Source organism: Apostichopus japonicus, chromosome 14 (assembly GCF_037975245.1).
Source record: "Apostichopus japonicus isolate 1M-3 chromosome 14, ASM3797524v1, whole genome shotgun sequence".
In the NCBI taxonomy this organism is placed as follows: Eukaryota; Metazoa; Echinodermata; class Holothuroidea; order Aspidochirotida; family Stichopodidae; genus Apostichopus; species Apostichopus japonicus.
Window position 1 is genome coordinate 25,297,649 of NC_092574.1, and position 286,064 is coordinate 25,583,712.

The window sequence follows — 286,064 nt, forward strand, 5'->3', positions numbered from 1 at the left end:
GGTATGGTCAGAGGACTGACATCTCTGTATGTTGTATGGTATGGTCAGAGGACTGACATCTCAGTATGTCATATGGTATCGTCAGAGGACTGACATCTCTGTATGTTGTATAGTATGGTCAGAGGACTGACATCTCAGTATGTTATATAGTATGGTCAGAGGACTGACTTCTCTGTATGTTGTATGGTATGGTCAGAGGACTGACACCTCTGTATGGAATATGGTATGGTCAGAAGAATGACATCTCTGTATGTTGTATGGTGTGGTAAGTGGACTGACATCTAAGTATGTTATTTGGTATGGTTAGAGGACTGACATCTCTGTATGTAATATGGTATGGTGAGAGGACTGACATCTCTGTATGTTATATGGTATGGTCAGAGGACTGACATCTCAGTATGTTATAGGGTATGGTCAGAGGACTGACATCTCTGTATGTTGTATGGTATGGTCAGAGAGGACTGACAACTCTGTATGTTGTATGGTATGTTCAGAGGACTGACATCTCTGTATGTTGTATGGTATGGTCAGAGGACTGACATCTCTGTATGTTGTATGGTATGGTCAGAGGACTGACATCTCTGTATGTAATATGGTATGGCCTCAGGACTGACATCTCTGTATGTTATATGGTATGGTCAAAGGACTGACATCTCAGTATGTTATATGGTATGGTCAGAGGACTGACATCTCTGTATGTTATATGGTATCGTCAGAGGACTGACATCTCTGTATGTTGTAGGGTATGGTCAGAGGACTGACATCTCTGTATGTTGTATGGTATGGTGAGAGGACTGACATCTCAGTATGTTATATGGTATCGTCAGAGGACTGACATCTCTGTATGTTGTAGGGTATGGTGAGAGGACTGACATATCTCTATGTTGTATGGTATGGTCAGAGGACTGACATCTCTGTATGTTGTATGGTATGGTGAGAGGACTGACATCTCTGTATGATATATGGTATGGTAAGAGAACTGACATCTCAGTATGTAATATGGTATCGTCAGTGGACTGACATCTCTGTATGTTGTATAGTATGGTCAGTAGACTGACATCTCTGTATGTTGAACAGTATGGTCAGAGGACTGACATCTCAGTATGTTGTATGGTATGGTCAGAGGACTGACACCTCTGTATGGAATATGGTATGGTCAGAAGAATGACATCACTGTATGTTGTATGGTGTGGTAAGAGGACTGACATCTCTGTATGTTATATGTTATGGTCAGAGGACTGACATCTCTGTATGTTATATGGTATGGTCAAAGGACTGACATCTCTGTATGTTATATGGTATGGTCAGAGGACTGACATCTCTGTATGTTGTATGGTATGGTCAGAGGACTGCTATCTCTGTATGTTATATGGTATGATCAGAGGACTGACATCTCTGTATGTTATATAGTATGGTCAGAGGACTGACATCTCTGTATGTTGTATGGTATGGTGAGAGGACTGACATCTCAGTATGTTATAGGGTATTGTGAGAGGACTGACATCTCAGTATGTTATATGGTATGGTCAGAGGACTGACATCTCTGTATGTTGTAGGGTATGGTGAGAGGACTGACATCTCAGTATGTTGTATGGTATGGTCAGAGGACTGACATCTCTGTATGTTGTATGGTATGGTCAGAGGACTGACATCTCAGTATTTTATATAGTATGGTCAGAGGACTGACTTCTCTGTATTTTGTATGGTATGGTCAGAGGACTGACACCTCTGTATGGAATATGGTATGATCAGAAGAATGACATCTCAGTTTGTTATATGGTATGGTCAGAGGACTGACATCTCTGTATGTTGTATGGTATGGTCAGAGGACTGATATCTCTGTATGTTATATGTTATGGTCAGAGGACTGACATCTCTGTATGTTATATGGTATGGTCAAAGGACTGACATCTCTGTATGTTATATGGTATGGTCAGAGAACTGACATCTCTGTATGTTGTATGGTATGGTCAGAGGACTGAGAACTCTGTATGTTGTATGGTATGGTCAGAGGACGGACATATCTGTATGTTATATGGTATGGTCAGAGGACTGACATCTCTGTATTTTATATGGTATGGTCAGAGGACTGACATATCTGTATGTTGTAGGGTATGGTGAGAGGACTGACATCTCTGTATGTTGTATGGTATGGTCAGAGGACTGACATCTCTGTATGTTATATGTAATGGTCAGAGGACTGACATCTCTGTATTTTATATGGTATGGTCAGAGGACTGACATATCTGTATGTTGTAGGGTATGGTGAGAGGACTGACATCTCTGTATGTTGTATGGTATGGTCAGAGGACTGACATCTCTGTATGTTATATGTAATGGTCAGAGGACTGACACCTCTGTATGGAAAATGGTATGGTCAGAAGAATGACATCTCTGTATGATATATGGTATGGTCAGAGGACTGACATCTCAGTATGTAATATGGTATCGTTAGAGGTCTGACATCTCTGTATGTTGTATAGTATGGTCAGAGGACTGACATCTCTGTATGTTATATGTAATGGTCAGAGGACTGACACCTCTGTATGGAATATGGTATGGTCAGAAGAATGACATCTCAGTTTGTTATATGGTATGGTCAGAGGACTGACATCTCTGTATGTTGTATGGTATGGTCAGAGGACTGACATCTCTGTATGTTGTATGGTATGGTCAGAGGACTGACACCTCTGTATGTTATATGGTATGGTCAGAGGACTGACATCTCTGTATGTTATATGGTATGGTCAGAGGACTGACATCTCTGTATGTTATATGGTATGGTCAGAGGACTGACATATCTGTATGTTGTATGGTATGGTCAAAGGACTGACATCTCTGTATGTTATATGTTATGGTCAGAGGACTGACATCTCTGTATGTTATATGGTATGGTCAGAGGACTGACATCTCTGTATGTTGTATGGTATGGTCAGAGGACTGACATCTCTGTATGTTATATGGTATGATCAGAGGACTGATATCTCTGTATGTTATATGGTATGGTCAGAGGACTGACATCTCTGTATGTTGTATGGTATGGTGAGAGGACTGACATCTCAGTATGTTATAGGGTATGATGAGAGGACTGACATCTCTGTATGTTATATGGTATGGTCAGAGGACTGACATCTCTGTATGTTGTATGGTATGGTCAGAGGACTGACATCTCAGTATGTTGTATAGTATGGTCAGAGGACTGACTTCTCTGTATGTTGTATGGTATGGTCAGAGGACTGACACCTCTGTATGGAATATGGTATGGTCAGAAGAATGACATCTCAGTTTGTTATATGGTATGGTCAGAGGACTGACATCTCTGTATGTTGTATGGTATGGTCAGAGGACTGATATCTCTGTATGTTATATGTTATGGTCAGAGGACTGACATCTCTGTATGTTGTATGGTATGGTCAGAGGACTGACATCTCTGTATGTTGTATGGTATGGTCAGAGGACTGACATATCTGTATGTTATATGGTATGGTCAGAGGACTGACATCTCTGTATGTTATATGGTATGGTCAGAGGACTGACATCTCTGTATGTTATATGGTATGGTCAGAGGACTGACATCTCTGTATGTTATATGGTATGGTCAGAGGACTGACATCTCTGTATGTTATATGGTATCGTCAGAGGACTGACATCTCTGTATGTTGTAGGGTATGGTGAGAGGACTGACATCTCTGTATGTTGTATGGTATGGTCAGAGGACTGACTTCTCTGTATGTTGTATAGTATGGTCAGAGGACTGACATCTCTGTATGTTATATGTAATGGTCAGAGGACTGACACCTCTGTATGGAATATGGTATGGTCAGAAGAATGACATCTCAGTTTGTTATATGGTATGGTCAGAGGACTGACATCTCTGTATGTTGTATGGTATGGTCAGAGGACTGACATCTCAGTATGTCATATGGTATCGTCAGAGGACTGACATCTCTGTATGTTGTATAGTATGGTCAGAGGACTGACATCTCAGTATGTTATATAGTATGGTCAGAGGACTGACTTCTCTGTATGTTGTATGGTATGGTCAGAGGACTGACACCTCTGTATGGAATATGGTATGGTCAGAAGAATGACATCTCTGTATGTTGTATGGTGTGGTAAGTGGACTGACATCTAAGTATGTTATTTGGTATGGTTAGAGGACTGACATCTCTGTATGTAATATGGTATGGTGAGAGGACTGACATCTCTGTATGTTATATGGTATGGTCAGAGGACTGACATCTCAGTATGTTATAGGGTATGGTCAGAGGACTGACATCTCTGTATGTTGTATGGTATGGTCAGAGAGGACTGACAACTCTGTATGTTGTATGGTATGTTCAGAGGACTGACATCTCTGTATGTTGTATGGTATGGTCAGAGGACTGACATCTCTGTATGTTGTATGGTATGGTCAGAGGACTGACATCTCTGTATGTAATATGGTATGGCCTCAGGACTGACATCTCTGTATGTTATATGGTATGGTCAAAGGACTGACATCTCAGTATGTTATATGGTATGGTCAGAGGACTGACATCTCTGTATGTTATATGGTATGGTCAAAGGACTGACATCTCAGTACGTTATATGGTATGGTGAATCTTATACATCTGATGCTTTATGTATTTAAAAGATAAATAAACAGGCTGATTCTGATATGAGGAACATTTACATTTTTAACTAGCCTTTCTTCAATGGAATATATGTGATCCAGCATGATATGGTAGTTTCTGTTACTTAGGTTATTTGAGTCACCACTTGCTTCAATCTAAAATGATACAAAGTACTCTTCCAGGTATTGTTATCCTTCTCTAAAAAGTCAAAATTAAATTCATCTATAATAACGATATATCATGGTAAGGACTGTACGGCCTGTTAAGCATATTAAGTAGGGTGCTTATTCATCTGGCTAAACAGGCTTAACTTCCATCCACATAACCTCAATATTTTCATCTTCTAACTTCATACAAAGTAACAAGGCGGTGTTATTATCAATATACTGTGAAGTGCAAGATCACCTCCTTCCTTTCCAAACCCTGTCTCTTTGAATTATTTGACATCCTGGAAAGCTTATATCTCCTAATCAAAGTAATTTTCATTTAAGGACTTAGTATTATTGCTAAACTGTTGACACAACTGTGTTACTTTGTGCTAAGAGGGTTCCAAGCTACCAATCTAAGGATGTAAATGATTTATTTTAATAACCAGAATGCACAAATGCATTGTGGTTGCGATGATATTACGAGCAGTTTTATTCTTGAATCTGATTTCATGTTTAGTGTAGGTGTACAACATACTTGATCTTAGTAATACATTGAAAAGCAGTGCGATGTGATAAAACAATAAATTCATTTAAAATTGTGATAGGTTCATCAACATACTAAATATGATATCTGTTCTTATTGAAATATTGTGTATAACATGTTTTTTTTTTTCACAATTAAACCCCTGGTGAACTTAAACCAACCATTGACCTCTATCAACAACATTAGGCTATTTTCATGTACTCAATGTTGTACAATTAAATACGAAATATGCGATCTGTCCAAGCTTTCCTTGCAAAATTTATGTTGAGGAAGGCGTGTTAGTGTTGTGAGACTAGGGAAAAGGGCAGTGAAGTAGATGTTTGGCGTTTGTTGACTTCAAATGACCTTTGCATGTAGACTTGATAAACTTTTTGTCCCGTCTGTTACTGTTACTTGTCATTTAGCCTTTGGAGAAGATCCTGCTAGGATCGAAACGTCAGGTCAACTTACTTTTACACATTCTCCCACACAGGTTCTCTAGTGGATAAGCAGTTTGCTAACAGTTTTATTTTTAATTTTTATTTTGATAAACTTCTGCAATACAATGCGACACTACATTTCTGATGTGATGACTGTGCATAGCATGCATAGTTAGGGGTTAATCAATGGTCCACCGTGCATTTATTGCAGGATCATAATAAATCATGACTAAGTTCAAGCTTTAAGGAACCATCAAACACTAAACGCGTTTTATTTTCATGATTTATTGAGTGCTTAGTTATATCTCAACTAAGAAACTTTGCATAATAATGTATTGATGTTTTTCTTATAACTTAAATTTTGAAGTGAAGTTGAAGATTTACCTATTTCTCAGTTACTGTGCATTGCAACAATTCTTGTTTCTAATCATTGAAATCCATATATTGACATGTTGTAGATAATTGGTGAATAGATCAAGTTTAATAAGTGTAAAACGTGGTGTAAATGATATGTTACATGTAGCATACTATGGTGTTTGAATATTTTCTTGCGGATTGGCATTGTGAGTAGGTTTGAATTGCTCATTTCTTGTCACATAATTCAAGAAATATGATCAACAAAATCAATCAGGAAGTAATTGCTTAACAATACAGCACTTCAAAATCATGAAATAGTCAACAATATGAAAAACAAATGCAATTATAGCAAAGAAAAACAGCACACACTCTACACCATTCTCTAACAACAGCTTGTTTTCCAAATCCAATTCTTGATCATTATTATATCTGACTTCCTCCTTAGATGCTTTTAACATTTGAACAAAATCTTTCTTAATCACTTTTTTTGTGCATTAAGTTTGTTCTATCAGCTGCAGTGGCCTTGTTGTATTACCTATCAGCAAAAAGTTAATGTCAATCAATGTTAAAGCAGTACTTTTTATATGGAACATAAATTTCATTAGTTTGGTCATGATCCAATAAGTTGATAATCAATGGATTGATTTTAGGAACATTTTATCAAAAGAAAAGAAATTGTGAGAAACATAGAAGTGAGCTGAGTAATAGTCATCATCACTGACAGTTGTTGTTGCCATGGAGCATGTCTTCTTTGAATTCTTGCATTTTCAAGAACTGCTCCCTGATTCTCTTTCTCTTTCTGTTCCTCAATGGCCATAGCTCAATAGTTGTTGCTGCGTCTATGATGTATTTAAAGCTGAAATGTTTCAGAAAATAATAGTGAACATGACTACACCCAACTGTCTACTGTATTAAGCTCCAGTTTGCATTGAGTTCATAGTGAATTGGCAGTAACATACGTGTACGTTAAAGAAAAGATAAACAACCTGAAATATAAACTGTTATCTTTAATATTAATTGTTATCTTAAATGACCACAAATTCACCAGGAACAATGACATTTTTCAACAACACTAAATACAAAAAACATAACCAGTAATTTATGTAATGAATAATAAGGCTCTAAACTGTGGTAATTATATAGATCTCTTACTAGATTGACAGCTCTATCAAATTGTGTGTAAGTATAACATGTTTGTTGTAAATGATGCAGTCTAAGTTTAATTCTGTAATATGACTTACTTTTCAAGGAATTTTCACAGAACATTATACACATCAGTTACAGAACTCACCATTTCTTAAGTCTTGTAGCTTAATGTTGTAGGAATTAATGAAGAATATTAAACCAATAGTGAAAGTAATTATTTCTGAAGTCTCAATTTGCTAGGATTTGTGTACAAATAGGAGCATCCCAATTACATGTTATCTGGATGAGAGTACAAGGAAAATATTCATGACTAGCAGATATGAACACACAACCAGTACATGCAACCCTGTTATAAACCAAATTAATTATGCACTGCATGCAATGTAAGTCCTCTCTCTTGAATGGTTATTCATTTATACTTGCAGTACAAACCTGAATATGTAAGTGTACAAATCAACATTTTCTTGCAGTTTGTAAACTGGGCCAGGTTCATGGAAGTATTAGTTACATAATTCATTTCAGAAGCTAATGTAGCTAAATAATTATCAGTGTATATATTGATCGTTTATCATTCAGGAAACCCAGTTATCACAGCTATTCTAAATTGTAAGGATATATCCTATACCATGATCATTTCCATGAACAAAAGAATACACTGACTATGCATCTATCCTTCACAATAGAGAAGAGTTCATATCAATATTTGCTACGAAGACTCTAATAAACTCCATGCACTGCATATGCAAACAGTTTGTGAAGATTTTTGGTGAAAAGTTTGGTAATTTATCAAATATAAATTTATTAAAGTACCTTAAGGACATGTTGTTTATAGATCAACAGGGTTACGTCCATAACAACTGATAAAGAAGCAGGGAGTCACGTTCCACACAAATGACCAATAAAACCATACCAGCCACACTACAGTAGTATGTACCTGTTATTTCCATCTGTGTCAGCATATGGCAGAACCGTCTGGCCAATCACCAAGTAGGACTCCTGGTTCTTTATTCTGACTGAAGAACATGATGATGATACCCAAAATTGTCGTACTTCCTCTCCAAATACTTCGTCATTAGCTGTTCAGTAACAAAGGGAACACACAAGTTATTCGATGTAAAGGTAGTCCTGTTCTTAAACTAGTAGCAAGTACAATGTTCTTTAAACCAATGCACCCCCATAAAATTTGTTTAGGTTAAACCAGTAGATAAGGAATTACAATTGTGGGATTAACAAATTTGGTCAATTCTTCCTCCATGTGAAGTACTACACTAGCAGTCACTACTTACTTCAAACATTAGAGCTAACAAGAGTCCAAATGGACACTATGGTTCCCGACTAACAGAAAATAAATGTGTTGTGAGCTAACATCTGTGACAATTTTATCAAGTTTGGTAAACATCGAGCTAAACACCTGTGAGCAATTGCCATTTTCAAACACTGTTGACAGACAGATAAACAGATGCACTTGCCAAGATAACAGCTACACTATTTGAGAAAAAGCATTCACATTTTAGCAAAAACAAGGAAGGAAGATTTCAATTAAGACCCTCAATTAAGGTAGCAGCAACTTCAACACTACAACACATGTCATGTTTGGTCATCTAGATTTGTGTAATAGGAATCATATTGATTCATTCCTACCAGAAATATCTTGTGCAATCCTTATTTCCATCTTTACCAAGAGACATTAGGAGATGAATTTAATGGATTGCAATAATTTGTATACATCTATATATTTAAGGAAAAAACATTTTTAGATTACACTGATGTACTTCTAACTAGTTTAAAAGGGTCTGTCTTACCAATTTTAAGAACCTGGGTTATAGTAGCAGTGTAAACCTTGAAACTGTTGTCATTCTGTGAGTCCATAATGGAGATCTGATAGGCTGATGAAAGGCATGAGAATGAAGGTATTTGATAATATCAAGTATCATTGAAATTTCCAAGATATAATCTTCTGTATTATAACTTATTATAATATTTGTACTTAGAGCGAACACAGTTGAAACAGGCCTGGAGGCTGGAGGTATTATCATAAATGATATTCTCAATAGGAGCTTGTTACGATGAAATAGATCCCATTTGTCATGACATGAAGAAAAACTAGCTAGGGATTGGTAAATAGATACCTGGCAGGGTCACACTATGATTTCTACTGCTTGTCCATTCCTGATTGTGCAGTCAATATGAGCAAAGTTACCAAAGTAACACTTAGTGTTAAACTAAAAATTAGAGCAGCAATGATGTAGGAAGTAACACTTAGATAGTGTGGAACTGAAAACTAGAGCATCGATGCTGTAAGGAGTAACACTGAGATAGTGTTAAACTGAAACTAGAGCAGCAATGTTGTAGAAAGTAACACTAAGGTAGTGTTAAACTGGAGATTAGAGCAGCAATGATGTAGGAAGTAGCACTAAGATAGTGTGAAATTGAAAACTAAAGCATCAATGCTGTAGGAAGTAACACTAAGATAGTGTGAAACTGAAAACTAGAGGAGCAATGCTATAGGAAGTAACACTTAGATAGTGTTAAACTGAAAACTAGATGAGCAATGCTATAGAAGTACAATTATATAGTTTTAAACTGAAAACTAGAGCAGCAATGCTATAGGAAGTAACAATTAGATAATGTTGAGCTGAAAAATAGAGCAAATGCTATAGGAAGTCACACTTAGATAGTTTTATACTAAAAACTAGACCAACAATGATATAAGAAATAACACTTAGATAGTGTTAAACTGAAAACTAGATCAGCAATGCTGTAGGATGTAACACTTAAATAGTGTTGAACTGAAACTAGAGCAGCAATTCTATAGGAAGTAACACTTAGATAGTGTTAAACTGAAAACTAGATGAGCAATGCTGTACAAGTACAATTAGATATCGTTAAACTGAAAACTAGAGCAGCAATGCTATAGGAAGTAACACTTAGATAGTGTTAAACTGAAAACTAACATGCCATGTTGTAGGAAGTAACATTTAAATAGTTTTGAACTGAAAACTAGAGCAGCAATGCTATAGGAAGTATCACTTAGATAGTGTTGAACTGCAAACTAGAGCAAATGCTAAAGGAAGTCACACTTAGATAGTGTTATACTAAAAACTAGTCCAGCAATGATATAAGAAGTAACACTTAGATAGTGTTAAACTGAAAACTAGATCCGCAATGCTGTAGGATGTAACACTTAGATAGTTTTATACTGAAAACTAGAGTAGCAATGTATAGGAAGTAACACTTAGATAGTTTTAAACTGTAAACTAGACATGCCATGTTGTAGGAAGTAACGCTTAAATAGTTTTAAACTGAAAACTAGAGCAGCAATGCTATAGGAAGTAACACTCAGACAGTGTTAAACTAAAAACTAGACCAGCAATGCTACAGGAAGTCACACTTAGATAGTGTTAAATTAAAATTAGACCAGCAATGCTATAGGAAGTAACACTTAATGTTAAACTGAACGTAACACTTAGATATTGTTATGCTAAAAACTAGACCACCAATGCTAGATGAAGTAACATTTAGCGTTAAACCGAGAACTAGAGTAGCAATGCTGTAGAATTGTAATACTACCATTTTCTTGTTCTCTGTTTCTGAGAGGGATACTATGTACATAGGTGTAAGTTATGTGTGTAGGTTTAGGTGTTTTGGTGTGTGGCTGACATACCTTTCTTGCACAGAGCAAATACAATACCAAATAATGCATAATCAATGTAGAACTCATTTTTGCAAAGTAAAGCCTTACTTAAAGTCATAGTACAATAAAAAATACTATGAGGAGTTGGACTGCTAACTGGCACGAGACTGTTGAAACTATAATTTAACAATGTTATCGTAATGTCTGGGATGTGCATTTCTTAAACATTTATATACAGTTCCAAGCAACTCAAGACTAAATTTACTAGCAGGTAAATAGGAATCTGCCAGTCCATTCAAGTATCACTGTAACATCAGTACTGTCTATTACATGATTATTCAGTCAAATGTATTAGTAGCTCCACCTTACACTTGGTACCACCTGATGATACTGCTTGGATAAACATCACTCTTTCCTTAAGGAGGCCTCCTTCACTAGCTACGCTTGAGGGCACTTTAGAAAGCAGCAACATAACCACAAAATGAACATATATATATATATATATATATATATATATACATATATATATATATATATATATACATATATATATATATATATATATATATATATATATATATATATATATATATATATATATATATATATATATATATATATATATATATATATATATATATATATATATTCATAGTTTGGCAAGCCATACATGTTGAATCAGCAGCCCCTAGCCAGTTTTCCCTATATTCAGTACATTTGCTGTGTGTGATAATATTATTCAAAAACTGTTGAAAGTTTTCCAAAATCACTTTCGTTTCCAAGATAAATACATTTGAAGTTTCGATAAATATGTGCAAACTATGAAGTGGAGTGTTGCACTCATCAAAATTTTAATTTAAAGCCTTAATAACTTAACCCCAATAACTAGCCCACATATATCATTTGAAAAATGTGATGTTCCTCTTTTCAAAGAAGACAAGATATTTCAAAATGTCGCCTTAGGCCACAAACCAGTGTTCAGAATCCTTGAAACAAAGGTTGTTAAAACAACCTTTTAACGTAAAAGGAAATCAGGCAGTCATCTGCTTTACATCGTCAATGTGCATAATTACTTAATGTTTATTCCTAAATGAAACTAGAATTATGAAGAGATTTGTAAAATGTTCAATCTTTGATGGATTTTAATGGGAGTTGCAGCTATTGTCATAATTGTTAATGCCTATTACAGTGATGAGGACATTTTGTTCCTAGGTGTCCATAGACACATGTATATATATTTTTATTGTGCACACCAAAATGAAGATGATTACTATAATATACAGAAAGGTCCAGGAATCAGTTATCGTGCTGACAATGACTATTTAGTGTCATAGTATAATCAGAAAGCCAGTTGGCTTTGTGATTTTTTGCCATGGATTTAACAGTATAGAAGTTTTATTTCAGAATGTTTCAATACACAGAAAGAACAGTCTTCCTATGTGAAATATAGACACATAAATGTATGAATAAAAGGACATGTTCTTTAACCAACTGTGAGCTAGCAATTCAGCAGTTACCAATCATCTCTTGAACAATTGCAGTTATTAATGAATGAGAGTTACATGAAATATTCTATACACTGTGAAGTATTTCCAAAACCTACTACCAAAGCAGAACTCATCTAAGGTAAATCACAGAGAAAATTGCCAAATTTGAGACCATTTGAGAGAATATCTTGACACTTTGAGCCATTTTATATTTGCACCATTTGAGATTATTTTTTGACCCCTTGAAGTTCAGCGGTTGAAAGTGATAACAATAATTTGAGTACAGGTTTAAATCAAGACTACCAATTCTCTAAAGCACTGGATGACTGTATGCTTTGTTGAAGTCCTATAGAGCACTTTCACAAACTAAATTGAACTGACCAAACTATGTTCACCAAAAGAAAATCATAGCATTGGAGAATTCACAGATTAATTGTAGTTTTAAATTGGACGTTATCATGTTTAAAAGGTTTCAGACTGGGACACCTGTCAACCTCATGTGACCTTTGACCAATTTCAACAGGGTTCTTGCACATACCAAGCTGCATCTCCCTACCAAGTATGACATTGATTCAACTTGTGGTTGTTGAGATATTGTGTTTACAAGCTGTTCTTGATGATTTCTCATTGAATCTCATCCACTCAAGAATATTAATAGGATAAACATTGTTGTTGCAAAGAACATGTGCTTACTATATAGTTACATCATCATACCAAGTATAAACCTAATTACATATACGGTTGATCAATGAGATATTGACAATTTTGGAATTTCATGTTAGCCCCACCCACTCATTAATCTTAATGAGATGAGAACTACAAACAAAAGGACACATGGTAGGGCATCAACCTACCAAGTATGACATTGACTCAATCTGAGGTTGTTGGGATATTGTGTTTACAAGCTGTTCTTGATGATTTCCCATTAAACCTCATTCACTCAAGAATATTAATAGGATAAACATTGTTGTTGCAAAGAACATGTGCTTACTACATAGTTACATTTACATACCAAGTATAAACTTAATTGCACATATTTTTGATCAATGAGACATTGGCAATTTAAGAATTTCATGTTAGCCCCACCACTCATTAATCTTCACGAGATGAGAACCAAAAACAATAGGACACATGGTAGGCATCTATCATTGATTTAATCTGTGGTTGCTGAGATATTGTGATTACAAGCTGTTCTTGATGATTTCCCATTGAACCTCATCCACTCAAGAATATTAATGAGGTAAACATTGTTGTTGCAAAGAACATGTACTTACTATGTAGTTACATCATACCAAGTATGAACTTAATTGCATATATGGTTGATGAGATATTGACAATTCAAGAATTTCATGTTAAGCCCCACCCACTCATTAACATTCATGAGATGAGAACCAAAAGCAATAAGACATCTCTACACATTGTAGGGCATATACCAACGAAGTATGACATAGATTTAATCTGTTGCTATTGTGTTTACAAGCTGTTTTTGACAATTTTCCTATTAAATCTCATCCACTCAAGAATCTAAATGAGGTTAACATTTTTGTTGCAAATAGCATATACTTACTATGTAGTTACATCGCTATACCAAGTATGAACTCAATAAGACATTTTAAGAATTTCATGTTAAGCCCCACCCACTCATTAATATTTTATTGAAATAAGAACTACAAACAAAAGAGCAAATCTACAGATCATGGGGCTTCTATCTACCACATATGATATTGATTCAACTTGTGGTTGTTGACATACAGTGTTAAGAAACTAGCCGTCACATCCTCACACACACACACATCCACATAAACGCCAGCACAATTGCAATGTTACTGAGCCTTCGGCATTGTAACCAAAAATCATTAACTAGAATGCAAAAGTTTTTCATGATTCTGACGTTATGTACAGTGAGGGTGTACATGTTAACAAGGGTTTCAGAATTTGACCTCTGATGACCCAAATGACCTTTGACTTCCATCAAAAAACACTAGGCTTCTATGGCTCAATGTGGTTCTTCTACACACTAAATTGGAGGTTGGCACAAGTTTCCAGTATTGAGATAACAAGGTCAAACAATTTAACCCCTGCTGACCCCAAATGGCATTTTACCTCCACGAAAAACAATAGGTTTTTTTTCAAAATGTGTGTCTTTTACACAAACAAAATGAAATTGGTCTAAAAAATCTCTTCTTGAGATATCGTGTTTACAAGGTTGGCGTCACAAACGCATTCACACACACACACAAACGCCATCATGAATGCAAAGGTTACGATTATCATCGGAACAAAAACTCCATAAATATGTCATTACTTTCAGATCTGCATAACAACCATGTCAGATGGGTACCCAGTGTAACAATAAAAGTTTTGTTAGCCTTTGAAGAAGATTCTGCTAGGAACAAAAGGCCAGGCCTTCTTACATTCTTAATCTAGTATCTCAGAGTCTCTACTGCAGGATGAATACACTATTGCCAAACTTGCAACAAATAAAAGATGTTAGATACAGTCCTGCAATTTGAGGTCCTGAAAATGATACTGTATTTATTAGTTCACTAACAACTTGATAAAGATTTCTCTGTATACCCTCATCTTCAAAAGAGTGTAGTAACCTCACTGCCATTTCTGAGAATTATTGAGTAAGTATTTTGGTAAGCAGCTCTGATATAAAATGAATTGTCCATAGCAAGTACAACACTTAATAGAGAGAATTCATTTGGCAATCAGTAAAATGCAACATATACCAACACCATGGTACTTTTTACAAGTAGATACTGGGATATGTCATAGTTTATTTGCATTCATGGCCCTACAAAACTCCCTGACATTGAGGGTAAAAACCCAGAAAGAGTTTGACGACAGGACCATTCACAAAGTGGCTCGCACTTACAGCAGCCTAGGATATTAAGATATCTGTATTGTTTCCATATACTTCCCCTGCTGAAAATTGTCATCAAAAGCTTTATGAAGTATTGTATCTTTTATTTGTAACTTTTCTAAGATTTTAACTAATTTGATGCATGTTTAGCTCAGCTGAGCTTTAGCTATTTTGTCACATTTGCCACCTTCTCTGATTGACTGTCATTTCATCATTGGATGAAATTTCTTTGAGTGGTTTGGGTGATTGGATACGTGCGATTATATTTATAAATTTGAAGATCAGTTGAGGTGACGAGCGGTCATTTTCTGAAAATGTGAAGAATTTTACTCGTTCTAGATGGTTTGTACTAATTTGCTGAAATGTTGTGGATGTAACTTTTGAATCGTGGTGCATCAAACTTGTTCAGGAAAATATTTTTGTTGTCATGTGAGTGCCTAAAACAGGGCTTTCTTTAAAAACGGCCATGACACGAAAATTTCAACGTCTAATCTCTTGGGGAATCGATCTAAGCATGTTCTCTAGAACATATGTCAACCATTCTTCCAGTTAAAAACTTGATTTTTCCAGTCGAAATGGAGAATTAATTGACTCTCTTCGGGGCTTGAAAAATGTGTTCGCCCAAAAATGTTCCTAGTCTCATGACGTCATGTGACGTCATGTTGGGAGAACGATTTTCTATCGCTATTTCCTCCGAACATAGATACGTACGTTCACTACAACAAGTGTACAAACTACACAAAAAATCGGTTACAAGTAAGTGCGAAATCAAATCTAGATTTTCCGTGGAATGGCAGATTTAAAACCAAATGCGGCAACCGAAGTTCAAAGTGATAGTGGTTCTTCACCAGGCAATTAAGGCGATGATCATGCCCATATTAAACCGCACATTGCATTGAGGGTGGACCTGAGGTGTTATTGTTGGGCATAAAAAAGGAATCAGTTCGAGTTTGTTAAACGAGCCGAATTTATAGCTCCACAACATATCCAAGAAGAAAATCGTCCGGAACTATTGCATAGAACATTAAACAAGGTCAGAACTATGTAAAGAAGTAAAATATTTTAAAAAGCCACTCCATTATTAGATGTGTCGTTGGAATTCGCAGAACTACCTTAACCGTATTGTGCGTTGTGTTACGGTGATTTAAAACCATAGAATCCTTACAACCCATATGTACAATGTGTTGGCTATGTATTGTACTACCCCGGTACTGCTGATGAGAGTACATCATACATGTACATTATGCTGCGTAGTACTACTACTAGTAGGGTTGGTTGAATACTGAAGTTTGTCTCGGGGATGTAAACTGCATTATGCAGCTATGTGCGGTAGCCATATGAGTATTTTTGTAATCTTTATTAGGATAGTACTTAGGCCTGGGTTTGTCATATCAATTGTCTGAAACTAAAGAATATTTTATAAATATGGAAGGTGTAAATTCACAACAAATGTAACCATAACTGTACATTGTATCACTGCTTGTTATTGTGGACATCATGGGCCCAACTTAATTCATTTGAACTTTTATAAAAAAAAATCAGGCAGTACAGATACACAGCCTACCGTCACCAGGTTCAATGGTGCTGGGGTTCCTAGCAAGACACGTCAGGGTTGTGCTACCATCATTTGCAGTCCACAGGATCAAAAGTGAGTTTCCAGCCAATGGTCAGAACACTGAATTCAAGTTGCCAGAAGAAAACTCATCTGTATAATAAGCCTTGGTTGAGAAATCCCTCCAGAAGTTCCTTTTCTATTCTATGGTTGTGTTGGATTATCAATGCGTCAGGGTTCCCTCAGTGTTTATATATTGAAATTCAAGACTTTTAATTAAGAATGAAATGGGCATTTTCCAAACTCAACATCAACAGTGAAAAGAAAGGCATGTCTTGAGGCATTTGGACATGTATTGGCGTGACCATGATGTCATGTAATTTGTGCGTAAGTGAACCGTGATTTACCTTTTTAGGAGCATTTACCTCCCAGACATGTTTGTTTCGTACCTTAATCTGGAAGCCAAAATATCCATATCTCCAATGATATTTGACAAAAAGCTGTAATGAAGACCAATGGAGGCATCAGAACTCTTGAATGTTTATTTCTTCAGCAGCATGTGGTTTGTTTTACAACCTTTCTTCAGAAACTCAGCAGTTCACCCTGTTAATGGTCTCCAATTATTTTAATGAGTGCGATGCTGTGTTTCACGTAGCACGTCAGTGTTGTACGTGGGGTCGTGTGTGTAACATTGCTGCATGTGACTTGCGTCGTGCAGTGTTTCTTGTTTTAAATTACCCTTAATTCTAGTTGCTTCTGGTTTATTTTAATTAATTTGTCACAACAACGATTGATGGCGGTGGACATGCATCCGTTTTGTATGCTTAAAGCCAAAAATTTCATGTAAGTTGTTTTTCCTTAAACCTCCTTTGATATCACAAATTACATCAGAAGGATATTGTCTTTGGAAAGTACAGTTTATTTGTATGTCATATAACACAATGATTGTTAATGTTGGTTTAGTCACATGCTTGTTTAGATTTTCCAAAATGACTGTCTAGAACTGATATTGAATACTTTTTTCAAAGATTAAAAACTTGAACTATATACGTTGGTAAAATTTTGTCTCTGTGACTGTTTAAAATAAATCTCTGTGATATTTAAAGACCCTTTGGAATAAAGTCTGTTTAACTACTTCTTTGACCCATCCGTATCACCCCACTATTTCCCAAACCAAAACCTAGTTTTCCTGGAATACGAAAAAGACTTATTTTTACCATAACAAACTGACCCAGCATGTTCCGGAAATAAACTGGGACACTGAGAATTTTTACAAGACCATGCAACCCATCCCTTTTGAAGCTAACCTCATAGCTTATTACTACACAATAGGGCAATGAAGGGGATGTTAAGTTTGATGATACAGCAAAACCCTTCGTCTATTGCGACTTCAGTGTAGTAACGAAAATAATATTACTAGTGGTCGACAGCGCTTCCTCCAAAGGATCGCCATTTGTCCTACTAGAGGTTTCCCGTTCCCCGATCTGGTCTTCCGAGTTTATAATGTGCGTTACTTGACAGAAGAACGACTCGCGTTTGTCGACCCGTTAAAGCCCATTTGTTTAATTTCATAAGTAAGAAGGGATCGTAGTTTGCTTCCGTGAAGTATTCGCTCCATACGGAGCTGTACACTGGCTGAAGTGAAATTGAAGTGAAATCGGCGCTGGTGTACTGCACTAACTTGGTCATAATCGCCATGTTTTTTCGTCCTTCGGTCATCGATGAAGGCTAATTGCGTGGGTCATAACATAACTGCAGCCGCCAAAAACAACAAACCGGCATGATTTTCAGATATTTTACAACATGTTGTAGAAACAACTTAAAATTCTAACGATATAGCGTAATAAAGTAGTTGTTCTCTAAGTGTAAATGTTCGTATATGAGTAACCGTATGATCGTCGCGCATCCGGTACATGCCTGTGCTTGGTACCTGTGCTCCTAACATGACGTCATCGTTGTCTTGTTTTAAAATCACATTTTTCAGAGTTCTGTTTTCGGATGCGGATATTAAAACGTTAATTTCTAATTAGTCCTTGAGGCTTTGAAGGTGATGAGAATAGTTTTGCACATACATTCCCATAGATTCAGGGGAAGTTACTCTCGATTAGTTTGATTTTGCATGTCATCGGCTCAAGTAAAATGGTCAAGCAAAATGCAGTGCGATATTGCTTTTGTTATCTAAACATCATTTTTATTGCGCTTGCTTACTGATTTGATGGAGGTCAAGGGTCATCACATGATAAAACAGTGAAAATGTACTATAAGCAATATGCTATTCTAACGGGGCGGGAACATTTTTTTAAGAATGGCTAGAAAATCGCTCCCTATAAAAAGGGTACTTATCGGGCTGTACACGCTTGGTAAATACTTCAGTATCTTGCTTATGGAAAAGACCAAGAACCTAGGTTCCATTTCCGTACGAGATCACTGAAGGAAATATGGACAACAAAACGCCTGATTTCAGTACTTGGATGGTAGAATGAGAAGAAAGGGCATACACTGGAGGAGCCAGTCATAGAGGGCGCACAGTGTTAGAGGTTACCAGTTCAATCTAGGCACGGTAGAACGAGGTACTAAGGCTGTTGGGAGACAGGTAAGTGAGGAACGGATGGAAATATGTAAGTTACCATTCTGAGTTAGAAAACCCCTTCATATTTAGTTAAGGCAAAGTCATTTGTTGTCAACTGGCTCAAATGTGAAAACATTGTGACCATCATAGCTATGGAGATGTTAACATTGACTGTTCTCCTACTTCCATGAAAAGGTGTCATTTTGAGTATAAATGTATGTTTGCCAGCTCAAAATTCTTCATTGGCTCAAGCCCATTACGATGAAGTAATTTTTCAAACCTCAAGACAGTTTTGCATTCTGCTTTAAAGATACTGCAATTGACGGCAGCTCTGCATTAAAAGTACTTAAGAAAGACAGCCTTTTTAATTTTTAAACTTATTTAAAACTGTTTTCATGTTTATTTCAAAAATATAAAATAAATACATTTATCTTTATGTCTTTTTCAAAACAAATGTTTTTAACTTTCTAATAATGTAACAAACTATGTCTCCTAAAAGGGAGCATAAGGCAAGGGGCAAAGGAGATGCTAGACAAGGATATTACACTGTTTTCCTGCGTATGTCTTATATCCTTTTGCACAAGCAAATGGATAATGGCTCAGAAATATTGCCAATTAAAACAAATTTCTAAAATAGATGCTCAGCTGAACTTCTGCAGCGTTATGCTCTCGTTTGTAGCTTTACATTAAGTGAGACTTGAAGAGTAATGGTCACTTACAGCTTATGTTTCGACCTACATAAACCAATTACACTATATACGGTTTCTGAGGTATTTTTCAATAACTCCCTCATTTAGTTCATTACTCAAGTCTTTATTATGTAAGATGGCCACTCCCATGTCTTTCGTTAAATGTAACTGTTGTGTGCATATTGTTATTGGCGTTGGTACATAATAGTAGTTCATTGCTTTAGGATAAGTTCTTCATATGTACAAGGGATTTAAAATATATAGGCTGTATACATTCTCTGTAGCTTCCATCTATTGAAGATACCATTTATTGCAAAAAGAAATCTTTTTAATGCTTGTTTTGCTTTTTGACAAATATTTGATCATGTATGAGAGCTGCAATTGGTGGGAAACACTTTTTATACATTGCCATTACTTTAAGAATAGAAAGTTCACTTTTGACATAAGAAACATTGTGGGTGCATATTTCTAAGTTGAAGGCGGATGCAATCCATCACTTAATAATCATCATATTAAAGGAGCCATCCACTTTTACATATCTGCTAAACATTAAAGGAGCTGTCACCTTTAAATATAAGATGTCCACACTTCAATATTTTGTAAGCATCAAAGGAGTGTTCCAATGTTTCATAGCTAGTTTGTGATTTTATCAGACATATTTATCAAGCATTTTGTTTTTGTATCTCTTCCCTTTGTAGAGCTCGCTAGTTGAACATAATTATTAACAGACACCTAAGAGAAATACTTAGAGATTAATAACTGGACTGGGCTCTATTGAATGCATACTCTACTTCTGTAAGTCTAACTGCATGGATGTAGAAAATCTTGTGGTAAACATTTTTCAGAATCACTGTTTCTTTCAACTGTGTGCAACTCACAATTCCATTTGTTTTCTTATCCAATATCTTGGGAAAAGGTCAAACAATTTTTATCAATATTTAGATGGACAACTTTCATCCATCAACTGTGTGTATAAAAAGCAAAGTAATGATTTCCTAGTATGCCAATGATGCATCTGACAATTGGAACCTCTATTTTGAATGCCGTTGAATGCCTATGTAAGTGCATGCTGATTGATGTTTGAAACAGTATTTACAAGAAATTGATAATACCAAACAGTGAATTCGTGGCTTGGAACAATCAGCATCATTTTTTTTCTCATGCAGTTGCTAATAGTAACAGAATGAATGTCAAAACCAACCATAAGTGGCAGCATTCTCGCAGCTCAATCGTAAGAGTTCATCTTTAGGTTTGGAATCAGTAGCAGCACAATCTCCTGGAAAGAAACACAAACAAAATGATGAGCATCGATCCAAATCATCACTATCCACAACATTTAACTATGTAAGATTCCTTATACCAGCTCAACTGTTCTCCATTTTTTATTTGATATTTTTTACTTTAGCTAAAATAATAAATTTCTTTAATGTAATTGTATTTTAATTACTTAAGTGAAGTTGGGTGATATTTCCATTAAGTAGAATAGGATCTACAAAATAGCATTCTACTTATGATTAGTGAAATATTACTTGGATTAAGTGAAATTGGCTTCTACTGAAATTGAATAAACTTCCACTTAAGAGGATATTCTAGTGGCTGAAGTTGATTGCTTAGCAAAATTGCTGAAATATGTCTGAATATTTAGGCTAAAGCCACATCCTCCTAACATGTTGCATGGCGAAGATATGAATTTATGCATCTGGCCACAGCAGAATGGATGATGTAATCAGGTCAATTCAGCTGAAAATGCCTTTTTTTCTTCTTTATAATGTGTCAATCATTGATCCACAGAAGAAAAGACCATTTCTACAAAAAAGTACAGATGACTTTGACAGCTGAGTAAACATTCAAATGGTTTAGTTTTTAGGAATAAATCAAGGTGAAGATGAAAATAATATAAGTAAAGCTTTTGAAGATAAGTTGCCAACAAGACATCACAGGCTTGCTACTGAGATCCAACTTCCTGGTGTAGATGCCTGGTTTAGTAAAGTCAAAATAGGTTACATTGAATTAACCATATCTCAAGTAAAGGACAAGATGTTGTGATTCGGTTTGCAACTAGCTGCAGTGTGGAATATTATTCTTTTCAATAAAAGTTTCATTTTGTGTTTGTCACCAGAAAGTCCTTGAACCTTTAAAAGAATTGAACATTCAGCTAAAACAGAATATAATACAATTAAGCTCAAGTAAAACAAAAATTGCAATAGTATGAAGGTGAAATTAAAGTCACCTAAGTTAAATTGAATTTACTAAAGTTGTATTGAATCAACCTAAGACCAATAGAGAGGTACATGTTGAAGCAGCTTGTAGGACAAATAGAGAGGTACACGTTGAAGCAGCTTGTTAGAGAAATTGAGAGGCACAAATTGACGCAGCTTTTAAGAGAAAATGAGAGGAACATGTTGAAGCAGCTTGTGAGACAAATGGAGAGGAACATGTTGAAGCAGCTTGTAGGACATATAGAGAGGTACATGTTGAAGCAGCTTGTGAGACAAATAGAGAGGTACTGTACATGTTGAAGCAGCTTGTGAGACAAATAGAGAGGAACATGTTGAAGCAGCTTGTAAGACAAACAGAGAGGTACATGTTGAAGCAGCTTGTGAGACAAATAGAGAGATACATGTTGAAGCAGCTTGTGAGACAAATAGAGAGGAACATGTTGAAGCAGCTTGTAAGACAAACAGAGAGGTACATGTTGAAGCAGCTTGTGAGACAAATAGAGAGATACCTGTTGAAGCAGCTTGTAAGACAAATAGAGAGGTACATGTTGAAGCAGCTTGTGGGACAAATAGAGAGGTACATGTTGAAGCAGCTTGTGAGACAAATAGAGAGGTACATGTTGAAACAGCTTGTTAGACAAATATAGAGGTACTTGTTGAAACAGCTTGTGAGACAAATAGAGAGGTACATGTTGAAGCAGCTTGTAAGAGAAATGGAGAGGTACATGTTGAAGCAGCTTGTAAGAGAAATGGAGAGGAACATGTTGAAGCAGCTTGCCATACACTCTCATCCTTTACATGTTCCAAATGTGTTTTTTCAGAATTTGGTTGTGGATAGTAGCTACCATAAGGAAAAACGGATAATATCACTCAAATTGATAATTGTGGTACCCTGTTTACAAATATTAATTCAGTACCCGGTACCAAAGAACCCTAATAAGAGAAAAAGTATGGTAACTACATAGTCCCAGAACTGTGCCAGAACTGCTTTCAACACTCTGTGAAGAGCAATGAAAGTAGAATCGAGTGCAAACTTACAATGCTGTTTAAATGGTAAAATGCGTCCCTACATGAGGAAGAATTAAAGCAAGAATTCAATTGGTTCTGATTACCTTCAGCACAGAGACAGAAACTTCCTTCGCAGATATAATCCAAAAGGGAATCTCTAGCATCAACAGATGCAGGATGGTAAAACTTAACACATTCTTCAGCTGCAAGAAATCAAATATTCAAGAAATGTTTTACAGATTTATTATGGATCAGTCATGCTTCTCAGAGGCAATTGCTTCAAGACAAGTTTGGGATGTCTTACATTTGAAGGATCACACAGGAAGCTGGTTATGAGGCTATCATTGCACTATAATCCAAACCACCTGGCTTAGTAACTCAATTAAGTTATGGTAAAGTACATTTATGAACAGCTGTTGGTGACAGAAGTAAACACCCACTCTCAGTGCAAAGTATACAGAATTTAGGTGTCTGTATTCGCAAACCTTCATGTAAGGTTCTGGAAGTTGATGTCATCATTTTCATTATGTTATGATAATATTGTAAATACCATTGTTTGGACTCTGATACCACACAGAAGGGTATGCTGAGAATAACTTGAAACTGAATCAATCAATGACTTTCACCATTCATATGATCCTTTACAATTTGAAAACATCTTTCACAGGTTCTTCTAGAATACTTGCAAATATGCAAGCTTGAGACTCACTAGGGTTGTAATAGTCATAAACTTTCACAGCAACTGGCTTAATATTTCCCACTGTGTGCTTTCTCTTGACATTAAACTGGATTTCCAGTTCAGGTTCTTGGCTTTGTGTAGGGATGAAATCTGCATAGAAAATCACTGATCTCTGGGAAATTTCAAATCTGCTGATGTAATCATTGTCTTCAACAATCTATGCATGACAAAAAAATATGAGATCAGAATCAAATAGAGTATATCTGGAAATTCTGGAATGCTGTAGTCACATGGCAGGCCATGGTGAAGGATAAAGGAGAAGTACTAATAGCAGTGAAACTATCACATGATCAGACACGCAGTGGCATAGCCAGGGTTTCAGGGGCTCTTGTTCAAGAGTAACAGCATCGGCCCTTTACCAATGGGACCCTGGTTCAATGAACTGCATATTGCTTTGCCTCTTCAAATAAGCTTGAGAACGGTAGTGAATGTGATAATTCATCACAAAATAATAACAATCATCCAATGTTTTTAAAATGTATATATGGGTCTTACAAAATACAAGTAATACACAGTAGAAAAGTAAATTTGAACAGATTTTCTTGCCACATATCAGGTTTAAACACAGTTCCACATGGTAATTGTAACCAACTAAAAAGTTTGGACTTACAGTGTTAACCAGCCAAGGCATCACACACACAGGCACACCCAATCCTATAGATCCTCTTGCCTTTTGGCAAGGAATAAAATTCACATGAAGTGAAAAGTACACCTTTAATGTAAATCCAAATTTTAATATGTGAAGAGCATATGTGAAAATGTACCTGGTTTTTATATGAGGTAATATTCAACAATTAGTCAATCAAAGTTCAAACCTCTACAAGCAGAAAAATAAACAGTGCGAAAGCAGGGTAAAATGGGTCCCAGCAGGAAGGAACAAAACTGTTTGTGATTAAGCAAAGATGTTAGGTCACCCTGTCAGTAAGTATGCCTCCTGTTTCTCCTATGTACAGTTCGTGGCACCTCTTACAAGACATAATGTATGTCTCCTCTGGAGCAAACCAGGGCTATAAGAGAGTGAACTGTATAGTGTGGAAGTTATAAACTATCACATGATGGTGAACTATCCACTGGAGGTGACCTATCACACGAGGCTGAATCACTGTGTAAACATAGACTATCATGTAAGGGTGAATTATCCAATGAAGTTGAGCTATCAAATGAGGGTGAATTACTGTGTGAACATTGGCTATCATCTGAGGGTGATTATCCAATGGAGGTGCGCTATCAAATGAGGGTGAATTACTGTGTGAGCATGGACTATCTTCTGAGGGTGAATTAGCCAATGGAGGTGAGCTATCACATGAGGGTGAATTACTTTGTGAGTCTGAACTACAGACTGAACTATCGTAAGAGGGGAAGCTATCAAATAAGGATGAATTACTGTGTGAACATGGACTATCGTCTGAGGGTGAATTATCCAATGGGAGTGAGTTATCAAATAAGGGTGAGTTACTGTGTGAACATGGACTATCATATGAGGATGAATTATCCAATGGAGGTGAGCTATTAAATTAGGGTGAACTGTACTAAAAGCGAATACAAATTGATTACCATCTTGAACTGTGCCGAAATTCGAGCAAACTTTACACTGGTTGTACCTTAAGATAATCGGTGATAATGAGTGGGTGCCAAAGGAAGGGGTAAGAGATTGGATATGGGTAAATTCACCTGTTCTAAATCTTCCTTGATGGGTTCGAAGCCAGAATAAATACCAACATCAATAATTGCCATGTTTGTTGGTTCATTCTTCATATACCTATAAAATTGAAGGAAAAAAAATAAGATAATATTATGTTTGTATATGTTTCTGATCCTTCACAAAAAAAACTGACCTGTATAACATTGAACGTTAACATAACATACAGTACATATACCTTTCATGTATACTTTGAGCAGCTGGTTATGTTTGAAGTTTAGTTTCCCTCAACAATAATTTGATTCAAAGAAATTGTATCACAGTTTTTTGTGTGAATGTCACAAATATGCTGTAAAGCCTTTCAAAACATCGATTGCTGTTTGGATAGCAATAAACTAAACACTTAGCATAGACCTACTTCTCTTGGAAAATAAAAGGGGCTCTCCAGAGACTGTTACATAGGTCCTACTGCTCTGTCATAGCACATGTATCTAACCTAGGCTTCTTTGTAAGTGAATGGTGCTTTCCAGTCTTTCAACAGCGACAGTCACATAGGTCCTACTGCTCTGTCATAGCACATGCATCTAACCCAGGCTTCTTTGTAAATGAATGGGGCTTTCCAGTCTTTCAATCTGTCACATAGGTCCTACTGCTCTGTGATATCACATGTATCTAACCTAGGCTTCTTTGTAAATGAATAGGCTTTCCAGTCTTTCAACAGAGGTGACTGACTGTCACATATGTTCTACTGCACTGTCATAGCAAAGGTATCTAATTTACTGTTCGTAAATAAAAGCTTTGCAAATATCAACTTGAAAAGGCTTTCAGACTCTGGACCTCTACCCATCTAAAATGAACCTGAAAACTTAACAGAAAACAACAAAATTTATGCACATACACAGTGTGAAGTTCACCCAAGCTGTCACTTTTGCAGTCGTCAGTGTTAACAAGTTTTGTAAGCTTTCTCTTAGTTCACTTTCACTTCAACAAAAATGAAGTATTTATAGGCTAATTTCTAAGATGTGGCTACATTCAAACTTTATTGCCCAACTCATCATGCTTACAATATTTACATATTTCTGTTTACCTCAATTGATCATCATGAGTCCTTTTAGACATACATATGCCATCACCGCCGCATAGATTCCTTATGCATTGGCAATGAAAATAAACCAGCCGGTAGTCCTTCCCAGCAGTTACTTGTTTTTAAGTACATTACATATGCAGCACAAGAGAAGTCTGAAAGCTAACCCTGTTAATTAGTTCATACTGCAATACCTAATGCCGACCTTTGTTTTTCATGTAACCAGAATGCAAAAATGCATTGTAGTTTCGATGATGTAACCAGCACTTTTCTTCATGAATTTGGCGTCATGTATAGTGAAGGTGTATATGTTTACAAGGGTTTCATTTGACCTCTGATGACTTCAAATGACTTCTGACCTCCACCAAAAACAATAGGCTTCTTTAACTCAATGTGGTACACACTAGATAAGAGGTCGGCCCAAGCTTCTAGTATTGAGATATTGTGTTTACAAGGTTTTCACAATTTGACCCCTGGTGACCCAAAATGACCTTTGACCCAACCAAAAACAATAGGGTTTTTGTACTTAATATGGTACTTCTACGAACTAAATATGAGGTCCTCCCAAGCTTTACTCCTTGAGATATCGTGTTAACAAGGTACAAATAAAGTGTACTACTGTCCAATATTCCCTTCTTGGGAACCTTTATATAAAAGTTTTTTACAATTTTAACCTCGGCTGACAACCTACTCGACTTAAAACAATAGGTTTCCAGAACTCAATATGAGGCATTCATATACAATGCCTTAAATCATTCAAGAGTTATATAGACAAACATGCACACGTACATGGTCATAATTGCAAAAGGTGATGATTTCATCTAAACCATAAATCAACAATAACTTCTGTTATTGTCTGATTGCAGACATTAAAGTAGAAACCCAATTCATGTGCATGCACATATTAATGCTAGCACCAGTTCTGCTTTCTTAGGTTACAGCATAAATCTATCAAAATAACTCACGCAACCACCACTCTCACATTCAGCATCAAGGCATCTCTGCCCTTATCACGCTGGGCTTGTCTCCTTAAACGCCCCACCGTGGACCATATGTTTTGCAGGTCACAGCAGGTACAGTGTTGTGCATTAGGAGGCTCCTCTGGGGGATCTTCTTCGTCTTTAGCTAACGCTTCCCTGGCATTTATGTCGATGGTGAAGGCACATGGCCTCTCACTGACATCTTCAGATATAGTATTATAGGTCACTTTCACCTGTTAGATCAAGGTAGACTTTTGAACTTATCGACAAACAACAAACCATGGAAATTTAACTCTAATACCATATGAACCTGAACCTCACAATTGCAATTGGTTCCACATCAACCTTTCATATATAAATTCTGAATCAGTGCCTCAAGATGCTGGTGAAACTGACTAGGGTTAAGATTGCTGTGATATTTACTTGGGTATTCTTTTTTAAATTTAATATAGAGCTACATACTCTCTTCATTATCTGACATACTTCATACTTTTCAGGTTTCAATCAGCCTATCAAGGGCATGGAAACATCCATATAAGGGTCCAAGTGAGCCACTAGTACTTCATGAACGCATACCTATCAGGGTTAAAGTAATCCACTAAGTCTCCATGAAAGCCTACCTATCAGAGTTAAGTAATTCACTAGTACTTCTTGGAAGCATACCTGTTAGGGTTAAAATAATCCACTAGGACTTCGTGCAAGCATACCTATAAGGGTTACGCAATCCACTAGAAATTCATGAAGCATAATTATCATCATCATCGGTTCGACCTCAGTCGACCGTTATCATCATGAGGGGTTAGAGAAGTTGGTCGGACAATAACATGGCATGGAAATTTCCAATAATTTCTGACTTCCATAAGGGTTGCTAGCTCACACGTACTTTCAGCCCCACTGTCCTCTAGTAGGAATTGCAGGAAGGCTTTATGTTTGCAACAGGGGTACCATGGTTTGGTTCATGAACTTGTTGGCTGCTTCTTCTGGGTGTCAGTGGTAGTGACCAGCTGCTCTAAGTCTTCGTTCTCTGAGTTTCATGGACACCTTTGGAAGATCGCTATAAAGCAGTTTGTTGGGTATCTTCTGTTTCCAACTAATGTAAAGGGAAACCCTCAGTGATCTTGTGTAACAACCGTTTATATTTCTTTCCAGTTGTTTGGTAATAATCCATGTTTCAGAACCATACAGGAGTACTGGCTCAACTAGAGTCAGAAAAACATTGACTTTTGTTTCTCTAGGGAGTCCTGACTTCCAGATCTTACTTAGCTTGTTGACAGCTTGCCATGTTTGGCACTTGCGTACATGAATGTCCTCCTTGGCGGTTGCTATGCAAGCTCCCAGGTATTTGAAGTCGTTTACTGGCTGAAGTGTGATGTTGTTTATGGTTTTGAGTGAAACATGGGTTGGTTGGTTAAAGCTCATGTAATTTGTTTTCTTGGAATTGATTTTAAGTCCAAACTTCTCAGCTTCTATTTCTAGTGCAAGAAGAAGTTCTTGGGCCTGTTCAGTAGTATCTCATAGTAGTTCCAGGTAATCAGCAAAGCCTAGATCTGTGATGGTCTGTTTTTCAAATCTCCTGGATTGCCGTGGTTTGATTGTGAATCCGAGTTCCTTGGTTTTATCAGGAGGGATGGCTTGACGGAAGCAATAATTTAGAAATATATATGATGAAGATGAATGGAGCGAGTGTATCTCCTTGAAGTAAAAAAAGGTAGGTATTGCAGGAAGATTGCGGGCCCGGAATCCTTCTAACATTCGGCGAATGTCCAGAATTTGTCCTACAATTCCTCTCTCTTTGCGAAATCCATTTTGGTTGACTCTCAAAAGTGTGTCGATGTGATCTCGAATGCGATTCAGTATCATTCTGTTGTATGTTTAGCTGATTATGCAGGTTAGACTGATGCCTCTGTAGTACTCAGGATAACTTAGGTTACCTGACTTAGGAATGGGGATTATGTTGGACATATTCTACTGTTCTGGGCGACAGTTACAACTGAAACTTTCATTACAGAAATGGAGAATGATGTCTTGGATATTGCAGTACTTGATTACTTCAGCAGGTATTCCCTCTTCACCACAGGCCTTGCCATTTTAAGTTGGTTGGCCACTTGAAGTTCATCCACATCGAATGGGTCTGTATCTATTGGTAGTTCGGCGTACACTTGTTGTATATCTTCATCTTCCATTGATACTGTGGGAAGGTTACCAAGTAGGTTTTTGAAAGTGGTATACCAGTTGTCAAGTTTTTCTTGTTGTGTTCTGCCTTTCACTTGTCCTTCATTCACCTTTCTTCTTCCATATACTTTGTTTATAGCTTTCCAGGACTATATCATATTTCCACCTTTACTCTCTACTTCAATTTCATGAATTTGTCTATCACAGGAAATCTTGATTAGCTGCTAGATATGCCTTGTCCAATTCTTCCTCAGCTTGTTTAGTGATTGTCTCGTTTCAGGAATGCTCAGGGAGGTGTTTCGTTCTGAAGCATCTTTAAGTTTTGTTCTTGCAACATCCACTCTTTTGTTTTCACTTGCGAACAGTTTCTTGTCTCGCTTCTTTATTGGTAGCAGCTTTGAGGCAGTTTCGTTGTTTGCTTCCACAAGACAGTTGTACTTATATGTTATGCTCTGATCTGAAGCAGCTTCCATTTGCAAGTGCTCAAATCTATTTCTAACTTCCAAGGTATAATGCCCTTGAACATCACTATCCTGTGCAAGTGCTTTCCAGTCATATCTAACTTTTCTGCTCTGTTTTGTATTTGCACGGAGTCGGAGCTTCACCGTTGCTACTACGACCCGGTGGTCAGACCCAATAGGTGATAGGCTGCTAAAGGCCTCGAGGCCCCCAGGGAACCTCTCCACTTACGACATATAAGAATGATCTCAATATGTGACTTAGTTCCAGTCCCAGGGTTGAGATGCTTCATCAGTTTTCCATGCATCTTTCTAAATAAAGCATTTCATATGATGAGATCCATTGCCTGTTTCAGGTCATTGAGCATCTGTCCATTGTAGTTTGTTTGCTGGTGATAACTACACTTTAGGCGACTACTAAGTCGGTTCCTAATCTTGCATTCATGTCTCCCAGAACTAGGACAAAATTGTGTGCAGGTATACTTTGGATTGTGTCTTCTAGATCTTGGTAGAATTTATTGACTTCTTCCTCTTGAGACTTCTTATCTTCTGAACTTCTACAAGGAAGGGTTGGACTGTACGCTACAATGATGGTAGTTGCTAAATTTTCATTCAAGTCTGCTTTTAGGATTCTTGGTTATACTTTCTCTATTTAAGCTAGAACATTTTTGGCATGCTTGCCTAATATAATTCCAACTACTTTGAATGAGGCTTGAACAGTATTTCTCTCAGCGGAAGCTGTTACCAAGTATATCCATGCGGTTGCCTTTCATATTGAATTTCTGCTGATTGGTTTTGTGTACTATGCGATGCTCTTGTATAGCGACTATGGCATAGTTGCAATGATTTTCCATCTCTGTAAGTTCCTCTCTTTGATATGAAGTGCGCAAGGTTCTAACATTGCAGGTAGCCACTTAGTGTGACTTTTGATTCTCAGCATAACTAGAAGTGTTAAGTAATCCGCCAGGACTTCATGAAAGCATAACTTTATGGGTTAAGTAATCCTCCAGGACTTTATGAAAGCATACCTTATGCAGTAATGTTTGTTAAAGTAATGCTAGGTACTGTCATATATGGTAAAGTATTGTATGATACAGTCATGTTTGATAGTCATATTTAATACAGTCATGTATGGTACATTAATGTACATGGTCCAGTCATGTATGGTACAGTCATGTTTAATACAGTCATGTATGGTACAGTCATGTACCATGTTATAGTCATGTTTGTTACATTCATGTTTATTAACGTCATGTATGGTACAGTCATGTTTGTTACAGTCTTGTTTATTACAGTCATATATATAAGCTGCAGTAATGTGGTATAGTCATGTATGGTAAATTCTTGTATAATACAGTCAGTTACAGGTGTGTATGGTACAGTCATGTTTTGTACATTCAGGTCTGGTACAGTCATGTATGGTAGTCATGTTTGTTACAGCCATATAAGCTGCAGTAATGTGGTAAAGTAATGTGGGTACAGTCAGGTTTTGTACAGTCGTTTGGTAACGTCATGCATGGTAAAGTCATGTTCTGTACAGTCATGTATGGTACAGTCAAGTATGACACAGTCATGTATGGTACAGTCATGTATGGTAAAGTCATGTATGGTACAGTCATGTGTCGTGCAGTCAGGTGTGGTAGTCAGGTTTGGTACAGTTATGTACAGTCAGGTTTGTTGCAGTCATGTTTGTTACAGTCATATGAGGTTTAGTTATGAGGTACAGTCATGTATATATGTTACAGTCATGCTTTATGTTTTATGCTTTATTTATACAATTATGTATGGTACAGTCATGTCTTATACAGTCACAAGCACAAGCAAAGGCATATCACACACATACACAGGCTGCCACCCTGGTATATGATCCTTAAGGGGTCTACAAGTAGAATATAGTAGAAATCAACTATATTATTTGGAGATACTTACATTGAGTTTACCTGTTCCTCTTCCTTCTGATCGTACCATCAGTGTGCCTTTCACTGGAGGCTAGAAGAAAAACATTTGGTAATGAAATTATAAAGTCAGAGTATTTCCTTGATGTTTCCATTTTCTGTTATTTAAAGTTATTCACTATGTTATTCCATATATGAAATTCTGGCCTATCAAGGGTCACTCCCAAGTCAGAATATCTTCCAGTAATTGATAATGCTGATACACAGCCATGTCAACACCCACCATTTGTCATTGATGAGACATGCACAAGGAATTATTGTGTAGTAAAACCCATTGATTATGTTAATGCTTAGTTATTGATAACTAAGCAACAGTTCTATGTTTGAACGCATTTTTAAGGTTATTATCGAAAGTTTGGAGACTGTATGGCTACATAAAGCCCCAAATAGAATGATACAGAATCAAGTTTGGTAAGTTTGCTTATTGAATACATTTCACATAACTTACTGTGGCATGCCTCTGGACCAAAGCATTTTCCCTTGTGAAGTGGAAGTCTTCTCTATAATCATCCCCTTGTTCAATGAAAACATGCATGTCTATTTCACCTGCATCAATCAGAACAGCATACTCAGAGAGGGCTTGCAGTGCTATAATTGTATCCTGCAACAAAGGAGCACAACATAGTTTTGTATTAAACCTTTGGAAGGTAAACATGAATTTACATATCAAAAGCCACATCTGAATTCCTCTCAGGCAGCACATTACTAAAGTGATATTACCTTTGTAAATTCACTGTAATTTCAAGCAAGAACACAGGAAAGCTGGAAGCGGCTGATAAGAAGGAACTTACTTGAAAGAAAATTATTGGCCTAGCTTAAATACCTTTTCATCTTTTTATTCAAATCATCTTTGCATATCTTTTGTACATCTAAGTAAAGTATTTACATCATTTACATAACTTAGATGACAAGCAAGAACCCAGGAATGAACGCATTAGTGAATAAAGGCAAGCAAGAACCTAATGCTGATATTAATTGCTTTTAATTTATATAAGAATATTGACTTTAAATAAGACTATACTGTGTACATTAGATGAAATTGTATTTTCCACTTGTAAAAAAAAAAAAAAATTGTGCAAACTTGTTGCAATTCTCTCTTCTTTAAAGTTTTTTTACCAAAAAAATTTTGGAAATCAGGAAAAGGAACACCAATTGGGAATATTTAATAACACATTTAACCTAGAAAGCTTGGAGAGTAGTTGGGCTTGAACAAATATCTCTTTGATGAGTAACACCCTACAGATCACATGACCAACAGTCCAAATTCAACCATGTAAAACGTGGTAAGGATAGTTAATTCTGAGATTAGACGACATTTCAAAAGGGCAAAACCATGAAGAGATTCTTGTAAGACTTGTAAGAAGTGCTATCCAAGAAAATGATAGTATCATCAGCATACTTTTATAACTCTATCTCGTTATCTAAGCTTAAATATATATATTTTGTTTGACCCGGTAACAATGCAGCTTTAATTGAACAAACAGAGTACAATGAAACTTATTTAAGAAAATGTTATGTTTTGTGCTAATGTCCTTTCCAATGTTTAAATGAAAGCATGATATCCTTTAACAAATGCAATCTTCTGTGAATCTTGCTGATCTTACACAAACATGTTCCCTTTGTATCCTTAAATGAACAAAAAGCAAGACATATTATAATCTACTATTATAGTCTACCTGGGTAGAGGCAAATCCACCTCCATAATTCTGTTGCTTGGACAACCACTTCACTATTGAATGGCTATATGCGACATCCCCAAGGGCTAACTGGGCCAAGAGAGCATAGCCAGTTGTCTCAACAGAGATAGCAGATGGACGCACTCTATACCAGTAAGGCTTTGAACTGTCAGATAAGCTGGATGCATCTGCTGTCCAATAGCGGAGACCATTTTCTGTAAAGAGCAATGAAAACACATGAAAGCAAGTACACAACGTAAAGAAAGAAACTTGACAGCGAACAAACTCCAATACTGTTACATTGTACAGACATAAGAAAAATTGAACTATCCAACACAAATTTGACAATGTACAAAATAAAGAAAGTTGACCATGAAACCCCCCAAAAATGTTGGCAAAGCACAGACAGAAAGAAAGTTATCACTGAACAAATGCAAATCAATTTGACAAAGCAAATTGCAAAGAAATTTTAATTGAATATAATATAATGGAATTTATTTGCTACATTCCATTATTCTACATTTTGAACAGAATAGGATAAATAAGTATGGTATCAAATACAGTAAACAGTATATATAGAGTATTGAAATAAAATATATGTGAGATGGAAGTAGAAGAACCAGAAATAAATGGATACTTTTCTGGTCTGGTCCCTTTGTAACAAAGAAAGTGCAAAGAACATCACCCATCCCACACCACCCGTCCCCTTACAAAGACCAACAAATTCAAATCTTATGAAAAGAGAAAGAAAGAAACATAAGAGAAAAAACATAAAAGAAAAAAAAAACAAATTGAAAAGTAAAGCCAAGAAATAGTTGACAATGTACATACATTATGAAAATGACAATATACAGACACAAAGGAATTTGAAATGGTACAAACAAAAATAAACTTGATGATGAAATACAAATAAAGTTGAAATGTATAGATAGACAGTTGTACAGTTGTACAGATTTGAAGATTGCTGGCATTGAAACACAAGAAAAGGTCACAATTACCAAAACTACAAAGATACAAAGAATGTTGACACAAACACTGAGAAAATTTGCAATTGAAAAGCCCAATGGTTTTATCCATAATTGAAGTCCCTGACAAGATGAACATAGTATTTTTTTCTGTAATGATTTATATAAAAACTGTGTTTGCAATAGCCTTACTACGGAATTTGCATATATCTTAGGTGCATTGTCGTGATATAAGTTAGGAAAGCCAATTAAGCTAACACTATCAATATTAGAACAGAAATGTCTTTTGTAATCCCGTGAGAACATATTCAGATTCTTGTCCTCTTTTCCTCTTTCATGCCAAGCTTTGCTTATTCAAGGGTCACAACCTCTACTACTCCCAACAAACACTAGTGTCACAGCTTCTATAACTCTCAACAAACACTAGAATCACAGCCACTACAACTCCAAACAAACACTAGTGCCACAGTCTCTAATACTCCAAACTAACACAAGTATCACAGCCTCTACTACTCTTAACAAACACTTATATCACAGCCTTTAATACTTTCAACAAAGGAAAGTGTTACAGCCTCTAATATTCCCAACGAACACTAGTGTCATAACCTTGTCCACTCCAAAAAATTATAGTGTCACAACCTCTACTGCTCTCAACAAACACTAAGATCACAGCAACTACAACCCCAAACAAACACCAGTGTAACAGCCTCTACTACTTCCAACAAACACTAGTGTCACAGTCTCTATCATCCCAACAAACACCAGTGTTACAGCATTTAATATTCCCAGCAAACAATTGTTTCATAACCTTTTTTACTCCCCCCCAAAAAATAGTGTCACAACCTCTTATACTACCAACTAACAAAAGTATCATAGCCTCTACTACTCCCGGCAAACACTTGTATTAAATCCTCTACTACTCACAAAAAACTAGTGTCACAGCCTCTACTACTCCTATCAAAGGAACTAGTGTCACAGCGTCTACTGCTCCCAACAAACACTTGTGTCACAGCCTCTCCTACTCTTAACAAACACTACTATCACAGCCTCTATAACTCTCAACAAACACTAGAATGACAGCCACTACAACTCCAAACAAACACTAGGGTCACAGTCTCTAATACTCCCAACTAACACAAGTATCACAGCCTCTACTACTCTTAACAAACACTAATATCACAGCCTCTAATACTTCCAACAAACAAAAGTGTTACAGCCTCTAATATTCCCAACGAACACTGATGTCGTAACCTTTTCCACTCCCAAAATGATAGTGTCACAACCTCTACTACTCTCAACAAACACTAGAATCACAGCAACTACAACCCCAAGCATACACTAGTGTCACAGCCTCTACTACTTCCAACAAACACTAGTGTCACAGTCTCTACTACTCCCAACAAACACTAGTGTCACAGCCTCTACCACCCCCAACAAACACCAGTGTTACAGCTTTTAATATTCCCAGCAAACACTTGTTTCATAAGCTTTTTTAATCCCAAAAAACAAAAGGGTCACAACCTCTTATACCCCCAACTAACAAAAGTAGCCTCTACTACCACAAACACTAGTTTTAAATCCTCTACTACTCACAAAAAAACTAGTGCCACAGTCTTAACTACTCCTGACAAAGGGAACTAGTGTCACAGCGTCTACTACTCCCAACAAACACTTGTGTCACAGCCTCTCATAATCCCAACAAACACTAGTGTCGCAGCCTCTAATACTCCCAACAAACACTAGTTTCACAGCCTCTACTTCTCCAAACAAACACTTGTTTCACAGCCTCTACTACTCCCAACAAACACTAGTATCACAGCCTCTACTACTCCCAACAAACACTAGTGTCACAGCCTCTCATTCTCCCAACAAACACTAGTGTCACAACCTCTCATTCTCCCAACAAACACTAGTGCCACAGCCTCTACTACTCCCAACAACCACTAGTGTCTACTACCCCCAACAAACACTAGATAATAGAGTTTTATTCTACCAAGAAACTGTTTCCTATAATCATTGCTATGCAGTTTATCTACCGCAAAGGTATGTTCAGGTATGTGCTACTGGTCCAGAAGCTATCAAGCAAAGAAAAACGATTGGATGTTGCAATGATGATCACACTTTACCTTCATCGTAAGTATCCATTGATTTCAAACGCAAGTTTGCACGGTGCCTTTCATCACTCTGAACCAATGCTAAGGCATATGTAACAATAGCAACAGCATATGGTCTGTTAAGGTTTCTCAGTTCACCTTCCAAAAATGCCTTAGCACGACTGGTGGAATTCGCAATTCTGTCCGTCTATTGAGTCAAAGGGCAGCAAGATCACAGGTTAATGTACAATATGGCACATGGATCTTATTACTTATAAGGTAATGCTCTCCTACATGGGAAGAATTTGCTGCTAATTGTTGTTGTTTTGTCGTCCTGGTCTTGTATTTTGTTTTCTTGTCTAAAATAAATTATAGATTAATTCTTTTATACAAGAATTATTCTCTTTTAGGGAGTGAGCACATTTTCAAGCTCAAAAGAGTGTTTTAGTTCATTCCCACTCCATTGGATATTTTTTTTCCATTCCTGATAAGAGTATTCCTGTTTGACTTTCGATGGAAGTTAATGTGTTGATTGTTCATTCATCGAAACCATGATTTGCATGGTTATAGTTTGTTACTAAATTGTCTTTCATGTAGATAATTATACAGGATCTTTTAAATGTTGCGGAAATATTTTCATGAAGTAATTGTTCAACAACAAATTTCTCCTGATACCATAATAAAAAAAAATAAAAAAAAACTTTTTGTATATGTGCAGGCCCTGTACAAAACACGAGCTATCAGCAGAATTTTTTATAATGTTTTGGAAACACAAAATAATCTATATCTAATGACATTGCCAAAAGAGGGAGGGGTGTGGGGAGTTCAATATTTAATTCCTATATAAAATGAAACACATTAAAACTAACTGCGGAATTAAAATACTTAAAGGTCTATGGACACATATGAACAACATTGTCCTAAATCACTCTAATAGGCGTTAGAAGTCATGAAAATAGCTGCAACTCCCATCCATCAAAATTGAGCAGTTTTCAAGTTGTCCCTTAATGCTAGTTTCAATTTTGAAAAAAACATCAGCTAGTTATGCACATTGATGATGTAAAGGGAGTGACTACCTAATTTTATATTCCTTCGTCCGTTTGTTTTCCCAACTTTTGTTTCAAGGACACTGGACACAAGATGCGATTTTTTGGAATATTGTATTGTTTTCTTTGAAAAAAAGGAACATCACATTATTCAAATGTTATATGTGGGCTTGTAATTAGGGGTAAGCCTAGTAAGGCTGATATGTCTGAGTTTCCCCGATTTATTAAACTTCAAATGTGTTCATCTTGGAAAGGCTTACCAAAACATTCTCAACATATTTTGAATGAGATTATCATACACAACAATGTACTGAATATGGGGCAAATTGGCTAGGTGTCCATATTACTTTAAAGCTGCAAATACTGGAATTATGTGTTAAAATGCACTGAAATCATAGACATGGCTTAAGGCAGAGGAGTAGGACACGTTGAATCTCACCAAAGTAACACATTCACATTCATGGATTGAAATCAAGACAAAGGCAGTAAGAGTAGCATCTCCCTGAACACCTCCCTGAAAGAGAAAACAAGCGTCACTAAGAAGAAACTTCAATAATGAGGATGAAACTGCAATATCACACTGTTAGACCACACATTCATGAAACATAAAACTAAATGTTAAAATCCTTCTTCTTTAAACTCTTTACCGTGCTTCAATTTACATTATGTATAAGTATTCAGCTATGTTTGTCAGAGCAACCTGAGTGTGAACATTTAAAAAGACAACTGAGGTCATTGTTATCTTATAAACTAAGACACCCAATTCTCGTATTTGGTACATAAACTACTGTGTATACTGATATATAGATCCACAGTGAGAACAGGAAGGTTTCAGAATATCTTATTATTTGTTCTGATTTTCCACAGCAGGTACTGTGAATTTGTTATCAGTGCTTTCATAGGTTTGGAAGCATCAAAATAAAGTGAATTTGAAAATAAAAGTGACCGGGAAGAAGTCTAAGATTACATACTGCTTGACCTCTTACCATGGCAACCCGGCTTAAACCAAATTTCTTTCCTAAATATAAATATTTGGCCTATATGTTACAACCTTTACTTTTGATGTCATGCTGGCAACCAGCATCTTACCTGCATATAGTGACATAGAACTTCTGAAGGTAGTTTATCTGTATTTCTTGTTTTTGATCTTTTGATTTTTTTTAACAAGTTTGGACCCTCCATCGTACATCATCCCTCTTCAAGGTTATCAAATGTTATGTAATCTTGGTACATTGCATCCAAATTGTTTGTTGTTTCTTAAATATTATGTATTTATTTGAAATTTGATAACACCAGCTTTCAATATAGGTTAAGTACAAGAAAGCAGACGGGAACCCCTTCCAACAGTTACTTGCCATGAAATACATCCCACATGCAGCACAGGAGTAGTTTGCAAGCTAACCCTGGCTGGAGTTCATACTGCAGATGGAGAACAGTTAAAAATCTTAGCAGAGTCAGTTCATAGAAGGTAACATATGGAATTTGTCAACAGATAAGATAAGCAGAACTTGTTTCTGACAGAAAACAAAAACAATGACAAATGGAAAAACTAAATATACAAATGGGGAGTCCAGAGATGACAGGTTAACCATTTCCTAAGGTCAAGAGGTGACAATATAAGCAATACCATTGTAGCAGCTCAACCGTCATACCTAGTACCCAGAGAAGTTTAGTTTAGTCTTGTACAGCATAATCCCTTGGAAAACATACTTGTGAAAGTAGCTGAGTCTAAACTCTATCGGCATGATTTCATGGACTCAAAGGGTAAGCTTAATGAAAAACTGATCAAAGTCCTAAGACAGCCATAAGTTGGAAAGCTCCCACTTCACAAAATGTGAATTACATATTTTGGTATGTACCTATGCTGACCTTTGACCTCCACCTACAACAGCAAGATGGTTTACTACATATGGAGAAGTCAAATCAGCATTCGTTTAACCTCTTCATTGCGACCTGACCGTTAGAAATGTTATAGTGTTTGACTTCTGCAAACCTTATATGAGCCTTTCATCTTTATCAAAAGTAGATAACTTTACTTATCATTTGCAAATCTACCATGCAGACCCAAAAGGACATTTGAACTCCTCCCAAAACAACATGGTTCTTTATAAAAAAAAAATGCTCTATATGAGCAATGTGATGTAACCTCTTACAAGGTTTGTGTTTATAAGGCTTTACATAGTGTGGGCTTCGATGACCCCAAATGAACTTTGACATCCCAAAGAACAATAAGTTACTTGTACTCATTATATGGAAGGCACATGCTCAATATAAAAACCAATAAGTTTCCTATCTGGTAATATCATGCTTACAAGGATTTCAAGTTTTGACCCATTGGATGGGCAACCTACGGCCTGCGGGTAGCATGTGGCACGCCAGTGATATTTTTGCAGCCCGTGAGATGTCTCAAGAAAAGGAACACAAATCAATCTATTTGACATCAGCACAGAAAACGAGCTAGCTGCCTTGAATTTATCGTCACCAATGATGCTGTCAGGTAGGCTCATTATCCCCATTAATTATCAACTGTATTGACATTATGTTTTTGTGAATACAGATTAAGTACACATACCTATTGCTTGGAGGTCCTCGGAATGAAAGATTTGAATCATCAGCAGGTCGTTGGTTAGGTGCAATGCAGTCAATTTTTCACTCCTTATATCTGGCCCATTCATTGGTTGTCCACCCCTGCCTTAAATGAACTCTGACCTACACCAAATTGTGCAAACACAGTGCACTACATAAGGCTTTCCCACAATGTTTATATGAGCTCCTTTGAGCCGGAGATACCAGCATTTTTAATAATTCACACTTTGCCCTCTGCTGACCCAAATGCCCTTTGACCTTCAGTCAAACAATAGGGTTTTCGTAAACATAGGAAAGCCACGTGCAAAATGTAAGAGCTATTTAAGTCCCAATCTGGGGCTACAGTGTTTTGATATATTCACATTTTGCCCTCTACCGGCTTCAAGAGCCTTTGACAAACACTCAAGACATTGTTATTTTTTTTTATTAAAGATGGGGAAGCCACATCCATAATATGAGAACTGCAGGTATATTGTGTTCACATGTTAGGGTGTAGCCAACATACACATGCGATCCCAAGCACACGCATACGATATTGACTGCACTGCTTACTTGCCTGCCTGTGGCATGTTACCAACTAGAAAACCATGTGGTTCTGATGCCCACACATATTCATACTGTGGTAAGCCATTTCTGTTAATATTCATGAAAAAACAAAAATCTGTAATTGCCACCGCACAACCATACCTTTTTTCACCTTAAACACTTGTCACAGTATTCTTCAGCTACATACACACAATACATGTGCCGTTTTAGGTGCCATTTTGGTTTTATGTTGTTGTAGCGGAAGTGTCGAATTTTACACTATAAAAAGTCATAAATGGTTATCAACAACAGTTAACATAATGACAGTATTTTGCATGATGTATGGTGTTAGGATGTATTACTACACTATGCTTTAGATACATATCCTATCTTAGCTAAGATTATGCCCTTTAATGTTTTTCCCATTAACTCAACTATAAAGTAGTGTTGCTGAGACAAGGACTTACAGAACCGAAATGGCGGCAAGTTCTTTTGCAATGTAAATCAGTTTTTCATATCATATAAATGCAAACTTTTCTCATATCTATTGTTACGAGGGCCCATTGTAGCCTAACGCTAGTTACTGCTAGTGAGGAACCTAATGTTATTATATAGAAAGTATCTGAAATGGCCTACGTGACAATCAATACTTGAGAAATTAGGTCGGGTTAACGTCAGGATGTTACTTATGTAATGAGCAATACACGATTGTTCTGGTATATTCCTTATAATGACGCGCTGGTCTCGGGTTAGCGTCGGTTTACGTGAAGTCCCGTCCCGTTGCGCTGTGCACACATCTTCGTGGATTCTCTGGAATGTTCGCAAGATATGCAAAGGACTTCCAAGAATAGAGAAACTGGGTCAAGTGTATCTAGAAAGATCTAGATGATTCTTGACATGGCGAATCGTATAAAAAACCCGCCCAGATCGGAGAGTTTCTCAGTTTCTGAACGAATACAAGCGACGACACATATTATACCATTCTACTATATATCGTCAGTGCTCAACTGCCAGTAATTTCTGAGGGATTGAGATATCGATACCAAGATTGATTCTACACTTCCATTCAGAAGTTGGAAGAGGACTTTGCTGTGAAAGTACAGTTTTCCAGTCTTTATTTCGGAGAAGGTGAAGAATTTCTGTCTCCGTTGAGGAAGTCCGTTACGCCAAGAGTTGGTGGCTATAAAGCTGATTTTGGACTGACTCTGGTAATATTTAGTCGGCGAGAAGTTCGACTTGAGCTTCACTCGATTGTGGCTGGAAGTCCGTCTTCTATTTTGGAGCATTGCCGGAAAGAAGGTGACTGTTGTTTCTGGGATCGCGAGAAACTTCGTCGAGGACCAGTGAATTTCGCGGTACAACGGACCGAGAATCGTCGTCATCAAGGTCGTGGCCGCTGAGGGATATCGCCGTTGGAAGAGACCAGCGTGTTTTAAAGTGTATCCTATCTTGTTAAGTTTGTGAGTGATTTTCTATATATTTGTAATTACCACTTGTTGTTGTCGGTTCAAACTGCATTGTTCAATATAGTTTACGTTCTCATTCAAATTTTCTAGACTCGTCAATTTGTCTGTGTTCCTTACGGAAACGAACCCAGGCTTATGTCTCGTTAAAAATTAATTATCGAGACCTCTCGCATTCCAACGTAACACTATTAACAAAATTATAATAACACAACTTTGACAGAGGATATACAATATTTAAGCATCTTTTAAATCATCAAAACTTGACTCTGCATGGCAAGAGCGCCTTTACTTAAGTTTTGTTTACTGCAAAACAAAAACACCATTACCTCAAGCTTAAAATTGCAATTTTATTTAAGATGGGGGCACTGGCTCAAACTTTACAGGGGAAATGCTTTCAGTATTTATTATCACTTCTAACATTTATTAACTCCTATCCCCTATGGGTTGGTGGGCAGGTACTGAAAAGGAACCCTTTGTAAAGAAATATACAATAAATAGCGATGGTATTTTGGATGCATGCCCGAAGTGACAACAATAATGAAAAAAAAAAACTCTTATAGCAATTACAGGCCTATGCCTTGGTGTCTTAATCTATACAATTATATCAACTACTCTGCTAGCCCCCACCCACACAGTTTTATGGGAGATTTAATTAGGTTACATTTGCATATTTTAATGGTGTAGTATTATATTTTGTTTAAGTACAGCATAATAATAAGTACAATTTATGACCCTCCCATATGTTAAACTTTCAAGTCAACTAATTAAAAACATCTCTTTCCCCTATGTGCAAGACCGTTCCACCTTAGAAGGGTTTTTTTCATTTTGAAGTCATTAGAAGAAAAAAACTGTCCACTCGGTTCGCACCTCCCAATCAAATTTTTGGAAGGATCCCTGGGTTATCGTTTTGTTCGCTAAACTCATTGATAGGTCCCATGAAAAGGTTTACTTTGGTCCACTTACAGAAAAAAAGAAATCAAAGTTTGGAGAAGTCCCCAGGGTTGATCTTGAATAATTATTTTCAGACCCCATGAGAGCTCTGATGCTGTTGCAAATCAGAACACCGATTAAGATATTATAACACCTTCTTGCTCTTACCTGGATCTAAATATCAGTTTACACAGTAGTTAATGTACAAAATACGAGAAATCGGGTGGCTAAGGACACCAATGGTCCTCTCGCTTCAGTGTGGACACTGAAAATGACAACTGAGGGCATTGTTATCTCCTAAGCTAAGGACACCAACGGTCCTGTTATCTGGGTGTGGAAACTCTCATTATCCAAGGTCACCAATGGTCCGCTTACTTGGGTGTGGACACTAAAATATGACAACTGAGGGCTTGATACCTCATTAGCTAAAGACACTATCTAAAATGCATAACATACATTTTAGGAACGACTGACCATTTCTCTTTGAACTTACTGTCATCTCTCTGTTGTGAACTCTGTAAGTCTCCACAAAAGCACCATCCCATCTCTGAGCAAAATCGATTAGCCATTCAATAGCTTTACAGGTCACATTGTTATCCACAAATGCAAATTCACTAGCATGACAGAAAACTTTATTTACAAATGCAGTAAGCCTGAGGGTTCAAGAAAATATGCATAAAAAAATAAATTATGTACGTTAGATGATCAAGATACGGTGCATTTTAACAACTGAGGATATCTCCAACTGATAAGATTGTATTTAGTAATATCCTTGGAATATTAAGATGAACTTATATGATTACAGACATAATGATAATTTGTTTAAATTCAAAACAAATTCAGCAGGCTAAACACATACACACCCACTGCCTTTTCATTGAACTCTGGCCAAGCTAATGACATGCCTTGTCATTTCACTTGGATCGTGGTATGGCTTAAGTGGAAAACAGGGAAGACGATTCTCAACTTAAGATAATTTCAACAAAGTTCATTGCTTGTCAAGTGACTGGACAGACTAGGTGAGGGCAGTGGTGACATTAATCTGATCAGACCTATTTCAATGATGTCATGCATTTGTCATTACCTATTTCAATAATGTCAGGTTCTTGTCATTATCGTCTGAAAGATGTCTTGGATAGGAATTGAGCAAAGGGTGTCAGCAAAATATTTGTTTGCACAACAACAAATTGGGAAACAATGTCTCTTTTGGTGAACATATTTTTCAGTGATAATAAACTCATATTTTTACTGACCAAGTGCTGCTTGGATAGTTGGGATTGGTGCCCCAAATAGAGAAAGAACCATCTGCATGTCTGTGTGTCATTTCTCTCGTGATACCTAATGCAAAAATCAAAATATGCAATCAGATCAAATTAACTCATGACAATCACAATTACCGCAGCAATTATACTTCAGTAGCTGATGATACACACTTTCTATTTGTACCTATTTTAAGCAGTTTGCAAGGATATGCTCTGAACAACAAAGTTCAAATGTCTTAGTGATTTCTTGCCAAAATTTATAAGAAATCATTTAATACAAATTTCATTAGGTTTTTAAACTTTGACCTCATTTGATCTCAAATGAATAGTGACCTTCACAAAGAGCAACATGGTCCAAGCACTACAATAAATTTGTTAAAGGTAGGGCAAATGACTTGTAGTACTGCAACTAACTTTATGTACATTAGTGCATAGTAATTCAAATGTTTATCAATTGAGTAACACACCAACTCAGACATTCCCCTAGTAATTGTTTCTGTTATCATACAAATGTCTCTTGACCTTACCCACCAAGAACAGGCAGAGTAGAATTGTTTTGAAAGAACACTAGTAATCTACTTTAGTTCAATAAAACACAGCGACACGTCCCTTCTCTTATGGATGGGCAATAAATATTCTGAGAATTTTTTAAAGGGATGTCACAGAGACCACTATAAGAAAGAACTACAGTACCAAATAGCATGCAGTTATGTAACCAACTTTATGTTTTCACATATCATCTTCAATATTACCTCTGAATTACTTTTCTGTACTGCTTGTGTCAATTGACAAACTAACTTGTATAAACCTAGCTTGCTGGCGATGGGAGCAAGCGTCTAAGAGAGATGGTACAACTTTGGCAGCCCCTAACCAACTAGTCCCTGCCAAAAAGTTCCATAGAGATATATTAAAGTGCCTCCACATATAAAATTTCAGATACCTCGCTTGATAGTTTATTGTTACAAAGCTTCAAATTTGACCTCTAAAGACATATCCTTTGACCGTTCCTTAAACAATGTTCTTCTGGAACTCAATTTGAAGAATATAAATACAAAATCTGTATTTCAAATAGGGTGTTTACATGGGTTTCTCACATCTCTGCCTCTGCTGCAAACTTGAGCTCCACTATAAATATAGGCTTCTTGATGTCAATTTAGGGGCATCCACATACAATATTTTAGATCCATCTAACATTTTCTTGATACGATTACATGTATGCAAGCATTGCACTACTCACACATGCATTAAAACAGACTCACGCACACATTACAGCTGGAAAATTTGTTACAGTTGAATCTAGACAGCCCATACACAATATTAAATTTTAACTTTCATTCAATGAGGGCACCTGTGTATTGTTAACAAGGCAAGCTAAAACTACACATAGAATTCAGTCTGGCATGTCATGGAATCAGTGACAAGCTTACATCAGATGTTGAACGTAACAGCCCAACAAAGTGTTTCTTACTTGTAAACTTACTTCAACGACGATTTTGCTAAGTAAGTTCATAAACGGTATCAGAAAAATATCTCCTACCGCATGTACACTTCAAAACCCAGAGTTTCTTTCTCCTTTAATAGATGTTGTGCAAGATTGCTGTTTTCATGAGCAAGCTACTTTCCTTACTAGGGGGGATACCATGCTGGATCTTGGCTTGAGTTTTGATCCAAGCAATGTTGTTGATTTGACGGGTCTAGGTAAACTAGGGACTTCTGTAGCTTTTCTAAAGGGTACAGGTAGGATTAATTTGTTAAGAGATATGAGTGCTTCTCAGTCCTTGATTTGTTTAGCTGATAAGTTAAAGATCATTATGGAGAATGAAGTTCGGGAAGAATCGTCGCCGTAAAAGCAGTATGCCTTCCTGGATGAATAAGAAAATTAGGTGTGCAATTAATCAAAAACGTAGAATGTGGAAGTTGTTTAGGAGGACTTATTTTGAATCTCTTTTCAAAATTCATCAGCTGAAGTAGAACGCTTACTGTCTGATGCAAACTTGAATTTCGAAAATAGCATTGCCTTAAATATTAAGGATGACTCAAATGCCTTCTTTTCTTATGTCAGGTCAAAGCAGAAAGTTAAAGATTCACTTGTTTCTCTTCGGGCACCAGAGGCAGATAATATTGCTACTGGTAATCAGGATCTTGCAGATCTTGCAAGGGAAGATATGAGTAGTATTCCAGATTTTCAGGGGGGGGGGGGAGGGGTAGTGATGGTCCTAAACCGGAGACGGTCTTATTTTAGGATGAGGTTGTCTTTAAGAAGCTGCTTTGTCTAAATGTTTCTTAAGCTTCTGGACCTTATGTAATCCATCCGTATTTGTTGAAGTCATTAGCACACCATTTCTGTGTTCCACTCTCATTGGTTTTTAGTAACTTTATGAATGAAGGTTATGTTCCTAAGGACTGGAGATGTGCTAATATTACCCCAATTTTCAAGAAGGGTAATTAATCAAAGCCCTATACTTATAGGCCTGTTAGTCTCACTAGTGTTGCATGTAAGGTCATGGGGTATGGAAGATTTAACAATCTGGCTAAATTATTAGGCAGAAGTTTGCAGATGTGTTCCTGGATTTTAAGGAGGCTTTTGATGAAGTTCCCTACCAGCATCTTTTACTTAGGCTGTAGTATGGGTGTCAATGGGAATTTACTGCATTGGATCGAGAATTGGATCGGTAACGGGAAACAGAGGGTGGAAATTAAAGGCTGTGATTTTTCTTGGCAGAACGTTACTAGTGGGTGACGGATCTGTGGCCGTGGGTCGACTATATCATGATGAAGTGTAAGAAAGAGCAAGAGCCAAATTAAGTTGTCACGACACTCAACTATTCGGGTTTATGCATTCTCTACTGATGGCGCTATATCAGTATCAGTACACTACATCCCTCCATGGGCGGCGATCCTGGGGGGGGAAGGGGGGATATATCCCCCCCATGAAAATGGGTGGAGGGGATGTAATACACCATATCCCCCCCACCAAATGCCAGGGATAAGAATTTTTTCATGCCTAAATTTATGCATCATCGTGAATGTACGGCTCTTTTTTAGCTTCATTTCTCGCCTACCATAAACGCAGTGCGATCTTTTCAAATAAACCGTCTTTATAAAGCAAGAATAGTTGACTGTAGGCTTCATTGGCCCTATAACAACAAAATGTATTATTGCGCCCACGGTATTGATATAGTACATATATGCACCCTCATAGTATTCATATAGGCCCTATAGTAGGCCTACACACGTACATGTTTCCTCGAACAGCTGAGAATCTCATGTTACCAGGGTAATGCTTAATACACGTTTCACCTGGATGCCCTAGCAATCGGTACCTAGTAATGTAACTATGTGTAATTGTGTATTCATATATATAATAGCCTGCATGAGGCCATTTTCTTCATCGAATAATATAAAAGAGCTCTCGAACATTCTAACGTAGCGCCTGAAACAAGATTGACAGGGGCAATTTTCCCAAAATAACACCCGAAATTTAAAAAAAAAAAGTATTTTGGATCCTGATTATGAGATATTTCGGACATGATATCCCTATTTTAAAGTTGGGTATATGCCGCTTGGAAACCTCGGGAAGTGCCGTTTCCGGCCATCTAGAGGGTTTGTAAATCCCAAAATTTTCTTGTACGCTTCGCGCCAACTCATGGTGGCGCTACGCTTAGATAGTCAACCAGGCCATATCCCCCCCACTCGGAAGTACGGATCGCCGCCCATGCATCCCTCCCTTTTCAGGATACAGAAACAGAATTTATTATGTAATTGTAACATAAGAACTGCTTTTTTTCTCCTCAGTTTTAACAAACACAGTGATTATAATCAATTTATTTGACTGTTTTGTTCTTAATGAACAAATTTACATATAGATCTAATCTTGCAAACTGAACAGAATTTTGTTTTCTTTTGTGTGTGTGTTTCTTATATACAACTTATTAACATATATACAAACACTTCATGTGTTCCTGTCTGGCTTGCAACAATTTAAGTTACATAATCCTCTAAATATTTAGGTGGTTTCAAACTCTAACTATTCTTGGACTAGAACATTCTTGATCCAGAAATTCATGACCAGTTGACTCACTTTGACATTTATCAATTTTACTACCTTGATATGGAGTATTTTCCTCTACATGTATGTATTTCTTTAATTGAGAGGCATGTATTCTATATTCTATATTCCACCACTTGTGGAGAACAAACTGTTATTTGAGAGATAAAATTGTCTACAACCTCAAATGGTTCTGGATGGTATGAAGGTGATAATTTGTTTTGTTTGTCCTGCTTAACAAGACATTTGTCTCCTGGAACAATTTGGTTCTTTTTAGCATTTCTCTTTATATCACAGTAATCTCTGCTGTCAAATTCTCACCGTTATCATTAACTTCTGGCAATTTGGTTCGTAATTTTCGATTTTCGAGGGGAAGATAAAAAGTTACGTCACCGATATCAAACATCATGAGAGTGATAGAAGGGACTTTACTTTATCTCGTTATCTTTACCGCACTTCTTATATATTCCTACATTAAAAATTACGTTTCATTAGTGGTATGAACTGTACCTTAAAGTTGATTTACAAACAATTTTTGAGTGCCAGCGCACCTTCGCCGTTGCTTATTGTCCGCTAGAAATTAGATGGCGCTCTTCACTTTTCTTCTTATTGTCGGCTCTTATTGTCCGCTCTTAATGTCCGCTTCTAATGTCCTCTATCTTCAATCAGGTTCAACTATTCGCTTTATGCATTCTCTATTGATGGCGCTGTATCAGTATCAGTATCAGTATACTACAGTGGGATTCCACAGGGGCCTGTTTCGGGTCCCTTGTTGTTTGTTGCCTATATAAATGACATTGACGGAGATATGTTGTGAATAGCTAAAGAGTTTGCTGATGACACCAAACTGTATTCTGAGGTCTCTTCCAAAAGCGATTCTGAGAAAATTCAAACGGATTTGGATAAGGTTTTTACCTGGTCTCAGGGGTTGCCAATGCTTTTTAATATTGATGAATGCAAGGTGATGCATATTGGTAGTAGTAAACAAACGTATAACTACAGTCTAAATGGTGAGAATTTACAAGGGTCTTTGTCGAAAGAGACCTAGGTGTCTACATTCATTCATCTCTGCAACCTTCTACACATTGCCTCGAAGCTGCTAAAAAAGGTTATATGGTTTTAGGTATGATTAAGAGGAACTTCAGTTTTCTGAGAGAGGACATACTTGTTAAGCTTTATAAGCAGTTGGTTAGGCCTCATCTGGAGTATGCTGTGTAGGCTTCAAACCCATATTTTGCTAAGGATAAGGAAGAACTCGAAAAGGTTCAGAGGAGAGCTACAAGGATGATTACTTCCTTAAAGGTTGTTCCTTACTATAGGCGGTTGTAACTGTTGAATCTCACCACACTTGAGCTTAGGAGCTTACGTGGTGACTTGATTTAGGTTTTCAAGATTGTGTATTCTTTTGACAATTTATCCTTCACTGACCGTTTCATATTTGCTAAAAGTAGTTGTACCAGAGGTCATTGTCTTTAACTCCAAACGTCACAATGTAGGAAAAATATTCGGATTAAATTTTTTGCTAATAGGGTTGTGAATGAGTGGAACGGTTTGTCTGAGAAAGTTGTACTTGCAAGTAATGTGAATGGGGTTAAGAATGCTTTGGGCAAGCACTTTAGGCATTGTAATCGAGTCTGAGTGTTTTTATCTTCAGTTTTGTTTTCTCTTCAAGAGGGTCCTTGATGGGGACTTGAGTGTCCCCCCTGATCCTTTAATACTACTGAAGTAAATTAAACTAAACTTAACTAACTATCATTGCAAATCTTCAGTTGTCATTTTGGGAGTACTGTAGAACCAATTTTGATGCAGTTGTTTCACATTATGTAAAACATGTGATTCACAAACCTTCTTCGATATTGTGAGTAGCCTTGGCTTCCAGAGATTCTGTGCTCTGATCAACTCTGGTCAAGTAACGTAACACATACACGTTTGGAGCCAAATATATCATTGTTTGCTCTCCACAGCCTCGTGGCAATGCTAGCAAAGATTCCAATCCATCAATAACTGCAGTTATGACTGGTCCAAGGACACTGCCTGCAGGACAAAATAGTGACATTTGAAGCATAGATGGCATTTACAGCCCTGCACATATTTGGAAGTTTTCACCACAAGTAAAAACCAGACAGCAAAGAGGTTATTTTTCCTGGCAACATTTATCTAAAAATATGGACTATAACACTTTAGACAATATCATCACATTTAAAGCACCATTAAGTTGATGGAATCAACAAGGGTATTGTACTCATGTGAACCTTCAGATCAACTTCATCAACACTGTAGTCCATGTTTATTTGTACTCAGGTAGAAATACATACCAAGTTAGAGGTTCAACTAATATTAACTTCAGGGATCTGTACCAAGGAAGAAATAGCTAGAGGTTCAACTAATGTTAAATTTTGCAGCTATCATGTTTTCAAGGATTTCAGAGTTTGACCTATATAGACATTTGACCTACTCAAAAATCAAAGTGTTCTTGTAAATACCGATGTAGAAGTACATATCAAGTATGAGGTCCATCAAAGCATAACATTTTACAAGGAATTCAAATCTTGATCATATACACAATGCTTGCAATAACATATGAACCCTCCAATTCCTTCAATAACGGATTCATGCCATGCTAATATAATCAATAATGATGCTAACCGATGGTTACCTCATCAATTAATCGACAAGGCAACCTCAAGAAAGGTTTACTTTATTCAAATAGAGACAATTCAAATGCATTGGAAGTATCACACAGTAACTCACAAACGAATTTTACATCTTATGTTTTCTTACCAATGATACTGACTTCACATCTTTCTGAGCCTGGGACAGCTCCACTAGGTAATCGTACGTCAAAGAAGTTGTACTGGCGACTTTCTTCAGCTTGAATCACCTCTAAATATCAGATGAAATCTACAAAAAAATACTAATAAATATGTTTATATAGTATTTACACAAAATAATATTTTTAAAGTACTTTACACAGGAAATAGGAAATTTCTTCCAAAACAAATCATACATTAGATATCAAAAAAAGCTAAAACAGGTTAAAAAAAATGATGTTACGTATGAACAACAAGCTTCCCTCAAACCCTGAGGTGCGATATTTCTACAAGAGATTCAGAATATTGTCATCTACAATCTGATACATTAGTTGAATATGTTTGCCACAACATGTCACTAATTTGCCATCAATGGATTACTGCAATTAGGTTCATTATATTAAAGTGTGACAACAACATCAGTGAGTGTATTTTCAACTGTGGATATTGAGCAGTGTTATTTATCTATATGAACATTGAACGTAGCCCATACATGTGGATCTTGACCTGTGAAATGTACTTCTATGAACATCAATGTGTCTAGCTCTTAATTTTGGATCTTAAACAGTATAATTTCTTCTATGAACATCTGTGAGTCTTAATCTCAGTTATCTGAGAATTAACATGTGTGAGGCATGCTGATACCTATTAACCATTGTTTACTATTAACTGAGTGTTCGTGCTCTCCATTCTCACTCTTCATCTCATGAATATTTACCACTGACAACAACATCTGAGATGCTAGCTCTTTCCTGCTGTCCTTCCTCTAACTGTTGATTCAATGAGCCTGTTGGGTCTAATGTTGTAGAACTAACAAAAGACCTTTCGATGCCCTCTGGCTAAGAATTTGAAAAGGACAAAACAGAAAATGAAAACAAAAACACAAAATACAATACAATGCTTTGAAAACAGAATTTTCTAAACTACTGAGTCACAGTAAATGTGTGTTATATAGTGAATATTCATGACATACATGTCTATGTACAAGTTCTGGCCGTGTGCAAACTTGTAAGTTTAGCAGCTGCAGTTACTTAATCGTTTAAAACCCAATGAACGTACGTGCTCATTCTCTCCACCCTGTCTGTCAACCAGACGTCACTTTATCATGTAGTTTATGTCAGTTATATGTCTACGAGACAAATTGTTGTTGTTTGCTTATATCAGCCAGCATGGAGGACAAGAATATAATTTGAGAATACACATTTTGTCATCTAACGTTATTGCCTCCAATAACTCATCAAATACAGAACATTACAGGATGGCAACGAATAGAAGGAAACAAGTTTTTAATATGAATCGGAAAACAGAGTTGTTATATAGTCCTCAACATGTTTAGCAGACAGGGAGATGAAGCCGTGTGGTTAGCGTGTAAAAAATTCCATGTTTGTTGAGATTTGCAGTTTTAGTTACCATTATAAACGCTTTTATTTCGGTTCTAAGTATTATCATTGCAAAATCCATGTCAGCCTACAGTACTGTACATACATTATTACAGCTACGTACCCATACCACCATTTTAATGTAATTCCTACGTCAGAAGCTCACGGTTATGATTTATAACCAAAGTTCCGGGCCGATTCATACGCTTTGCTGAGTAAGGAGTTCCAAAGGTCCACATTGATGTACTACAGTTCAGATGGAGAGGAAATAGCATATTTTCTTTCTGAAATACCGACGTCATTCTGGGTTCGCCGTTCGAAGGTCATCCAGTTTCCAGGCGTTGATCCAGGGACGTTCCAGGTGCCATTTTTGTTTCTGGGCGACCAGTTCCGACGTGGATACAAGGAGAGACTTGAATCGACGTACTTGCATGACATAGCGAACTCTCATGCACATTTATGTATTTCAATTAGTTATTGACTCATTGATTGGATTTGTATCTCACAAATTGCGAGAAAGTTGGTGAGTTAACAGGCCAGACGTTATGCTATAGGCGTATATTTTTAGTTCGTACAACTAGTACTAGTGATAAATGTATTAGGCACTATAGCGGAACTGTACGTAGCACCTACTGTAACTTGGGAACCCCTGGTTAATATGTAGAATATAAATGGTCCATGTGTTTTGTTTATGACTAAAAAATAACACAAACAATTGTTAGTTCAAATGGGTGTGGTGTTTGGCCATCATCGTTTAATTGGAACTCTGGAGAACTTCCAACTGAATTTGAAAATTTCAAGAGATGTTGTACCTTAATGTATGACATGGTCCATTAGCAAGTACTGACAAACCAAGTAAATACAAAGTTACCTACTTGCTGTTGTGGTAAGGGCAACATGGTATAAGTATTCATGAAACCTGGACCGTGACTGATAAACAAAAGGAAGATCCAGTTGAAATCTTGGACTGTTTCAGAAACATTTCGAGCCAAAATGAAATTTTAGGCTTTGTCGATTTGAACAACCATCTGAAAATGTTGACAAGTTCATTACTCGCTGTAGAATCCAGGCAAAGAAATGCAAGTTTAGCTCTGAGGAGCTTGACAGTAGACTTGTTGACCAATTGACCATAGAAACATCTCATAGAAAGGTTCAGCAGATACTACTAGCGAAAGATGATAAAATATCCCTGGACGATGCGTTAGATATATCACGCACACATGTGGCAATAAAGGCTCATAGGGAGGCATTAAAATCCCCTAGTACTTCTATTGATGTGGATCATATTTACAAGCCTCATAATAAAAGTCAAGAGAAAAGTCCAAAATGTAACAGGTGTAGGTTGAAATATCCCCACAAAGGGACGTGTCCAGCCATTGGGATTTTTGTAATTTCTGTCAAAAGCCTAATCATTGGGAATCTGTATGTCAACAGAAAAAAGTAGTAGTCAATTTGAAGGTAAAGGAGGTAACAATCCAAGATCAAATATTCCTAAATCACAAAATCGATGGCATGGGAACAGCTCAACAAATGCATCAGCAGTTAATTATAATCGAAGCAGTGTGTTAAAAGATTCTAAAATTGAAAGTGTAAAGTTTGATCCAGTATACATTTGTATTATCAATAGTTCATGCCATTATCAATGATTCTAAAGCCATTGCTGTCCAAAACATATCCATAGGTCAACAGCCAGATAATTTGAAAGTAAAGGTAGATACCGGGGCTGAAGGTAATGTGTTGCCATTGCGTATTTTTAGTAGAATTTACCCCGGTAGAGTAGATGGAAAAGGTATACCCTAAGCAATGTCAACGAAAGCAAATGAAACTATGGTTATGGCCTAAGGATTTAAGTTCTGCGATTAAACGTAGTCACCATAGAACGACAACCTTGGAGGAAATTACTCGCAGGTTATCCACTTGTACTATTTTTTCCAAGATCGATGCTAAACATGGGTACTGGTCAATTGTTCTTGATGACAGTCAAGTTTTATGGCTACTTTCAACAGTGTTTTCGGGAGATACAGGTTTAAGCGGTTAACAATTGGTCCATGCATTAGCCAAGATATCTTCAATTTGGAATGGATCAAATTATAGAATCTTCCCTGGTATTCAAGTGATTTATGATGATATATTTGTGCAAATCTGGTGTCATAACTGACACAGTGGGTTTGTTGTTTTCACTTGCTAGTAGAAGCAATTTCTGTAAATAGTCTAGATAGTTTTAATAAAAAAGAGTAAACAGATACTTCCTGTCTCTGCTGATTATACATATAGCAGATTAGTATTGGTTACTTTACTTTCACAAAGCCTTTTCATATGTATCCTTTGTTATTTATCTTTCCTGAGATAAACAGAGCCTGCTAGGCAATAACGCTTGTGGTTATACCTGGAACAATAACATTTAGAGGGACAGTGTATGTTGGAAAAGGGTAACAAATTAGCCCAGAGCTGGGGAAGGAAAGGCAAATTGTGACATGAATATTTATAAGGAATAATCCATCATGTAATTCCTGATTGGTCACCACGTTAGTTGGTCAACTGCATCTTTGCTAGAAGTAACCTATAGGGTGGAGGTAAGTCATGTGACAAACAGTTGTTGTCACTTAGTTCTGGTAAAATTGTATCTTGTTTAGGTTAGTTTTGGAGAGTTTGATTCTTCATCTAGAGAAAACAAGACTTCTCTTGCTAAATCTGTTTTACTTAAAATATTTTGTTAATACACCCAGGAAGGAGTGTTGTATATACTGGAAGTTTCGAAGATGTCCATCATGTCACACTTTATTCTTAAATTATGATGAGACTGTCATAATAGTATATTTTTGGCCACTGATCTGGATTTTGCCGAGATGGTAACAATGGACGTTTTGTATTTTATTCTATTGCTGTTCTTCAAGCCTACCGGTACTTACCCGATGTATTTACCCGATGAACTGGATGCTACCCCACCAAACTGTAGACGTCACTCTTAACTATTTTATTAATTTGTCAAACCATTCTTTTTTAAATCGCTAGGATGTTGTTTGTTACTGAGCACACTAATGTACACCGGAACCTTAATTCGCGAAAATGAACTTTTTCGCTTTTAATGCAAGAAACCAAGCAGTTCGCGGCAGCACTAGTTCAAAATCAGATAAGTTTAAGTATTCCTGTTCTTGTTACCTATGTCATGGCCATAGACAATAGGTTTAAGTTTTTCTAAGTTCAAAATGTTCCGTGTAAAGTACAGTGCACACTGTAACCTTATTATTGTTCAATGACGTCTATTCCATCTGTGCTGAATCTTGATGTACAGTGTTCAGTACCTCAGTAACCAGTATGTTATGTAACTGCAAGGATTATTATTTGAGAGTTTGGTCAAGTTGACATATTTGTAATGTATCTCCTTTCTATTGTTTTGTAACATTCATAGCCTTATTACACCCCATTTTCCACAATTGGAGGATTGAAAATATAGTAAGTTCATGGTACATTGTGTTTTGTGTCTCTTATTGTAAACCTGTGTAGAACTAACTCAGCAGTTGTTTCGAATATCAGCATTGAACCATTTGGACATGGGGGCAATTTTATCCTGTCTTGAGGCCTGGGCCCTCCTGATACACATATTGCCGACCCATTTTCCTATTTACCTTGATTGAAGGAAAAGAGGGTTACATGTGTCTTCGGCAAAGATGAAGAAGAACACGACAGGAACCTACAGTACATGGCTTAATGCAGGTGGCCAAAAAAGGTCTTGTTTTAACTTTGAAAAATGTGCAAAAAGGCAGTCACAAATCCAATTATTAGTATTAATCTTTAATGCACAGGGAGTACATCCTGATCCTCAGAAAAAGAAGCAATAGACACAATTCTATCACCATTAAATAAGGAACAGCTTCAAAGTTTTCTAGGTATATCAGCTTACTTGTCGCCTTATATCCACTGAGGAGGTTGTTGAAGAAGCAATCCATATTTCATTCGTCAAATGTCCATAAGAGATCTTTTTGTCTGATTAAAGAATTGATTTGCAAAGAATATACCTTAGCTAACTTTGATCCTAGCAAGGGAAGTATAATCGAAGCTGATGCGTGTTATTGCAAGATTCAAAGTCAGTCTATTTTCTTTCTAAAGCCTTGACAGAAAGTGTACAGCGCTATGCAAACATAGAGCGAGAGATGCTAGCTGTGGTCTATGCTTGTGAAAACTTTCTTATATAGTTATGTTTACGGTGAACATTGTATTGTCAAACGTTACCATAAACCACTCGAAGTGATTAAATTAAAGAACCACCACCTAGATTACAAACGCAACTTTGTTATCATATGCAAACTCAATACAAACCTGTTAAAGAAATGCTTATGGAATATGCACTATCTAGGTTAAATCCATTGAAGTCTGGGTCAGTAGAAAACTAGCGATCCGTATTGAGACTATTACAGATCCAGAAGTATGTGCATTAAGCAGCACGATTATGAATGGTTGGCCGGAGAAATATAGGAATGTTTCAAAACAACTTCAAAATATCTGGCCATTCTGGGATGAATTTTCTGTGGAGAATAGGGTAAATATGAAGGGTTGTAGAATACTTATTCCACCTAGTCTCAGATCTGATATTCTTGATAGAATCCATACTGGTCGTTAAGGAAGTATCAAGTGTTGATTTAGGGCTAAAATGTGTGTTTACAGGCCTTGCATTAATAATGACATAGAAAATATGGTAAAATTGTGTAGTTGTTGTCAAGAACATGGAAATTCACAAAGTTCTGAACCCTTGGAACAAATAGACGGTTCCAACCAGGCCATGGCAGACAATTGGTTCTGAATGATTCTATTTACATGGTGAAGTACACTTACCCATTGCTGATTTTTACTCACAATTCGTTGTAGTGAAGTACGTACCAAAAGGTAAATCGACAAGCTGTACTATAATTAACTTCTGCAAGAGTGTCCTTTCTGAATATCGAATTCCAGAAACATTTCATGTCAGATAATGGAAGTCATTATTCCAGTCAAACTTTTTAGGGAGTTTGCCATTCAGTGGAATTTTAATCATGTAACATTTAGTCCTAGATATCCACAATCGAATGGATTTACTGAACAACAAGTACATATTGTTAAAAAAAGGTATAATTAAGGCCAAACAGACAAATTCTGATATATGTATGTCCTTACAATGCTTGAGAGCAACACCGATATATTCTAAGCTGCCATATCCTGCCGAATTACTTCATGGTCGTAAATTGAGGGCAAATTTGCCAATTAAAATTGAAAATAGAAATGTACAGGAAAATGAAATCTTTGATCATCTGCAGGAAAGGCAGCAGCATAAAATATGTCATCATGATAAAACCTCAAAACCACAAGTGAAACCTTAAAACCTGGAGAGGGTGTTAACGTAAAGATCGGGTGTCGCGCAAGTGGTATCATGGTTAAGTTCTCAGTCAATGACCTGAACCTAGATCGTACGAGGTTGAAATGGATTCAGGTAGAATTCTTAGGAAGAATCAAAACACATTAAGGAAGGGGAAATTATTATTAGCCAGCCTGAGAATGATTATTAGGGCAGTCGAGTGATAAAGAAGCCATGAATAATCGAAATAGAACTACAAATTCAGCACAATAGAAATGGTCAATTAGTACATGAGAATCAAACTCACAATCAAATAGTTAATAAAAAGCAAGTTTCGTATGTTTATGTTACGAAGTCGGGCCACATGGTCAAATAGAGAAATATATATATGTATTAAAGCAAGCAATTATTAAATTATATTATGTAATCATTCTCGTATATAGAAAGGGGGATGTAATATATTGAATATTCATGATATACATGTCTATGTACAAGTTCTGCCTGTGTGAAAACTTGTAAGTTATGCAGCTGCAGTTACGTAATCGTTCATGGGTATAAAGCCCACTGCACGCTACGTGCTCGTTCTCTTTACCCTGTCTGTCCACCAGACGTCACGTTATAATGTAGTTTAATTATGTATTTATGTCTAAGATATATCTTGTTATTTTCGGTTTATATCAGCCAGCATGGAAGATAAGATGTAAGTTGAGAATACACATATTGTCATCTAACGTCTTAGACTCAAAGAACTCATCAAATGCAGAACATTACAATGTCAACCATAAAAAAGAAATTACCCAGTTCCCACAAAGATTGTTAAATCTGTCAATGCTACTCTTCTGCCTTTTATTACTGGGCTTATTAGTTTGTCAATAACAACCGGTTAGTTCTTGGAGTCTTGGAAGAGAGCTGTAGTTTGTCCTCTTCTTTAGACGCCTACTCTTCTACCAGAATTGAATATCTCAGACCGGTAAGTAACCGCCAGTTTATCTTCAAGCTTGTGGAGAAAGTTGTAGCGAATCAAGTTTTGCTACATTGTAATGGTCATTGCCCTTTACCTGTATTTCAGGCAGCATATAGACATCACTTTTCCACTTACACTGTCTTGCTCAAGATTTATTCAGAAATCATGTAGTCTATTGATAAACAAAATTTTGTGCTGATGGTACTTCTTGACCTCAGTTCCGCTTTTGATACGGTCGATCATTCTGTTTTGGTGAATATTTTGGAACATGACTTTGGTATTAAGAACACTGCTCTGAACTGGTTCATCAATTATTGTAGGAACAGGTCACAGTTTGTCTCACTAGATGGTATATATTCCGAGGAAGTCCCTGTCGAGCATAGAGGTCCACAAGGCTCGTGTCTAGGTCAGCTGTGTTTCACGATGTACACTGCATCTCTATTCAAAGTCATTTCTACACATCACAGGTTTTGCTTATGCTGATGATACTCAGTTGATTCAGCTTGAAACCGCAGCATAACACCACCTGAATCGATGCTTTCAATCTAATGCAAAATTGTATCTCTGATATTAGGGATTGGATGGATGCTCATAAATTGAAGCTGAACGATAGTAAAACTGAGTTCATTATCCTCGGCACTCCAGTCCAACTCATAAAGGTCGTCAATAAGTCTATCAAAGTTGGTGGTGCTTCCATTGCTTCTTGTAATCAAGTCCGCAACCTCGGGGTTATTTTTCGAAAAACACATGAAAATGGATAAACATATCAGTAAAGTTTGCAAGACTGGTTTCTATTATATTTTTAATCTAAAGAAGATTCGAAAACATATGTCTCCTAGAACTATGAGCACCTTGGTTCATTCATTTATTCATATTCACTTAGATTATTGCAATAGTTTGCTCCATGGTATTACAGGATATCTAATTCAGAGACTGCAACGTCTGCAGAACAGCTCAGCCAGGCTTGTTGTAGACTGCTATGACTTCAACACACCATCGTTGAGTATCCTCCATTTTTTGCACCGGTTGCCTGTTGAATTCAGAATTAAGTTCAAAGTACCGCTCCTGGTGTATGAGTGCATTCATGGAATGACACCCACCTATTTGTTAGACGATCCGTCCTTCCAGGTCAAAACTCGTTATACCTTGCGTTCTAGCAATGCACTCACTCTCACTGTTCCCAGAACTAAACTGACCTATGGCGACCATTGCTTTACCATCAGCCGGGCCCAAGCTCTGGAATGGTGTGCCCATATCCGTGCTCAGTTCTCCCACTCTCAGTCAGTTCAAGTCTTGTTTGAAGACTCATTTTTTTTTTCAAGTTGGCGTTCTATTGATGTTGTACAGCGCTATTGAATACTGCAAAGATTTTAGCGCTTTATAAGTTCATTTTTTATTATAGATTATTATTACACAGCCGTTATGACATCTACATAATATGGGACAACCACATAAAAGGTTGTTTAGACACCATGTCAACAAGATCTTCACAACATAATAAGCTCCATAAAATCTATCCACAATTCCCTGGTTGTATGTACAAGCAAGTCCTCTCCCAGATGCAAATACACATGTTTGTCATCATAGTTGCAAAAAGTACCATTTTTGTAAAAAACCAAAGAGGTTTCCAAACTTTTAAGCAATTGATAGTCCACATTTTTTCAAGACCAAACCAGGTTTTCCAATTTACTATGAAGCCTGTTCACTAATAATGACCAAGAGTCTAGTTACCTATTGTAAGCCTTTCAAAAGTCAGTGTTATTATGTACTACATAATTCTTCCAAATATGTAACCCCATTCAGTAATATTTGGTGTGAGGACCAAACTAACATGCTGTAGCCTTACTATTCACCACAGTATGATTTATGCTGTTAAATTTATCTCACACTGCTAAAACCCTTGCTTAGGTAAATCATATCAGAAGAAGCTTTTAAATGAAGTTAAATTAAATTTAAATGAAATGTTCCTTATTTTGCCAAGCTTCATTACAAAACTCGAGGCCTAGAAAAGAGATATTTCCTTTTTCCTACTTGTTCCAATTTTCAAGACAGCATAGGAACCATGGCTTTCACAAAGTCAGTAGTGCTTGGTTGTGTTAATGCAGTTTGTTGCATTTTATTTCAGTTGTAAGCTTTGAGGAGTGGCATAATTTAGTTTGAACTAAGTCACCTAATTATAATTGACTCCCACTCAACAGGTCTGAGCTTGACAGAGAACACAGAATGACATACCACTACCCGAAGAATCTTCTCATCTGCGTCAGATGTCCCTAAATAGACCGCTGCAACCGTGATAGGATGTTCCCCAACCTCTAGGCCAATCACCACATACGTAATATTGACTGCATTATTGCGAGTGACTTCAATACGCTTTTCAGCTGAGTATTCATTGGGATTTCCTTCTGAGCAAATCTTTTCTGTAGTATGCAAGAATACACGGACCTGTAAAAAAATGGAATGCATTAAGCAATTTTTGAACACTATAAGTAAAAAAAAGGCATATGACATTGACCTGTTTACACACGTTTTCCAAGAATAACATTAATTTCATTACTGAAATTATCAATTATAGATTTGAACTGTTACTTCAAACCATTGAAATTTACCTGCTGATCATGCGGAGAGTAATTAAAGATGGTGGCAACAATTTCAACTTGTTCCTTGCGGATAACAGAATATGGCGTGTGAAGTTGGATCAACAACTCTTTTCTGACCAAGATCTCCAAAGGTCTGGCTACACACATGGCATACTGCTCTGAGAGACCCACTGCACTAATATACCATGCGCTTATGCTGCTCGGTATGGTAAATTGTTGCCGAGCAAATCCGTTATCACTACAGACAGGAGAAACTTGAAAAGTGAGTAGCATGGATTTTCAGGATGGGATTATGCAGTATAGAGATGTAAATTCATTATCTATTGAGATCCCTTTGTAGTTCAATAGCTACATCATTATTCAAACTAGAAAGTCAATTGGTTAGTAATTCCTTGCCACATCATGTGGTATGAAAACTTTCTTCAGTAGCATTGGAATTATATTTTTAATTATTGACCATTATGACTTATCAGCAAGATACTTGCAATAATGCAGAGCCACCTATTAAGCAAGTATTAGGTTCACCCAATCAATACTTTTATAGTTATTGATTAATAAGGCGTTCAGTATATGGCCTCTGTTGACCTAAAATGGCATTTGACCACCACCAATTTCCAGAGTGCTAATGTGCTGACCAAAGACGATCTACCTATTAAGTAATCAGTGAAACTAAGCTGACCTTTCTGAGTTATTGTGCTAACAGTTTTCAGACTGTGACCTCTGTTGATTTCAATGACTACTAAATGCAAAGCATGAAGTTTCTTGTAGCATTTCTTCTGTTATTGTTATTTACAATGTATTCAGACTTTGTTCTGTGTTGACCTCACATGTATTCGCAATCCACCAATTCCATTAAGCCGTTTGTACATACTAAGGTGTACTAACATTTCTTCAGACAGTGACCTCAAATGGCAGTTACCTTCACCAATTTCAATAGGTGTTTTCTCAATAATGGTGATCTACATACCAAGTATGAATTTAAACCAAGATGAACTTTTGAGTTATGTTTTCAAAGGTTTCAGACTCACTTTACACTATTTTGATCCTAAAAGAACTTCACAGAAAAGAATATGTTTCATATCCACAATAAGGTGCATCCACATATCAAATATGAAGTTCACCTAGCACATTTTGTATTTATTAATGATGTTTACAAGCCAATTCTTAACACACACACATCATTACCATTGCAAAGATTCCTTCTGCTGCCTCCGGTATCCAAAGCTCATACATTATGTTTTGGAGCAATGTGCCAATACAACGCACAAATATTTTCACTTCACTACAACTTTATTTGCATTGTTGCAAAATATGTACAACCATAGCAGCTCACATTTGTTTACATAAGGCCTGTGATAGCAAACTTGTATCGAGGTCACTGAGCACAGTTGCATTTTCAACTTATCTGGAAAATATATTTCTCAAATGAAATATCAACATGAAGGAAATCAACGTTTTAGCCACAAGCTGATCTGGAAAATACCTCAACAGTGTAAATGATGATCAAAGGATTTGTCACTGCCCCTTACCCGATTTCAACTTCCTCAAAAAGCCAAGTTTCCCTGAAATCTGATCTGAATGCAACATCTTCTGGTCTATCTTCGATGCGATCAGGATTATCGAATGGATTACCTACACCAGAGTTCCACCTGTCATTGCGTGCCTCCTCTGCTCCTCGACAGCAAATCATGAAGATAGCTATCAGCTCTTCCACTCTCTCATCTGTGATACCATCCTCCTGATATTTACGTCTGAGTAAGTTCACAAAACGATTACTTCTTTCTGCACAGCTCATGTCAGCAACTAAAAGCTTCTGACCTCGCGAACAAGCAAAGTACTGCCGGTCATCATGTCTATGTGAAGCAACTGTATGTAGAGTATGTATCAGTATGCTATTTTTGGTCTAGAATTCTCATTGTAAATCTGCCCATGAATTCCTTCTCTACTAGTTCCTTTTTAAAACCAAAATCCTTGAGAAATGTTTAGCTATGTTACATATATCAGCTGTACCCATGAGCCATGGTATTTTTTTCCAAATCTGCAGATACCAACTGGCCTCAATGCAATTATTGACTAAACATGTAAGTAGTGATGAAAACTGGATGCTGTATAACTTAAAACGAATAGTCACACCAACTGAAACTTTATTGGGACAGTCACGATGTTGAGTCAGTATCTCCAAGATATTAAGTGGATTTCAAGATAATATGTGTGTACAGTTGTAAGGGTATCAAATACGGGTTACCATAGCAATGCAAACTAACAAAACTTTAAATCTCTCAAATTGCTAACTACAAATATGGTGCAAAAACTGATGTAGTTTAGTTAACTAGGCCTAAATCCCCACTTTCCAGTGTGTGGAAGAAGTTAAGTGAAGTCAGAATTTTGTTTACAGAACTAAGGACTAAACGGACTAAACTACAGCAGCAACACTCAATACTACTGATAAGCTTGTATTTAATGCTCAGTGCATCAGTTAAGACAGATATTTTGTGGGACATTTTACACCCAATCATGTTACTGTAACCGAAAGGACAATGAGTTTATAATCCTAGTCTCAAGCTCTCAATTGCACAGGTGAGTTTCAAAAAGAACAGTACATCATGAAATTACTATATGGGAGACTTAAGAGAGGTACTTCATGAATTACTTCAAGAGTGACTTTAGAGAAGTATATTGTAGCATCCTGTTATATTAGGATGCACCCTCTAGTTCAGATAATAAATAAACCACGTTGCATTTAAATCCATCTCGTTTCATTACCTCATTTGAAGTACCCAAAACGTTACACTGGCGACGAAGATAGGATATTTTTTGCGAGAAATAACGATATAGTAGTTCCATTCCGGTACCCAGGAACGTTAATACATGGCAGCAACGATTGGCGAGTTCAGAGAAGGACAGGAGGATGTTGAGTGTTACCTTGAACGCCTAGCATTATTCTTCCAGGCTAATAACATACGCGATGAGAGAGCCATGAATAAGTTCCTCACTGTAGTAGGTCCGGTAGAATATGCGTTGTTAAAATCGCCATCGTCACTGACGAAACCAGCCGAGAAGTCTTTAGTCGAGTTGACGGCCATGTTAAAGGATCACTTTCACCAAAACCACTGACAATTGCAGAGAGGATTAAATTCCATAAGCGTGATCAACGCGATAGTGAAAATATTTCGGCCTTTTTGGTGGAAATTAAGAAGTTAGCAGCTACTTCTGAATTTGGGAACTCTCTTGATGAAGCCCTATGGGATCGCCTTGTTTTTGGGATCAACGATCAGCAGATTCAAAGAAGATTGCTATCTGTGACACGACTTACACTTCAAAAAGCGACTGAAATAGCCAACGCGATGGAGTTAGCCACCAAATAAACACTTGAAATCCAGGGTCAACCACTATTACGCCCTGCGAGTTAACAACCCAGGTTAATAAAATAAAGGTGGGATATGGGGAATTTCTTAGTCATAATAACAGTAGGATATCGGAAAACATGAGGGGTCAAGGACATTTTTATCGTTGTGCAGACCCTAACTATCCCCCGGAGCAATGTCCTTTAAAGGAACAGTCCTGCTTCTACTGCAAAAAGGTGGGACATATCGTCACTGCCTGTCGTAAAAAGGCCAAAACAGAACGAAAGGCAAGCTCAAAGATCCACAAACCCGGTACGAACGGATTAAGATGATAACTGTAATAGTACCTGGAGCCTTATTGACTTAGGCGTATCGGAAAATGTTCAAATTTACACCATAAATGTGTCAACCGGTGCAAAGAAAGACTCTGTATGTTGACCTGTATGCTGGCAATAAACCGCTTCGCATGGAATTAGACACAGGTGCTGCAGTATCCTTGAGGATTGGTATCGACGAAATTGTCAGGGGCATCCAGATAATACTGCGATTAAACTCCGTACATAAAGTGGCGAGGGAATACCTGTCTTGGGGAAGTGGATGGAAAACATTACTTATCAGGGCCGTCCATATCAAGTACCTGCAAACATAGTCAAAGGGAAGCGCCCATCGCTACTTGGGAGGTAGTGGCTGCAGGACATTAAATTGGACTGGCATAGAATTTTTTCAGTGGAACGCAGCCAACCAGTCACAGTGCAAGGCTGAAAGACAAATACCCTACTGTGTTTGCAACTGACGGAAGACCGATTGGAGGGTACAAGGCTAACTTCCAAGTCATTGATGGCACCGTACCAAAGTTTTTCAAGCTGCGGTCTGCAACTTTTTCACTGGAAACCGAAGTGGAGGCAAAATTGAAGCCTCTTGTTAACAAACAAATAATCACAAAAGTCGACACAAGTGACTGGGAAACACCTATTGTTGTGGCACCCAAAGCGGATGGGGGAATGTCTTTGATTGGGGACTTTAACGTGACTGTGAACCGTGATATTGAGAATGCTCGGTGTAACTTACTGACTTGTTTGCAACATAAGTGGAGGGGGGGGCAGGTGTTTACCAAATTAGATTTGACTCGGGCTTATCAGCAATTGGAGTTGGACGACCAGTCAAAGAAATTATGAAAGAAGTTATGAAATGGAAAATGTTTTCTTTATCATCGTATTCTGTACACTCGTAGCTTTTCAATGATACTCAATTTGTTTCAAACGAAGCTTGCATCCTCGATGAATAAACGATCAACAATTCGAGGGTAATACAAAAAAAAATAAAAACTGTTGTATTTTACGGTAATGTGGCGTGACGTCTGTCGAGGAACTCAGCTCACTTCCAAGACGCTCCATTTACATTCTTAAACGTCTGAGAACACACAACATAACACTGTTGCAGTGCTCCGTAGTTATTGAAATTTGGTGTTTGGAGTTTTGTTTTTACGTAAATTTATCTTGTAACTGTTAAATATGCCAAGCCAATGTGTGATATCAGGTTGCTCCAACACAAGTAAAGACGGATTTCTACTGCAAGCTATTCCAAAAGATGACAGAAATCGTAGAATTTTAACACGACTCGTTCAAAACACTAAACATAAACAACTTTACGAGTGCCTTTAGGACTGTACTGTTGCCAAACTACTTGTTATGACTATAGCCGAGGCCTTCTTGATGCAGCAAATGACGATTTTTTGGGGGTTACCTAATATTTTCACAAAACTTATGGCCAGTTGGTTTTAGAACAATCAATACTAGCTCTGCAAGTTTTCTTTTGTGGTAAAACTGGCGTTGTGTTGTGATTGTTGAATGATACAATTCCACGGCCTAGCTTGTTATGCAACGTCTACTTGTTAGGTCTAGACCCCATGTTACCACTACCAGTACTACAGGGTTGCACTTGCACTGTAAAGAATGTCACATTTTCCTTGCACTGTAAGTAACAAAATTCTAGAAGCTTCGCTACGAAGTTAAGTAGCAGGATCATCGACATTCGAGATTCAAATCATATGATGGTCTTAATACGGGAGTTTTGTTTATGCTCAACCAACCAGTTTCGGTTCAAGGTAGTCCAATCATTCTGCTCGGGGACATCGATCGGCAGCGACGCGTCTTTGCCATCGGGGTCGTTTGAAAATTCTTCTGCAAGGGGCCCAATTGCTAGGGAAAACACCCATATCTTCATCACCCTCGGAAACTATCTCCTCCTCTTTTTCCTCAAGATAATAGTTTTCGTCAAAGCTTACGAATGTCCTGAGAGGTGAAGTCTTTTTGCCTCGGAATCGGAAGATTCGGGAGAAGGCATTTTCAATTGATGAGAAAAGTGTAGTGGTTACATGTAGTAAACTGTTAAATGCCGTATCGCTAAACAGCGGGCAGTCGGCTTTGGCTGAGATGGTTCCTTTAATGACGTCAGATGAACTGCGGTGGGCTGTTTTGTTTTTCTAAGAGTGGCAGCTCGAAAGGTCACTATGGAATACTTTGATAGCGAATTTCTGGCGTTTGAAGCCGTATTTACGGAAAGTTGTGCATGGTGGTGTTGTAGTCATGTAGATAAACCATTCCAAGAAATGAAAATTTTCCATTTCATAACCTCTTTAACCATTAATACCCATTTGGGTTTGTTTCAATTGAACAGGTTACCTTTGGGCGTATCGACAGCTCCAGGGATCTTTCAGGGTATCTTGGATCAGATCCTCCAAGGAATTAAAATTGTTGTGTGTTACCTTGACGATATTTTAATATTCTTCCCCTCCATGACGCGTGATGAGCAAATCGTTGGTGAAGTTTAAAGTCGCTTAGAGAAATACCATATCAGGGTTAAACCATCCAAATGTGAATGGTTTAAACCTTCTGTTGAGTATTTGGGGCATAAAGTGGATGGTGATGGCCTACATCTTACTGCTCAAAAGCTGGAAGCTATTAAAAATGCTCCTAGCCCAACCAACGCTTCAGAACCACAATCGTATTATCGGACTGTTAATTACCAAGGCTAATTTCTGCTTAATATGGCTACATGGTTACATCAATTAAATAAGTTATTGCGTAAAAACGTGTCTTGGAAGTAGACTGAAGCATGTGAAATTGCCTATGATCAAAGTAAGGAACAATTATTGCAAAGTCAACTCTTAGTTCATTATGATGTTAACAAAGTGCCAAAACTGGCATGTGATACATTAGCCTATGGTATTGGCGCTGTAATTTCTCACACAATGCCAAATGGCGAAGAAAGACCAACTGCCTTTGCATCCCGTTCTCTGTCGCGTAGTGAGAAGAATTTTCCTCAAATTTAGCGGGGAACATTATCACTGATTTTCTGGGTTCGAAAATTTCACAATTTTATTTACGGTCGAATGTTTACTTTAGTAACTGACTAAAAACACCTCACAACGACGTTGAATCCAAAATAACCTATACCAACTTTGGCAGCAGCACGTATGCAAAGATGGGCTTTAATTCTATCTGCCTATACTTATAATGTTGAGTATCGTCCATCAGCGGACAATGGCAATGCGGATGCGTTGTCACTGTTACCGTGTAACCACAAGAGTCATGATACGTCGCATGAGGAGACCAATATCATTTCTCCCAGGTAAACGATCTTCCCATCACATCGACAGATATTTGTGAGGCCACCAGAAAGGACCCTGTGTTATCAAGGGTTTATGACTATGTAGCAGTTGGGTGGCCCAGTCATGTTGAGGCTTAGGAACTTAAGTCATACTTTTGTAAATGGAATGAACTATATATTGATGATGGTTGCCTCATATGGGGCTTAGAGTAATAATTCCTCCAGTGTGGAGACAGCAGTGGTTGGAAAGCCTACATGAACAACATCTTAGTATGTGCAGCATAAAGGGGATGGCCTGTAGCTATCTGTGGTGGCCTAGTCTGGATGGCGCTATTGAGGGAGTTGTTAGGTCTTGTAAAATGTGCATGTCCATAAGCAAGGGACCCCTAGTAGACTCACTACAAACATGGGAATGGTCAGTTAGAGTCTGGCAGCGATTGTGTATTGACGTTGCTGGGCTGGATAGTCAACATCTGTTTAACTTAGTTGATACTTATTCCAAGTGGGTTGAAAAAATATCCATGTATCAAACAACCACTACAAAGACCATAGAGGTGTTTCGTAACTTACTTGCGTCCTACGGTCTCCCAGAGAAAATAGTGTCTAACAACGGACCACGGTTTACCCCTGAAGCATTCCGTAATGTCATGCTAAGTAATGGAATTAAACATCCTAGTGTTCCGCCATACCATCCTGCCTCGATTGGTGCTGCGTAACGTACTGTTCAAACCGCAAAGAGAGCTCTTTTCAAATTTAAGCTTGATCATACCAAATCAGCCATTAGTGTTTCCCAAAAACTTGCAAATTTCTTGTTTCATGTCCTCATTCAACCACTGGACGTACCCGGCCGAGCTCATTCTAAAGAGATAGCCTAGAAACAGGTTATCTCTACTGAAAACAAACTTACAACAAGTTGTAAATGGAAGCACGAGAAACAACAGTTTTATTACGATGAGAGGAGAGTTCAGGCGCACATTTGATATTGATGATTGTGTTAAGAGTCAAACACCACCAAAATCAAAAGGTCAAATCAGAAGGTCAGTTTGTTTAAAGTGTGATAACCCCTCCTGTGGAATGTTGTCAAATTCTTCGGCTACTTCAGAAACAAGAGAAATAGTCCACAGCAGACTAATACCTTTATTTCAGAGGTTCTTCCTATAAACCCTTAGCCCACTACAAACAGATCCATTGCACTACGCCGTTCCTCCTCATCTCATCTGCCTTCTTCTTGCCTAGAGGCAAATAAGGCCCCAACAGAGCGTCTCCATTTATCTCGGTCGGCAGCTGCATTTCTCGCCTTATTCCAGGATCGCCAACCAGCCCTCTCTCTTTTTATCTACTGTCCTACGCCCTGTTGTTTTTGGTCGGCCTCTCTTTCTCCTGCCCTCTGGTGCCCAAGTCATACTGATGTTGCTGTCGTTGTTAGGGGTTTGTCGCAATATATGCCCAATGAATTTCCATCTTCTTTTCTTAATTTCGATGCTTAGTGGTACCATTTTTGCTCTCTTTAGCATTTTCTGTGTGCTGACCCGTTCTTGCCATCTTATCCCTAGCACTCTCCTGATGCATTTGTAATGGAAAATATCGCTTTTCTTTTCATCCCCCTTATTCATTTTCCAGGTCTCGCATCCATATAGAAGGACCGGTAGTACCAGTGTTTTGTATAGCCTTACTTTTATTCTTCTACAGATGCTTTTGGATACCCAAATCTTTTGTAGACGTATTAGTGCACCCCTGGCTTTCCCAATTCTGTTGGCAATGTCTCCCATTCCGCTACCATCTTTTGTCATTGTCGCACCCAAGTTTACAAATCTGTCCACCTCTTGTAATTCTTTCTGACCAATCAAAATAGATTCCTGGTTTCTAGTGTTTATCCGCATCTTGAAGGGTGACTTTAGAACAGTACATCATGAATTACTTGAAGGGTGACTTTAGATAAATACATCATGAATTACTTGAAGCATGACTTTAGAGCAGTACATCATGAATTACTTGAAGTATGACTTGAGAGAAGTACATCATGAATTACTTGAAGCATGACTTGAGGAAAATGCATCATGAATTACTTTAAGGGTGATTTTAGAGCAGTACATCATGAATTTCATTGAAGGGTGACTTTAGATAAGTAAATCATGAATTACTTAAAGCAGGGTGACTTTAAAGCAGTACATCATGAATTACTTGCAGCCTGACTTTAAAGAAGTACATCATGAATTACTTGAAGGGTGACTTTAGAGAAATGCATCGTAAATTACTTGAAGGGTGATTTTAGTGCAGTACATGATGAATTTCATTGAAGGATGACTTAAGAGCAGTACATCAAGAAGTTTACATGAAGGGGGACTTTAGTGAAGTACATTATGAATTAATTGAATGGTGACTTTAGGGTTGCACATGATGAATTTCATTGAAGGGTGACTTTAAAGCAGTTCATCATGAATTGAGGTGTCTTGAAGCACAAAATTAATATTGATGTGCTGGTTGAACAATAAAAAAAATGTTATGAGTCCAGGTTGTATTTTTTACCACATTCAATTTCTGAGAAACAAAGGATTAACTTTATGATCTAGGCCTGTACGAAGGAGCTGATGTCATCATCAATTTGGACTTAAAGGAATATTCCCGATATTAACCACATGTATGTATGTATATGTGATCTGCCCGCAAGCAGGAACTCGCGAAAGAAGCCATGGAGGCTTGTAGACTCGCAAGCCGACCGAAGCCAATCTCTCGGCACACATCCATTTAACGTCCATGTCGGGAAGTTGTTATTTATTGAACAACACCATTGCCAGACGACACACATTGCTGTCGGCGGGGAATCGAACCGGGGATCTCATGACTGGGAGACGCCGGCGTTAACCACTAGGCTATACACTCCGCCTATACACTCCCATACATACATACATACATACATACATACATACATAGGCTATACATACATACCCATACATAGGCTATACACTCCGCCAACATTTAAAGTTGATTATCAAAAAACCAAAATAGCATAGAAACATTACTAGTGCTAGCACTAGTGCACATAGTAATAATAGTTGTCTCTTCTTTGGAAGTATTTATTATGAACATCGACTAATCGATCCAGAAAAAAACAAACTGAAGGAAATCTTACGCTGTTCTTGTGTTGACATTCTGCGACGTTGATTTAAAGGGGTGGCACATCCATAAGCTGAAGAGAGAAAAACATAGTGCTTCAATTTTTGGTTTAATTTACAGTTTTAATTATACATTTTGAACTTGTAATGTCTCCAAGTAACTCACACAATATTATATTTGAATCATATTACTTCATTTGACAGAAAGTCAATCAGCATGGATAACTAGCATTTGATTTTAAGATGTATTAATAAATACAAAAAAAAATGAACTTTGATTACCTTCTCCTCGGTCAATTTCCAAATTTGCATTTGACAGGACTACAATCCCAGCTTGCTGAAATTTAGAAAAGGAGGGTATTACAATCCTAATTATTGAAACTCAGTACGTTAATAATAAGAACGCCAACATGCTTAGCAATTCCTTGCCACATTTCACAAGGGAAGCTTTCTGCAATATTTATGTGGATGCACATACCACAAATGAAATTCTTTTAAGCTTTACTTAAGATACATCCTGTTAAGAAGCTATTAGAATGAGCTCTGCTCACTGCAAATGACCTCCACAGAAAGCAGTAGGCTTTTTGTTCTTAATATAATTTATCTCAAAGTCAGGTACAAAATACATCTTAAGTTTAAATGTATTGTGTTAACCATACGTTCAGATTTGTATTTCTGACCTCGGACGACCTGTGGCATCTACCAGCAAGTATGAAGTTCATTCATGTAATAGCACCAACTAACCATGAGTTTAAAATAAGCTTTGATTTTAATGTAGATCGTTTGGATCTCTGGTGATGTCAATTGACCTTTAACCTCTATGAAACATGGTTCTTGTAGTGACTAAAGTGGATCCACATACTAAATTTGCAATTCATCCATCTGCTGACATCATATGACCGTTGGCAACCACGAAAATTCTAGGTCTTTTTACATGCTAAGGTGGATCCACAAACCAAGTATGAAGTTGAACCACTATGTACTACACACACATATATGCCCTCACACAGGGAATAAACAAGTTATTATTAATACATAATTTTAAAATTTAATACATAATTTTAGGATTTGATTTCCTGTTTGGCTATGTATTGTTGAAAATTTAACCCCTTCACAAACTAAATGAACAGAATTTGACTTCTTACAATATCACTAGGGGTTTTGTACTCCCAAAGCAGGGGCTAAATTGGAAGTATGAATTTCAACAAAGATGTATTGCTTGAGTTATAGTGTTTGCAAGGTTTTCAGACTTTGTCCTCTGTCTACCTAAAACGAACACAACAGAGAATAGGGTTCTGTATTCAATAAGACAGATCCGCAAACCAAATATGATGTTTGTCTGCCATGAACTTTGTGAGTTACCATCTTTAAAATCATGTATCACATGCACACTGATGCCATCACCTCCAACAAGGAATCAACAATAGAATATAATCACAAAGTAACAACTTACTAACATTTTATAAAGAGATCTACCAGAGTCCCACGTCTGACACATTTTTCAAAAGTGACCAACTAATCAACAACATAATCTTTAACTTGATATACCTTGAACACATCAGGAGAGTCCCTTCCTCCTCCTGGTCCACTACCAGTGTCATAGGTATCCATTGTTTGATACATCTGATGAAGTAATATAATAAAGTATGTCCTAACTAAGAATAACTTGTAAACAAATTATTTGTCTTTGAACACTGCTGCCGAAAAGTTTGATCACACTACATTAAGCCAAACTAACAATGGTTTAATTCATACCTTGATAAATTCTGTTAACTTTCATAGAAAAATTGTCAGCTGTGTCAAAACACAAAGGTTTGTTACATTGGTAAGTATGCAAAGGTTACTTTATTCAAATAATGTCAACTGTGACGTAGTTCTAGTTTTCGGTGAAAAACTAGAACATTTTGAACAACCTTTGCAAAATGACTTGCACCAATAAATGTATTACCCTGTCAGAGAAATACTTTCAAGCTTGTACACTTTTTTTAGTTCACAAAGCTATGGTGTATGTGTGAAGCAGTTACAGATGTAAACACAATTTAAAATGAAGCTTCTCATCAAATTCCAACGCACTCAACAATTAACAGTTAGAAGCCTTGCAGACTGAATTGCTTAAACCTAGGTTGGTGACAATTTGAGCAAGCCTATACTATTCCTCTTCTCTTGTTTTTGCATCTTAAAACAGCATGTGACTCTTGCTCACTTTTCCTAGGGTAGCATAGTTCTTCCACTGGCATTATTACCGACTGGTACATATTAGAAAACCTATGTGTAGAATACTCATATATCGGTCACTAATAGCCTTAAATGTGTTACCCTTGTACATTTTTATAGCCCAATTGTTTACATCGCTTGCACTGCATACATAGTTTTGAAATTATGTCCTTTGCAATGAGTTTACCTGAACGATTCTGACTGCATTATATAATATTCACATATATCTGGATACTGGCCCCACTCAAAATAAAGAACTATATGGCTACAACCATATGACTGCTCTTTACTCCTCACTAAAAGTATCTTATGGTAAGGTATGTGTCTAGATACTGTACCTCATCGCATATTTACTGATCAGGTATGGTAGATTGTATCAAACTCAATGCGAATACAATTCTTAACTAGAAATTAAATGCATGCAAAGACCTGCACCAGTCGTTACCTTATCCTTGGTTAGTCTATTGGAGTCTCTTAAGAGAGACACTGCTTTATCCACTGCCAAAAGGCCAACTGTCGTAGAAGGAAATGATTCAACTATTAGCTCAATTGTTTCATCTGGTCGAAATACATCTGTAGATTGCCTTCCCATCACACTTACAGACACCTTCAAGGGAAAAGAAACGCTTTCATTTCATTTATCTGAACAAAATAAGTAAACTATAAAGCCAGCAGTCAAAGTGATACCTTGCCATGTATTATAGGGGAATACTTTTTGTAACATGACACACAGAATTTCAATACTTGACTGCAACAACCTTTCATCTCCACTTATAAGAGGTCGGGTACTCAGTAAGGAGAGGCTACACTCTTAATTTTAGGAATAAATTATGTTTACAAGGTTTCCAGACTTCATGGTTCTGAAGAAACTACTTGTATAAAATTCATTTGAAGTGTTGGCCGACAGATTTATTTAAATAATCCATGAGGTATTAAGAATTTTTTTACAATATTACATCCATACTTATTTCTTACAGTAATAGAGGGTTATTTCAGAGGGTAATGGAGACACACCAACAGTTCTGTTTTGGTAAATATATGGAGAGATGCTATTTCTCTGCTGTTATCAAATTCAATTGAACGTACTCTAATTATCATGTCAGCAGTCAGATTAAACTAATATTTACTTGTTGCTTATGGTAATGATTGCATATATTTGCGATTAGAAATAAGTCAGTGCTCACAAGAGCATCTCGATCAATTGATGCCATTTCTTTTTCAAATAGAACACCAACTCTTATGAGCTGTAGAAAAGAACACTGTTAAAATAATTTGTGTTTGTTTGAAAGACAATACCTATCAAGTAAGAAGGACCACTAGCAAATTTGATAAAGGTTACATTAGCACCTTGGTTTGTCAGATTAATTTTGCCACAATGTGTCCACTTTGATTTCTGCCAACTCTTTACCAATCATAAAGTTAAACTAAACCCTTGGACATTTATGTGGTATATTTAGAAATTAAATATAGAAATTTGTACACAAAAGAAATATATTCATTTCACTTACCTCATGAAGAACTGCAAGTACTTTCGGCTAGCTGAAGTTGGTTACTTTAACCAGAAAGCCAGTTGACTTAGTGATTCATTGCCACACTTTGTATGAGGACATTCTAAACACTACAACAAACATTCTAATGTGTTGACCATTGCTGATCAACAAGATATTTGCACAAATGTGGACCTACCTATCAAGTAAGAAGTTCATTATCGAAGCATTACTTTTGCGGTTATGTCTACATGGTTTTCAGACCTGCATATTAAGGTACAATGAACTTCAACACAGATGCTCTCATTGAGGTTTAGGTACATGGTTACAAAGTTCTAAGCCTTTGACCTGTTCAGACCTCAAACGTCCTTTGACCTTCACAGAAAAAAAATAGAGTTCTTGGACTCAATAATGTGGATCATATGTACTTAGTAGGACAATCTTCAAACCCTTACTTCAAGGGTTATCAGGTTTGAAATGTTTCATATTTCGTTTGACATCCACCAATTTTGATAGCATCCATGCTCTCACCAAGGGGGAGCTACATACCACGTTTGAACTGCAACCAAAAAGCACTTTTTTTTTTATTTGTCACTCCTAATCTCTGTTGGCCAACACACTAAATTCACTCGCCACTATGATCACTGTTCAAGTCTCCATAGTACAGATCAACAACATCAATACTTTCTGTGAACAAAGTTTAGGCACTTGACAGAAAAATGGTGCTACTTTACTGTACATTGGAAATTATCTTTCTGTGCAGTATGAAATTTAACTTTTTCCACCAAAGGTAAGTGATGAACAAAGTAAACAATGTCGCAGGATCATAAATTGGCAAAGGGGCCTACTGTGGTGTCTCAAGCAATTAAAAATAACATCTGCTACATACCTACAAAGATAGCTTGTCTTCCGTTACATTAGGGCTCCTCTATTATAAAGCATATACTATACAGTAGTTACGTGTGTGCGAGTCCTATACAGTACCTCACTGATAATTTGAACGGCTACTCGATTAGCGCGACTTCGTACATTTTCCCAATTATGTATTTTGTCCTTTAGCTGCAGATTGGTGTTCGAAAAATATTGCTATTACTTCATTATACTGCCTAAATCAAAGCGACTTATTTATCCTAATGTTGTTCCATGCTTTGTCGTCTTAAATGTTTTACCAAAACGACAGATAATCGTGTATCTTGGGCTTTCTTCAGATCAAATCTAAAGGGGTCTTGTGTCATAAACTTTATTTTAGTTTTAACATCGCGAAACTTGGAATAAAGGGGTTACAACTTGTTAAAAGTTTTTTATTACAGTAACTTAATGCTCTTATATCTAAATTTCAGATGGTAATGTCCATATGTTTACTCTTAGTTGTCTACTAAGGCGCTAGTACTATACTCTACTGTTTAGGGGTTCCCTGCGCATAAACAAACCGTTGTGATATCGATGTTCAGTTAACTTTTTTTAATTGGTAGAGAAATTAACATATAAACACAACATATTTATGAATGCCTTTAAAACACATTACGTTCTGTGTAAGCTCAAACCGTTCCCTGAAACAAATTGTTATATTAGAATTGCCTTCTCTGTATATATTTATAATTGCTCCGTGAAGTTTGTGAACAATCTCCGCACATGAAACCTTCGTGTACATAATACATTTGCAGATAACGGTTTACACCTTAACATGCTTCAAGTTCGCCAAGGTACTGCGTTCATCATTCTGCGATTTTTTTGTACCGATAGCCTTGCTTTTATTGGGTTTCACTAGCCCACGAGCCACTCGCCAAACTGTTGAGCGTAGTGCATTTTCTATTCGCCAAAGCTAAAATTCAAGTTGGCGACTGTATTTGTCAAGGCCTGCTTGAAAGAACACCATTCCATGTGTTTTGTGTGTGTTATAGATTATATTCATTCAACTCTCACTTACTCTTGTTTGCCTTAGCACTAATATTAGCAGTGATCTATGGTGATGATGTAATGGTGGTGGCGTTTATTTGTGTGTTTGTATGTCAATAGCCATCCATCAATTCATCGCTCTGCTATGGCACCAGATTCATTGGCTGCAGCAATGGGGCTAAAAATTTACAAGAGGGTACTCACATGATTCTCACAGACTTTTTGAATCTCAATCCACAGAGAATCAGCTATAACATGCCCATGTTGGTTGATATAATAGGCAACGATGCGGACAGATGGTACCATGTCATATGACACAGGTATTCTAAATCCATGTAAGTTATCAATGGGACTGTTCACTAGACCCGCGTGGACAATGCGGCCTTTTGTCATCACCTGTCATGGGATCAAAAGTACTATTTTATTATTTATTTAATCTCTGATATGTTATGGTAGGAGGTCTATAAGCCATGCAGTAGATGATAATGACAATTTAAAGGACAATTATAATAATAATAGAACCCTTCCATCAACTTCAGTCTGACACTTCGCTCGACACACTACGAAAACATAATCCTCAAGTTTATGAACTTGGTAGGTTGGATGTTGTTCGAGCAGATTGTGTCTTATGTTCGACATACTATTCACACTCTTTATTCTCAACCAGACAACACAGGGGCTATAAAATTTCTTGCCATGAGTGTATATAATGTAGTGTAATTGACCAGGAGTGAGTTAAAAAGCTAAAACTATTGTAGAGGGACTTGTAATACTCATTTCTTGAACCAAACAAGTAAATCACTAATATGCATCTTACAATATATTATTATGCCAAAATGTTCTTATGTCAAGCATGAAAAGCCTTCCTGTGTTATCAAGAAAAATAGATGATGAACAGCCTAATCTTGTAAAGACCCTAGTGTGTACAACCTAGTGTACCATTCCTTTTTGTCAAAAAGCTATTTCCCATATTTGTTTGCTGTATCGCACAGAGAACGCATGCGGCAACGCTTTAAATTAATACTAGGGTCTTGCACATTTCCTCCAAACTATCTTATGTTTTCCCTTGATTTTGGCAGATTTGCTTCGGAAAAGCGAAGAAGCCAATTAGGGTTGCCAATTGGGCCAACTTCCCCAAAATGTTTATTCAAGCCCTGCCTCCCGCAGTGAACAACCACTTGGCCTTAGATTGTTTTGTACACTGCGAGACGGTCGCTAATTGATGTGGAAGAAACATGATCTCACATAACTAGCAATTTTATAACAAAAATACAGATTTTGTGATTTACATAAGTTCTCGCCCCACTTTGGAGAAAAGTCCAAGACTTTTGTATGTGACAGATCCTCGAGCATGTAAAATACGGTGTTCCAGCACATTCGTGGTAGGCTGACACGGATTCTGTACAGTTTGCACGCTAGAAAAAGAGTATTACAAACGACTTGCCAAGACTATGCACGGCCGTGCTTTAGTTATTTCTTTATTAAATAGGCTTGGATGGATTACTTATGTCATTAACACATTTACCAGTAACTATCAATGGATGAATTAAAGCTACATGTCCTAATTTCGTTACAATTCGTACATATTTGAACATCTTACTGACACAACAGGTGTCCTGTAGCATTTTCCTATTTGCAATAATTACTAGAACTTCTCTGTGGTACGTACTTCATAAGTTACCTATCAAATCTGATTTGACTGAGCCTTTTGCAAAATGAAAGAATAAAAATACAATTTACCAACTTTAGCATTAATGAACATCAAATATCTGTTGACCTCCATCAACCATAATATTTTAGATAGGTGTATATCAACCACCCATAAGATTCACCAGAACTGGTATTCATTATTTAGCTTGTTTATAAGTGTTAGTTTTAGACTTTTACTATTGACCTCTATTTTAGATTAAGTATGTAACTATTACTCTACATACTTACAAGAGAAAACTTTAATTTAAACATGAATAAGTTTTGTCAGTGCATATAGCTTCAAATGACATTTGGCATAAACTAAAATACAGCAGAAACTACGATCTCACTAATGTGCATATCAAATATATGCAATTGTTACAAGCTGTTCATCATGACAAATCATGTTTAAATTCCTAGTTTTAACATAAACACACCGAGAGACACACACACAATACCACACTAAATATATTCTGTTTATTTCAATTAAAATGGATCGAATAATAAAATCTGTTAAAGTTTATACTCTAAAAGTACATGAATGATTAAGGTTTGCCACTAATCACGTCAAATACACACAAGCATCAGAGTCACATATCACATAGGATTCCATTTTGACATGGAATCAAATCTGTCATTTAACTTGGAAGAAGAGATTGCACTATATGTTGCATGTCATTAACCGCAATACATAACACTGTCCATCTGTAAATACAATCATAAGATCATAACCCTTCCTTTGTTCTCTTTTGAATTATTATAGTGAAACACATACGACTAGAATGAAGCAACAGCTATAGGTGTATGTATAGTTGTTAGTGTAGTTTATTATTTGCATAGAATATCACAGCAAAATCCACTTTTCAAAATAAATAATCAAATATTATACTTAATATCTCAACAGGGTATATGCTTTGACTTTAGTTTTTGTAATGATTTTATAAACACTTATATATATATTATACTCTAAAGATGTACTCTGCTAATAACTCTCATATATCGCTTTCAATAGAACATTAAAGGTGCCTTGCGTGTTATTTCAACCACATTCCATCCTGTACCCTATATCCATCAGTAAGATATTAAAAAATGGTTCACATTCCATCCTGTTCCCTATATCCATCAGTAAGATCTTAACATGTGACTAACCTTTTAACCTGCTCCCTATATCCATCAGCAAGATCTTAACATATGGCTCACATAATCACATTCCATCATGCTCCTTGTATCAATCAGTTAGACCTCAACATATGGCTCACATAATCACATTCCATCCTTATCCCTTTATCTATCAGTTAGATCTTAAAATATGGCTCACATTCCATCCTGTTCCCTTTATCCATTCGCAAGATCTTTAACATATGGCTCACATAACCACATTCCATGTCGTTCCCTATATCCATCAGTAACCTCTTAACATTTGGCTCACATGCCATTCTGTTCCCTATACCTATCACTTAGATCTTAACATGTGGCTCATATTCCATATCATGTTCCCTATATCTATCTGCAAGATCTTAACATATGGCTCACATAATCACATTTCATCTTGTTCCCTTTATCCATCAGTAACATCTTAACTGATGGCTCACATTCCATCCCGTTCCCTATATCCATCAGATAGATCTTAACATGTGGCTCACGTTCCATCCTGTTCCCTATATCTATCTGCAAGATCTTAACATATGGCTCACATAAGCACATTCCATCCTGTTCCCTATATCCATCAGTAACATCTTAACATATGGCTCACATTCCATCCTGTTCCCTATATCCATCAGCTAGATCTTAACATGTGGTTCACATTCCATCCTGTTCCCTATATCCATCATTTACATCCTAACATATAACTCACATTCCATCCTGTTCCCTGTATCCATCAGTTAGATCTGAACATGTGGCTCACATTCCATCATGTTCCCTATATCTGTCTGCAAGATCTTAACATATGGCTCAAATAATCACATGCCATCCTGTTCCATGTATCCATCAGTAAGTAACATCCTAACATATAGTTCACATTCCATTCTGTTCTTTATAACCATCAGTTAGATCTTAACATGTGACTCACATTTCATCTTGTTCCCTATATTCATCAGTAACATCTTAACATGTGGCTCACATTCCATCATGTTCCCTATATCTGTCTGCAAGATCTTAACATATGGCTCAAATAATCACATGCAATCCTGTTCTATGTATCCATCAGTAAGTAACATCCTAACATATAGTTCACATTCCATTCTGTTCTTTATAACCATCAGTTAGATCTTAACATGTGACTCACATTCCATCTTGTTCCCTATATTCATCAGTAACTTCTTAACATTTGGCTCACATTCCATCATGTTCCCTTTATCCATCAGCAAGATAACACATTGCTAAATTTATTATTTCACTTTAAATGGTTATAACAGTGCTTACTGTATTTTCATCTAGATATTGTTAGATATCTTACAATATATACAGATAAAAACATTCAAGAAAACGTGGAAACTTACATAGTACGCTAAGTGTGGAGCAACATCATTGGTCTCAACCAGTGCTTCTACGTACAAATCTGAATTAACCTATGGGCAAAATACAAAGAATTATATGCAACCTACTCTCTCTGAAATTACAGTTAATTGTGAAATCATCCAAGATTACAAAACGCACACTAGACAACCATACATAGTCTACAGAACAACAAATTGTTTCTTACCATGTAACCTTTTATACAGCCCTCATGGTCATCTTGTCACCTGGCAAGTTTAGGTCAAAACCCTTAATTCAATACACCATTTTGTAAGAGCTTGGGTTAAGCAACTATGTTTCATATGTAATCAAGAACTGAGCTCTAGTAGAGTACCATACCAGAACACCAACAACTGGTTAGTGATTCTTCTCTATGACAGCCTTACCTGTAACATTGCATGCAAGATTTTTGAGTTTGATCACAATTGGCATTTGACCGCCACAGATAACATATGTATATGTCTCACTAACAAGCCTCATTGGCTTAAAGCCGCAAGCTGACCGAAGTCAGTCTCTTAGATTCATATTTAACGTCTATTATTATGAATTGTCAATTTTCAAAAACTCTGTAACTGGACGACATACATTAATCTTGGAATGACTCGAACTGGGGACTTAAAGATTGGAAGGCACCGGCGTTAAACACTGAGCTACCACTCCACAAATAAGAAATTATACACTTATTAGTATGTTCACCCAGCTTAACTTTATAATAAATAGTGTTTATAAGTTTTTCAGGACTATTGACCTCTGGTGACCTCACATGATCTTTGACCTCCACAAAACAACGATAGCAGGATGGTTCTTCATAGCATTTCATCAAAGCTTTATGCTTGGAGTTATATATTTACAAGGTTGTAGTGCTTGAAACTGTTTATACCTCAATTAATCATTGAAAAATAGCTTTGTTATTGTACTCATAGTGCTGAATGAGATTGCCAAATTTTAAGTTCATTCCAGCTTTATATTGAATTTTGGTGTTCACACCTTGTCATCTGGAATCATCAAATAACATTGCACTAACTGCGAAAAACAATGGTGTAGTTCTTCTCATTATACATTATATATATATATACATTATATTCACATACCAAGTATATTGTTTCAGTTTTGAATTTGAATATGTTCAGTTTATTAGTTTTCTCCAGTGACTTCAAGTGACATCAAATGACCTTTAATCTAATTCAGAAAGATGCTATAGATTTCATTCATTCAGCAAGGTGGAGTAATATTTGACATATGAAATAAGCAAAACCCGAAGGCTTTGAGATTCATATGAATTTTTCAAACATCCACTTATCTATCTGAGTAATGTAGATCAAGTGAGTTAAATATGTCTAAGAATTAAGTGAGAACCAGCAGATTGGAGATTTCTAGCTCTTATATGAAGCACTCTCTTGTGGGTATATCATTCAGTGGTTTTCAATACAGAACTTTCACTCCAAAGTTGTTCAATGTTCAGAAAAAAAAATCTCCCTATGTGAAGTACAGGACACACAGATGTTTTACATATAAGGTAATGGACATTTTCTTTCAAACTTTTAACTAATGCGTCGGTTAACCTATACTAACCACTTTTTTGTAATTATTATTAATGAATGAGGAGTTACATGACATAGATCATTCCCTGTGAAGTATTTTCCAAACACTGCCAAAGTTAAGTCGTATGTATATAACAGATAATTAAGCAGTCTAAAGAAGATTACTTCAGATTTATTGTACATTGAGCCCAAAACGTAAAAGTGAACTGAAGTTGAACAAACTATTCCCATTAAAAACAAAAATTGGAGAACTCACAGATTAATTGCACCTTTAATTGTTATGAGTTGAAACAACCTGTGAATTGTGTGGGAAGCTAACAACTCTGATCCTTAAAGGATATTCCATCTCATGTTCATGTGTAAACTACTGTAATTTGCGCATCGTCCAAAGTTTAGAAAATTGAAGTTTGATACTTGTAATCGACATTGCATAAAACGCTTTTCACATAGGCCTACTGTAATTTTAGTATAGATGATTTTTTTTCAAAGAGCCAAGGATAAATGTTGGATGAGGTTTTGGGGATTTGCGTATGTGTAGTTGAAAACCAAGTTCGAACAGGTCAATGTACATGCAGTAGTAGTATGAATTGTGTGGAATTTAGCAAGAGATATGCACCTTTTAGGTAAAGAGATTTTTGAAGAGTTGCTTGGTGGAATCGCTGCAAGGTCAAAACATGGAGCTAGTACCACAGAGTTGGCAAATAGGGAAGTACAAGGGTGGGCCATTCTGCCCGTGTCTATCAGCGAAGCTAAGTTACTGGACCATCTGCCCAATATATTGTGCATAACATTCACAAAGTATAGGCAGTGATAAGATCGCATCTTTACAACTTCACTAGTAAAAATAAGTCATACAATAAACACGATTGATGTTCGATCGGGACCCATTTTTTTTTAAGTGACGCATAAGTTTTGGGGAGCTTGCGTCCCTGGGATGCAAATTCTTTTTCTCTAGAAACATTATTGGTTCTTATACTCACTATGGCAGATCCATGCACCAGGAGTGAAGTTTAACCTGTATGTACTTTTTGATGTATATTGTTTATAAGCCTGCACGGCATCATGCATGTACTCACACGTAACATCATCAAACAGATTCCTTTTGCCTTCAGCAAGGAATAAAAAACAACTCTAAGCTTGTTAACGGAGGACACTAGTTGCCATGCTTACAGTCACAAGTTCTTGAGTGAGCCGTATCAACAGAAAGTCACTGGTAGTTGGGCTAACATAAGGTTGTACTTCAAACTGAAAATCAGCGTTATGATTAGCCCCATCTGCATAGATCAACCAATGATCCTGTGTTTGAAGCTAGAAGTAAAGATAAAGAACGCAATTAAAAGATGACTGTAAGTTTGACATATTGTAGAATAATACTGAAGCCATGATGTTAGTTTCCTGAACAACATATAGACAGAGAAAGATTCATTTACAAAAAAAGTTCCTTTACTTGCAAGAGTGAATGGATTCTAGTTACTATCAGACTTATGTTCTGTTTCTGGGAGGCTTACACTTGAAATCAATAACCGAACTGAGTACATGGCTTTTATAGTATGAACATTTCACATGCGTCAATTTAAGCTTTTGCTGTACACATATTTTTAGCTTTGTGAATCGGTATTGTGTCTGCACATGAGTACTGGTAGCACTTGGTAACATTTGCACAAAACTAAACATAGCTACTGGTGATTGCTTTAAAATGATTAATACATGTGACTTAACTTCCATGAATCCACATGTATTAATCTAATTGTACCAAAGCAGGCCAGCCCTTTTGTTAATTGACATACTTCATGGCTATAAATGTTCTGTATTTATTACTGCCTACATACCTGGATTTGAATTGTCTGGCAATCATTTAATGTACCAAAGCATGCCAGCTCTTTTATTAATTGACATACCCAATGGCTATAAATGTTATGTATTTATTACTGCCTACATACCTGGATTTGAATACTCTGGCAATCATTTAATGTACCAAAGCATGCCAGCTCTTTTATTAATTGACATACCCAATGGCTATAAATGTTATGTATTTATTACTGCCTACATACCTGGATTTGAATACTCTGGCAATCATTTAATGTACCAAAGCATGCCAGCTGTTTGTTAATTGACATACCCCATGGCTATAAATGTTATGTATTTATTACTGCCTACATACCTGGATTTGAATACTCTGGCAATCATTTAATGTACCAAAGCATGCCAGCTCTTTGTTAATTGACATACCCCATGGCTATACATGTAAATGTATTTATAACTGCCTACATACCTGGATTTGAATTGTCTGGCAATCACTTAATGTACCAAAGCATGCCAGCTCTTTTATTAATTGACATACCCAATGGCTATAAATGTTATGTATTTATTACTGCCTACGTACCTGGATTTGAATTGTCTGGCAATCGCTTAATGTACCAAAGCATGTCAGCTCTTTTATTAATTGACATACCCAATGGCTATAAATGTTATGTATTTATTACTGCCTACATACCTGGATTTGAATACTCTGGCAATCATTTAATGTACCAAAGCATGCCAGCTCTTTTATTAATTGACATACCCAATGGCTATAAATGTTATGTATTTATTACTGCCTACATACCTGGATTTGAATACTCTGGCAATCATTTAATGTACCAAAGCATGCCAGCTGTTTGTTAATTGACATACCCCATGGCTATAAATGTTACGTATTTATTACTGCCTACATACCTGGATTTGAATACTCTGGCAATCATTTAATGTACCAAAGCATGCCAGCTCTTTGTTAATTGACATACCCCATGGCTATACATGTAAATGTATTTATAACTGCCTACATACCTGGATTTGAATTGTCTGGCAATCACTTAATGTACCAAAGCATGCCAGCTCTTTTATTAATTGACATACCCAATGGCTATAAATGTTATGTATTTATTACTGCCTACGTACCTGGATTTGAATTGTCTGGCAATCGCTTAATGTACCAAAGCATGTCAGCTCTTTTATTAATTGACATACCCAATGGCTATAAATGTTATGTATTTATTACTGCCTACATACCTGGATTTGAATACTCTGGCAATCATTTAATGTACCAAAGCATGCCAGCTCTTTTATTAATTGACATACCCAATGGCTATAAATGTTATGTATTTATTACTGCCTACATACCTGGATTTGAATACTCTGGCAATCATTTAATGTACCAAAGCATGCCAGCTGTTTGTTAATTGACATACCCCATGGCTATAAATGTTATGTATTTATTACTGCCTACATACCTGGATTTGAATACTCTGGCAATCATTTAATGTACCAAAGCATGCCAGCTCTTTGTTAATTGACATACCCCATGGCTATACATGTAAATGTATTTATAACTGCCTACATACCTGGATTTGAATTGTCTGGCAATCACTTAATGTACCAAAGCATGCCAGCTCTTTTATTAATTGACATACCCAATGGCTATAAATGTTATGTATTTATTACTGCCTACATACCTGGATTTGAATACTCTGGCAATCATTTAATGTACCAAAGCATGCCAGCTCTTTTATTAATTGACATACCCAATGGCTATAAATGTTATGTATTTATTACTGCCTACATACCTGGATTTGAATACTCTGGCAATCATTTAATGTACCAAAGCATGCCAGCTCTTTTATTAATTGACATACCCAATGGCTATAAATGTTATGTATTTATAACTGCCTACATACCTGGATTTGAATACTCTGGCAATCATTTAATGTACCAAAGCATGCCAGCTGTTTGTTAATTGACATACCCCATGGCTATAAATGTTATGTATTTATTACTGCCTACATACCTGGATTTGAATACTCTGGCAATCATTTAATGTACCAAAGCATGCCAGCTCTTTGTTAATTGACATACCCCATGGCTATACATGTAAATGTATTTATAACTGCCTACATACCTGGATTTGAATTGTCTGGCAATCACTTAATGTACCAAAGCATGCCAGCTCTTTTATTAATTGACATACCCAATGGCTATAAATGTTATGTATTTATTACTGCCTACATACCTGGATTTGAATACTCTGGCAATCATTTAATGTACCAAAGCATGCCAGCTGTTTGTTAATTGACATACCCCATGGCTATAAATGTTATGTATTTATTACTGCCTACATACCTGGATTTGAATACTCTGGCAATCATTTAATGTACCAAAGCATGCCAGCTCTTTGTTAATTGACATACCCCATGGCTATACATGTAAATGTATTTATAACTGCCTACATACCTGGATTTGAATTGTCTGGCAATCACTTAATGTACCAAAGCATGCCAGCTCTTTTATTAATTGACATACCCAATGGCTATAAATGTTATGTATTTATTACTGTCTACGTACCTGGATTTGAATTGTCTGGCAATCGCTTAATGTACCAAAGCATGCCAGCTCTTTTGTTAATTGACGTACCCCATGGCCATACATGTTATGTATTTATAACTGCCTACATACCTGGATTTGTATACTCTGGCAATCACTTGGGACATAGATACGGAAGTTGACTTGTCCTCTGTTGTTGGTAACTGATAACATTGGTAAATGTTCTCTATTTTGTCTCTGTTCCCCAAACAGAACTTGTTCTTGTCCATTATTGATAATACCTTTAGCACTCATCTCTACACGAACTCTAGAAGCTGCTTTGCCATTGGGATATGTTAAATCAACCTATAAAGGGAAATGGTAATTTTGTCACAGGGAATTGTTGTCGTTATATTCCATAGCAATAATATAGCAGCCCTCCCAAAAATTACAGTGCTTCTCACTAGCTAAGCTTTGAGAAACCTGGTACCCAATATGTAATTTAAATAGTGGTACAGTTAATTATTGTCATTGCAATATTTTAAAAATTTTACATGAGGTAACCAAAGTTATCATATGTTATTCACTTATATATAAACTCCAGAATGTCACACCTTGCATGTATAGCGAATACAGTTAAAATACATATGCAGACCTATTACCACAAATTGTTGTGAATATAAATCAATCATCAAATCAATCATCAAGAAACAGCACTTCCTTATTTCATATCAATTTTTTTTAACAAGTGCATAAACAGAAAGCCAGCATGCTTAATGATTCCTTGCCCTATAAGTTTATACTGCACAAGGAATCACTTGATTTATATAGTAACATAGCAAAATGTGTCCTTAAGTCAAGTACACGAACACCGTACCAGATAACTTGATCATTGCAAAGGTGTTACCCATGTGAATGTTGACGACAGATCTATAACAATCATAAGTGAGATGGGTAAACACTTTTAGCCACTTTAAAAGAGGGAAAGCCAAATCCTATGACAGTAAGTGACACAGAAAAGCCATTCATCATATAAATAATCGAATTTTCACCGTAAAGGTTTCCAGACCTTGATTTTTTTACCTTTTTTATACCAACAACAATCCCAAACCAGTTATACCTCAGGGGAACCTATTTACTAAATATGAAATGTACCCCAGTTATCCTTCTGAAGTTAAAGCGTTTACAAGCAAGTGGTACATGCACACACACACGCCATCACTATCGCACAGATTCCTTCTGCTTTCGGGAAAGAATAAAAACAGATAAATGTCAAATTGAGTATGCTAATTTTAAGGGATACTTTAAACCTCTAACTCCAAGCCCTGCAATATGAAGAGGCCGTCAGAAATCAAGCAAATGTTATGGAGTATTGTTTCTACAAGTTTACCTCTACCCCCTCCCCCCCCCCCTCCCAATCAAAGATGGAGTCAATCACAGGAAGTTAGAGATATTTTTCGCTCTGCTTTTATCTTAATTAGCTTGCAGCTATGAATTGTAATCTGCTGGTTGTCCAACTTGCTTTATGTCTGGTACTGTAAACTTACTTTAATCCACATTACAGCATCCCATGTAGTATAGGATTACAATATTAATTTAATCCACATTACAGCATCCTATACAGTATAGCATTACAACCTTAATTTAATCCTATTGTGTTATCTCATGTAAAATATTCCTTTTGTTTCTCCTGGAATTAATCAAAACAACTTATCATATTTTTTTTTTAAAGTGGAGTAAGTATATCAATATTAAATGACATATTTAAGGCTAACAATATTCCTCAATAGGTGCTTAATATTTAGAAAGTGCACAAGAGTTAGTTAAATATATTTTCTGAACAACTGTAAAAAATATCAAAAGAGTTACCTTGACTTCATATGGTAATCCTTTCTTAAACCAGCGGACAGTCCTATCCAACTTAAATTGATAAGGACTTTGAACAAACTTGGTTGAAATATCTGATACATTTCCAGAGCGTCCAGATGCGCTTTCCAAAACTGATACCTCAACGTACAGTCTCCTTCCCTCACTCTCTGCAAACCAGTTCTCTCCTAGATCCTCCATATTGATGCGAAAATGACCCAAACCATTTTCCAGCCACTGAAAGTGGAGAGTGAAAGTTGTGAAACCTATATCATTCTGCAGGATATTGAGTTATGGAGAAATTATGGTCAAAATATGGTTAATACTATTCTGTAATATTATATTTACTATTTAACTATTTACTACATTGGTTCTAAGTTGCTAGCTCAGTCATTGAGTACACTTGGTAATACTCTACTACTACTACTGCTTATCTGATTTATCAACTAAAATGCTCAGATCAACGACCTCACAGAGTGATAACTATGATACCTATTTTAAGACTTTCAGGAAAAAACTTGAACAACAGTTATATAAATACCTGGCCAGATTTATTCACTTTGATGTCTATTTCTCCATCAAAACCGAGAACCCCAACTTTGGCATAAAACACACCAAGCACCAGTATATCATACACATACCTGAAATCAGAAGGAATGAAAATGTACATCAAAGCATAACATTTTCTACTTAACAAAATAAATTGATATATAGATGGAAGTGTGATTAAAACAGGACCTGAATAAAAAAAAAACGGCGGGGCGGGGGTCTGAGGAAAGTTGATACAAATTAAACTAAACAGTGCAACTTTAAAATACAATCAGGTAAGCAGGAAGGTGGATGGGGATATGAAATGCATATAGGACTAACCTAAAGTGTTAACTTGCCTATTGTACCTATGCTGCATGACTGTCTGAGTCTATGACGAAGGAATTACTTAACTTTTCAGTTCCATGTACGTATAGCAATTGCAAGTTTATAGCATGTTACCTTCTAATCCATAATTTTGGAATGGTTGATGTTGACTTTAGTACTTAATGTCTCAAACAGACTTTGTAAACTAACAAATAAATCGTTTGGCAAGTAATTAGGCAGATCTGAATTGTATTTACCTAGCACTGACAGTAATATCAACGGCCTCCTGACCATCCAGAATGTAACCTGGTGTTGTCAACTTCACTTCAAATGTTGGGAGCACTAAATTAAATAAGACAAGTAACTGTTGCAACAAGGGTTATATATATATATATATATATATATATATATATATATATATATATATATATATATATATATATATATATATATATATATTGACTCAAAATAAATAACTGAAAGAGATACAAGTGCTCTCCATAAAATCCCCTCGTTTCTAGATGGACTTTTCTTTAAAAAAATATAATATATATATATATATATATATATATATATATATATATATATATATATATATATATATATATATATATAAAAATAATAATCACTCCAGATATGATCTTTATTCTTTACTTATTCCCACAGACTTTGTGTATGGAGTTAGGGTTAAATCATGGTAACCTTTCAAACACACTGTGTGTATAGTTTAGGGTTAATCATGATAATTTTCAAACACACTGTGTATAGAGTTAGGGTTCAATCATGATAACTTATCAAATAGTCTCTGTGTATGGAGTTAGGGTTAAATCATGGTAAATTTTCAAACAAACTGTGTGTATGGAGTTAGATCATGGTAACTTTTCAAACAGACTGGGTGTATGAAGTTAGGGTTAAATAATGTTAACTTGGAAAGTAGCGTCTTTGAAAGTAGTGTCTTCCATATTAAAGTGAGTGAAGACTTGCGCCCAAAGAAACCTCTGATGCTGGTTATCTGATCTAGTTTCGAATGAGGTGTAACAGAAGTGTTAGACACCACCGTCAATCCCAGAAAATACACGCACAGCTTGCTACCATCGGTAATTAGACACTAGTGTACAGTCAATGTACACGTGCAACTACGGTCAATACCAATAACACAGTGTACATATAGCAGCAATCGTCATTTCAGATCCAGATAACACGGTATCACGTTTCATTTCTGCCATAACTGTCTGAACTTTGTAGCCACAAGAAAAAAATCTTCACTTGCAAGCAACGGAATGTTAACTTTTTCAGAGGGCGGCACGAGGTTTGGGGTGAGTCTTTAATGCCTTTTAGTAATGTTTATATTTGTGTCAGACCTTTGCCCATGATAACATTTCAAGTCTTCGCATGTCTAGCCATTTTCTTATCTTTGTACTTAAACCAAAATAAAGGCTCTTAATACTCAGTGAGTGGCATCCTAACACTGGTTTTGACGCTATCCCAGCTTCCCTCTTAAGATATTGATATGGTTTCCAGAATGTGACATCTGTTAACCTGAAATGGCTTTGGAATTCACTTGAGACAACACATTTCTTGCACATCCATAACACATATGGGATCCATCTGTTTCCATTTTTGTGATATTATTTTTACATGGTGTTCAGATACAGTCCATTACTAAACGCTAATGACCCAGTATTGTTACTAGGATTTTACAACTTACCTCCCAGGACTAGACTATAGCACCAGCAATATTGTAGCTCGGTTGACTTTTGTAAAGTGACCTGTGCCATCATATCATTGTGTTCATACAACATGACAGAAACTTCCATGCTGTCTGTGTGTGGGACTATCATTAAAGGATCTTCCAGTGGCAGACAATGGTAAACTTATATTAAAGAGAAAATTCTTCACAATATTACTTAAAACCCCACTCAAGTTTGATTGAATGTACTGTTTTGACTGGCTAAACATTCCCTTATTCCTGGATGTGGATCACAGGTAGTCTGTGATGTAATTGGAATTATACAGTAGATATATCATCACCCAATATTATCATCAGACCAAATTCATTGGATATAATATGGCAGTCTCTTATAAATATAGTATCAAATTCACACAAGGTCAGGAGCCATATCACTCCAACAGAATGTAAATGTTAACACAAGAGCCCTATGGCACTATCCAAAATTGGGTCCAGAAATAATGTTGGCTCATAAAGATTCGGGCCCAAAAGTCCAAGCAAAATTTGGATCCCGAAGTGGGCCCCATATGATTTTGTTAAATGGGTCTAAAATAATTAGGCCCAAGTATACCAGCTGTTAACCAACAACTGTATTCCAAGTTTGGATACAATATTTTCTACAAAAATTTAAGGGACTCAATGAAATCAGTTAACAGTGCAGTATTTTTATCCTGAATTTTATCTGAACTTTATTTTGAGAGATCATGTTTTAGAACTTTCACTTCCCCCCAAAATACAACAAAAAATACTATGAGAAACAACACCATAAGATTAAAACACAAATAACTGGAGAATGGTCATGTGTTCGATTCAATAACCTTAAATGGCACTTTTGGTATAGTTGAAACATACAGTACCGCAAAAAAGCTCATGCCTGTTTCAACTTGGACGGAAAGATCTTGTGGAGCCGGAACCAAATTTCAAAATCGGGAAAAAAGCCAGAATTACGGCTGTTGCCGAAATTGTGGCATCCCTGTACATGACAAGATAAAAAGAAGACTCACCATATTCTTTAACCTCAAACTGGACTGATCGATTAGACTTCAGCTATAAAAGAAAATTAAGTATGATCGCATCAAATGTGTCACTTAAAACCTTACTAAAATATAAGCATTAAATGCTTCCAAACCAAGGCTAATTCAGAGAGTATGATGAACAAGAAAATGAAAAAGTTTAGTGGTTCCGATGCCTGAACAAATTCACAGTGTGGTATGCCATATATGTTGATATTCATGAACTTGTGCACAACAAACTGATGAGCATTAACTATTGTCTAATGCGGCAACATATATAAAGGAAGTAAAGGGATTTATGTTGACAATGTCTATTCAGTGACATAGTGTAACATAGGATATACCGGCATCCCTATGCAAACACTTTTCCTTTTTCCATGCTACTTGCCTATTGTTACAAGGTATTTAGTTGGCAGAGGTTTACACTATATGTGGTGTTGGAACCAAATTATTCAATTCCGGATAGATGATCAGTTCAGCATATACACAGATTGCAAAACGTCAAATCTGAAAATTACCGTTTTGCATTCTTACTGCCATCTTGAAACACGAGCCCAACGGTCACGATGGTTCCTTCCTTAGTGAAATACTAAAGTGTTGTATACATGTCATCGCCCAACATCGAATATTTATGCCCACATGTACCAGCTATTAACCAACAACTGTATTCCAAGTTTTGTTACAATCCAATACAAGGTTGAGTTATTGCTACTTTAAAATTTTGGCCCTTCCAAAATATTAGGCCTGACAAAATTCTGTGCCTAAATGGTCTCAAAAATATTTGCCCCCAGAAAACTAAACCTCAAAAAGTGTGTCGCCAAATGGTCCCAAACATATTGCAATCAACAAATTCAGGCCCAAAGAATGTGTCTCAAATGCCTTTGAGGTGGAAATATAATATTTGCCCACCCATCGCAAATATCCGCCCGGATTTTTTTTGCCAGATTGTGCCAAAACAATAAGGCCTACATGTAACAGCTATTAACCAACAACTGTATGTAAAGTTTAGATACAATCCAAGTATTGTTACAATTTACCACATTAACTCATTACTATTCATAAGGTCAGCACCAAAATAATAGAGCACACCTTATCTCTATAAAACACCTACATAACAAGTACGACGTATATCCATCACTCCATTGTTGAGTAATCGCGAACACAAATGTCACAGACGCGCGCACACTCACACATGCATACGCATGCCAAACTGACCTCAAGTACCTACCTCTTTTCCGTAGTGTGCAAGTACACTCCAATTGCCCAATAATGGCTCGTGTGGTAAGGAGAAGACACGGGTTTTGAAACCATGCCTTGCCTGAATGTCTGCAGATCTGTGCACAATCACACCCTGGGGTGATAGAACATCTAATTGTACCTGCAATTAGTAAACATATGACTAAAATTAGCACATTATTGAGTTGCAATTCTGGTTATTGGCAGGACACTTCCCAAAAGGGATGTCAAGAAACTGCGAACGAATTAAATCTAGATGACCACACATGTCTTGTATTATTCCATTGACATGCATATTGTGGTCTATTTCTTCTACAGATACAAGCTGTATTAAAATGGTTAGTTTAGTTTACTGATTGAGAAGGGGTTGACAAGGATTGCTTTTGTGTTATAGATTCTCTTTTTATACTCTGCCTATATTTTATTCCAAATAACATTACCTGTATGTATGCTTACATGATTTCACACAAGTAAACTCAAATTTAAATGTGTTGGCTCCCTTATATGTAGTTTGTGTACAAGCATTGTAACCGATGGCTCCCCTATCTCAAGTTGTGTACTAGCATTGTTACCAATGGCTCACCTATCTGTAGTTGTGTACAAGCATTGTTACCAATGGCTCTCCTATCTGTAGTTGTGTACTAGCATTGTTACCAAAGGCTCCCCTATCCATAGTTGTGTACAAGCATTGTTATCAATGGCTCCCATACCTGTAGTTGTATCCTAGCATTGTTACCAATGGTTCCCTTATCTGTAGTTGTGTACTAGCATTGTTACCAATGCCCCCCCCCCCCTCCTATCTGTAGTTGTGTACTAGCATTGATACCTATGGCTCCCTATCTGTAGTTATGTACTAGCATTGTCACCAATGGCTCCCCTATCTGTACTTGTATACTAGCATTGTTACCAATGGCTCCCCTATCCTTAGTTGTGTACTAGCATTGTTACCAATGGCTCCCTTATCTCTAGTTTTATACTAGCATTGTTACAAATGGCTCCCTTATCTGTTGTTCTGTACTAGCATTGTCACCAATGGCTCCCCTATCTGTAGTTTGTGTACTAGCATTGTAGCCAATGGCTCCCCTATCTGTAGTTGTGTACTAGCATTGTTACCAATGGCTCCCCTATCTGTAGTTTGTGTACTAGCATTGTCACCAATGGCTCCCCTATCTGTAGTTTGTGTACTAGCATTGTAGCCAATGGCTCCCCTATCTGTAGTTGTGTACTAGCATTGTTACCAATGGCTCCCCTATCTGTAGTTTGTGTACTAGCATTGTTACCAATGGCTCCCCTATCTGTAGTTTGTGTACTAGCATTGTAGCCAATGGCTCCCCTATCTGTAGTTGTGTACTAGCATTGTTACCAATGGCTCCCCTATCTGTAGTTGTGTACTAGCATTGTTACCAATGGCTCCCCTATCTGTAGTTTGTGTACTAGCATTGTTACCAATGGCTCCCCTATCTCTAGTTTTATACTAGCATTGTTACAAATGGCTCCCTTATCTGTTGTTCTGTACTAGCATTGCTACCAATGGCTCCCCTATATGTAGTTTGTGTACTAGCATTGTTACCAATGAATTTCCTATCTGTAGTTTGTGTACTAGCATTGTTGCATCCGGTATGCAACTTTCGAGATCTACACCACATAATTTTGTTTACAGCATTTAAGGGACTTTTGACAAGTGAAGTACTTTTATAATATTAATAATAATAATGAGCAACAGCAGATGCATCGCCCAATAATATTTTGTCAGACTGACGCCATGTTAAAAAGTCGTATAGTAGTGTGCCTTTCCGTCCAGGATGCATATATGGTAATAAGTCTTCTAGTCTATGCACTACCGTTGCACACAAGCGAATGTGCCATCAGGGCAACTACAGCATCTAAAATTCTAAACTTGGGAATGGGGAGCCAACAGTTTGTGAGAGAAGGCAGGCATTTTGAAAGACCAAAAATGCATAGTTCTGTGTATCAAGAGCACATCATGGGCACTAGAGATTTACATCCATCATTCCCACCCACGTTTCATATTGGTAAACTAAATTTTAAGTTATGAATATTTGTATAACCAGGGTTATACATTCACCGAGGGTATGTTGACAGAAATATAGACCAAATTTTAATTTAAGAAAATTTTTAAATTGTGACAAATCTAATGTCATAGAACTAGGTCATACATTCACTTTTTTCTCCAGAGGAATATTTTTGTGACTAAGTTGGCCTTTTGCGAGGAGCAGCGGTGAACATTCGAGCAACATTTAAAAAAAAACAAATAATCAACAAAAGCATCAACTTGTTTTATAAGCACAACTGTACACTGTTAATGCGTCCGGGAGTGCAGGGCCGCAAAAGCTGCAGCCCATTGAGGTAATTAGTACAGTTGTACACTGTTAATTCATCCGGGAGTGCAGGCGCCTCCATAAGCTGCAGCCCATTTAGGCAGTTTTTGTTTACATTTGTTGTGATAAGTGTCAGATAGAGGAAAAACACTTACATTTCCCTGGAAAACTAGTTGTGTTCCACAGAAAAGGTTCACAATATTCCTTGTTTTCTCATAGCAAGTTCATATAGCACAAACTAATTTCTATAGAATATGTATATTCCAAAGCCCTGGTGAGGGGTCCAGGGGAGTGAGGTCCCTAGAACTTGTAAGATTTTGAGATATTTCTTGTTCTCTCATAGCGACTTTAAGGTACAAAACACACAATAATAAAATTTATGTTGAAGGTAAAGCTGCATTGTCTTCAGATAGTTTCTTGCATATATTTTACTTAAGCACATAAAATCATTCAAAAGAGGAACTCAATTCAATTAGGGCTGCCCTCGGTGAAGACAGACATCCTCCTTCCGCTGGCTGGCACTGCAGTAGTTCTTTTTTTTTCTCCCAATGTGCAACATTATTTGCTTGTCTATTGTTATTGGACTACTTCGTTCCATATACATGTCTGCATTTTATTATTATCATTTTGCTTACAGTACCTGCAGCTGCAACCCTATTACCCAACTCTTGGAAATTTAGATGCAGTGAAGAGTGCTGCTGTTTTTTTTTAACCGACTAAGGGTGGGGAGGCAATATGATTGGGAGCAAAGCATTACAAATGGAGGGAATAGACCTCCCCTTTGAGGCCACCACTCGTCAGGCCGGGTCATTATAACTATAGTGTTGTGTGTTCCTGTTGAGGAACTTTAGTGCATGTTTTCAGGGTTTTTCTAAGCGGATGCAATCATTTTTGAGATGTTGTGGGGACCAATTGTGTACTAACTGTGCATTTGCGCACAAGATACCTGCTACCTACTGTAGTAAGTAACTCCAGTCTACAAATAGTGCACCCGTAAGAGCCATTCGAAGAATTTTGGAGATTTAAAAATTTAACGCAAGGAATTACTCATTGTCATAATAAAAATACCTCAGCTATTATCCATCAACCTAAAGGAGGAAAGGGTTCTGCTTAAAACCAACTACCATACAGAATTGTCTTCAAATTTATCACCACATCTGCTTCCAACCTACCTTCTGACAGAATTCCAATGAAAATTTGCCCTTCATGATGACATTTTGACAATTAAAACATTTTCTCTATCTGCCTAAACTTTACATTTTAACATGAATTTCCCGTAACTTGTGAACAGCATGGCAGTATTCAAATATAGGCATGTATGCCTCCCCCTTTGTTTAAATATGGAGCAATCATAATCTAACAGTTCCACAAATTATATATTTTTTTGTTGTGGAGTTTGCTTAGCACTCACCAAATTTCTGTAAATCCCAACACTCAAAACACTGTAAAAATATACTCCTACATAATAATACAAGTATGTAAACTTGTACAATAGAAAAAAAGTTAGTAGTAACCATTTTTTGTTCAGGTACAACCATTATGACACAGAGGGGGACAATTTTGTAGGCTTCTTCCCAGGCAACTTGCAACAGCCTGTCAATCACAATAAGACATCAATATGTAGCAAGTATAAAGAGCATTTATAGGGACCGATCTTCCCACTCATGATCACATTTTATTGTTAACTTTCAAGGTACTTTAGAAAGCTCACAAATGAAAAATATCGTATCATACAACGACTTACGCAATAAAACTGGTACCAAGGTTTCGGGCCAAACAAAATGAATATTTTCATGGTTTGATTACCGTTTCTGGCAACGCGGTACTACCCTTTTAAGCTTGAAATTATTAAAGTGATAACATTTTTGGGAAGAGAATGGTACAAAAGAAGGACTCACTGGTTCACTTGAAGGCCGTAGGTACTGATCCAAAACAAGTAGACGTATGTTGACTGAAAATAAAATGTAACCAGAAAGCCAGTTGGCTTAGAGTAACCTTGCCATATATGTTGTACTGTATGAGAACATTAGTCACTAATATTACAAACAAGATTCTTATGTTACATGTTGACCATAACTGATTAGCAAGATTCTTTCACAAATGCGGATTCAAACTTTACTTTGCAAATATAGTTCAAGATGCACTTTTTTTAGTTATCGGGTGCATGCTGACAAAATTGTAAAACTTTGACCTTAATCAACAATAAATGATCTTTGAACTTCACAGAAAAGAATAGGGATCTTGAACTCAAAAAGGTGGATCCATATGTATCAAATATGAGATTCATCCAACCATGAATATAAAGGTCCTTTCACACTAGGCACGACTTGATGCGATGAGACTTTAAAAAACAAGAGGCAAAAAAATGCATTATGGTTTCCATGATGTAACAAGCATTTTTCTTCATGAATCTGACGTTATGTATAGTGAGGGTGCACATGTTTAGAAAGGTTTCACGATTTGACCTCTGATGACCTCAAATGACTTCTGACCTCCACCAAAATATAGGCTTCTTTATCTCAATGAGGTACTATTACTCACTTCATTAGAGCCAAGCCTCTAGTACTGAGATATCGTGATTACAAGGTTTTCACAATTTGACCCCTGGTGACCCCATATGACCTTTGCCTTCCACCAAAAATAGTAGACTTCTTTTACACAGTGTGGTTCTCCTACACACCAAATATGAGATCTGTCTATGCTTCCCGTCTTGAGATGTTTACAAGGTTTCACAATTTGATCCCTGGTGACCCCAAATGACCTCTGACTTTCACCGAAAACAATTGGCTTCTTGTAATTATGTTGTATCTTTTTACATCAAATACAAAACTGGCCTTACCTTCCCTCCTTGATATTTCGTGTTTACAAGGTTTTCAAAAGTTGGCCCCCGGTGACCCCAAATTACCTGTCACCTCCACTATAAAACAATATGCTTCTTGTACGCAATGTGGTACTTCTACACACTGAATATTAAATTGGTCTGACCTTCACTTCTTGAGATATCGTGTTTTTAACTCAATTTTTATATGTCGCGTCACGCCTAGTGTGATAGGGTTTTAGTATATTTCAACCTTTTTGTTGTCGCATCACTTCGCACCTAGTGTGAATGCTTAAAGGCTTAAAGGTTATCATGTTCACAATGTTTTCAGATGTAAATGCGTTGACCTCAAATGGCCATTGACATTGCCAGTTTCAACAGGGTTATTTCACTCACCAAGGGGACCTACATACCACACAAGCTCTGCAACCAAGCGCTTTTTAACATGATGTTTCCTTTACTAGTGTAACTGCTTTTGTGGAGTTGTGACTTTATTAATGCCTTAGGCCTACTTTATGGAAGCGAGACTGAGACATACTCAATGCTTTAATTAATGTTGTATCCATCGACTGCAAATTAACAAATGAAGAAATACCCGAGATATTGACATATTTTACAAGATAGGCATTTCACTTTCGGCAAGACCAGGATATCGTACGGCACAGTATATGCATACCAACGAATCTTACAAAATATGACCAGACGCTTTAATATTCATGCCGAAAATGTGTTATACATACTTACGAGCCTGAGGCGAGGTCAAGAAAAGAGGTAAAACCCCCCGCTTATTCCGTTATTTAGTAACCCACAAACAGGCGCTCCCACCAAAATTGAACAGTGGATTCTAAAGCTCCAAGACTATGCATTCAAAACAGTGTATGCTCCAAGAAAATCAAACCCCGCTGACTACATGTCACGACACCCTCTTGTGTCTACAAAGCAATCCTCGAGAGAGGAAAGATGACAGAAGAGCACATCAACAAGATTGTAAATAATTCACTGTCCAAGACAATTCTAGTTGAGGATATTATCAAAACAACTGAAATGACAAGGTACTGCAGGAATGTATGTCTGCTCTATATTCAAATAATGAGCATATTGCATTGGAAAATATGGAAGGTACCAAATATGAAAGTAAAAAAAATAAAGCATTACACAAAGGGGGAATGAGTTGATTGTATCGCATGATAATGTGTTATTGCGCGGCAGTCGTATTATCATTCCTACCTGCCTGAGCAAAGCATCCTGGACAAAGCTAATTAAGAGCACAAAGCAGAAGTTAAGACTAAGGAACTCCTCCGTGAGAAAGTATGGTTTCCAGGAATAGACAACATGGTTGCAACGACGATTGCTAATTGCATACCATGTCAAGCCGCAACGATTGATAACAGTTGTGAACTACTTTAAATGTCAGAACTACCCAAGCCCCTTGGGTTGAATAAGTATTGACTTTACATACTTGCCAACCGGAGATCCCTTAATGGTTATAGCAGACACCTTGTTATAGAGGTCGTTATTGATGACTGTGGCACATACCCTGTTGTAGAGGCCATTAGCTCAAAGTCTGCAAGTTCAGTCATCCCCGCAGTTGACAGAGTCTTTGCTATGTTTGGTATCCCAAAGGTAGTCAGAACGGACAATGGTCCACACTTTAATAGCAGGGAATTCAAAGACGTTGCCAACTACTTAGGTTTTAACATTTCAAAATCACGCCACGGTGGCCTCGCGCAAATGGTTTAGTGGAACGATTGATGAAAACCTTGAAAAGGGTTTACCGCACTTCACATGCAGAAGGAAAGTCATGGAGGCAGGAACGACATTTACGAAAGTTTACGGTTTTTACGAAATTATACAGCGACACCCCCTCAATGGGAGCACCCCCGCAACCCTTCTTTTGGTGGAACTCTTCGTACGCGAATCCCATAAACAAGTGTAAAAACCCGCCTAATGACAACGTCACTCGTGAAAACGACAGAAGAGCGGAAGAAATAATGTGAAAAGATGCCGACGCGCGTGCCATCCCCTTATAAGATCAATCCTATAAAGTAACTAGAGTCAAAGGGACCATGGTTACGGCATCGCGTGAAAGTCATAACATTACGAGTAACTGCTCCTCGTTCATACTCCTCAAAAAACACCATGCCTGTAAAAATCAATCAAATGACTCTGACACAGATGACAACATGTACCACATCCCTGCTGATCCTCCACCGCGCGCCACACAGCCGCAGTACAGACCTATTATGCACCCACGTCGCAATCGCCAATCGCCATCATCTTGAAAGATTATTTCTTATCACCAAAATGACGTATTCTTTAAGTATCTTTGTTTACTTATTGTTAAAATTGTACAAGTACAATGTCTTTTAAAAAGTTGTTATTATCTACTCTAGGCATTTCCATCCAAAGAAAACGACAAAAGCTCACACAGCTAATTATCGCATAATGTGAAATCAATGTAAGACTTATTGTTTACAAGGCTACATACTTTACATAGCAGTTTTGCCTAATCTTAAAGTTTAAAAGGATGTAGTGTTCAACGAAAAACATTTGTTATACATATGTACGAGCCTGAGGTGAAAAGAGGTCATGAAAAAAAAAATGATCAGAGAAAAACAAAGTCTGGCGTCCCTTGAATTTTATAGACGTTGAGGCAGTGTTTTAACCATAATTATATTTTAATTGAAGAATTGCTACCAAAAATGAGTTATACCAATGATTGAACAATTTTAACAAACATTTTTTTTCTCTTCTAGCTGCATGTTAATTGGAATAGTGAAGTTGATAGAAGGTTCAGTTACTTATGAGAAGTACGTGGAAAGTCCTGTGTTATTGTTTCGCGTTCACAGTACACTCCGCACAATGACGTCACACCGTGACCTACCTGATTGTTCATGAGCTTTTAGGTATTACATTTCTGGTCAGTGAGAATCTGCTAACTTTGACATCAAATTTCTCTAAATTACTGTCTCTAATTTCGACTCAATGCCTATTCCGTAGTACAACACTATAAACTATAAAGCTAACATGCCTATTCCGTAGTGCAGTAGTATATATGCTATAGCTAACATGTTTATTCCCTAGCACAGTAATATAGGCTATACTTAACATGCCTTTTCCCATTATATATAGTACGGCATTATTGCTTATAGCTTACATGCAAATACATTAACTATTACAGGAATATAGGCTATAGCTTACATGCTAGCATGCATGCAGTAGATGACAGGTTAACTATACGCAGTGGCCTACGTACAGTAGCGAAGTCCAGCATACAGTATAATGTACAACCATAACCCCACATGCACCCAATTAATGTTTTGGATAACGAAATAAAGGCAATGTGTATAATTTGTCTGAATTTTTCAGTCCCTCAAACTCTGCGAATTAATGGGCCAAAACTCTGTAAAATAAAGTACATCGTCATGATTGTGTGATTATTTACTACATGCAATAGTATCAAAAAATGATGGAAAGACATATATAATGTATTTAGGAGATTTAATCATCAAACATACATTTTGAGAATTCTTGTTTAACTGCATCACACATACCCACGCACACACATCCATACACATACACCATCACGTACTGAAAATCCCTTTTCGCTAACAAGAAGGTATCTTAAATGCATCTCTCATCCAAAATGTTATTTCAAACAATTGTTACATTTCATCGTTTACAAACAAAGGTAACTGAAATCAGGAATTTCTTAAACATGCATGAGCACATACCTCTTTGGTCTGGAGTATATATTGGTTTGTCAGTCTGTATGAACAAAAAGCCCTCTTCATATCTGATGAGAACATCTTTCTCTTCTTGAAAGTTGTTCAAAGGAGAACACGTTACTCCCAACTTTGCATACACCTCCAGATCCTCTTCTGTCTCCACCTGAGGCACATTTTCCGGATCAACATACAAAGACACAATTTGTGGATTATCTACAGGGAAGAAGCACAATAAAGGTAAATTGCAATTAACTGCTGCAACACACAAATAATTAACTTGCCTGAATGATGAACATTACTTGATGTACAGGCTGATTTATGATTGCTTTGTGAATACATTTTTGAGATTAGGTTAACTATTTCCTCACTACTCTTACAACTCCAACTAAACAAGCTGCACTACTATTGTGTTCAAATTATAGAATGAATAGCAGAACTGGATTCTTTGATAAACTGCAAAATACTAACCAAATACAATATATATAAAGATATCCATAGTAAATGCAAATTTTATTTACCCTCAATTTAACAGATTCTATATCCCACAGTATTGTTACAGCCTGAGGCTAAATACTTGACTATATACACCAGCTTTAGTTTAACTCATTGATGAAACCAGAAAGCCAAAGGGATTCCTTGCCACAACTTGTATGCATGGTTTGGTTCTTCCAAAAGAAACGTACCAGCAGTGGAGAAAAACACTTTCTAACGGAAATACAAACTACTGCCGCACTACGAGGAGAAAGTTTATCTGCAGTAGCTAAACTAATATTGATTTATTAACTTATGCAGGTGATCATTCAGCACAGTAAGATGGCCAGTCCTTGCTGGATCTGGACCAACTCCAAAAATTCACACTGGAAGCATGAATCCAGAAAGCCAGACGGTCGGCTTAGTGAATCCTTGCCTAGGGGTTTTCGAGTATTCATTTTATAAATGTTATCAAGCTAAGACCTCTGTTGACCTCATTGAACTTTGACCTTTGAAAACAACAGGGTTGCTCTACTCAGAACGGTGCATCCCTGTAAAATGTAAACTGTTCATCCCACCTCTACTTTGTGAGTTCAAGTGTGTACAAGGTTTTGGACTTTGACCCTTTTGACGTCTAATAGCCTTCCACCTTCACACATAACGATGCATTTCTTCTACTTCATATGGTGCATCCATATACCAATTGTGAAGTTCATCAGCTTGTCAGTTTATAAGTTATCCTTTTTCAAGTTTTTCAAGGTTTTGAGATCTCAAGTTTTTCATACTTTGACCTCTGCTGAAATCAAATGAAACTTTGAATTCTGCAGGTTCTTCTCCATAAGGTGGCTCCACATACCAAATATACAGTACAACCACCATATATGTTTTTGAGTTGTTGGGTTTACAAACCAAATTGCAACACACATATGCACACGCAAACACTCATACTGTATGCACCACACACACATGCTGCACCATCGCAAAAATGATTATTTTGCCTTCGGTTCCGGCAAGGAATAAAAAAGTACCATCTGGCTTTTTTAACTAGAAGAACAGCTATCATGCTTCAAATTGCAACAAACAGTCATGATGTCTGATCAAATGACAATCTGTAAGTTGTATATCTTTTTAAAACTTTCCCACCCTGCGTTCGAATTTAATTCAGAAACGACTTCATAGTGACATCAATGATGAAGCCAGGGTTAGTTACATGCACTGTACTTTTGTACGACGTCCAGCATCCAGAAATATGCATCTCTTGTCCAGGACAAGAGAAAAAGCCTGAATGTGAGTTAGGTCATATATCACCAAATGCAAAACAATGTTTCTAATTGTATGACAGTCTATATGTAACAAGTCAATGATTTGGGCTTCCTTTATCCATGAGTCATGAAATGAACTTTATCTTTGTAACCCCATCCATCCTATGTTTTCTGTTTTACATGCCAAACAGGTAAAATTGAAGTTATTAAAGGTCATTTTCAACAAATTGATGGATTTCCTGTCCTGACAGTTCTTAGAAATGTTGGCAATGGCATGTCCACAGAAAAATTTACATGAAAGCAGTCAATTTTGCATTGCAAAACAACGTTACCACTAACACATACTGTAACACTAAATAGTACCTAGGTGTATCACCATGTAAGTACAGGCAGAGAGCTGTTATATAGCAGCTCCATTTTTGTTACCGAGGAAATGTCCGAGTAGCATTTCCCCTGGTTTGAACAATCTGTGTTCATTGTGAAACAAGTACTGTTTGTTTTGTTATGGTCTATCCAGACAGTGTGCCTTGGAAGCCCTGTTGTCAATCAAGACATATATCTGGATATTTAGCGTATTAGAGATCAATTCCACATGTTCCTGAGCCTCCCGTTTGATTATCACAGTTATATTTCAAGGTATTTTGGACAGACAATGCATAAATAGCAAATGCCCAAATTTGAATACAATCACTTCTCACGTTTGAGTGTTGAATGAAACCAATTTGAAGGACACAATTCCATGGTTTTATTAATAGTTTTGGGCAACACCCTAACCTCCTTTAAAATATTCAGTCACATGACCAAGGTCTACCATTTACTGTAATATGGAAACAATTAAGTGCTAACACGGAATACGCAAAGAAGTTTGTGAAGTTAATAGCATACATTGTTTCACAATGATGTGAATTATATCAGCTAGGCCTTAAAATTCCCATGTAATTACGGTTAAAATTCAGTTAACAAGGCAATGAGAAGGGAAACACTTTCCTGCCATAATGATAATCTACTGCATGCAGTTATAAATACTTTTAATCACAGGATACAAATGTAATGTACCTGTTTATCAATATTTGAACATCGAAATTGGTGTTGTATCATTTTCTCACCTGGATTGACTTGAACTAGAACTGGCGGACAGATATTGCTCCCATCACCATTCTTCAATGTCACAGTTACTGGGACCTCTTCAGTGTCAAATACACTAACTAAAACTGTCTCAATGTTGCCAGCTCGGATGATATTTGGTGCAGACACAAATATATGGCTAAAAGATAAAATTAAAAAACTCTGGCATGACAACATGAGACTAGATCATTCTCTAACCTGTAAATTATTGACTCTGCTTGTCACAATATACTACACTAATTGGGCCTAATTAAGATATAAAGGACTTGAATGGCATATATACTGTCACTACAAGTTAACCAGCTAAGTCTTAGTTTTGCAGTCGTTAGGATCTGAGTTTTGCAGTAGGGTCTTAGGTTTGCAGTCGGTTTGGTCAAAGTTTTGCAGTAGGGGCTTAAGTTTGCAGTCGGAGCGGTCTTAGTTTTGCAGTAGGGTCTTAGTTGTTCAGTCGATAGGCTCTTAATTTTGCAGTAGGATCTTAGTTTTGCAGTGGGTGGGGTCTTAGTATGCAGTGCGTATTAGGTCTTATGTCTTAGTTTTGTTGACACTCTATAGCAAGTTTCATATGAAATGAAATTAAAGCATATGATAAGACCAAGTAGAACGCAAGCCCAACTGAACATCGAAAGTAATCCGAATTGGCTAAATATGCTCCTGAAATTACAGAACTTAGTTTCAGTGATTCCTCGCACCTCTGACAGTGTGAATTACTTGTGTCAAATAGCAGGTCATACTTTATTCAGTTGAGCTGCACCTGGCTATAATTATAAACATAATACAATATGTTCTAGGCTAGGCCTATATCTGCTCGCGAACTAAACACTAAACATATATATATATATATGTTTATCTGTGATTTGTGAAGAAGCAAAATAGCGCTTGATCTCTGCCTACACTTCATGAATGATAAAAAATCCTTGTTAAACAATGACTACAAAGAAACAAAAGAAAAGTTTCCTCACCTTGGTTGAGCAGCAGTCGACTGCAGTCGAACGGGAACCAAGCAACAGATCCAGAGAAACATGGTGAATAAAAGAACCCGTACGTAAAGACAAATTTTGTATCAACAACACCAGGGAAAATAAAACAATATTGGCGTTATAAATGTCCCGGATTTTGCAAGCAAAGGAAACAGTATGAATTAAAATTGTCAACGAGTTTCGGCGTTGGGAACAGCCAGGCACAACCCTAGGTAAGAACTTGAACGACGCCTGATGAGTAACAGCAGTAAAATACGATTTAGCGGAAAGCTGCAAGGTTAGCAACCTGATTGCTGAGAACCATTTCGATGCGTTATCAGGTAACCAAGGGAGAATTCCAGGACAGAACTTGATTCTGAAGAACGTTGAAGCATAAAGGTTGCTTTTAAAGCTCCCTTGAGTTGACCTGCTGGATTGAGTGCAGTTGATTTTTCGGCGTAAACAAGAAACCGATGAAATACAGTGGCCATCTGAAGTCATCATGGTAACTTTTCTCACTTCTGAAGTAGGAACTGTCGTCAGTGTAGTGTAGATAGACATCTATCTTACCTTGTATTGTGTACGCTATTCCAACCACGCGGAGGAGAGGTGGAGGCGCGTAGACAATCTTCGAGGTGTGAGGTGGAAGCCAAAATTGTTGTTCCCACGTTAACAATCAGAGATTGAAGTTTTAGCTAACGCTTGAATTCATAGGAATTCATATGAAAAACTCTTCATTAATCATAAAACCATGTAGGTCCCACCCTGTTTCGATCGATTTCGAAAATTAGGGAGGGGCATCAAGAAAATTGTTTTTCATAGCTATTCTTCAGTGAGGGGCTTAGATGAAAACGGTAACAAATTATTGGGTCTAAAAAAGTGTTATTTTTTATATGAAGAAAAGGTTCACTTGTTTATTAAAATTTAAGAACTTTACAGGTTGAGAATTATTTCTCTATTATCGAGGTTGATGCGTCTATGAAAGGTATAGGTTGCGTATTATTACAAGATTCAGAGCCAGTCTCCTTTGCTTCTAAAGCCTTGACAGAAACTGAATAGCGCTATGCAAACATAGAACCAGAGATGCTAGCTGTGGTCTATGCTTGTGAGAAAATTTCATAGTTATGTTTATGGTAAACATTTTGTTGTCAAAAGTGACCATAAATCACTCGAAATGAATAACTTTAAAGAAGAGAGGTATGGAAGTAATGTCTGCAGCAGCACCTAGATAACAAAGGTAACTTCTCGGGCTTCAACGTTATTATATGCAAATTCAATACAAACCTGGTAAAGAAATGCTTATGACAGATATACTATCTAGGCTAAATCCATCGACTGTGTTAGTAGAAAATCAGCATGTTACTTTAATTTGTGCAATTTTCTGCTGAGAAACTTGAGACAATTCGTTATGAGACTATTACAGATCCAGAACTCGTTGCGTTAAGCAGCATAATTATGAATGGTTGGCCGGAGAAAATAAAGGAATGTTTCAAAACAACTTCAGAAATACTGGCCATTCCAGGATGAATAGTCTGTGGAAAATAGTTTAAATATGAAGGGTTGTAGAACATTTATTCCACCTAGTCAGGTCTGCCATTCTTGATAGAATCCATACTGGTCATCAAGGAGTTATCATGTGTTGACTAAGGGCTAAAACGTGTGTTAACTGGCCTTGCATTAATAATGACATAGAAAATATGGTCAAACTGTGTATTATTTGTCAAGAACATGGAAATTCACAAAGTATTGAACCCTTTGAATAATAAAGGTTCCAACAAGGCTATGGCGGAAAATTGGTTCTGACTCATTCTATGCACACGGTGAAGAAAACTTATATACTCATTGCTGTTTATTACTCAAAGCTCTTTGCTGTGAAGTCCGTACCAAAAGGTAAATCTACAAGCAGTACAATAACTAACATCTGCAAGAGTGTCTTTTCTGAATATGGAATCACAGAAACATTCATGTCAGACAATGGAAGTCATTATTCCAGTCAAACTTGAAGGTATTTTGCCATTCACAGGGGCGTAGCGAGCGGGGCGTGTGGGGGGTGTCACACCCCCCCCCCCAATAATTTGGTCGTTGTCGGCAAATTTTTGGTCTGTCGGCAAAAGGAGAAAAGGTGAAGAGAGCGGAAGGGGAAAAAAGAAGGAAAGCTGAATAGAGAAAAGGAGAACGGGAGCTTCTTTATCGGTTATTTCGATTTTCCAGTTCTTCATCTGATAAACTCATTCACCAATCCAATCACCCGACGCCTGCAAGTTAAAAACCTCTCGGCAAATAACTGATCATGTCACGGCCGTCAGTATAGCTACTGTAGGCAGGCTCAGCTAGACGAGTGCCAGAATCGCCGGCAACTCACTGAAAGAAATGGAATTAAAGGCTTCCGTATAGGCCGCAGCCCACGGGTCGTGCTATAGTGTGACAACGTGTTGTTATTATCCTCTGTTCAGATTGACGTCATCGCAGATGTCATTCGTTCTCCGTGTAAAACTTAAGGACACGGCTCACGAATTGTACACAATTTTTAACGTTTCTCGCTTGTATATTAATGAATGTTGTTATTTCTAAATACCGAAAAGTTTCCTGAACATTTTCATCACGAAGTTTCACTATTTCAACGATCGGTGAAAGAGAAAACACAGTTCGATAATTGGTTCGATAAAAAGGAGAAACCCCTCCAGTGAAATGAACCAGTCCAATACCATTCCCGGAGCCTCTACAGCTCCTCGCGTACAGCTCAGGGACGTAGCCAGGGGGGAGCAGGGGGAGCGACCGCTCCCCCCTTTCAGTGTTGATTTTTTACAAACTGTCGTTTTTTTAGCATGGTATTTTTTCAATGCTCTTTTGATCTTGAATACTCGTCAGCTCCGTTAACTCGATTGTAATCGTAGTAACATTCAGGCCTACTGATTCAGCTAATTAGTTTGGCAGATGCAATTAGCTAAATTTAGCTTATAGCCAATTACAAGCCTACAGTTGGCCACTGCGTAATAAAATACATATATATTGCCTACCTAACCGCACTCTATGGAATGTCACGAACTGTATGCACAACAACGTCGACAACATCCTTTCTATGATTCGTCCTAAGTTGTTGCACGAACAGCATGTTATGAAGCTAAGCTAGCAATCGTACGTGATACGCACTTCCTATAATAATTATTACACTGCTAATACACTGCGATAACGATATTTGTTTTTAGGCCACTGCATATCTGGCTATATTACAAAATATGAAAGTTTATATTGTCCATAAGTTAAAGTTCGTCAAATTTATTAAAGTCCAGACATTTGACAATAAACAAGAATCATCCTACTGGAAAAAATGTAAAAGAGCACTATGTTTGTCTTTCGATATATTATGTAAAAGAACATGTAAAAGAATTCAAACAGGAAACAAATCTGTTGATAATGATATCATATGATCAGGGGCGTAGCCAGTATATATGTAGCACTGTAGGCCCGGACCTACATTTTTTTGGCCAAGTTATCTTTTTTTTTAAAAACACCCATAATTCAAATCGATAAGCTTGCTGGACGAGTTTAAGAGTCGATAGTCAGCAAACACTATTGAAATGAACGTATAGCAAGAATATGGCTAAATTAGGTGACCTATTCTTCTGTCATCTAGGCTGTCATTTCTATCGCGTGCCATTTCATTCAAAAGACTAGGATCCGATCTTGTCAGTTTTTTTAACATGTAGTTAAGAACCCGTTTACGCAGATAATATTTCAGTTGAGAAAACAGTTGAGAAATTTGCATCAGATGGCAATCGTCGGATAGCTCTCGCCTTCTCTTATTAGGCTAACTTAAACATTACTAGCTACAGTTGTATCAAAGACAACTACTGGCCATAGTTGTATCAAAGACATTTCTGGCCTATCTTTGTATCTACAAGTATCAGAAGTTGAAAAGTAAGACTACTCTGTACATGTACCTTGCTAATTTTAATACATTATGTAGTATTGAATTACGTACTATTTTAACTCGTTTGTTTTTTGGGTTTAAATGTGATATTGAATGAGGTGTCTCATGTTAGCAGAATGAACACTCGGGAAGGGCCGTTTCCGGTCATCTGGGGGGTTTGTAAAACTAAAAATTTTCTTGTACGCTCCGCGCCAACCGATGGTGGCGCTCCGCTCAGATAGTCGTGCCTACAAATTTGAGAATCCATATCAATCGCAAAAAGTGCTCCCCCCCCCTTTCAAATTCCTGGCTACGTCGCTGGTACAGCTGCGTGCAATAAGGTCGGTTCATAACGAAGCCTGCAGACCACTATACGCAAAGCGAATTGAGAAAGACGTTTTGAGGGATTATGTTCCATTATGGTACGTAACTGTGAACTGATCGTACCATACACGGTAGCCAAGATGGTGTCATCTGCGGAATGCTCAATATCGGCATTTGATAATGCGACGCTGGATGGCAAGTTAACTACATTAGCGGAGTATCTCAGTATAGAGTGAACATGACGGATCCGCATCGACTACTTGCGAACAAATCTGTGAAACGCAAACGGAAGAAAATACAATGTGAGGAATGTGGAGAAACTTTTGACGACGATTACAGGGTGAAACACAACCAGAAATACCACCTGGACATGGTCAAGAGCAATAAACTTATAAAATATAAATTAGCCAATGCACCAAGAAACCCGTTTGAGGCCGCTAAGAAGATACCTTGTCGGCAGGAAGCCCAAACTTCAGCCGCCACGCACACATCTGCGGAAGCAACAGAACCGGCAACAGAAGGTACACAGAAGTCTGTTACAGTTGACAATTCTACCAGACTAACCAATGATACACAAAGTACAATTCATAATGCCATATACAGGCCAAGTGTGTTTTCTAGGGGTGGCACAGGGGGGGGGGGTCAATTTCCCCGACGGCACCGTGGGTACAGTCTCGCGCCTCGGAATTCACCCACCCTACTTCATATTTTCGTTAAACTGCTCACTGACAGGCAGGCAGTGATAACGGGGGGGGGGGGGGTTGTGTGGTAATTCAGTCCTCAGTGTTGCTTCCCGACGTATTTCGCTTTGCTCTTCGGGGAGGCACGCTTCTTTCGTACCCCTACTGGCACCGCCTGTGGTATTTGCGTTGACGGGGGGAGGGGGGGGGATATGTAGCCTCCTGATTCGAAACATCATAACATAACGCAGTTTGCTTATTTTGCTTATGGTGTAGGCTAATTTAATGCTTGGTTCATGCATTTCTATAAGCATTCCATGCATGACGATTATAGCTTTTCAGAGGCAGACAGCATACTGCTTAATATATTTGATAACAGTTGCAGATGTTGTCCATGAAATGGAGTCGGAAGCATCTACGTCCACCCAGAGGATGGTGACAACCATACCACAGTCAGAGACCACCCCGTCTTCCCCACCAGAAGCAGATGGTCACAGGGAACAATCTTCTACAGGATTTGATGAATCCGAGCACAGTGACAATAATCCATCTTGCTCAGATGAATGGGCCGACTGTGTGGCAGGTTTGTCTCGCATTGCACAATTAGCTGATGAATGTAAACACATTTTGAATGATGTGAAACAAGCTGACATTCCTAATGTTAAGTTTTGGATGGTTGAGGCTAGGGAAACTGTATCATGCATACAAGAAAACTGTTCACAGTTCCTCGAAACAACTGACGAGGTACTCCACTTAGTTTAAGCAGAAAAGCGTCAAGTTCATCAGGGGAGTATGGAGACGTCAAACGAACATTACCCAGGTTTACGAGGTCAGGTTACTGAAGACAATCAAAGGGATTACCTGATACAACTTGGCCCATGTCAACCGAGACTTCATTGTTTCCCAACCAACCAGCAGACACCACACGGCAAACACAATCTGTTTTCGTCTAAATGGTTTGCAGAATACCCCCATCTAGTGTACAGTATAACTAAAGATGCTGCATTTTGTTTTGTATGTTGTCTTTTCTAGAAAAGCATTTCTAAGGCAAAGGCAGATCCGGCTTGGGTGGACCTGGGTGTACGTACATGGCACAATATGAAGAGTCTCGGCAAGGACAGACACGGGAGGCTTGCAAAACACTTCGCTTCTGAGTGTCACCGGGCTTCTCTTTCTGCCTACTGCAGCTCTGTCAACAAGAACAGGCACATCGATGTTCAGCTGGATAAAGCTACTAGGAATGCAATAATCCAGGAGGCCGAGGACCTCGCATACAATCGCGAGGTTGTATCCATACTGCTAGATGTCACCAGGACCCTGGCATGGCAGTTCCTCCCATTCAGCGGGTCAGGTGATGACAAGGATGGCAATTATCATCAGATTTTCCAGTTGCTCGGCAGACAAGTTACCATCCTCAGCCGGTGGCTCAATGACAAACGTAGGAATCCGTAACGCGTGACAAATTTAAGTCCGCAGTCTCAAAATGAATTAATTTCATTATTGGAGGCTGAACTACGCCAGCGAGTGGTCGACGAAGTTCATGCTGCTGGGATGTTCGCCATCATGGCAGATACGACTCCTGACGAGTCACATACTGACCAGTTATCAGTGGTTGTCAGGTATGTGACTGGGTCAGGAAAGCCAGTTGAAAGACTTCTTGCTATCAATAAGTCTCTCGACAAAACTGGTAAAAGGCCAAGCTGGTGAAATTGTCTCTGCAATGGACAAGTTGGGGTTGAACACGGCCGAGCTTTGTTACCAGTCTTATGACTTCGCTGCTGCAATATCTGGTAAATTCAGTGGAGCCCAGAAAGAACTCTCTGACATAGTTGGACGCAAAATCCCATACATACCATGTCAGGCACATCGGTGCAATACTGTGATCGAACATAGCTGCAACTCAAGCACTTTGGTATGTGCAATGTTCGATACCATTCAGGAACTATATGTTTTCTTCACATCGAGCACCAAAAAATTCCAACCACTGAAGGATCAAGTGGGAGAGGTAGAGAAGAGCCTCATGCTGCGTAACCTGTCGAAAACCAGGTGGAGTGCAAGGGCCGAGAGCGTACAAGCTGCGTGGACTTCATTTGAAGCCATTGTAGCAGTTCTTGAGCACATCGGAGGGAACCCAGACATCGACATGATGAACCAAACAAAAGCATCCGGCTTGAAGAAAAAGATGCTCGACCTTGACTTCAATGCCTCTATAATGTTCATGAAAAACATCATGTACAAGTCCAAGCATCTCGTTGAAAAGCTCCAGGAAGTTGATCTGAATGTCTTGGATGCAGCGGTTCTTGTTGAGGCGACAATGAAGGTTCTGGATTAAATTCGAGGGAATGACCAGACGATGACCGATGTGATTGAGGCGTCATGCTATTTTGCGAAGCAACTTGGAATCGAACCTGAGCGACAATTCAGTTGTTACCACCGTCAACGGAGGGTCCCAAAGCGACTTGATGACAGACCTGACACAGGTGTTCGTGTTACACTTCACGCATTCTATGGACAGCATTTCAAAGAAGTCCTCGATGTCCACATATCACGAATGCGGGAACATGTAGTTCAGTTTCAAGATCCCATAAGGCCGCTGTTCTCATGCCTGCAACCACCAATTGATGCATCGGAAGCACCATCCATTGCTGCACTTTTTCCACCTGCCCATGCTCCAGACCCATCAGCCCAGATAGCCCTTATGGCAGAGCTTCAGGTTTTAGCTGAACTATGTCCCCAAGATGAACTGTCCGAGGTAATTGCAACAAGTGAAGCAAACAAAGATGCACTTGGCTTAACAAACCGAGCTATTCGACTTATGCTAACCGCCCCTCTCACCGTTGCGTCGAATGAACGGACCTTTAGCAGACTCAAGTTCGTAAAGAATGTTTTGCGGACTTCCATGACCGACACCAGACTTTGTGGACTCATGCTCTTAGCATGTGAAAAGGATTTAGGCGATCAGATTGACATTGGCAAAGTTGCAAAGAAGTGGAGTCTGTTGAAGAAACGACGCGTTCGACTCCAGTAGCTCACCACATAACTGGTACTTGGTTCACGCACCCATGTATTCGATAGCCAGATGTACGTAACACCTTTCTTTGTTCTATTTTTCCAAAAAGTCATGCGGGTTCATATTTTTAGGTGGTATTGCTCCAACTAAAAATATTGATAAAAAAGGTATACATACTCATTGCGATGGTTTGAGCCCGAGAGGCGTAGGCAAAGCCTAATTACATTCACCAATGACCAGCAATCAGAATCTGACTTCCTAATTTCAAACTGCGATTTGTATAATCTACTTTCCAATATAAGGTACCGGTATGCAATTTTTCTTCTTCTGCCGACTGCCCAAAAAATAATATCGAAATGGAAATTCTACGGTGCCAAATTTGACTTAAAATATGCACCAGATTGCATCTAAGGACGTTTCTAAACTAAAAAAGGGGGAAACCCCCTCCCCTTAAACCCCTCCCCAATTTCAGTCACCACTTCCACATCCGTCGGCAATTCAAATTCTCCACCCCCCCCCAAACCAAAAAAAAACTTCGCTACGCCCCTGGCCATTCAGTGGAACTTTAAACATGTAACATCTAGTCCTAGATATCCACAAATGAATAGATTTATTGAACGACAAGTACAGTTTGTTAAAAAAAGATCTTTAATTAAGGCCAAACAGACAATTTCTGATATATTTATGTCCTTACTATGCTTGGGAGCAACACCGATAGATTATAAGCTGCCATCTCCTACCGAATTACTCCCATGGTAATGTTCTTAGTCAAAGACCTGAAAATAGATCGTACGAGGTTGAAATGGATTCGGGCAGACTTCTTAAGAGGATTCGAAACAAATTAAGGAAGGGGAAATTGTTAATTGACAGCCTGAGAATGAGTTATTAGGGCAGTCGAGTGATGAAGTAGCATGGATAATCTAAATAGTACTACAAATTCAGCACAATAAAGAAATGTTCAAATAGTCGACGAGAGTCAAACTCATAATCCAGAAGTTAATAACCAGAGAGCCAGTGGGCTTATTGCTGTTCCTTGCCAATTGAGATTGTCATCCCAAGCTTTGGTCATTGTTGATTAAATTGATCAGCAAGGTTGTTTTACTGACTGTAGACGTACCTCCCAGATATGTTAAGTTATCATGTTTTCAGGCATTTCTTAGCACAAAAAAACTCAAGCCCTGCCCCTAATAAATGTGCAAACTATCAAATTGAACATGCATTATAATGTTCCCGCTACCTACCTTCATGAAAACCAAAATCAATAGGGTTCTTCTACTCAGTACGGCGCATCTATGTAAGTATGACTTCAATCCCTGTCATTGTTGAGTTACCGTGTTTACGAGCCAAGGGCTTCACTCACACACGCACACACACACGCGCGCAATCACCATCGCACAGATTCCTTGAGCCTTCGGGCAAGGAATCAAAAACCAAGATACTTCTACGAAGTCGGGCCGCATGGTCAAAGAGAAATATATATTAAATGATATTGTGTAATCATCTGTTTTAAATAGAAAGAGAGATGTAATATATTGAATATTCATGATATACATGTCTATGTATAAGTTCTGGCTGTGTGCAAACTTGTAAGTCATGCAGCTGCAATTACGTAATCGTTAATGGTAATAAAACCCAATGGACGCTAATTGCTCGGTCTCTTCATCATGTCTGTCAACTAGACGTCGCGTTATAATGTAGTTTATGTTAGTTATGTCTAACACACAGCTTGTTATTATTGGTTTATATCAGCCAGTATGGAGGAAAGGAATATAAGTTAAGAATACACAATTTGTCACTTTACATAATTGCTTCAAAAAACCCATCAAATACAGAACGTTACAATGACAACCACACCATTACTAATGAAAAAGAGAATTACACAGACGTTAATGAAATCTACATTATATTAGGCAACCACAGCCAAAGTTGTCAAGACACCATGTAAACAAGATCTTCACAACATAATAGGCTCCATAAAATCTATCCACAATTCCGTGGTTGTACGTACAAGCAAGTCGTCTTTCACATGCAAATACACTTGTGTGTCATCATAGTTGCAAAGATTACCATTTTCGTTAAAAACCAAAGAGGTTTCCAACATTCCCAACTTTTTAAGCAAATGATATTCCACATTTTTCAAGACCAAACCAGGTCTTCCAGTTAACTATGAAGCCTGCACACTAATAATGACCAAAATTTAAGTTACATATAGTAAGCCTTACAATAGTTAGTGTTAATATGTACTAACTCCATTCAGTAAAATTTGGTATGAGGACCAAACTGATATGCTGTAGCCTTTACTATTCACCACAGTATGATTTATGCTTCTAACTTTATCTCACACTGCTAAAACCCTTGCTTAGGTAGATCATACCATATCAGAAGCATTAATTCATTTAAATGAAATTTGTCCTTATTTTGTCAGGCTTTACTACAAAACTCGAGACCTAGTAAAGAGATATTTCCCTTTTTCTACTTGTTCCTGTTTTCAAGACAGCATGGGATCCATGGCTTGTACAAAGTCAGTAGTGCTTGGTTTTTGTTAATGCAGTTCGTGCATTATATTTCAGTTGTGAGCTTTAAGGAGTGGCATACTTTAGTTTCAACCACCTAATTATGATTGACTACCACTCAACAAGTCTGAGGTTGACAGAGAACACAAAAAAAGACATACCACCACACGAAGAATCTTCTCAGCTGCGTCAGATGTCCCTGAATAGACCGCTGCAACCGTGATAGGATGTTCCCCAACCTCTAGGCCAATTACCACATACGTGATACTGACTGCATTATTGCGAGTGACCTCAATAAGCTTTTCAGCTGAGTACTCATTGGGATTTCCTTCTAAGCATACCTCTTCTGTAGTATGCAAGAATACACGGACCTGTAAAAAAAATGGAATAAATTTAAGAGGCCATGACATGAAAAATCCAACTACTCGAGAGTAACTTCCTCTGAATCTATGAGAAAATCTATGTTCAAAACTATTCTCATCACCTTAAAAACCGCAAGGACTAATTAGAATTTAACGTTTTAATATTCGCATCCGAAAACAGAACTCTGAAAAAAGTGATTTCAAAAAAGACAAAGTTGACGTCATATTAGGAACACAAGTACCAATCCCAAGCATGTACCGTATGCGCGACGATCACACATACACGCACATTTACACTGAGAGAACAACCACTGTATTACGTTATATCGTTTAGAAATTCCAAGTTTTGTTTACAAAATATTGTAAAATATTCGAGAGAAATGCCGGTTCGTTGTTTAGTTGGGGGCTGCAGTAATGTCATAACCCATGCAATGAGCCTTCGTCGATGGCCGAGGCCGAAAACAACGAGGCGATTATGACCAAGTTAGTGCAGGACATTAGCGGTGATTTGACTGGGCCTAGCCAGTATATAGCTCCGCAGAGCGAACATGTCACGGTAGCAGACTACGAGCCCTCCTTTCTAATGATATAAAACAAATTGGCTTTAACAGGTCGACATAAACGAGTCGTTCTTCTATCGAACAACGCACATTAAAAACTCGGAAGACCAGATTGGGGAACAGGAAACCTCTAGTGGGACAAACCCTCTAGTGGGATCGAGCACACTGAAGTCGCAATAGACGAAGTGTTTTTGCTGTATCATACAATTTAACACCCCTTCATTGTCCTATTGTGTAAAAATAATTTATGAGATTAGCTTTAGAAGGGATGGGTTTCATCTTCTAATGAAAAAATCTTCTTATGGAATATGCTGGGTCAGTTAGTGATGGCAATAATATTTCTTATTCGAATTCCAAGAAAAACATTTTTTGTTGGGGTGATGGGGATGGGTCAAAATAAGTAGTTAAAAAATTATACTCCAAAGGGTGTTTAAATCTGAGCTATTTATTTTAAACAGTCACAGAGTCAAATATTCACACAATGTAGTTCAAATCTTAAATCATTGAACAAAGTTTATGCAATATCAGTTCTAGACAGTCATTTTGAGCAAGCCTGTGACTTAACCAACATTAACAACAATCATTGTAATATATGACATAAAAATAAGACTGCACTTTCCATAGACAATATCATTCTTAAATTGCACTGATGTAATTTGTGACATCAAAGGAGGTTTAAGGAAAAACGACGTACATGAAATGTGTGGCCTTAAGCCTACAAAAAAAGATGCACGTCCATCGATATCAATCGTTGTTGTGACAAATTAATTAGAATAAACCACAAGCAAAGGGTAATTTACACCATAAAACACTGCAGACGCAACTCAAATGCAACAATGTTACCCACGCACGACGACACGTGTGTTATGATGCAGCATGTTACTTTAAAGGTTAACTACGCTAATTGATGTTATGTAATTCTTTAATGGTGTATTATTATGCTAATTTGTAAACGTAGAGCACAATCAGTGCAGTTCTAAGCTACGGTCGAGTAACCTCTCCGAATGCCATATATATTAGTTTTCAAGGAGTGGCTCGGTCTCTTCTCCCAGTGGCACCAACCTGTACGTCACGCCACGTATCACAACTATGTCTGCATAGCCCTTAGAAAACATACCTTTTCCGTTCCGGCCTTTCTTCACCATGCCAACCACGCTGTGTGTGACTTACTCTTAACTCTCTTTTGGATACCATTCTTCTGAACTTATTATTTACCTCACCTGGTCCTGTTCTCTATACCGGAGCTGTTATTTATACGAAAAGCGCCTTCCGGAAGCTTCCAGACACACCCGCACTACGATTACAGACTACCCTGGGATTTGACACCCCGACGGAGAGCCCAGTGGTAGCGAGGTACCTTGCGTGCGCGCTAAGTTAACTTTAAGTATTAAGGTATGTAATGTATTTATGCTAAGTTATATATTTTTGTTACCAAGAGACACGCATTAGATTCTTTTAAAACAAAACCTATCTAACCTACTTTATTGTGTTCGTTTCCCAAACCATGATATCTGGACTTCGTAACAGATATTATTTGGGGGCCTATCCGGGAAACGAGCAAATTGGCTAAACTTGCAAATTTTTCAAAAATACGAGATTAGCAAAATTTGCATCTAATTAGTGTCTCTTGTCTTATAAGTGTTTCTATATGTATGTAATAGCGGTGTATTTATATTTCGCTATGGCCTTTACCACGGCTGAAGCATTTGTATCACATACTGAATTGACTATAGAGAATGTAGATGATTTATCCAAAGATAATCTCCTAGACTTAGCTAAACACCTTAGTATCGTAGTACCTCCAGCTGCTAAGAAACCTCAGTTGAATCGTATAGTTGGTAATCATTTACTAAAATGGGGTTTCATCAAAGGAAAAGGGGAGGATATGCCAAAATCTAGTGAAGAAAGTGAAGATTTAAAGAAATTAACAATCCAATTGAAGATTAGGGAACTAGAATTGCAAAACGAAAGAGAGATACGTGAAAGTGAAAAGTTAAAGATAGAGAACGAATTTAGACTGAAGGAATTAGAACATGAAATTGCTCTTAAAATGCTGGAAACGAAAAGTCACATAGGGCAATCTTCATCGTCTTTTGATTTCTCTAAGAACATAAGGCTAGTTCCTCAGTTTGATGAAAATGACGTAGACAGATATTTTACATCGTTTGGAAATTTGGCGAGAAAGTTAGGGTGGCCTAACAAATATTGGACCACATTGCTTCATAGTGTATTCACAGGAAGAGCAAAAGACGTTTACACGTCATTGTCGTACTCTGTAGGTTCAGACTATGTAAAAGTCAAAGAACGAGTCTTAAATGCTTACCAGCTAGTACCAGAGGCATATCGTCAAAAGTTCAGAAATACAAAACGCAAAAGTCCAGATCAAACGTATGTAGAATTCAGTAGAACAAAATCGGAACTATTTGATAAGTGGCTTGCTTCTAAGAAAGTTGGAGTAGATTTTGTGCTATTAAGAGAGTTAATTTTGATGGAAGAATTTTGTAACTGTCTTCCAAGGGAGATTAGAACTCATCTTTCAGACAGGGGGGTAGAGCAAATGGAGAAAGCTGCCATTGTTGCAGATGATTATGAGCTGGTTCACAAGAGCTCATTTGGTCAATCCCAGAATCCCAGAGTTCCAAATTATTTCAAAGGAAAGGGCAAATATGGGAGATCAGGAGAGGGCAATGATTCTGACACAAGAAGGGGTAGTTTTGGAAATGCAGGTTCCAGAAATAGGCCCACGTGCAGTTTTTGTCACAAAATTGGCCATGTTTATGAAAGTTGTTTCAAACGGTTGAGAGAAATTGAAAAGCCAATGGCGTTTATTGCCAGTAAACAAAAGTTAATTATGGGATCCCCACTCATTCAACCGAACTATGTTAAGGACAATAGCATATTTTCGAAAAGCAAGCTTTCTAGTAGTCAAATTGAGAAAATTAGGGCAAATCTCAAACCACATGGCTACGATAATTTTATGTCAGTTGGCACTGTTACTAGGCCAGGCAGTAATGATTTTTCAGAAATTCATATATTGAGGGATACTGGGGCATCACGTTCTTTGATGTTGCGTAATGTGTTTTCCCCAAGTCATGGCGTAGAAACCAGTCCAATGCATGTGTTAGTAAGGGGTATGGGAGAGGATACCGTGAGAGCCCCCCTCGTTAAACTTCAGCTCGATTGTGAGTATGTCTCTAAGGTAGTCGAGATAGGAGTAGTAGAGAGGTTGCCGGTCGACGGTATAGATTTTCTCCTTGGCAATGATATTGCTGGTGGCCAAGTCCACACTTCCCCCTGTGTCCATGTATGTAACCAACCTCAGTCTAATGAGGAAACAGAACGGTTGTTAACAGAATTTCCTGGTATTTTTCCGGCTTGTGTAACAACTCGTTCTATGGCTCTTAAAGCACCTAATGTGAATGATACTAATGTTCCAACAGGTGATGAATGTTTCCAACTGGCAGGAACATTCTTTGAAAATCTTAATGATTTATCTCGAGAAAATCAATTTAATAAGAATCCAGCAAAAAATGCTGATGTTGTCAAACCATTGGTTTTAGATCAACAAAACTTGATCGAAAGGCAAAAAGCTGACGATCAAATCAAGAAACTTCTGCAATCGGTTCATACTGAACAGGAGATTTCTAAGATACCAGTAGGGTATTATATGTCAAAGTCTGGGGTGCTTATGCGAAAATGGCGGCACCCAGAAGTAGCAGCCAATGAAGAATGGCTAGTTTTTCATCAGATTGTTGTCCCGTCAGAGTACAGGGCTCAGATCATTCAGGTTGCTCATGACCATGCAATGTCAGGTCATTTAGGCGTTAGGAAGACTAGAGATCGCATACTGCGGCACTTCTTCTGGCCAAAGTTATATAAAGATGTAAGTGAGTTTTGTAGAAGTTGTAAAACCTGCCAAATTGTAGGTAAACCAAACCAGAAAATTAAGAGTGCTCCCCTCATTCCCATCCCCGCAGTAGGGCAGCCTTTTGATAAAGTTATCATTGATTGTGTTGGTCCACTCCCCAAAACCAGGTCCGGTTTTATGTATCTTTTGACGATAATGGACGTGGCTACCAGATACCCTGAAGCAATCCCACTTCGAAATATTTTGGCAAAATCTGTTTCTGATGCACTTTTGAAGTTCTTTACCAGAGTTGGACTTCCTAGGGAAGTACAACATGATCGAGGTTCAAATTTCATGAGCGGGTTGTTCTCAGAAGTATTGCAAACACTAGGTATTCGGCAAACGGCGTCATCTGCCTACCACCCCGAATCCCAAGGTGCACTAGAGCGTTACCACCAAACCCTTAAAAATATGCTAAAAACGTTCTGTCACGAAAGTCAGATGGATTGGGATAAAGGTACCGACTTTGTGGTATTTGCAACTAGAGAAACACCAAATGAGTCTACGGGTTTCAGCCCCTTTGAGTTAATTTATGGGCATGAGGTTCGTGGGCCTTTGAAGTTAATGAAGGAAAAGTGGTTGACAGATTCGCCTGCTGAGGTCAATGTACTAGATTATGTATCAGATTTGAATGAGAGATTGCACAAGGCTAGCAAATTGGCAAAGGATAATTTGTTAAAGAGTCAAGATCGAATGAAGAAAAGGTTCGATCAGAAGTCAAAAGAAAGAAGTTTTCAGACTGGGGAAAAGGTCTTAGTTTTACTGCCAGTACACGGTGAACCATTGCGTGCTAGATTCTCTGGACCGTATCGTGTTGCAAAGAAAATTAGTGATGTGAACTACATTATTGATACTCCTGGACGGCGTAAGTCTAACCGTCTGTGTCACATTAACATGTTGAAATCGTATCATGAGAGGGGAGAAGACAATTTTTGTGTGATGTCAGTAGTAGAGGATAATGGTGATGAGACAGAATTGTTGGGAAAGTACTTAAAAGTGACTAAAACGAACTCTGAAGTTCTTTGCAATCTTGACAGCAAGTTAGGTCACCTACAGCGGAATGAAAGGGAAGATCTGAAACGGTTAATCTCTTCGTTTCCAAGTATTCTTCACGATATTCCAGGAAAAACAAGTGTATTGTTCCATGATGTTGATGTTGGGGATGCAAAACCAATAAAACAACACCCATATAGACTCAATCCTTCAAAACTATCTGTGGTTAGGAAAGAAATTGAATATATGCTTGAGAACGGGATTATTTCTCCTAGTCATAGCCCTTGGTCTTCACCTATATTACTAGTACCCAAGGAAGATGGATCCCAAAGGTTATGCATAGATTATAGGAAAGTAAATTCAGTGAGAGTCACCGATTCTCATCCTATACCTCGTCTCGATGATTGCATCGATCGTATTGGGAATTCAAAATTTGTGAGTAAATATGACTTATTGAAGGGATACTGGCAAGTCCCCTTAACTAAAAGAGCTAAAGAAATTTCGACTTTTGTGACACCGGATGGTGTATGGGCATGTAATGTAATGCCTTTTGGCATGAAAAATGCACCAAGTACGTTCACCCGTCTCATGAACATAGTTTGTAAGGGTCTTAAAGGGTGTGGTACCTATATCGATGATGTAATTTTATATTCTGACAGCTGGCAATCTCACATAGAACAAACCAAGGTTTTTTTTGAGAGACTTAAGAGTGCAAACTTAACAATAAATCTAAACAAGAGTGATCTAGGAAAGGCTTCCGTTACGTATCTTGGTCATGTTGTGGGAGGGGGTAAGGTTTTACCCAAAACAGCTAAGGTTGAAGCAATTTATAAATTTCCAGTTCCTTCAAACAAAAAGTGGAACATCCTGTTATTTACTTTTCCAAAAAATTAAATCAAAGTCAACGAAACTATTCTACAATTGACAAGGAAGCATTGGCTCTAATTTTATCTGTAGGGCATTTTGAAGTGTATCTTAACGGTCCATATCAAACTGTCGTATATACCGACCACAATCCATTGGTTTACATTAATAAGTTTAAGAACAAGAGTGCACGTTTGATGAGATGGAGTATTTTACTCCAAGGGTATGACCTAAAGATAGTTCATATACCTGGAAAGGAAAACACATGTGCAGACGCACTCAGCCGTGTCGGTTAATTGTTTATATATGTGAGTGGTTAAAGTGTTTTTAATTTGTGTAATTATCATCACATGCTAAGTGTTTTCAAGGGAAAAAGACTCCCTTTTTAGTTGTATTTTTCCACTTTATGGGGGGGAATGTTATGATGCAGCATGTTACTTTAAAGGTTAACTACGCTAATTGATGTTATGTAATTCTTTAATGGTGTATTATTATGCTAATTTGTAAACGTAGAGCACAATCAGTGCAGTTCTAAGCTACGGTCGAGTAACCTCTCCGAATGCCATATATATTAGTTTTCAAGGAGTGGCTCGGTCTCTTCTCCCAGTGGCACCAACCTGTACGTCACGCCACGTATCACAACTATGTCTGCATAGCCCTTAGAAAACATACCTTTTCCGTTCCGGCCTTTCTTCACCATGCCAACCACGCTGTGTGTGACTTACTCTAAACTCTCTTTTGGATACCATTCTTCTGAACTTATTATTTACCTCACCTGGTCCTGTTCTCTATACCGGAGCTGTTATTTATACGAAAAGCGCCTTCCGGAAGCTTCCAGACACACCCGCACTACGGTTACAGACTACCCTGGGATTTGACACCCCGACGGAGAGCCCAGTGGTAGCGAGGTACCTTGCGTGCGCGCTAAGTTAACTTTAAGTATTAAGGTATGTAATGTATTTATGCTAAGTTATATATTTTTGTTACCAAGAGACACGCATTAGATTCTTTTAAAACAAAACCTATCTAACCTACTTTATTGTGTTCGTTTCCCAAACCATGATATCTGGACTTCGTAACACGTGCGACACTGACGTGCAACGTGAAACACAGCATCACACGCATTAAAATAATCGGAGACCATTAACAGGGTGTACTGCTGAGTTTCTGAAGAAAGAACAACCACCTGCTGATGAAGAAACAAATTCTAAACATTAAAGAGTTCTGCTGCCTCTATTGGTCTTTCATATGACTTTCTGTCAAATATCATTGGAGATAAATAAATGAATAAATAAAATATGGATATTTTAGCTTCCAGATTAAAGGTACAAAGCAAACTTGTCTGGGTGGTAAATGCGCCTAAAAAGGTCGATCCCCGTGCACTTATGCACATATGACATGACATCACGTTCACGCCAATAAATGTCCAAATGCTTCAAAACAATTGAGTTTTCTCCTGGCAACTGAGCTGACCATCGGCTGGAAACTCACTTCTGATTCTTTGGACTGCACATTATGGTAGCACAACCCTGACATGTCTTGCTAGGAACCCCCAGCATCATTGAATCTGTTGATGGAAGGCTATGTATCTGTACTGCTTGAAAAAAAAATACTTATGAAAATTCAAACGTATTAATGTTCGTTCAAGATGATCACAATAGCAAGCAATGTACAATGAACAGTTATGGTTACATTTGTTGTGAATTTTCATCTTCCATGTTTCATGAAACGTTTTCTAGTTTCAGACAATTGATCTGCAAAACTCCAGGCCTAAGTACTAGCCTAATAATGAGTATAAAATGGCACATATGCGTACCTAACGGCTGCATAATGCAGTATACATTCCAGAGCCAAACTTTCAGTATTCAACCAACCGTACTAGTGGTAGTACTACACAGCATACTGTACATGTATGATGTATTCTCATAAGGAACACCGGGGTAGTACATTATATAGCCAACACACTGTACATATGGGTTTTAATGATTCTATGGCTGTAAGTCACCGTAACACAATGCACAATACGGTTAAGGCAGTTCCGCAAATTCCAACGTCACATGCACAGAATGGACTGAATTTTTTAAATATGTTTCTTCGTTACAAAATTCTTACCACGTTGTTTGTTCCTAGCAATAGTTCCGAACGGTTTTCTTCTTCGATATGTGGAGCTTCAATTTCGGCTCGTTCAACAGGCTCGAAGCGATACGGTTCTATGCCTAACAGTAAAACCTCTAGTCCACCCTCAACTTTCGGTTCAATATGGGTATGATTATCTCGTTCACTCTCTGCTTCGATTATGAAAAAGGGCTTCCTAGTTCTACCCTGATTTCACTGCCTGGTGAAGCACCACTATCACTTTGAACTTCGGTTGCCGTATTTGGTTCTAAATCTGCCATTCCACAGGAGATTTTGATTCGCGCTGAATCTATATCGCTTTTTTTTAAATATATTTATGTACACTTGTCGAAGTGTAAGTATGTGTATATCTGTTCGGAGGAAACAGCGAGAGCGAATTGTGTTCCTAAGATGACTTCACATGACGTCATGATAAGGACAATTTTCGGGCGAACGAACTTTTCAAGCCCCAAATAGGGTAAAGTAATTCTCAATTTCAACTTGAAAAAGAAGGTTTTTAACTGGCAGAATGGTTGATATAAGGTCTAGATAACATGCTTAGATTGATTCCCAAAATATAGGACTTTGAAATTTAGTGTCATGGCCACTTTAAGCAAATTCTGAACACTAGAAGTAACAAAAGGCATATGACATTGACCTGTTTACATAAGTTTTCCAAGAATTACATTAATTTCATTCATGGATTTATCAATTATAGGTTTGAACTGTTACTTCAAACCATTGAAATATACCTGCTGATCATGCGGAGAGTAATTGAAGATGGTGGCAACAATTTCAACTTGCTCCTTGCGGATAACAGAATATGGCATGTGAAGTTGGATAAACAACTCTTTTCTGACCAAGATCTCCAAAGATCTGGCTACACACATGGCATACTGCTCTGAGAGGCCAACTGCATTTAAAGACCATGTGGTTATGCTGCTCGGTATGGTAAATTGTCGCTGGGCAAATCCATGATCACTACAGAGAAGAATAACTTGATAAGGGAGTAACGTGAATTTTCAGGATGGGATTATGCAGTATTCTGCAGAATTTATTATCTATTGAGATCTCTTTGTAGCTAAATAGCTACATCAATTTTCAAACTAAAAAGTCAATTGGATTAGTGATTCCTTGCCACATCATGTGGTATGAACACTTTCTTCAGTAGCATTGGAACTGTATTTTTAATTATTGACCATTATGACTTATCAGCAAGGTACTTGCAATAATGCAGAGCCACCTATTAAGCAAGGATAAGGTTCACCCAATCAATACTTTTATAGTTATTTGATTAATGAGGCTTTCCACTACTAATATCCAGAGTGCTAATATGCTGACCAAGGGCGATCCACCTATTTAGTATTCAGTGAAACTAAGCTGACCTTTATGAGGTATAGTTTTTGATGTATGATGTTTACAGGCCAATTCCTCACACACAAACACACACACCATCACCTTTGTAGAGATTTCATTTTGCCTCCGGCAAGGTATCAAAAGCTCATACATTATGTTTTGGAGCAATTTGCCAACATAACGCACAAATGTGTTCACTACACTGCAACTCTATTTGCATTGTTGTGAACTATCTAGAACCATATCAGCTCAAATTTGTTCACATTAGGCCTGTTAAAACAAACTTTTATGGAGGTCACTTAGCACAGTTACATTGCTGCCATTAAATTATATGACAGGTATTTTCAACTTCTCTGGAAACTATTAACAGATTTCTAAAATAAAATATCAACATGAAGAAAATCAACGTTTTAGCCACAAGTTGATCTGGGAAATACCTCATCAGGGTAAATAATGACCATGTAATTTGTCACTGCCCCTTACCCGATTTCAACTTCTTCAAAAATCCAAGTTTCCCTGAAATCTGATCTGACTGCAACATCTTCTGGTCTATCTTCAATGAGATCAGGATTATTGAATGGATTATTCAAACCAGATCTTCCCCTGTCATTGCGTGCCTCCTCTGCTCCTTGACAGCAAATCATGAAGACGGCTATTAGCTCTTCCACTCTCTCATCTGTGATACCATCCTCCTCATATTCACGTCTGAGTAAGTTCACAAAACGATTGCTTCTTTCTGCACAGCTCAAGTCAGCATTTATAAGCTTCTGACCTCGCGAACAAGCAAAGTACCGCTGGTCATCATTGGTATGTGAAGCAACTGTATGTAGAGTATGTATGAGTATGCTATTTTTGGTCTGGAATTCTCATTGTAAAACTACTTCATGAATTCCTTCTCTACAAGTACCCATATGAAACCAAACTCCTTGAATATTGTTTAGCTATGTTACATATATCAGCTGTATGCATTAGCCATAGCATTGTTTTCAAATATGTAGATACCAACTGGCCTCAATGCATGCATTGACTATACATGTTAGTAGTGATGAAAGCGGGAGGTTGTCTAACTTTAGACAAATAGTCACACCAATTAAAGCTCAGTTGGGACAGTCACGATATTGAGTCAGTATCTCCAAGATATTAAGTTTATTTCAAGATAATATTTGGGTACAGTCAAAGTTGTAAGGGTATCAAATACACGTTACCATGTAGTCATGCAAATATACAAAACTTTACGAGAAAGTCCATCAATTGTGGTGCAAGAACTGATGTAGTTTAGTTAACTAGGCCAAAAACCTCACTTTCCAGTGTGTGCATGAAGTTATGTCAAGTCAGAATTTTGTTTACAGAACTAAGGACTAAACTACAGCAATACTCAATACTACTGATAAGCTTGTATTTGATGCTCAGTGCATCAGTTAAGATAGATATTTTGTGTGCCAGTTCACACCCAACCATGTTATTGTAACCGAATAAGCAATCATTAAGGGTGACTTTAGAGCAGTACATCATGAAATACTTGAAGGGTGACTTTAAGGAAGTACATCATGAATTACTTGAAGGGTGACTTAAGAGAAGTACATCATGAAAAACTTGAAGGGTGACTTTCAAGCAGTACATCATGAATTACTTGAAGCATGTCTTTAGAGCAGTACATCATGAATTACTTGAAGGGTGATTTTAGAGCAGTACATCATGAATTACTTGAATGGTGATTTTAGAGCAGTACATCATGAATTACTTAAAGGGTGACTTAAAAGCAGTACATGATGAATTTCATTGAAGGCTAACTTTAGAGCAGTACATTATGAATGACTTGAAGGGTGACTTTAGAGAAAAACATCATGAATTACTTTAAGGGTAACTTTAAAGTAGTACATCATGAATTACTTGAAGCATGTCTTTAGAGCAGTACATCATGAATTACTTGAAGGGTGACTTTAGAGCACTACATAATGATTTACTTAAAGGGTGACTTTAAAGCAGTACATGATGAATTTCATTGAAGGGTGACTTGAGAGCAGTACATCATGAATAACTTGAAGGGTGACTTTAGAGAAGTACATCATGAATTACTTGAAGGGTGACTTTAGAGAAGTACATCATGGATTACTTGAAGGGTGAACTTAGAGCAGTACATCTTGAATTACTTGAATGGTGTTTTAGAGCAGTACATCATGAATTACTTTGAAGGGTGACTTTAAAGCAGTATATCATGAATTACTTGAAGTATGTTTTTAGAGCAGTATATCATGAATTACTTGAAGGGTGACTTTAGAGAAGTACATCATGAATTACTTGAAGGGTGACTTTAGAGAAGTACATCATGAATTACTTTAAGGGTAACTTTAAAGTAGTACATCATGAGTTACTTGAAGCATGTCTTTAGAGCAGTACATCATGATTTACTTAAAGGGTGACTTTAAAGCAGTACATGATGAATTTCATTGAAGGGTGACTTAAGAGCAGTACATCATGAATAACTTGAAGGGTGACTTTAGAGAAGTACATCATGAATTACTTGAAGGGTGACTTTAGAGAAGTACATCATGGATTACTTGAAGGGTGATTTTAGAGCAGTACATCATGAATTACTTGAAGCATTACTTTAGTGTACATTATGAATTACTTGGAGGGTGACTTTAGAGAAGTACATCATGAATTGAGGTGCCTTGAGAAACATCATTAATATTGATATGCTGTTCGAACAATGAAATAACTGCTATCGGTCCAGGTTGTATTTTTCTTTGCCACATTTAGTTTCTGAAAAAATGACCCTTAAACATCAGAGGATCATCATTAAAATAGACTAGTATAATAGCTCTAAAAACAACATTGCGTCAGCCAGTGTCTTAGGTCCAACGCTCCGTACAGTACTTACAGTAATCACAACAAAACCCGAGTTTGAACACAGATTAATTTCTTCCTTAATTTTTGGTGAAATTTCTTATATATTAGATATGTTTTCAAAAACTCCTTAAGCCGCCATATATGTAGTAGATCAGTGGTTTCGTGGTCTTTGTGTAACACAAGATAAGTTTTAACAGTAGCCTCTTCGTTGTTTATAAATTGCGCTATCCAGCTCCAACGCGAAAAACTGACGCATGTAGGCTACTCTAACGTTTACAAACGGACAGTTCTGCGAAGCTTAAGCTTCTCGGTACTACATTCTGCTCTGACATCTTTTACTGTAAATTTGATCCGTGAATTTTATTTCAGCGGTTTCGAAGAACAGTTTATGAACTGTGGTTTGTGTGTGAGAGTATATTACGTGCAACGCTATATGTATACCAACTGAGCACGGTACAAAAGGCTGTATACGTTCGCGATATGAACGTTATATATAATAGGCAATCACCTGTGCGTGTACACGTGAGAGTTTGCCTGTTTTGCCTATTTGCCAGCACAACGGCAATCACCATATTAAAGCGTTGGAACAAACGGTACGTTTGGTGAGAAACTGGTGAGTTTTGAAAACCAGATTTCTACAAAAAGAAAACGTCGATGGGGAATTGTTTACATTGATAGAAAGAGAAAAATAATAACTACAAGGACAATGTATCAAATTCTTCTACCAGACTATTTCTTTAAAGTTTACCCAGTTTTGAATGAGTTATTTGCATTCATGAAACAAAGGATAAACTTTATAATCTAGGCCTGCACGAAGGAGCTGATGTCAACATCAATTTGGACTTCAAGGAATATTCCCGATATTTAGCACATTTTAAAGTTGATTATCAAAAAATAGAGCCATAGGAACATTATTGGTGCTCAATTAATTTAAATTTTTCTTTAACCGTGACATTTCAAATGAATGCCTATTGTCACATTTTAATAATAAATGTCTCTTCTTTGGAAGCATTGATCATGAACATCGACTTATCGAAGCAGGAAAAACAAAACTGAAAGAAATCTTACGCTGTTCTTGTGTTGACCTTCTGCGACGTGGATTTAAAGGAGTGGCACATCCATAAACTGACGAGAGAACACATAGTGATTTCAACTTTGGGTTTAATATACAGCAATTATCCATTTTGAACTGGTTTCTCCAAGTAACTCACACAATAATAAATTTGGATTACATTACTTCATTTCACAGAAAGTCAATCAGCATGGACAACTAGCAGCTGATTTCAAATTTTATTAATAAATATACCAAAACAAAATAAACTTTGATTACCTTCTCTTCGGTCAATTACCAGATTTGCATTTGACAGGACTACAACCCCAGCTTGCTGAAATTTAGAAAACGGAGATATTAAAATCCTTATTAGTGCAACTCAGTATGTTAATGATAAGAACGCCAACACCCTGGTAGAAATTCCAGTTGAACCCAGTTAAAAAATCAACATAGGTTCTACTAGGGCCTACTATGTTTAACTGGTTTTTAAATGTGTTTAACTGGTTACTGGGTTCCAACTGGACTATGCTGTGCATGAGCTAAGTTCAACTGGGTTTACACAATGTTCAGCTGGGTTTGTTCAGGCCCAACTGAATTTAAACTATGTTTGAACTGGTCCAGCTGGGCTTCAACTAGGTTTCACTGGTTATTGCACTAGCCCAATTGGGTTTGAACTATGTTGACTGGTGAACTTCGCAGAATCGCATTTGTAACCGATTTTACCAACCTTTTCAAAGTATTACCGCGGCTTAGTTTCCTCCTTTGTGATCTTGCAGTATCTTTATATTATTGACACGTACTTGTAACGTTATAATTGATTGTAAAAGTGCTCTTTTTCATATATATTTGAATTGAACAGAAACTTTACTTATAGTGGCCTATGACTATCGTATAAGCTAGGCCTAACAAACTGGTTCCCTACTAGGTATACTACATGGTACATTTACTAACGTTAGACATATTGTAACGTTATAGTTGCCTAGCTTATAGGGGCCTAACCTATTATTTATTATTATTATTATTTATTATTTTACAAAATTTCTATAGCGCCTTATCCAATCAGAAATTGCTCTAAGGCGCTTTAGAGTAAAATATATACAAACAAGATATCAAAATATATAATCGATAATGTAAGGTATAAAATGGGTAAAAAATTTGTTATATACAATCTGACAATAAAATGTATTAAAAAACTGCAAATGGGAAAACGAAAATTAAACAAACAATTTCTTAAAATTTTAAATATAAATATATGTGAACAAATTCTTAATTTTAAAAGCGCTTTAAATGCAAAATAGAAAATGAGTTGTAATAATGTGACAATATAAATAGTATAGAAAGTACGATTAATGGAATGCAGATCTTAATAGAAAGGTTTTGACTAGTTTTTTAAATTCATCTATACTTTTGGCACACTTAGCTTCCTCCGATAAACTGTTTCATAATGTCGCAGATGAGTAATCTAAACGCCTGTTTCCGTATGTAGAAGTTTTAATGAGAGGTGTGGTAAGTAAGGACTTGGATTCTGAGCGAAGAGATCGAGTAGGCTTTTAATTATGTATTAATTCATAGAGGTAGGGGCTAAACCGTTAAGTGACTTATATGTATATAACAAAATCTTATAATTGGACCTGCAATGAAAAGGCAACCAATATAAGTCACGTAATACAGGTGTTATATGCTCATGTCTGCGAGTGCGACTTACAAGCCGTGCAGCGCGATTCTGAACTCGCTGAAGGCGATCGGTCAGCTTGTGAGGCAGGCCATATAGCAGGGCATTGCAGTAATTCAGTGTTGATGTCACAAGGGCATGGATTAAAGTCTTACACGCATCGTCTGAGATATACCTTCTAATTTTGTCAATAGTTCGGATCTGCCAATAACATGACTTACAGATAGAGTCAACTCGATTATCCATGGTGAGATTGTGATCAAGATATACACTAAATTCTTTACTTTAGGAACTGAACATATGGTGTTAGGTCCCATATTTATATACAAGTATTGAATAGCATTACCCTGAAATTTTGGTGAAAATACAATGAACTCAGTTTTGTCCTGATTAAGTTTCAAACAATTTACCCGCATCCACCTTACTATATCTGAAAGGCATGCTTGGAGCTTTAAAGATACATCATCTAGTTATACTCAATTGAACACATATATTTAGCCGCGTGATTTTAAGAAAGCTATCGTCAACTAGTAAACATAATGGCAATTTCTTAAAGGTCACAAACAAAAGAGGCTCACAGATATTTCAAAATTTACGCAATTGCCTTGATTGTTGTTTCAAACATGAAGTGTCCTATTGGCATAATAACATACTTTGCGAAAGTTATTAGTGAATTATACAGCACACACGTATATGCTACAAATGTCAGGATGCCCTACATTGAACATTATGAACATTAAACTTTCAATCTAATTTCAAGCGAGGCTTCATTTGTACAGCATATATCTACTTTAAAAAAAATGAAAAACTTGAAGTTGTTATAGTGTGGTGTTATATTGTGTAGATAACACCAGTTGAGAATTCCAGTTCAACCTATTTAAAAATACAAGCAGTAAAACATAGTTCACCCAGTTTAACCCAGCAAAACATAGTTGATCCAGTTGAACCCAGTAAAACATAGTTGACCCAGTAAAACATAGTTGAACCAGTTGAACCCAGTAAAACATAGTTGACCCAGTTGAACCCAGTAAAACATAGTTGACCCAGTAAAACATAGTTGAACCAGTTGAACCCAGTAAAACATAGTTGAACCAGTTGTACCCAGTAAAACATAGTTGAACCAGTTAGACCCAGTAAAACATAATTGAACCAGTTGGAACCAGTAAAACATAGTTGAACCAGTTGGGAACCCCAGTTCAGCCATTTCAACCCAGTTCAAATTTGTTCCAATTGTTTCCAAATAGAAAATTCCAGTTGAATCCAGTTCAAAAGTTCAACTGGAATTTCCACCAGGGCATGCTAAGTTATTCCTTGCCACATTTCATAAGGGAAGCTTTTTGCAATAATTAGGTGCATGTACATACCTCAAATAAAATTCATTCACTTTAATTTTCGAAGATATCCTGTTTAGAAAGCTTTAGAATGAGCTCTGCTGACTGCAAATTACCTCCACAGAAAGCAGTAGGTTTTTTGTACTTAATAGGATTTATCCAAAAGCCAGTTACAATGTTCATCAAAGGTTTAAATTTATCGTGTTTACCATAATTTCAGACTTGCATTTCTGACCTTCGATGACCTGTGACATCTATCCAGCAAGTATGAAGTTCTTTCCACATTCACCTATTACACAAACTAACCATGAGGTACATATAAGCTTTGATTTTAATGTATAATATATAGATCGTTTGAATTTCTGGTGATGTCAATTGACCTTTAACCTCTATGAAACATGGTTCTTGTAGTGACTAAAGTGGAACCACATAACGAGTTTGCAATACATTCAAGCTTTGCTTATGAAGTTATAGGGTTTAGAAGACATCTGGTGACCTCATATGACCGTTGGCATCCACGAAAAATTCTAGGTGATTTTACTTGCTAAGGTGGATCCACAAACCAAGTATGAAGTTGAACCACCATGTACTACACACACACACACACATATATGCCCTCACACAGGGAATAAACAAATTAATATGAATATATAATTTTAAGATTTAATACCTAATTTTAAGATTTGATTACCTGTCTGGCTATGTATTGTTGACAATTTAACCCCTCCACAAACTAACTGAACAGCAGTTGACCTCTTCCAATATCACTAGGGTTCTTGTACTCTCCAAGCAGGAGCTACATGGGAAGTATTAACTTCAACAAAGATGTACCTATTGAGTTATAGTATTTGCAAGGATTTCAGACTCAGACCTATGTCTACCTCAAATGACAAAACAAAGAATAGGGTTCCGTATTCAATAAGACAGATCCGCAAATCAAATATGATGTTTATCTGCCATGGACTTTCTCCAGCAAGGAATCAAAAATGGAATATAATCACAAAGTTACAGCTTATTAACATTTGATAAAGAGATCTACCAGAGTCTCACATATGACTCATTTTATTTCAAAAGTTAGCAACTAAACAACAATATAATCTTTAACTTGATATACCTTGAAAACATCAGGAGAGTCCCCTCCACCTCCTGGTCCACACCCACTGTCATAGGTATCCATTGTTTGATACATCTGATGAAGTAATATAATGAAGAATGTACTAACTAAGAATACGTTGTAAATAAATTATTTGTCATTGAACACTACTTTCGAAAAGTTTGATCACACGACATTAAGCCAAACTAACTATGGTTTAATTAAACCTTGATAATTTCTGTTACTTTTATAGAATATTTATCAGCTGTGTCAAAACACAAAGTTCTGTTAAATTGGTTAATATGCAAAAGTTACTTCAATGATAATTTTAACTGTGACGTGGTCCTAGTTTTCGGTGAAAAAAATAGAACATTGAGAACAACCTTTGCAAAATGACTTGCACCAATAAATGTATTAAACTCTCAGAGTAATAATTTCCAGCCTGTACACTTGTTTTGGTTCACAAAGCTTTGGTGTCTGTGTGTAGCAGTCACAGATGTAAACACAATTTAGAATGGAGCTTCTCATCAAATTCCATCCCACTCACGAACTAACATTTAGAAGCATTTACAGACTGAATGGCTGAAACCTAGGTTGCTGACAATCTGAGCAAGCCTCTTGTAGAGCTGCAGATTTCAACCATTCCTCTTCCATTTGTGCATCCTAAAACAGCATATGACTGTTGCTCACTTTTCCCAGAGTATCATAGTTCCTTTGGCACAACTACCACTGAAATTATTACCGACTGGTAAATATTAGAATATCTATGTGTAAAATACCCACATAATGATCACTTATAGCCTTAAATGCATTACATTTGTACAACTTCATAGCCCAACATGTTTCTCCCACTTGCCCTGCACACATAGTTTTGACATTGTGTACTTTGCAATGAGTTTGACCTGAACAATTCTGACTGCATTATAGAATATCCACATATATCTGGATACTGGCTCCACTCAATATAAAAGAACTACATTGCCACAATAATATGACTGTCCTTTACTTCTTCTCACTTCATGTATTTAAGGTAAGGTATGTGTCCAGATACCTCATCGTACCTTTACTGATCAGGTATGGTAGATCGCAAGAAACTCAATGCATATACATTTCTAAACTAGATATGAAATGCAATCAAAGACCTGCAGCAGTTGTTACCTTATCCTTTGTGAGTCTATGGTAGTCTCTCAAGAGATACACTGCTTTATCCACTGCCAAAAGGCCAACTGTCGTAGAGGGTAATGCATCAACTATTAGCTCAATTGTCTCATCTGGTCGAAATATGTCTTGTGATCGCCTTTCCATCACACTAACAGACACCTTCAGAGGAAAATAAACGCTTTCATTTTATTTATCCGAACAAAATAAGTAAACTATAAAGCCAGCAGTCAAAGTGATTCCTTGCCATGTATCATAAACGAATATTTATTGTAACATGACACACAATAATTTCAATATCTGACCCCAACAACCTTTGATCTCCTCTTATAAGAGGTCGGGTATACGCAGTAAGGAGAGGCTAAACTCCTAAATTCAGTCGCCAACTTGAATTGTAGCTTTGGCGAATAGAAAATGCACTTCGCTCAATAGTTTGGCGAGTGACACGTGGGCTATTCAAACCCCAATATTAGCAAGGCTATCGGTATAAAAACAAATTACAGAATGATGAAAGCAGTACCTTGGCGAACTTGAAGCATGTTAAGGTGTAAAAATTTATCTGCAAATGTATTATGTACATGAAGGTTTCATGTTCGGAGATTGTTCACAAACTTCACGGAGCATTTATAAAAAATATACAGCGAAAGCAATTCTAATATAACAATTTTTTACTGGGAACGGTTTGAGCTTACACAGAACGTAATGTGTTTTAAAGGCATTCAAAAATATGTTGTGTTTATATGTTAATTTCTCTACCAATTAAAAAAGTTTATGGAACATCGATATCACAACGGTTTGTTTATGCGCAGGGAAACCCTACACAGTAGAGTATACAGTACCGCTCACGTATAACTGGACATATGTAGGCGCACAGAATCGTATAAAGACGTATAAATAAGTACAATCGCGTATAAACTCGTTAACAAACATATCGCCGCGTAGACACCTCGTATAATCCCTGTACGAGTTTATACGCAGGAAATGCTATTATGCTCGGTGAAGAGGGATTGAAGTCGCCGAAAGAAATGGTGAGATATTTGAAACAGCCGTTCTTATATCATAGTTTAAGACATGATATTCACCTAGCAGCGAAGAGGACGCAGGTAAAGTGTTTGCAGGCATAGAGCTGAACTGTTTTTCGTTAATTTGGTTTCTAATTTTCTATTCCCAACTTTGTTTTTCAGTTGAAGTTCGGTTATGTTCTATGGAGGATAAGTTTACTTGGAATAGTTAGCAACATTTTGAAGAAATAATAAAGTATGACTAAGCGTTTATTGTATCAATGTATTATATAATTTACGTTGGTTCCAACAGAATGAAAGAAAAAAAAACTTCTGAAGCAGGGCCGGTTAGAAAAGAAAACACGTTTCTCGTCCGCGCAAGGGGCCTCTTTTTCCTGATTCCCGAGTCTCTATTCGGAATACAAGAAGTCTAAACTATTCTTAAATATTGTTTGTAAAGGTTGCCACATATTCCAAACTAGTATGAGCGCATGAAAAGGAGAGAAATGGCCGCCGGTTTTATTCAGATCTAAGTACGAGAAACATGTATTATATTTGGATAATAGGACAACTTTCGTTAATGTGGTTAAGTTAATATTTTCCTACCCTAGCTAAATGTCGATTTTATAAAACTTTCATAAAAATAAAAATGGATATTGAAGCTTAGTCAACAATTTAAGAAATGCTTACCGTTAAATACTGGCGTCAAAAATACATTTCGTATGTATTCCAATAAAGATCCATAAAGGATTCAAATGCTCAGTAGAGCATATTAAATAGCAATAGAAACTGCATTGACATGGTCCTTTTAAGTATCCAAATACTATACAAAGTTCACTAAAACACCCACCCCTTCTTCCCTACCACCTGAGGAAAACCGTCTTTCATAAATTGTAGTACCATAGAATACTTTACACTAGATACCAAAATAACTTCTACAACAGCTTCCCAAAATTGGTATGTGTCGCAATAGGTTAAGTTTTAACCGCACAGCGCAGTACCTTTAATAATTTGCATATTACACCAAAATTCACACTCGGCGTCCAGATGGCGGGAATATGTACCATCCTGTTTAATGTGTTGTGTCGTTCCCATGGTACAATGAACTTGGTCAAGTTCGAATGTCGATGAACTACTTATGTTCCGTGACCATGTCAATGGGAATTATTTGTGTAAAAAGTTGGGTTTTTTTCACGTGTTATACATAGTTTTACGTAAGCGGAGCGAATTTCGGGGCGGCTCGTTGATTGTGAGGAAGCCCTTATCTAAGCATCAATATTTGTGAAAAATATCGTAAGGTTTTTCTTCAGAAAATATTTTTGACTAGTAATTGGAATCTCAATGTATTAAGAAGTACTGGGTCTAAACCTTATCATTGCATTTTGTTTGTTCATTTAAAGTTGCTACGGCGTAACTTTCGATGTAGGCTAAGAGGTAGGATTGGCCAAGGCCTACCTATAAGTTCTCATGAATACATTCAATTTAATGCCTAGCGGGAGGAACTCGTATAAATATAAACAGACTGAGGCAAATTGTCGTAATTAATATAGTTTCCTTTCTAAAGTTTTTGCACTGAATGTACCGATCGTTTGTGCTCCTATCGGCTTAAGTATATGCTAAATTTGTGGTTGAATATTTTGGAAAGTCATTAATAGGGCTTGGTGCGATACTGAGTTTAACGACTCTTTTCTTCATCACAGTTTCTTCTAATCCATAGAAGCTCTGCTATGTAAAACGGCTGCGAACACCCTACGTTTACATCAGATTCATGGCTGCAGCAATGAGGCTAAAAAATTACAAGAGGGTACTCACCTGATTCTCACAGACTTTTTGAATCTCAATCCACAGAGAATCAGCTATAACATGCCCATGTTGGTTGATATAATAGGCAACAATACGGGCAGAGGGTACCATGTCATATGACACAGGTATTCTAAATCCCTGTAAGTTATCAATGCGACTGTTCACTAGACCCGCGTGGACAATGCGGCCTTTTGTCAGCACCTGTCATGAGATCAAAAGTACTATTTTAATATTTATTAAATCGGTTATATGTTACGGTAGGAGGTCTGTAAGCCATGCAGTAGATGATAATGATAATTTAAAGGACCATTAATATAATAATATAAACCTTTAATTAACTTCAGTCTGACACTTCGCTCGACACACTACGAAACATAATCCTCAAGTTTATAAACTTGGTAGGTTGGATGTTGTTCGTTCAGATTGTGTCTTATGTTAAACATACTATTCACACTCTATATTCTCAACCAGACAACACAGGGGCTATGAAATTTCTTACCATAAATATTTCACTCAGTTAATACCTGACTGACATCACTAATTTGGCCAAGGAAATTAATTAACCAGGAATAAGTTAAAAAGCTAAAACCATTGTAGAGGGACTTGTAATACTCATTTCTTGAACCAACCAATTAAATTACTAATAAGCATTGTACAATATATTATTATGCCAAAATGTTCTTATGACAAGAATGAGAAGCCTTCCCATGTTATCAAGAAAAATAGATGATGAACAGCCTCATCTTGTAAAGACCCTAGTATGTACAACCTAGTGTACCATTCTTTTTTTCAAAAAGCTATTTCCCATATCTGTTTGCTGTATCGCACAGAGAACGCATGCGGCAACGCTTTAAATTAATACTAGGTTCTTGCACATTTCTCCCAAACTATTTTATGTTTTCCCTTGATTTTGGCAAATTTGCTTCGGAAAAGCGAAGAAGCCAATTAGGGTTTCCAGTTGGGCCCACTTCCCCCAAAATGTTTATTCAAGCCCTGCCTCCCCCAGTGAACAACCACTTGGCCTTAGATTGTTTTGTACACTGCGAGACGGTCGCTAATTGATGTGGAAGAACATGATCTCACATAAAAGGCAATTTTGTAACAATAATATGAATACAGATTTTGTGATTTGCATAAGTTCTCGCCCCACTTTGGAGAAAAGTCCAAGACTTTTGTATGTGACAGATCCTCGAGCATGTAAAATACGGTGTGCGAGCACATTCGTGGTAGGCTGAAACGGATTCTGAGGCATTTACAGTTTGCACGCTAGAAAAAGAGTATAACAAACGACTTGCCAACACTATGCACAGCCATGCTTTAGTTATTTCTTTATTAAAAAAGAGCTGGGTGGATTACTTATGTCATTAACACATTTACCAGTAACTATCAATGGATGAATTAAAGCTTCATGTCCTAATTTCGTTACAATTCTTACATATTTGAACATCTTACTGACACAACAGGTGTCTTGTAGCATTTTCCTATTTGCAATAATTATTAAAACTTCTCTTTGGTACGTACTACATAAGTTACCTATCAAATCTGATTTGACTGAGCATTTTTCAAACTGAAAGAATGATAATACAATTTACCAACTTTAGCATTAATGAACATCAAATATCTGTTGACCTCCATCAACCATGTTAGATAGGTGTACATCTACCATCCATAAGATTCACCAGAAGTGGTATTCATTATTTAGCTTGTTTATAAGTGTTAGTTTTTAGACTTTAACTATTGACCTCTATTTAAGATCAAGTATATAACTGTTACTCTACGTGGTTACAAGAGAAAACTTCAATTTAAACATGAATAAGTTTTGTCAGTGCATATAGCTTCAAATGACATTTGACATAAACTAAAATACAGCAGAAACTAAGATCTCACTAATGTGCATACCAAATATATGCAATTCTTACAAGCTGGTCATTATTACAAAACATGTTTAAATGCCTAGTCTTAGCAAAAACACACCGAGAGACACACACACAATACCACACTGAATATATTCTGTTTATTTCAATTAAAATGGATCGAGTAATAAAATCTGTCAAAGTTTATACTCTAAAAGTACATGAATGATTAAGGTTTGCCACTAATCACGTCAAATACACACAAGCGTCAGAGTCACAAATCACATAGGATTCCATTTTGACAAGGAATCAAATCTTTCATTTAACTTGGAAGAAGAGATTGCACTATATGTTGCATGTCATTAACCGCAATACATAACACTGTCCATCTGTAGATACAATTTTAAGATCATAACCCTTCGTTTTTCTCTTTTGAACTATTAAAGTGAAACACATACGACCAGAATGAAGCAACAGCTATAGGTGTATGTATAGTTGTTAGTGTAGTTTATTATTTGCATAGAATATCACAGCAAAATCCACTTTTCAAAATATACTAACATCTCAACAGGGTTTATACTTTGACTTTATTTTTTTGTATGATTTTATATACACTTTTCTTATACTCTAAAGATGAACTCTACTAATAACTCTCATATGTTGCTCTCAGTAGAATATTAAAGGTGCATTGCATGTAATTTCAACCAAATTCCATCCTGTACCCTATATCCATCAGTGAGATATTAAAATATGGTTCACATTCGATCCTGTTCCCTATATCCATCAGTTAGGTCTGAACATGTGGTTCACATTCTATATCCTGTTCCCTATATCCATCAGTTAGATCTTAACATGTGGTTCACATTCTATATCCTGTTCCCTATATCCATCATTAACATCTTAACATATGGCCCACATTCCATCCTGTTCCCTGTATCCACCAGTTAGATCTGAACATGTGGCTCAAATAATCACATTCCATCCTGTTCCATGTATCCATCAGTAACATCCGAACATATAGTTCACATTCCATTCTGTTCCCTATATCCATCAGCAACATCTTAACATATGGCTCACATTCCAACCTTTTCCCTATATCCATCAGTGTTATATCTTAACATATGGCTCACATTTCATCATGTTCCCTTTATCCATCAGCAAGATAACACATGGCTAAATTTATTACTTCACTTTTAATGGTTATAACAGTGCTTACTGTATTTTCATCTAGATATTGTTTGATATCTTACAATAATGCAGATAAAACAATCAAGAAAACGTGGAAACTTACATAGTACGCTAAGTGTGGAACAACATCATTGGTCTCCACCAGTGCTTCTACGTCCAAATCTGAATCAACCTATGGGCAAAATACAAAGAATTATATGCAACCTACTCTCTCTGAAATTAGAGTTAATTGTGAAATCATCCAAGATTACAAAACGCACATTAGAAAACCATATATAGTCTACAGGACAACAAATTGTTTCTAACCCTGTAACCTTTTATACAGCCCTCGTGGTCATTTTGTCACCTGGCAAGTTTAGGTCAAAACCTATAATTCAATACACCATTTTGTAAGAGCTTGGGTTAAGCAAGTATGTTCTATATGTAACCAAGAACTGAGCTCTAGTAGAGTACCATACCAGAACACCAACAACTGGTTAGTGATTCTTATCTATGGCAGCATTACCTGCAACACTGCATGCAAGATTTTCAAATTTGATCACAATTGGCATTTGACCGCCACAGATAACAATCAAAGTATGGTACTAGCAAATGTATGTATATGTATCACTAAGAAGCCTCATTGGCTTAATTTTAACGCCGCAAGCTGACCGAAGTTAGTCTCTTAGATTCATATTTAACGTTCATTATTATGAATTGTCATTTTTCAAAAACTCTGTAACTGGACGACATACATAAATCTTGGAATGACTCGAACTGGGGACCTAATGATTGGAAGGCACCGGCGTTAAACACTGAGCTAACACTCCACAAATACGAAATTAAACACTTATTAGTAAGTTCACCCAGCTTAACTTTATAATAAATAGTGTTTACAAGTTTTTTGCAGGACTATTGACCTCTAATGACCTCACATGATCTTTGACCTCCACAAAACAACGGTAGCAGGATGGTTCTTCATAGCATTTCATCAAAACTTTATGTTTGGAGTTATATATTTACAAGTTTGTAGTGCTTGAAACTGTTTAAACCTCAATTAATCATTGAAAATTAGGTTTGTTATCGTACTCATAGTGCTGAATGAGATTGCCAAATTTTAAGTTCATTCCAGCTTTATATTGAATTTTGGTGTTCACACCTTGTCATCTGGCATCATCAAATAACATTGCACTAACTGCGAAAAACAATGGTCTAGTTCTTCTCTTCTTCTCAATACATTATATTCACATACTAAGCATATTGTTTCAGTTTTAAATTTGAATATAGTGTCTTCCATATTAAAGAGTGAAGACTCGCTCCCAAAGAAACCTCTGATGCTGGTTATCTGACCTAGTTTCGAATGAGGTGTAACAGAAGTGTTAGACACCACCATCAATCCCAGAAAATACACGCACAGCTTGCTACCATCGGTAATTAGACACTAGTGTAAAGTCAATGTACACGTACAGCTACGGTCGATACCAATAACATGTCATAGATTATTCCCTGTGAAGTATTTTCCAAACACTGTCAAAGTCAAGTCGTATGTATATTACAGATAATAAAGCACTCTAAAGAAGATTACTTCAGACCTATTGTACATTGAGCCCAAAACGTAAAACTGAAGTTGAACAAACTATTCCCACTAAAAACAAAAATTGGAGAACTCACAGATTATTTGCACCTTTAATTTTGGAGATATCATTTTGAAGAGGATTTCAAACTTTTGAACCTGTCAACCCAATGTGACCTTTGACCTCTTCTGAAATACTAGGGTTCTTTTTCTTACTATATTCAATCCATATACCGAGTATGAAGTTCATTCAAATTTTACTTTGGGATCGATCATGTTTTACAATATTTTCATACTTTCAGATCAGGGACCTCACAAACGGTGCAAGGTTCCAGTCTTAATTTTTGGAGTTGAAGTGTTTCAGTATTTGACCTCTGTTGACCGCAAATGACCTTTGACCTCTCAAAAAAGTAGGGTTTATACGCACCAAGGTGGTACACATTCCAAGTATGTAGTTAATCAAACTTTTACCTTTTGACTTATCTTGTGTACGAATACAGCGTTATTCCAAACTTCAATGGCGAAGTTACAGTGTTTACAAGCCCAAAACTCACCCACACACGCATACATACACTAGTCATCGCCATCGCATAGATTCCTTTTATCTATATTAATAAATTATTACAGAGTTCTCAGCATTGTTATGAACGCAGGATTCTGTGTCCGGGGCGCAATTTTTAGTCAGAGACGCAAAATCTTCAAATTGCTTGCCTCCGGAGGGCGTAAACCATTTTTTGAGAAACAAATACACAATCACAATTAGGTCAATGGAAAACATAACAAAACATATTTTTTAATAAACATCTTTCAGTCTTTCTTTTCAAGAAACACTTCTTTTGACAAGAACTAAAATTTCTCCCACTCCTACAGATCATTGAATTTTTTGAGAGTAAATATATCATAACAACCAACCGCAATTAGTACAGGGTGTACAAAACTCCATTACGGCGATTATCATACTAAATATTGACAATGATCCTTATTCAAAATTCCTGTGATTTAATTGACTTCTAGTCCCTATCCATTGTCTGGAAATATGCATCTGCAGTGCTCAATGAGCATGAAGTATGTTGTTTGACAACAATCAATTGCAACTTTACTTTCTCCTGTGTAGATATAACGAAGTCCGCGTTATAGATTATCATATGTGTGCACTCAAATATCAAAACGTTAGACCTTGTTGTTGCATACAGTACCTGCCTTTTGACAACGATCACTCTAGTACAAGATGCACTTGAATTGTTTCTGAGACTATCACGTAATATTTGAATCATTGTATTGATCAGAAAATGTTATGAGTTGAGACAATCTATGAATTGTGTGGGGAGCTAACATTTCTGATCCTGAGAAGGATATTTCATCTCACAGTATTTTTCTTCTCTCTGTATTGAGAGTTACTTAAATGTAAAATGTGCATTCATACCACTGTAGTTTCTGTTGCTAATTGTTTTGCGGTCCAATTGAACACGTACTTCAATTAATTTTATGTTAGTGCAATGTTCATGTGTAAACCACTGTACTTTGCGCATTGTCAAAAGTTTAGAACATTGAAGTTTGATAGTTTTAAATCGACATTGTATAAAAAGCTATTCACATAGGCCTACTGTAATTTTCGTATAGATGATTGTTTTCAAAGAGCCAAGGATAAATTGCTGGATCAGGTTTTGAGGATATGCGCATGTGTATTTGAAAACAAAGTTCGAACAGGTCGATGTACATGCAACTGTGTGAACTGTGTAAAAGAGATATGCACCCTTTAGATACAAGGAGTTTTGAACAGTTGCTTGGTGGAATCGCTGCAAGGTCAAAGCTTGGAGCCAGTACTAGAGAGTTTGTGAGTAGGGAAGGGCGGATGAAGGGTGTGGGGCATTGGGGTAAACATTGATTAAAACGGAAGGGTGGGCAAAAAGAGGGGCGGACCGGGCTTTCCCTGTCTATCAGCGAAGCTAATCTACTGTTCCGCCCTACATATTGTGCATAACATTCACAAAGTATAGGCAGTGATACGTTCGCATTTTTACAACTACACAGATAAAAGTAAGTCATACAATAAATACGATTAGTGTTCGATCGAGACACAAACTTTTTGTTACGTGACGCATACTTTTTGGGAGCTTGCGTCACTGGGACGCAAACTTTTTTCCCTAGTAACATTACTGGTTCTTATACTCACTATGGCAGATCCATGCACCAAAAGTGAAGTTAAATCAGTTTGTACTTTTTGATGTTTAGTGTTTACAAACCTGCACGGCACCATACATGTACTCACACTTAACATCATCACACAGATTACTTTTGCCTTCAGTAAGGAATAAAAATCAACTCTTAGCTTGCTAATGAAAAACAGTAGTTGCCATGCTTACATTCACAAGTTCTCGAGTGAGCCGTATCAACAGAAAGTCACTGGTAGTTGGGCTTACATAGGGGTGTACTTCGAACTGAAAATCAGCGTTATTATTGGTTCCATCTGCATTGATTAACCGATGATCCTGTGTTTGAACCTAGAAGTAAAGATAAAGAACTCAATTAAAGGATGACTGTAAGTTTGACATATTGTAGCATAATGATGAAGCCTTGATATTAGTTTCCTGAACAACATTTAGACAAAGAGAGATTTATTTACAAAATTAGAAGTTTGAAAGATTAAAAGGATTATAACAGAGATTTTAAAAAACCATTTTGAATATAAATGTTCTCAAAAAGCATAATTATAAAAGTTGCCATCATAGTTGCATTACGTAGGTTGTACTTTTTGTTTCTATTGCACAGAGAGATCAACTCGGAGTGAAGTGGGTGATCTTTAGAACTATGCATATTCTTAGCTAGTCTTATGAATTCATTTGTAGCAGCAGTTTTTACTTTACCAACCAGGCTTTCATAGTCGAGAGTAAATATATGAGCAGTAATTCAAGAAACTTCTGATTTTTTTCTTGTCCTTTTCAAGTATTAGGTGATACCAGACAGGAACTGCATACACAATCACTAGCAGAATTGATGAGTTGAAAACCTTTTCTCTTACGTTAGAATGACAATAAGGAGTAATGTATGCTAACGTTAATACAATATAATACACCTTAGACATCATTTTTGATATATGTTTGGTAAATGTAAACTTGGCGTCAATATCAACTTCTCAGAACATAGTATGAGATACACGCTCAACAAAGTTTTCTAATCCCTGGTCTGAATGAAACCTTGATGTTTAATGTAACTGTTTTCAAAAATGATTCCTTTAGATTTCTTAAAATTAAGAAAGTAAGAGGTTCGTCTGCTCACACAAATTGACAATATTATCAATACATGATTTATAGTCATTTTGATTTTTAAGGTGTGTCCGCTTTGAAATGTTACGGGATATAGCTGTATCATCAGCGTACTTAATTACATTACACCCCCGAAAAGAACGTATATCATCTGTGTACATTGTTAAAAGTAACGCAGATTGAGGACCTCCCTGTGGGACTCCTACTGTAATCTTTGATTCCTCTGAATAACCTTTCTGTAGGTTGACTTATCAGGACCATCCTTGTAAAAAATTAGCCAACCAATGGATAAGCCATGGCTAATCCATAAAACTACACGAACCTTGGGTTAAACGATTTTGTAAAACCGTATTAAAAGCACTTGAAAAATCTAAAAATAAAACTTTGGTGACTGTTGTGTCACTCTTTTTTAAACCAGGAACAGCACAATGAACGAGCTTGAGCATAAAATTTGTGCAGGACACACCCTTTTTGTAGGCAAACTGATTTATCACCATGTGATACGATGACCTGCGTCAAGTATGGAAATAATAATTTGTGCATACAGTTAAAACCAATACTGGACATGTCAGGTGTTCTAAAATCGTTTACAGATGTTGGAATAGAGAATTTAGGCACTGGTGATGTTTTAGCATGCTTCCATATGGACGAAATTGAATTCTCATTTAAGCTTACATTTTTTATATATAAATTAGTGAATACGCCAGCTAATGCTTCAGAACATTCGTAGAGCCTTGTCAGCGACTTGGTGTTGAACAGGCACCTTCCCATTTGTTTCCAACTGTTTGAAGTTTCGTTTCTTTCAAGGCAATGAAACATAGGTTCGGCATATTTCCAACTATCTGTTCTAGATGTTTAAATTTCACCTGAAGACTGTTAATATTGATCAAAAGACATACGGAAAGCTGACATTTGATGCCTTCGCATGCTTTAGCCTCTCCTTAATACCGGCTCGTGCGCTTCTACGCCTGCGAACAATGTTAAGTTCCTTTAATCTAATGATCACCCGTGGCCTTAGTTCAAAATCGGTCATGTGTGACCTTATACTTCGTAGTGTATCTGGGTAGTAGGTAAGTCTGTGGTTATCCATATCCAAGTGTGTTAGGCTATGCGGGAAAAGGCCCATAGTTAGGCAAACAATCTTTATGGTAATGGTAAAATAATTAACTCACGAAAACTCTGCATCCTCATCCTTTAATTATTCCAGAAAAGCAAAGTGAAAGTTTTTAGTCCTGATGTTACATTTTAAGTTGTACAGCGATGAGTAACAAGACAATGATTAGTAAAAACACGACAAAAATGTTAGAGCAAAGATAACTATCGTGTCAGTTCAACGAAGAGCGCCACCACTGTACACATATTCTTAGCTTTTTGATTCGGTATTGTGTCTGCACATCAGTCCTGGTAGCACTTGGTAACATTTGCACAAATTAAACATAGCTACTGGCGATTGCTTTGAAACAATTGGTTCATGTGAAATTCCTTCCATGAATCCACATGCATTAATCTACTTGAACCAGAGCATGCCAGCTCTTTTGTCAATTGACATACCCCATGGCTATACATTTTCTGTATTTATAACTGCCTTCATACCTGGATTTGATACTCTGGCAATCGCTTAATGAACCAACACGGGAAAAAAACACGCGTTTAAATCGCCGTTTTCGGTCTGTAATTGCGACGTAAATTCCGAGTTCCAGCCTGTTTCCGTTACGTTTCCACTCCTGAAACTAGTGATTAAGGTAAGCTTACGACCCAACTTAAACGCGTGAGTTTTCCGCGTTCGCGATGACTTATTTACCGAGTACGCGGTGACCGTAAACGCCAAGTGTCATCCAAATACGGTGAAGCTCACTTAATCGTGCGGTTTCAGGGAAGGGTAATCTTTACGTTTCCGGTCACAATTACAACACATTCGCTACCTTAAACATGACCGTTAATCTGGAGTTTACGTTTGAATCCAGCAGTAAACTTCTCGCATTGATCATCGTAAACGCCATGATTACACCAATATATACGGAGAAACGTGGTCATCGTAAACACATTACTTACGACCAATACAGGGGCTGGGCTTATTCGCCACGTTTAGGGAGTCTTAATCGGGTTGATTAGGCTGAGAAATACACGGACCACCTTTATCAAATATTACATTTGATTTAAAGAAAATTAAAAATAATAAACATAAAATCACACTCGTTTGATTTTCCACTTTTTTATTTATATATTTGCACCTCATATCGCATCGTAAACGTTTATTTGTTATTTTTACACTTATACAAAAATTATGTAAATGAACGAAATACCACTTCTAATGTGTAAATACATCTAAATGCAACTCAATATTGCTTTACATCATAGTGTTGAATATTCAGCTTTTTGAATACAAAGTTTAAACCTCGAGAAGCCATTTTCCTTTTCAAATTTCAAAACATGCATTATTGTCCGGAGAATGTTTTTTGATGCCCAAATATTACTCTACTTACATTGTGGCAATTATATACACATGCAACGATTTTAATGCCAGGTGAAAGAAGGAAAAAAAACAAGTACATATGGAATGTTTCTATTTTTAGTTACTAGTTTGCAAATCAAAACCTCTGAAAACCAGCTACCCACTTGAAGTAACTTAACATATATCAGCAGTTAAATTGAACCAAACAAATTTATGTTTAAAATTCGGTGTTTTTATCCTCAGATGATATAAACGCCTAGGCACTTCTTCCATGATGGTTATCGGCCCCTCGACCCCCCCCCCCCCCACCCAAGCCCGGAAACGGTACCAGCCTCTTTTATGTGGAACGAACTTGACACAGAACACCACTTCCTGCCTCATTTCGTAGCACGCTTAATATTTTGTTGCTGCTTTAAATTTTATTTTAATTAACATATATTTTGATATAAAATGCAATAATAGCCCAAACAAGATCTCTAAATTTTTTACCCTGAAAGTCTGGAATTAACCATGCATGAATAATGAAAGACAAACGTACAAGTACAACAACATTTCGACGACAAGTTATTAGACCTATGCTCTATAGCTATGTCTTATTTTAAAATATGATTTACTAAATGATTCATTAAAAATTAATAGAATCATGCTTTTTTCTTGGCTTTTGTTTCCTGAAAATATTTTAAGGATAACTTAATCCTTAACATTTAATCCCTTGATGGAATATATTAGCTGTGAAGGGACATTAAAAAAAAGGCTTCCATTAAAGCAAAAGACTAACAAGGAAATAATAATTAATCTGACATCTATTATTATGGGCATATTCTTTCTTCCTTGTTGCATTTATCTCAGGCAGGATTTCGTTTTAAAGGTATCATGTAATTACACCAAATGTTAAATTAGAGAAAACTCTTCTTTATTATACAAAATCGTCCACTGCAACTTGTTTGTATCCGAAACAACGGCGTTTGCTGTTTGTTCCTGGTGCCTCATTAATCAACAAATGCTCAGGACAGGATTATCCACGTGCAACAGGGGCAAGAGTTTAAACGTTGGGTAAAAAATTCAAAGAAATATTGTTATAACGTTACATTATTCTACGTTGTATATGGTACAAAAAGTTCAAAGAAGTCAAACGAAATGGACTTCGATATGCAGTCTTTACGCTGTTGATCAATGACTGTTTTTATGTGATGTTTTAATGTACGTATCATAACCACCGTGGGCAAATAGATGTCTTTTGTGAGCTATACATCCGGCGTTATCCGGTACCAATGTATCTCTATGGGAGCTCCAATAAACTGTTTGCCACGGGCCTCCCACAAGCTTAATCCTGCACATCAAACAATGACCATTTTCACCATTTGGAGGGGGGTCATACCTTCATTGTTATTGTTCAGCCTAATAAACAGCCCAAGTTGGGGCGTCAGTCGGTACGCATTTTAAAGATACGTCTCCTTTCCTAACGGTGGGTATCCTTTTTTCTGGACTTTTCGCTAAGGAGAACGTCCTTATAAGAATGAGTCCAGCCTCATTTTGTTCAGTCTTTCCGACTCCCAAGTGAACTCCAGCACTACGGTACCCTAGCTCGTTCGCTCTCCATGTCAGATTCCTCGGATGACATATACTCAGTTGACATCACTGTACAGTCTGTCTTTTCTCTCCTCTGACCAGTCTATGTTCTTCATTGCGCTCAAACTACACTGAAGTTTCTGTAAACAAAGACACAAGAATAAGTATGAATTAGACATATATAAAGATCAGTTGACATATAGTTTACTTTGTCGAAAAATATACTAGCTCCAACTGTCAATATCTCCAGCCCCCCCCCCAGTGAAAAATGTGGAGGCGCGGAAGTATCATTCCGCCCCCCCCCCCCCCCGCTTCGCAAGTCAGAAAAACCCCTTTTTCATTTCCAAATGAGAAAAAAAATCTCATTTGGAGCACCAAATTGCATCTAAGGCCAGGTGAAAATACAAAATTAAGTTTACAAAATGGGGTGGGTGTTGAAGTGTGCTTTATTGCACCAAATTGCATCTGAAGCCACCTGGAAATGCAGAAACTCCCCTTAGACCCCTCCCCCGGGCCGGCCATCAGTCTTAAACCCCCTACTCAAATGTACCTTCCTACGCCACTGTATGTTTCAACGGTTTACAAAGCAGATTTGTTTATGGGTTGGGGGAGGTAGGGGGTACGTGGTCGGGTGACGTTCACCATCACATGGTTAGAACGTGAACGTATCAATAACAGTATACCCTGGCAAATTGTGCATGAAACATTTTACAGATTATTATATTATTTCTCTCACTGTCATATTTTAACACTTTTAATTTATCGTTTTTAAAGGAGCGAATGCCTGTACAGGTCTAGGGTTTATATAACGGTGACTTTTAGTGATTGAAAAATTACATTAATAAGTCTTGGCCTAGTGTTACGTACCGAACAATCCAGTAGCACAGAGAACTTCGTTTTCGTTTTTTTTTTTCTCGAAAGAAGTTGTTCCTTCTCAGCCAGTAGTGCTCGGAGTGCCTTTAATTCTTCCTTCAAATGTTTGCATCGAGCTTTCTGTCACAACATGTGCATACTGCCGCGGTAGTTCCAACTGTCGCTGCTTCTAAATGTTTTTTCTTTTTCCAATACACGTATGACATTTTCCTGCGGAACATCATTAAACACCAGCGACGGATCGAATTGAAAGTGTACTTTTATAAACTGGCAACCTTGCTTCCACGGAGCTTTCTGTTACTTCTGCAATAAACCACGAAAGCCGGAATCGTCCATTTTGAATGCTCTTTGCAATGTAGAACTCGATTGAGGATCAAGTGCGGTGTGAATCAAACCAACGTGTTGCTACTTGTGATACCGCCTTTTACTGATTTCAAATTGCCCGCTTTCTAGTAAGCCCAGGCTGTGACGTAATTAACTATACTGACTACGTTATTGTTACTAACCAACTGGAGTAGCCAACCAGTGACCTGCAAAGTGACAGACAGTAAACTTTATCATTGTGATGTGACCGGAAATTTCACTTGCTTATCTGGAAATGGTATTTATAGTAAGTGAGCAGTATACTTTTCTGTTTCGTACATATATTGCGGTGGGTATTTGTGCGTTTCATCGCTTTACGTGCATGATATAGGCCTTGAATATACTTCTTCGAATATCACTTGACGGCATATTGAGAGAAATCAGCAGAGCAAAAAACGGACTGTTGAAATCTATCTCGACTAATCTATGAAAAAGGATATGGACAATGGGAATCGTAAGAGGAGCATTTAAAACGGGGGGGAGGGAAGGGGCAGGGGAGGGGAGGGGCAGGGGCAGGGGGCATGTGGTAGGAGGTTGGAGGTTGGAAAAAGTTTCGCACAAAATTTAAGCAAAAATTATCTAAATCTCAAATATGGATTTGCGCCGCTATGACCGACAAAGTTTAGCCGAGGTTTTTGAAGCCTGACACTGAGTACCGATTGTTCGATATCCCAGTTCCGAGGCTTGTGCCCCCCCCCCCCACCCACCCACCCTGTCCCCGTTTTTAAATAAATGCCCTAAATAGCTATTCTGGACCCGACCATTTCTAAAGCCGCAAAAACGGCATCACCAAAGAACCGGCTAATTATATCTCAGGACTAAACTCGGAGGGGGTACATATAGTTGGATAGAAGGAGACATCCACAAATATCCAAAATATGACTCATTTGTAATATTAGATGAATTCTACGACCATTCTGGATCAGTTTAGGGGGAAATGTTGTATCCATGAGATGTCAATGTGTTCCTCGATCACCTAACTTTCCAATTAAAATTAACGGATTACATTCTATAACAAAGGCATATGCAATTAAACAGGTTCATAATAAAATGAAGAACGATTCTTTGCATTAACAGTTAAGTTTACCACACATTGGGGAACCTGACGAGGGGGGCGAGTGGGTGGGGTGAACCACATGGTTGCATTGGGTCCCCAATATAGCGTTAAAGGAGGTCTAATTAAAGTACCCTAATTATTGTAAATGCTCATTTAAACGTCGCGGGTTCTCGGAAGCTAACTTGGCGAAAACAGCAAAGGGAAAACTCGATTGGATTTCAAGTGACAAAAATTGTGCGATGCCGATGTACTCAGTGTGAAACCTCCAAGCCATAGTTTTTTTTTGTCTTGTCTTCGAAAAGTCTTCAACGCAAAGCGATTCTTTTCACATATCAGTTCATGGAAGCTGCAATTATTATATTATCATTATGTTCTACTAGTCCATAAATTTGTTAGTACAATCATGAAGGTAAAAACCTCCATCATACAATGGTACAATGTCCTTTCTACGCTTCTGTAGCTCCGTAGTTAGCATCCAACATTGATATTTCCGAATTCTACGGTCCAGCAACAATAGGCAGCTAAATTAAAATCTGTATGGAAGCCGTGAACTGCCGCTTCTAAAACTTGTTTACGATCTCGTGAACTTATGTTAAAGTCGGAGAAACTGAATATAGCAGTTTGTCGATCATTTAACCATGCTTTGACTCAGTGATCATATAGCAGCTGGAATCTTACAATAAACAATTAAACAATGTGAAGCGTGTCACAGTGACAATAGCATTTGATATTTACATGTTATTCAGTATATCACGCCTTTTTGACAGTAATCACAAACACATTCTTGCTATATTTTTCAGAGACCCACGGGTTATCATTTTAAAAGGTTTGAAATTCTGACACTCTTCAAAATGCGTCAGTACTTAATTTTTAATTTTATTCAGTTCCATATCAACAGCGTAATGATATAGCTACATTCCATTTTTGACATTCAACATATTAAACATCACTTGTGTATTTAACGTTACTTGATCGAGACGTAGTTTGCAAAAATTTTCAGGAAAATTCGTTTCTTATATATAACTATTGGAGAATAAAACCATTACCTTGATCCGGCACATGCATATGGATTTCGCTGTGTGTACTATGTATTGCAATGTAGGCGCTCTATTTTTGCCTTTATACGGCACTTATGTATGTTTATTTACTATATATATATATATATATATATATATATATATATATATATATATATATATATAGCCTATATATATATATAGCCTATATATATAGCCTATATATATATATATATATATATATATATATATATATATATATATATATATATATATATATATATATATATATATATATATATATATATATGAAAATCGCAATGAGTTTGTAAATCAAGAACAGTGAAACAAACTTCCAGCCTCCACCGGGACTCGAACCACGGGCCTCCCGCTCTGTACGCGGACACCCTAACCACTAGGCTATATGGACGCTGATTGTATGTCCAGAGGTTCGAAACCGGTAGGGAAGGTTTATATGTTTGGGGCTTGCTATTCTGTTTTTAAGACTTGCATGTGTCTCAAGCATGAATGTATTACGGTACCCTCACAGGATAATACTTCCGTGTCTCAGGTATGCATTTCTTTAATGGAATTATATAACGGACACAGGACAATCTTAGCTATTATATATTTGCATATGGTGCGTGATTTTTACAAACACCACACGTGAATATGCCAATTTTTTGGCATAATGCTTATTTTCTCAAGCGATATAAATTATTTTCGACATTTCCGTAAAAACTAAACAGTAATGAACGTCGTTTACGTATTATACACAGGGACGTAGCTAAGGCCTGATGATTGTGAGTGGGTATGGGGGGGGGGGGAGAGATGAAGTGGCTGAAATTCCAACTGGATGGGATTTGGAGCCAAAAAATTCCGACTGCTGCCTTGTAACCCGCAGCCCCCCCCCCCCCCACACCCTACTCGTCAACGATACAGTCAGTGTCAGTCAGTCAGTCAGACACTCCATCTTTCGCGACTGCACTTTTGTTTTTTTCGGTACATTTGTACCACTGACCCTCACTTCACAAATTTATTAATCACTCTGGTTAGCGAGTAACCAATGAGTATAAGTTATCTGCTTGATAGGCTACATAGACTACCAACTAAAAAAGCTATGTTAATGTAACAAAGGGGAAAAGTTTTCTTTTTCAACAAATTATATTCGACGACATAGTGAACTACCCCAAAATACAGCGCTTTTTCCTAGCGCGCTTAATATTATTTTCTTGGGGGGGGGGGGGGGGCTATTTATCACTCACATGAAAAAAATTAAATTGTTCACTTCATTCCAACTGAGCATTGGGAATGAAGTGAACAGTTAAACATTTTGCAGAAAAATGTTGAGTTGACGAGATACGATAAGTTGCCAATTAAACATTTTGCAGAAAATTTTACAATTGCTCAATTGGGATGAAGTGAACAATTGAACATTTTGCCAAAAACATGTCCAATTAACGAGATAAGATAAGTTGTCAATTGAACATTTTGCAGAAAATTTTTCAATTGCTCAGATGGAATGAAGTCAATAAGTGAACAATTTGCAGCAAAATGTCCAATACACGAGATATGATAAGTTGTCAATTAAACATTTTTCAAAAATTGTTCAATTGCTCAGTTTAAGCAACTAAGCAATCCAACATTTTTCTGTTTTTTGGGGGGGGGGGGATAAGATTTTATCTTGTTATTTTAACAATTTACTGAAAAATTTCACTTTATGGGCAAAGTTTTTCTTATGTTGATGGTCATTTTAAGCTTCCGTAGAATAGCATTGAGGGTTTTAATTGTATACGTTGTACAGTAGTTTATTAGACATTTTTTTTTAGAGTATTCAAAATCACACGAAGTTTTGTATGGTGGAGTTTAAGAACCGCGAGATACAATTTCTTAATATGACAAGGAAAACGTGGTAAATATGACTGATTAAAGGTCAAGTTTGACCGAAAATTGTAGGTCACTCACAAATAGCAAGAATGTATGAAAAATAGAGTTCGACAGTCGGAAAAATTAGAGTGCCACAGTCGGAAATTCCGTACTCATAAGCGTACGTATACAATTTTAATCTAAGGCTGATGGGTACAGTTTCTTCCTCGTTATTATCCCCCACTATAATTTTCAGTTGATATATGTAATCAACATATTATGTTAAATTAAAAGTAAGTATAGGTATCATCAACCTATATATGAAATTGATCGCAGAGTCAATCAGGCGTAATAGATTTAGGGAGGGGAAATTGATTGTGGGGTGAGGGGCTTCGAGTTCAAATACGTATACTCATCAAAAGTAGTATGTAATGGCCCCAAATTACGGCATGCTGTAATTGCTGGAAGTTTTCAAAAAAGTCCTTTCCTGAAGGTGTTCACTCTCCATATTGTTCGCTGACATTATAAACACACACAACAAGATGCTTTCCCAGTTAGGTAAATTTCCTCCAAGGTGGTTAATAAAACAGTTTAAGAATTTTAACATAAGGTGACCATATTTTAATATGTAGCATATATGGGACCAATAAATCATACTTAGTATGATAGTAATATTTAGTAGTGTAGGGTCTACTCGTTTGTATTGGGCTAGTGAAGTTGCATATAACAAGGTTTGAACCTAACTGGAGACCAAAACTTCCCGGTATGTAAAACTTTCGAAAAATAAATGAAGAGGCCCGGGAGGGGGGGGGGGGGGGGTCGGTGGTCGGACAGAGGATTCAAGAAAGTATGTAATATATTGGCTTCTTAAATAGTGCAGTTCCTAAAGGGTCTACTCGTTTGTATTGGATTTTAATGCCTTCCAAATCGCTTAATTTTCGAACAGTTTCTGTGAAGACTATTATATTTCAGTCATACTTTCCCAAGCGTGGGCACAATTCTCCTAAGCGTGGGCACAATAAAGTTACTGTCACACATGCATGTTAACCAATATGTATATGGGTATATATGTATATGTGTCAGGGGGGGGGGGGGATGGGCCGGGTGTCGGAAAGAGGATTCTAATATAAAGGCTTCTTTAATAGTGCAAAGCATGGGCACAATAAAGTTACTGTCACACATGCATGTTAACCAATATGTATATGTGTAGTGTATGCGGCTGCGTACATTATACATATGTTGTCTATGTATATATGTTAATCGTACATATGTCTGTATCTGAGACTGTATCTGTGGACTGTAATGGCCGCAAATTAAGCAACTTGCAATAATTGCTAGGAATGTTCAAAAAAATACTTTCCTTGGAGGTCTTCGCTCTCCAAATTGTTCTCAGACATTCTTAATGAACACATGACTGAATGTCTAGTGAGGTTATTTTTCTTCCAACGAGGTAATATAACCGTTTAAGAATATTGACCAGGGGTGAGGTGACCATTTTTGAATATATGGCATATATGGGCCAATACAGCATACTTTAATCCTTCTACATAACCTATATTAGTTGCATATAACAAGTTTGAACCTAACTGGACACCCAAACTTCTCCCGTAGCAACGTAAACACCTTCGAAAATTAAACGGGTGAGAGGGGGGGGGGGTCGGAGTGTTTGAAAGAGAATATAAGAAAGTTTATGATGTATAGGCTTTTGTCTCACTTGCATTTTTTTCATGGGGCCTTCTCGTTTGTACGTACATGATGTAATGCCTTCCAAATTGTTAAATTTAAGAACAGGTTTTATGACATCTAGCCTAATATATTCCAATCATACTTTCCCAAGCGTGGGCACAATTCCCTAAGCGTGGCACAATACGGATCATATGTATATATGTGTGTGTATAGTGTACGCGGCTGCGTGCAGTACACGTTGTATATGTTCATTTTAATCGTTACGTCTGTATCTAGCCGGTAAGCAATAGGCCCTACCTACAAGTTGTTTTTCATTCTATATATTAATCTTCGTGGCATTGTTCCACTAATTTTGAGGTGAATGCTTGTAAAACGTTTCCATGTTTGAATTCAGAGTTCAATAACATTATCTACAATAGAAAATTTTCAATAGAAATGAACGTGGAACACATTTCTGGCGTCAACATGTGTCATTTATTTACACTTGCTTTCTATCGCTGCAACAGAAACATTTGCAGCAATGAATGAGAGAGGAAAGGGAGAGCAAAATCGTTATTAAGTTGTCGCATTCCTGCAGTAAAGAGTGCACCGTCTTAACTACAAATTTATAAATATATGCTTTGTACCTCGTAAAACGTGTTTGGTAAAGTATGTTCTTTACTTTGAATCTTTTACTTGCAATTGTTTAGATTTTACACCCCAATACAAAACCAGTATATTCCGCTCCAAAGGTTTGCTGTTTTGGCCCCTAATATACCAGGTATTCAAATATGGTCACCTTTGATACAAAAAAATATATATATTGTATTTGTATTACCACCCTTGAGGAAAATAACATTCAGTCATTTTATGTCTTTAATTTAGAAAGTATGAGAACAATTTGGAAAGTAAAGACCTCCTGGAAGGTAATTTTTGTAAACTTCTTGCAGTTATATATGGGTGCTATAATTTGTGGCATATGCAGACTACCTTTCATCCATTTAGCCACCGACAAATTGCTCAACGGGCAAGTATTAGCTTTGAAGTTATGTTTTCAGGATCACCGCCCTATACAGTAAGTGTGTTATATACATGTGCACATAATGGTAGCAGTGTTATACATATGAGCTGTTAATGTTACCCTAAAACTGTGGCTTTCTAGGCATTAACCCATCATTTCATGCTCACGACCCGACCTATAGCCAGATTGTTTAACAGGTGAGTTACAACTCCCTGATTTAACTAGTAATTGGCTAGGAAGCACATTAACGCAGGAGGATCGCCATCCTTTTGGACATTTTCCAGTTCATATACTCCCTTAATGGGGTATAGGAGAATGTATAGAACAACTCCCTGGTATAGCAAACGCTGATACGTGTGCGAAAATTATCAAAGGAGAAAACAACCTCCCCGTGTGAAAAGAAAACAAAGAACAATAAGAAAGCAGACGTTAATTCACTAAGAGTATACTATTACTTTCAAACGTAAATAGTATCAGCAGGGAGTTGTTATGCAACTCCCTGGTATTAGTCAGCCATACATTTCGTACGCTATTCGCGGTCACATTATTAACCCTCCTGTTGTCATGTAAGCAGCTTTGACCGCGTTTGAAAACAAGCGCGTTTTTTTTCATGCTAGTTTTGCTGTCGTTTGATTGGAGGATGAACAGCGACTCTTCAGGGAGGTCCAAAATATCACCTCCCTGATCAACAGATGAGGGTTGTTCATTGCGGTTTCACAAATTCTCTACAACAAACCAATTGCATGCACTGTTCTGTTTGATACAGTATAAGGCAGGCCGTATCGTGTATTTTCATTGTTGTATCTGCATATGCATCAAGAAGCAGATAAACCAAACACGTACCATACTAATCGGACATAAATAATAATAATAATAAATAATAAAAAACGTCAGGCCAACTTACTTTAACACATAAATAATTATACATAAAAAAGTTAGACAGACAGATGAGGAGACCCGTGTATGTGTCTTCTCATCTGTTTTCTCATGATTCCAGCGGTAGGGATAAGAATATCGATCAGCCATGCCATAGCGCCAAACTTAATTCTTTGTGATGGTGAGCTGTTTGTTGAGGTATTATGATCGAGGACCCGCAACGTGAATTACGTAACTTACCAAAATGAGCAACCACGAGGAAATTTGCTGACACTCTCATAGAATTAGCTTGAGGAGTTTTGTTGGTTTGACGGCTGCATATATATATATATATATATATATATATATATATATATATATATATATATATATATATATATATATATATATATATATTATAACTGAACAAAGTATGAGAAATACATTGTGAGGTACATATGGTTGTATGTATGTGCAAGCCATGCACATTCACATTGAAAGATATATGCTGTATTAGAACAATATCAGATATTCAAATATGGTCATCTTTGGTCAAATCCTTTAACTTTTTTATATTACCACGTGCACCCTGAAGGAAATTTACCTCACTGGACATTCAGTCATCTTGTATTTCCATTTACTAGAATTTCAAGAGAACACTTTGGAAGAGTTAAAAACTTCCCTTTTTGAAAACTTCTAGCAAGTACTTTAGCATGCTATAATTACAGACGAACATATAATGAACCGAATAGGCAGATGATTGTCTCGGTAAAAATTACCCGTCGGTATAAATTAAATGTGACGTATATGGGCGTTGTAATCATACCGTAATCACGTTCTGTGTATTTTTTGAAATTTCCGACGCTTAAGTTAATATTAATCATCTCTTAAATTCCGAATCTTTATTGAGTCAACGTAAGCGATGTTGATGTAATCATGCTGTACTGACACTCGTGGTATGTGTACACGCAAAAAAATGGAGTGTTGAATTTTAACACTTTCCAGGTGTAACCGTTCACCCTACACCTGAAGGGTTACTCTGACCCTGAGTAGGGTTACCTAATTTATGTAGCGTGGATTTTTTAACACCTGCAGAAGTGTACTTTCAGTTCGAGCATTCTGATTGGTCAAACCTCCCGTCAGCTGGATTCTTAGTGTAAGTTAAGTGTTTAAACGATACCACCGTACCGTGAACACGCATTTACCGTACCTAGCAATACTTGTACCAGTTTGTCGACATTTATCGTTACTAAATGTACTATAGTAACCACAGCCATATATACGTTCAAGCCACAAAACGTTACGTACTCAGTGTGCGATAACGAGCTACAATGGCATGAAATGACGTTATAGGAGACTGGGGCCTGGAAGAATTGATTGAAAAATTCGAAGGTATATTTTGATATTATGTAAGTGTACATGACAAGAACGAGATATGCGCTTAGAGACCCACGACTAAGCTGGGTAGACGAATGCATTTGAATCGCTTGCGTTACGTAGACCTAACGTTAAAGTCATACTATAAGTTAATATAATAGGCTAGCTGCTGTTTGTCATAGTCAACTCATAATTGTCAACGAATCAGTGTAGCCTACATACAAGTAAACATTAAACGGAATTGCCTTCGGACGGACGGAGGACTTTGGTCTAGGCCTTTATTGTAATCTAGTGCATTCTATTCCTTTTTGTGCGTTAACCGTAACTTCGTATACCCTGCGAGTCACTTTTTTAAGTTGTACTAGGCCTACTACTAGGCCTAGTACTAGTAGGGTATACTTAGGCTATTTCAAGACAATGCATTTTAAATAGCATCGGGCATGGGCCTATAGTTACGCTGGTACTATGTTCAATAAGGGATAAACATATATTCATGTAATGCAATATATAATTACCACTAATTGCCATTTTAGCTTGTAAGTTGTAGCAAGTAGGCTGAAGCTGATGTGGATTGGTGATACTTTTAGACCTAGTCCCAACTATAATTTAGCTATATTATGGAAGTGATCTAGCTGTTATAATTCATAGCAATCTACACAATTGCATACAGTGGGAGTGAGCATTATTTTAAGCATTGTTAACATGATGCATTGGTTATAAAAGTTGCCTACCTTGTCTGATGAAAGTTTAATGCAAGTTCCTGTTTTGACAAGTAATCACTATAGGCCATCTGGCTTTCTAGATTCAAACGTACTTGAAGAAGTTAGAAACACAACTGATTAAATTGTGGGCATTTTCTTTAGGAATGTTCATGTTTTGTGAGGGGTACATGTAAAAAACTGCTTATGCTCCAAGAAGGTTTTAACACAACTTCATTATGATGGGAATTTTCTTTTCTTTGTTGTTACTTAGGAAGCATCAACTTGGAATTCTATTTGCAAAAGATTTCAGAAAGACCTCAGCAATATGTGTTACTTCTTGGAGGAAGCAAAATATACCCCAAGCAGTCATTTGTGATCATCCAGAGACATGCCCTATCCCAGAGGACATTTATGAAGCCATTGATGTTTGCTTCAAATTATTCTACGTGTTAAATCTGAATTATACCAAATTGCAAGTCTCGGTGCCTGGGAATTTTTCCAAAAAGTTGTCTACAAGTTGCCTGGTGGTGTGAAACGCAACCAGATTCGAGATTTTTATGCTCACCGTGCCGACAAAAAAGACAAAGTTACTGCAGTTTAGCAGTTGTCATAGACAGAACTCCATGTTTCCTCATCTCACGGATCAGAATGTATGTAAAGTTGTTGCTTATTTGGAATTGTCTTTGGGAAGAGTTTTTTCTTTGTGTTTAATTTGGAATACCAAAGGCACGAGCCAACAACAAAGACAAAGTAACTGCAGTGTAGCAGTCATCATAGACAGTACTCCACGTTTTCTCATCCCACGGATCAGCATATATCTAAAGTTGTTGCTTATTTGAAATTGACTTTGGGAAGAGTTGTTTCTTGCGTTTAATCTGGAATACCAAAAGGCATTTGCCAACAACAAAGACATAGTCACTGTAGTGTAGCAGTCATCATACACAGCACTCCATGTTTTCTCATCCCATGGATCAGAATTTTTCTAAAGTTGTTGCTTATTTGAAATTGACTTTGGGAAGAGTTGTTTCTTTGTCTTTAATCTAGAAACCAAAACGCATGTGCAAAAAAAATAAAGACCAAGTAACTGCACCGTAGCATTTGAAAATGTTGGCACTTTTAAGTTGACTTAATTCCACAAGACAATACTTTTATAGCCTAAATTGTTCGTTTTACATTTAATGGGATATAATAAATGGACCTCTGGAATAGGAAGGTCGTAGGGTGTTTAATTGCTGAAAATCCCACATTCTGAATTGTTTGTGTTGTCATTGCTTTTTGCTCTCTCTTAAATGTAACTTTCTGCTGCGAGCGATTCAAACATGCATCCATATTGTTTACCTAATTACTAAGTAATAATTAACCTAAAACCTGTATAAAATATTTACTAAACGGATGCGATGTAAACTTTTCTGGCAAAATTTACATAACAGTATTGTATTTGCGTTACATAATAAACATGTAAAACTTTACAAACCAGCAGTTAAATATACATCCAGAAGTATAAACGAGAGAGCACTATTGTGTATTGAGAGTCCATTAAGTATCATCTTGACACAGATGACAAATGAACACTATATGGTGGTAATTCTACTCACTGAAGCAGAACTTTGACACCCAGAAGGCCAAAAATGTGCACTAGAGTGTTAATTATACTCCCTGAAGTGCAATTTTGACACCCAGAAGTGCTAACAAATGAACACTTTATGGTGTTAATTTTACTTCCTGAAGTGTCATGTTGACACCCAGAAGTTTTAACAAATGAACACTTTATTGTGTTACTTTTACTCCCTGTAGTGTACCTTCAACACCAGGAAGTGTTATTTTGACACTTGTATGGGTGTTGTTAAGGTAACACTCGCAAAGTGTTATATTATGTTACACTTCTGAAGTGTTAATTTAACCCGGTGGGTGTTGTCCCTAATCCAAACAGGGTGGGGTGTTAAATTCAACACTTTACGATTCAAATTTAACACTTCATTTTTTTGAGTGTATGCTCTGGAATTTCCGACGCATAAGTGAATCTTAATCTTCCCGTAAATTCCGAATTCAGTGGAGATTACATTCAACGTAAACGCAATGCGTAAGTTGGTGTAATCATGCTGTAATCCCGTGGTGTGCATGGTTCGGAATTTCCGACGTGTATATCCTAAACATGCCGTACTGTGCCTGTTTCAGGTGAACGAAAATAACTTAAACTTGACGTTTAAGGATTTCGTAATCAATACGTAAACGCTGAAATGAACGTATTTGGGTATTTGTAAGTTAATTGTAAATATACAGTAAATTTTTAACTGCACTCGTTTCAGCCAACGTAAATGTTGAAATTTATTCATGAGATGCAGTCACAGGGTAATATCATTATCGGAAAGATTGACATGAGAATTGTGTCCAGTGTTTTATTTCATGGAACAATCAACGTTAACGTCATGCTTAAGTTTGGCGTAAGTTTGTTGTAAACGCGTTGAATCTATGCTCCGAGTTTCCGATGTGTAAGATAATCGTAATCCTGTCGTAAATTTCTTCGTGCGAGATTAAGGTCAACGTAAACGTGTAGAAGAAATAAGTTTTAATAAATACGAAAGTAATTATTAACTTCCGATATGTAAGTTGTCATAAACGTAACGGAAATCTGTTGTTCCGTGTTTACAATGTTTACGGATGCGTAAACACATCGTAAACGCGTTGTTCCAAAATGTACGGGTTTCCGATGTTTAAGGTGACCTTAAGCAAGACGTAATCATCCAAGGACTGTGCTTACGATAACTTAAATGCGTGTCTTTTTCCCGTGCAAAGCATTACAGCTCTTTTGTTAATTGACATACCCCATGGCTATACATGTTATGTATTTATAACTGCCTACATACCTGGATTTGAATTGTCTGGCAATCACTTGGGACATAGATACGGAAGTTGACTTGTCCTCTGTTGTTGGTGGTTGATAACGTTGGTCTATTTTCTCCATTTTGTCTCTGCTCCCCAAACAGAACTTGTTCTTGTCCATCATTCATAATACCTGTAGCACTTACCTCTACATTTACTCTAGAAGCTGCTTTGCCATTGGGATATGCTAAATCAACCTATAAAGTGAAATGGTCATTTTGTCACAGGGAATTGTTGACGTTATATTTCATATCAATAATATAGCAACCCCTCCCAAAAATTGCAGTGCTTCTCATTAGCTAAGCTATGAAATCCTGGTACCCAATATGTAATTTAAATAGTGGCACAGTAAATGATTGTCATTGCAATATTTGAATAATGTTACATGAAGTAACCAAAGTTATCATATGTTATTTACCTAAATTCAAAACTCAAGAATGTCACACCTTTCATGTATAGAAAACAGTTAAAATACATATGCAGACCTATTACCACAGCTTGTTGTGAATATAAGTCACTACTCAAATACTTAATCATCAAGAAGCAACACTTCCTCCTTTCATATTAATTTTTGTTAACAAGTACATAACCAGAAAGCCAGCATACTTAGTGATTCATTGCCTTGTAAGTTTATACTACACATAGAATCACTTGATTTTTATAGCAACAGAGCAATATGTGTCCTTAAGTCAAGTACCAACTTGATCATTCCAAAGGTGTTACCCATCTTAATGTTGACGACATTTACAGTCATACGTGAGATTGGTAAACCCTTTCAGCCACTTAAAAAGGGAAGGCCAATTTTATGTCAGTAACTGACACAGAAAAGCCGTTCATCATAGAAATAATTGGGTTTTCACAGTAAAAGGTTTCCAGACCTTGGTTTTTTACCTTTTTGATACCCGCAACAATCCCAAACCAGTTATACCTCGGGGGAACCTATTAACTAAATATGAAATGTACGCCAGTTATCCTTACGAAGTTAAAATGTTTACAAGCACACACACACGCCATCACCATCGCATAGATTCCTTCTGCTTTCGGCAAGGAATCAAACACAGATAAATGTCAAATTGAGTATGCTAATTTTAAGGGATACTTTAAACTCTTACTCCAAGCCCTGCACTATGAAGAGGCCCACAGATATCAAGCAAATGTTATGGAGTATTGTTTCCCCCAATCAAAGATGGAGTCAAGCACAGGAAGTTAGAGATATTTTCCGCTCTGCATTTATCTTCATTAGCTTGAAGCTATGAATTGTAATCTGCTGTTTGTCCAACTTGCTTTATACCTGGTACTGTAACATTAATTTAATCCACACTAAAGCATCCCATACAGTATAGGATCACAACCTTAACTTAATCCTATTGTGTTATCCCATGTAAAGTATTCCTTTTGTTTCTCCTGGAATCAATCAAAACAACTTATCATATTGTTTTTAAAGTGGAGTAAGTATATCAATATTAAATAACATATTTAAGGCTTAAGATATTCCTGAATAAGTGCTAAAAATTTAGAAAGTGCACAAGAGTTAGTTAAATATATTTTCTGAACAACTGTAAAAATTCTCAAAAGAGTTACCTTGATTTCATATGGTAATCCTTTCTTAAACCAGCGGACAGTTCTATCCCACTTAAATTGATAAGGACTTTGAACAAACTTGGTTGAAATATCTGATACATTTCCAGAGCGTCCAGATGCACTTTCCAATACTGAAACCTCCAAGTACAGTCTCCTCCCCTCACTCTCTGCAAACCAGTTCTCTCCTAGATCCTCCATGTTGATGCGAAAATGACCCAAACCAGTTGCCAGCATCTGAAAGTGAATGGTGAAAAATTGTGAAACCTACATCTTTCTATAGGATATTGAGTTATGGAAATAGAGAGAAATTATGGTCAAAATATGGTTAATACTATTCTGTTATACAATATTTCCTATTTGCTAATGCTTTGAAGACTCGCCCCAAACCGCTTGCCGCGCTCTGCAAAAGTTAACTTTCCGTTGCTTGCAAATGACGTTTTCTTGTTGCTACAAAATGCAAACAGTAATGAAACGTGATACCTTATTATCTGTTATCTAGACCTGAGATGTCTACGCTAGCTGCTATGTACACTGTGTTGTCGGGATTGACCGTATGTATTGACTGTACACTAGTGTCTAATTACTGACGGTAGCAAGCTGTGTGTGTATTTTCTGGGATCAATGGTGGTGTTTAACACTTCGGTTACACCTCATTTGAAACTAGGTCAGATTACCGGCAATAGATGTTTCTTTGTGTGCGAGTCTTCACACCCTTTAACTATTTACTACTTAAGTTCTTGGTTACTAGCTCAGTCATTGAGTACACTAATACACCCTCTACTACTGCTGATCTGATTTATCAACTAAAATGATCAGATCAACGACCGCACAGAGTGATGACTAAATGTAAATGAATTTTAGCAAAAATTTTACTTGATACTTATTTAACGATTTTCAGGCAAAAACTTTAAAAAAATTCCCATAAATACCTGGCCAGATTTCTTCAATTTGATGTCTATTTCTCCATCAAAACCTAGAACCCCAACTTTGGCATAAAACACACCACGCACTGGTTTATCAAACACATACCTGAGAGCAGAAGGAATGGTAAAATGTACATCAAAGCATAACATTTTCTTCTGAAAAAAATAAATTGATGTATAGATGGAACTGTGATTAAACCAGGACCTGAATATAAAAATGACGTGAGGGTGTCTGAGGAAAGTTGGTATAAATTTTACTCAACAGTGCAACTTTAAAATACAATCAGGTAGCAGGGAGGAGGATGGGGAATTAAAATGCATATAAGACTAACCTAAAGTGTTTACTTGCCTATTGTACCTATTCTGCATGACTGCCCGAGTCTTTGACAAAGGAGTTACTTTACTTTTCAGTTCTGTACGTATATCAATTGCAAGTTTTAAGCGTGTGTTTCACATCAAACAAATGTTGGAAACGTAGAGATGCTGTGCAAATAAAGTACGAAGTTTGTATTGATATCGCAATTTGACTATTTTAGATCATTTTGCAAGGCAATACCAGGTAAAATTCCTTGCATAGTGTCTGATTGGGGGAACTACAATTGCAGATTGCCCAATATGTTACCTTCTAATCCATCAATTCTGAATGGTTGATGTTGACTTTAGTACTTAATGTCTCAAACAGGCTTTGCAAACTAACAAATAAATTGTTTGGCAAATAATTAGGCAGAACTGAATTTTTGTTACCTAGCACTGACAGTAATATCAACAGCCACCTGACCATCCAGAATGTAACCTGGTGTTGTCAACTTCACTTCAAATGTTGGGAGCACTAAAATGATATAAGACAAGTAACTGTTACAACAATGGTAATATATATATTGACTCAACATAAACAACTGAGAGATATAAATGTGTGCTACATGAATATACTACAAAAAATCCCCTCCCTACTAAATTCACTGCTCTTTAAAAGAAATCAAATGTTCTTATTGTCTACATATCAGTTAGTCACAATATTTGATGTTAAAAATGTTTTTTTTTTTGTTGGGCATAATTAGTAATTCTCCTACGCCCAGTGGTTGGGCTACAGAAAATTAACGATCGAATCAAATCAATAATCACTCACTCAACCTCCACAAAGTGAAGCAGAAAACAAATACATTTAGTGGTTCCGATGCCCAATATCGTGTTATACTTAGCCGCCACATACACACATACATTCACCAACCTGACTGGACAGGTTCCTTTGCCTCCAGCATGGAACCAAAATTTGATTCTGAAACTGGTTCACACATTACATACCTTAAACTAAACTGGTGTCCTGTTAAAGTAATAGACGCACAATTTTTACTGTTAATCAATGTTTTACATACTATATGACGCATGCACTGGGATATGTAGCTATATAATAACAAACTATTAACATGTACATAGAAATCCAGAATTGTGAGATTCTATGACTTTGAAAGACACACAAAACCTGCTTTATACAACTTATGGAAAAAAGTTAAGTGGAATCTGCTGTTCTACATACATCAATTTTCATGAAAATTGCCCATGTCATATTTTACAACTCCATGAATACACATGATAATTTTGATTGATAAAGAAAGTAATTCATGCTGTTTTCAAAAAAAATACATACTTTTAGCAGAAGTTGACATTAACATGGTTTCCATGTTACATGGGTGCTTTTAGCTTGTTCATTTCATTGTATATTTTTAGACTCTTTATGCTCTGGATATGTCCAGAATTGCGACATATTGCATGTTGGCTGTCTATCACTGTCATTTTCAGTCAGATTTTTCTTTTTGGTGGCACTCGTCATCCAACTGACACGTATTTTTTCAGTGCTCTCGTATTTCAACTTTTAATACCTAATTCCTTTTGTGAATTTTACTAACGGAGTGGTTTTTACTTTTGTTCCTGGTGGACATTTACCTCAGTGGAGGCCTAAGCTACAGCCTACCTATTGAACCTCGTGAGTACATTAATGACACAGTGTATAACCATACTCGTACGTACGCGATGGCTAATCGTAAAATTCAGTATAGCTCAGAGGCCTTACATACGATCCGGGATAATTTGGGTTCACCGAGACTGCCGTTACAGTTGATGAGCAATTTGAATGACCTGGCTATTGCTCCCAGGCGAAGGGGTGCCCGAGCAGGAAAACAGAACAATGCACGGCATACGGAGACTTTCAACTTAAGTTATCCGTAGGGATTATCCTCCAATGTAAACGGTCTCCAGGGGAAATTCGCAGAACTAGAACAAACCATTACTTAAATGAGTGAATTAAAATTGTGTTTTATCACTCTTCAGGAGACGAAACTTCAGAATGTTAATAAGATCAATTGTGGATGAGTGTTTGCTGTTGGATACAGTTCTACGCCAACATGTGGACACTGTCGGTAATTTTGTCAGGGTTTGTTTATGGACTTTAGCTCCGCATTTAACACACTTAGCAATTCGAACTTGCTTCGTACTTTAGATGCTCATGTAAACCAGAACATCATATCACTGCTGTATCACATTTTGTTCAACAGAACTCAATATGTATACTGTGATGGTGTCAGCAGTGAAGATATTGTCACTAATACTGGTGTCCCACAAGGGTGTTGTTGATCCATATTGCTGTTTGCCGTTTGTACTGATTCCTTGTCCACACTGAAAATGTTTACATTATAAAATATGCAGATGATACAGCTATTGTTAGCTTGTGTAATGATAAATATCCACAGAGCATTGTCAATTACCACACAGCTATTGGGGAGACTGTAGCATGGTTTGAAACCAATTACCTTTTTATTAACAGCTCCAAAACAAGTAATTAATTGTCGATTTCCGTTCAGTTCAGATGCATGATCCAGTTATAATTAATGATAGTGAGGTTGAGGTTGTGTCAGATTTTAAATATTTAGGACTCATATTTAATCATACTCTCACTTGGGACTCTCATATGCTCAACACTTGCGAAAGTAAGGCAGCGGCTATATTGTATTTATAGGTTGGGAGGATTTGGTCTAGAATATGAGAAACAGCTTTGGCTCTTCCGTTCCATGGTGCTTTCACTCATGGTCTATTGTGCTCCTGTGTGGCTCTATTCCTGTTTCAAGACTCAACTCAATTTGATTAACAGACATTTCAGAAAGTATTATTCTATAGATGATCAGTACATTGAAGAAGTTGTACTTCATTATGTAAGAGGGATTTTGACTGATCCTGACCATCCTCTCCATAAGTATTACACCTAATACACCACTCCACGTAGGTTGTATACCCTACCTCGTGTGCGTACTGAACGCTTTAGACATTCTTTTTTACCGAGGAGTATAAAGCTTTTGAACTGTCATATAACTAGATGATATTTTTATCATATTTTTGTATATATATTTTGCATATTTTTAAGCTGCGGAATCCATTTTATTATATCTTCATTTTATGATTGACATCAATAAATTTTTACTTACTTAATAAATGGATCAATGAAACGCCCCAACATATTGTACCGGACGAAGCTGTACAAATGAACAATTACTACATGTACCGTCATGATCGGGAATTCAGGGCGAACGGAGGCGGACTAATTACGTATATTTCCAAGGAATGGGCTATCGGTATTCCCAAGGTTTGTCTCACTATCTCTGATACGATTCCTTCCTAGTGATATATTGAATATCACTATTGTTAACGTTTATATCAGGCCATCAGCGGATTTCTCTCTGGCCGATGTGAAATTGAAGAGAGCAGTGACAGATATCATGAAGGAGAACCCGCGTTCCAGCATAATTTTATTGGGAGATCTAAATCTTTCCTTGAGACAATGATGGGCTTTTAAAACCTTGTGGACTTTGTTACCTTCCCGCGATCTGGTTCCATAATGGACGCTGTATATATGTCAACTATCATGACTACATGGCAACAAGACGCCATCCCATTGGAACGTCGGACCACTACTCAATTTGTATCATGCCTAAATATACGGAGAAGCACAGATAGACCAAGCAGAGGCCCAGGAGAAGGGAAAGGGACATTGTAGACAATAATTTATGTATTCTTCGTGAGACCATACCCTCTACGGACTGTAATTTCTTCACGGAAACCTGCCCTACACTCAACGAACTGACCGAAGTGGTCTCATGTTATATTCAATTTGTATCGGACATTTGCGTTCCAACTAGAACTATACCAACTGCGGAAATGATGAAGCGATTACCGGCCGACGATTATATTAGACCAAACGAAGAACGAAAAAAGAAGGCAATTGAGGTGGAAACAACGCATAACGAAATAGGTTGCAGCGGACTATAACTAGATACATCTATAGGAAGAGGAGTGAAAACTTCGAGAGGATAGCTACGACTTCCACGTCATTATGGAACTTTCTGAAATCAGTGCGGAATCCGAACAAAAATGATAGCAAGGTCACCATATCGAGGGAGCTTGGATCTGAGCTAGACACCCACTTCGGCCGATTCAACAGTGCGGTTATAAAGAACATTAATCTGAACTTAACGCACCGCTCTGTCAATGACACTCCTGGAGTAGAACGAGATCAGGTTAAAAGACAGTTTGGACTAGTCAAGCGAGGTGTCGCATCATGTATTGATAGCATTCCCTGGTGGGTTTTTAAATGTTGGAGAAATGAAATTGCTGACATTTTCACAGTCATTTTCAATCAAAGTATCAAACAGAGTATTATTCCTTCTGACTGGGAACATGCCAAAAACTACTCCTGTGCCAAAAATTGGCAGCGCTGCTTCAAGTAAATGATTATCGCCGAATTGATATATATATCAAGCATAGGGTTCAATTGTATGCAAACGTTATTACTCTCATAAGTCACACAATCCATTGATGAGCATGGTGAAATTGGTGATCCAAATCAGTTTGCGTACAGAAAAGGTATCTCGTGCACTGATGCAATCCTCACCCTTGTCCATGGCATAGTGTCTGGGCTAAACTGTAAACAGACAACAATATCTAAAGTCCTATTTCTGGACTTTTCAAGGGCAATCAATACAGTCCTGCCCAATCGTCTACTAAATGACCTGTATAACTTCATCGATGAGCCATGGCTCACTCATTGGCTCAGGGAATTCATGCAGGGATGGCCAAGACAAGTTAAACCAGACAAAGGCTATACAACAACTTCTGAAATCAGAGTAGGAGGCCTTCTATTAGCCCTATTGTTTACTATTTATACAGATTGCATTCTCTCTAATTCTAATTGCTCAGTAATTAAATATTCTGATTACACTGCTTTATCGTGCATTATCACCAAAGGCTCCCATCAGCGAAATCAGCATGAGTATCAGGATTTTATCACTAGTGTATAGTTAGCACTTGCGACCAGAAGAACCTACTTTTCAACGAAAAGAAGTGTAAGGAAATGGTATTCGAAAACATCGATGTTAAGCACAAGGGATTAATCAAGAAGAGAGATGAGAAGACAACTATTCACGATACATCCGTTGAACGTACTTCCAGTACAATGTATCTAGGAGTCTGCATCGACAACAAGCTGACGTTTTCAAATCATATTTCGAAGGTATTAGCCAAGGTTTATCACATTGTCGCCACACTCATGTATATTGCTCCTCACTTTCCTGTCCACACACGGGAGAGTGTGTTTGAGGCCTCTATCTTGCCAAATATCATATATGCTGTCCCGGTCTGGTGTCACTTTGACCAAATGAAAGATAAGAAAAGATTATGAAGTTTCCTGAGATACTGTGAGTGAATCTTTGGATTAAATCATAACCCACTTAAATATAAATTTAATGCGGCTGCTAGGAAGGAATTTTAGAGGTTACTAAATAATATTCATAGAAATGAAGGGCACCCACTCCTTTGTGCAATAAACTCTTTGTGCAATAGGACAAACTACAATTTGAGGAATGCTGCAATAACTCCCAAATTCAGGATTGAACCTTATAGGATTTTTTTTATTTTTTTTTATAGGTTGTCCATATTCATACAGCATGGTGCTCTTGAACCATTGTTTTGATTTTTCAGTGTTATGTCTAGCATTTACTCTCTTTTTATTTTTTTATATCTTAATCATAACTTTTATTTATTTTCCTATTTATAAACTTCCAATGATTTATGCTGCTAGTAAAGAATTGAATTGAATTAGTAATGTAATTTCCAAGTAATTATTTTCAAAAATATTTGCAGTGAAATTTTAAACCACATAGCCATATATCTAGCTAATGGAACATGTTGAAACTTGTTTTGAAGCCTAAGGTCAATTCATAGCCCAGAAAGTGATGTTGAAACAGGAAGCTAACAATGACTGAGCAAGGTGAAAGGAAACGATATGATTAAGTATATCAGGTATCTGGATATCCTATACACTAAGCTGAACGCCATTCACCCATTTACAGCTCCCTGCTCAGTTGGAATTGCACTATGGCACACTGGTAATTCCCGTAGGAAAGTTTAAACAAGGACTGGCACTGATGTCAAAATAGCCTTGGGAAAGTAGCGTCTTCGAAAGTAGTATTAAGTAATGTTTATTTTGTGCTAGACCTTTGTCCATGATAAAACTTCAGGTCTTGGCATGTCTAGCAGGTTTTGAACTTTGTCCTTAAACCAAAATAAAAGCTTTTTATACTCAATGTGTGGCATCATAACACTGGATTTGAATCTATCCCAGCTTCCCTCTTAAAGCAGCATTTTGCACCCTTTTCTATGTTTTTTTTTCAACCTCACTGATTCTACGATGACATAACGACATACATAACTAGCTTATCTATTCAAATCTTACTTCAAATGGTGGCATACAAGTCGAAAAATTTACAACTTTCAACTTTTTTTCCGAAGATATTTTCCGATGGGAACCAAATAAACCTCCCCCATAATATGAATATTTAATAGCTACGAAAGTCATTGACCCATACGTAATACAACATCATTTGTGTAGATTGTCTATGGCAGTTGTACCAGGGAGCTGCTAGAGTACCAGCTCGCTGGTTGTAACAAGTTACCAACTCGACATTTTGAATCTATTTTCAGCAACGGCTCATTATAATCCTGCATCTCTGATTGGTTGAATTCAAACTAGTGGGTTGGGGAACTGTATGCTTTAAATATTAAATGTGGCATTTGTCGGAGGATACTTTTCTCATTATCTACAAATGTACTTAATTACTCGCCAATTTTCGCTTTTTGCAGGGAAAGATCTTGGCTTATATCTTAGTTTGCTGTTTTGTGATTGATATATGTAAAAAACGTGATGGACTTGTCGAAAATTCGAAAACGGCGACAAAACACAAAATGCTGCTTTAAGATATTGATATGGTTTTCAGAATGTGATATCTGCTAAGCTCAAATGACTTTGCAATTCACTTAAGACAACAAAATTTTTGCACATCCATTACACATTTGGGATCCATCTCTTTCAATTTTTGTGATATTCTGTTAACGAGTTATTCAGATACAGTCCATTATAAAATTCCAATGACCCAGTATTATTGCTAGGATTTTACAACTTACCCTCCCAGGGACACAACATCTTAACTATACCACCAGCGATATTGTAGCTCGATTGACTTTTGCAAAGTGACCTGTGCCATTGGGTACACGTTGTCAGTCCGACACGTTTTCAATCCGAAATAAAATACACGTTTTTAGTCCGAAACAAACGAGTTTTCAGTACGACACGTTTTCAGTCCGAAAATAAAATACACGTTTTCAGTCCGAAAATAAAATACACGTTCTCAGTCCGAAAATAAAATACACGTTCCCAGTCGGAGCTAAAATATAAACTGTTCATTTATATATAGGCCTTTATATGTATATATATATATATATATATATATATATATATATATATATATATATATACTTTACGGTGGCGGACCGTAAAGTCTGTTCAAAGTATCTCTTTCGAGATCCGGCTTTAGGAATCACAAATGATTTTCGAGTTGGTTAGCATCATGTTTGATCTCTAGAGTAAGGCAAAATATGTCACCAAAAACAGAACTAGTATTGTTCGATACAGGTGACAAACGCCTACAGTGGAATTACGATCTTCCTTACCGGTTTCGAACCTCTGGACATACAATCAGCGTCCATAGCCTAGTGGTTAGGGTGTCCGCGTACAGAGCGGGAGGCCCGTGGTTCGAATCCCGGTGGAGGCTGAAAGTTTTTTCACTGTTCTTGATTTTCCAACTCATTACGATTTTCATTTATATATATTCATTTGCCTTTGTCGTTTACCTCCATTGCATTAACATATATATATATATATATATATATATATATATATATATATATATATATAGTTGGTTGGTTGGCGTCATTCTTGGCGCAGAGTGCTCTTTGTCCAGTAGACAGAGCGGAATATGTGTTGAGACTAGTGGAACACTAGTAGTTGTAACTCGGAGTTTCACGCGTTTAAGCGATCGTCAGACAACTATATATATATATATATATATATATATAGAAACATATATATATATATATATATAGAAATATATATATATAGAAACATATATATATAGAAACATATATATATATATATTTTTATGACTCATATTTGGCAAATAAGGAGTAAACTTTTAGAAAATATATTGGAATCTTCGATCCCCCTGGGACCTTCGTCAACATACTTGTCAGTCGAATGAAAACTACAAAATGTAACACAATGAAAGTATGACGCTAGGTAAGTGTAAATTGCATTGATGGAATTAGAACCAAATAAACCATGACTATACAGGAAACGGATTCATGAGCAAAGAACGGATTATATATGTTTTTAGAACTGATAGTTGTTAAAGGGGTCCCAAGTCTTTGTTGAGGCCGGTGATGTCAGACTTAAAACGAAAGATTCAATCGATTTCTTTACTATCAGTTCGGGCTGTGACCGTTTATTGGTGATATTATGGCATTAAAAATACTTTCATTTCCTAACTGAAAACGTGTATCTCATTTTCGGACTGAAAACGTGTATTTCATTTTCGGACTGAAAACTTGTCGAACTGAAAACTTGTCGGACTGAGGGGTGTACCCCGTGCCATCCTATCATTGTTCATACAACGTCAAAGAAACTCCCATGTTGTCTGTGTGTGAGACTATCATTAAAGAATATTCCAGTGGCAGACAATGTTAAACTTGTATTAAAGAAAAAATGACAGTGGTACTTAAAACCCCACCCAAGTATCATGTCCCTAACTCAAGTTTGATTGAATGTACTGTTTTAACTGGCTAAACGTTCCCTTATTCCTGGTTGTGAATCAAAAGTGGTCTGTGATGTAATTGGAATAGACAATTCTTCAAAAATGTTACTTCCTTATCATAAACTCTTTTTTGTTTTGTCCTGGAAATGTGACACCTTCAGAATGTTGGCTTTGTCAATGGCGTCTGTATTTAGAATCTCAGGAAAATTCAACTCTATTGGACAAACATTATTCTCCTCTGTGGATAAATGATTGAATATTTGAAAGAAAATGAAATTGTCAGCTGAATTACCCATCGATGCTATCATTTACTCTGCTGTTACGAGATATCTGCTACATAAAACACGATGAGAATGTCCTTTTGAGCTAAAGAGGCAGAGTAGTTTCAGAAAGTTGCAAAGCAATTAGCTTCAACCACTAAGGATACCCATAAATGGAAGAGTGTTTCAGAAGAATCACAGCACAAGTTCAAGTGAAAACCTTCTATGAAAGGACACAAAATATAATGGGCAGAACGTTCTGCATTTAATCGTTTACTATTTTGTTTTACGAGGAGAGGGTGTTAAATAGAACCTACCATATTTTTCTTTAAAGTTAACCCACTGTTCACACCTTTTGGTAAATTGCCATATGAGTCCAATGGGCACTAGGGTTCCTTGCTTAAAGGAAAATATATGTGTTGTTTATGTCATCACCCAATATTGTCATTATACCAACTTCAGTGGATATAATATGATAGTCTCTTATAAATATAGTATCAACTCACACATGGTCAGGAATCATATCGGTCACTCCAATAGTGAAGTAAATGTTAACACAAGAGCCGGCCATATGGCACTATCCAAAATTGGGCTCATAAAGATTCGGGCACAAAAGTCCAAGCAAAATTTGGATCCCGAAAAGGGCCCTATATGATTTTGGTAAAAGACCTAAAAAATTTAGGCCCAAATATACCAGCTATTAACCAACAACAGTATTCCAAGTTGGATACAATAGTTTCTACACAAATTTAAGGGACTCAATGAAATCAGTTAAAAATGCAGTATTTTATCCTTGCATTTTCTCTATAGGCACTATTTTACTTGACATTGATTTCCAATATTCACAGACGTATGCATAGTCTGTTACATGTTGACAGACATTATATTAGGGAGTTGTATACTATAGCTAAGTATTGCATCTGTGTTGCTGTAGAGGTATTTTAAAGTGCATGTATTAATAGAGGTCTGCAGGGCGCAAGTTTTTCTTAGTGGACGCAAACATTTTTAAGACGATGCATCACGCGGATGCAACTTTAAAAACCGAGTAACAATACTATATTACTGAATGAATTGTTCTATCATATACCCAAATACAAACACTTCTCATGTTCAAGGATGTACAGAAGGTTATTGTATGACATATGTTCTCGGTTTTAGAGAGGTCTAAGTAGTAAACAATATACTTCCTAGTATTGCATGACATATAACAAATATACTCACCATATTCTTTAACCTCAAACTGAACTGATCGATTAGACTTCAGCTATGAAAAAATGAAGTGTGATCGCATCAAAATGTGTCACTTAAAACCTCACTCTAGTATGAAGACAATATAAGCATCAAATGCTTCCAACCTAAGGCTAATTCAGAGAGTATGATGAACCAGAAAACGAAACGTTTGGTGGTTCCGATGCCTGAAAAAATTCACAGTGTGGTATGCCATACGTGTTGATATTCATGAACTTGTGCACACCAAACTGAAGAGGTTTATCTATTGACTAATGCGGCAACATATAAAGGGAGTTCCCAATAATAAGATACACGTGATCTTGGTGTCTTGCGTGACTGTGTACTCGATATGCAAACAAATATTCAGAACACTTGTCGTTCAGCTGTGTATGGTATTTACAGTATTGGTAAACTCAAGAGGTGTCTAGATCAAGGCTCAACTAAACGACTGGTTCACGCGTTTGTTTCCTCCTATCTGGATTACTGCAAAAGTTTGTTTGTGAAATTGGCAGTTTCTCATATAAAGCTCCCCTTCAGAGAATTCTGAACACTACTGCGCGGCTAGTCTCACTCACTAAAAAGTTTGATCTCATCGCTCATGTACTCCGTTCATTGCATTGGCTTCCCGTCTCTCAGCGCATCCAGTTAAGATCCTACTTCACATCTACAAACGGACTTGCCCCTCCATATATCACTGACCTTCTTACTCCTTTACGTCGGTCAACAACAGTTACGCTTTGCTCTTCCAATCATGCGCATTTGCAATTAACTCCTGGTCCACGCGTACCCGCACTCGTTGTGGCAATCGTGCTTTTTCTGTCGCTGCGCCTTCTCTTTGAAACGAACTCCCATTTCACGTTCGTGACTCTCCCTCCCTTTGTATTTTAAGAGACAACTTAAAACATTTCTGTTTGACTTCTAGTTTCCTTTTCTCCTTGGTTTTTTTTTTTTTGTCTCTTTCCTACTTTGTAAAGTGCTTGTAATTTATTATTGTTATTATTAAGAATAAGTAATCATGTTGACAATGTCTATTCAGTGACATAGTATAACATAGGATATACTGGCATCCCTTTGCAAACACTTTTCTTTTTCCAAGCAACTTGCCTATTGTTACAAGATATTTAGTTGGCAGAGGTTTACACTATATGTTGTGTTGTAACCAAAATTACTCTCTTCCGGATAGATGGTCAGTTAAGCATTTACACAGATTGCAAAACATCAACATTACCGCTTTGTATTCTTTCTGACATCTTGAAGCAGAGCCCAACGGGCACAATGGTTCCATCCTTAGTGGAATAATATTAAAGTATTGTATACATTTCGTCACCCAACATCTAATATTTATGCCCATATGTACCAGCTATTAACCAACAACTGTATTCCAAGTTTTGTTACAATCAAATTTTAAGGTAACTGGAGTCATTGCTCCCAAAAATATTAATTTATATAAATATTATTATAAAAAACTAAACCATAAAATGTGTGGGGCCAAATGGTCCCAATCATATTGCACCCCACAAATTCAAGGTAGCATACAATATATGCCCAACCATCGCAAAATGCCCCCGAGATTTTTTTGCGGCCAGATTGTCCCAAAATAAAAGGCCTTCATGTACTAGCTATTAAACCAGCAGCTGTATATCAAGTTTGGATACAATCCCAAAATCATAGAGCACATCTTCTCTCTATAATACACCATCATAACAAGTACGACATATATCCACCACTCCATTGTTGAGTAATCGCGGGACACAAGCAAGTGTCACAGACGCGTACACACTCACACACGCAAACACATGCCAACCTGACTTCCAGTACCTACCCCTTTTCCATAGTGTGCCACTGCACTCCAACTGCCAAATAATGGCACATGTGGGAAGGAGAAGACACGGGTTTTGAAACCATTCCCTTCATGAATGTCTGTAGATCTGTTCACAATCACACCCTGAGGTGATAGAACATCTAATTGTACCTGAAATGCAATGAATAAACACATTATTGAGTTACAATTCAGATTATTGGCAGGGCACTTCCCAAAAGTGTCGTCAAAGAACTGCAAACAAATTAAATCTAGATGACCAAACACATCTTGTAATATTCCATTGACATGCATATTGTGGTCCCATTTTTGTAAATATACAAGCTGTTTAAAAGTGGTTAGTTTCATTTACTGGTTGGGGAGGGATTGACAAGGATTGCTTCTGTATTATAGATTCTATTTTATGCTCTACCTGAATTTTATTCCAAATTACATAACCTGTATGTATGCTTAGAAAATGTCACGCAATTTAAATGTGTTGGTTCCCCTATCTGTAGTTTGTGTACAAGCAATGTTACCAATAGCTCCCGTATCTGCAGTTTGTTTACTAGCATTGCTACCAATGGCTCCCATATCTATACTTGTGTACTAGCATTTTTTACCAATGGCTCCCCTAGCTGTAGTTTGTGTGATAACATTGTTACCGATGGCTCCTCTATCTCAAGTGTGTACTAGCATTGTCACCAATGGCTCCCCTATGTGTAGTTCCGTACCAGCATTGTAACCTATGGCTCTCCTATCTGTAGTTGTGTATTAGTATAATTACCAATGGCTCCACTATCTGTAGTCGTGTACTAACATTGTTACCATTGGCTCTCCTATCTGTAGTTGTGTGCAAACATCGTTACCAATGACTCCCACATCTGTAGTTTGTGTACAAGCATTGCTACCAATGGCTCCCATATCTACACTTGTGTACTAGCATTTTTTTACTAATGGCTCCCCTATCTGTAGTTTGTGTACTAGCATTGTTACCAATGGCTCCCCTATTTGTAGTTGGTGTACTAGCATTGTTACCAATGGCTCCCCTATCTGTAGTTTGTGTACTAGCATTGTTACCAATGGCTCCCCTATTTGTAGTTGTGTACTAGCATTGTTACCAATTGCTCCCCTATCTGTAGATCCGTACCAGCATTGTTACCTATGGCTCTCCTATATGTAGTTGTGTATTTGCATTGATACCAATGGCTCCCCTATTTGTAGTTGTGTACTAGCATTGTTACCAATGGCTCCCCATATCTGTAGTTGTGTACTAGCATTGTTACGAATGACTCCCATATCTGTAGTTTGTGTACAAGCATTGTTACCAATGGCTCCCCTATCCTTAGTTGTGTACTAGCATTGTTACCAATGGCTCCCCTTTCTGTAGTTTGTGTACTAGCATTGTTTCCAATGGCTCCCCTATCTGTAGTTTGTGTGCTAGCACTGTTACCAATGGCTCCTCTATCTGAAGTGTGTACTTGCATTGTTACCAATTGCTCCCCTATCTGTAGTTCCGTACCAGCATTGTTACCAATGGCTCCCATATCTGTAGTTGTGTACTAGCATTGTTACGAATGACTCCCATATCTGTAGTTTGTGTACAAGCATTGTTACCAATGGCTCCCCTATCCTTAGTTGTGTACTAGCATTGTTACCAACGGCTCCCCTTTCTGTAGTTTGTGTACTAGCATTGTTTCCAGTGGCTCCCCTTTCTGTAGTTTGTGTGCTAGCATTGTTACCAATGGCTCCTCTATGTGAAGTGTGTACTTGCAATGTTACCAATTGCTCCCCTATCTGTAGTTCCGTACCAGCATTGTTACCTATGGCTCTGCTATCTGTAGTTGTGTATTTGCATTGATACCAATGACTCCCCTATTTGTAGTTGTGTACTAGCATTGTTACCAATGGCTCCCCTATCTGTAGTTGTGTACTAGCATTGTTACGAATGACTCCCATATCTGTAGTTTGTGTACAAGCATTGTTACCAATGGCTCCCCTGTCCTTAGTTGTGTACTAGCATTGTTACCAATGGCTCCCCTTTCTGTAGTTTGTGTATTAGCATTGTTACCAATGGCTCCCCTATATGTAGTTGTGTGCTAGCATTGTTATGAATGACTCCCATATCTGTAGTTTGTGTACAAGCATTGTTACCAATGGATCCCCTATCCTTAGTTGTGTACTAGCATTGTTACCAATTGCTCCCCTATCTGTAGTTCCGTACCAGCATTGTTACCAATGGCTCTCCTATCTGTAGTTGTGTATTTGCATTGATACCAATGGCTCCCCTATGTGTAGTTCCGTACCAGCATTGTTACCAATGGCTCCCCTATATGTAGTTGTGTATTAGTATAATTACCAATGGCTCCCCTATCCTTAGTTGTGTACTAGCATTGTTACCAATGGCTCCCCTTTCTGTAGTTTGTGTATTAGCATTGTTACCAATGGCTCCCCTATATGTAGTTGTGTACTAGCATTGTTACCAATGGCTCCCCTTTCTGTAGTTTGTGTACAAGCATTGTTACCAATGGATCCCCTATCCTTAGTTGTGTACTAGCATTGTTACCTATGGCTCCCCTTTCTGTAGTTTGTGTGCTAGCATTGTTACCAATGGTTCCTCTATCTGAAGTGTGTACTTGCATTGTTACCAATTGCTCCCCTATCTGTAGTTCCGTACCAGCATTGTTACCTATGGCTCTCCTATCTGTAGTTGTGTATTTGCATTGATACCAATGGCTCCCCTATTTGTAGTTGTGTACTAGCATTGTTACCAATGGCTCCCCTATCTGTAGTTGTGTACTAGCATTGTTACGAATGACTCCCATATCTGTAGTTTGTGTACAAGCATTGTTACCAATGGCTCCCCTATCCTTAGTTGTGTACTAGCATTGTTACCAATGGCTCCCCTTTCTGTAGTTTGTGTACTAGCATTGTTTCCAATGGCTCCCCTATCTGTAGTTTGTGTGCTAGCATTGTTACCTATGGCTCCTCTATCTGAAGTGTGTACTTGCATTGTTACCAATTGCTCCCCTATCCTTAGTTGTGTACTAGCATTGTTACCAATGGCTCCCCTTTCTGTAGTTTGTGTACTAGCATTGTTTCCAATGGCTCCCCTATCTGTAGTTTGTGTGCTAGCATTGTTACCAATGGCTCCTCTATCTGAAGTGTGTACTTGCAATGTTACCAATTGCTCCCCTATCTGTAGTTCCGTACCAGCATTGTTACCTATGGCTCTGCTATCTGTAGTTGTGTATTTGCATTGGTACCAATGACTCCCCTAATTGTAGTTGTGTACTAGCATTGTTACCAATGGCTCCCCTATCTGTAGTTGTGTACTAGCATTGTTACGAATGACTCCCATATCTGTAGTTTGTGTACAAGCATTGTTACCAATGGCTCCCCTATCCTTAGTTGTGTACTAGCATTGTTACCAATGGCTCCCCTTTCTGTAGTTTGTGTATTAGCATTGTTACCAATGGCTCCCCTATATGTAGTTTGTGTACTAGCATTGTTATGAATGACTCCCATATCTGTAGTTTGTGTACAAGCATTGTTACCAATGGATCCCCTATCCTTAGTTGTGTACTAGCATTGTTACCAATGGCTCCCCTTTCTGTAGTTTGTGTACTAGCATTGTTTCCAATGGCTCCCCTATCTGTAGTTTGTGTGCTAGCATTGTTACCAATGGCTCCTCTATCTGAAGTGTGGACTTGCATTGTTACCAACTGCTCCCCTATCTGTAGTTCCGTACCAGCATTGTTACCTATGGCTCCCCTTTCTGTAGTTTGTGTATTAGCATTGTTACCAATGGCTCCCCTATCTGTAGTTGTGTACTAGCATTGTTACCTATGGCTCCCCTTTCTGTAGTTTGTGTGCTAGCATTGTTACCAATGGCTCCTCTGTGTGAAGTGTGTACTTGCAATGTTACCAATTGCTCCCCTATCTGTAGTTCCGTACCAGCATTGTTACCTATGGCTCTGCTATCTGTAGTTGTGTATTTGCATTGATACCAATGACTCCCCTATTTGTAGTTGTGTACTAGCATTGTTACCAATGGCTCCCCTATCTGTAGTTTGTGTATTAGCATTGTTACCAATGGCTCCCCTATATGTAGTTGTGTGCTAGCATTGTTATGAATGACTCCCATATCTGTAGTTTGTGTACAAGCATTGTTACCAATGGATCCCCTATCCTTAGTTGTGTACTAGCATTGTTACCAATGGCTCCCCTTTCTGTAGTTTGTGTATTAGCATTGTTACCAATGGCTCCCCTATATGTAGTTGTGTGCTAGCATTGTTATGAATGACTCCCATATCTGTAGTTTGTGTACAAGCATTGTTACCAATGGATCCCCTATCCTTAGTTGTGTACTAGCATTGTTACCAATGGCTCCCCTTTCTGTAGTTTGTGTACTAGCATTGTTTCCAATGGCTCCCCTATCTGTAGTTTGTGTGCTAGCATTGTTACCAATGGCTCCTCTATCTGAAGTGTGGACTTGCATTGTTACCAACTGCTCCCCTATCTGTAGTTCCGTACCAGCATTGTTACCTATGGCTCCCATATCTGTAGTTTGTGTACAATCATTGTTACCAATGGATTCCCTATCCTTAGTTGTGTACTAGCATTGTTACCAATGGCTCCCCTTTCTGCAGTTTGTGTATTAGCATTGTTACCAATGGCTCCCCTTTCTGTAGTTTGTGTACTAGCATTGTTACCAATGGCTCCCCTATCTGTAGTTGTGTACTAGCATTGTTACCAATGGCTCCCCTATCTGTAGTTTGTGTACTAGCATTGTTACCAATGGCTCCCCTTTCTGTAGTTTGTGTACTAGCATTGTTTCCAATGGCTCCCCTTTCTGTAGTTTGTGTACTAGCATTGTTTCCAATGGCTCCCCTATCTGTAGTTTGTGTACTTGCATTGTTACCAATGGCTCCCCCAATCTGTAGTTCTTTACTAGCATTGTTACCAATGGCTCCCATATCAATACTGGTGTACTAGCATTGTTACTAATGGCTCCCCTATCTGTAGTTTGTGCACTGGCATTGTTACCAATGGCTCCCTCATGGGTAGTTTGTGTACTAGCATTGTTACCAATGGCTCCCTCATCTGTAGTTTGTGTTCTAGCATTGTTACCAATGGCTCCCCTATCTGTAGTTGTGTTCTAGCATTGTTACCAATGACTCTCCAATCTGTAGTTTTGTAATAGCATTGTTCCCAATGGCTCTCCTATCTCTAGTTTGTGTACTAGCATTGTTACCAATGGCTCCCCTACATTATCTGTAGTTGTGTACGAGCATTATTACCAATGGCTCCCCTATTTATAGTTGTGTACTAGCATTGTCACCAATGGCTCCCATATATGTAGTTGTGTACTAGCATTGTTACCAATGGCGCCCTATCTGTTGTTGTCAGGGAGCCTGGTACAGGGCCCAAAGCTGTTGCCCATTTAGGCAGTTGGTACAGTTGTACACAGTTAATTCATCCGTGAGGGCAGGCGCCCCATAAGCTGCAGCCAACTTAGGCAGTGTCTGTTTACATTTTTAGTGATAAGTGTCAGATAGAGAAATTAAACTTACATTTCTCTGGAAATCTAGTTGTGTTCCACAGAGAAGCTCCCAGAAAATCAAGAGTTTCCAATATTCCTTGTTCTCTCTTAGCAAGTTCATAGCACAAAATACATGCGAGAGAATTAAATTTCAATGGAAAATGTATATTTCAAAGCCCTGTGAGGGATCCAGGGGAGTGAAGTCCCCAGAACTAGTAAGATTTTGAGATATTTTTTTGTTCTGTCATAGGGACTCTAAAGTACAAAACACACATTTCAGAGGAGGAAATGAAATTTATGTGGAAGGTGAAGCTGCATTGTTTTCAGATAGTTCTCTTGCAGATATTTTAACTTAAGCACATAGAATCATTCCGGAGAGGAACTCAATTACATCGGGGCTGCCCTCGGTGAAAACAGACACCCCCTTCCTCTGGCTGGCACTACAATAGTTCTTTATTTTGTTTGTTTCCAATGTTAAAGATTACTTGCTTGTCTACTGTACTTGGACTACTTCGTTCCATATAAATGTCTGCATTTTATTATTATTGTTTTGCTAACAGTACCTGCAGGAGCTGTAACCCTATTACCCAATTCTTGGTAATTTAGATGCAAGGGAGTGAAGAGTGCTGCTGGGTTTTTTAACCGACTGAGGGTGAGGAGGCAATATGATTGGGGGCAAAGCATTACAAATGGATAGAATTCACCTCCATTTTGAGGCAACCACTCGTCAGGTCGGGTCATTATAACTCTAGTGTTGTGTTCCTGTTGAGGAACTTTAAAGTGCATGTTTTCATAGAAGGCTGAAGGAACGCAGGTTTTTTTGAGCGGATGCAATCATTTTGAGATGTTGTGGGGACCAACTGTGTACTACATGTGCATTTGCGCACAAGTTTGATATCTGCTACCTCTTGAAGATTAAAACATTTAATACACTTTATCCATCAACTTAAAGAGGAAATGGTTTTGATGACATTTGGAAAATTAAAGCATTTTCTCTATCTGCCTAAATTTACATTTTAATATGAATTTCCCTTAACTTGTGAACAGTATGACAGTATTCAAATATATGCTTGTATGCCTCCCCTTTTGTTTAAATATGGAGCAAACATGGGCTAGCAGTTCCACAAAGTCTATTTTTTTATTGTGGAGTTTCGCTAGCACTTACTTTACCATCGAACTGACAACTTGACTAATTACTGTAAATCCCAACATTCAAAACACTGTAGAGATGTACCTGTACAAGGAGTATGTAAACTGTGTAAACAAATTTTAGTAGTAACCATTGTTCATTAAGGTACAACCATTATGATACAAAGGGAGACAATTTTATAAGCTTCTTCCCAGGCAACTTGCAACAGCCTGTCAATCACAATAAGACATCAATATGTAGCAAGTATAAAGAGCATTTATAGGGACCGATCTTCCCACTCATGATCACGTTTTAAAGTTAACTTTCAAGACACTTTAGAAAGCTCACAAATGAACTATCCTATCATACAACGACTAACACAAATAAAACTGGTACCAAGGTTTTGAGCCAAACAAAATGAATATTTTCATGGTTTGATTACCGTTTCTGGCAACGCCGTAATACCCTTTTAAGCTTGAAGTTATTAAAGTGATAACATGTTTGGGAAGGGAATGGTACAAACGAAGGACTCACTGGTTCACTTGAAGGCCGTTGGTACTGATCCAAAACAAGTAGACGTATGTTTACTGAAAATAAAATGTAACCAGAAAGCCAGTTGGCTTAGTGATTCCTTGTCATATATGTTGTACTGTATGAGAACATTAAACAGTAATATTACAAACAAGATTCTTATGTTACATGTTGACCATAACTGATCAGCAAGACTCATTCACAAATGCGGATTCAAACTTGACTTTGCAAATATAATTCATGATGCCTTTTTTTAGTTATCGGGTGCATGCTGAAAAATTGTAAAACTTTCACCTCAATCAACCATAACTACTCTTTGAACTTCACAGAAAAGAATAGGGATCTTGTACTAAAAAGTGTGGATCATATGTATCAAACGTGACATTCATCCAACCCTGACGATAAAAGCCCTTTCACACTAGGCACGGCTTGATGCGATGCGAAACAATAAACCAGAATGCAAAATTGTATAATTGTTTCGATGATGTAACGAGCAGTTTTCTTCAAAAATCTGACGTAATGTATAGTGAGGGTGGACATGTTTCCAGGGTGTCACAATGTGACGTCTAATGACTCCAAATGACCTTTTTCCTCCACCATAATCCATAGGCTTCTTTAACTCAATGTGGTACTTTTACACACTTCATTAAAGCCAAGCTTCCAGTATTGAGATATCGTGATTACACGGTTTGCACAATTTGAAACCCTATTGACCCCAAATGACCTCCACCAAAAAAAAAGACTTGTTTTACTCAATGTGGTACTTTAAAACATTAAATATGAAGTCTGCCCATGCTTCCCATCTTGGGATATCTTGTTTACAAGGTTTTCACAATTTGACCCCTGATGACCCAAAATGACATTTGAACTCCACGATTAACAATATGCTTCTTGTACTAAATGCGATACTTCTATACACTACCTATGAAGTTGGTCTGATTTTCCCTTCTTGAGATTTCGTGTTTACAAGGTTTTCACAATTTGACTCCTGGTTACCCCAAATGACCTTTGACCTCCAACAGAACAATTGACTTCTTGATCTTAATTTTGTACTTTTATACATCAAATATGAAATTGGTGTGAATTCCCCTTCTTGAGATATCGTGTTTATAAGGTTTTCATAATTTGACCACTGGTGACCCCAACTAACCTTTGACCTCCAACAAAAAAATAGGCTTCTTGTACTTAATTCTTTACTTTTATACATCAAATATGAAATTGGTGTGGCTTCCCCTGCTTGAGATGTAGAAAATATTTTGAAAAGCTAGTATTTTGGTATAAATCACAAAGAGTGAAACTGCATAATAGTCATTTGAGTGTGGTTAAAGCAATGCTACATATCAACTTTCCATTAGCTTACCTGGATGGCTGCATGTGCTATTAAAGAACTGTAGAGCCACATCACATAACTTTACTGAATTGGCACAACTATCTTCAACAATAGAAATCATACCACTGGAGAATTGGTAGATTTATTGTAGATCTTTAACTTAAGAGTTTTAATGTTTGAAAGGTTTTCAGATTTTGACACCTGTTGACCTACCTCTTTTGACCTCTACCAGTTTCAATCATGGGGTATATATCTACCAAGTATAAAGCTGTTTTTATTATTTCCTATTAAGCCCCACCACTAACGTGTTGTTGCAAAGAGCATATACTTACTATGTAGTTACATCGCCATACCAAGTATGAACTTAATCAGACATACTGTTGAAGATGTATTGACATTTTAAGAATTTTATGTAAGGCACCGCCCACTTATTTGCATGTGATGGGAACCACAAACAAAAAGGGCACATTTACACATCATGAAACATTTACCTACAAAGCATGACATTGACTCATCTAGTATTATTGAGATGCTGTGTCTACAAGTTGGCCGTCACATACACACGCGCACACATACAAATACACACACCAGCACACTTACAAAGGTTACTGAGCCTTCGGCATCGTAACCAGATAGGAAAAATCTCTGCCAATACCACCGACTGGTAGAAATATTTGTTTGGATGGAGGGCGGAGTTTGTCAGTTACCGCTGAGTTCTGACATCCATCATATAGGTAATATCGACCTGTGTAAACGCAAGTCTTCAGCAAGTGCATGTGTGTATATACATGTATTGGTTTGGCATTTTGATTTCCAACTCAAACATAAGTTTACTCATCACTTTATTTCCTCCAGGTATTTTGCTGCCCTACATCCCATATCTATTGGGTTGATCATGAACAAACAACTTGAAACAAGAGTACATTTTCTTCAAAGCAAGACATACCAGTAGTTGTTTGTAGCCTACACGTGATCATAGGGTATTCACTTTTTACCCTGCTAATCATGTGATCTTACAGAAGGCAGTGATTGGTCACAAGAAAAAAAGTTCCCCGGCAACAAGCGATAAAAGTTGAGGTTTTAACTCAACTTAAAATTAATATGTCGCGTCACGCCTCGTCACGCCTAGTGTGATAGGGTCTAAGTTTATTTCAACCTTTTGTTGTCGCATCACTGCGCACCTAGTTTAAATGGGCTTAAAGGTTATCAAGTCCACGATGTTTTCAGATGGAACTGCGTTCACCTCAAATGGTCGTTGACATATGCCAGTTTCAACAGGGTTTTTTCACTCACCAAGGGGACCTACATGCCACATACGATCTGCAACCAAGCGCTTTGTTATAACATGGTGTTCCCTTTGCTTGTGTTACTGCTTTTGTGGAGTTGTGACTTTCTGAAAGCCTACTTTATGGCAGAAAGACTTAGACATACCCAAAGCTTGAATTAATGTTGTATCCATCGACTGGAAATGAGCAAACTGCAAAAGCGATTATTTGCAACAACAAAATGAAAAAATACCCGAGATAAGAACTGGGTATCGTACGGCACAGTATATTCATACCAAAGAATCTTGCAAATTATGACCAGACGCTGTAGTGTTCATCCCGAACATTTGTTATACATATGTATTAGCCTGAGGTGAGGTAAAAAAAAAAGAGGTAAACCTACGCTCCCATCAGATTTGAATGGTGGATTCAAAAACTCCAGGACTATATATTTAAGCAGTGTATGCTCTAGGAAAATCAAACCCCGCTGTCTTCATGTCACAACAGCCATTTTTGTCTACAAAGCAATCCTCGAGAGAGGAAAAGATGGCAGAAGAACACATCAACGTGATTTTGAATCATTCACTGTCAAAGACCATTCTAGTTGGGGACATTATCAAAGCAGCTGAATGTGACAAGGTACTACAGGATTGTATGTCTGCTCTATCTTCAAATAATTGGCATATTGCATTGAAAAATGTGGAAGTAGAGACTCTATGCTCGTCAGAGAAGAAGGTGTGTGAACAAGCGTAATACCCCTAATAAGAGCAATCCTTATAAAGTAACTAGAGTCAAAGGGACCATGGTTACGGCATCGTGTGAAAGTCATTACATTACGCGTAACTGCTCCCTGTTCACACTCCTCAAAAAAGAACCATGCCTGTAAAAATCAGCCAAGTGACTCTGATACAAATGACGACATGTACCACATCCCTGCTGGTTCTCCACCGTGCGCCACACAGCCGTAGAACAGACCTAGTATGCACCCGCGTCGCAATCGCCAACCGCCGGCATACTTGAAAGATTATATCTAATCACCAACGTGACGTACTCTTTAGGTATCTTTGTTTACTTATTGTTCAAATTGTACTATGTACAATGGTCTTATAAAAAGTGGTTATTTACAGTGAACTCTAGGCATTACCATTCAAAGAAAACAACAAATGCCGCACAGTTAATTATCGCATAATGTGAAATCAATGTAAAACTTATTGTTTACATAGCCTATATATATTTTACGTAGTAGTTTAGCATAATTTTGTCAATTGTTATTGTTTCGCGTTCACAGTACACTCCGCACAATGACGTCATATGGTGACCTTACTAAATGTTCATGAGCTTTTGGGTATCAAATTTCTGGTTAGTGAGAATCTGCAAAATTTGGCATCAAATTTTTCTAAATTACTGTCTCTAATTTCGACTAAATGCCTATTCCATATTACAACACTTTATACTGAATAGCTAAATGCCTATTGTCTAGTACAGTACTAAAGGCTACAGCTAATATGCCTTTTACCTCTTTAGTGCGTTATTATAGTTTATAGCTTACATGCCATGATGTTGTCTAGTACATAGGCTATAGCTAACATGCTAGCATGTATGCAGTAGAACACAGGTGAACTTTGCACAGTAGCATACGTACTGGCGTGAAGTCCAGCATACAGTATAATATACAACCATAAGCCCAAATGCACCCAATTAATGTTTTGGACAAAGACATTTAGGCAATGTGTATTATTGTCTGAATTTTACAGCCCCTCAAAATTAATGGGCCAAAACTCTGTAAAAAAAGTACATCGTCATAATTGTGTGATTATTTACTACATGCAATATATAAATATATAATGTATTTAGGATATTCAATCATCGAACATACATTTTGAGAATTAATGTTTAACTGCATCACACATACCCACGCACACACGTCCATGCACACATACCATCACGTACTGTAAATCACTTTTGCTCACAGCAAAGTATCATAAATGCATCTCTCATCCAAAATGTTATTTCAAACAAGTGTTATATTTTCATCGTTTACAAACAAAGATAACGTAAATCAGGAATTTCTTAAACATGCATGAGCCCATACCTCTTTGGTCTGGAGTATATATTGGTTTGTCAGTCTGTATGAACACAAAGCCCTCTTCATATCTGATGAGAACATCTTTCTCTTCTTGAAAGTTGTTCAAAGAAGCACACGTTACTTCCAACTTTGCATACACCTTCAGATCATCTTCTGTCTCCAAATGAGGCACATTTTCCGGATCAACATACAAAGTCACAATTTGTGGAATATCTAGAGGAAGAAGCACAAGGAGGGTACATTGCAATTTACTGCTGCCACACACAAATAATTAACTTACCTGAATGATGGACATTACTTGATGTACAGGCTGATTTATGATTGCTTTGTGAATACATTTTGAGATTAGGTTAACTATTTCCTCACTACTCTCACTTCTCCAACTAAACAAGCTGCACTGCTATTGTGTTCAAATTATAGAATGGATAGCAGAACTAGATTCTTTGATAAACTGCATACTACTAACAAATGATACAGTATCTATAAAGATCTGCATAGAAAATGCAGCTTTTATTCACCCAAAATTTAACAGATTTTATATCCTACAGTATTAGTACAGCCTGAGGCTTTGACCTCCACAGAAAAGAACAGGGTTGCTCTACTCAGAAATGTGCATCCCTGTAAAATGTAAACAATTCATCCCACCTCTTCTTTGTGAGTTAAAGTGTTTACAAGGTTTTGGACTTTGACCCGGTTGACCTCTACTAACCTTCCACCTTCACACAAAACGATATATTTCTTCTATTCCAAATTTGCAAGTTTTCAATCTTTTAAATCTCACGGTTCTCATATTTTGACCTCAAATATTGAACTCAAATGAAACTTTGAATTCTGCAGGTTCTACTCCATGAGGTGGATCCACATACAAAATATTAAGTACACCCACCATAAATGTTTTTGATTTGTTGTGTTTACAAACCAAAGTGTAACACACACACATATTGTATACACCACACACACATGCTGCATCATCGTAAAAATGATTATTTTGCTTCGGTTTCGGAAAGGAATAAACAATTACCATCTGGATCTTTAACTAGAAGAACAGCTATCATGCTTTAAATTGCAGCAAACAGTCATGATGTCATGGTCTGATTAATGCATCATGTCTGATCAAATGACAACCTGTAAGTTGTATATCTTTATAAATTTTTCCAACCCTGTGTCAGTTTGAATTTAATTAAGAAACGACTCATGAGCTCCGAGTTATTTCATTTAGAGCTTGATGTTTCATCCAAATCTAAAAAGGCAGCTCTTACTGTAAGGTGACAATACTTTTTCCACCAAAATTTAGGGACATAATATCGATGTTTACAACTTCATAGTGACATCAATGATGAAGCCAGGGTTAGTTACCTGCACTGTACTTTTGTATGACGTCCTGCATCCAGAAATATGCATTATTTGTCCAAGACAAATGGCCAATGGCCAAAGAAAAAACTTGAAGGTGATTGAGGTCATAAATCACCAAATGCAAAAAAAATGTTCTAATTGAATGACAGGCTTTATGGAACATTTCAATGATTTGGGCTTCCTTTATCCATGAGTCAATAATGAACTTTATGTTCGTAACTCAATTCATCGTTTTGTTTAATGTTTTCTGTTTTACATGCTAAACAGGTAAAATTGAAGTTATTAATGGTCATTTTCAACAAATTGAGGGATATTCCTAGCCTGACAGTTCTTAGAAATTTTGGCAATGGCATGTCCACAGTAAAATTTATATGAAAGCAGACAATTTTGCGTTGCAAAAGAACATTACCACTAATACATACTGTAGAACTAAATAGTTCCAATGTGTATTACTATGTAAGTACAGGCAGGGAGCTGTTATATTGCAGCTCCATTCTTGTTACAGAGGAAATGTCTGCGTAGCATTTCCCTGGTTGAACAATCTGTGTTCATTGTAAAACAAGAACTGTTTGTTTTGTTATCGTATATCCAGACAGTGTGCCTTGGAAGCGTTGTTATCAATCAAGGCATAAATCTGGAGATGTATATTTAGCGTATTAGAGATTCCACATGTTCCTGATCCTCCCGTTTGATTATCACAGTTATATTTCAGGGTATTTTAGACAGCCTATGCATGAATGTCCTATTAAATGCCCAAATTTGAATACAATCACTTCTCACGTTTGAGTGTTGCATGAAATAAATTTCAAGGACATAATTCCATGGTTTTGTTTATAGTTTTTGGCAACACCCTAACCTCCTTCAACATATTAAGTCACATGTCCCTGGTCTACCAATTACTGTTTTACGGAAACAATAAGTGCTAACACGGAATACACAAAGAAGTTTTTGAAGTTAATAGCATATACATATGGTTCCACGATGATGTGAATTATATCAGGTAGGCCTAAAACACTCATTGAATTGCGATTAAAATTCAGTTAACAAGGCAATGAGAAGGCAACTTTCCTGCCATAATGATAATCTACTGCATGCATGCAGTTGTAAATACATTCTACAACAGGATGCAGAAGTAATGTACCTGTTTATCAATATTTGAACATCGAAATTGGTGCTGTATCATTTTCTCACCTGGATTGACTTGAACTAGAACTGGCGGACAGATATTGCTCCCATCACCATTCTTCAATGTCACAGTTACTGGGACCTCTTCAGTGTCAAATACACTAACTAAAACTGTCTCAATGTTGCCAGCTCGGATGATATTTGGTGCAGACACAAATATATGGCTAAAAGATAAAATTAAAAAACTCTGGCATGACAACATGAGACTAGATCATTTTCTAACCTGTAAATTATTGACTTTGCTTGTCACAATATACTACACTAATTGGGCCTAATTAAGATATAAAGGATTTGAATGGCATATATACTGTCACTACAAGTTAACCAGTTAAGTCTTAGTTTTGCAGTCGGTAGGATCTGAGTTTTGCAGTAGGGTCTTAGCTTTGCAGACTGTGGGTTCTTGTTTTGCAGTAGGGTATTAGTTTTGCAGTAGTGTATTAGTTTTGCAGTATGGTCTTAGTTTTGCAGTAGGGTCTTAGTTTTGCAGTAGGGTCTTAGTTTTGCAGTAGGGCCTTAATTTTGCAGTTGGTGGGGTCTTAGTTCTGCAGTGGGTCATAGGTCTTATGTCTTAGTTTTGTAGACACCCTATAACAAGTGTGATATGAAATGAAAGTGTAACATATGATAAGATCAATTAGTATGCAAGCCTACTGAACGTAGAACATTATCCAAATTGGCTACATATACTCCTGAATTATAGAACTTAGTGCCCTTGCACCTCTGACAGTGTGAATTACTTGTGTCGAATAACAGGTCTTATTTTCAGTTGAGCTGCACCTGTCCTATAATTACAAACAAAAACAATATGTTCTAGGCTAGGCCTATTTCTGCTCGCGAACTGACAAGATTGAAAACATGACACATCTGTTAATCTGTGATTTGTTAAGGAACGAAAAAGCGCTTGTTCTCTGCCTACACTCCATGAATGAATACACATCATTTTTATACAATAACTACATAGAAACAAAAGAAAAGTTTCCTCACCTTGATTGAGCAGCAGTCGACTGCAGCCGAACGAGAACCAAAAAACAGATCCAAAGAAACATGGCGAATAAAAGAGCCCGCACGAAAAGACAAATTTTGTATGAACAGCACCAAGGTAAAAAAAAAAACAATATTGGCCGTATAAATGTCCGGGATTTTGCAAGCAAAGGAAGGAAAAAGTATGAAATAAAAATGTCAACGAGTTTCGTCGTTGGGAACAGCCTGGCACAATCCTGGTAAGAACTTGAACGACGCCTGATAAGTTACAGCAGTAAAATACGATCTAGCGGAAAGCTGCAAGGTTAGCAACCTGTTGGCTGAGAAATATTTCGGTGCGATGTCAGGTAACCACGGGAGAACTCCAGGACAGAACTTGAGTCTAAAGAACGTTGAAGCATAAAGGTTGCTTTTATAGCTCTCTTGGGTTGACCTATTGGATTAAGTGCAGTTTATTTGTCGGCGTAAACAGGAAACCTACGCGCTTCCGATTAAATACAGTGGCCCGCAGAAGTCATCATGGTAACTTTCTCACTTTTGAAGTAGGAACTGTTGTCAATGTAATGAAAACCGGCATATATCTTACCTTGTATTGTATACGCTAGTCCAACCACGCGGAGGACGGAGGGAGGCGCGTAAAAAATGTACGAGGTGTGAGGTGGAAAGCCAAAATTGTTTTCCCTACGTTAAGAATCAGAGAATGAAGTTTTAACTAACGCTTGAATTCATATCTTCATTTAATCATGAAACATATAGCGCCCACCCTGTTACGATCGATTTCGAAAATTAGGGGGAGGGGCATAAAAAATGGTTTTTAATAGCAATCCATCAGTGAGAGGCTAAGATGAAAAACGGTCGTTCTATAATTACCATTATTTGAACTACATTTGTGATGTATAATACTTTAAATCTTGACAGTATAAGACCTCGTAACGCGTGTGCGTAACAAAATGTAAACCGCTTGAAAGAAACTAAGTTTTGGGGACGGGTGGAAGGGAAGAGTCATAAGTCCTGCATATATAAACCATTTTAAAATAAAATATATACAAGAATATAATAGTGAGAACGGGTATACGAAGGTCATTTTTATGATAAGATGAACCTTTTTCATAAAATACTTAAGTGAGACTTTTTGTTAAAAGTATCCTTTTCATTAATGTAATGTACTTGCAATTTCAAAATACCATTTTGTTTTTATAAAACTGTTGTTTTTGGTATTAAATGAACAAAGCACCCAATTTGTTTGGCAATTTTGAGTTATTTTTGTGTTTAGCCACACATATAAAAGAATATACCACTGAACAATGAAATGCGTGGCATATTTCTACCGAATTCAGTCCTCTCCCGGTGCTTCCCCTGCTTTCAAACATTGTATATATTAAAATTAAGTGTATCAAAATTGTACTAAACATATAAGGATTTTTTTGTCGCTTATGTTGATTACCTATCAAATTGCTAAAATGTTCCGTATCTTTATATCGAAAAACACCACTTCTTTTCTTGGCGAGGTTATGACTTTTTCAAATTTTGTCATATTTTGTAAACGCTTCTGGCAACAGCAGAGTGAATGATTTAATCAGGGCTCTTCGACTGAAATGTTCTTTACATCTTTTAATCATTTATCCACAGAGGGAGAGAATATTTCTACAGAAAGATGCATTTTGATGAAATTCTTCATGAGGAGTCCATTGTCAGCTTGAAAAACCTTCCATAATATCATGTTTCTACGATCATCATCATCATCATCATCATCATCATCATCATCATCATCATTATCACCACCACCACCACCATCATCATCATCATTATCATCATCATCATCATCATCATCATCATCATCATCATCATCATCATCATCATCATCATCATTATCACCACCACCACCACCATCATCATCATCATCATCATCATCATCATCATCATTATCATCATCATCATCATCATCATCATTATTATTCTGTCGAGACATGTGTTCAGAGTCGACTCACTCATTCCGACACCAATCATCGGAATATTGAAGGAAATATCACAATTGAATACAACTGGCTTATATCTCAATAAGGGAAGCTTGGAAGAGTCTCATATTTAGTATGTAGTTGTGATACGTTCAGTACAAGAAGCATGTTGCAAAAAGGTGTACTACATACAGCAGTGCTATTGAAAGGTTTCCGTCGTATTTCGCAATTGTCGAAATGCATTGCCAAATAAAAACTTCAGGTTTGGTTGTACAAATCTTTGTTTGACAAATCTCAAAGCGTATTAATTGTTTAAAACGGTATGAGTTTGGCAGTGAGTACGTGTTTAGATCGGCTGTTGATCTCAAGTTGTGTAGTCTCTTCCAACAGTTTCTGCATAGCTATAGGCCTAAAAAGTAACGCTCGACTTACGTGACGTGGCAGTGTGTAATGGAGTGATAGATAAATTGTTCACATATCAATCTGCAGCCCAAAGACAGGATAAATAATTGGGAAAATTTACGAATCGCGCTAATCGACTGAGTAGCTGTTCAAAGCAGCATTGAGGACTATATAGTATATGCCTAGTAATAGAGGAGTCATTATGTAACAGAAGCTAAGCTATCTTCGTAGGTATTTTTGCGGATGTTTTATTGTATTTGTCTTTAGACACTACAGTAGGCCTAGCTGCTTATTTACTATTATACGACATGTTTCATTTCTTCATCACTTACTTTTTATGCTGCACACCAACATAATTTTCAAATGTGCAATTACGAAGCACCATGTATCTGCCTAAGTGCCCATATAACCTTTGTTAATAGACAATAATGATGTTGTAGATCTGTACTATGGAGATTTGACAGCAATCATAGCAGTCAGCAGTCACATTTAATTACATTTTTCAGGCCTAAAAACCTGTAAAATATGATTTCTCATGGTAGAAGTCATAGATACTTTTCATAGACTACATAGTGTATCGATTTGCCATATTGAGTACAATAATCCTGTTGCTTGAGAGGTCAAATATCATTAAAGACAGCAGAGGTCAAACTCTGAAAAGCATTTTACATGATATATAACGATAGATATCGTTAATACCTCTCATACTTGATGTGTGGATGCATCACGTACATTGAGTACAAGACCACTTTTGTGTTTGGTAGAGGTGTGTATCGCAACGAACAGTAGACTGACCTGTGTTAACCATGCCTTAGTGTAACTGTACATCTCCGTAGTGGTTCGGGACATTTATATTGTAGCAGCTATTTCTGTTTTACAAGCAGAAGTCAAGAGCATTGAAGCCATCGAAACCTCAATTCGTTCGCATTCTGGTTGTATTGCTCTTCTGGAGTGATGTCTGCAAGTTCATCGCAATGGACGCACATTCAATTACCAAAGGGCTAACGATATGAAAACCGTGTCATGATGTTTTCGTTGTACAATAAGTATACACAACCCTTTGCTTCCCAGTGCTTCATACTTGTTCGTGGACCACAGAGGCTTCAGTAGTTATGAATATTCTCGATCTCACATGGTGCCATAGTTCCACGTAAATCCCTGAGGGTGTCGCTGATGTCGTCAGCTAGTGCTCTGGCGGCGACATTTCTTGTTTAATCTTGGTTCAAGAATTCTGAGCCCACTTGTTCTGGAGAAAGGATAAATCATTTCTAGGTAAGCAGAAACTTGGCAGAAAGACATGTTTTCCTCTCTTTGATATCCATAGTTGTGTGTTCGCAGCTGTAGAATTTCAAGAGTTATGCATATGGAACGCGAAAAGGGAAAACTTATTTCTTTGCCCAAACTATCAGTTTGTTGTTGTCCAAACTAAAGTTGTTGCAGCTGTTTTACCGTGCTGATGCTCAAACGCACGTTGGTGTTGAAACTGCTGTTGTCTAAACTTACGTTTAGACAACAACAAACTTAGTTTAGACAACGAAATAAGTTTTCCCTTTCGCGTTACATATTATGCATGCTATTAATAATTTATAAGTTTCCAAATATGTGCACCATTGGATTCCGCCCAGATCATTGTACAGAACTTGCACTGGCAGATGCTATTGATAACTTATACAGCAGTTTTGATCAGAATAACACTTGCATTGGGGTTTTCCTTGACCTTTCTAAGGCTTTTGACACTATCGATCATACCATCCTATTGAACAAGTATCATATCTGGATAAGAGGTACAACTTTAAACTAGATTGATAGCTATTTAACTGACCGTTTTCAATATGTTTCCTACCATAATTATCCCAACTATAGAGAATTCAAGGTGGTGTTCCACAGGACTCGATACTAGGACCCTTACTGTTTATTCTATATATCAATGGCATTCTTTACTTTCTCGGTTATGTTTATAAGTTGTCCTTACTTAATAATGCACTCAACAATGTTAAACCATATACTGTTTATACAATAAATGAAGTTCAAAGAGGAGTTATTGCTTTTGCAAGCTCTGGTTACCTCAACCGTTCTTCCACATGTCGTCCGGGGAGGAGTGGCTCACTCTGATTGGAATTGTGTCATGCGCAGCCGCCGATCGCGCAGTACGTACACTTCAAAACTTTCGTTGTCAAGGTGTAGAGCGTTAGGGTGACAACATTACGCTGTGCACGACCACACGCACTCAATCTTCGTAGGAATTACCACATGATACAGGACTGGAATTTCAGAATGCATGTGGTCACCGGATGCGGGGGTGTTTACAATGCAAACTTGATCTCGACGTCCGGATCAGATCCTAGTCTCTGCCAGCATCAAAATAGGAGGATCAGATCCGGATCTGAACTGCGTTTACACTATTGACGTGATCTCCATGTCAGGACCAGATCCTGACGTCGAGATCTGATCCGGATGTAGTGTAAAGCACCCTTAGTCGATCCTGTGGTGTCTCGTCTACTCTTCCGTAGATTTGGTATTTATAGTTTTATTTCAGACTGCTTTATCGACTGGGGTCCCTGACACTGAACCGTTCCCGTATAGGCATCGTGCCAAACGCGCTTAATGTAATACCATTGTTCTATAACAACCTAGGTAGTTCATTTCAGCTGACATGTCCCAACATGTATTCGATAGAGCTGTGACATCTTGAAATGATTCCGTGCGTTTCGAAAAAGGAATTCCATAAAGCTGTTCAGTTCAAAATGGAATTTCGTTATTAGCTGCTTATCTGTCGAACCAATGGAAATGAGGTTTCACCAAGCTAATTCGCGAAACGCTTCATAAATTAAGAAATTAATGATCGAAAGTATCAACAAAATTATCCGCTGAAGAAAGGTTTCATCATGCATTCTGTTGCGCCATGCCTCATGATTTAAAGAAGCCACTGAGACAACGCATTGTAATGCATATTCAGCTTCTAATGAAGCTGTCCTTGAAGAACAGCTGATCGTCAATGCAAATAGCAGACTAGTGAGTGACAACAGTAATAAGTGTGCAAAACATAGCTAATGGTCACGCATAATACTACACTTGGTAACATATAGACCTTAGCCTGATCATATTCACAATTTTTCTCTCGGACTGGCCTAATATCGTAACCGTATTAGGACTAGGTCTCTGACTAGGCAAATAATATTACTAAGATCTGGGGCTTACTAACATCATCAGTAAGCTCAACTTCTAACTGACGTTCGATGAAGTTGATTGAGTGAACACTGACTTATCATTATATTGTTTCTTCAATTCAGCAATAATGTATGTTTATTAGATCCTCCTGCAAGCAGGAACTCGCGAAGAAGCCTAATTGGCTTATCAAAGCCGCAAGCTGACCGAAATCAGTCTCTCACATTCATATTTAACTTCCATGATTATGAATTGTTAATTGTCAACAACTCTGTAACTGGACGACATACATTAATCTGGGAGTGACTCGAACCGGGGACCTTATGATTGAAAGGCACCGGTGTTAACCACTGAGCTAACACTCCGTATCTTGCTTCCGTAATCTTGCTTCCAAAGTCCCATGATATGGAAATAATTTTCATGTGATAAGACCTAACGAGGAGGAACAATCGGTATCACTAATATAGTACAGCCTAATAATATATAACAGGATTAGTGTGTAGTATGCATATGGACAGTATAGTTACAATAGCAATGCATGACTGTTATCAGTACGGAATATTGCTGACGGACCATGGCGCTAACAAATAATTACAGGTCATGAGGCAATCATTTTTACGACGCTAAGTGATCACGAATGTGGAGAAACTCGCAAGGGCTTAGGGATTATAACTTCACGTCGAGTGGCTTCCAATTCAACATTAAAACTCAGTTGGAATCTAAAACTAAAACTTGAGTAGTACGCGTACCACACCGTTGACACTCGTCGCTATTTAGTGTTGCATGTTTATCGTTAAACTCACATCCAGGCTTGGTCTAGCTCTCAAAATGAGAGCCGTTTTGGCAAAAATGCATTAAAAATGTTACCCTTTTTTGCGTTGATGTTAAGAACCATCACTGTCATTTTCAGTCATAAAATGACACTTTTCATCAATGAACAACGCCGGTGGTACGTTGAAAAATAAGGAAAAAACATAGGATCAAACATTATCTTACGTATTTCCTTTTTTTCGAACCGCACGTATGATCACTTATTGACCACCACGTCCGTTTCGACTTTTAGCTAGGAGAGGTGAAAGTTTCAGTAACATGCACATGATTTCAATGAATGAGTGACATAACAGTGGATATCACTAAATGCTAATATGGAGGAGAGTTCCAACGTCAAATGGTGCATTGAGAGGCTTATGTGGAATATAAATGATGTATAAGAGCAAGGTGCTAAGGATAAATGCGTTTGAATGTTGCAATATGCCCAGGCTGGACGTTCTTCCCCGACTGACAATGGAAGGTGGGGTACTGGACGCTCTCACTCCTTCCTCTCCCTTTGCAGACGGCACTTGAATGTTAAGCACAGTACTCCCCCAACCCATTTGCCAGCTCTCGCTGCGGAATCGTCCTGCGTCATCCAAGAATTTCTAAAACGTTTTAGCACACTCTATTCTACTTAATTTCCGACCATCGGTAGTATATTTACCGGACGTTACCGACAATTGCTAGCCCTCAGTTGTGCTATGGTTCCGATACATATCCAGTTTTATGGCCCTGTAGACACTGGCTTTAACACCCTAAAACGCCTATTATCTATAGTTAAGGACACTCATAACGCATACGTAATTGGATGTTTATCAACGTAATATTAACAGTATTAACATTGTTGTGCGGATCACTTACTACACATGAAAGCAATAACGGAGTAATTTTTATTTTTTCATATATAGTTCCTTTACGAGAAGGATTTGTTTGGTATGATCAAGATAGGATTTTTCATTTTTCTTCTTCTGGTTGCTTTCCGCAATTCCTTCACGTGGCATCTAAAAACATTTTGGGGACCATCGGCCGATTTCTGGGAAGCTCATTACATCAAGTATTGTGCGCTCTTTTGAAATGACGATTTTTCTGTTGGGCTGTTCGGTGAGTGTTACATCGTCTTCGAGGGCAAAAAGCCATTATAAAATGTTAACAACTCCTCTGGTATGCCACTACGGATGAAAAGAACTGAGGACACTTATAGTCACTTATAATTACTTATAGTCACATTTATGAGGTTGCATGAAGGACAATGAACTTAGTGACGGTTATGACACTGGCTTCGTTAGTTTCTCAGTGTTCCGATGTTGGCGGAGGTATTGAAACTTCTACACTATTCAAAATGTAGTAGACTATGGTATATGCAATGACTCATGTGGCAACAACGGATGAATCGCAACCACCCTGTCCATGATGATCGTTTTGTTAGCATGGACTGTGTATGTCGACATGCAATATCAAACTATCAAATACATCACGAAAGGTCACATAGTCCATGGTCGGAGGTAAAAGATCAAACTTTGCCAAATTTGAGTGAAAATGAGTTTCCCGAGCTTCACCAGATTGTAAGCCTGATGGACTTCAAAGTGGGTAGGTGCAGGGGCATATGCTGTATTCTTTCGTGAGTCATGTCGTCATAAGTTAAAAGTTCAAATAAAATAATGATAATAAATACAGCATTTTGGCCATAACCAGCATACCAAATATGACCGAAACCCTCAAAACCGTTGATACATCGGAACGATAGGATCATACTATCAACTTAAGAAAGCACTAAGTAATTGAAAACGCCAAATGTTATGTGGTCAATAGAGGAAGAAGGAAATCTCATATTTAGTGTGCAGTTGTGACACGTTAAGTGCAAGAAGCCTATTGTTTTTGTGGAGGTCAAAGGTCATTTAGAGTCACCAGAGGCCAAATTGTGGAAACATTGTTTTATAATCTACCGTATCTCCCACCCACTAACCTATTATATCACATTTGTGTTACGCCTCATAAGAATAGGAGAGGTTGTTAGCAATTGGAAATTAGCTTATGGGCATCCGGACATAGTATCAGCGAACCAGCAAACCAGCGACCGAAGTGCCATTGAATTAACTGTGTCGCTAATTCCATCAACACCCTGTGTAGACCTGGGAATAAAGGTTCATATTATGCTTGTACATACAACGGTTTGATAAAACTGTGTTCGTTAACACAGAAAGCAAGAAGGAAGAAAATGTTTCGTTTCAGAATACCAATACATTTAAGGTGGCCAAACATCTCCTAAATTATTTATTAAGGCTTTTACTACCTGCCATCAGTCATAATTCGCAAAATATACAACAGTTTTGGGAGTTTTGAGAATTTTGAGACAAGTTTGCTGTAATTGCTGCTAGGATTTTTTGACAAAGATTTTCACTAAACACCACATGCGAGTTGCAGACAGATGCTCTTTCAATCATAGATTTTCATTGGGTAAAATATCGCTTTGATTTAGGCAGTGTAATGGAGTAATAGCGAAATTTTTGGCAACCCCAATCTGCAGCCGAAAGACAAGATAAATGATTGGGAAAATATACGAAATCGCACTAATCGGGTTGCGATTCAAAGTAGTAGTGAGGTACTGTATAGGCTTAGTACTCGTGCACACCTACTACCTGCTACTGTATAGTATATGCCTAGTACTATAGAGGAGCACTAATGTAACAGAAGCTAAGCTATCTTCGTTTGTATTTTTGCAGATGTTTTATTTTTAAAAGTTTTTGACACTACAATAGGCCTATCTGCATATTTATGATTCTGCTATATGTTTCACTTTGTTTGGAAACAGTTTAAATTTCGTACTGCACAGAAATATAGTTTTATTCTTAGAAATTATTGATGTTGTAGATCTATGTATGGAGACTTGAACAGCAGTCATAGTGGCGAGTGAATTTTGCGTTTTGTCGAGTAATATTTTAGTGACGGTTGCCATAACGAGAATACTTTTAAAAATATTTCAATGTCGAGGCCTCAAAAACCTTGAAAACATGATTTCTCATTGTATAAATCATGAATACTTTTCATACATAGCATGGCTTTGCCATATTGAGTATAAGAATCCTTGTGAGGTCAAATCTCATTTGAGGTCACCATAGTTCAAACTCTGAAAACCCTTTTACATTATATCTAACGATGGGTATCGTGGATACTTCTCATACTTAGTGTGTGGATGCATCACTTGAGTACAGACCCTTATTGTTCTTTTTAGAGGTGTGTATTGCCACATACAATAGACTGACCTGTGTTTACCATGCCATAGTGTAATTGTACATCAAAATAGTGGTTCGGGCCAATCATATTGTTTAAGCTGTTTCTGGGTAACAAGCAGTCTAGTCTAGTCCAGTCTAGTCTAGTCTAGTCTAGTCTAGTGCAATGAATTCATCGAAACCTGAATGCGTTTTATATTTTGGTGATAATAATCATTTCACACTCCTTGTATACCATCTTGACAATGTTTATTTTACCATGTTGTACGTTAAGACTTTGACGTGTTTCAAGACGATTTTCTTTTACGACGTTATGCACATTAATAGCATCGCGTTAAAACGATACTTTTCAGATTTTACCAAGTCTTATGTAAAACTTCAAATTATATAATTTCACTGCCTTTGAAGGAAGGTTTATCTCGACAAATCGGTAAATTAAATTTACTTTTTATCTAGTATATAGGTAGTATCTACGTAAGATTGAATGAAAACTTCCGTAAGCATCACAATCCAAACAGAAAACTTGAAAATTCTACTAACAAGCTGCCGTTCACATTCCAGTGGCAAATAAATCATTGAGTTAAATGACAATCCCAACAGTGCTTTGTGAAATTCGATAAACTGAAGGAAAACTGACCTAAGCTGACAACAGTTCTACATCAGGTTATAACTTAGTTGTGGAAACATGAGATACATCGCATTATCCAGTAATAACAATCCTCATGATAACAAACAACCGAAAAATTGGATGTAAAGGGTATGTCTATCTTTAAGCCAGAAATTAAATCTGATTTGCATTTATGCATACGAATTGGCCCAAGATGATTCAATATACGTCGGTTTCTTTCACATACGAAAGTTTTACTCAGTCAACTGATAACATTATGCGTTGACGTGTGGCAATGCCCATAGAGTAATGAGAGTACTAGAAACTGACATATGCCATTTTAACTCGACATATGCCGATTATCGCATCATACGACCGTTTATTCAAAGCGAGAAGTTTATTCTATGATATGCGACGAAACTCTCAAAGGAGATTACGGGAACTGGCATGGCAGATTCCAATTTATTTTGCCCAATCAGAAATTCTAGAATTTTAACGCGCCAAACAGATTACGAGAAACAACTTTGAAAAAAAACATGTCACATATGGATTTCTAGTACATGTGAAGGTAATGTCTAATGGGAACACCATTAACGCACCATAAAACCATAAACAGTGTTGAAGCTGTTTAAAACCTTACACGCTGTTGAGATAACAGATAACTCAGATCTGGGATAAGGTCCATTTACAACAGTACATGATATAGGAGGTCAGTGGTATACTATGTCACCAACCAGTTACATCAGCATTTACCATGGGTATGCATCATATATCATCAATTCATTTCATTAATCGACAACTTTTAATGTAAATCGAAACCTACCAATCAGTGAACATATCACCTGAGTTACCTCATTATCATAATTGTTAAACCAATCTCCTGATAATAATTGACATCAAGGTTCAAGGCATGTTTAATGTTTATATAGATTACCAAACTTTGACACTATCAATGACAAAAATGGACAAAGGAAACTTTTATTTACAAAATATACTCTTCAAGTTCACCCCCCTCTCCCCTTCACAACGTAACGCCGTCACTGTTCTTTAACGCCTCGTTAAATTGAATAGTAACAGACTACTTGCTTTAAAGCAAATTACTTCTTATTTTCGTAAGGAATGTTTACAGCAACGACGATTGCCTTTTGGGTTACCGCACTCGGGTTTATGATAGTTGACGTTACAGGGAAAATAGCATTTAAGACACTATACATTTGTAATAAATAAAGGAAATCATTAAAACTTGAAGGACATGGAAATCGAGGATGTCATATTCATACGGGATAAATTCTTCTTAACATGTTACTCGTTTCATGGCTGACGTGGCAGGAAAACCAGCGTAATTAATCACACAAAGTAGAATACAATTAAGGCGCAGGCGCATGTGAATGAACTTATATGGTTAATAGGAACAATTCATGATAACTTACCTTGTTTAGTGGTTGACGTGGCAGCGACTCAGCAGGACCATTCTGTTAGCGCAAAGTATATCATATTGACAACGAGTGATAATCGACCGCCAAGTTGACCAGTTAAGGGTATTGCTTCTGAAGTGGGTAGTATTGACCTCTCATATAGTCCTACTGTGCGATACTGCTGTGAGTACTAATCAAAACGGAATTGAAGTTTGTATTGAACCCATGTAGAATTTAGTATTGTAATTTAAAGTTTCACCGTCTGTACTACATGTAGGAATTGTGCAACAATGATATTCTTTAAGCAGTCGATCCTTGTTCAAAACACATCTTTAAAAAACATCAAAGTTGTACTTCTTTTGTCTGATTTTTCCAAATGGGATGTAAAATTATTCTTTCAAACTTCATGACAAAAGGTATTGGGGTACTTATTGAAACGGGTTGTATATACAACCATCATGGAATGTAACTCATAGAGTCAGTCTGCTTGCCTTTGTTTTTTATGCATGCTTTAAATGTCTATTTTGTAGCTGTCTTGTGTGTGTCGTTTAAATGGTATTTACAAACGGCAGAGAGGGGAAGGGTTGGTAGAAGCGGACTCACAATATGGAACGTAAAAAACAGATAGTTACCCTGAGTTACACTCTTTAATTCATTTTTCGTCGGTACTACTCATACATCCCCGTAGGCGTGACATTATATTTAGTTATTTACTTCTCTGATATCTCCTATCGAGCTGTGTAATACCAAAACAACGTTTAGCAAAGTTATTAACAACAAAACATGAACGTAACATGACTTGACTCGAACGCACTTTTCACTTTACACAGGTCAATGATAATACAATGTAAATAAAACGCTTAATCCTTGATCCAATTTCATTTTAAACCCCGTCAGTACGATAATCCATCCAGGTCAGTACGATCATCCATCCAGGTCAGTACGATAATCAATCCAGGTCAGCGAGGGGGAGCAGAAATCCTGTAGTGCTAGACGATGTAGATTCAGCGGTGGCCCATATAGAGTCTTTGAAATGCCTTTAAGGCATTCAAGACTCGCCCCAAACCGTGTGCCGCCTCAAATAAGTTTACTTTCGTTGCTTGCAAGTGAAGTTTTTTGTCGTCGCTACAAAATGCAGATGATGATGATGATGATGATGATGATGACGACGACGACGACGACGACGACGACGACGACGACGACGACGACGATAACGATGACGATGACGACGACGATGACGACGACGATGACGACGATGTTGACGGGGTCTCGAACCCGGGATCTCGCGCACACAAAACGAGAGCCCTACCTTTTAACCAACAGGCCACTTGTACATAAGCTATCATTGTAGTACAGCCTACAAAGCTTCGACACGTCATTCAGTCAATCGGTTATAGCTATCGGTATGCCTTCGACACCAGAAACAGATGACGTCATGACTGCAATTGCGTATAGCCGAACGATAATAGCTATTCATTGACGTGGAAATGGTAAGCATGGTGCATCTATTTACAATTCATTATACATATTTTCAAATTATCCCCCGAAATCAGCGTCTATGCCCTCCCTTATTGACGCAATCTACACGTAATGATGCTCACTCGGGCCTGTTTTGGCTTGCAGCAACAAAAGTGCGACGCGACGGAGGCATTTACCCTAACACGTAGCTTCGAGACATCATCTATACGTAATACGTGTGCTTAAGGCGACTACATAGCTTCGAAAAGAGTAATAGATGACTTAATCACTACAATTGCCTATAGATGATCGGTAATAGCTAGTTATAGACCGTGAAAACATGAAAACAAAGTATACCTGCTTATTAGTTAGAAGTATCATCCACGTGAATATTTAAATCACCGGTGATAATGAGTACGGAAGGATGAAACAGTTAATAATCAGATTTTCAAATTCTCCAAGAAAATGTTGAAAATTCACATGTTGTCCAGAGACAGTTCTTCCAGGTGGTAAATGATAACGAGACGGACTGACTGAGAGATACATGTAAGTTCAGCATGAAGGGATTTAAAAGTTGCATAATCGGTATGATTTTCATACGCATTTATCGCCAAGGTAGACTTATAAAGAAGCCCAACCCCTCCTCCGGTTTTCTTTGACCTAGGGATATGATGAAACCAATAACCTGCCGGTGTACAAACATAAATTACACTATTGTCATCTGGTTTAAACCATGTCTCGGAGATTGCAATCAGGTCTAACTCATTACTTAGCATGCACAAAGTCAACAAATTCAATACTCTTTTTACGCAGGGATCTGGCATTAAGGGTACAAAACTGAAATTAGCTGGTTGCCTGTCATGTGATTTATGAACATTTCGTTCCTTCGACGACCAGCTCTCACAGCTCTGTTTTCCATGGGTGGACTTTCGACATATTCCAAATGATTTTATGATATTCAGTATACAAGGAAGTAAACTTATGTAGTCTATAGACTATAGTCTCTGTTAGAGGTTTCTATAACATCCTATACATCATTACACTAACTATTCTCTAGATCTCCACAGAGGATTACGATAATCAATGCTCCCATTGTCCAGTTAGCGATGCTATTGTGCAGTACACTTCCAATGAAACGAAAACTAAAGATTAAAAGTTACTTGGCCAAGTCAAGGTGGCTGCACAAGCTTAGGAGAGATCCATGGTGGAAGGGAAGTACAGCAAAATGTGTGTGTTGAAGAAAGCACAACAAGTTACATTTATTTCACAAAGTCACAGCAACTGAAGGTCCAATAAGCACAGAAATTTCCAAGCTGAGCCCTCGTAGGTAACGTATCCACTGGTTCAAAACTTCAACAGAATGATTCACTAGAAAAAGCAATATATGACACTCAGAGAAAAAAGAGATGTAGAGAGGCTGCCTGCTATGCGCACTGCTACCAACAACATTTCATGAGCAGTTTTCTTCACGAATCTGACGTAATGTATAGTGAGGGTGTACATGTTTATAAGGTTTTCTCGATTTGACTTCTGATGACCCAAAAATGGCCTTTGATCTGCACCAAAAACAATAGGCTTCTTGAAGTCAATGTAGTACTTCTTCACACTAAACTAGAGGTCGGCCCACGCTTCTAGTATTTGAGATATCGTGATTACAATGTTTTTACAATTTAACCCCTGGTGACCCAAAATGACCTTTCTCAAGCTTCCCTTATTGAGATATCGTGTTTACGAAGTTTTCATATTGGACACCGTGTGACCCCAAATGAACTTTGACCTCCACAAAAAACAATAGGCTTCTTTAATTCAATGTGGTACATTTACACTTTTAAATATGAGGTTCTCCCAAGCTTCCCTTCTTGAGATATCGTGTTTACAAAGTTTTCACAATTTGAACCCTGGTGACCCCAAATGACATCTACCAAAAACAACAGGCTTCCTTTACCCAATGTGGTACTTCTAAACACAATATGAAGTTGGTCCGATCTTCCCTTCTAGAGATATCGAAACCTTGGATGTTTTCTTCCACATGCTAAGAAGTATAGGATCAGAGGGAAAGTTATACCAGACCTATTGGAAAAATAAACCAAGTCAGAATATGGACATACAAACCAAATGAACATCACCAAACTAATACACCCACAGCCCTAATTTCCATTCATTGGGATTGTTAACCCATAAAGGTTGCTTTACATAAGAAAGGAGAAGGCACTTGCTGTTCCAGATCGGAAGTTGCAAGCCACTCGAAGAATCCATGTGATGCAGATATCAAACATTTGATTAATCCATGATGTTGTGTCTCATTAATATTGTAAGGAAAGAATTTTAACAAAGGGTCTTTTTCTTGACTTTTCAATTGCGTTTCGTCCTGTCTTGCCAAATCAATTAATGAAAGATCTTTTACGATTTATCAAAGAAACATGGCTTATTCATTGGCTGACACAATTTCTTCAAGGATGGTCCAAACAAGTTAGGTTGGATAAAGGGTTATCGGATATAAAGGTTGGTGTGCCTTAGGGGAGGGGGTCCATTATCTGCTATATCATTTCATATATATACTTATGGAATTAGATCAAAATTACCCATTTCTGTTACAAAATATGCCGATGATACTGCTGTATCATACACAATTCCAAAGAGCTCTGTTGAAATCTCTGTTGACCAATTAAATTATTAGTGTTCTGTAAATGACAAAGTTCCAACATGTGACCGCAAAGCTTTATTGTGTAAACCCCCCCCCCCAAAAAAAAAAAAAAAATAAAGGAAATTGTTTTTAAAAATAAAACCATAAAACATGAAGGTCTAATTCTATCAAGATCGCAACGTATCATTATTGAGGGATCTGAGGTGGCTAAAACCTCCAAAACTGAGTACTGGGAGTATACAGCGACGACAGTTTGACCTTTTCTTGCAAAGCATAAAAAAGTATATTATATAGTATCTAGTGTGGCTTACGTTTTGTCTTTCTTAAACCAAAATGCTAAGGAAAATGTTTTCAATATTATCATTCTACCCTGGCACATGTGATCTATACAGTGCCTGTCTGGTACCATTTTATATTGCAAAAAAGCGAAGAAATAAGAATGAAGTTTCTTAAATACACATCCTATATAATTTTGATTACAATATACTTTTAGAAAAAGTAAATGTTGCTGCCAGAACTGAGTTTACAAGCATAGCTAATAAGAGTTACAGTGATCAGAATGACCCTTTGTATACTGTACTAAAAAGTTTCCTGCACAAAATCGAGCAAAAAATCTAAGGAATCCCCACAAATACCAAACTTAAGTTTACAGAAACTCATTTATTTACCGTGATGCTTTTACATTCAATCCGAGCACAATTTTTGTTATATCGTTTTATGTATTTACTTTTGTATGTGTAGATGTATTTTATATGATATCCTATCATCTTAACATGTTTTCCCATTTTATATTAGTTATTCTTGGACTGTTTGTTGTAGTCTGTTTGTAATAGCGTTTTATGTATTAACTTTTGTATGTGTAAATGTATTTGATACGATATCCTATCATCTTTAAAAAAAAATTACCTTTCATATTAGTCATTCTACTTGTTGAGGTATTATATGACTCCTCTCTATAATTTTATATGTATACTGGAAATAAATAAAAAGAAGGAACAACATACTATAGTACAACTTGGAAACACTTGAACAATGGCACAGTTGTTTCCTTCTTTAAATCTGAGGATTCACACGAGGTTGGGTAAGAAAGAATTCACATTCCATTTAAGGTAGTCTGTGTGCTTCATAAGAGTTCCGACTTAAAAATATTACGCCACTGGAACTATTATTTTTGAAACTGCATGTGTTCACATTTCATCATATCCCTTGTCTATTAAATTGTAGAAAATGGTGGGGTTTCTTTTAAAGTAAATTCAATATATCACCCTTTCAGCAGCCGGCTTTCCTTGCTATCCCTACCTCAATATCCCTCTATCCGACACCATATCACCCAAGAAAAACATAGAAACACTTACATCCGCCAAAAAACCATACAAATTCCTTGCCTATTTCACACATTGCAACAAAACGAGGGCGTTCTTTTTAAAAAATGTATAAGAACAGTATACCACACTTTAAACAGCCGGCTCTCCTTGCCCTCTATACCACGTCTCCTCATTATATCTGACCCCTTCCATGCCACTCAAGATAAAAATACTAAAACACGTATTTTGATACCTGCGTATATAACCCACGTTAATTCCTTGTCTATATATCACAGTAAACCGTGGACGTTCTTTTTAAAATCAATAAGACCAATGTACCACCCCTTCGATTAATTTTTCTATCGTTAGGTTATTCCACCTACCCCCCCCCCCCTCCTCTCCCCATGTGACAGTGAATATTCACGGTGTACCCTATGTCTACCACACAAAGTGACGAATACTAGTCTGTGGCAGGACGAAACTTCAAAATTTAGTTCTAGCATAGTGACGAATGTGTGACGAATGTCTAAAATTAACTGAAAATGACATGACATAACGACGAAATATATTTACACTAAAATTACTACTTTGTAAGAAATTTTTCTATCAGCACCAAATATGAGAACTCAAGTACTTTTTGCTATATTTAAAATATTGACAACTTTCGGTACAAAAGATCCTTTTTTAATAACGTCAAAAATAAAGTCAAAATGTGAAAATCTTTGGAAATCTTTTCTCAAAAGTCACATTTGGAAAATTTGTCACTACGCCAGAACGGGGACAAAGTGATCGGGTTGCGTATTAGTGACGTCGAGGTCGTGCACTGACCTAAATGGAGTGTGACCATAGGCGTAGGAGGCGGGGCGATGGGGGGGGGCCTGCAGAACCCCAACCAAAAATTGTTGTGAAAATTCGGGTTATATGCTGAGAATTTTCCGGGCACCTACTGAAAGAAGAGTAATTTGCCATGTGTTTTTCAATGATATTATTATTATCATTTTTATCGTAACGTTTCCCGATAATAAGAACCATATGGAAGGATGTTAACACGGAAAATGATTGTATGTTATTGGCAGATGATGTAATAACCGAGGAATGCCGATATTATATGCACATTAACATGTTGAACGCGCGCGAAAAATTTTGGCTATATTTAACGAGCAAGTCGTTACAACCCCCCCCCCCCCGATCAAATTAGGTTCCTACGCCTATGAGTGTGATCATTCCCGATTGGAAAATTTCCCATGATCAGGCTCCGAAAAAAATCCCAACAAATCCCAAGGACACTGTACTGTATGGATATCTAGCAATATCTAGCGATATCTAGGGATGAAAAGTGAAGGGAGATAGATAATCGAAGCCTTCAATGTGTAATGAACTAAAAACTATGAGTCTTTCGAAATAAAACGAATGTGGGGCATTGCACAATACACAGATAAAAGTTTTTTTTCAGTGTCATTTCAACTATTCGAATTTGTAAAGCAAACAGCAGATATCACATCATATAAATGAGCATGGATGAGCAGGATGAAAAGCCTCCAACTGTCTAGGCCTATGTGTGTTGTGTTCGGTTTCGGGAAATAGCTGGTATGATTTCCTTCAACAAAGTTTTATGGTAGCCGTTATAAGAGGTTTTAATATTTGTACACCAATAAATATATTGTGTCTGAATTTTCGAAAATTTCCTGACCACCTTTCTTCATCATACTTCCCTCTTGACCGGTGTGTTAGGGGTTGAAGAAGGTTTTTCTATTTGGTTGTCCAAAGATGAAATTTTGTGCAAAATTATGGGCATGTTTTGAAGTGAATTTATTCACGAGAATTGTGAAGTTTCAAATTCTGAACAAATAATGGGCTTAAAACCTTGAAAAGTGGGACTGGCGGGTATTGTGGGCCGCGACGTAGAATCACCTACACAAGCAATGATCCACAGGATGATGCGATGAGGTTGAGAATGATGTGTGACTGGTGACAGTCTTGAAAAGGTTAAAAGAAAAAAACTATTGGGAAATACTTGGTTCTCCGGCAAAAGTGTACATCTGGTTGGTCATTTTCAAGCCCAAGAAGTGCCATTTCCGGTGATCTGGAGGGGTATTTAAACTAGAAATCCTGGATACGCGCCTGTTTATGGTATTGGGAGGGAGGGTTTCGGGTGGGGATTGACTTCCGTTAATTTACGGATATCAAAAACTCTTCTCAGAAGGTCATTCTAATTCAGACTTTCAAAGGTCCCTTAGAGTTGTTAGGGTCAGCAATCAATTTCAAACAAATATTTATCATTAGCTATCAATATTTCAAGTAGTGAAGAAAACAATTACATTGAAAGTAATTCAGCTTCATTTAATTAGTATATAATGAGATAGAATACATTTTTCGTATTTATTATTTATCTCAGTTTAAGTATGATATGAAAATGGCTTTATTAAATATGCCTTTTTTGAAAGTTATGGTTTGAAATAAAGAGTTATAATTTGTATGGAAATCAACACCACTGTAAATATATGTCTTTTTAGTTATGTATCCCCAAACAATAAAAAAAAAATCCGAGGGTTCTCAATAAGATTATTAATTAATTAAACGATCAACCACAGAAGCAAAATATATCTTCTTTTATCATATTGTTATGATTTACTGTGCAGACGTAACCAGATTCGATTCTACATTAACGCCATCTTTGGTCGTGGTTATGATTGCTCCATTTAGGCTCTCATCTTCAATAACTAGGATAAAACCATCGACAACCACAGAGATACTGAAAATGAAGGAAAACCATATGTACTTGAATTTCTAGGCGTTAATTTGAAGTTTCTCAGTAAAAGGATATGTTTTGAGTATTTAAATATCCATAATATTATGTACGCATAAATAACAGTGACACCCATTTGCATGTCAACATTTGAGCGTTGGTGACTATGATTTGATTGTCTAGAATAATTTTGAGCTTGTAAAACGATCACTTCTGGTCACTGGTTAAATGCATAGCTTAAAGTGACATTTGAGTGTTTTATACGTTTTACTGTCATCCGGCGACATTACGACACACAGTTCCAAAACTGTGATTTTCACCCAAAAGATTGCCTTACAATACCCAACATCTTTAAAACATCGGAAGCTACCGGTTGACTTTCTTACGGCGGACGACTTGAGCCTTGTAACACCCGAAAAGGGCACTGTTCCGCTGGATTAACCCTTTTTTTTAAAGGAATCTATCCGTGATTAAAATTGACTGCTTGTCTTAAAACTGTGTGGTGAATATCTTTACAAGTTGGTGAATTGGATTTTGCGGAGACATACTTTGTTTTCTTGTAATTTTATGTATATTTGTTAATGTATCTCTCAACAGTAGAATGTCATGAGTAACGTCACGATGGCAAATGACAATTGTAGGGATCTGGAGAGGCCGGGTCCAATACTTGTCAAGATCGCCGACCAAACACAGCAATCCGCTTTAAGAGGGAAAATGTCGTCATTTAATATAAGATGAAACAATTGAACTCACTTAACCTCATATTCCAAGGAGGATTCTACATATTTTTCCATCTTTTCATCATCCATGACATCCTGAGATTTAAAGATGCTGGTCAAAACGAGTGCAGGGCAAATAGCAGCAACACGCAGATCTTTGCTAAACTCATCTGAACTGATCTATCGAACATTGTAAAAGGGAAACTGAATTTAAAATAAATTAAAGAATCACCCTAATTTATGCATTCAGCACATCAACAATATTAACAACAACAACATGATGCTAACTCCTGTTAACAATATTCAGGTTTCATTTATATACAAGAATCATGTTAACACGGATAAAAAGTATCGAAAGAGCACAGGAACGTTGGTAGGCTGAGCATAGAGGGCCGTGTCCCCCCCCCCCCCCTCTAGCAGACACATCTGTAGTCCCTAATATTTCAACAATCACGTCAACATCACGTGCACATGTGCCTTCCTCGATGTTGTTTTGATACCCCTTCTTAAATTGTTGGTGCGCCTTCAACCCAAATTTCCTGGCTACGGGCCAATCGCTATTCTTGGTTCCTTTATCTTCAAGAATCATACTTAGCAGTTAAGGATTTCACGAACATGTCATTCAGGAAGCCAAGTAGACTGAAAAATCACGAATCTATAGCTACACAAAGTATTGCACTTTAAGGAACAAGTCATCTACATTCCAGTTGTAGAAATTACTCAGATTAAAATTAATAGATGGAACAAGAACTATATATCTAACACAAAAGGCACTTGCAGGTCATAGTATTAAAGTTACAGGGCCTCTCACATTTCAATCCTAACAGGGTCTTACTAAGAGATTAATTGATATTGCCATCCTAACAGGATATTATACACGTGACATAGCCAGACTAGCTCTGAAAAAAATGATCCTGAAGATGACCCTAGTGGGATCAAAGAGTGAAACCCAATTTACACTATATCAAACTGGAATGGAAAAATCAAAGAGATTGAGTCAATGCTCCACAGTTGATTTATTTCACCGTTAAGTGACTAGATGGCGATTGGAGACGTTTTGGATCGGTTATCAATTGAGAAATAATACTTACCAGTAAGGCTTTTAATATGACATGGACGACACCAAATTGAGTTTCTTTTCGACTTACGTCATAAAGAATTTGCTCATGTAAATTACAAATGGGGTATCGCATGAAAATCGGGGGGAGGGGGCAGCAGCAGCAACGACGAGACACACAGAATATTCAACATAAAATTGAACATAGATTGAAAATGTTAATCTTACATTGATTCAAACATTACACGAATGTTGGTTCCTTATATCAGAATTGGTTCACGTCTTTATAAGACCATTAATGGAAATCTGAACCGACTTGATTTTTGCCTAATAATGGGAAATTTGATAGAAACCGGAACCCTTTAAGTAATACTATAGTAGTTACAAGCTGGTTATCCTCGGTTATGCAACGTATAACCGTCCAAATAAGATTATCTCCCATAAAAATGAAGTATAAGTGTTTGACTAAACATTGACATTTGACAATAAATTGAAGTATGATTTCTTCAAGATAACTTCATAAAAGTGAAGAAGTCGATATAAAGATGTCTTGACGGAGCACCATAAGGGAAAGGGAGGAGGGGATAGGAATGAGCTGAGGTGGTATGTTGGAATGAACACGCTTACCGGCAAAGATTTAGTCAGGCCCACAACTCCGTACTTAGCTACATAATAGTTACTGTTCACAATGGCAGCAGCGGTCTTTAAGCCTTCCGAGAAAAGTAAGCTACTTCTCAATTGAACTGAACTGAATTGATGAAGATATGCTTTATGAGGAACTATATTTATTCGTTACCTCTCAGGTCGCCTTGTATGCGCATGTGATCTAATTAACATCTAACACGGCTCTGAGTATATTTAACATATTTTCAAGTAATGCTTATTTATCTCTGGTCAACTCTCAAGGAATTAAGGAGAAAACATTTCGTCAGTTTCGCCCCACGCTGCAACGACTTTAAAGAAGGATAGCTGAGCACGTAGGTCTACAGTTTGCACATTTCAAGCAGTTATAGAAAATGTCGAGACGAATAGATCACTGGCTCAAACTTTAGGATCGTCCGCTCTTTGTAGATGTTAAACTATACGTAATTACTTTGTGAAATCTATGTTGACTGTACTAAACATACCTACCACCGATGCTGTGTTTACGACCACTCCTTTCTCCTCTCTCTTCTGCTTCGTCGTTAACGCCTCAGCATAGAAGCAACCACTGATGCCTGCGATCTGACAAACAATATTTAGCGGTAAATTATTCTGTTTGAAATTGACAAAACTATCTCACCAAAGCGGCTGTTGTAGGGTGAGAGGTTTTGGTTCCAACATGACTATTTGTCACCCACCCTAACCCCCCCAACCCCCGCACCGGAATCTCCTCGCCACCATCACCATCAAATGCAGACATAAAAAGAATCAGAGCCATGACCTCATCAGTCAAGTTTCTGACGTACCCTACAGGACAGGTTTACCAACACGTCATGTGGGTCGAAAGGGGCGGAAAGGGGGAGGGTTATGCTGCTGAGACCGGGGTATTGTTGTTTCAACATCCACTAATGTGAACATAATATCCTGACATTTACAATGACTGCCAGTAATGTCGCATGTGGTTGGGGATGGAGAAGTGTTGGATGAGAACATAGTGAAATTACAAATTTGCTGCCATTTATCAACAGTCTTACCACATTTGATATACATAGGCTACAATTTGCTGCCATTTATCAACAGTCTTACCTCATTTGATATACATAGGCTACAACACAATCCTGCGATGTAACTTATTCGGTTCTGTTAGCAAATTACAGGCATCTTAGTCCGCATGCTCTCTTTTTAAAACATAAAGTTTGGGATCTATATATATATATATATATATATATATATATATATATATATATATATATATGTATATATATATATATATATATATATTTATATATATATATATATATATATATATATATATATATATATATGTATATATATATTTATATATATATATGTATATATATATATATATATATATATATATATATACACTCTAAAAACTGAAGTGCTAATTTAGTAGCTCCAACACGGTGCTAGTCATCAATTAGCACTTTAAGAGCTAGTATCTCAACCTTCAAGTGTTAAATAACTTGCACCATACCAAAGTGCTATCGCCGCAGTTGTGACGCACTGCACTTGTTAAGTGCTGAAAGTTTCGTATTAACTTTTGATTGGCTGAAGGCGGTGACGTCAGTAACATGCAACAACGCTATTGGTTATAACCAAATAGTTGCATATCGCATCGCTAGACGTGACAACTGACGAACGTTCCACCGGCAGACGTAAGTTTCTGAATTGAAGTCTGTGAATATTCTCCAGAGTAAGGAATATTTGAAAGCTGATATGGCGACCTTTCATGAAATTTGAGTGATCATTCATGTTTTCAATAACCTAGCTTTGCTGATGACGTCGGGAATTTCCTTGAAATAATACCTCTGTCGACGTCTTAGTGATGGTAGCCTACCACTTATTTTCATAGGTCTATTCACGTATGTAAATGCCAAATGCGCTCTGATATAACATTAGGCTATGCCAAGTTTATGATTGGGCGTATATAGGCCTAGCCTACCTCCTTATTGTAACATTTATAAGGCCTAACTTTATGGCCGCAAATGGCGATTCGATTGAGGTGTACTACTGGTACTACAGTCTGCGTTTGCACAAGTGGCCATCACATAGTCGTAACGTATAAGAGAGGCAGGCCCAATGCAATAAGTATTGGTATTGGTTTATATGCCAATGCCTAAAGAATATGAGCCGATGGCCGCTAGACGACCACAAGAGAACGTTTTGGACGGCCTGTCAGTCCATATTACGCTTTGAATTTGTGGTAGCCTAGCCTAGGTCTAACATTATTGTGGTAACAGGCCTAACGTTGTGTTGTTAATGTTACTTTGCAGTGTAAGGTCTGTGTGTGATTGCCGACTACAAAATGAAGTAGCCTACAAAGTACAAGTACAAACCATACTTCACAGTCATACATTATTCAGGTTTAAAGAAAAATTAAAGTAAATGTAAACATAAAATAATGATCAGAGTAATTGTATACATCCTATTCTTATTTGACCTTCATAGTGTTTCCCATGTTTCATGCATCGCTTAATGTTGTGTACCCTAATGTTTGCCTTGTTTGCACCTATCAAGGAAGGCCTACTATAAGTATCTTTTTCTTTTTGAAATGATGACTCCCAATGTAAATATGCTTCATTTAAGATGTTCTGTCATGAAAAGTGAAAGACTATAGGTAGGCTTAATTTTCCAATTAATTTGAAACAAATTTCGGTGAAACTTTAAACATGCTTTTTTTTATACTGTTTATAGACTCAAGCTTTTGCAGAAAAATGAAAGAAACCTGATATGTTTTGGGATTCATTGCATGTTTTCTTGTTCTATTCTTTTACTTGTAGATTTTGCAAGACTTTGAGCAGATGTATGGAGATCAGGTCACCAATAACTTTTGATGAAATGGGAGGGTACATTCCCGCTTCATTTGGAAGTACATAGCATGTACTCACCAACTCAGCTCTGCGGGACCTTCAGTTTGAATTTGAAGAAACAGAAAAGTCTGAGGGTATGTTTCAAAAAAGTGCTAACATTTTGTAGTCATGTGACTCTCATTGTGCAAGTTCAGTCAAGTTTTCTGTAGTGAATATTTAGTATGTTAGCTCTTTAAAAGACTGCTATAGGTGAAATCATGTACAGAAAAGTGGCAATGCTGTTAACAGTTTGTCTGGGAGTCTGGGACCCAACTTTCTTTAAACATACATGGAAGAAATGAATGAAAGTGATTAAACTAAAACTGAATTACATTCCAATCTAGATTTTGAAGAAGACTTAAGTTCTGACACCATAGAAGCTGGTGGGAGCTTATGTGATTGGTGGGCATCTACCTGTCTAATGATAGTTCATTAAGTGGTATTATCTCCTGCAGTCTTATGTGAATTTTCAAGTACTGAAGTTAACTTGGCTAAACTGATCCATGGGAGGGGACCCATCACGAATGTATCCAAAAATTGAGGTCAAAGATCATTTAAGTGTCAATTCAGGCTGCAGCGTGTGAATCAAAAATAGCCAGATCATTATCAGATTGCTCGCAAATTGTTGAAATCAGTGGATTAAAACTTGTATCCAGATTTCAGATCAAAGTTATAACTATTGGGTCTAAATTTGTAGCCAGTTCTTAGGCCCATTCACTAAAACTGATTAAGCTGGCAATCCTGTTCACTTTTGCTTTAATTCCAGCTGTGGAGTAAGGGTAAACTGAAGGAAATTTGTTTCTTGAGCCACGTACTGTTAAAGCGCTGTGGGTGGAGGGGTGTGTTATTATTCTAGAAACATTCTAGAACCAATGTTGTAAGTCTGGTGGTGTAGGGTTGTTCCTGTATAGCCACTTGCTTGGTTCATTCATTGATACGAGTTACTGTACCACTTGATGCCTTAGTTTCCTCCATCCAACAGTGTATTCAATAAGCAAAAGTATTAATTTCCTGGCCTAACCAATTTCAATTATAGAAGAATCCCAGAAATCCTTCAGTCTTCCACCATATTTATTTTAGTGACTTTGAAAAGACCTATGACTGTGAAATTGACATAGGCCTATGTAATTGGGTTCAGTGGACATAAAAGTATATCAGAATAATGTTTTTTTTTTTTTTTTCTTGGCATGCAGTGCCTACGTGTAATTTGTATATTGCAATTTCTAGAGCAAGTAGTAGGAACAAACAATTACTAACTGACACGTCACACTATTTTGTTGACATATACATCTGTTTTGTTGAGATATGTAATCTGTTTTTATGTTTTTCATTATTAAGAAACTTTTCATTTTCTTCTTTAGAACATGCATCCAGGTACGGTCTCTTTGCATAGGTTCACCTATTGCCGTCTTTCAACACAAGGAAAAGTAGAAAATGCATTCGAGATGACAATGTCCGTTACTTCATCGCCTGGCAACCAGTAAGTTGTTTTGTGTGTTGAGTGGGAAAGATCTGCCAAAATTCATGCAGAGTGATCAATCTTTAACCATTTGAGCCTAGGGGATATTGGTACTGACATTCTGTCCTCTAGGCCTCAGCCCCTTGGCTCAATCTGTGCTGGGCGGTCCAGGTAGGTGCTCTTATTAAATGTGTCTTTCCTTCAGGAGATAAGGGTCAACCACATAAAACTATCTGATCCAGATGTGGGTTAATGTAGACTATTCTGTACCTGAGCCAGATAATCCTGTATTATAATCAAGTTATATTTGCATATTCTTGTAGCTGGTTAGTTATTAATATGGATTTTATATTTGGTTAAAACATGGCACAAGCCAGGCAGCAGTTCAGGCAAGATACATAATAGTACGGTTAGTGATGCAAGCAGGATGTGAAGTAATTGTCAGCTGGACTAGTTGAAGTTTTAAGAAATCAGCACTATTTTGGAAATTAATGCATGAATTAATTTCCTTTCTTCTTAGATCGGAACAAATGTGGAAGAATATGCAAAGAAAAGCCAACTCAGCAGAAAACAGCCACACCTCTTGGCCATTGGAAGCAATGTGACTGACTTGCAGCAGTTTTTTGTAGTTCTGGATGGAGTTGCCCTACCTGTTTCCAGGCAAGCATGTGGAATTGTAGCAGCAGCTACAGATATTCTAATGAAAGTTCATTATGTTTTTATTGTAGCATATGCGGTGCAGCTCACAGATTTCTACACCTTTATCCAAACTGTGGTGTATGGCATACCTCCATCAGGTCAAAAGATAAGTAATCGTGTAAAGGAGATAAGGATTGCTTTGCAAAATGTGGAGTAGAGACTGTTCACAGTTTAGTTTAAAAGCATAAAGGAAAGTTTTTTGCAAGCGTGTCTGAAAATTTATTCGTTTTAATTACAAGCATTAATCTCTTTCATGATTTCTCATAACGTTTCTTAAGTAAGTTGCAATGGCCATTTTGTAGTAGAAAAACATGCCGTATGTTTTATCTTTGGGATCAGTGTTTCAATTCTTGTAATCCTTTAGAGCTTAGTATGTAGCTATTATCTAAAGTGTAGTTGGATTTTTGACATTAACAGAATTATAAGGCCTACAACACAGGGTAAACAAATACAAAACTGACCACTACACAACTTAGACCCACATATATCTCTAAAATCATCTCCAGATGAACCTGGTTGTGATGGATAAATCAAGTTTTGACCAGTTATTCAGGTTGTACAGTTGATAATTTAAGTTGCTTATAAACATGGGAGGGATACTGCTTGCACCAGATCTCAGCCACAGCCACTCACATGAATTACTCATTAATAATTAATGACTCACAATATGTCAGGCACTTGTTCGCCCTTGGGAGCGTAGGTTTACCTAACTTAGTCTTGATTGGGTGTTGTCACTGTTACTTTTATCTTGTTTTAAAACATTCATTCAGACTGTTAGAGGATATTCAGTGTTTCAGTTTATTTTTGACCCATTTGGGGATCAAGTTGGTGTTATTTTCATTTGACTTCATGAAAAGAGTGGAGTGAATAGGTTTGAAGATGTTGTTCAAAATAAGGGACCATGGAAACTCAACCTCATTGGGTGGTAAAAACTGGTTTGTTTATTTATTTAATTTTTGTCCAATCTGAGATCTTATCAAGTTGGAATCTGGATTTTACTGGATTTTACTGGATTTTACTGGATTTTAGGGGTGCATAGTCCCATCTACTGTCAATATCACTCAGTACTAATACAGTAAATTAATATCATGTTTTAACTTAGTAACATCCATGGCTAAATGTAAACATAAAGTTAGGCTAGAACACTATGCATGGATATACTCTAGCACTTCTGGTCAACAGCCTTAAATTTTTATAGTAAACAAAGGGCTTAGCTGACATACTTAAGCTAATCTGTCTACACTATATGGTTTAAGTCTAACTCATGATTTTATTTCTCAAGTACAGGAAGCAATAAAAGAAAGAAAGAAAAGAAATGTGTTCCCTTTTATTTCAGTCAGGTGATGCTGTGTTTTGACCTACCCTTTACATTCCATATTTTGCAAGTGATACAGATTCTGAGTCTACAGTAAGTGGTGCTCTGTACACCCTAATACTGACCTAAGGACTTGCACTTACAGGTGCCTACTTTGCTCTTTCCAGTGCTGGTGGTAGCACTTAAAGTGCGGGACTGTTGCAGCACTTTTCAGGTGCTGGTATAGTTAGCACCATTGAGAGTGTTATTTATAGCACTTAGGGTGCTGTCCCTCTCAGGGCTCTTGGAAAGTGCTGTAAAATAGCACTCTATGTGCTGTTTTCAGCACTTTGGTTTTTAGAGTGTATATAAATATATCCGAGTTGTACCATGATCAAATCAATGTCTATTTGGAAATTCTTACCAGGTTGATTTCGATTGCTCTTCTGTGGTTTCAGTGCCTACCTATCTAGTGTCCCATAGACATCAAACGCTCCTTGAAAACATTCTGGAAGCAATGGTTGGAAATACCAGAAAGTATAAACTGGTTGAAAGGGATAACTTGAAACACCTGCTAACGTCTGGCAACCAGTTTTAGCAAACCATTTTATTTTTACAAACTAAGTGAGTAACACGCTGTATTGTTTTCGTTCATTCATCCATTTATTCATCCATCCATCTGTCCATCTGTCCGTCCGTCCATTCATTCATTTGTTTAAAAATGTATAAATAGATACATAAAATGCAGTTGTGAATAGTAAATATTCAATAGTCATGTTACGTAATTATTACTAACCTTTCAGTTTCTTGTCATCTGCCACGTTGCAATGAATAAAGCGAACTTTGCTGCTGCCAAACTTTTCAAAAAATTTGTTCACAGTTTCCTTTCCCAAATCCTCGTTTATATCGAGAATGGCAACAAACTATATAGAGAAAAAATGGACCCTTAGTGAAATTTACATATGATTGGACAATACTTCAGCATGTTATGCTGGCCGTGCGAAATAGCACACAAGTCTTAAACGTACACAAGCATGACAAAAAAATATTGTAGCTCCAGCTGTACTACAAGAATACTGTGTTAATAAATGTCTTCGAGATACTCACGTTTATGCTACATAAGTTTGACCTGTGAGTCAAACCGACTTCATGGGCCAATCCAGACGGGGAGGGATTCAGTGTTTTTGAGAAAATGATCGCGGTAACTTATATATACTTTCCGTTCTTTTGTTATGTACATAAGCGTACGGGACTACCTTCGTTTGGGGGTACCTTCTGAGCAATGAGAGGGGTGGCACCCCCCCCCCAGTCGCATATGGTTAGACCTATGTAGGTCTTATATAGATAATTGTCTGGGCCCGCTAATCGGGTTTTCGTATTATTAGGTTAAGCGCGGCGCCTTGTTATTATTACCTCAGGATCATTTTCTCTTTTGACTGTGTAAGTTCGTCTTGCCTCATTAAACTTTCACGAAAATTCACATAGGCCTAGCCTACGACCCCCTAACCCCCACTAAAAAACAGTTTAGTTTTTTTGGCTAATCACCATACAGACATTTCCATATTTATAACACGATAGGCCATTCAAAAATATGTCAAGCTAAACAGCTGGCCTATAGTCGCCGCAATTTGAGGTCCCTTATGGCATCGTCCTTTTGACAGTAATTTGTTTGGTTTTCGTCCATCGGTTTCGGTTGTTGGAACTTAAGAAAAAGGGCCTATAGTCGCCTGTGCAGCTCTGCGTTCCAAAATGTTGGTATTTACTATAGGGTGCTTTAAAATAATGATCCCCGAAAGTACAGAATAATTTCTGGTAGAGCTATATATTATCCCATTAACGAGTAAATTTATACTTTCTGTACTTAAATACTGGGTGATTATACCCTCAAGTAGGAACTTTACACTATTTATAAGTGAAAACCAAATACAACCACATGAAGTACATAATTAGCTCTTAGTTTGTTTGATTTTACCCTGTAATGCATGATACTTCAAAATAAATGGTGTCGGTGTGATATACCCTTTTTTTATTGTAAAATAATATACTTAGAAGGGTTATTTTACACCTTGTTACTGCGATATACACAATTCGTGCAAAAGTACATGTTATGTGGGTAAAATTACCCTTTTGATTGAAGAGGGTACGTTTTTTGGAAAGTGAGTGTTAATTAAGTACTGTAAATGTGTACATGTATACATAAATCATTGTGTCTTATTACACGCAGAGTCTGAAATCTACCCACAGAGATCAAAAATACACCAACCGGCTTTACCTTGGGGTATATGTGCACGTTACCGGGTAATGGCCACGGCAATGGTTATATTGCCAAGGCAATGATTACAAGAGTGTTAGCTCGGTGGTTAACGCCGGTGCCTTTCAATCATAAGGTCCCGAGTTCGAGTCACTCATATGTATGTCGTCCAGTTACAGAGTTGTTGACAATTGACAATGCATAATCATGGACGTTAAATATGAATCTAAGAGACTGACTTCGGTGTGTTGATGATCTCCATAGAGCCCGAATCTCTTACCTTTGCTCAGGAGACGCTGAGAGACTGCTTTACTTATCCCGTCAGCTCCACCTGTAACCGAGGCTACCTTATTCTTAATCTTCATCTTACGTTTGCTCTGTTCACAGCTTTATATAATTACTAACAATTGCGCACAAGATCCAAAATGTCTTGTATGCACTCAAATCGTTGTTTGATTACAATTTAACGTTTTATATTGTTGTGTTGGTGTACTAGTATGACCAGGGAGCTGTTAGAGTAGCAGCACCCTGGTATGACCAAGGAATATCTCGTACGATTTATGATAGAACCATACATCCAGTGCGATAACATCTAGGTCAAAGGTGAACCAGTCTGACACTTCGCTGTTTGCGCTATCAGCACAGAACTATTAGACTGTGCAAAGCCGCAAATCGCTATTTGTATTCATCGTCTCACAGATTGGATTCCTGTTTAAATTTTAATGCTGACGTATTCGCTGCTTTAACTCACTTAGTTAACCAAACGAAACACGCAGTACAAAACACATGAGAACGGGCTTATATATTTATACGTCTTTATTCTAAACGAGTAAATGCCGAACTGGTTTAAGTTGATACATATTGGTGTATATACAATCTGATATTTGGTATATAGAGGTCATTAGGTCAGCGGATAGACCAACGGGTGGTTTCGAAGAACCACATACTATATAAATATACTACAGATGCCTTGGTCAATTTTGTTTCAATTGGAGTTGAAGTTATTTTCCGATAATTCATACATATTCATGTATACTTCTTTTGGTTTCCCAAGAGGTAAAACTATGGAGTCACTTTAACCGACCTTGCAGAATTGGGAGGGGGACCGCGTTCCGTAAAGTCGGCAATGACTATAACGCGGATCATTACGGTAATTACTATTACGGTTAGATTCGGCCAACACGGCAACATACAGACACACTGTACTCAAAGCCGAAGACTTCGTTTGGTACAAATCCTTTGAACAGCGACTGCAGACCGACATTTCTCAAAAAAGGTTACTTTTACTAAAATCGTATTGTCTACAATATTTGGCAATGTTAATAAACATTCAACAGGTAAGACGAAAAGGAACATTAAAAGTGTACTTGGTAAGATTAAATTAGTAAAGGAATTAACTTTTTAATCCAGATAACACAATCACAGCGTTGGTATGGAACAACATAATCGTATAAGTTAGCTAGGCGAATCTTCATTAAAAAGAGAGGGGGTTGACAAGAGGAATAAAGTTAAACAAAACAAAATAACGAAGAGAATGAATACATTTAATTTATTTGTATTTTGAAAGCAAATAACTGTGATAGTATATTTTTGATATGATTATTTATACTATTATTGTTTTGTTACCAGTAGCAATATTTAGTACTCAATATATCATTTTCCTGTGGAAAAATTGAATGGCTAGCGTATTTGAAGATTATTAATTATGAATAACTACGGAAATCCAATGTATGTTCCTATAGATACTGTAATACATCCCCTCTGGTTGACAAACATCTTATTTAGCAGGAATCAGTAGCAGATAGAGCTCCCCTGTCTATGTCACAACTTTAATGCCTTCACTACCGACAGCAGTAATGATGTCTCCGTGTAAGCTCTCGTCCTCTATCGCCAAAATGAAGGCATCCACAACAACTGAAACACTAGAAAGAAAAATAACCAAATCGTTTAAAGAACAGTTCATCGCGAGTCGTTTAAATTAGGCCTATTTCATTATTTGTCATGAAACTTGGGTAGTTAAGTCAAATGTATTGCATTGTGATGGCTTTTTTAGCATTGGAAATCCGCAATCAGCTTTAACCACCATCATGGGCGGCGATCATGGGGGGGGGGGGGATATGTCCCCGCAATATTTTAGGTGGGGGGATATAGTATCTAATATCCCCCCAATATTTGGTGGCATAGTTTTTTGTGTGGCTATAAATAGAAAATAATGCGTGAGATTATTTATCCAAATCATATCTGGCGGTGGCTAAAACTTCATCCAACACAGCTGCATGAGGTAAATGACTCTTCGTGGTCGTTTCTGTGACCCGTGATCGTATAGCATGTTGTCACTCATGATTATTATCAAAATATCTGTTCATCTCTTGTGTATGATTGTAAGTACGTACAATCATATATGTGAGATCTGTCACTCCTATCCCACTTGTTAGAGTTGCACATGCCTCGATTGCACCTGTTTCACATGTTCGTAACTTAGGAGTCATATTTGACAAAAATCTGAACATGGAGTGTCATGTAAATGATATCTGCCGGGCTGCATTTCTCGCTCTTCACAAGGTTGGTAAAATTCTTCATTTTTTGAACGATCAAACTACCGAGAGACTTGTCCATGCTTTTATTACATCACGCTTGGACTACTGCAATATTGTGCTCTTTGGTCTCCTTGATAGTCAACTGGCTAAATTGGAACGCATTCAAAACTCTGCTGTCAGGCTGATCACTCGCACTAGCCCTGTCTCTCACATCACCTCCATACTTCATGACCTTCATTGGCTACCTGTCAAACTGCGTATTGATTACAAGGTACTCCTGTTAACCTTTAAATATATTCATGGTAGGCCTATTGCGCCACACTACTTTGGTGAACTTGTTCAAAGTTATACCCCAACTCGCCGTCTGCGCTCTAGCACCCAATCATTGCTCTCTATGCACCCTGTGTCCACTAAATCTTATGGCGAGCGATCTATCCAGTACTCCTCAACCCTCCTTTGGAATAAACCCCCAATCAACATAAAGAATGTCGTGTCTGTGGAGATGTTCAAAACTGTTTTGAAGACACATCTGTTTTCATTGTTATAATTGTTATGTTTACTCTTATTGTATATTGTGTACATATCTTTCACTTTCTTTTGTACAGCGCGGCGAGACTTTATTGTAACTTGCGCTATATAAGAACTGTTTATTATTATCCACATCGATATGGGTTCACTGGGTTTCCATTTGGCCTGTTTCCTACAAGATTTCCAACCGCAGGCGCGAAACCAGGGGGGGGGGTGCCAAGGGGGAGACCGCTCCCCCCCTTGAGCATATTTTTTGTATTTTTTTTTATGATATCGAAGTTTTATGGTAGCCGTTATAAGAGGTTTTAATATTTGTATACCAATAAATTAACCGTGTCTGAATTTTCGAAAATTCCCTGACCAACATTCTTCATCATACTTCCCTCTACCCGTGCAATTTTGACCGGTCTGTTAGGGGTTGAAGGGTTTTTTTCTATATTGGTTGGCCATAGATGAAATTTTGTGCAACATTATGGGTATGTTTTGAAGTGAATTTATTATTCAAATTCTGAACAAATAATGGGCTTAAAACCTTGAAAAGTGGGGCTGACGGGTATTGTGAGCCGTTACTTAGAATTACCTACAAAAGCAATGATCCACAGGAGATGCGATGAGTCGAACATGATGTGTTACTGGTGACAATCTTGAAAAAGGTTATGGATGAAAAAAAAAACACTATTGGAAAAACTTGGTTCTCAGGCAAAAGTGTACATCTGGTTGGTCATTTTCAAGCCCGAGAAGTGCCATTTCCGGTGATCTGGGGGCTATCAAAACCAGAAATTTTCTTGTACGCTGCGCGCCAACCAATGGTGGCGCTCCGCTTTGATAGTATTTTGGGTATAAAAGTTCCTACGCGCCTGTACCCAAGCAAATGCCCCCCCCCCCCCAATATTTAAAACAAATCGCCGCCCCTGACCACCATAATATCCTGTTACAGAATAAGTATTTAATAAACGTAATTCATGTAATCGCATGTAAACGTATGTAATATAGAAGACGTACTTTGTTACATAGTCCTTGTTATTGTCTAATTCTTTCGTCATAACGTTATCATCCACGACGTCTTGTTTCTTGAATATGTTGGTTAAGACTATCCCAGGGCAAATCGCAACCACTCGTAAGTCTTTACTGAAGTTGTCTGCACTTGCCTATTCATAGTGAAAATATGGCAAGGTTATGATCAACTTCAAGCATACAGATATATAATATACAAAATGCATAATTCGGTGTTCATTAACTTAAATGGAGGTCGAAGTCACGACGCAAGCAGAACCAGTAACTGTAAAGTGTTACCGGTACGTGTGCTAGACGGTTCTGCTAGAATTGTCTGCTAGAATATATGCTAGTATACACATCAATAGTAACCAATAGGGAAAATCTAAACAAAAAAATTCTAAAACCATAGGGGATAATTTCAGTCGATGATTCGATCTTAAAAGTTGCACAAATTGGGACTGAATTAACTACCCATTAAGGAACTAAACATGGAGTACCGGCAGTGTTGGCCCTAATATAACGTGCAAAATGTTCTAAGCGCTTTCAAAGTTATTTTCCTGCTGCTTTTTAAAACTGCCAAGTTTATTCCCACGGTTAAGGAGGATTCAATAAAAGGAAAGGAAAGTTTCTATCCGAAGAAAATGTCGATGACCTTTATGGCTACACATACAGATCAATAAAATAACGTCTATAAGTTCTTGTACAGTGTTATTACTCACACTGGCTATAGTTTAGCTTTTAGTTTCAAACACAGACAATTATCATCACCTTATCGGAAAAAATCTTAATTCAATAGGAAACCAAATATTTTGTGAGCTGACAAACACAATGAATTAGAAATAAGATAAAAAGAAAATTAAGAATAATTGGTTCCTGACGTTATCCGGAGTCTCTTGATATGAACAATTGAAAGAACATTGGTTACTTGGGCAACCTTATTAGAGGTTAAGAAACAATAGATCAACATTATGTATAACGCGGAACCGAATTATTTTCTAATTTAAAGAACATGTGTTTGTATATCACACCCTTTTTTTTCTCATTGTATAATTGAACACACATCTTCTCATCTTCTCCCATCACCATTCTGTTATAGAAAACATTTAATTAAACGATACTTAATTGTGAAAATTGTCGGTCTAGAAATAAAGAACCATAGAAGCGTGGAAAACATAAATTAAAATGATATCGGTCATATTTTCGTCATAACTGCTGACAAACGTCATCATGAAACGTACAAAAACAATCCGTCAATACAAATACGATTTGATTTCTACTATATACAACAACTATTATTTGAGGGTTTTAACCGAAAAAACTACCTTCTACACACGACGGTGCAACGTTTGACGACGTTTACATGACTTCTTCGTAATATATAGACGAATAGGTATCCTATAATCATCTTTGTCTTCTAAATCACACAAGACCCAACCGATCTTGGCCTTAAGAGAGGAACAATTGACAAAACATAACCTACCGGCAAAGATTTGGTAAAGGCCACTACGCCATGTTTAGCTGCAAAGTAGCTACTGTTCAGGATGTTTGTATCCTGAACCACCATGCCTGTATACAGAAAAGGAGAAGAAGAAGGAATGGATTATATAGCTTTACATAGAAATTACATTGGATTGGATCACTAATCTATTTAATTAAAGGGAATCTCTAGTATTATAGATATTATGGAAGCAGTTGTTATCGGGTATTATACATACCAGTAGGTTAATAGGTAACAATATATAGTATACTCAATCACAACAAATAAACTAATCTGCAGTCTTATGTTATCTCCATGTCAACGTTCACACCAATATAAAGGTATTAGACCCGAAGACTCGTCACCAAACGTCACCAAAACGTAAAAACTCGAGTCTACCAAACGTGACCAGCTCTCGGGGTACATGCCACATGACCGTGGTGTATAGGCCACATGGGAAATGGTAGTTCGCAAGTTGAACTTGCCGTTTGGTATAAAAGTGGCAGAAGTGATATGTGGTTCTGGATCCTACTACCAGTGTCTCGGGAAAAAGCAGGAAAATGTATATATATATACCCGAGAAGGGTAACAGTTATGAAGATTTACTTAAGTTAACGTTCAAGTTAGCTAGTCATAACGCAAGCGAGTTAACATGTTTACTTATTGACTTTATTGACAAAAGCCCAATTGTTGAAACGACTCAAACTCGCCAGTCGAACAGTCGTCAGCAGTATATAGCAGTATGTATTTTTGTTTTAAATGTCAGAAAGACGATTTACTCTGAAATTTCTTTGGAATGTATCTCCTTCTATTTCTCCTTCTTGTTGTTCACCTTTTTTTCGAAAATTATTGAGTGGGTAGGAGGGAGATACACCCCGTTACTCCCGACCTGCTCCACTAATACAGGCCTATATTGGAATGTGTCATCTTCTTCTTGATTGTAATTAGGCAAATTATTAAGTGTGGCTAGTCAATACCTAAGCCATCCTATCCGTGGTTCATATAGGCCTTTGCACCAAACTGCTTTAAGATTTGATCATACTTGTCTTAGTTGTATACATTTACTCGATTGACTTCTCTCTCAAATGGAACTTACCGGAGATTGATGATGTGTTTACGATGATGCCTTTCTCTGGTCTTGGTTCTTTCGTCATTAATTCTTCAGCGATTAAACATCCATTAATGACTGCCAACTACAATATTAAAAGTGTTATCTATGTCAATATGTACATTAAAGAAGACAAATGTTAGGGTACATAGGTTGTTTGTTTGTTTTGTTTCTATCTCATAGAGAGCAGTTAATGAATATCGGTCAGGAAATGGGAGGGTGGAGGGCAAGTGAAATAGTGGTACGTACAGCACATATTAAGCTTTCAAATTTGATCAAGTTTAAAGATAAACTACCTAATGCATTGTCAACGATCGGACTTATTACAGGCTTGCATTAGTTTACCTGACAATATAGAAACAAGCAACATCAAAAACTTCCTCCTCAAATATGAATAGAGTATTTTTGCTAAATCATATTAGGATATCTTGATACTATCTTTATGATAACGTATGGCCGTTTACTGGTTACTTTGGAAAGGTGACGCAGGTGCCAATAGCCCGGGGTTATATGAAGGAAAAAGGATGGCGGAGCCGAGGTCTGTCCAGGTAATCGGGGGTTGCCAGCCTACAGTAAACTTATATATAGCCCTGGAGATATTATCAACTCTTTTGCTCTTGATACGCACTACTTGTAATACTCATCCCCACCCCCGCAACTCGAATAGCCATCTGGCCGAGGAAACCCTCATTATTACCAAAGAGGCCGTTTGTGAAAGTAAACTTGATAGGTCGTCATAAATTGGCGTTATCGAAAAATATGGCTAATAATGCAGTATTATTTGATTAAAATGTTGTACGGCAATGGTTTTCAATTAATTTTCTACGAGGGCCAGAATGCCCCCCAAAAAAAGGTTGCAAGGAGCCACTGCTTGATGGAATCGAATTCCCAATATCTCTATAGATTGACAATGTGCATGGTATGTAGGTTAGAATTGTGGCCATGCCTTATTAAGGCGTTACGGGCCAGCATCCACAATAAGAGCATGCCAAGTATTCCTCCGTGGGCCAGATAGAAATCTCAAGGGCCGGATGCAGCCCGCGGGTCCCCTTTGAGAGCAGCTGCTATATAGTGTAAGCCACTTCCAAACGTTATATGCTGCTGCGGTTACACGTTATACGTACCAAACAAATCTCAATTGTCTTTCGGTTGTCTTTTGCGATTAATCCAGCGTTGTTCACTACAATATCAAGCTGCCCGTGTACATCGAATGCTTCTTGAAATGACTCTGAAAGAGATGGCAGGTTTTATATAATTACACATCGAATGCTTCTTGAAATGACTCTGAAAGTGAAGGGAAGTTTTATATTATTTACGTGACGTATAACCTAGACCGTACCCAGTCCATCTACGATCAGACTGTTTAAACACTTTGAAAATTCGCTATATGTTGTTAGTAAAGCATTGACGGCCTTCTGGAACCGTTCTGACGTTTTGATTTCGAAGAAAATCACGTATAGTTGATATTAAGATCTTGTACACTGGCGGATCCAGGGCCTTTGTTTGGGAGGGGCCAAAGTGGAATTAGAGTGACATGGGGAAGGGGTCTAAGGTGAGGGGCAGGCGCGGCGGAACGGAAAAAATTATTGGGGTGCTAATGTGTGGACACTATCTAAGCGGAGCGCCACCATCGGTTGGCGCGGAGCGTACAAAAAAAATTTGAGTTTTATCAAACCCCCAGATGGCCGGAAACGGCACTTCCCAAGTGTTTTATGCTTCGAATACCTACCCCTAGAATATGGGTCTCAAGCCTGCAATTTCTCAGATTGCACGAAAGTCTGTAAAAACATTGTAATTTGTATATTCGATGGTGTTTTAATAAGAGAGTAGCTATTACTCGAAGTGTACTCGCAAAGACGTTTTTGAGTGTAGTAAGGGCAGTGGCGGAGCTAGGGGTATTGGTCAGGGGGGGCAAGAATAGTCTGTAGGGGCGCTTTCGACACTATCAGAGCCAATATACGGCTCTGGACACTATCTAAGCGGAGCGCCACCACAGGTTGGCGCGGAGCGGTCAGAAAATTTTTGAGTAAAGATACTCCCTAGATTGCAGGAAATCACCCTTTCGGGCCTTACTAATTTGCAGATAAACGGAGAATAAATAGGTGTCGTCGCCATTTTGTCGGAAAATTACACCAACAGAATATGACAAATGTCAATAGGTATATGAGAGCGCAATAAAATAGTCAATAATCGCGAATAAGTAAAAAAGTAGTGAAAAGCTGAAAAGGGCGTCAGCAGTCCATTTGAGTCCGTCAGGGGGGGGGGGGGGCATTCGCCCCTGACTGTATATATGGACGCTCCGCCACTAAGTAAGGGGATGTTGGAGAACTGGCTGAAATGAGGCAAGTCATCGGCCTAAGACGAAGTTGTGTTACGCTTACCGGTACTCACACTAACTTCTTCCACTTTTCACGGGGCGTGAAGACGCGGTTGGGGTGACAATGTGGTCTATAGCCAGGGGACGGGCCGAGGGTCCCCCAGCAATTACTAAAATTATTACACCTATATAGTATACGTGTGCATCGGACAGATCGACAAGTATGCATTGAAAAATGGACAGATGCACGTTTCGGAACCTTGGTAAATATTGGGGGGGGGGCTTATCATGCATTTGCCCCATTTTTCATTGGGGGCTGAGCCCCCCCCCCCCAAGCCCCCCCGGTTCCGCCGCCACTGGGGAGGGGGTGCCCTCCTCCCCTTTGGAAAATTTTCTATTGCTGAATGCCCTCAGATGCAATTTGGTGCGACAAAAGTGTACAATGGTGATGTTACTTTACTTCTAAAGAAATGTTTCCCAGGTGTAATTTTCTAAAATATTTATGAAACAAAGTTGGGATCATCTTTCTCAAGAAATTTTATTTCTCATAGGTTATAAATTTCTTACAACCAGCCTGTAACTGCAAAATGGTGTTAAACTGTAAATCCTCATGCTCATACATTTACATAGCTCCCAACTCTTGAGAAGGCAAATGCTGGTCCATGACACGAATCGCTTTCCTGGGGGAGGGGTATAAGGGGAGGGGGTGTCCCCCTCCCCTTTTGATTTTTTTTGGAATCCTGGTGATGCCTACATGTAAAATGGTGGCCCTTAGAAAGGCTTTTGTCACCCAAAATTTTCTGAGAAATATGCATTTTTTTGTGTGTAACATCAATAAATTGAATAGTAGGTGATAATTCATTCTTTCCCGTGGCATGAAAATGTTCGCTGCTCGCCCCAATGAAAAGAATTATAGGCTAATTTGAGGTTCAAATGATGCTGTAAAGGAGGTTTATACTCTGTTATGCTAAATGCTAAAGAAATGATGGTTGCTAAGTCAAAATTTGATGCAATTTTTTTTTTATGTATACTTGACAATTACAATGCGGTTTTTTCGGACGCTTGTACGGGTCAGCGGGTTTGGGTGTTAGAATGCGGGTCTAATTCCCGCGAATTGCGGGTCAGTTGGGAGCTCTGCATTTAATTTTAAACCATAAAACGAAAAGGTTTAGACTAGTCTACCACTGCTATTCCTCTCGCTTTTTTTAATTTCCAATCATATGATTTAGCGGATGTTCGGAAACACTTTTTGGCTCACCTTTGGGGGGGCCATGGCCCCCCTTGGCCCCCCCTTGGATCCGCCAGTGATCTTGTACGGCATAGAACCTACTTTTTTCCGTGTGTGTGCCATTTCCTCATGGGACCATGATGACACTATCTAAGCGGAGAGCTCTCTACGTTTAAGTATTGTTATTTTAACAAAGCTGGTAAAAGCGAAACAAAAACACGGTGACCGCATCCGCGATCCGAGCGGTTAAAACTAAACCTTTCCTACCACATGTGCCTAGAATCTAGAGGTTGAACAATATACTGACTGATGAAATCAGAATAAATGATATGAACACTAACTGAAATAGCTCAAACTGTCCAGGCAATCATAGTATCGTTGGCCTACTGTCAACTAGGAATTAGGGACAGTGGTCCCCTGCCCCTCCCCCCTCCCCCACCGCATGTTACGGTACTGTACTTGGCAGTTAACTTAATAACATATAAAATGTTTTTTGAACATATGTGGTACTAAGCTAACTACTAAGCTAAATTTGAGGTATAATGAGTAGCATGATTATATATAGCAACAACTAGACTAGCAGCTTAGCACCATATGGTGACCATATATGTATCTGTCTCATTGTCTTGTGGCTTAGCAGATAGCCTCAGCGGTGTTTGGGCGCTGTTCCTCATTTAATTAACGCTAGAAATGAAATCCGTAATTCTTTTCAACCCTGTTGAAAAGTTCTATTCTTCATCGGGGGGTTGAACACTTGATAGTATAACATTAATAACTATAGGCCTACTAATCTCATGTAGCACAATATTTGAGCTCCCTTTATGAGATACACGAGTTATTTTGAGCCCGATAGGCGAAGCGCCTACACGAGCCATTCACTAAACCGGAAGGTGGGGGATTTGAAATTGTGTCCCACACCCTTCAGAAAGTGGGGAGGAGAGGGGATGTGTCCCCCCGTCCCCACATAATTCAGGCCCCTGCCATCGACTGACAGTATTACAGTATTACGGCTTCCCGTTGACGTGAGAAACAAATTATTGAGTATTTGGAAGACTCACCGTGTAGTTTAGCTTCCTTTGACACGTCACAATGAATAAATCGAACTTTGTCACTGCCAAACTTTTCAGAAAATTCTGTCGCCGTTTGTTGTCCCAAGTCCGCGTTTATATCGAGGATGGCGACAAGCTATACAAGCATACAAAAAGAAAAAAGGAAGAATACATCCTGCCATCAAAAGTTAACATTCGTTATGCTATAAAAAAGAATTCCTCGAATATCCTTAATGGTTAACTGAAATGAACATATATTACTCCTCGTCGCAGGATACGGAATGTTTGTATCATTAAAGTATAACGTTGGGTATGTAGTTGGCCGGTGTGTTGAATACACGACATAGGAAACGAGAAATTAGCGTAACCTTGTTCGATTTTTCATTGATAATATTTGTCCCCTTCTCTTTTTCCGCGACCTCGAATCAACGTATTGACTTGCCCCCCCCACCCCCCCCCCCTCTCTCCACCTCTCTCTCTCTCTCTCACATGTTTTAATAATTATATTCGTCCATGAAATGAAAGAACTAAAATATCAACAGTACCTTTGCTCCATGTTCAAGAAGGCGCTGACAGAGGGCCTTGCCAATTCCCTCTGCTCCACCAGTCACCAATGCTACTTTGTTTAATATCTTCATCTTCGACAGAATAATTTAGCAACCAAACACACGGTATAAACTCTTTGTACGACACTTTCTCTAGGCTAACCAACTTCCAACTTAACAAAATCCAGGCGCATCCGATACCTATTACAACGTAGAGATTCAAACAGTCTATGGACAATCCCTTTGCGACATGTGTGTGTAGCCTATATGCAATAGAATTAAACAGTTAAAGAATTTTGAATGCGAACGTGTGTTGTGTGAAGTTAAAAGTCACGAGAGTTACGATTGTATAGAGTCCCCGTCTATCGAGTACAGTGAACAACAACAGGATATAGCTCAAGTTCAGAGGGGTTAGATCAGGGTTTCCCTAACTTAACGATGTCAGAGTGTCAGATGTCAGAGGCACGAACCCCAACGTTTCGAGACACGATTTGAGTTATACTATACTATAATACGCATAACAGTGCTTCGTAAAAGATCAAGTTCATAGTGTAATATTGAAAAGATATATCATGTTAAAACAGGCTAGTGACTGCATGTTGTCACTCAACAACAATTTTCAAGCATGAATTTATGCTATCTTTGCTTTGTGTCGGGAAAAATGGAGGTCATCTGGAATTTCCAAAAAATAATAAAAATTACTTTGGCCAACATTTCAGTTACTTTCTCAGCTCTTTATCTTCAGGACGTACTGTCATGCGTTCACCAACTTCACCAAAGTCATGCAGCCTGTGTCTGTTTCATAATTCAGTTATTTATCACCATATGCGTAGGAGGCGGGGGGGGCTGGGGGGGGGCCGCAGCCCCCAACCAAAAGTTTTTGTGAAAATTCGGGCAATATGATGAGAATTTTTCGGGCACCTACTGAAAGAAATATAATTTGCAATGTGTTTTTCAATGGTGAAACTGATATTATCATTATCATTATTATTGTAACGACTTCCCCAACAATTCTAACCAATATAGAAGGGTAATAACACGGCAAATGATTGTATGCAGTGGCGTCGTGCCCAGTGGTGCCCGGGGGGCACAGCCCCCCCCCCCAATTTTGTCAAAAGTAGACTAAATAGTCAATTGCTCTTTGATGGTAGTTGCGGATTTTCCACACACCTCAAAGACGACATATCGGGATTAGTAATGCCATTGCCTTTGAATATGTTTGTCCTAAGCTCGCGTTTGATACAGTCACAATTAACCTGGAAAATAATCACTTCGTTGTCGCACGTTTTACCTTAGGTTTCGCTACTTTCGCTTTTTCTGCCCATGTTTTCAAACGGCATAGCTTTTTCTTCACCCAGTCACCACTTCTCACGGGCATGGGCGGTGATCATGGATCAGCCAACACAAAAATGTTTCGATTTCTGAAATTTTGGGCGCTTCTGGGAGACGAGGAATTGGTAAACTGAGGAATAAATGGCGATCACTTCCTTCGAGAATATTTCCCAAAATAAAAAAATTGCCGGAAATTTTTATCAATTTTAGGGTTGTTGCTTACTGCCATAAGGCACGGGAAGTGCCTTTTCCTGCAATCTGAGGGGTCTGCCAGACGAAAAATTTTCTTGTACGCTGCGCGCCAACCTGTGGTGGCGCTCCGCTTAGATAGTCGTCACCTGCTCACGCCCCCCCCCCCCAATTTTTTTTTATTTTCGCACGACGCCCCTGATTGTATGTTATTGGCATCCGATGTGAATATCCGATGAATACCTATATGATATGCACATTAACGTGTTGAACGCGCGCGAAGCGCGCAGAACATTTTGGTTATATTTTTTCGGGCAAGTCGTTACAGCCCCCCCCCCCCCCCGCCAAATCAAATTGGGCTCCTACGCATATGTTCATCACATGCATGGTACGGTACTACTATGGCAACATATGCGTATGGAACGCGAAAGAGTTTGTCGATAGGTACAACTTTTGTCCATTACTAAATTATATGATATATCAGATTTTTGTTCAACAAAAAGTACTATAGTTTTGACTTTCAGAAACGTCTCATGAACCCCCTGGGATGGACTCACGCACCCTCTGGGGGTTCATGCACCCCAGTTAGGGAACCGCTAGGTTAGATTGAGTTATAGTCCACGCAAACCTTGAAAGGGTTATAAACTATATGTCATAAAAAGGATAGCAAGTACGCTGTACAACAATACGCTGACGACACAGTTCTGGCTCAGAGCGTTCTATTAATTCTATATAGTTTCTGTACTCAAAGATTTTCGTAGGATCTCGGGCCTCGTTATAAACTTTGATCAGTCCTTGCTGTTCCCTGGTGGTGGTTTTATTTCATCTCCCCCGCTCCACATAACAAATTATTTATTTTCAAATTTCACATGGTCCGATACAGTATTTAGGTATCTCTTTCATCAACCATAGTGAGGACTTTTTCCATTTATAGTCAGGTGCGTATCCAGGGGGGGGGGGCGTTGGGGGCGCGCGCCCCCCGGGTAAGGAAAAGAGGAGAGAATAAAAAAGAGAAGAAAAAAAGGAAAAGGAGGGGGAAAAAAGAAAAGGAGGAGAGGAAGGAAGGGAAAAGAAAAAGAAAAAAGAGAGAAAAAGGAAAAAAGGAGGGAGCAGAAGATAGCCAAGACCTCGGGAAAAGAAAGAGGAACAGTCATAGTTAAAGCGCTGATCCCTATAATATACACAGGGTAGCCAGTGACAGATCAAGGATTACGGAGGGGGTGTGCGCCTCACCCTACCCCTTACACCGACAACTCCATTTTTGACGTTTCCATTTTTCCTCTCTCACTAATGTATCTATATAAATACTATATATGGTCTATCATAACGCGTGTGTGTGTATGGACGCCTTAAACAATTGTACAATTGTGCTATATGGAACCAACTGTGGCTGGTCTTGAACTCGACCGAGTCGTCGGGGTACACCACGCATTTCGGGAAGGGGCGACCGCCCCCCCCCCGAGCAAATTTTCTTTATGACATTGCTAGTAATTTCAAAATAGACAATGCTTAGATGCAACTTAATTACAAGGCCTGGGAAGTGTCATTTCCAGCGATCTGGGAGGCATTTTCGGCCAAAATTTTTCTTGTACGCTTCGCGCCAACCCATGGTGGCGCTTCGCTTAGATAGTTTGCCTACAGGCTTCGCCCCTGCCTTGGCAATTACTCGCTACACGCCTGTTCGAATTTGTAAAGCAAAGAGCAGATATAACATCATATCAGTGAGCATTGAAATGCATGTTCCACGATGAACAGCCTCAAAAACTGTCTATGTGTGTAGTTAATAGGCGTAGGAGCCCAATTGGATTTGGGGGCTGTAATGACTTGCCCGAAAAAAAAGCCAAAATTTTTCGCGCGATTCGCGCGCGTTCAACGTATCGATGCCAATATCATATAAGCAAGCATCGCTCATTACAGTGCATGGCATCGTGTACCGCACGGTCCGTGAAAGTTGCACAGTATACCGCTGGATGCTATGTAAACAACGAAATGTCTTATGTAGATGGAGAAAAATCATACAGATCCATTTATGTCAAAACTCTCTTTTACAGTAGTAATGTCGGCCAAGCTTCGAACTTTATTTTAATTACCAAGGAGATCATTTTTAAGCTATTCATTGCTATTTATTTTTCTTTCAGTAGGTGCCCGAAAAAGATGGGGAAAAATTTGGTTGCGGGGGGGGGGGGGGAGGGGGGCTGCAGCCACCGCATCCTACGGGACCTACGCCTATGTGTGTAGTGTTCGCTTTCGATATACCTGATATCGGAAATATCTGCTATTTTTCATTTCCTTCAACCAAGATTTTATAATAGCCATTATAAGAGGTTTTAATATTTCTACACCAATAAATTAACTCTGTCTGAATTTTCCAAAATTTCCTCACCAACATTCTTCATCATACTTTCCTCTACTCGTGCAACTTTGACCTGTCTGTTAGGGGATCAAGGAGGTTTTTCTATATTGCTTGTCCATAGATTGAATTTTGTGCAACATTATGGGTATGTTTTCAAGTGATTTTATTCACGAGAAATGTGAATTTTCAAATTCTCAACAAATAATGGGCTTAAAACCTTGAAAAGTGGGGCTTTCGGATATTGTGGGCCGTGACGTAGAATCACCTACAAAAGCAATGATCCATAGGACATGCAATGAGGTCGAACATGATGTGTGACTGGTGATAATCTTCAAAAAGGTTATGGATGGCAAAAACTTTTGGGAAATACTTGGTTCTCAGGCAAAAGTGTACATCTGGTTGGTCATTTTCAAGCCCGAGAAGTGCTATTTCCGGTGATCTGGGGGGTATAAAAACCAGAAATTTTCTTGTAGCGCCAACCGATGGTGGCGCTCCGCTTAGATAGTAATTCGCGCCCCCCGGGTTAGAAAATCCTGGATACGCGCCTGATAGTAACTCCCAAAACTCTCTCATCTCAAAACATCCTTAAAATGTGGTCTGGCCGTGACCTTACACCTATAGTTAAAATTGTTATCATTCATTCTTTTGCCTTATCACAGTTGGTGTATCATTTTACTGTCCTGCCAAACCCTATTTGCGATTTTATCAAGGAGCTGAATAAGATTTTATTTGGAGCAAAAAGACGTCATAAAATAAAATATTCTGCCCTTAAGAATGATTTCAATGACGGCGGTCTTCGTTGTAGACTCAAGACATAAAGAAATGACAAAACACGTGGCTTGTTGTGTTTCTGCGCTCATGTTGTTGTTGCAACTCTCTCTTTCTCCAACATAGGATCGTAGACTATTTCAACTGGTCGAGAGGTTTACTAAAGAAAACAAACATACAAAGTTAATCTAACACCCGTGAGTGTGCCATGCGTACATTAGGCTTAGTGAAAAGCATACACAGAAGCTAAGTTAGGATACAGTAGATGTAGCTGGCATTTGCCGTATAATTTAAGATGATATGTTGACACACTTGTCATTAATTCACACTCTAAAACACCTCCCCGCATGCCCCCGGGACCCTTAAGTAGTAAAATTTACAACCTTACTTACCAACTATATCCAACTAGGGCAGAATTTTAATTAATTTATACCGTGATCGCAATCGATCGTAAAGTTAGCACTTTTCTTAAGCAGAACAAATTTGGTGGCGCTATTAACCAACAACGACGCTACATTCCCAGCCCCAATGAGCTAACTTGGGGTTACTCATTCCCTTTAATTTCTTGCGACGTTGTCAACACTGCTCCCAATTTCCCAAAGAACTAAATACACTTAAAAGATTACTTACAGATATAAAGCATTAACTGAACATACAAGAACTGAAATGGATGTAAACATTTAACATACTGCAACTATATGCAGAACATAAGGACCAATAACACTTGAATACATGTCTTTGCTGAACGTAAACTAACAAGACCTATAACCTGACGTGCAGTCAATTACTCACTATCAGCCTCCTCCAATAGGCACAGTTTCACAATTGGGCGCTTGTAATATTGGGAACCCACTCTTATTTCTACCTGCCTCACCCGACCGAACCTATCTGGGAACACCTGTTCCACCCTTCCAACGGACCACTTCCCCCTGGGTAAGCTCTCATTAACCATGAGAACCAGGTCGCCAACTCTGAGGCTTCTCTTTTCCTTGTTCCACTTCTGACGCGTCTGCAATAATGGCAGGTATTCCCTTATCCAGCGCCTCCAGAACTGATTTGCCAAGTACTGGCACTGGCGCCATCGGCGACGTCCATATCCATCGGTCTTAACAAACTCTCCTGGAGCAATATTTGGATTTCCTTTCAAGAGGAGCAGGTGATTCGGCGTCAATGGTTGGTTATCTCTTGGATCCAAACTGATCTGTGTTAGTGGCCTGGCATTGAGGATTGCCTCTACTTCGGTCAGCAATGTGGTCAATACCTCTTGATTGATGAGCTGCTCCTTCACTAACGCCTTCAGAATGCGTCTCACAGACCTGATGATTCTCTCCCATATGCCACCCATATGGCTTGCTGCCGGAGGATTAAATTGCCACTCAATTTCCTTATTTAGCAGGAAATTTTCCGTTCTTGCGTTGTTCAGTGACTGCACCGCTTCTCGCAGTTCTCTTTCTCCTCCCTTAAAGTTGCTGCCGTTGTCACTCAGAATTTTCGCTGGAGTCCCGCGCCTGCTTATAAATCTTCTCAAAGCATTCAAGAAGGAGTCGGTATCCAGGTTATCGGCCAACTCTATGTGAACTGCTCGCATGGTCATGCAAGTAAAAACACATCCCCATCTCTTGACTTGGCTTCGACCCTGCTTCACCCACAGCGGCCCGAAGTAGTCAACACCTACAAATGTAAATGGTGGGTTTTCCGGTGTCACTCTGACTGATGGCAACTCTGACATAAACTGGGAACCGCGTGGGGCATTTCTCCGCTTGCAGTCGAAGCACTTTCCAATTACCTTCCTTACTGCTGCTCCTCCCTTCAGTATCCAGAATTTGTTTCTGAGGGAGCTCCAGGTCATGCCCGACCCTGAGTGACCTACAAGGAGATGGTGATGGATAATGATCAGAGATGTCACTCGGTCATTGGATGGTAGTATGATGGGATGCATTTCGTCATATGCAACAGGAGCGTTTCTCAACCTCCCACCAACCCGTAGGACCCCGTCATGTAATACCGGGTTAATCTTGTTGAAGGCATTGTTACTCCACAGCTTACTGACCTTCTTCTGCCTGAGAAGATGTAGTTCTTCATGAAAGGCCTTCTGTTGGACGTACTTGATTACGGCTAATTCAGCTTCTTTCAGTTCTTGCAAGGACAAGACAGTCTCCTTACATGGTTGTTTACCCCTGCATCGTGCTACAAGGTATTCCTTATACCGAAGAATCCAAGCAACCCCTCTTTTCAACCGAGTCCATGATGAGTATTTCTCCAGCAATCTGGCAACCACACCATTGGTCGTGTTAAGGTAAGTTTGCTTTTTCACCTTACATTCATCCTGGATATCCTCAGGTAATTCCCTCCCCTCTAGGTTTTCTATCCCAGAAGGAATCTCTGGCCAATTCTCCTCGGCATCCCACAGAAATGCAGGTCCATTCAGCCACCTGCATGTACTCGTTAGGTCTCTAGCATGTAGTCCGCGCGAACCATCGTCAGCTGGGTTCTGATGAGTGTCGACATACCTCCACTGGTCTACGGTACTAGCTTCTCGGATGGCAGCCACTCTGTTTGCAACAAATGTTTTAAACCTGCGACCCTCATTGCGGACATACAACAGGACTGTTGTGGAGTCCGTCCAGTAAGTTGTACTCTTCAGTGGGATGCTCAACTCCGACTGCAGAACCTGGCCGACCTTGACAGCCAAAGTCGCTGCTGTTAATTCTAATCTTGGCACGGTTACTTTCTTAATGGGACATACTCTGGCCTTGCCCATCAACAGTGTACAATGAACCTTCCCTCCGGAATCCTTTGTCCTCACATAGGCACTGACGGCATAGCCTCGTTCTGATGCATCCCCGAATATGTGAACATCGTAACTCACATCGTCGAAGTATGGTGGTTTGATGCACCTACTGATCTCAGCAGACTCTAAATCTGGTAATTCCTCTAACCAGTTCTGCCAACGTCGAAGTTCTTCATCCTTCACTGGTTCATCCCAACTCAGGCCTTGCGCACATAAGTCTTGTAGCAGAACCTTCCCTTCCAGGGTAAATGGGGCAACAAGTCCCAAGGGGTCATAAAGTGAGCTCGTTGCTGACAGAATACCTCTTCGAGTGTTTGGGACATCTTTGACAGCAACCTTGAACTTGAACCGATCAGACTCCATGTCCCACAGTACCCCTAGTGTTCTTTCTAGTGGCAGATGAGTAAAGTCCAAGTCTACCACCGATGACGCTCTTTCAGCAGGAGGGACCATTGATAGTACTTCTCTATCATTGCTTACCCATTTGGTAAGACGAAATCCACCTAAGCTCAACATATCTCGCAGTTGGGGGATTAATCTCCTTCCATCTTCCGTTGTTCGTACTGACCTTAAGCAGTCGTCAACATAGAAGTTGTCATACACTGTTTGCCTAACTTCCTCATCAAAGCTGTCTTGATTGTCATCTGCAGTTCTGCGCAAGGCGAATCCCGCGCAGCTCGGCGATGATGTGGCACCAAAAAGGTGTACACACATTTGAAATTCTTGTGGTGACGTTGTGAGATCGCCTTCATCCCACCACAAGAACCGCAGAGCATCAAGATCCCTTGGTGCCACTCTGACCTGGTTAAACATTCCCTCGATATCCGCTGCAATGGCAATCTTCTCTTCTCGGAATCGAGTTAACACCCCAATCAAGCTATTGGTATTGTCCGGCCCCTGCAGGAGCTGACTGTTCAGGGATAATCCTTGGTATTGCGCCGCACAGTCAAAAACGATTCGTAATTTATTTGGCTTATTGGGATTAATCACAGGATGATGTGGAAGGTACCAGATCTCGCCTCGCTTACAGACATCTCCGCTCACGTCTACCTTGCGTGCATATCCCTTTCTCAGATAGTCTTCCATAACAGCCTTATACCGCTGATGGAGATCCTCATCCTTGAGGAGCCGCTTCCTCAAGCTCCCAAGTCTTGACTCAACCATTGTCCTATTATTCGGCAAGGAAGGTGGATAATGGCGCCATGGCAACCTCATCTGATAGTGCCCGTCTTTGAGAACGACGCTGTCTTCCATGATCTTGCGAGCCCTTTGATCATTAATAGAGTCGCATACTCTTTCATCTGCAGATCCCCCAAACCCATGGTCCAGCTCCCAGAAGCGCTTTACCTGTTCTTCGAGCCTTTCATGGGCAACATGATTCACTAAAAACGACCTGGGTGACCCACATGAACCAGCTAGGGGGCCCATTACCGTCCAACCTAAAGGTGTTCTCACTGCGTACGGTTCCTTTCTTTTTCCCCTTCTCTCTTCGAGGACCCAAAATGCCTCAGGGGTATCACTCCCTATAAGAAGTTGAACCTTCTCCCTATCCATAGTCTGGAACTCTATGTCCCTTAAGTGTGGCCATTTGTTCACCTGGTCTTGGGTAGGAATACTACGCTTTGTTACGGGGAGACTTTCGACTGACCATACATTTAGCAACTCAATATTCTCGTTGCCTTCCAGGCCTACGACCTCAAGAGCTATTTCTACACCCTTTGTCACAGTGGCAGGGGAATTAACAGTACTTAGTTCATATACTGCACTTTCTCCCACTATTCCTAGTTCTCTGACTAGCTCATTTTCACAAAGAGATGTATCACTGCCCTGATCAAGTAATGCGAGGGTAGTAACTTCTCTACCATTACCTCTTACTTTAACAGGCAATACTCTGAGACATACTCTTGGAGACTTAACTGTCGAGAGACTAACTCCTTGAGTTCTCTCATTTGATTTGTCCACCTCCCCGGAACCTGTCTGGGGACTCTCGCTGTTACGTTCAGTAGGGTAAATATGCAAAAGAGTATGATGTCTCCTATTGCATCCTTCTACCTGACATCCAGGTTGTAACCTGCAATCACTTGCGATATGCCTAGGCTTAAAGCAATTATCACATAACCTCAGTTTACGAATCAACTTAAACCTATCTCTTTGTGACTTGCTCTGAAAATCTTTACATGCGTCGAGGCTATGCCTCTGAGAACAACATGGACATTTCCATGCTACCTTGTTTACATAGGTTTCCCTTTGGGAACTCTGCGTGGTTAATGTAGTCAACCTTCTCCCACCGTTCATGGGGTACTTTACTCCCCTAGGAAGTTGCTTAGTTTCCTTTACTTGTGTGCCCATATTTCTCCCATAGATACTGTTTGCTACCTGCACATACTCTTCCACAAACTCTGTGATATGCCTGAAATTAGGAACAATGCCCCTTAGCATGTTAGACTGTGCTCTTTTCGCCCAATCTGATTGCATATACATGGGCAACAATTTTTGGACCTTCAGCAAGGTGTCACTAGAATGCAGGTCTGCCAAGTACCCTGTTTGACTCAACGTTATCTCACATTTTCTCATACTTCTTGCAAGGTCAGACAACTCTTTGGCATCGTTAGGCTTAAGCTGGGCTCTATTTAACACTTGTTCAATCAGAGCATGTGCGACCACATGCGGTTGCCCATACTGTTTTGCTAAAATGTCCCTGGCACGCTGGTAGCCTTCTGTAGGCTCCATGAGCACACAACAACTTATGCTGTCCTTTACCTCATTCTCACAGAACTGCAACAAGTAAGTTAATTTAACTCTGTCGTCACTCACCTTACTGGCAATGCTTGCCTCAAAATTATTAATAAAGCTCCAGTATTCTACTGGATTACCAGTAAACACCTCTAACTCTGGTTTGGGCATGTGAACAGACAAATTAATGGCCTGCATAAACTGTGACAGATTACTTTCGTTTGACAAATTTCCCTTGCCCATAGAATCATAAACAGTCTCTACATTATTAATGAATTCTGGTGCATTAGGATTTAGTGTAACACATGGACCTTTAACTTCCCTAGGCTTGTCACCAACCTTCCCAGCATCCTCAGTTCCTTTAGGTTGTTCACCTCGGCCATCTTCAGTACGTATTTCTTCTTGCCATATGTGTAGTTCGGCTTCAGCACTAGCAATGTCGTTCTCTACTTCAGCCCTAGCAAGTTCCTGTTCTAACTGAAATTGCTGTTCTCTCAGTTTCTGCATTTTAATAAACTGCTGCCTCCTCAGATCTGCCAATGCCTTCTTTGCCTTAGCCTCCTTCAGTCTGATTGATGAAGTGTCGCTTAGCGCACTACCCTTTGACCGATAGCTTCTAACGGATTCTACTTCTGTGTCGCATCTCGTTGGCCTATCATCTTTGTCTGGGACCTTCTGGACTTCCTGGAACCATTCTGTTATTCGTTTGTCAAACTCAACTTTGTTTACACGGTTAACTTCAAACTGCTCAGAGGCTACATCTGCCTCCTTCTCTTCCAGCTTACTGGCGTACTCATTATACCTTGTCACGTAAGACTCAAATATTTTATTCAGCTCAGCGTATTTCTTAGAGGCCAGTTCATAATTCATGGGGTCTGTTAAAAGCGCCTCCAGCTCCTTGTAATACCTGGCTAATAGACCCACATATCCACTACAGGATCTCTTCAACGTTGTAACGTCACTCACACCGCTATCTTCAACCGGCTTTGGTTCTGACTCAGCCATACCTGCACCGTTGCAGTTGTAAACCTTTTTATGTAGACTCAAGACATAAAGAAATGACAAAACACGTGGCTTGTTGTGTTTCTGCGCTCATGTTGTTGTTGCAACTCTCTCTTTCTCCAACATAGGATCGTAGACTATTTCAACTGGTCGAGAGGTTTACTAAAGAAAACAAACATACAAAGTTAATCTAACACCCGTGAGTGTGCCATGCGTACATTAGGCTTAGTGAAAAGCATACACAGAAGCTAAGTTAGGATACAGTAGATGTAGCTGGCATTTGCCGTATAATTTAAGATGATATGTTGACACACTTGTCATTAATTCACACTCTAAAACACCTCCCCGCATGCCCCCGGGACCCTTAAGTAGTAAAATTTACAACCTTACTTACCAACTATATCCAACTAGGGCAGAATTTTAATTAATTTATACCGTGATCGCAATCGATCGTAAAGTTAGCACTTTTCTTAAGCAGAACAAATTTGGTGGCGCTATTAACCAACAACGACGCTACATTCGTATGGTCCATATTGATCCTTTTATTAAATCTTTAAACTGTTCTTGGGTTCGCCGGTTATGTTCACAAAACAGCATCAGTTGGAAAGTCTTCTTTAATATTTCTTAACGTAAATACGAGGATACATTTCTTTTTAAATGCAATATGCATCCTTATGACTTGACTCATGTTCATAACAGTTTTATTAAACAAGTGGGTGGATCTTGGTTTTCGTACAGTTTTCATATTCCTGATGATAATTTCTACAATCAAATAGTTTTCAACCATTCACTTTTAAAGTCAATAATAATAATACCTTCTTTGATGGAAAACTTCATGAAGTAGGGTGCCTTTTATGTACACTCTTTTCTAGACAATGACGGTTCACCAAAAGATTTTATGACTTTTGTCAACGAGCATCGCTTAAAAGACTTGCCTTATCCGTTTTATTTTGGTACCACTAATGCGTTACCCTCCACGTGGCAAATGTATTGCGTTCTATCGAGCCAGTTCGTTGTAATGCAAAACACAATGAAATTAACTATCTATTATACACCTCAAATTCAAAATAGAGCTGTTTATTCTTAACTGGTTTGTAGTCATAAAAAAATTCCCTCATATGTGCGTAAATTGCAAAATGAGTATAATTTTGAACTTGATTGGAACAAGATCCTTTCTATTCCCTTTAAGTCTACCACGGAATCCAAGGAATCCAAGCTTCAGTACTTTCAGTACCGCTTCTTTTCATCGTATTCTAGGCGTTAATAGCTTTCTATTTACGATTGGTTTAATTGACTCTCCACTGTGCACCTTTTGCAAGACATGTGGTGAGACCTTATCCCATTTGTTCTGGGACTGCCCCGTTGTTGTTAAATTCTGGAGTGATGCCGTGTTTTTATTCTTCAATAAACTCAATGTATTCTTTGGTGATGTAAATGATATTGCTCCCCTCCCCCCCCCCCCCTTAGGGGAGAAGGACGAATTCCTGTTGAATTAATGATCACCTGGGCTCGGCGTGGCTATCGACGAATCTGTCAGCCACCATGTCTTAGCTAGCTATATAAATACTAACAGACTGACCAATAGTCTACATATAGAATAATTGTTTGTACATGTTTGTACATGAAACTCGCAACACACATGCTTTTCAGTTTCATTTGATAGTGAAATGAAAGTTAATAACTTTTTGACACTGCATTTGTCGAATGTAACATTCTAGACGCAAATGAATCTCCTCTTTGAATATCACAAATGTTTGGTTACAGTGAAGTGATACATAAAATGCGCTTTCTTTCTTGATCTATCTTGACCTATGACCGTCCTTTTTGAATTGGACTTATCCTTCCATTCCTTCTCCATCTCTTCTGGAGGCGTTCGTAAGCACCGCTCTCCAAAAAGGGATGCTAAAGTAAGATAGAAAATAAATATTTATTCAGATTAAAAGTAGTCCCAACGGAAGAAAGGAACCATACCACATTTTACATTTTTAACCAACAACTTAATGTTTAAAATGTCGCCACAAATCAAGGCAATGTGACAGTTTAGCGTATCGATGACCGAAATATTTCAGTTATGTGCTAAACTCCCATTTCAGCATCATCAACTTTGTTCCTGAATCTAGGTATGACAGCTTCAAGCTAACCATCGATTAATTGCGTGAAGAATAGTTTGTAAATAATAGAAATTTATCTCATTCGGTAGCCTGGGATCCTACTCAATATGTATTGTACTTTTTCGTGGTCGGCAAGTTTTGGTCTCAAAACCGAGATTTGGGATGCTTGAGACTTTTGATTTCAAGGAATGTTCAAGTTTCATGAAATGGGCCTGTTTTTGAAAATAATTTTATCTTCCTTTTAGAATGAATAATTTGCAAGTAAAAGAGCAACAAAAAGGCTTAATTTATTTCTGTCCCCTCACTTGTTGTTACTACAGTAGGTATATGTCAAATTACAAAAAAGTTGTTAAACAAAAAACAACGTTCTTATTAAAAAATGCAACAAAGATGGACGATTATCAAGTGATTTTGCAAGTTGATGTTTGGAACGGGTGCCATTGTACCATTTAACAAACATACCATTTTTAAACAACATAAAATGATTGGTTTCTTCACATCCCCACCCCTTAAGTTGATTATTCAGCAAAATGTACGAAATGTAAAATTGTTGGTTTGTGATGGAGTGAACAATGGCTTCGTCCAAACTGAAATTTTTTATGTCATAATGAGATATACCTAATGTGTCGCCGTCAATTTGGTTGGCATCATCATTATGCGGCAACATCTCTTTCATGAAAATTATTAGATGTGTTAAGACACTGCGATGGCTTCGGGGAATCTTTACAAGAACCTGCCAACAAAATCGATCAGAAACAACACTTTATTCAAAGCTTTTCGTCAGGTGAAATCTTGTGACCAACTCAATGCGTATAAGGTATAATTCCAAATATAATGTAATATATCGAAATACTTTTTTAATTTACGGTACATAGCTATAACTGTTTGTATATGATGTTCAAGTTATATCTAACACGCACAATGTATAGAAACTAACTCACCTGCTTGCAGCAGGAAGTATTACTGTTGAACTCTAGGCAATCATGGTAATACATAAAAGGAATAACAGGGACACTCAGCGATTCCAAGAACAACAACAGTGCTTCAGCTACTGAGAATATGCTACCAGCTGGTATGATATGATAAGGAATGGTCAAAGATGATTTAACCTAACCCTTTGATATTTTACTGCGCGATGTGTCACAATTGAGCCCGGCTGATTGACAAACTGTCGTACTGCATTACTGACAGACATATTGATTGACAGACCAAGCAACTAGTAAATGCCTTTGCACTAGTAACTTGAGGAAGCGAGATGTAGTTATGAAATGTAACTAACTGCGACAGATCATTGTAATAGTACCTTAACTCACAATCGACCGACAAATGAAACCATGTTTTCACAATACACAACCAACTTGCTTAGACCAGTGTACTAGTACCTATGGAGTGCATCCGGTAGAAGGGGGAATTTCAACGCGAAAAGCATCCAACTATAGTACAGGTCATTACGTGGCCATGAGAGAAAACTGACCTGAGTAGAACTACTCTATAGCATAGCAGCTATATTCTTCTTTTAAAATCTATAGGTTCTTATACGTAACACATAATCATCAACTTTAGCTTGTATTTAGCTTTTCGTTGACAGGATTTTCTGGTGAAAAGAATGTGAAATTTATAATCAACAGAAAATGTTCCTCGCTTCTAGTTGAGAACCATAGCTCAATATCTTGCCTCCCAACTCGAGATATGGTTGATTCAATATAACCAATTTGACTGGCTAAACCTTTAACTACCCCAGGAAGTTGGTAAGTAGGTTTTTTTGTCATCTGGGGAAATGCCCTTCCAAAGCTTTACATAGGCTATTATAATCATATTGTTGATTTATCCTTGAAACCTGATACACTTGGAATGTCTGTCTAGTTGTCAAATTTCTCTTAATTTGGAATTTCATCAAAAATGTATCTCTTCTCTTGAAATATTGTTTTCCTCTGTTGATAAATGTTGGCCATATTATATAGAAAAACAAAGTAATTTTCTACTGAAGTACACTGATTGCATTATGCAATCTGCTGTTGACAGATGCATTTACAAAATATCACAAAAAAAAGTAAAAATTCATATCTTTGCAATACAAAACATTATGAGGACGTGATTTTTGACGTTTCAGAAAAATGTAGCAAATTTGCGAAGAAATTATTGTAAGCCTCCAGAAAATCCTTTAAGTTTATTACGATTGAATGTGTTGAAAAAAAAATCACCAACATGCAGCGTGTTTCCAATTTGCTAAATTACATTTTTATTTTGATCGATACCGGAACAAAAGGCTAAAGGCTGTAAAACAATTCTGTTCGTCTCATGAAAGGATACGCAAGACTTGTGCTCCAGTGTCCAGTGCGTCTCTAATTGCCTGAAACTCTGTGTGAATACCACCTCTTCTGAACAAGTCCTCCTGAAAAGGAATAAAACATATAGATGGTATAGCAGAAGAATGAAACCATCTGCATTGAAAGACAATGTCTATGATATAATATGTCATTGTTTATTACAGAAAAATGGATTTTGATTGATGCTTCATATCTGCCACAGGCTTAGTTGATAGGGTTTACGGTAAATGACGGTCAATTGTTTACATGCCAGGTGGTATTATATAATTACAGATATTATAATTACAATATGTATTTGTTTTGTCATTTTATTAAAACAACCTTTGAGGGAGAGAATATGCCTACCCCAATGGGCACGTAATATCCCTACACTAATAGCTTAAAATGCTCGATACTGGTTTAAGTAGAATATGGTTAAAGTATCAATACGTTTTCGCTGATGAATTCGGAAAACAAACTTCCGAAGTTGATTCAATGTTTCTTCTTCTAAATGCACTCAGACCAGGTGGGTTTAATGGAGAAAAGCTATCGCATTCGAAAGAAAGAAATTATTTTCTGTTGCCTTTATGGCGCCAACGATTTACGGTAAAATCACTGCGACCCGCCCATATCAGCATGTTCATTACACAAATGTAAACAAATAATCTACATATGCGGCCCGATCAATAATTTAACGCAGTCCTATACTCGTATCACCCACTTTTTACAATTCCGCGGAGGAAACGTTTGAAAACACCTGTTTATTCATTGCAATGGAAGTAAATGACACAATTTCGATAGCTATATCGTTAAGACCGAGAGAAAGATACAAGAGCAGTGACCTAAGACAGGCTAGCCACGAAAGTAAAAGTAAGCATTGGCTTAACGGTCGTAAACAGAGAGAAAAAAAGAGAGAAAAAGAGAGAATTGATTGGCGCATGATCTGTTGGGCGGTGCTTGCAAATTTTGATTGAAGTTTGTACAAACTACGGACTGGTTAATAAATCTGGCGAATTTTACAAGCTCATTTTTTTTTTAAACCACAGATAATACAATAAAAACTATTAAATATTGATATGAACATTGCATAGAACAGTGTCATTTTCACTGAACTTTTAGCGGAGTTAGCTGGAAAAGTCGAAGTTTAAAATTTGGCAAACACGTACTGAGACTTTAAGTGGATTGTGCGTTGCCAGAAATGTTCTCGTATTGACCTCATTGAGTCAGGTAAAATCATACATACATGTTAAACATTTTCTCATTAAAATCTTTAGCTAAAATTTCCCTTTTTTAACTGTAACATGAAACAAATGAGTTGTAGAATGTAATAGACTGCACTAATCACGAAGAAAGAAACTCGTCAGTTGCTACAATACTTATCATACTTGCTGAAAAACGTATATGTTTATATCTCTGTTAGAAAGTGATGACTCACTTGATCACGTCCGTGGTTACGGAGATAACTCAACATCTTCTTGATTTCTTTGGGACAGTCCAATTTCTCAGAAGAATGATTTGATTTGGCTTCTTTAGACCAGTCTGTTTTCTCCTGGAAATGTTAACGGAACCATAGGTACTTATGCAGTGCGAAATATATATTTGTTGGAGATAAATATTACTATGCATTACATTACATACCAAATTCATCATATCTCCTTTCGAAGTTACCGTGGGCAACAAAGGCTCTTTACTTACCATTTCCATAATTTTTGTGACATCATTATCTCTCAGTGGCTCCAGCATTCTCACCAAAGTCTCAATCGAAGAACCAAAACAGCTTGGTTGATAGGAACCTCTTAGATCGATGTGTTCATTGAGTTAAGATAAACCACTTCACAATTCACAAGTTATGTACTTGTGTTAAAATATCCGAGCAGTGCATTAAACATGGATATGGATATTCGTAGGCGTACCTAATCAGTTATAACAAAGGCCATCATCTACAACATTTATCATCTATATTCTACTGTTTATTTGTTAATTTCGTACTTTAACATTTAAGCCAGGTTGGTATCTTTGTGACATATTTATGTGCATTATAGTTACATCTGGAATTGCTACATAAACCCAAAAACATCATCGCGCTCAATTCAATATGATTTTGTGGTGATAAAATAATCCTTGCTTTAAGCATTACGTTAAACAAGATTTGCCATAAGCATTATCTTTTTCATAATGTTATGATAGTTTTTCCCTCAGTTGAACTCACATGACGTACGACCTACACCAAACATCGGGGTTTGAATACTTCAGACAAGCTGAATTCATGGTATGCACGAAAGATGATATTACACTTAAGTTCTATTTATTGAATTAATCATTTCTTCAGGGGATTTCGACTTTGGCTGCTTTTAAATTTACTTTGAACTTCCACCAAATTTACGTCACCAACTGAGTTAAATACACAGAGCAATACGAAGTTCAATCAATTGAAGTACTGTTGCAGTTATCCCCGTTTATATGGTTTTCAGACTTAAAGATCAAAGGATATGTAGTAATCTGTCTCATTGTCAAGACGAAGGATTAAAGTAGCATCCAGCGTACGGTCGCCACGGTTCAGAGCTGCAGCTGTTGATTTATTAACTTCAATGTGGATTTCAACCTCCACATTGTCACCTGTCGGAAAATATATTTCACAACTTAGGCTTTCTTTGAATTTTTTCCAAACTACAGAGTTAATTGCAAAGTGAGATCAGTATCATATACAACGTAGTTGAATGTATATGTTAGCAGCAGACTGGTTGTCCCTTGGCAAATGCAATAGCTTTCGCAGTCCGTCAAAAAAGCACAACAATCGCTTACTGCCACGAAAATAATTGCCATTTAGCCCCGATAGTGAATAGATACAAATAGTATCAAACAACAACTTTAGAGGCTTGGTTCTGATTAAGGAAACATGCGAGCTAAGTTTAATTTCCGCCATCCCAGCTTTTAAAAGATTGGTCAAGCTAGCTTCGTAAAGTTGTACAATCTGTCTTGACTTATCTTTGAAGCATTCTGTTCGACGTATCTTAAGACCGAACAGCCAATAGTCATTACATCAGTGCATTGTTGACTCATTGTTAAGCAAACCTCTTAAAAGGCAATATTGAACAGTTGCACGGTCATTGACAACATTTACAATACATAAACAGTTTGGCATATCATAGAATTGATCATTAAGAGGAAATTGTTGCCAGTGACAGTATATCTCGGACATATTAAAACATCGTTTTAAGCTTCTTTATAACAACAAACCAATCCTTTGGGAATTCACTCAAAAAAAGAGAAAGATTGGAATTGAGGAACTAGGGTACTTGAGTACCTCTTAGAAGAACATGGAATTTTTAGATGGACATGATACTAATCTCAACTTTTGTGGCCTTCATTTCTTTGACAAAAGTATGAATCATGGGCATGAAACAAACTCATTGTCAACTTAAACATTTGACTTCTACTTCAACATTCAAGCGTATGCAGCTTAGCTGGTGGTTACATCTAATGAACTAGCAAAGTATAAGATGGAAGTATACTATTGAGCACAACAGCTTCTCCATAATATGTAATAAAAGTCAAAATATTTGAATTCAAGATACTTTACCCATAACTAAGAATTCTTTTGCAGGTTCTACTTCCACCCAAGGCGCCAAAAAGTTCTCTTTTCCAAGCGTCTTGCAAAAGTAAAAACCAGTGTGAGCCTGTCCAGTATTGGCGACGTCTAAAATGAATTGCTTTCTTTCCATGAAACGAACTGTTCCAATTTTGATCTCGGAAGGAAAAATTCGGAACATATTTGAGAGCTCGAACGTGTTGTAACTCAATTGAATATTTCAAAAAGTAATTTTAAACAAAATTAAACTCAGTGGCTCCAAATATTGTAACACAAAGTAATGAACTTGTGGGTCACATATTACATAAAACCATTTCTTGTTTGTGTTTGTTAGCAGAATCAGTGTCGTTGCTCTTGAAAACTGATATGACGAACTGTACCTTATTTCTCACAATCAAGTTGTTTCAAACGTGTTTCTTGGTTCACTGGCTTTAAACAAACATTGAGCAGTTAACAATTCTGATACTAACCAACGCGTGGCCATAAAATAATAATAAAAGAATACCCTCTCAACTGAGTTGAACATACTTTCTGTTAGATGTGTTCGTGGACAGGAGAGCATGGCCGTTTTTAGATTAATTTAATGACTCCTGCATGAGAGCACTTTAAGCGTGAATGGAAATTAAATTTTCATTCCTGAATTGAGAGAAATGGTCAGAATTTGTTTAATTTGGCTGACTAGATATCTCATTATTCACGAATGTGGCAGTAAGTAAATCACTGACTTAAAGATCACTTGAAGATTTCAAGTTTGATCTAAAGTCAAACTAATATAATTTGTAAAAGTATGAACTTTCATGCAAATATCCTCGTTGTTAACATTGTCAAATGTGGGTCTACATGTCACACATGATAATGATGAACAAATGTAATGTGGTGTATGCCGTCACGTTTATGTTATTAAATCCTGAACTGAAACAATAACCAGCTCCAGTACCGTTAGCGTAGGGTCACCAAATGTTGTAACTTACCTCATTGGTACTGATGGTAAGGCGCGGTAAGGATTCGTTTACCTCTCTATCTAAGTTTCGAGTCTCTTCTTCGAGGACCTGTCGATATTTGGCTTCATCCACAACTTTTACCTGTAAAATGATATAAAAAAGGATACCACTGCAGAAATCATACTTACAAAATTTGGTGTTTATACATGTGTTGAATTTACGTGTGAAATTAAAGTCACTACAATTATTCATATCATTATTTACTAAAAAATATATCACATGAATGCACTGCTGCAAAGCTGTATCCAGCCATTCTTCGTTCATGGTTAGTACTTTACCCACATCGCTTTCATCGCCACGAACAATACAAAGAAGTTTACTACCAAAAACCTTATTGTATAGTTAACTAAAAAAGGAATAACGTGTATTATCTCTTTTTTACAGTATCTTACATGTAGTAAATGAGACTGGAAGATTATTTTGGAAAGAACTATCAAAATGAACGAACCTGAACTTCAAACAGACTGCTCACTGGTTTATGATCGCTCAGAGTTATTAAACCATGGCTTCTATAAACCAGCTGCTTACAATTTCGACCAAGGTAAAGAATCCTGTCACACCACGAAGGAATTTTCTGCTTAGGGCTTCAGGATGCACGGGGAAAAGAAGAAGACGGGAACCGAAAGGTATCAGTGTCTGAACAATCATGTTATCAAGGGTCAGACGTCATCATAAAGTTATAAGCTTTAATGGAGAATTGCAGAGATTGCTATGTTTCAAAGATGAATATCTTGAAACAGGAAAAGCTAGAGAGAAATTACTAGCACTCAATTTTTTATTTGAACCATAACATATCAAGACTACACTTCTAAGTTAATCCTTCAATCATAATAGTTCTTTGCAGATATGCATACTTTTCAAATGTGCTGGTCAGACTTGAATCACGAAAAGCACAGTACATATTCTTACAAATGTCTCTATCAAAGTAATTCAATATCTTACTTGCAAATTCGTGAAAAGAAAGAACTTATTTTCCCTTACCTGGTGTCATAATTGTCAGTCCCAATGTCAAATTTGTAAGTTGGTTTAAAGTCAATACCACCTTCTACATAATGTTTAAGTACCTTTCCCAGCTGGATTTGTTGCAGTAACTGTCGCAACAGAGAACAGAAGATCAGTTTCCAGATGAGAAAAAGTTAAGAAATAGGTACTTATCGAAATGTTTTAATAACACATTTGTCATACAAGTTACTTAATAATGTAGTGGAATATATATCGTCTAGCTAGATACACTGCACTTTGCGTTAAGTCATATTAAATTTCAATGAGACTGATAGTAAAATCACATTTAATATGTCTATGCGTCTTAAAATGCTTCATTTCAAATCATTTTACATGACCTATATCAAAAAATATACATTTAAAGTGTTGAATCTTTTAAAGCAGCAATGACTTTGCTTTGAGTATATGGCTTTTTTTGTTTTTAAACACAACAACTAATATAAAGCCGGCAGTACTTGCTGTTTTTGTTTTTAAGCACAACAACTAATATAAAGCCGGCAATCTTTAGCAGAATTATTCTCCCTGCACGCTGGCAAGACATGTTATTGTTTAACCAATAACTCAATATGTTCCGAATGTATTTGTTAAAACCGCCAGGAAAGCGTTATTTTGCATGTTTGTTTTGCAAATTTTAGCATGATCATTAACATGTTAAGGCAATATTAACAATCTTCAAAAACATAACTTAATTTCCATATCTGATCATGTATGTTGTTGAGGTACGCTTGCAGCAAGTTCTTTTAAAGATGGCCGTCATAAATGCAATAACGTGTAAAGTGAAAGATGAACGAACCTGGTCATATTCTAATAAAGATCTGTATCTGCGACTCTTGATTTTCTCAAAGACAGTTTCCCTATTCAATTGAGTTATTCGATAGTTCAAATCTCCCATCCAGATAACCACACTGAGAAAAAATGAAATGATATCACCAAACAGGTAACAGCATCTCCTTAATGTCACATCTCTGATAATAACAGAGATGTACTTATTATGATTGCCTTTTAATATGCAAACATGTGCATTAATATACTTACCTTACACTTTATTCGAGCATATTCAAACCACAGGTAAAATCTTGTTTACAAATATAAATCATGTGTATTCAGAAAGATAATCAGTGCAATAATTAATGTTTAGTAAAAGTTTTTATTTGTTTAACTAAAGCTACCAGTGTGATCTTTAGTATCAAATACACATTGAATATTCACTTAAATACATAACAAGTTGTTCCATAGCGTATTAACATAGCATAGTTATGAGTTTTATTACATGTTACAATAACATTTTATTTCAAGCATGTTTAGCTTCACCAGGTGCTAAATTATACATGAAACATGAGTAATGAATAACTATAGACTATGGGAAGAATATTTCATAGAATAAGACTACTGATTTCATACAATGATGCATGCCCACTCGGGAAACAAGAGTCGTAAATATTTATGATACGTTATCTACAATAGTAATATTATAGCAGTCTACTGTATAGTAAAACCACAATGTTATACAAAGATGCTTTATGGCAGTGCCATCACAAAGCAACGTCACAGAAAATTTAGAAACATTTAACAATAGAGAGTACAGGCAAGGAATTGCCAACATAAGGTATCTCACATGACCCACTACAAAAAATTACATACTGCTCATTTGTTGGTATATGTTTGCTTAAAGAATCCAAGAAGGCAAGAGCAATCACTATGAACTGAGATCTTGTGTTGCATTTATTCCATTTCACTATGAACTGAGATCTTGTGTTGCATTTATTCCATTTCACTATGAACTGAGATCTTGTGTTACATGTATTCCATTTCACTATGAACTGAGATCTGGTGTTGCATTTATTCCATTTCACTATGAACTGAGATCTTGTGTTGCAGTTATTCCATTTCACTATGAACTGAGATCTTGTGTTACATGTATTCCATTTCACTATGAACTGAGATCTTGTGTTGCATTTATTCCATTTCGCTATGAACTGAGATCTTGTGTTGCAGTTATTCCATTTCACTATGAACTGATATCCTGTGTTGCATTTATTCCATTTCACTTTGAACTGAGATCTTGTGTTACATTTTTTCTATTTCACTATGAACTGATATCTTGTGTTGCATTTATTCCACTTCTAAGTGACTTGTGATACTTCACTTGACGTCATACCCTCGATCAAAATATTATAGTATCGATGTAAGGTCACTCGGCTTGAGAGTGTACCATGTTCTTTGGTTTTCGTGCCCTGGCTCTATTGGGGGGTGACTTTCCTAAAAACAAGTATCCCTGGAAACTGATACTTACTCATGCGATCTAATGGGATAAGCTTTGCCATTTTCCATCTCGAATTTGATCCCGTTGCAAATGTCATTATAGTCCTGAAAAATTAGTAAAGAGGAACTTTAAAAACGAATCTAAATAAAGCGATGGAATTTAGTAAACTTGAGCTATTTTGTAAGCACCGTAAAGGCCAATGAGAGGATATACCGTACCTGGTTTCTCCTATCACACTCGTCCTCATGGGCTGCCAGATGGCTATTAATGAAACAAAATGTCGTCTTGTGGAATTTAAGTCTGACTCCAACGCCACCTTTGTTGCCCTATATGACATATGCAAGACAGAATAGGTACAAACAAACTCATTTGCGAATTACAAAATCATTTGTTACGGTTCCTTGTTGTTAATTTTTAACCGAACCCATATCAAATTTTGATTGAATGATAGTTGTACCATATGTATCAGTCATAATAGGTCTCTATTGGGAAAATAAATATCTAAGTGGAATTATGAAAAAGCTTCTTCAACCTTCAAACCACCAATCTTTGGCGTGAAAATACCCAAACATTCATCCAATGAACATATTTGTTGACATAAATAAGGTGAGGAGCTAAAGAAGGTGGTAGTGAAGAGAGAGTAGTTTACATAGCAGACATATTAAGCAATGATCTGTCATTCTTCATTTCTCAAAATTGCCTTGTAGGAAGGAGTAAGGGGAACAGCAATCACTAGTGCCCTTTCTCCCAGCCCTATATTTCATGTCAATGAAATTCTACCATAAAAACGATTGTAGGTATACATATCGTTACACTTTTCGGCCATCGTAAAAGTCTACACGCTCACAATGTCATATATATTGACGTTATAGTTTTCCAATAGCAATATTTTCCAGCACCCCAATGTGTTACCGCCTTTGATGTAAAGACACTGACATGATGTACATGGTTTCTTACCATCGTGCCCATGATACCAGTGGCAACGGTCTCCGAAATGTTTTCCGTAACATTTTCTTTGTGGTCCTCTGTCACATAAACTAGGAGCATGATTCCCACCAGCCTCACTTGTTCGACCTACAAAAGAAAAAGCCCAGACATGAGAGCCCTTAATTCAGCGTTTTCGCGTATATATTTCCCAAAATCCGCATTCAAGCAAGTATATATTTCTTCACAAATTATTTTTATGTCAGCTATGGGCGAACCAATCGCATCAGAAACAATTAATGGAACATCAGTTGTAAACTTTTGGAAATGAAAATAAATACTAAAACATTACATGCCATTTATGAGAATTTGTCTGAATATCCCCGATGTTGTTTCTTGGTAAAATACACAAAATAAAAATATCAGATCAGATTTAATGTAAAATGTATAGGGGAAATAACCCAGCATGTGAAAACTGCCTAGATTAGATACAATTCTTTGTCCTTCTCAAACGGTCGCAAGGAAACTTGCAAATAGTGAACTATTCTGCTTTGACTAAGGGGATGGTCGTAAGTGGTTGTTTAAGCAGATATCTGTCTGGTGTAGGGTTAATCTGTTATAGTCAAATATACTGGGTAAGGTGATTAGTGCTTTGCTACAAGGAGCTCCAGTCCAGAGAGAGGTACATGTGAAGACTTCTTTGTCCTGCAAATTGATTTGTTGATGCACTACATACACAGCTTTAATCGCACTCTTTGTTACGATGTAGGACACAGAGAGCACAATTGAAAATATTACCTTTGCTCCACTAGGCGTTTTTAAATACTTGAGTACTTATCAAGAAGCCCCGAACAAAGTCAATTCGTCAAACAGCAAGTCTAATATCCATACTTACAAGTTTATATTTTCCTAAGTTCTGAAGGACGTGCTCAACTGCTATCCGCCACTCCTTTTCCCTGTCCGAGGTATTGAACAAGAACGCTCCTGGGGAGAGGTCTAGTTCCTGAAACCCGATTGCGTACATGTGTGCCGGTTCCTTCGTGTCGTCACAGTGTAACCAAGTGGTAAGATCCTTTGTTGCATTCTTACCATTAACGTTAAATGTACCGATGAATAATCTGAAAGATATCAGCGTAGCTCTAAGTTCTTAAAATGTTGTCACGTCGTAGGCCTATTTAAACTTTAAAAGTGACTTGAACACAAACATATGATTACATTAGTTTTATAGTAGTTATAACAACTGTACCTAGAATAGAAACGCTTCCAAAAAGAGAAGTGAAACTCCACAATATTTTTCTATATTTTCACTGCAGATTGAAGGAGAAGCAACCCAACCATCATCTATCGTAATAACTGGTAGAATAGACATGCTTGTAATGAACGCCTATAACCAAACGGTTAAAAAATGTCAAGTTACTGACAGTACCAGAAATTAAGTTCTAAAATTCATTATTATTAGCACCAGCATTTTCAACTACCAACGAACGATAAACCATATTTCATGCATTCTATAATGTAAGCAGAATGCTCAAGAGAAGGAAACCCCCATTAATGCATGATATCTCCCAAATCACTTAGTTATTCCTAAATTTGTGCTGTTCATGATAATGTTTCTCTGTCATATGTAATGGGTTTGTTTGTCCCGCTAATTTAAATGATTTGGCCAAACACTACGAATTTCAGCGAAATAAACAAGTAGTTGACAGCAGTTCTGATGCAAAAGTCAATAAACAAGACATGCATAGTTTTTATCCATAAGACTTTTAGATCTATACTCTTCAAACGAGTGGAATGTGTGCGATCAGCCGTTTGAACGCTGGGAGCCTCAGGTTGGCTTCATTTTCAAGATTTGAAAAGATGACATTTGTAAAAGAAGTTTTGAGAGATGAGAATTTTTGTCTTCTCTGATTTTAAAGTGAAAGACGATCCTTTTAAAGCTGAAGAAAGGGTAGGGTTGAAACTTTGCATCAAGGCAAGTAATATCTGCACATTACTGCATTTATTAAATAACCCATATTAAGACATGTCATAAGCTGAACGCATTGCTTTATTGTCTCTCTGGTATATGTTGATGCCTAATTTCAACCTTATGGTATAGACGTCTAAAACCTCTGCTAGCATTTTATCTTCACTTATTGCTTGAATACAATGAGCACAAAAGCACTGATACAAGAACTAATTGACGATGACTTTTATGAAGAATTTATTTGATCCAAAACTGTTGAGATAATTGAGATATTTTGCAGATAATTTGACGTATACACTAGTAAGTAATACAGTCACTATAAATTTGCACTATTTCATCATGAAAATGTTGACAAAGAACATGTATACTATAGTAATGGCAAAGTTTCAAGAAACATTCGTAATTACCTGGTATAGTTCTTAGGGACGATATTAAGTGGTGTGTTGTAATGTTCTTATACAATGGTAATTGTCAAGTCTGTATACATTCTGTGGCTATCTTCTAAAGAATTCTTATATGATATTCTCACCTGAAGGGTTGTAAGTAGGTGAAGTCATTTTCTCTCTTCTGCAAGACCTCATCCCTGATTTGAACACGAGTAACTATGCTGGTGGCTTTCCTAAAAACAAAGTATTTGCATGTAGATGCCCAACACGTTAATTCAGCAAGCATACGATGTTATTACTCTTGTAACATTTATAGCCTATTTCATGCGTACTTCAATACCTAAATAGCCCCCCACCCCCTCTCCCCAAGATAATTCAATGAGTATGTGCAATGTGAAACTTAAAGTTGAAAGTTTAAAACCTAGCAACTGTTAATCCTTACTCAAAGGATCCAACTGTATCATCCAACAATGCAACAGAATAGACGGTGGAGAACAGAATGAAATGACGTCCACTCAAGAATGAGGTAGCATCTCTTCGTCACTTTTCCCTTCATGTTGCTTAGCCTATGTTTATTATATTCATTCAGACAAGCATTTTCAATTGCATTTAACCAAACCATACAATTGCCAAAAAAGCAAAGTGTCTCATAGGCGACACTATATAGTGTATATTTCGGCACCAGTATATCAAGCAACAGGTAACATTGAGTATTATTTAAGCATCATGTTGCTCAAGTGTCTGACCAGCTAACTTCATAGCAGTCTCTATAGTCTCTTCAATACTCTCTTAAAGAAACAATCGTCCCTAAATATATTATTACTCACTCATCGATGTAGAAGTTGCTAGTAGATGAAGTATGGGGACTGGGATAAGTCATCTTGGATATATCAGTTTGATGAGCAGAGTTTGTCTTGGGTGGATAACGAGTAATGAAAGATGGCATCTTTGATGAGTTATCATGGAAAGGAGGGGGCCGCGGAGGTGGATTAGTAGGACACCCAGGTTTTATATTGGGTGAACTAGACGAAGGAAGAGCTGTCCTGTTAGGTGAATCAAGAGTTCTGGGAGGTCTCTTTGGTGGCTGGCTGGTGGACTTATTATGATTGTTCTGAACCGTCAGTATATTTGTTTCTTCCTCGTGCCTGTCTTCGTCTTTGAAAATACAACCAATTCAAAATAAGGAGGCGCTTCAATGGTGTTTCGATATAAATATCTACAGTGAGAGAAATCAACTTAAATCTTTTTAATTCACTACATCGTTACATCAACAGGAAATTTGTAAACCAACAGGTCAAATCTTACAACCAATACTAAAGTAGTTTAAGAGTAGTTTCATTATTTGAAAATTGACGATGCAAATGAAGATGGAAACCATACTTAACTTGCTTGTTTATTTTCCTTGATGAATATTCAAAATGGATCTGTCTCCGGATACTGACAAACACTATTAGGCCTACCTACATTTAGATGAATACCTCAGTTGATGGATTTTAAAGCCAAAATACAACATGTGAACCTGCTCAACCCAGAGAATAGTTCCCGGAAATGTTTAAAAGATGCAACTAAAAGGTTCATTTTTCAAAAGTTCATTGCAGATACTCTCAAAGACAGATTAATCGTGGGATGGCGATGTCGATGGTGAAGATGAACAATCAATAATTTAATTGGAAAGCTGTTCTGGGTGTCGAGTAATTGCTTGATAGTTAAGTGGATGATAACCCCAAGTGACTTTTCACACTTACTGTAATTCGTTACTACATTCTCGTAATAAGCCTGAATTAAGGAAACTGCTGATTTCATGATTCAATAAAAATCGAGCTATTCTGCAATGCTTAAATTGTAGTTACTTCACTCTTACCATCATTTTAATATCTTGATAAAAATAAGGACCCATGTATATGTCTTTCAAAACCATTAAGCAATGAATGAACTTATTTGCAGTAACGTGACCTGGCTTGGGTGATTGATTAGTGTACCCTGTAAATTCGTTATTGAATTAAGTTGAGATGTAGGGTTTTTTGCGATGAGTCTTGGTTTCGAAGAACTTGCCCCAAATAAAGCCTGTCCTGAATTTCATGATCGTGTAATTTGATTTTATCATGGACGTTTACTTGCCAAAAACACCATGACTTCAGATTGTTCAAGTTTCTTTGAACAGAATGGCTACAAGGCTCAAACTTTGACGGCGGCATAGGAGGGAGAGGATAAGAGATGCCATTTTTGTCAGCATTTCTGTGGTTTGTGCCTACCTGCAATAAATGGTGCCATTCCAAATGCATCAACCACTTGTACATGCTTATCGGGTTGAATCCTAATCTGGTATTGCTCTATCCATCTGAAATCCTGTGATATGTCTGATGCTATTCAATGAAAACAAAAAGTCGTATGATTTGCCTTAAGCCTGGCAAAAAAGAAAATATCTTTATAAGAACATAGCCAACAATTATAAATAGCAAACAACAAATTAATGAATAGCAAATTGATGAAATTTTGGGAAAGATCATATTTGAGAAAGAAAATCTGTGTCCTTTAAAGTAAAAAGGGAAACACAAAACAAAAAGAAAACCCCATGTAATGAGACATCTACATTTACAAGAAAATACCATTGCAGCCACAAAAGCAAACGTCTATAACTTTAAAGCATATTGTAGAAATATGTTGGCTGCCACATAATTATGATCAAACCAAATCATACAAAATTAGCAAAAAAACTATCGAAAATTGATATCTCACCTGACATGCAATCCTTTAACTTTGAAAAGAAATCAACGGCTTTATTGTCATACACAATATCTACCTCAAGTTTTTCGTCAGTTGTCACCATAGTCGCCCTCTGTACAAACTTAGCTTGCTTGGCTAAAAAAAGTAGCAGAGACATTTAACAACAGCCTTAGTACAAGAAGAATCATTACTTTCTTTACCAATTACTGGGTAATACTATATATATTAAACATTGATAATTTAGCCTCTCCTTTTCAAACGTGTTAGCTGCAATAATTTGGTCAGAATCACACCATAATTTGTTCATGTGTTTTATTAATAGATAACACTCGAGTATATTAAGAATGTCACTGAACACCAGGTAACATAATAAGGGACACATTTTGGTTGTAATAATAATAGTGACATTATTTCAGCTTTCCATGTGCGCCTAACTTGTTTTTTTGTACGTAACACTATCTCCAGTTATGTCTTAACTAATATTAACTTTGCTTAAACTTGAAACTTTGAAAGCATACTTACATAAGCTGTATCTAAAATCTCCTTTGAGTTTTAACACTTTTTGTATGTTTAGTTGGTGTGCAGATGTTAATTGCTGTTGTACGTGTTTGTAAAAGAAAAGTCTGAAAAGGAAAGTAACAGTAAGTCTTAGTTTAAACGAATACTAACATTTTCATGCAATTATTTAAAGGTTATTTTTTCAATTGCATTCCCTAGTTCTGATATTAATATAATTTATTATTCTCTCATTACAGACTTCCTACACTCTGCAGACCCAGAATTGGCCTGTCCCCGTGTGCGGCCAAGTAGTGCGAGACTTCAGTAGTCACTTCATGAATGCGTCAATCAGCCTGAGTATAAGTAGTACTTACTTATTATCACGTGTAGCATAAAGTGACATGATTAATACAGAACCTTTCAAACACCACAACATGCTACATACACATAACTAAACAAGGTAATACTCGACCAAATATAAACGTGTCACTATGAACTCATTTTCTGTTCCATTCTATACTTAAAAATGATAGTTAGTAGTGCAATAGATCCTCTCTTGCAAGGCTACCACAAATGTTCTTAGAAGAAACATTTGGAAATGAATGCTCCCAGTTTTTAAAACATTTCATGGACGGTACGGTTTCTAGCTTTGGATTCACTTTATACTGGTCTCACCATAAAAGTATTACTAGTGTATCTTGATGCCCTCAGTTGTCTTTCTTTAAGTTTGGCACATTAATTGTAGTGGATATGTCAGTATTAAAAACTTACGCATGTTCCCCTTCTATTGATGCCCCATGGTTGACGAGGGCAAGAATATGGTCGCCTGTTGTACCATGGGTAACGACCTTACATTTGATGCAGTAATTGGTCAAAGGTAAAGGAAAACACGAGATCGATAGTAGACAATGTTAACAATAACAATATATATACTTATACTAATGTATTTTACTGAGGATTGCAGTAACTTTAACCGGTCAAAAACACATCCTCATAGTATTTTGTATTGCTGAGATAACCACATCCTCATAATATTTTGCATTACTGGGATAACCACATCCTCATAGCATTTTGTATTGCTGGGATAAGCACATCCCCAAAGTATTCTGTATTTCTGAGATAACTACATCCTCATAATATTTTGTGTTGCTGAGATGATCACATCCTCATAATATTTTGTAATGCTGACATAACCACATCCTCATAATGTTTTGTATTACTGGGATAACCACATCCTCATAGCATTTTGTATTGCTGGGATAATCACATCTCCATACTATTTTGTATTGCTGAGATAATCACATCGCCATAGTATTTTGTATTGCTGAGAGAACCATGCACATCCTCATAATATTTTGTATCGCGAAGATTTGAGGGTATTTTTTAACTACGTGATATGTTTGGATGCAGCAATGATGTCATCGGTGCAATTAAACTGAATATGTCTTTGTTTTTTTGTTTTTTTAAATTGCAAATTAATTTACCCACAGAAGAAAATGGTATCTCTGCGCTAGAGTTTCACTTAAATGAAGCTCTAAATACATAGAACATTGACAGCTTAGCAAATAAATGTATCAGGTTCATGGATAAATCAACGAGAATATTAGAATTAGTAAAACCATTGAGGAAAAGTTACCTAGATGGCATCACAGAACACATCCTGTGGCTCACTTTCTGTAGTAAGAGACTTAGGTTTCGTCAGTTAAACTAAGTTACAGTGAATCCTTCTTATCTTGAGTCATTTCAATAAGAGTGTGGAATATTTTTCTCTGCAATATAGGTTTTACATTGTATGCCACCAGAATATCGTTTTAATACATTGATTTGAATTCCATAATTTTCCTCTTTTTGCACACTCGTTCATTCCAGTATTCCAGTCTCTCATTTACATACACTTACCGCAATATCATTCTTACATGTGAATACAAAAAAATTAAAATTAAAACTCGAGTTAAAACTATCATTAAGTATAGATAATACCATATTGTAAGACCATAACCTCTAAACCTATCTGTGTCAATTAGTAACAAGATGTTTCTCTTTTTTCTTAAAGGGGGGGGGGCAGAAACACTATAAAAACAACAACCCTACACTTATTTTGTGTCATGCAATGAAAAATACTTTGCTGGGAAGTTTAGTTTTCAGAATGCTGGATTTAAAAAAAGTTATGTTTCCAATCACTTCTGTATCATTTGTTATGGAAAATTTATCTGCTAAATGCTGTACAAGTACATAAGAACTTAAACTTTACACTTCGAGATTAAATATATTCAAACGATAGCTCGTAAAGCTGTTTTATCATTACAGAAGCCTACAACATAGATATACATATAGTCCAGCCAAGATTACTAGGTAAAAGCAGTATCAAATGGTTTAGTCAAAGCTGATGCAACTAGTTGAAAGTCGAGAATCAGTTTAGTAGGTAGGTAGGTAGTAGGTTTAGTATGGGAATTAGCCTGTATGCCATTGTCTTAAACGTGTATATGTACTACATTGTAACTTTACCAGGCTTAACGTGTCATTTGTATAAAAAGTAACTAAATTCCTTGAAGTATTACAAACATCTGGTCTAAAATTATGACTGCAAAATAGTAGTCTGTTGTGGTGAGTAACATGCAGTATAGGAGATATCACATTTGCAAGCAGATTTAGCTGGTTTTACTTTTCAAGAAAGGATATGGCCGTGCAGAAATCGTTTGCATTGTACTTGGATAAAAATGATTGAATAGCTTCCTTAGGTTCCATTATTTTTATTTCTCTCCGGGTCCATTCATCAACTGGGGAGATCATCATCTTCTTGCATTCCTATGATAGTTCACAATCTCCTTCTGTCAGAAAAACAAGTACAGAATATCATGGTGAGTGTATAATACTGTACGTTTCTACCACGTTTTATGACTAACAATTTTAATTGGAGTAAAGCCTCCAGTTACAATTAAAAATCTCACTGTAATGGTGGAATATGCCATAACAGGGTAATAAGGACAAGGTTTAACTTTAGGCCTATATGTAGATTTGCGAGCAACGTACAGGGTAGTACCGGTCGTGAGTTGCTCAAACCTAAGCATTAAAGGGTGGACATAGCCAGTTAGTCCAAGACAGTGGAATGATTTCCTTTTTTCGTCTGTCAAGTTGAAATATTTCTCTGGCTGGATTTGTCCCACGGGTCGATTATCGGGAATCTTTGTTATATGTATATATTCATTAATATAAAACAAAACCTGTAAGCAAACTGCTTATCCACTCAAGAGCCTGTGTAAGAGAATTTTTAAAGTTAGTTGGCCTGGCGTTTCGATCCTAGCAGTATCTTCTTCAGAGGCAAAAAGAAAAGAAAAATAATATATTCATTAAAAAAAATATCTTCATTAGTGTAATCTACGCCTAGTTTAAGGTTACGTATATTCATAACCCATCTGTTATCAATAACCTTCGACTAAGCACCCGTTAAAGTAAGTATCAATTCCTTAGCACTAAATAACTATACAGGTCATTTACTATACAAACCTGTGCCGTGTGTGCAATACTGAAGGAACACTGATTTCCTATCCTGTGTTAGTAAAAGTTAACTCTTCAGATCAATAGTCACAATGATAGATGGTATAGCAAGGCTTCTACACAGTGAATAAAGCGGTGACTGAGCGTTACAGAGCGGGTAATTCTCAATTACGTAAACATTGTCGGTCCAAGGTCCAAAGACATTGGAGGAAGTATTTGCGAAATAGTGTTCCATAAGGATACATACTGTTCATAGAGATACGGATCCATTTACAAGCTGCTATATTTATAGGCATGTAAGGAAACACCGAACGTTTGAGGCTGCGAGCTTTTCTTTACAGCTTCCTTATTTCCAATTCCTGTCATTTTACTCGTCGGGCAAAAGTGGTGGGAAGTTCTGGAGAGGTACTTTCAGATCATACCATCCTCACTTCAAACCCTACACACACCCACACGCACACTTTTCTATATGTTCCATTATGTGCCTTTCTTGTTCCCTAAAATAAAGCAAAATAGGGAAGTATACATTAATCGAAGAAGTTGCGGTGGTCAAAATGACGTATATTGACTCACAGTATATTGTAACGGAAGGAAAAATATAGTAAGCAATTTAGTTGCCTATTCTTAAATTGATTGCCAACTCAAAGTTCCTCCCGCATTGCTTTCCTCCATAGTGATAAGGAGGCATTTGCCTATATGATAACGGTAATACAGCACCGAAATTCGATGCGCACTTTTGACCGTCGTAAAACAAAGCAAATACGTAAACAAGCATATTGCATTATCAATGCGGAGCTATTTGTTTATATGCATGTATGCTGTTATCTTATCGGTATCGTTTGAACTTGTATTGACAATAACAAGACATACTTTGTATATTGCAGGCATATACATATCAGGTGTATAGGTTATTCCCTTCACCGAAGTCGATTTCATGAAGTCGGTTCTATTAAAAATGAACCGTAAGTTTATCGTGCAATAGACTGAGGTCACGGTTAAAACAAATTTGATGAACCAACCAACGTAAAAGCCAATATCCCATTTTAATCTTCTTTTCCTTTTACTTTTTGGTTTGTTTTATGGTCCGTTAATGCAGAACTGACATTAGTCATCTCGTACTATTCTCTGCTAATTATCCCATTTACATTCTTATTTTGAGAGTCCACATTTAGGGTTCAACCCCGGGCAGGATAGGTCACAGAATTGGGAAACGGTTGTACGCCGTTGATCAGATTTATTTATTTTAATAGTTTGCTTAACATTGTTTAATTAATTTAATGAATCATCATCACCATCATCATCATCACCATCATCATCATCACCATCATCATCATTATCATCATCGCCATCGTCATCTTCATCGTCGTCGTCGTCATCATCATCATCATCATCATCAAATATTATCTTTGGTGTGGATGAAATATATTAGTAATTTTACTGACGTTGAAAGACCACTTGCTTTCATTCCAACATCTTTAAATAATTTCATTTCATTGTTAATATCACTGGCAGTATGATAAGTATTGTTTGTATTTATAGGATACTCTTATATCGTCATGGAAGGAGAGTAAAACAAAGCTTTGTAGAAGAATTAACAATGACATCGATAACAATGAGGAACAACAGAGGTACTAATATAGATATTGGAGGAACAATGCATGAGAAACTCCAGGAGATGAAATGTGGTTTATTCAACGGATGATCTTTGATATGTTGGAGACAATTAAAAAACCAAAGCTTTAGGTCCAAGCTATACATCTATACCATTTTATTTTATTGTTCTTGTAGAAATGACCCTTAAAACTTCTGAAAACTTTTTAATTGAGCAATTATTACGATTGATTGATCTTTTTTTTAAACATCGATAAAATAAATTATATTGGTTTTGGCAGTTCTTCGCCGGGGTTACTATCATCTCTGTGTCATAATGAATTCTGCGTCACCTCATAAAGGGTTAATAAATACCAAATTCTTAGAAATTGTTAATGATTCTACTCTTTCATGGCATGATTACATTAATCATATGTTACTAAACAAAGTCCAATAATCAATAATTAAGAAAACTATCCAAAGATTTGTTTACTTAAGTCTTATTCTTCCATTTTCCTCTAATTGGTCCACTGTCTGGTGTGGTATACTTCGAAAAACCAATCACAACAAGCTGTTTATCCTTCAACAGATAGTCATATATCTCTTTTTCTGCAACTCTGGAAATACAGGTGGCTTACTTGCTGCTGAAACATGCTTCAACTTGAAGATCTTATTTCCTAAAAAGTTTTGCCTTTACTTTATCGTTCACTGAACAATCTTCTACAACTTTGTCCAATTCTTTTCATTCTATTAACTTCTCTAAGTACTTAAAACAGCAGAAAAGCCAGTACTAAATGTATATCTTTATGTTATAATGTTCGTAGCATCTAGAGTTTAAAGTGTCGTTATGCCTCACGGGAACAAGCTAAGGTCGTAAATTCTGTTATAGCAAGGCAAAAGTCCCTGATTTTTCGAGATCAGATACAGAGGCAACTGAAACTTTACTAAAGGGTACAGATTGGATTAATTTGTTTAGAAATATGAGTGCTTCTCAGTCTTGCATTTGTTTAGCTGATAAATGAAAGGTCATTATGGAAAATCATGTTCCGTGGAAGAATCGTCGTCGTAAAAGCAGTTTGCCTCAATGGATGAATAAGAAAGTTAGATGTGCAATTAGGCAAAAACGTAGAATGTGGAAGTTGTTTAGAAGGACTATATCTGAATCTCTTTTGGCCAAGTTTAAAATTCATCAGCTGAAGGTAGAATGCTTGGTCTCTGATGCAAAATTGAATTTCGAAAATAACATTGCCCTAAACTTTAAGGATAACCCAAAGGCCTTCTTTTCTTATGTCAGGTCAAAGCAGAAAGTTAAAGAAGCAATTGTTTCTCTTAGGGCACCAAAGGCTGATAATGTAGTTACTGATAGTCAGGATCTTGCAGATCTTTTGAACAACTATTTTGTGTCGGATTTTACAAGGGAAAATATGAGTAGAATTCCAGATTTTCAGGGGGCAGTGACAGGCCTATACTGGATACGGTCTTATTTTCGGATGAGGTTGTCTTAAAGGAGCTGCTTCGTCTAAATGTTTCTAAAGCTTCTGGACCGGATGCAATCCATTCGTATTTGTTGAAGACATTTGAACACCATTTCTGCGTTCCACTCTCATTGGTTTTTAGTAAATTTATGAATGAAGGATATGTTCCTAAGGACTGGAGATGTGCTAATATTACCCCAATTTTCAAGAAGGGTGATAAATCTAAGCCCTGTAATTAAAGGCCGTTATTCTCACTAGTGTTGTTTGTAAGGTCATGGAGTCTATTGTTAAAAAGTCCACGGTCTGTCACATCAGCAGTCAGTCTTTGATCAGAGTCTCAACATGGCTTTTGCCAAAAAACGGTCTTGTCTCACTAATATCCTTAAGTTTATGGAAGATGCAACGAGCTCACTAAATAGGCAGAAGTCTGCGGATGTTGTGTTCCTGGATTTCCAGAAGGCCTTTGATAAAGTTCCCCATCAGCGTCTTTTACTTAGGCTGAAGAGTATGGGTGTCAATGGAAATTTACTGTCTTGGATCGAGAATTGGCTTGGTAATAGGAAACAGGGGGTGGTAATTAAGTGCTGTGCTTCTTCTTGGCAGGACGTTACTAGTGGGGTTCCACAAGGGTCTGTTTTGGATCCCTTGTTGTTTGTTGCCTATATATAAATGACATCGACGGAGATATTTTGTGTACAGCTAAAAAGTTTGCTGATGACACCAAATTGTATTCTGAGGTATCTTCCAAACTGATTCTGAGAAGTTTCAAACGGATTTGGATAAGGTTTTCTCCTGGTCTCAGGGGTGGCAAATGCTTTCTAATATTGATAAATGCAAGGTAATGCACATTGGTAGTAGTAACAAAAAGTTTACATACAATCTTAATGATGTGGAGTTACAGGAAGTCTCTGTTGAAAGAGACCTAGGTATCTACATTGACTCATCTCTGCAACCTTCTAAACATTGTCTTGAAGCTGCTACGAGATGGTGACGAGAGGTTGCTTTGTGTATCTTCGCCTCATTTTCATTGTGTATTTAGCATTCAGTGAGTATTCTATACTTGTTCAGCCCTCAGGAGGGTTTGGTTTACTTCCTGTCACTTTTCGTATGATTTGTACTCTTTATACTTTTCGTCTCTTTGTACTCTAAATGTGGTAAATCAAATAAAAGCATAAATAATATGAATGTCGAGTATCTGTACATATGATTTTCCCGTATGGGTACCGCAACACAATTAGAGTAGCGTCATCCGCTCGAATGGTTAACCGTCAGAGAATAGAGGTAAAAGTACCTAAGGTAAAGCTTGTTTAAGCATGTTATCAGTTACTGTCATTGTTTATTTTGCCTTTATTATATATGAAAGCGCATAATTTATACGTACAGATGGTGTGAAAATAGGGAGGATCGAAGGTGAAATAAACAATTTTAAAATCTTTGGTTAAATGTTGATATTACTCAGAGCGGGCGGATGGAAGGGTGGGGGTTCAGTATGCTAAACTTGCTCCTCTTCTAGCTCAAAATCTAAACGGTCATGATATAGAAATTTGCCAGTGCCATGATAGGCCAAGATCTCAGCTATCATGTGGTGGGTAGGGTATACCAGTTGAAAACTTTTATCTATGCTTTGGCAGGTCTTGAAAGTGACAAGTTTAGTGTGTAAGTCAATGGAACGCTTGTTCGCTTTATAAATATACCACACGCAATCGACAGCATAAATTAATTCTCAGTTTTTAGTTTAGTGAACAGGTTACATGGGGCTGAGGGATCTAAAAAGGTTTTTTTTTTCTGTGTGTGTGTGTGTGTGTGTCCAAGTAGAACTTGACAACTGAATGAGTCAGAACCTTGTGAATTTTGCAGATGTCGCACCACAATTATTTGCTCCCCTCGACTTTGACACTAAACTCGTCACTTTCCAAGGCCGCTAGAGCATAGATCAAAGTTGCAACTGACATTTCCTATCCACCATATGAAAGCTGATCGCCTGGGCTATCACAGCACATTCAACTTTTGCCACCATGACCGTTCAGATTTTGAGCTACAATAGCTCAAAAGTTTATCATAGTGCTACCTAACCCATCTGCCAGCTCTCGCTGCGGAAACTTCTTGTTCCACCCAAGATTTTCTAGAATGCCTTAAATCTGTTTAAGTCCTTCAGAATTTTAGACCATCAGTAGTTAATTTCGTCCTCTTAAACATCCAAGCATCAAAAGCAATGATGACGACTCTGAAAATGCCCAAAAAACAATAACAACAAATCAATACAGTAGGTCACTTTAGGGTTTAATTTTCGACAATGGTTAACCATGCAGGCGGGCGTGCACTACTCTAATTGCGCTGCTGTTACCTATAGACCATGGAGTTCATCTCTGACTGTCATATGAAACGCGAAAAGCGGGGGGGGGGGGGGAGGGAATAGTTGATAACAGCAGCGTGTTTAGTTAGTAACTTCGTAGCGATAGTCGATGATATCAACTGGGTGATCATAGTTGTAACGTCATAGTAACCATGAACAAAGTGTTATTTATAACTTAGTATTCATGATGCAGTTTCACAAAACGGAAATCTAACCGAAATCGAGGCTTTTATATATTGTAAGAAAGGCTTTCGTAGTAACAACTGCTTTTGCATTGAGGACCTTTGAACATTTTTTGAAATACATTAGCAAGTATACTATTCACTCCATGTTTGCACGTGTCCGCCTTCTCACAACTTAATAAGCCTGATGTAAAGAAAAGAAAAACAATCTTACTTTTTTTTTTCTTTCTTTTTGCTATAGTGAACTTATATTGGAGAGATTCGTCACCTTTCAACCAAACAATCACACCATCCTAAATTGACAAATGAAACTAATGAACCGTGGTGTCAGGCGACTCTAACATAGACCTTGTTATATCTTTATTTTATACAGCAATATACATAGAAACTCACACTGCATGTTGTTAACTATACCAAACAGAAAAAAAACACGGAACCATATCACGCGAAGTAGCAAATAAAAAGAATCGAGTAAACTGACATGGCAGACCGAAGTATCTTACTTGAAAATGGTGAGATTTTCTTGTGTGTAATTATTATAAAAGAACTATGAAAGAATTCACTTGCTGTAGTCTGCTTTACGTTTCTTAATTATATTTCAGAGGGGGTTACCCATTAAGTTTGGATATTTAGCTGATAAAATATCGAAAACTTATTGATATAAATATTTGATCTTTTTAATGACTTCCTTATAATTATAATTATGTAGTGTTAACTATCAACGTCCTCTCTCTCTGGGTGAATAGTTACGTAGTGAGATGTTAACTGACCCCTCAGTACATCAGAGTAAATATCACATTTTCAAAGTATCATATTTTCAAAGTAACTACGCCTACAAAGCATATAAAGTATTTCATATTGTGGTACATAACTTTTCTTAAAGGTATCGTTCTCGTAAAGGTAATGTCAAGCGAACTAATAATATATAGAATTAGATCCTTCTATATGAACCAAACTATTGTAATATTATAAGGGTATGATTATAGGCGAATATCTTACTGCACTCATAACTACAACTGGTTGCTGCGTAAAGAAAAAGATATTCAATAACGTTGCTCTCGATATGATAAAGTAAACATCATAAAAGTAATCAAACTATTAATATTCAGTACACTTATTCTTGGTGTTGATACTGCGGTATAGGCTACCCTACAACCCACAGTAAGTACATGTTGAATGTTAATAGCCTATAGGTATAATTAGTAAATTGAAATTCTTTTGAATTTCTTCATACCAGCTAAAGCTATCTTTCAGGAAATGCTTCACCAGAATGAAATTTAATATCAAACATTGAAGCACATGCATTACTTGTTACAGAACAGCAACCTGCCGTGGACAATACTCGACCTCCAACTTTGGCAGTTTCTCCACCCTCTTCAAGTCAAGCTGTGCCGAGGCCAATACAACCAGGGATTCGTTATGGCAACCTGGTACAACCACTTCAACGTCCAGCACAGACTCACACTAGTAGACGAGCTGTATCGGTCCAACGGCCACTGAGAGTTACGGTAAGTATACACGTCCAGACGACATACGATAACAAGTTTTGCGTTATCATGATTGATGTTCAAGTATACCAGCCGAATATGTCGATATCAACTTGAATTTATGGTGGGACCATTTATAACGGTTGCTCGATTATTCTACCAAATTTTGTTTATGAATAACAAGTTGGTCTAACATCCACATAATTTCTCCCTTTGGCTTACACATTAAAATCGTCAAAGGAAAGCAATCTGTTATATGTTTTCACTAAGTGAATGCTGGCACTCACTGTTACTGTAACGTTTGTCAAACGTATAGCATCATTCATTTCCCGTATCATGACCATGTATATTTTTTTTAACTATGAGTGCCAGAATTTTCCGGCACCTGTTATAGCCTAAGCCTCTTTTCTCATTTTTAAACCAAGTTCAGCTCTTCGTATGTCTTAAGTTGTATAATACACATGTTGCACTTGACCGTTTTTTGTTTTGGTTTCTTTGGTTGTTGCCCCGCCTGTATTTTCATTCACGCTTTTCAACATACAAGCCACAATGATCAAATACTATTTGCTAACTTATCGAAACAAGGTATTGTTTTGTTGTTAGTTGCTTTTTGGCAATATTCCAAATAAGGGGGAGCGCAAACGAAAGGATTGAGTATGTCACAAAGTTCAGCACTTTGAATGTCTAAAGTTGTATATATAATACACATGCAATAATTGACCAGTTTTTTGTTTTTTGTGTCTATGGTTGTTGCTCCGCCTGTATTTCCATTCACGCTTTTAAACATACAAGCAAAATGTACGTATATGATAATTCTTTAAATTGCAATAATGTTATCTTATGTAACGTAAGTACAGTTACATGGTTTATTTGTGTGTGCAACCTTTGTTTAATTGCATGCATCGTTCATTTTTTTCTTATTGTCTTTGTACGGGGGGGGGGGGGGAGGTCTGCTTCGTAAGAACCTCGGCTTTCTCAGACCTCCTCCACTTCTCACATACATTTTCTTCTATTAATGTGTAATATATTTTGAATGTGGAAGCAAATAGATGAAAAGAAATACTGTTTGCTTACATATCAATACAAGGTTATGTGCTGTTGTTGCTTTTTGGCAATATTCCAAATAAGGAGGAAAAGCAAATGAGGGGGGTTGTGGGGGGGGGGGGGGGTGGGTGGGTGTTTGGTTGAAAGTTGGAGACAATCTATTCAGGTCTCAATGTCACCCCGTATTTCAATGTCACCCCGTTGATTTTAAAGTAGGGTTCAAAGATCTTTACACTTTTTAGTTCTGTAATACGTCACGAAAAGATCCGGTTTACTGTAAAAGCTCTCGAATCGAGGTTTCATCCGTGGAGTATTTCTTAACCACAAGGGTATTTTTGTTTCTCTCTTCAGGCAAGTTTTACTCCGGAGATGGAAACCGCGTTCCGAAAAATTGCTAGGACTGTGACTACCTATTCACTTGTGACAATCCTGTTTGTGGTACCGGCTCCGTTCGGGATTCCGGCATTGGTATATGCTATTAAGGTAAACTGTTTATAAAAATGTTTTATTGATATCTTCCTTAAATGTAATTACCCTCACTTGGTATATATAAATCGGTTTCTTGAGGCAGAGACGCTATTAATGGGTACCTCGTATACAATTTGAGAACGACTTAAAAATGAGTGGTCTTATACGGCCTAATGGACCAATTCAAGGCCCATTCAGTACGGAAACTCAATAGAACCCCAAAATTCGTCCATCATCTTGCTACTTTTGATTACAATAATAAAGTATCAATTAGTTTTAATGTATGTCATTGGACATAAAATGACCTAATGCAGCCATAGTCGTGAATAATATACGGTTTATGTTTCTTACCTGTCATTTGTGACGATTTACAGGCGCTGAAATGTTACCGGATTGATTACGCCAAGGCAGAGAAGCACTTAAAAACATCACGTTACTGGGCCTGTGCTGCTGTGTGTATTTTTGGACCTATTTGTCTTAACTTTATTACCATGGTTTGATCAGCTCCGCTGCTCTGACTCTTTCGACGTATATAGACGGCGGTTAACGAGTTATTCCGAAAACAGGGTGAGGGGGAAGGAAGGAGTGGAGGGGGGCCCTGAATCTCAAGTACAAACAAATTGATGTAGATTTTGTAAATAATCCTATAGGTACTGAATGTGTAGTGTACCAACGTAATCTTCGCATACGCCGATTTGTTACAGTCCGGTTTAAGCTATTCAAAATATTTTAAATACCAGGTGTCTTTTCTCAGACTTCAGGCTTACATATATATATATATATATATATATATATATATATATATATATATATATATATATATATATATATATATATATATATATATATATATATATATATATATATATATATATATATATATATATATATATATATATATATTATATATATATATATATATATATATATATATATATATATTAATGAAAAAAATGAAATATATATTTATTTATATATATATATACATATATATATATATATATATATATATATATATATATATATATATATATATATATATATGTATATAGTAGGTTGGCGTCTATCTTGGCGCAGAGTGCTCTATGTCCATTGGACAGAGCGGAATATATGTTGATACTAGATGAGACTAGTGGAACACTAGTAGTTGTAACTCGGAGTTTCACGCGTTATAGCGATCTTCAGACAACTCCAGTTGTCTGAAGATCGCTATAACGCGTGAAACTCCGAGTTACAACTACTAGTGTTCCACTAGTCTCATCTAGTATCAACATATATATATATATATATATATATATATATATATATATATATATATATATATATATATATTAAATGAAAAAAATGAAAATTGATACACGTAATGTAACATAAAGTTAAAAAATAAAAGCCTAAGATTAAGCACACGAGGTTGTGTATTTTGTATGCAAGACGTTACATATATAGTAAAAGACAACTGGCAGTCCTCGGTTTCATTTTAATAATAATAATTAGCAGTTATTTTTACGACGCCTAAGCGACCAGAAATGTGGGAGGGACCCGTAAGGGCTTATGTATTACAACTTACACGTCGGGTAACTTCCAATATAACATATCAACTCAAATTTTGATTCTTTTAAAATTAGAAAGTCATTTGAGATGGGGAAAGCCGTAGATTGCTCTTGGATAAAAACCCACCTCGGTCGGGAATTGAACCCGGAACCTCCCAATTGCTAGTAAGCCTAATTGCTTCAAATGCCACCCCCTTTATCCACTCGGCCACAGCGTCGGTATTATTTTATGTTACGGACATTCATTGCTGACATTGCTGTTACACAAAGATTTGGTACCTATTGACAATGTGATGTTGTACTAAACAATTTTTCAAACAGGTAAGGTCATTCCCGTTCGTAAGGAGAACACATTGGATTGATGTTGTCCAAGATTATTGAATAAAATAAGACACAAACCCAACCATTTATGATTGACTTATATGCCGGAGAAGTTTGTAGAGATCAACTTCCCCCGAAAAAGCTAAGAAGAAATTCATTTTCCATATGGAAAAGTTTTAAAGTTTCGTCTTGAGCTGTCAGTTTGTAAATCTGTGATGTCATAGAGCCACTAGGATCTGGGAACCTTTCATGATTTCTCTCTGCTTCTTTCTTATTTTATTTTATTTTGTTTTATTATTTCTTTTCAATTTTCAAAGGTAAATTGTACACAGTGTTGTCACATATGCCACTGCCATGTTAATGGTATGTTAAGCACTTCGTAAGCTTTAAATTCAGTATTGGGAAAATCCATCCCCATTAGAGAAAATAAAATATTGTGTTAACTAATCAGCAAGGAATATAAGGGAAGTGAACCACATGGCGCTCGATGATGTCACGTTTAGACTGGATCAAGTCTTCGGCCTGGTTTGTGAAGAACATTAAAAATCTTTGACATCTCCCAAATGGAATAACAATTGTCGAGTGTTCGGTGACAGCATCACTCTGAGCTTAAAGCAGTTGGTTATATGTCGGCGTATTTGGTGGATATGTTATAATTACCAGCAAGTACCGCTAAATAAAAGAGAAATATAAGGAAAGTGCCCTATGGGGCCCCCAACGCAAATGGACCTCCGTAAACACTTCCAAGCAAGGCATGGGGTCATTCCTACAGATGTAAACGGTGGGGTGGGGTGGGAGGGTGGAGGTGTTATTCTCACACAGAATACTAAAGAAACATAGGCATTCCTTGATAGAATGAGTGGTAATGTCCAAATATTATTATATATATTTTATATTAGTTATTCTTCTTGTTGAGGTATTATATGACTCCTCTCTATAAATTTTATACGTATACTGGAAGGAAATAAAAAGAAGGAACAACATACTATAGTACAACTTGGAAACACTTGAGCAATGGCACAGTTGTTTCCTTCTTTAAATCTGAGGATTCACACGAGGTTGGGTTGGATATTATGAATGTGCATGTGAGGGTAAGAAAAAAATCACATTCCGTTTAAGGGCCGGAATAGTATAGTGGAAACGCTTCCCAAAAACGTTTGAAGGATACTTAGAAACTATTGTCAGAGACATTACACGTAATACACTAACTTGAAAAAGAAGAATTGCACACAATTTTCCGTAGTCTGTGTGCTTCATAAAAGTTCCGACTTAACAGATTACGCCACTGGAACTATTATTTTTGCAACTGCATGTGTTCACATTTTATCATATCCGTTGTCTGTTTTATACATTGTAGAAAATGTTGGGGGTTCTTTTAAAATAAATAGGACCAATATATCACACTTTCAGCAGCCGACTCTCCTTGCCCTCTATACCACCTCCCTTCATCATATCCGACCCCATCCATGCCACTCAAAGAAAAACATACTAAAACACGTATGTTGATACCTGCGTATAACCCATGCAAATTCCTTGTCTATTTTATACATTATAGTAAACCGTGGACGTTCTTTTTAAAATCAATAAGACCAATGTACCACCCCTTCGATTATTTTTTGCTATCGTAAGGTTATACCACCTAACCCCCACCCCTTCCTATCCCCATGTTACAGTGAACATTCACGGTGAACCCTTTGGCTACTACACAAAAGTGACGAATACTAGTCTGTGACAGGACAGCACTTCAAAATTTAGTTCTAGCATAGTGACGAATGTGTGACGAATGTCTAAAATTAACTGAAAATGTTGAATATGTTTACACTAAAATGATTAATTTGTTAGAAATTTTTCGATCAGCAACAAATATGAGAGCTCAAGTTCTATTTGTTATATTTAAAATATTGACAACTTTCGGTACAAAAGATCCTTTCTAATTACGCTATACTAGAGTCAAAATATGAAAATCTTTAGAGCGCGTTTTCTGAAGACTCACATTTTGAACATTTGTCACCACGCAAGAATGGGGACGAAGTGATCGGGTTGCGTATTAGTGACGTCGAGGTTGTGCACTGACCTAAATGGAGTGTGACCACTCCCAATTTTCCAATTCCCAAGATCAGGCCCCGAAAAATTCCAAGGACACTGTACTGTATGGATATCTAGCAATATCTAGCGATATCTAGAGATGAAAATCCCAAGATCTTCCCTAAACTGAAGGCAGATAGAGAATCGAAGCCTTCAGTGTGTAATGAACTTGAAACTGTGCGTCTTTCGAAATAAAACGAATGTGGGGCATTGCACAATAAACAGATAAAAGTTATTTATTTCAGTCTCATTTCCATTATTCGAATTTGTAAAGCAAACAGTATATATCACATCATATCAGTGAGCATGAAAATGGCGTCCCAGGATGAACAGCCACCAAACTGTCTATGTGTGTAGTGTTCGGTTTCGGAAATAGCTGGTATGATTTCCTTCAACGAAGTTTTATAGTAGCCGTTATAAGAGATTTTAATATTTGTACACCGATAAACTAACTGTGTCTGAATTTTCGAAAATGCCCTGACCAACATTATTCATAATACTTCCCTCTACTCGTGCAAATTTGACCGGTCTGTTAGGGGTTGAAGGAGGTTTTTCTATATTGGTTATCCATAGATGAAATTTTGTGCAAAATTATGGGCATGTTTTGAAGTGAATTTATTATTCAAATTCTCAACAAATAATGGGCTTAAAACCTTGAAAAGTGGGGCTGACGGGTATTGTGGGCCGTTACGTAGTATTACCTACAAAAGCAATGATCCACAGGAGTTGCGATGAGGTCGAACATGATGTGTGACTGGTGACAATCTTCAAAAAGGTTATGGATAAAAGAAAAAACTATTGGGAAATACTTGGTTCTCAGGAAAATGTGTACATCTGGTTGGTCATTTTCAAGCCCGAGAAGTGCCATTTCCGGTGATCTGGAGGGGTATTAAAACCAAACACTTCTTGCAACCGAATGTGGCGCTCCGCTTAGATAGTTATTCGCCCCCCGGTTACAAAATCCTGGATACGCGCATGTTTATGTTATTTGGAGGGAGGGTTGCGGGTGGGGATTGACTTTCAGTAATTTACGGCTAAGAAATTTCACAAACTCTACTCAGAAGGTCATTCTAATTCAGACTTTGAGTGGTCCCTTTAGAGTTGTTAGGATCAGCAATCAATTTCAAACAAATATTTATCATTAGCTATGATAGTGAAGAAAACAACTACATTTAAAGTAACTCAGCTTCATTTAATAAATATATAATGAGCTAGAATAAAAATATTGTGGTCTTATTTTATTATTTTCAGCATCTCAGATTAAGTATGATATGAAAATGGCTTTATTAAATATGCCTTTTTTGACAGTTATGGTTTGAAATAAAAAGCAATCATTTGTATGAATATCAACACCACTGTAAATATATGTCTTCTTAGTTATGTATCCCCAAACCATGGCACATCAAAGGTTTCTAAATTAGATTATTAATTTATGATAATTAAACGATCAACCACAGAAGCAAAATATATCTTCAACTTGTTCTCATATTGATATGATTTACTGTGCAGACGTAACCAGATTCGATTCTACATTAACGCCCTCTTTGGTCGTGGTTATGATTGCTCCGTTTAGGCTCTCATCTTCAATAGCTAGGATGAAACCATCGACAACCACAGATATACTGAAAATGAAGAAAAAACATTTGTACTTGATTTTCTAGGGGTTAATTTTGCATGTCAACATTTGAGTTTTTGTGACCATAATTTGATTGTCTAGAATAATTTTGAGCTTGTAAAACGATCACTTCTGGCCACGGGTTAAATGCATAGCTCAAAGTGACATTTGAGTGTTTTGTAAGTTTTACTGTCATCCGGCGACATTACGACACACAGTTCCAAAACTGTGATTTTCACCCAAAAGATTGCCTCACAATGCCCAACATTCTTTAAAACATCAGAAGCTACCGGTTGACTTTCTCACGACGGACGACTTGAGCCTTGTAACGTCCGATTTGGGCACTGTTCCGC

The 286,064-nt window shown here is 37.4% G+C and overlaps 8 protein-coding genes and 3 long non-coding RNA genes across 19 annotated transcripts in view; 3 read left to right on the forward strand and 8 right to left on the reverse strand.

The window, feature by feature from the left end:
• Positions 1 to 4,037: 4,037 nt before the first annotated feature.
• Positions 4,038 to 107,169, reverse strand: LOC139979706 (complement C3-like). The gene is made up of 38 exons (XM_071990754.1): positions 107,108 to 107,169; positions 106,127 to 106,284; positions 103,294 to 103,500; positions 98,640 to 98,692; positions 94,395 to 94,544; positions 93,158 to 93,200; positions 90,682 to 90,766; positions 90,111 to 90,210; positions 89,573 to 89,806; positions 87,857 to 88,069; positions 84,539 to 84,676; positions 81,812 to 81,880; positions 77,826 to 78,017; positions 74,684 to 74,845; positions 73,573 to 73,647; positions 72,307 to 72,361; positions 72,042 to 72,098; positions 63,488 to 63,824; positions 61,968 to 62,196; positions 61,594 to 61,803; positions 52,411 to 52,531; positions 51,664 to 51,765; positions 50,728 to 50,916; positions 44,826 to 44,910; positions 44,066 to 44,225; positions 38,505 to 38,579; positions 37,053 to 37,227; positions 33,962 to 34,176; positions 32,734 to 32,886; positions 32,260 to 32,319; positions 27,686 to 27,933; positions 25,669 to 25,756; positions 23,968 to 24,154; positions 23,363 to 23,461; positions 21,233 to 21,307; positions 9,034 to 9,117; positions 8,166 to 8,307; positions 4,038 to 6,941 (listed from the first exon to the last, which is right to left on the reverse strand). Exons 1-38 carry the CDS (start codon positions 107,167 to 107,169, stop codon positions 6,800 to 6,802), a joined length of 5,229 nt encoding a protein of 1,742 aa, XP_071846855.1. The 3' UTR covers positions 4,038 to 6,799.
• Positions 107,170 to 113,738: 6,569 nt separating this feature from the next.
• On the forward strand, positions 113,739 to 114,350 carry LOC139980099 (uncharacterized). Its single transcript, XM_071991477.1, has one exon. The coding sequence runs from the start codon at positions 113,739 to 113,741 to the stop codon at positions 114,348 to 114,350; it is 612 nt and encodes a 203-aa protein (XP_071847578.1).
• Positions 114,351 to 117,777: 3,427 nt separating this feature from the next.
• LOC139979705 (A.superbus venom factor 1-like) lies at positions 117,778 to 195,953 on the reverse strand. Of its 2 annotated transcripts, XM_071990752.1 has the most exons (19): positions 195,597 to 195,953; positions 194,619 to 194,776; positions 192,081 to 192,287; positions 187,397 to 187,449; positions 180,213 to 180,362; positions 178,382 to 178,424; positions 168,457 to 168,541; positions 167,719 to 167,818; positions 166,790 to 167,023; positions 165,193 to 165,405; positions 146,614 to 146,751; positions 142,802 to 142,870; positions 139,667 to 139,858; positions 136,854 to 137,015; positions 135,717 to 135,791; positions 131,879 to 131,933; positions 131,617 to 131,673; positions 128,182 to 128,518; positions 117,778 to 117,912 (listed from the first exon to the last, which is right to left on the reverse strand). In XM_071990752.1, exons 1-19 carry the CDS (start codon positions 195,656 to 195,658, stop codon positions 117,873 to 117,875), a joined length of 2,430 nt encoding a protein of 809 aa, XP_071846853.1. In that variant the 5' UTR covers positions 195,659 to 195,953; the 3' UTR covers positions 117,778 to 117,872. The 2 variants fall into 2 exon arrangements, with proteins under 2 accessions (XP_071846853.1, XP_071846854.1); XM_071990753.1 differs by lacking the exon at positions 128,182 to 128,518 and having other exon boundaries at positions 117,842 to 117,912; positions 195,597 to 195,951.
• Positions 149,710 to 153,142, reverse strand: LOC139979707 (uncharacterized). The gene is made up of 2 exons (XR_011797282.1): positions 152,402 to 153,142; positions 149,710 to 151,674 (listed from the first exon to the last, which is right to left on the reverse strand). It is a non-coding gene; the product is annotated as an uncharacterized lncRNA (long non-coding RNA).
• A 19,235-nt stretch (positions 195,954 to 215,188) lies between the features above and the next one.
• On the reverse strand, positions 215,189 to 217,820 carry LOC139979774 (uncharacterized). The gene is made up of 3 exons (XR_011797324.1): positions 217,733 to 217,820; positions 216,083 to 216,228; positions 215,189 to 215,335 (listed from the first exon to the last, which is right to left on the reverse strand). It is a non-coding gene; the product is annotated as an uncharacterized lncRNA (long non-coding RNA).
• Positions 217,821 to 219,116: 1,296 nt separating this feature from the next.
• Positions 219,117 to 224,440, forward strand: LOC139980088 (uncharacterized). 4 transcript variants are annotated; one of them, XR_011797445.1, is made up of 4 exons: positions 219,117 to 219,426; positions 220,552 to 220,715; positions 221,982 to 222,100; positions 222,600 to 224,440. It is a non-coding gene; the product is annotated as an uncharacterized lncRNA (long non-coding RNA). The 4 variants fall into 4 exon arrangements; XR_011797447.1 differs by lacking the exon at positions 219,117 to 219,426 and adding an exon at positions 219,454 to 219,633; XR_011797446.1 differs by lacking the exon at positions 219,117 to 219,426 and adding an exon at positions 219,454 to 219,599.
• Positions 224,441 to 227,192: 2,752 nt separating this feature from the next.
• Positions 227,193 to 238,387, reverse strand: LOC139979770 (15-hydroxyprostaglandin dehydrogenase [NAD(+)]-like). Its single transcript, XM_071990864.1, has 7 exons — positions 238,109 to 238,387; positions 237,573 to 237,699; positions 234,094 to 234,197; positions 232,958 to 233,054; positions 231,865 to 231,950; positions 230,391 to 230,536; positions 227,193 to 228,245 (listed from the first exon to the last, which is right to left on the reverse strand). The coding sequence occupies exons 1-7, from the start codon at positions 238,199 to 238,201 to the stop codon at positions 228,140 to 228,142; spliced, it is 759 nt and encodes a 252-aa protein (XP_071846965.1). The 5' UTR covers positions 238,202 to 238,387; the 3' UTR covers positions 227,193 to 228,139.
• A 5,147-nt stretch (positions 238,388 to 243,534) lies between these two features.
• On the reverse strand, positions 243,535 to 249,279 carry LOC139980100 (uncharacterized). Its single transcript, XM_071991478.1, has one exon. It carries the CDS (start codon positions 249,277 to 249,279, stop codon positions 243,535 to 243,537), a length of 5,745 nt encoding a protein of 1,914 aa, XP_071847579.1.
• Positions 249,280 to 249,794: 515 nt separating this feature from the next.
• LOC139979766 (inositol polyphosphate 5-phosphatase OCRL-like) lies at positions 249,795 to 270,867 on the reverse strand. 2 transcript variants are annotated; one of them, XM_071990857.1, is made up of 23 exons: positions 270,726 to 270,867; positions 268,818 to 268,909; positions 268,071 to 268,171; positions 267,561 to 267,674; positions 267,077 to 267,187; positions 265,652 to 265,979; positions 264,968 to 265,057; positions 263,368 to 263,590; positions 262,506 to 262,622; positions 261,767 to 261,874; positions 261,579 to 261,652; positions 260,079 to 260,190; positions 259,265 to 259,374; positions 258,732 to 258,867; positions 258,254 to 258,364; positions 257,274 to 257,439; positions 256,183 to 256,309; positions 255,389 to 255,497; positions 255,129 to 255,242; positions 253,698 to 253,779; positions 252,329 to 252,456; positions 252,006 to 252,120; positions 249,795 to 251,178 (listed from the first exon to the last, which is right to left on the reverse strand). In XM_071990857.1, exons 1-23 carry the CDS (start codon positions 270,837 to 270,839, stop codon positions 251,021 to 251,023), a joined length of 2,940 nt encoding a protein of 979 aa, XP_071846958.1. In that variant the 5' UTR covers positions 270,840 to 270,867; the 3' UTR covers positions 249,795 to 251,020. The 2 variants fall into 2 exon arrangements, with proteins under 2 accessions (XP_071846958.1, XP_071846957.1); XM_071990856.1 differs by having other exon boundaries at positions 267,561 to 267,683.
• On the forward strand, positions 268,180 to 280,907 carry LOC139979773 (uncharacterized). 2 transcript variants are annotated; one of them, XM_071990868.1, is made up of 5 exons: positions 268,180 to 268,403; positions 277,515 to 277,653; positions 278,459 to 278,649; positions 280,024 to 280,155; positions 280,515 to 280,907. In XM_071990868.1, the coding sequence occupies exons 2-5, from the start codon at positions 277,623 to 277,625 to the stop codon at positions 280,638 to 280,640; spliced, it is 480 nt and encodes a 159-aa protein (XP_071846969.1). In that variant the 5' UTR covers positions 268,180 to 268,403; positions 277,515 to 277,622; the 3' UTR covers positions 280,641 to 280,907. The 2 variants fall into 2 exon arrangements, with proteins under 2 accessions (XP_071846969.1, XP_071846968.1); XM_071990867.1 differs by lacking the exon at positions 268,180 to 268,403 and adding an exon at positions 270,800 to 270,904.
• Positions 280,908 to 282,874: 1,967 nt separating this feature from the next.
• LOC139979769 (15-hydroxyprostaglandin dehydrogenase [NAD(+)]-like) overlaps positions 282,875 to 286,064 on the reverse strand; it is a 26,203-nt gene continuing 23,013 nt past the window's right edge. For all 3 annotated transcript variants that reach the window (XM_071990862.1, XM_071990860.1, XM_071990863.1), the window contains one exon: positions 282,875 to 285,718. In XM_071990862.1, the coding sequence (XP_071846963.1) occupies positions 285,595 to 285,718 (124 nt within the window). In that variant the 3' untranslated portion in view covers positions 282,875 to 285,594. The remainder of the gene's footprint in view (positions 285,719 to 286,064) is intronic.

Excerpts from the sequence above, each read along its gene's own strand:
- LOC139979705 (XM_071990752.1), bottom strand. The coding sequence starts at position 195,658 with ATGTTTCTTTGGATCTGTTTTTTGGTTCTCGTTCGGCTGCAGTCGACT. Across the intron at positions 194,777-195,596 it reads TCGACTGCTGCTCAATCAAG|CCATATATTTGTGTCTGCAC; the intron begins GTGAGGAAACTT and ends TTTATCTTTTAG. Across the intron at positions 142,871-146,613 it reads TCACTCGAGAACTTGTGAAT|GTTGATTCAGATTTGGACGT; the intron begins GTAAGCATGGCA and ends TTTTGCCCATAG.
- LOC139979770 (XM_071990864.1), bottom strand. The coding sequence starts at position 238,201 with ATGAAGATATTAAACAAAGTAGCATTGGTGACTGGTGGAGCAGAGGGA. Across the intron at positions 237,700-238,108 it reads TTCTTGAACATGGAGCAAAG|CTTGTCGCCATCCTCGATAT; the intron begins GTACTGTTGATA and ends ATGCTTGTATAG. Across the intron at positions 231,951-232,957 it reads AAACACATCATCAATCTCCG|GCATGGTGGTTCAGGATACA; the intron begins GTAAGTTCCATT and ends TTCTGTATACAG.
- LOC139979766 (XM_071990856.1), bottom strand. The coding sequence starts at position 270,839 with ATGATGATCTCCCCAGTTGATGAATGGACCCGGAGAGAAATAAAAATA. Across the intron at positions 258,365-258,731 it reads GCAGTCTGTTTGAAGTTCAG|GTAAAAGTTGTGGATGAAGC; the intron begins GTTCGTTCATTT and ends ATCATTTTACAG. Across the intron at positions 252,457-253,697 it reads CACTGGAGCACAAGTCTTGC|CTGGTAGCATATTCTCAGTA; the intron begins GTATCCTTTCAT and ends ATATCATACCAG.
- LOC139980099 (XM_071991477.1), top strand. The coding sequence starts at position 113,739 with ATGGACAAGTTGGGGTTGAACACGGCCGAGCTTTGTTACCAGTCTTAT.
- LOC139980100 (XM_071991478.1), bottom strand. The coding sequence starts at position 249,279 with ATGGCTGAGTCAGAACCAAAGCCGGTTGAAGATAGCGGTGTGAGTGAC.
- LOC139979773 (XM_071990868.1), top strand. The coding sequence starts at position 277,623 with ATGGCAGACCGAAGTATCTTACTTGAAAATG. Across the intron at positions 277,654-278,458 it reads AAGTATCTTACTTGAAAATG|AACAGCAACCTGCCGTGGAC; the intron begins GTGAGATTTTCT and ends TACTTGTTACAG. Across the intron at positions 280,156-280,514 it reads CATTGGTATATGCTATTAAG|GCGCTGAAATGTTACCGGAT; the intron begins GTAAACTGTTTA and ends GACGATTTACAG.
- LOC139979706 (XM_071990754.1), bottom strand. The coding sequence starts at position 107,169 with ATGTTTCTCTGGATCTGTTGCTTGGTTCCCGTTCGACTGCAGTCGACT. Across the intron at positions 84,677-87,856 it reads GCCAGAGTATACAAATCCAG|CTTCAAACACAGGATCATTG; the intron begins GTATGTAGGCAG and ends CTTTACTTCTAG. Across the intron at positions 27,934-32,259 it reads GAGGAACAGGTAAACTCAAT|GTGAAAGTGACCTATAATAC; the intron begins GTAAGTATCTCC and ends TTGATCTAACAG.